At 49.4% G+C, this 232,500-nt stretch overlaps 2 protein-coding genes across 8 annotated transcripts; one reads left to right on the forward strand and one right to left on the reverse strand.

The window, feature by feature from the left end:
- Window positions 1-13,633: 13,633 nt before the first annotated feature.
- Window positions 13,634-133,512, reverse strand: LOC144168706 (glycoprotein-N-acetylgalactosamine 3-beta-galactosyltransferase 1-like). 7 transcript variants are annotated; one of them, XM_077697647.1, is made up of 5 exons: window positions 133,226-133,509; window positions 36,440-36,539; window positions 31,965-32,281; window positions 21,794-22,461; window positions 13,634-18,294 (listed from the first exon to the last, which is right to left on the reverse strand). In XM_077697647.1, the coding sequence occupies exons 3-5, from the start codon at window positions 32,230-32,232 to the stop codon at window positions 18,130-18,132; spliced, it is 1,101 nt and encodes a 366-aa protein (XP_077553773.1). In that variant the 5' UTR covers window positions 32,233-32,281; window positions 36,440-36,539; window positions 133,226-133,509; the 3' UTR covers window positions 13,634-18,129. The 7 variants fall into 7 exon arrangements, with proteins under 7 accessions (XP_077553773.1, XP_077553772.1, XP_077553770.1 ...); XM_077697646.1 differs by lacking the exon at window positions 133,226-133,509 and adding an exon at window positions 76,741-77,247; XM_077697644.1 differs by lacking the exon at window positions 133,226-133,509 and adding an exon at window positions 59,125-59,264.
- A 65,778-nt stretch (window positions 133,513-199,290) lies between these two features.
- Window positions 199,291-211,387, forward strand: LOC144166951 (uncharacterized). Its single transcript, XM_077696386.1, has 4 exons — window positions 199,291-199,901; window positions 207,565-208,612; window positions 209,682-209,908; window positions 210,625-211,387. Exons 1-4 carry the CDS (start codon window positions 199,291-199,293, stop codon window positions 211,385-211,387), a joined length of 2,649 nt encoding a protein of 882 aa, XP_077552512.1.
- Window positions 211,388-232,500: the final 21,113 nt, after the last annotated feature.

Genomic DNA, 232,500 nt, shown 5'->3' on the forward strand with positions numbered 1-232,500 from the left:
TTCAATTTTCATGAATTTATTGATTAGTGATTAGTTTAAGTGCTCAAGCAATTTTTGGCTTGAAGGTTCCCTGTAGCATTTATATAAGTGCTCTCTGCTCTTTTTTTACCCAAGACCCCATTACCAGCCTTAATGAGATTGTATTTTGTAGACATGAAGTTGAAATAAATATTTATTTGCATTGCTTTGCATATTTTGAAAGAATTGCTTGCTCACTTTCTTTCAACCCTGTTTCTTAATCCTGCTTAAAGCATTTTTCCATGTTTATTTTTTTTTCAGAACCAGGAAGGGTGCTCATCCTCGGTTCTTGCTGATGCACCAGTATCTGTACTTCACACGTGAGCTTTGAACACGCAGTAATTATGGTATGAAACATTTTACCAGTATTAGCTTGCTTTGTAGATGTCAAAGCTCTCGACAGTGTAGTACATTGTCTGGTGTAGTGCACAATCTCTCTATACAGCACCCGCTGGGTGCTATTGTAGAGAATAATTTTGTGGCTATAATACTTGAGATTATTTTAAAATGTACATCAAATACTAGTAAGAATAGCTTTCTAAATTGGTGGCCATTTTCCTGGTGGAGGCAGAAAGTGAAAATGCCCATGTGTGGAGATTTAAGTCCACAATAAATATCCAAAGTTGCCAAAGCTAATCCAGAGCCCTCCTCGCGGTGCACTTAATATCCCATGTGCAGCTTTGTGTAAAAACAGCCAGAAATGTATGATCAATTTAAATTGATTGTAATGTTTCTAAATGCAAGTATTCTAAGTTTAAGCTGCCTTATTTAGTAAAACATTTTCTAACAATTGCATAGCTACCAAAGGTTTACAGAAAAGCTTTCATTGGTTATGCACCTTCTCAGCGAAACAAAAATGTCATTAAGAAAAGCAGAAAAAACCTAAATATGGAAAGTAGCAACACTAAAGCTGCTAATAAAAAAGATGCTAAACGTTTTATCGATGATATTGCTGATTTTACTTCTAGTCAAGTCTAAAAAGGGCTATAGACGGGTTTGATGGTTCCCATGACGCACCTCGTAATACTAGACGAAACTAATGGGCACTGGCTGTTGGCTTTTCATTTGCAATATCGAAAAATGACCCCACATCCACCAGCAGGGACATAATGCAAGACACCATGCACAAGCTAGACTCATGATAAAATACTGCTATAACAACAATGTCATCACATTTCAACCAGGGAACTCATATGCATTGTTCTGTGATGTTTACAGTTCTTGGTATTGCTATGTGGGGTCATTTTTCATGAAGCAAAAAGAATAATGTAAAATAAAATAAGTGGCAGTGGGGACCCAACTTTTATGGGTAGAATAAAGCCACAGTACGTAGGGAAGTATACATATTGTATTTGGTCTGCCTTAATATTGAGCTTTTCTGCTCAGCTCAAGAATAAGGCACTAAACATTGCGAGTAGCTACCGTGATTGGAAGTTTGATGCAATGCTGAGAAGCCAAGGGTTTTAAGGTTCGAAGAACTTTTGTGCATTTGATCTGTTGCACGCCTACTTGCTTTCACTGCATAACACGTTTATGCTGTGCAGTGAAGCTCGAAGGATGTGCGCTGCAGTTTAGCAAAATGAACATAAAATTGAATTTTTAACACCGTTTCGAATAATCAACATCCTCTAATGATACAACTTCCGTACTGCGATTTGGCTGTAATATTAGACTTTATAAATGGATGTTTCAAAAATCGGTGGGTCAAAAAGTTCAAGTAAATTATCAGCTGACATTGAGCTTTAATGGAATGTCTCATAGAACGGAGCTTGGAAAGCACGAATGTTTCATACCGTAATTGTGTGTCATACTGTGCCATATGTGGCTGCACACCTGCAGCGCCATTTGTGAACCGAGGATGATGCACCCTTTTTGTACCCCTTTAGGTGGGTGCTTTTGCAGGAAAAGCTCCTACCTATGATATTTTGGGCAGAAAAGGGTGCTCCTGCGGCGAAAGAACCCAAGCACCCTAAAGGGTGTGCTTGGATTCTGGCGGTACTTGTCCGTGCTAAGCGCATGATATGGTTTGGACATTCCAAGCTCTAGCCCGCCGAACGCAAAGTAATGCCTTGACTCCAACGCGAGTGCTCTTAATAACAACTTTGATGACACCACTGTTGAGAATCGGTTGAAACGGAGCAGGCGACGCACGTCGGTGTTATATTTTTCTTCGGTGTGCGGCCGCAGTGGCACGAGCCGCGCGATCAGCCATGTTCGTGGCTATTTCAGTGTTGCCAAACGAAGAAATTGACAGCTAAACTTTTCAATGAATACCGGCTATAGGATGGGTCAAAGATAAATGTTCTTTATAGTTCAGACTGCTGTGTCCACCTCATTGCATTCGGAGGGAAGGAAGTTCATAATTGCTTGTATCTTGATATTTGGCATGTGCTTGGCTGTAGAGTTTTAAGGGAAGTTGCCAAAATGTTTATTAATAGACACCTCAATCATAGTTTATGGTTGTGAATTAGTTTTAGTCTCAGGATTCATGCACAGAATTTTGCAAACATTCTTGTTTCTTTTTTTGTGTTGCAACATTTACTGTCGATTGTAAAAGTTTGTTCGGAAAACGTGGTTTCATTCTGCTTGAGTCTCAAGATTTTTGACACAAAAGAAATTGTGCAATTTATGGTCAATAGAACTTATAAATGTGGTTGTCTGCCTTTTTAAAAAGTTGTGACGACAAATACCAATACAAGTTCTCTACGGGTGCACATCACATGGGATAGTTTTTTGAAGCTACCACCAGAAAACATGATTGCAATTGTAGTGGGGGTCCAGTTCTGTCTAGTTGTATCACTTGAATGCTAATGTGTAGTGAGCACACTGATAACGGTTTTCAGTGGTCCCTCTAGTGCACCAATGTTGTGATCGTCACATGCATGAAATTGTGAAGTTCTATTATTTCTTCTTTTTTGGTTCAGACTGCTACGTTTTTTTTGTGTGTCATGTCAAGTTAACCGATATTTCAAGATATCCGAGTTTGATGCCACGAGGGATCACTGTATATATAACTTAAAATTGTGCCATTAGTCATAAATTGTTGCATTTCATTTACTTACAGAGCCTCCAGACATACACCTGTCGCCATGAATTGCATTAGGACACCATGGTGATAGGTCGCAAGCCTCCAAGGCTATGGTGATGACATGCGCAACACCATAGTACTGCGCATGCCAACACCTTTAAAAAACGGTGTGAGGATGCTCAACACCCTTTATTTAGGGTGTTGAGCATCCTCAACACCCTTTTTTGAGCTCAACACCCTTTTTTTGTTCTTACACCCTTTTTTCGTCCGTACACCCTTTTTTGCGAAAACACCTTTTAAAGGTGTTTGCCATGGGACAAGGTTTTTACACCCTTTTTGGCCAAAAAGGGTGTAAAAAAGTTTAGTGTGTTAATGATAGCAGTCTGACTTGAATTAATTTTTCGATACCCTTCGAAAACACTGGAATGATAGAAATAGGTCGATAATTGTTCAGTGCCCGTTCATCACCGTGCTTGAAGACAGGAACAGCACGCGATGTCTACATTTGTCTGGGAAACATGCCAGTGGATAATATTAGGTTATAAATATGGGTGAGGACAGGGCATATAATATCAAGCACATACCGTAATTACCCGATTCTAACGCGCCCCCGATTCTAACGCGCACCCTATTTTCTTGGCAAAAAAACCGAAAAAACTTGCACTTCCGATTGTAACGCGCACGGAACTTTGTGAGCAAGAAAAACGAATGCGAGATAAACGGGCGATTTATTTCTCGAAGTAATTTCACCCATCTCCCTCCTCGTCGCTCTCCGCTGACCACAACAACTCGTCATTGGTGCCGTCAAGCGCGTTCGCGATGCCGCAATTCATAACGAACGTTCAACCATGGTCGCTGGGATCGTGGCCCACGCCTCGCACGCCCATCCCGCGAGCTTCTCCAGAGGCGCATGCTTCAGCCGACCACTCGTTTGGAACGCGCGAGAGCCGCTGCTGCCATTGCTGTTATCAAGTGCGCACGTGGAACGATTTGACGATTTGTGTGAACGCCGATAGAAAAGGCTGGGCGCCTATTCTTCCTGCGTCCGAAAAATCGTTGCTAAGAGCTTTGGCGCCATCTTGAAATGGCGATGGGTGAGACGAAATTTCCGTTGTTTCGGCAGTTTCGGTTTCGTATCCGATTATAACGCGCATGCGATTTTTCGACCTATTTTTCCGGAAAAAAGATGCGCGTTAGAATCGGGTAATTACGGTACTTTACGGGGTGAATCTGGATACCACCGGCGTCCAGAGACCGGCTATTAGCTATATCGCGAAAGGTAGAAAAAACTTCTAAGGGGCTAGTCGGGGCAAGAAATAGAGTGTTATTAAACGTGTCTGTAGGAAGGAACTGAGCATAGCTGTTTAGTGCGTCATGATCACTAGACGAAGGTTTTAATGAGAAGATTTCATTAAATGCGTAAGGTATAGCATTTCCGGATAGTGTCTGTTCGCTATGGTACAGAACATCCGGAATAGCTGAATTAGAGGTTGGCTTTAATAGACCATTCAATTTTAGCCAGACTACCTCACTTCTTTGATTGGCTGGGTCACTAAACATTCCCATGAAATAAGTATCCTTAGCAGCCCTAAGCTGATTTGTTACACTGTTTCTATATTGCTTAAACTGCTTTAGCAGGGCGGGATCTCTTGATTTCACAAATTTCGCATATAACGCATGTTTCTGTTTAACCATTTCAAGAAGCTCAGGTGTTAGCCAAGGTTTTCGTGCTTTGGATGACCTTGTTATTTTTTTTTGTTGTTGGGAAAGTGTTTGTGGTAAAACGTTTTGAAAGTGCTCATGAAAGCAGTGTACGCAGAGTCACTATCTTTTGCCCGGAAAACGCTGTCCCAGGTTTCTTGAACCATAGCTCGACGAAATGCTTCGAGATTATTTGTAGTAATTGACTGAGAGAAAACTGGTTTTTTAGTTCTCCTAGCTACGCAGTGGATTCTATTCACTAGTAATTTGATACCCAGATGATCACTAATATCAGTGTACACTACGTCACCCTCTAATGAACCAATATTAATATTCGAGATGAATACATCCAATATGGATGCGCCTTCAACAGTCACGCGAGTCGCAGTAGATATTGTGTTTGAAAACCCATGAGATGTGATCAGAGATTGGAAATCCTTTTGTAGCGGGGAAGACGAAAGCATATTTATATTGACGTCACCACTTAAGACTAGATTGATGTTTTCTACTAAAACATGGTTAAAAAGCTTTTCAAGAAACTCAAGAAATTTGGTTGCGTCACCTAATGGTGGCCTATACACGACGGAAAACACGTTTTTCTGGCTCTGAATTTAACTGTTAACGCCTCGTAGTCGGGAGTTATATTGGTGAATTCGTCTACGGGCTCAGCGGCGATATCATCTTTGAGCAATAGCGCGACACCGCCCCCACGTTTGTCTTGACGACTACGGAAAAACGATTTATAGCCAGCAAACTTAAACGTGTGCGTTGTGGGCGGTAATCAAGTTTCAGTTAACATAATTGCTGAAAACGGCACTCCGAGACTGTCGATGAGCAAGGTCAAGTTGTCTATTTTGTTTGGTAGCGATCTAACATTTTGATGGAAAAACGACATTTCAGGCTTCTTAGCTGACACTAATGGTTTTATTGCAGAAGGCACGTAACCCATTATCAAGTTGAGGCAATCATGTTTTGACCCATTTAGCAAATTTTAGGCAGGTCCCTTGCGCTTCCGATGACACACACACGGCTGTCCTCTCTTTTCCTAGCCTTGATGCGGCAACCATCGGTCCAAAGGAACTTCCAGTTTTTTTCTTTCTTTGGAGCCAATGCCTGTGCAAAAAGGCGCTTGTTGTCTGGCGTCAAGTGTTCATTGATGAACACTGGAGCGGCAGGTGTCAGTGGGATGTCAAGGTCTGACGTAGTCAACCTAGCCTTTCTAGCTTTGCTGATGAAATCAGCCTTCCCTGTTCTTAGGCAAAATCGGGCTATTATGTTTTTGACTTTCTAGGCGGGCACGCGGTGTACCACGTCAATGTCTGCATGAGTCACTGGACACCCAATCTGGTCCCCTATTTTTTGCAAGATGTCATTGTGAAAAGAAACCGCCTGCAAAGATATTTCTACCTTGTAGGGTCGAGTCACGTTGTCCCATCTACTTTCTCGTTCGCCTTGCTGGCAGAGAGAGAGAGAGAGAGGACTCTTTATTGAAAAAGCAGAGAGTTTTGCCGGCGTTTGCGATCGCCTACATGATTCTCTGCTAGGGGTCGAGGATGTAGGGAGAACAGGCCCTAGAGAGAGGTGAGCAGAAAAAAAAAAACGAAAGCAAACAAAAAACATTGGCGTGGTTTGGCGGGCTTGGCGGACTATTTCTTAGATTGTGTCACAGAATTTACCATTTTGAAATGTGGCCAATGTCCTCCAAATATGAAAACAAACTTTTTAGGGCCCGACGCTGCTTCGAGGGGCAAGTCCATGGTCCTAGGATTGTCTTCAAAGTTACCGGCCCTTGATCTAGGCGTTCAATATCTTCAAAAAACGGGATCTTGGTGCCAAGTAGGCCACACATTCTAATAAAATATGTTCGACAGTTTCTATGGAAGAACAGTTATCGCAGTACGGGTTGGTCGTCAGTCCGAGGCGAAAGAGGTAACTGTTGGTGTAGGCCGAGTTCAGTCGTAGGCGATGATATAATGTCTCCAGCCTACGAGGGAGCTCTCTTGGAAGTTTTGATCAGAGCAGCAGTTGAATGATGCTAACGTGGGAATGGAAGACGAACTCGTTGATCTGCTCATTGATCCGTTGATCTGAGGGTACAACTGCGACACCTGAGAGTAGAGAATGTTTGACGCGTCGCCTCCTCTATATACAGCATGTTTAGAAGTTTATAGGCCTTCATAACTCAAAGGGTTCTTTCAAGCCCAATCAAAGTACAGCAATTTTCCTCTCGTGCACTTCCGATTGATATGTCCACCCCGTTTATCCTTAGGCCGATTATCCGGTGCAAAACCACCTTTATTTCTAGCCTTCGTCCTTGCCTCTAGCCTTCGTAAAGGTCACCTCGGCTTGCATGAATCCCCTGCAATGCCGTAGCACTTTGCCAAGGTAGTGCAATCATCGCGCCACTGGCGAATGCGTCCACGCACGCACGCACGCACTGGCATTGGCGGTCACGCCGAGTTGCGGGATCCGTGGGATTATCAACTGCCCACAGCGCACGTGCGCGCCTACAGGAAGCAAAACACCAATGCGATGCAACAGCCTGCGTGGCTCGGCGATGAGTTACTATGCCGCTTGGTAGAAGGGGGAGCAGTGCAGAGGCAATACGTGGCTGCGTGCCCTTCGAACCCAACAGGTCGCATAAGTCCCTCACTCGAAACGCGGGTCGCTATAGGTCGAGACATTTGTACCTGAAGACGCTTCGTCTCGATTTCGTGCTGTCTATTTTTTCCTCCTGCTGGAGCAGGAGATTCTGTCGCTCGAGGTCCTGCTCTCGTGTCTCCCTCTCGAGTTCACGTTCTAGTTTTTCTCGTTCGAGCTCCTCCTCTCGTTTCTTCTCTCGCCTTCTCTCCTCGCGTTCTGCCTCTTTAGACGGGCGTTTGGCGGTCTCATGATCATTGATCAACTCAATGTACTCCTACAGCTCGTCATCGTCAGCCCCAACAGCGAGTATAGCTTGTATTAGCTTTGGCTTTCTAAACACGTCCGAAACATCCAAACGCAACTGTATGGCAAGCTCCAGCAACTACGTTTTTTTTTTCAACGCTTTAAAATTCACGGCTGCCTAAAGTACCACTTTCTCATTGTACCAAAATAGCCTAGCGCGAATTACCCACGCGACGAAGACACATGCCCTACCAGCTATCCTCTGAAGCCTGGTAAAACTCAGTGAGGAAAGGTCCCGCACTCACCATTGACCGCCGTGAATTCTGCGTAGTCCGAGCCGCCTTGACGTCCGTGAAGTTGGGTCCCGCTGGCCCCAGTTCTCACATTGGCAAAGGCGTCCCCGTACCTCGTCGCCACGGTCATGTAGTGGTAGCGTAATGGGCTAGCACAAGAGCTGCCTCGGTGTTCACGACAAAAAGCCGAGCAAAACTTACCTGGTCTTACTGTACGGCGAGAGACGAAGGCGACGACACAGGAACAGCATGGAGCCGACGGACAGAGGGGCGCTCTTACTTGAGCCCCAGATGTTGACTGAATCGAACCACCCAAAAGGTGGAATTTATACACAAAAGCTGTAATGGTTCCGCCGCCTCCAAGGGCTTTGCACACTACTTACATGTCTATCACAAATCGTAAGTGTCCACAACGGCTGTTTCAGACACCGATATGACTGTTTTTGAATGGTGAATCTCTTGCCGCCACTGATCATATGCGTATACTGGGGTTAGAAATCAGTGAAACTGGATAAAAGGCCATCAGCACGCTACACTTGTTCCGCCGAATCGGTCAGAAGCCAGGGGGTGCCCGCTCTCGAGTCATGCATACGCTAGTGCGTGCCATATTCCAGCCTCGGCTCGTTGACCAAGCCCAATTTCAACATTTCACCTTGCGCGATTGGGATCGCTTAGAAACTGCAAACAGAGAAGCAATGCGAGTTATTACCGGAATCTTTGCATCACTCCAATACGGACACTTCAAGCCGATGTTCGACTGAACACGCTGGATGAAGCTACACCAGCATCGATCAGCTCGTCCTTTAAAAATTCAAATAATGCCCGCCGCGGCAGCACTTCCACACTACTATGATCGTGCTCTGCCTCTGCTACCTCGCTCAGCGGAGCCACTTCTATGGCGCATCAACCATAGGCTACGGACAACCGGCCCCTAGGGTGCATAAAAAGCATTCAGGCCACCCCAACGCTCCCTCTCGACTCGCCAGAGGGCCTTCAAGTGCATATTGACGCAGGAACAGCGGACGGCATCCTGCACACAAGCCTTGTCTGCCCCTCTGTTCCATCCATCACATGCACGTATTTCACGGAGACGCTCAACCTTCTGTAATGGCGGAGCTGGTTCATGATGGCCTAAGTGCTATAGCTTCTGATCTCTACGCTGCCCCACCATCGTGCTCGGTAGTATACACCGATTCCACCCAGGCTGCTCGAGAGCTCTGGCACGTAAACAGCTAGTACACTTAAATGTGCACCAGAGGTACACCAGATACTCCAATCATTCCTGCGCCCTGTTCACACCCTCTGTACCCGCAGGAGCACGACCATGCGCGCTCTCGCCGACTTGGCCGCTCACCCGCAGCAAGTGGTGTACCCGCTCCCGCTTCTGCAGCTGTCACTGGAGGACAGACACCCTATTCATCGAAAGATATTTTCGGCGCTCCACACGTGACCTTCTCCCTCCGCGTTGCTCTCATCTTCCTGGTGGCTTAACCCGCAATGAAGAGGTCGTGCTTCGGAGAATCCGCCTGGGCGTCGCACTGACGCCTGCTGTGCGAGCAACGCGGACTCCTAGTATTGCAGATCCTCCCCAACCTGCCCCTGCTGCTGAAGCGACATTGGAACACTTTCTAGGGACGTGTCCAGGGCTCCAACCAGCCCGAGCCCGACACATGGGGTCCCCAGGACATCGCCCAGGCCGCCCTCCCGATATTCATCCGTGGGCGCACGGCCCACTTAACAAAAAACTGCTGGAATTAATTTCCGAAACTGCACTGTATAGTTTCCTGTAGCGCACCCGCATAATATTGCTTTTCTTTGTGTCTGTGTCGTATCTCTGTCATGTTTTTTTCATTGTTTCCCTCGCAAGCTCTGCGGCAAAATGGCGCAATAAAAAGAGTGTAGTGTAACAGGGGGAGGAGAGATCTCGGCGAGCGGAGACTGCTCGCAGATTCAAGTCTCAACACGGCCCTGCTTGTCGAAGCTTGTTTGAGGAGGACGGGATTTCCTGGAGCACACAGAGCTTCCCTGCACTGCACCAAACATGTAGCACGCGCGCACAAGGGTAGCGGCGCGGTGAATCGTAACACAGCGAAGCTGTCCTTGGTCGAGGCTTTCGTGGTACGAGGCGTGGTAACGTGGGCGCAGCGATGTGGAGAGGGCATGGCCTGGCGAGGGCAAGAACAAAGGGCAAGCACAGGTGCAGCGTAGCGGGGAGCGGGCGCCCAGCGCAGGTGGGCGGAGCCAAGCAGAGGAGCGGGGTCAGCCAATTGGAGAGTGCGCCGCAAAATAAAGCGCTAACTGGACGCACAAAGTAAGGAAGACAAACAATACGCAACCCACAAAGGTTTATTTGAAGGAAAATAACTTTCCTTAAATAGGCTCCGACATACACGTAAAAAACATAAAGCAGATAGCAAAAGCGATGAACACCGCAATACTCATTTCGCCTACAGCATGCTGTCTGAAACACGGGATTCATTGCTAAAAAGTGATAATGAAGGTTCACTGATGCACCTTTCGCGATTTTTTTTGGATGAAGTACGCTTTTGAAAGCTCACGCGCCACAGTGTCACGGCTCCTGTAAATGATAATGGTTTCTTTGAGGCGCGGAGTACATCCACAATCATGACAATGTATGGGCAAGTGTGACCCAGCGCCGTTCTTCATTGATAAATCGTGTTCTCGGAGGCGATCGTTCCTGCAACGTCCCTTTTCCCGATCTGCTGTACAATACCAACTTTGCATCCAACGTATTTCATGGCGTGTTTCTTCCCGCACGGACTAGGCTTCTTTTTGTAGCGAAAGCTAGACTACGCTACCTCGGGCAGTCTTCACAGGGTGACCAGTTTTAACCTTGAGAGCTAGAGGTCAACCACACCCCCTTCCGCAAACGCCGGGCACGATGATGGGGAGGGATCGGCGGCAGGGGATAGATAGGCTACACTTGGATGAGCCCAGCGCGAACTTAAACAAAGACAAAGAGAGTGGAACACAAGGACAGTCGCTGGTCTAACAATAAAGTTTAATATCAAGAAGGGTGAATATAAACACTTAACACAATACAATAAAACACACTGCGCATGAGTGAAATAAGTTTGTAGAAGTTACGGTGATAAGGAAACTAGATAAGACGCCGGCTACAGTCAAGGCCCACGCCGATCTGCAAACTCTTTGGGATGAGGATGCACGCTTGCTTGCCTGACACACTTGCCTCCTCTTTCTGCTACGTGGAACGCTTCAATAATTTCGCGGGCGTTTGTTCACGGTGCCTAAATAGAATTGCAGTGGCAGGAAAATTAAGTTTACATACGATGCACTTATTATATAGTGGAGACAAATGGGATGATGGGGGGCCCTTAATGACGATTCATGCTCCCTGAAACGCACGTTGATACGACTTGTGTTCCACTTTCTTTGGCTTTGCTTAAGTTAGCGCTGGTTTCATCCAGGAATGTCTTTCTAACTAGCCCAGCTTGCAACCCTTCCGCCGAGAGATAGGCGAGGAGGGAACGGAGTCGTGCGCGAGACCCGTGTCACCACATGGCGGAGGAAGGCGAGGAGGCCACCGCCGCAGCGATAAGCGCTCGCCACGAAGGAAGGCCAGGAAACTACGTACAGCCCCGTGCGACGGAGGAAGACGAACATCCAGCTGAGCTCGCTCGTACAGCGGCGAGACTTAAACAACGCCGTGAGGCGAAAAAAGATGATGAATGAGCAGCGTATTCATTGCAAACATGTCTGCATATCATTGTGAAACCCCACCTCGACCACCCCTTGAAAATGGGCCTAGCCAGGGCAGTGAAGCTTTCACTATCAACTAGGGTTAACCCACGGAGAAAGAAGTATTTCAGGAGGGGAATCTGCCGGGCTAGGACAGCGCAGGCGGGCGGCGCTTTAATGTCACTGTCTGGCGAGGAGGAAATGCAGCTTGCGGAGTAGAACAACAGAAGGCGCGTCAAGCGCGGTCCCATAGTTCACGTGTTCTTCTACGGACGCTACGCACAAAAATCGTAATATGACCGAATATAACGTGAAAATTACCAGATTTCTTTCTGTAAAATAAATAAATAGAAGTGCTGGGCATTTTAGCAGCAACTATTAATAAATACTTCCGAGTTACAAGCCGTACCGCGCTTGAAGCGAAGCACTAGAAGGGATCCCGGGGCAGACGACGTCTGCCGACACCGCCTTCCCGCCACTTGCGGTTCACTCTCGCCGCTCCTGCGGGCGGGTTCTGAAATTTGCGCGCATTTTTAATGTTGCACAGGTACGGCGGCGAAGTTAGGACAGTATGAATAGGAACTAATGGCATAGAGGATAAGAACCATCAATCACTGGAACTAATTATACCTAGATTTTCAACCACGTTTCTTTTTATAGGTTTCACGTTCCAGAAAAATCAAAGCCCCTTCGTCATACGATAACGATGTTTGATACGAGAAGATTTCTTCCACCGACTCCAATGAAAGTTCAGTTGCGCGAGTGATTCGTCGGCGTCGTCTGCGGCCTGCCCACGACGACAGCCGGATATGCACTGGCTGGCCTTGAACCGGCGCGCCTTTTCCCTTTGACGCCTCGCGACAGAGGGCGCGTCGGTGCCGTGCCCGGCGCCGTGACTTTATCTCGCCGCCGGAGCAAGCCCTGTTGCGCCTCCTGAATAATTCTTGCTCCGTGGGTTAACCACAGCTAATCCACAGACTTTTTTTCCCGCTGATACGGCTGCACAACCCATCCAGCTTCCATGGTGCGGAGGAAACAATGGGCGCCGGATATTTCGTAGCGGGCAACAATATTTGGCAGGAACTGCGCAATCGTTCGTATATATGCGTGAACCTGATTGCTGTGATGTCTGACATTTATCGTGTCCGCCACCAAGTGGGCGCCTAGTTTTTTCGGCTCCCAACACACTTAGTAAGATGTGTACGCGAGTGAATGAAGGCGCGCCTTCCCGTGGAATATGCGGCATAAAGGTCACGTGCGATCCTTCACCACGCCTGCGAGACAGGCGTGGTTCATGCCATTCTTTTGACATGCGGCCGGCAGTATGTAGGCCGAACTGGGCAGTGCTTGAACTATTTGTCCAATGGAGCAGGCATCCAGTGTCGGACCAAAATCTGGCGGCTGGCTCGCTTTGCAGCGTACACGTGAGCTGCTGGAAGCTTACACGGTACACAAGAGTGGCACTGATTGCGTGAGCAGCCTTCTGTTGCCTTGCCTCCGTTTATTGGGGACTAAGTGTTTAACTCAAAGTTTAACTTTAATGTTTAACTCAAAGCAGCGAAATGGTCGAACCGTTATCATGATGACGGAAAAGCTTGTTTGTTGTATATGTTTCTAATACTTATTTATGTTTTGCGCGTCTTCTGTGTTATCGCTCTTACCTTGGGGCAGCCTTCCCGTTTATATTGCCATAAGACAAACACTTCTCTTGCAGTCAGCAGTGTGTGTAGCCTCCTGCTTTGTATCCCGTTTGGAGCACTCTTTTTGTTTTGGTGATATGAACCAACAAGCCCAAAGACTTCCATTTCTTCTGTAACGAAAAACCACTGCCAGTACGCTACTGAGACATGGTGGAATGGACAAGAAACCGTCGTGATGATGTTTCCAGTAAACTTTCCTAGTCTCGGTATATTCTCCCCACTGAAAATTAAAAAAAAATGGTGTACTTATCTGCGTAGCGACGCAAAGTAGTACACATTACAACGTATCACTTGTCAAAGCGTTTGAACGGGACATTTGACTTTATTACACGGGTCAAGACGACGTCTAAGGGCGGACAAGCATGCTACAAAACCAATCATCACTGAACACTAAACCGATGACAATGTTTTGCATGTGCAGTACAGCGTAATGGCAACTTGTTTAAGGGACGTGAAGAGCACTTTGAGTAGATTGCATCCCATTTATCAAAGAAGAACTACGCCCTGATGCACTGGAGACTCCAGCTTGTGGCCACTGACGAGCCAGTGAACTTTGTGGCCCCCCACGAGGCAAGCAGTGTTTCACGAAAAACAAAAATGCATTTCTAATCACGAGCACATCCTGAAGCTGCCCTGTGAGAGTTCACGTTCTATACGTCTGCATAATGACGGATTTTCACGAGACTGCACGGCACACGCCTGCATTCCGCGCGAACCCCTCCGGAACAGCTGGATTCGTCGTTCCTCGTTCCTCCGCTGTTGCTGCTCTCAGCGGCTTGTAAACGCAACGCTAGTTTCACCAGCGCAAGGCTCTTACGTTATTTCTTGGAGCTGGGGTGCAACGATGTTCCTCACGCGTGGGGAAAAAAGTACAATGCCTGAACGGTACCGCAGTACTTTTCCGAACGAAGTGCGCAATATAATGCAAGGGACTCCCACGTGGGACTACTCTAGGCTTCGTGCAATTGCCAGTCGCCTGAACAAAACTGCCGAATCAAGGTTGATTTACTTTCTATGCAGGGTTTTCTGTAAGACATAGCATTGGTCCACAGGCGTAACAAGATTCGGCTCGTGGTAGCCGAGCTCGAAAGAGGAGGGCTCTTGTTCCGATGAAGATGTATTCTCCTGACGAAGAAATTATTGGCACATCCGGCATGACTAGAGCTTCTCAGGCCAGGCAGCATGCTTCTTCAATGCAGAGGCGTTAGTATTTCCCTCCCCTTCGATCAGAACGCTCTGAGCATTGTTCGCAAGGGGGCCTCGGGAACTTTCTCCGATCGGCGCGAAACGAACGGACGAGAGCGATCTTTTCAGAGTCTCGCACGCGCTGTATTTCCTGACCGGTTTATACAGGCTTCATAATCGTGGGAGGGCACTGACCGAGGAAAGACCCCCTGCAACGAATGAGATCAGCCAGCAAGACGAAGTTCCTCTGGGGGAGAAAGGAAGCAAAACACACCAACGCAACGCAGTGTTTATTGAAATTCGAAACAGCGCAAAAAGACGGGACAAGGAAACGACGACACAAGGCGCTGTTTTTTTTTGTTTTTTTTTCAGTGCCTTGTGTCTTCGTTTCCTTGTCCCGTCTTTTTGCGCTGTTTCGAATTTCAGTATGCACCACCACCTAGCCCAATTCTAACGCAGTGTTTATTTCCCCTTGTGTGCTGGCTAAGCAAATTGAACTGAGCGACAGACGCTAAGAGGAAATTATCCACACCTCTCATTTTCGGGCATTAACACTTTCCAGGAAATTATTAGCCTAGTTCGAAGATGTCCGCACGGTTATTTAAATGCCCGAACGACTAGTGAACGTAACCGCTATCAGGCGAATACGTTTCAGTGTCCATTCACAAAACTTGGTAAGGGCAAACGCCTGCTGTTAAGCTGAGGATAGGAACGTCATTTGCCGTTGCTCAGCTAAGCATCAGTGCCGTTCCCAAGAAGCGGCTCTTGGTTCGGCATCGGCCAAGTGGGACATGTACAATAGCAGTGGACGTAACGGGGAGTGGTGTGCTAAGCAGTTGCGCTACACGCGCGTTTTTCGATTGGGCTCAGTAGCGCCAGGAACGCGTCCCACTAATATTTGTTACAATAGCGAGAAAGCTCGAACTTAATCGGCGCAACATCTGTTTCGCTCAGGAGAGATTCAGTTCTTTATTTCATAGAGATTCGGTAACATCAGCGGTGGCTGCTTCTGTCTCCACCTAAATCCACCGCTTGGTTCTTCCAAACATTCCGCTACTCCTCGATGCTGTGTCCTCTTTCAGCAACGGCGTGTCGGAAGAGCAATGCCGAAAGTATCGGCAACTCGCAACCACCTGCACGGTTGGCTCGACGGTTGTGCGGCGAGAGCAGCGCCACAAGGCTGCTAGGTCAGGTTCTGCTGCCGAGTCGCCAAATTCCTACCACCGAGCTTAGTGGCTGCCAAATATCGCTGCTCGTTTCCATAGCTCAGTCTTTCTACAAGCCCGGATACGAAGCAAGCTGACCTTGCCGCGAAACACGCGCCTGGCACACACGGCACGAACAATTATCCGCCCTTTTTTTTCGCGAGGACAAAGCTGCGTGGGGGTGCAAAGTGCACGTGAAACAGCACTAAAACAAAGGGCACTGACTACGTTGCAAGCGCGACGACATTGTTTTGCCAGTAGTTTCCGCATGACATGAGCCGCACTCATTTCCTTCCATTCAACCCTAAGTCCTCCATTTCATTCGCCAGTACACAAGAACACTCCGATGTCGATGAGAACAGAAACGCTTCAGTAAACTCGTAGCGCTTTGGGAACAACTGATCCAAGTACACGATGGCGTCGCAGCCGACACACTATGGAGCGGTGATTGATTGATGATGAGGCGCCGACGCTACACAGGCGATGAGGCGCGCCGTAGTGGCTGACCACCAGGGGATCTTTAACGTGCGCTGAAATCGCGAACACACGGGCGTCCTTGATTTTCGCGTCTATCAGAAAAGCGGCCACCGCGGTTGGGAATCGTACCCGCGACCTCGGGATCAGCAGCGTAACGCGTTAGTATGGAGCGGTGAAACGGCAAGGAACGCGTGTGCAGGTTCTAGCGTTGCCTGCCAGCAGCACTAACTTAGCAGGAATGTTGTTTAGCTGCTGCCCACGGCGCTATTCCTGCAATAGACACCACTGCCGCCACGCATGGCGACATTTAGCTATAGCTTGGATGCTGAGGCCAATTAAAAAATTAGAGGCTCCCTCAATCTCCGATGGCGGCGAAGCTGTTTTGTGTTACATCGTAAACAGCAAAAACGCTGCCGGGCACGGAAGCAGAGATGGCAAAGGAAACAGGTACGGTCGCGGAAAAGAACGTTCAACTTATACCTCGATTCGGCGCTAGAAGAATTCTACAGTCGTTCCGAGTTGTGATAAATGGCTATTTCAAAGCCAAGTCCTACCGCTCCTTCCCTTACAACTACACGCATGGGAGAGTATGGTCCCGGGAAATGACTGCAAATGGCATTCTCATACAAGCAGCTCAGAAGCTTTCAGAGCAGGTGCGTGTAATGCCCTTAATGCCCTGCGGACACAATTGACGAAGAGAAAAAAAATTATCTGTACACCTAAGCAGTTTTCGCGACGTAGTCAATGCGAAAGCATTAGTGTTCGATTGTTGAACTGATATGGCGGTGTTCCGTCACTCCCAAATCTGGGAGCCGAAGCTGCTGCTATTGAGGTAGACAGTTAACAGTCCAGCAACGTACACACAACACCGGTAACTAGCGGGCTCATTCTGCGGGCAGTCATGACGTGGGTATTTGCAACGGCGCCGCCTTCTCTCGATCGGCCGGAACAACACGCGCCCAGTTGTGCGATTGTGACCTCTCGTTCGTCCTTATAAGCGTTACGTATAAGTATCAGCGTAAACGTGCTTTGCTGCTTACGTGATCATAATGCTCACATTACTCTTGTGGGCCTTGGCGCACGTTCCTCACACACGCTCGCAAGTCGAAGGCCACAACGCGCTCACTGCATCCCTGTTCAGCAGCTAGAGCCGAGTACCAGCAGCCGGGGCGTAGCAGATATGCGTGCTTGACTCGCATTGCAGAGGCCCGGTGCTTAAATCGCAGGCCCAAATTTGCCCAATTTTCTTTTCCACTCAATTACGTCCCTTTGATTCTCTTTGGGACCACGGCCATTTTACGTGCCACATCTACGGTCAGACCGACGGGGACGCCATGTTTAGGACCTACCAAGTCAACTAATGCTTTCGCATTTAGATATCTCCACGCTCGCTAACATATTGCCACAGAAACTCCCGCCGTATGGCACTGAAATGCACCGACTCGAGGTTTGGGCGTCGCGCGGCTGCACCCCGCCAAAAAAGAGGGACCGGAGAAATGAGCTCCGCTCCAATAGCGCTCATCCGGGGAGAAATGCGATTAACTTAAGCGACGCAATGAGGGGGAGATTTGGTCCACATACTCGGCGCCTCCAAGAGCGCTAAATGCCCATTTCAGCCACGGCGGGCGGACGCACGCCAGCACGTTAGCCCGATTTCGCCATGGAAGGGGACAGCGGGGGGAAATGATAGAGGTGTGGCCAGAAATGACCACGAGGCGTCGCACGGGGAAGGGAACATCACAGAGAGGAGAATGGCCGTGGGCGAGGCCAGTTGCTTCGCTAGGATGGAGCGGACGTGTCCCGCACGCGAGATGCAGTCCGCCGAGACACAAGCGGCCGCCGTCATGAGCAGGCGCTAGGATAGCTCCGTGGCACCGTCCACTTGTCCTGCCGGCGCGGCACGCACGGGGAAGCGATCATGGCGCGCTAGTCCTGTTGGGGAGGCCGGGGAGGGTCCTCGAGCGCACGCTGGTGTCGATGCCGAAGGGCCGCAGGTGGTAGATGAGGTACTCCATCACGTACATCATGTTCGGGCTCACGTAGTGGAACGAGATGGCCGTGTCGCTGCAGCACTCCATGCCCTGCGGAATGCGCGCTGGCATTAAAGAGATCGCCCGAGAAACGACGCGCTGCTCAGTTCAACAATCCAACGTTAGCTCGTAGCGGAACGACGCAAGTCACTTGCACAGAATCAGACACGGCAGTTGTGACAGACCAAGGGCAGTCTGCCGTACACTCTTCCGTATTTCTACACTGCAGCAGGACAAACACGGGCCGCCTTTCTTACGCTTAATCCGCAGTACGAATCTTTTTAAATGCAGAGCATTTCAGTAACTCACGATGTCACCCGCGTTGGCGTCCGTAGTCCGCATTGCTCCCCCTACACTATATAAAAAAAATAATACTTGCCGGCGCCAGGTTTCGAACCAACGACTCTGCGGGCGGAACGCAAGGTACATGGTGCTCTACCCACTGCACTACAAAGCCGACGCAGAATGGAAGGTTACGAACACGCCTTATATCCTTGACTCATTCAACCGTCGGCCACAGGTGCGCCCTCTCCCCCGCGTCCTCCTCGCCTTCTCTCCGCTCGCAACGCCCTCTCTCGCCGCGTTGGATTCGCGCTGATCAACAGTCGGATCGCGCGCAAGAACAGGTGGGGGCGCTCGCATCGCGCTCTCTCGCCGCGGTCGGTTCGCACTTAAACCACATATGTCGTTTCGCGCGTTCTCCGGTCGCTAACATCTGTGGCGTGATCGTGACGTCAACATCACGCGTTCGTGTGGTGGCGCGATTTTGGCGCTATAACACTCTCTCGCGAGGGGCATTGGATTGGATTCGATTGGATTGGCTTGGATTGGCTTGGTTTGGATTTGGATTGGATTAAAGTGGATTGTGTTGGATTGTGTTGCGTCATAGCCGCGGCAGGGGGTTCACGGCACGTTTCACGTTTCACCAGCGACTTCATCGACAATGTCTACGCTGGAAGACAACAATTACAACAACAACCAATACGTAATCCATACGACTTGCACGCGCGCCCCCCGCGGAAATGCTCTGCATTTGATTGTGCCCCTCGCGGAGGGGATGTTTTTGTTGGCTTGGATTGGATTGGACTAAAGTGGATTGTGTTGGATTGTGTTGCGTCATAGCCGCGCCACGTTGCGTCATAGCCGCTCCACGTTGCGTCATAGCAGCGGCAGGGGGTTCACGGCACGTTTCATCATCGACTTCATCGAGGATGTCTACACTGGAAGACAACAATTACAAACACAACAACCAATGCGTAAGCCATACGACTTGCAGGCGCGCCCCCCCGCGGAAATGCTCTGCATTTGATCGTGCCCCTCTTGAGGGGGATGTTTTTTCTCTGATTTTCTCATGCGATCCCTCCGCAGAATTCCCTGTCAGCCACTAACTATACAGCACATCCTGTCCCTCCACGGCCGTTCCGTCGCCCGCTGATCCCAACTGTTCTCGACATCACATGCCTGCCCCTATTCCCTTCCACTTCAGCGTGCGTCCGAGTCCTGTCTGCTTCAACCTTGCGCTGATGCCTCAGCAAACCGATTCGGTGTTCTGGGGCCGAATTCTCAAAAACGACGGGGTGTCGCTTTGAAACGACGGGGCGTCGCTTTGAAACGACGGGGTAGCGCCATGAAAATGCATGTGTTCTGGGGTTGGGGCCGCCGCTTTGGGGTGTTTTGCGAAGGGACTGAGCCGCAGAAAAGCAGTGTGGCAAGGGCGCGAAGCGACACCCACTGCCCCCGTTGTTTCGCTTGTAGCTTCGCGCCCTTGCCACACTGCTTTTCTGCGGCTCAGTCCCTTCGCAAAACACCCCAAAGCGGCGGCCCCAACCCCAGAACACATGCGTTTGCATGGCGCTACCCCGTCGTTTCAAAGCGACGCCCCGTCGTTTTGGAGAATTCGGCCCCTGGCTAGTGCAGCTCCCGGCGTGCCAAGGAATGCAGAGATGCGGATTGGCAAGCGGGCTTTAAATTTGGCTCGTTAGCCAGAACAGTAAGCTGCACTAATTGCACTCATGGACTGCAACAGGTGAAGTAGCGTACACTAGGGCGCAAAACCCACCACTGGGTTTTGCCACGTTGTTTTCCTATTCCGAGCACTAATACGAGAATACGGTGCTTCAAGTGGTTGAGTGCATGCCAGGGCGGGAAGAAACCGTGGGAAAAGCGGGGGACACAGGCACGAGCATCACAGAAGCGGGACGGGCCCTGCCTACATAGGGACACCCGATCGCCTGGGCATAGCTGCAGGTTCCGCTGTTTCGCACCCATTACACGCACGCAGCATTCTACGCTAACGACGCTGATTTGACAAACTATCGCGGACAAAGGCCTCGAAGCCCTTGCCAGTCATCGAAAGCAAAAAAACTGCAATGGGCGCAAACAACGTATACGATTCAGTCGCATCCAAGTTACAGTACACTGCCATCACGACTTCTAGCGATTTCTCGACGAAACAAGCTTTCCGCACCCTAGGCGTCGCCGTTCATTTCTCAGTGCTACTGCAGAGATGACACAAAACGCGTAAAACAATAATATAATTCCGATAGTTGCCATCCCACAACATCTGGAACAAGATGTGTCCAGATGAGGCCTGGGTAATGATACGGAAAATTTGGGAAGCGCCGCTGACTCTTAGTGCTCACTTTTACCTAGTTGAAAGCAAAACTGAGAATTTTTCCCCAAAACGTAGCACAAATTGACTTTAGTCAATCAAGTGCAAGCGCATGAAATGGGTGCTCGTGCACCTTCGTGCATTGCGGAAATAAGAACCTTGTTCGCACATTTCTTAAACCAATTTGTCAGCTGAGACAAAAGGGCTAACCTTAAGCAGCAACAAGCGAAACAAGGCACCAATACAAAAGGCATGTTTCTTCTTCGAAGAAGGCAGCTCGTCGAAGAGATGTATACGGTCACGGACAAATAAAACGCGAACACAAAAATATGAACCAGAACACAGAAATCGCGCCATTTCTTTCGATTCAAGTCGCAATGACACGGGGCCTAGTTATAAAAACAAGGTTGGGAAATGTGGCTTCCCAGATATACCAATTGCGCGTCATTATTGGTCCTCAAAGAACAGTATTTTTTTCAAATTCGCGTGTTCTGGTTCATACTTTCGTGTTCGCACTTCAACGTCCATGACTGTACACCACCTGTGCCGCGCTCTTTGCACCAAACTGCGGTGCAATGTACACATCCAATAGAATTATCTATTAGCAACACAGCGCGAAAAAAGACCAAGGACGAGACGAAGACGACAAACAAGCGCTGTCTTCGTCTCGTCTTTGGTCTTTTTTCACGCTGTGTTGCTAATGGATTACCAACTAGCAGGAACCCTCACGCTTTTAGAATTATCTAGGCATTTTAATTATGAGAACACTACATCACAGACATCAACGTTCAGAGGAGGGCAGGTAAAACACATTCTTCAGACACGCACACGGACTCAAGAAGTGTGCAGGAGCAAGTTTCTGCCCTGTCTCGAATGGCTACCCATCCCCTTCACTTGCCAGAGGAGGCCGGCCGAGACCGAGTGTAAGAACGAACGCACCTCTTTGAGCGGGTAGTAGGTGTAGGACCAGAGCCAGAAGTCCTTGGGCATCTGCCCCGGGATCAGGTGGCTCTCGGGAACCAGCGGGAAGAAGCGGCCCCTGCCGGCCGAGTCGCGCGTGTCCCCCGCGGCCACGCCGAGCCGCTGCAGGCAGCGGCCCATCTCGACGTCCTCGGCGCCTCCGCCGTCGGCGCGGCAGCCGCTGTGGGGCCCGCGCTCCGCCAGCCGCCGCACGGCCTCGCGGCTCAGCACGTAGCCGGCGCCCCCGCTCATGTAGCCCTGCTTGACGTACGGCCGGAAGCGGCAGCCGTAGTACACGGCCTCCGAGGCGTTCTTGTCGCGCAGGAAGTAGCGCAGGTTCTCCACCACCACGTACGTGTCGTCGTCCGCCTTGAGGAACCACTCGTGGTCGCGCAGGTGGTGCCGCGCCACGTAGTCGAAGGCCGCCTTGGTCTTGGCCCAGAGCGCGCTGCGCGACTCGGTCACGTTCAGCGCCACGGCGGGCAGCGAGGCGTCCGCGCGGGAGCTCATGAACAGCAGCGTGTTGCAGCGGCGCCCCCATGTGGCCTTCACGTGGCGCGCCTTGCGGGCGTGGTTGCGCGGCTGCGTCATCACCCAGCACAGCACGCGCACCTCCCGCCGCAGCTCGCGGGCCACGCGGTCTTCCTCTGCACAGGGTTAAAAAAGGCCAGCTGCGCTCAATTTTTTCTTCGTCCCCAGTTGATCCATATAAGTAGTCTATGCTCTTAAAATCACCATGGCGAAATCTTAGCTTCGTAATCACAGAGCACGCTAGGTACCGTCGTTAGAAGTACTTCCGAGCAGACGACGTTTGAACCTGGCGGACAGTCGCCGAAACAAGTTCCGAGCGGCCTGTGACGGAAGTTGGGGAACCTGTCCCGCGAAGCTCGCGCTTCTCCGGCGATTTGCAGGGCGCTCCGCCGGGCGCAGGGATGCGTCCGCCCGGGATTCCTCTCTTACACCAGCGCGCTGTGCCACCGTCGCACTCACATGTCTAAAACTAACCGCATAGGCAGCAATATCCGTTATTTTTCAACTCAATAAAGATCAGAAGCCTACAAGCTATTCACGCGCCTGCGAACGTTTTGCAGTAGGCAAAACTTTTTTTTTACTCGAAAGTAATATCTTTACCCAAAGAAAAAATAGCGCGAATCGAGCGCTTGCCTTGCACTTGTCATTCCTATTGCATTTATGACAGAAAAAAAAGATACTTTATAAATTCTTGACCACTTGCAATACCGCGTCCAATATTGGTCATATTTGAGCTGCCCAACGCCACCTCCATCCTTTAGACCTTTCCAAAAGTTCGACGACCAAAGTAGAGTTGCTATTCACGTGGGTATACACATTTGTGCGACTTTTGTCTCACTCGCTAAGTGAACCAAAATCAGCCTTTCTCGTAGTAACATATACATCAGCACAAATATTGGCCATCGTTTTCGCGAAGTGCGAAAGTTAACGAAACTGCTACTCTCCTAAACAATAAACCAGTGAAGCATTTAATTGTTAGAGCGTTAGATTTAGTTTACTTGAAAGTTTTCAACAGCACATGTCTCTGGTGAACGTATAAAACAGCGGTAGATAGGAAACTTTTTAAATGCGAATGCATTTCTTAGTCGGGGGATGTCGTGCTCCGTCGGCGTGCGCCTGCATTCTTCCAGCGCGAGCGCACGTGAGCGCGCGCCTCGTAGTTCTGCCTTCGTCGTCGTCGTCGTCGTAAATGCGAATGCATTTCTTAGTCGGGGGTTGTCGTGCTCCGTCGGCGTGCGCCCGCAGGTGTTATCCCTCCGCGCTCCTCCTCGCCCCTAGCAACAGCCGTGGCGCGCCTAGCAACCGGAGCAGCTGGTAGCTCGGGCGGGACTAGCGGAGGGCAAGGGGACAGGAGGAGCGCGCTCGGTCGTGTGAGGGCGCTCGCATCGCGGAGCTCGGGCGGAGTAGCGGAGAGTGAGTGGAGAGGAGGAGCGCGTTCGGGCGTGTGAGGGCGCTCGCATCGCGGAGCTCGGCGGGAGAGAGAGCTCGCGCGCGGGGCGGGCGTTTTGCGCGGGTCTCTCTCTCCTCTCCGCGTACCCTCTCTCCGCTCGCTGCACTCGGAAAATGTATATAAATGCAGTGGAGCGCACGCCTATCTCCGTTACTGCTTGCCGCAGCGCACTCATTGGTGCACCCAATGCATTCGCATTCCCGCACGATCCCCTTCAGGGAGGTGGGGGGAGTTTTTTTCGTGTTTTAGTGCATCATTTTGCTGTGGAAGCTTGCTTATAGTTTTAGATCCATTTTATAATTCGATTCTCGATGTGCAGCAAGGTGAAAAATACTGGGCTGATATTCCTGTTTGCATGTAATGTATAGTAAGAAAAGTGATTGATCTCTGCCGGCGTGCGATTTATTCCCTTCAAAGAGCTCAGCTACGTGACAGCCGAGGCGCCGGCTAACGAAAGCTGATTTTCGATATCATACGAGCAAGTAGCTTTGTAAATCAGGGTCCGCTTTCTTATTCGCAATGCCAAGAATCGGTACTCCGGCACTTACTCCGGACGGTCTACTACATCTCGACTGATAGCAACGCGACGCCGGAATTGCGCCTAACTCCATTAGCGTGGGCAAACGTTAGTGGAAGTTCTTCTGTGGAAATAACAGTGCGAAACGCGAAGTTACCACGCGCCTTTGAAGGCGGCTCTGAGCGGCCGCCGGTTCTGGCGCGGCCGCTTCCGTTGCATCACGTATACGTCACGTCCGGCCGCCGGTAATGGCCGCCTTTTTATAGGTGGTATTCGTTATTCGCTGACAAGTTTAGCTGTAAATTTCTTCGCTTGGCAACACTAGAAACGGTCGCAGACATGGCCGATGCGCCACGGACATGCCGCGGCTTGGGCCACTGCGCACGCACGCCGAAGATAAAAGAAAAAAAAACACCGGCTCGCGTCGTCGTTTCAACCTGATTCTCAACGGTCGTGCCAACAGAGATGTAATTAATCGCACTCACATTGGACTCGAGGCAATACTCTGCGTTCGGTGAGGTCGATTTTGTTAACGTGCAACACAGTGATGTGCTTAGCACGGAAAAGTACCGCCATCCCGCCGAGCCCGACGTAACGAGTGACGGCGCACTGACACGGTTGCCTGCATAGGCGCCTTGCCAGTAAATTACAAGCAATTTTTTCGGTTTCTAAAACGCCAATGTCGCGCGCCGCTCGCGTCGCGCGCGTTGATGTTTGAAGCGCAGTATTTTGCATTTCGCACACTTTTTATGCGTACTATCAGGTGACATTATTTTTACGTTGTCTAAAATTTGAGTGCAGTCGGCCTTTAATAGGCAGCTCTCAGCGAACCTGGCCATCAGCTGTCACTACCATTTATTTATCATCTCCTCCGCCTGCCGTTTGCAGTGAGCGCCGCATTTAAAGGACACGGCAACTTTGTATGTTTAAAGCGAGCCGTATTTTTTTTTCTCTGAGCTTCGGCGAAAAGGTTGTGTAATTGAATGACACTCATCGATACGTCTGAAGTTGAATGAATGAATGATACTTATTTCTCCCAATAAAGACAAACGGAGGGTAAGGTGGTGGTGGTGAAAACGTTGCGTTGAGCTGACAGGGAAAAAAGTTGAGATTGAAATTCGAGAACTTGGCACAGCGCAGGCAAAAGCAGTGCAACTGCCCCTGGCGTCGTCTTTCACGCGGCAGTTTTTCACATACGGCCTCTCCTTCGCCCGACGGCGAGCAGTAAGCAGTGAACCTTAGCAATCGCGTATCTTGACTATATTTCCGGGCTCCCGACTCACCAGCCAGGTCGCGCTGCTGGGCAGTGGATGAAGATATATGCATGGAGACTCGTGACAGGCAAAGCTCACAACGAGCCCCTCGTAAAGCGGCGCTCCGGGAAGCCACAGCTAAGATGCCCGGAGCGAAGGTATGAACTGAACGGTGGAACATTACCACTCTAAAGCGCACAAAACACAGGACACGAGCACAGGGTCATGAGTGCGTCCCGTTGGTGCTTTGCTGTGTGCTGAGTGCATGCTTCCTCTTTTCTACGCAGACGGCTTTTTTCACCGGCGCAGCTGAGGACCGGGATTCAGAATTGGGCACAGACCCGCCGCGGTGGCTCAGTGGCTAAGGCGTTGCGCTGCTGAGCACAAGGTCGCGGGTTCGATTCCCGGCCGCGGCGGCCGCTTTTCTGATGGAGGCGAAAAGCGAAAACGCCCGTGTGTACGAGATTTCGGCGCACGATAAAGATCCCCAGGTGGTCAAAATTAATCCGGAGCCCTCCACTACGGCGCGCCTCATCGCCTGCGTTGCGTCGGCGCGTTAAACCCCACAATCAATCATCAGAATTGGGCACAGGTATGCTAGCTTGGGCACATAGTCGGAAAATTTGTTACTGCGTAGCGCACTATTTTGCAGAAACTGACGCAAATGCCAGGCTCCTTTTTGTAATTGTCCAGCCTGAATGAATGAAACTTTATTAATGATACGGGCGGCTTGATTGATTGTGGGATTGTGCTCAGGAGCGCAACGCCTTAGCCACTGAGCCACCGCGGCGGGTCGGAGTTCAAAGTCGACAGTGGAAGTCCAAGCTCTCTCGCGATACGCATTTTTCACCTGTCGGTACCTTGTGGACTACCCGCAGAACGCCAGGTTTGTCTTTAAAGGGACCCTGCAACACTTACCATCGACTACTCGGAATGTATTTTGGGGTAAAGTCTATTGTCCCAGCAATCTCCTCCCGCAAGAATTATGAAAATCCGTTCACTATCACCGAAACTACGCGCGATGAAAAATCGCGCATAAATGTTCCCTCTCAACTCAACCGCGGACAACGCGACGAAAGCTGCGCGCTCTCTCCCGGAGAGGGGGGTGGCGCGCGGCGTTCTGCTCGGCGGCCTTCGATATGTCACAGGCCGGGAGTTTCGTCCTTTTCCCAGCAACGTGGACGGGTCTATTTCCGGTCTGGTGCCACAAAAAAGCAGGCATGGTGGCATGCTCGCAAGCAAGCGCTCAGGCTGGTAGGGCGTCTTTGGAGCAATAAACGTTTGTTGTGAAGTGGGCTCGTTGAAAGTGGAATATTTAGTTCGTCACTCAAACTCCGCGCGCACTCAAAACAAAAGAAACACCAAAAGCATGCGGACAGGTTCAGACATAGAAGAGGTTCATTCACAGCGCCGACGACGGCTGATCGTCACAGGAAGTACCAGAAGTTGACCAGCGACAGCCAATAGGACAGCCAGGTCAGCCATGGCCCGATTGACGTCGCAGAGGCCATGCCAGGGGAGCATAATGAGGACAAGTGAAGAGAGAGCGGTTGGTTTTTCCGCGTCTTTCACGGCGATTTGCGCACTTACCGCTTCACGTGCACGTGTAATATTTGACTCGGGTGTTCCTGGAGGTCTCATCTAAACGTCGCGCAGGTTTACTTGCACTGCACGAAGAGTGTTGCAGGGTCCCTTTAAAGGGGACATGAAGAGAAAATGCAAGTTTGTTTCCTCATGGAGGCTAAAAGCGAAAACCTCCGTGCGTTCGAGATTTCGGTGCACGTTAAAGATACTTAGGTGGTCAAAATTAATCCGCAACCATCCACTACGGCGCGCCTCATCGCCTGTGTAGCGTCGGCACATTAAACCTCACAACCGAAATGCAAGTTTGCTTCATTCTAACGATTGACTCGTTAGAATAACACTGATACCACTTTGAAAGCAAACAGCCCTCAAATAAGCTCTATAATTAGGAAAAATGGGAATGGCCGTGCGACCCACTAACTCATCTCCCGCACTAGAACATATGACGTATTATGGACAGCTGTGCGATTGGCCGAGGCCGGCAAAAGCAAACGCAAGTTAGGCAGGGCTTATAAGCTTGCAGAACGAGATATTTGCGCTTAAATTTAATGCAGACTCTTTTAATAGGAGTAATAATGGTGGGGTAAACAATGAAAGTCACGAACGCACACGTAAACATAGAAGCACCAGCGCACGCTGCGCGCACTACGCCTGTTTGCTGCACAGCCTTGCTGCACTGGCACAAGCGACACTGTCTTCGGTGACTCTGTTTGTCGAGCATACCTAGTGCTCCATGAAGCCATTACTATCAACCGTAAAAAAATTAGCCAGGTACAAATGCGGTCAAAAACAAAGCTAGTGCGGACAGCGCGGTCCTGAGCAGTATCGTAGCGCCCTCTAGGCGGACTGGCGGTAAACAAGGCGTTTCACCATGCGCTACAGCCCTAGTTGGCATACTCTCCCTGCATACGTCATCGCAGACGTCACGAAATACACGATTCAGCGCGAGAATTAAGATTTTGGCTAAATTGTTTAATTTCTCAGTGCTAGCGGACCAGCTCTGGGGGAAAAATAAAACACCAAATGTTTCGAATAAAAGAACTTTGTCTTCATGGCCCCTTTAAAAAATAAAAAAAATTGTCTTCATGGTGCCTTTAAGCGATAGGGCTATTCGTTTGAGACGAATAGGGCTATTCGTCTTACCGATTGAGCTACAAGCCCACGCGAAGATGGCGGAGACCGACGGTGCACTCACCGAGCACATCTACGGGTTTAGCCCCTACCTTCTCGCTGAACGCCACGAGATAGCGTCACGCGACATCTCGCGCAGCTGTGCGCTCCACCCACGGAACCTGTGGCTTAAAGAAGTGGCTTATCGCTATCAGTGACGGTATGGCACAGATGTTAGCGCATGCGTCGTTTCAATGTTTTTATGTATATATGTCATTCCAGTCAAATAAAATTTTCAGTTGATAGTCAGCGCTCGTCCTGGTGTATTTTGTCCTATCGCGTTGTTTTTGCATCATGTCGACATACCAACTCGCCCAACTTTCCATCCTGCTGCAACCTATAGCGGCCGTGTGCCTGTCTTGCGCATGCTACAGGAGTTCTAAAATTAAAAGAAGCTCAAACCCGATGTTAGACGATTTCATTCTCCTCAGTCTCTGTCGCCGATCTCGTCGCCTCAGTCGGCGGCGGCAGAGACGCAAGAGAAGTAAGATCGTCTAACACCGGGTTTGATTGAGCTTCTAGACTTCCCAGTCATGTGCTTCACCAGTAGAACTCAACCAACCACCATTCGTGAATTATGCATTGATTTAAGCTTAGCACGGAATGTCTCTTTGAAGTAATAAAGGGTGTGGTTAAGCGCAATTCACTTGTCTCTGGTTTCACTCTTTATAGAGCCACGTGTGTGAATTCAAGTGACATCGCATAGTTAATCATCGGGGGTGTCGTTTAAAGCTTCGCTTTCCAGCCAGCGTCACAGGGTGGATTGGAGCGCTATTTTTTTACGACGCCCTGCGTCATCCGCCCCGTCTCGCCGACATCTCGCTGCATGGAGCTTGGCCTCTAGGCGGGCGCTCGCTCCTGGCTGCCGACGCCGTAGTTCTCGGTTGGCAGCGATGACGTCTGAAAGCTTAGCTATCTATGTCTCACGGATGGCGTCGTTCGTCCGACGAAAACGCGCTGGAGGAAAGCCAACCTTACACAATGGGTTGCACAAATCGATAATGATGATGAGCGAAGGCACATCAGGCGATCCGAAGAAAAGACATTGGCTGGCGATTACAATACTCCCTAATGCAATGTTTGGGCGCAGCTGCTTAGCTGTTTTGACTGTGCAAAATATGTTGAGGCAAAGAATTTCAGAAAGACATGTTTGTATAATTACAGAAAACTTGTATTTGCACCGGTTGCCTCGCTCATTGTTCAGCACTCACTCGAGGGTTCTGGCGTCGGCGGCGCTGAGCCTTCGCTCTAGCAGCTCGTTTAGCTGCAGCGGCCGACGATGCACACCACCGGTTGCCTCACTCGCAGTTCAGCACTCGCTCCTGGTGGCTGCAGTGCGCTCACTCGTGGGCTGTCTCGACGGCAGCTATGGTGAGCCCTCTGTCGGCGGCGCGAAGTGCGTCTCCGGAAGGGACCGCGAACTGCGTCTTAAGAAGCGAACGCACATCACGCGCACGCCCCCTTACGTTCTCGCCAAGCGTCGCGCAGTCGGTCGTCTCATGGGGGCAGAGCATGCTGCCCCCCTACCGCGCACATTCAGAGAAGCGGCTAGCGCTGCCACGGCGAACCGCTCTCCCCTACCAATTTCTCGGCAGTCACGGACACCTGGCCGCTAGTGAAATGCCACATCTTGCACACTGCTTGTCACGAATGGGACGACTGCGTTTTCTAAATTGCTGAATACCAATTCTAGCGGCCAGATCTCTGTAAGTGGTGTCTACATTTTGTTTTCCCACCCTGCAAACCAATCCTTAACGTATCTTTGCCGTACGACCACTTAATTCCGTCGGGTCCGGGTTAACCAGGAGGCGCTGTCGAACAAGTTAATCAAGCCGTGCAAAGGAAGCGCGCAATGGACACGAATACGCGCCAATACAGGCCTAAAACAACCGTCGCTAAGGCAGACGACAAAGCTGGCGGAAAGGTCTTGCTGACGCGCCCACCCGGGTGAGCACGAGCATGCTGGCTAATAGCGCCCTGTCGCCGCGCCATCTACACTGTGCTCCGTGAGTTAAAAGCGCCCTCCGCCTCCCCAGCCGCGTTGGGAATAATTGTCCCGGACGCAACGAAAGAACCGTGGCTGGTAGACGTAGAAAGCTTTGCTTTAAAAAAATTCCCTCGCACTTCCCCGAGGGGGAGAGTGTATAAGTGCGAATGCACGGTTGTTGATTGCGCGATTACGGTGGATATCGTGATCTTAATGAGTAGTCGAGAGATTACACACACGCACACAACTACAAAGAAAGATATTTCACTCGTTATTGCTGGTACCGTTGCCCGGTCCGCCATCATCGTTATCGAGATGCAGGACCAGCGACCGCTCTCGACGACGGCGCGCGCTCGACAAATACCCTCCCGCGCCACGCGGCCGCTACACGAGCGCCCTCACGCGCCGGAATGCGGAGCGCCCGCTACGCAAGCGAGAGCTCTCCTGCCCGAAGTGGAGAGGGGGCGCCCAACACCCGCAGTCACTGAGCGGAGAGAGGAGGAGGAGAGTAGCGCCCGCCGTTACGGCGAGGGCTACACGAGCGCCCTCACGCGTCGGAATGCGGAGCGCCCGCTACGCGAGCGAGAGCTCTCCCGCCCGAAGTGGAGAGGAGGCGCCCAACACCCGCAGTCACTGAGCGGAGAGAGGAGGAGGAGAGTAGCGCGCGCCCATCTCCCCCCGTTGCTAGGGAAGACGAGGAGCGCGCGCACCCGCATCTGTTGCTATGCGGACGACGGCGGCGGACGATTCAGGCTCGCTTAAGAAGTGCATTCGCACTTAAAAATCCCGGGCCATCTCCACTAACGTGAAACCTCGGGAGGGGCGAAGTGTAATCAAAGATTGCAAGTCTCTCTCTTCGCACGCGGCGCGCCCTGACTGGCTGCCGGTGAATCGCTGGTGCTGAGGCGGTGGCGCGCTCTCTCGTGTTCAACCGTATTTAAGTTTGGGGTAGCTGCAGGGATCAACAGGACCGCAATGCAATGCCCGCGCGTCGCCCTGGGGGGCTCGTCTTCAGCGATCAACGAGGCGCCGGTACCAGGCAAGTATACCTTTTCTTGCTTCCACCGCCCGCCCGACCTGATCAGGCCTAGCGTCAACAGGCAGTGGGTATTTGAGTGTAACACAAATTATTACCTGTCTGTAAGCAGCTTCTGCGCGTGCTTGACGATTGCTGAAGCGGACTGGGAGCGTTCCACGAATCTTTAAATCATGCTGGTTCATTTTGAACCTTTTTTTACCGATTATACAGTTTCCTTTTAGTACGCATTACGTTCTAGCGCGAGGCGTTGGAAAACGAGCGTCCCAGTGCCTTATTATACCGTGACTACATGAGATGCGGACGACGACAGGAGACGCCGACAGCCCGAGCCCCTAAAAGGTGCTGAGGAAGGAGTTCACTGTCAGTGTGTGTATACACTGACCCAGCATTCCAAAACGCGCAATGCGGTGCCGTGACGGGTCGGCAAGTACACCTCATACTACCACTACAAGAAAAAAAGTGCGAAAGCAGGGCTCATACGCTTGATGCGATAACCCCGAAATATCACCGCAAATTTTGCCCTCATCCCGTTGAAATGCCTACCGACAAAGAAATGGCTCGTTTGAAGAAGGGAATAGCACTTGTCTCGATGTACGCGCCAAGAGGCCCGGGTGCTCACCGCTGTGGTGGAACTCGTCGTCGGGAGCGTGCGAGCCGGGCAACCTCTCGGGCGCGGCCACCTCTTCGTCCTGCCAGTGGTCGGCGTGCGGGCCCGAGAGCAGCGAGGAGGAGCGGCCCGACAGCCACGGGGCGGCGCCCCCGCGCGGGTCCAGCGAGAGCACGCTGAGCAGCAGGTAGGCGCAGCCGAAGCCGAACGTGATGCCCGTGCCCAGGGGCAGCAGGAAGCCCCGCGGGAGCCAGCCGCCAACGCCCGCGCCGCGCTCCATCGGCACCGGCTGCTGCTGCTGCTGCTCTACGCCGCCCGCGCCGCCGGCCCTGCGGAGAGGCACCGCGCAGCGAGCGCTGTTTGGCAGCGTCCAAACGAGCTCGGAACGGGGCTGCAACAGCGGAGGCGATCGAAAACGACCGGAAGTGCTTACCACAAACACTTGGCTACCTGCCCCGCCCCCTTAGCGGGAATAAAACTATCCATGAATACAAAATACAAGTTTGCTTTATTCGAAAGATTTCGTGTTTCATAGTGACCCCAGCTCTTGTCCGGATACAAACGGTGCTTTATTCACTAAGAAATTAATCAATTTCAGTTAAAAGTATGAAGTTTCCCCGAAGTCGTGTGTTTTCGTGGTCTGCAATGACATCACAGGAACCGACCGCTCTGCAGCCTAGGGTGCCTTCATTGACGCGTCCGCCGTACAGGGTGGACACGCGTATACGCTCCGCCATTTTGGGTCACTCGCTCGCCGCCGAAGCAAGTCATTCGAGAGTAGAGAGTTTTAGCACACCGGGTACCGGCCGCTAACGCTACGGCGGCGGGCCCGACTGGGATGGTGAAAATTCGTTCCGGTGGGGGGATTAGTTCCGACGGCCCGCCTTCGCAATGCCCGCGCCTTCTCTCTACTGAGGGACAACCTCCTCGCCCTCCCCGCTTGCGCATGGGCGGTCGGGTTCCGGTATCCCGCCACCGTAGCGTGAGCCTCCGCATAGCGAGTTTTAGCTGACCGTTTTTCACGGTCCGCTCCGCTCTGATAGCGATCGGGAGCGTCATTGCGCATGCGTGGCGCTCTTCGCCGCGAACGCCGCGAACGGCATTCTCCGCTTGCGCTGAGTGTGGCGCCGATACCGGAGCGGACCGTCGAACACGGTTAGCTAAAACTCTCTAATGCCCTTCGGGGCCAAGCGCGCCACGCATGCGCAGTGGCCCTCCCGCGTGCTATCGTAGCGGAGCGAATCGTAAAAAACATCTTGGTGGAAAACAAAAGCGGTGGAAAACAAAAGCGCTCAAAAAACAAGGACGAAGGAAGACGTAGACGTCCTTGTTTTTTGAGCGCTTTTGTTTGCCACCAAGATTAACACATACCAACTAGCCCAACTGTCTGTTCTTCTGCGTGAAAAACAGTCAGCTAAAACTCGCTTTGTATCAAAACCGCGCTAAAATTATCGCCGCAACGCGGTTTACTGGTGAATTTTAAATCGCCGTATCTGTTTCGTGTTCTGGGTCTCGTAAGAAACGAAAAGAACAACGCGTTGAGCACGTTGACGCAATTGCGGCGGCACGGGAGCATTCAAAGGTTGTCTCCACCCTTTACGGCGGCGCTGTATCGAGGTGCCCTACGGCGGCGTTAGCGCGTTTGTTTACGTTACTGAGCCCAGACTGGGCCACCATACCGTGGCAAGGCGTAATTAAACCTGGCTTGTTTTTGTTCTGGGAGAAAATAATCTACCGTGAAACATAGTGCTCGCTCCATAAATATGGTCACGTAAGACACCGTTGCTTGCGTCAATCGCTCAGTGTCGTCAGAGACTACCTCAAAGCACCGCAGTGCTGTGCAGCTAAACCAAGCATAGTGCGCGCAGTACCAACAGCAGTACGCATCAGTACTTCCATGTTTACTGTGCTTTCGTAACCTACACTGTTTGCCACACCATTCTTATTGCTTTAAAAAGAATGTGCCCTAAATTTAAGCACAAATAGCTCGTTCTGCAAGCTTATAAGCTCAGCCTAACTTGCGTTTGCTTTTTCCTGCCTCCGCCAACCGCAGAGCAGGCTGGTATGACATCATAGATTCTATTGCGGGAGATGAGCGAGTGGGTCGCATGGCCATTCCCTTTTTCCCTAATTATATAGCTTATTTGAGCGAAGTTTACGTTAAAACTGGTGTCAGTATCATTCTAACCAGGCCGTCTTTTGAATGAAACAAACTTATGTTTTGTCTTCATGGCTCCTTTAAGTTAGTTCTCCATGATAGGCTCAAAGAGGCCCTTGAATCTCCGTTTTCAAGTCGAGCAAAAAGAACGAACATGCAAACCGGACACACGGGTACTGTTTTACTTAACGCAAAGGCAGAACAAACAAATACCCGCGAGACGACATCAAACACACCAATTATATCTGCAGGGGATAATCTCTGCATCTCTGATAATTATCTCTGCAGGAGAGAGATCTCTGCAAGAGGTACGAAGCATACAGGTGGTATTCACAAACGTTTAGCGGGCGATTTATTCTCTTGGCAACACTGAAAACTCGCATAACAGCGCCCGCCATGTAAAATTAACAGTAACATTCCGGCTGATTCGAGTAACAGACAGACAGGCAGACAGACACACACACGCACACAGACACACAGAGAGAGAGAGAGAGAGAGAGAGAGAGACAGACCAAAATTTTCAAGTCTAGGTAGCCAAAGCAAGACTTTGAAAGTTCCTCTGGAGCAGCAGTGCACCCCTGGCTAGCCGCCGCTACGCGCAGGACATCGCGACGAAATCGCCATTACAACTTCGAAACACGTGCAGAGCCCGGGACGCTCGCCGTCACACTGTTGACGCTGCCTTTCGTGGAGCGTATCCTTCGCAAAAACCTGCACGGTTCGGCGCATCGGACGTCGTTTTCAAACCAGCTACTGCACTGCACGAGCCTTTACAAAGGACACACTCCGCCGGTACTGTGAAGAACCAATTAACGAAAAGGAAACACAGCGTTATTTTCCCAAGGGAAGAGTTGATAATATTAAATAAACCATAATAAACTTACTCTCTCAAACATGTGTGCAACATGCGGCCTTCGTATACGAACCTTGTTCAGCAGCCTAACTAGCGCGCGCTCTGACAGCTTTCTCTGCTTTTGGCCCCAGGAAATACTAACACTCTTAAAAAAGGTCGTGACGCTTACTAACAGAACACTAACCAGTTACTTTTCACAGTATACGCCTCGAGCGCATGCCTGTAGGGGCGTCACTAAAATCCCCCTAGCAGCGCGTTTCGAAAGCAGTCGCGGGAGTCTCCGGCCCGCTCACCGCTGACGCCGTTGCTAGGCACGTTCGCGACTGATATGTTCCGTTTGTATGCGTTGGAAATACCTACTTACGGGGAGCAGTCACTCTGTTCGCAAATGTAATGTATTTACGGGGGTGCAGATGCTTTTGACGCGATCTTAGTGTAGTACATTCGGTCCGCATAAGCGCCAGGTGTGTGTCACAGGCCGGAGTCGCGAAACCGGAATATGCATGGAGCTAATTGTAACCCCACTGCACTGAAATTGACTAACAGCAACTCCATAAGTAGCGCTCGTTCAGATACCTTCGCTGCGGCTATACAATGAGATGTCAATCGGTTTCGTGTGCTTACATAATATAGCGGAGCACTCATACCTGACAGCACGCCAGTTCGCTTCATGTCCAAATTATTGATCACTACACTGAACAAGCCAATGTGGCATAAATTTCACGGACATTCTACGCAATATGTATGACGGATAATGCAAAATTATATGCGGGAGTCAGTACACGACAAAGAATGTACTGCTGGGTCGTCTTGTCGCGAGGTCAGCCCCCGCAAATTCATCATCGCTTGTGAACTTACTGCGTACTTCAAAAAATGTGTTCACCGAGTGATCAGCTGTTCGTAAGGTGGAAAACCAAAATAAAAGTGAACGCGTAGCTTGTCTGTGTGACTACTACAACGGTCATTCCTTGATTTCGCTCTGCATTTGTACACAGCCATGGTTGTGTACAGATGCGGCCAAAATAAAAGTGAACGCGTTGCTTGTGTGTGTGATTAATAAAACGGTCATTCCTTGATTTCGCTCTGCATTTGTACACAGCCATGGTTGTGTACAGATGCGGCCATATAAGAGCGGCGCCCTTAAGGGAGCGGAGCGAAGAACCGCGCAGTCCCCGGATAGCTCTATGGCATTCCAGCACTCCATCAGGACGCAGCTGTTTTCCGCAGTGCCCTAAACGTACCATTTGCTAACATGTCACAATAACAACTTTTTTAGTGCGTCGAAGGGCAAAAAGAAGCGAAAGAGAACCAAAACACTGCATCATTTGCGCAGCGGTCATCTCGTAAGCGCCGCGGGGAAGCGGCGGCAGCGACGCAGCGATCGCGAAGCTCGACGCGTATACACTAGGTATTTAGTGCTTTTACTAACTCGTCATGCATAACCATAGCGCCCCGGGACCAGACCAAGCCACTTACCGGCTTCTTGCCAACCTGGACGGCGGCTCGCTGGATCACCTTCTATACCACATCAATTCGCCCTGGAGCTCAGGTCACCTCCCTCCCCAGTGGAAGACGGCTGAAATAGGATTCATCCCCAAGCCAAATAAGTCCCCTCATCTTGATAACCTCAGACCGATCTCTCTGACCTCCTGCGTGGGCAAGTTAGTGGAAAGAATGACACTGAAGCGCCTCCAACCCTTCCTTGAAGAAAAAGGCCTTATACCCGACACCATGTAGGGCTTCAGGAAGCATCTCAGCACACAAGATATTCTCCTTCGAATTAAAGAAGTCCTTGCTCGAGCGACTCGTTGCTCCCCTCGGGCCATTCTTGCCTTGGACTTAAAAGGGGCATTTGATCATGTTTGGCATTCCTCCATTTTATCCCGCCTCAATCAAACAGGCTGCGGCCACCGTATGTACTCATACATTGCAGATTTTCTTACTCATCGGCAAGCTATTATTCGTGTAGGTGACATTAAATCTCAGCCTATTGCTTTGGGGGATTAGGGCACACCTCATGGTTCAGTTCTTTCTCCACTCCTTTTCAATCTCGCCCTCCTGGATTTGCCCCAGAAACTTGACGCCATTCCTCACATACATCACGCACTTTACGCAGACGACATCACCATATGGACAGACACAGACTCCATGGGAAACATCCAAGACTACCTTCAACAGGCTACCGACGTCGTTCACAACTATGCCTCCTCTGTGGGACTTCAATGCCCCCCCCCCCAAAAAAAAAAAAAAAAAAAATCTGAGCTTGTCATAATCGGTAAACATCCACCTGCTCTACAGAAAGAACCAGTCTGCATCCACCTCGACGGCCATACTGTGCGGCCCGGCTCCTCCCTTAAGATTTTAGGCCTCACCATCCAGGCCAATACACGCAACAATGAAACTTTATCTAAGCTCTCCAAGGCTTTTAACCAAGTCTCCCACATGCTTTGACGTGTTTCTAACAGCCGCCGTGGCATGAAGGAAAAAGACATGGTCCGACTGGTCCAGTCTCTCCTTATTTCACGTGTCACGTATGTCGCACCGTACCTTATCCTCACCAAAAGTGACATGGACACCATTGACAGGCTTATACGGAAAGCATTCAAACAAGTGCTAAATCTTCCTATGAACACCTCCACAGCCCGTCTTTTACAACTGGGCCTCCACAACACGGTGTCAGAACTTATTGAAGGCCATTTATCTAGTCAACGCCTCCGTGTCACCCAAACACCTGCGGGCTTAGCCCTCCTGAAAAGTCTTCACGTCTCATGCCAATCCACTGCCTCTCAGCCCCTCCCTCATAACTGGAGAAGTGTTATCCGGGTTCGCCCCTTGCCAAAAAATATGCACCCGGACCTACAACCCGGCCGCCGAAAAGCGCGAAGTCAACTGCACAAGGCCATCTATGGAAAGCGTGCAGATGTCTCTGACACGGACGCTAGCACCTACCCCAACGGACAGCATCAAGTAGCCGTAGTCACCACCAAGACCGCCCTCGTAGCTTCAGCAACTGCCGAAGAGTTCGCCATCGCATTAGCCCTCATTCATACGAAGAACCCCGTAATCATCACAGATTCTCAAGCAGCCTGCAGAAGCTTTCTAGCCGGAAGGGTGGCCCGCTCAACTTTAAAACTAGTCTTTGTACCAACCCTGCCGGAAAGTCACCCTCGTTTGGACTCCTGGCCATTCCTCACTGACGGGCAATAACTTTGCTGACCAGCAAGCCTGCGCCCTGTCCCTCCAGGCTACTGAGGATACCGAACCATCCGTCCCTCTACTGACTTTTCAAGACATCACTCAATATTACCGGTTCGAACGACAGCACTTCCCTCCTCCGCACCCCAAACTCTCAAAAGAAGAAGAAGCCCTGGTTCGCCGACTGCAGAGCAATAAATTCCCTCACCCAGTCCGCCTCCATCGCATGTTTCCCACGCAATTCCCAGCCACATGCAAGTTCTGCTTACAACCCGGTACTCTTCCCCACATCATATTAGAGTGCAAGCACAACTCCAACCTCCCCCCTCTTCCATGGGAGAACCTGGTGACCAGCAGCGATCTGGACGTCCAGACACGTTTGGCCTCCAGAGCGAAGGCTGCCGGCTCATCGCATGGCTTCGAACCACTCCCACTTCACCGGCTCAATAAAATGTTTCTCACTCACTCACTCACACGCATAACCTCGTAAAAAGGTACGATGATGACAATGTGGATCGTCCGAGCGCGCAGCACGACATAGACACATTCAACACGCACATATCTCACTTCAACCAGAAATAAATTCAGCAAGTTCGGATCCACAAGGACAGCGAGTACAACTTAGTTACCTTAGAAAATACATCTGCTCTTTTTGGTTCCATAGCCAGCAGCAGAAAGTCCTCTGACAGAATCAGTGGGCTTGTCGCGCAAATAAAAAAAATAACGATACTTCTAGAATTATGCATTTTAATGTGACCATATATACAAGTCACCATGTAGGAGTCATCAGGTCACCATGCAAAAACTTTTTAATCGTGATTTGGAGGTGCAAAACTGCGGTAGTTATTATGTTCAATAATTCACAGAATTTTGCTCCTATCAGTGAATGTTAGTGTTAAACAAGCAGCTGTTACTAAGTGCACGGTCTAGACTAGTAAATATAGCATTTTGGTTCTGCAAGTAGTGGAAGGACCTCCGTAGCGTTCTGGGGGTAGTAAATCTAGTAAGGAGTGTTTCCTAGTTTTTGCTAGTTTTTACTAGCATTTTTGTTAAAAGTGAAGCCGGAGAAATTTGGGACCGCAAGACTAGACGACGCCCGTACACTCAGCAACAGGTTACTCATAGCAGCCATGCGCGCACGACGAAAACGACAGTTGCGACAGCCTGGCGCAACGTTCATGAATGCAGCCTAAATTGGGCCATTGAAAACCAACACGGACAAAGTTCCCCCGTGTACACGAATACTTGGCAGCACGACAACTAAACAGCTGTATCACAACACGGGACATACGGGGCAGGAGCCGGGAGGAAACGCAGACTGGTGGGCAGGAGACACGCTGCTTCTGTACCACCGCAGGCGACTTGATCAGCAAAGGACATTTTTTTCCCTCGACACGGGAAGTGAACTGACTGGCGCTACATATACATATCGAGGTGACTCAACAAGCGTCACTAGGTGTGAAGTGTTTTGCTACTGCTCCACGCGTAGCACTCATCGAGTCCCTTTAGTGACGAATTCGCGACCCCCGTCAACGCGAGCCAAGAATGTACGGTCGTAGGCCGGGATAATGACGATCCCTCGCTGCTAGCAGCTCCGCGTTCTCTCACATCCGTTAGGGTGCCGTATTCCTCGGCCTGGGTTAAAGGGGTACTGACACAAAATTTTGGAGGAGAGATAACTTCGGAAATAGATTGGTGTGGGCACATATACATCATCTGCAAAATATCAGCGGCGAATACAGCCTAGAACATATTTAAAATCAATTTTAAAGTGTGAGAAACGCAACCGAGCAGCCAGCAGAGGACCACGCGCAATCGACAACCCGTGGGTATTTTCTAAATAAACAACATCCACACACGTCACAAGTTTGTGTTTGCCGCTTCCGTACTGCCGGCGCTTTTCGCCGGCTCGCCCGGCTCGCCGCTCCAATCGGAGGGCCGTAGGGCGGAGCTTCTGCTTTCGAGAACGAACGACCCGATCGTTGGCGGCGGAGGCGCCGTGAATTCGTCAGCTCATCGGGCAACTTGCCGCGACCAAATTTCTACAGCGATTCCAGGCACTCTGTTTCTATAACTTTTAATTTACATTGGACGCCAAAACGCGCCGGAGACACGAAAAGCCCACTGAGCGAGCCGCACGGTCGCTGTGCAGGCGGCGGCCACGGCCGCGAAGTGGCCCAGGCCGGCGCCGGTAGCTCGAGTGATAGCTTGTTACAGCTGCACGAAATTGCACCCAAGTCCCAACCACGGCAGTTTATATGAGAAAGGAGTTAATGATGCGACGGCGGGTTGCATTAAAAATTGTCATCCGCACCGCTTACGAGAGCGGCAATCGAATATCCGCCGCAGTGCTAAGCCGAACACATCTGTAGGCGGACCTGTAGGCAGACCGCCGGCTGCTCCCAGCGCGCGTCGCCGCGGCAGCATTTGCACTCGCAGCGCCTGCGTCACGTGCACGGTCGCTTTTTAATTAGAAGAAGAAAAAAGATAGGAAAGGCCGGGAGGTCAACCAGGTGTAGAGCCCGGTTTGCTACCCTGCACTGGGGGAATGGGGCTCGCGGAATAAAAGGGCGGGGAGAAGAGGACGAGAGAGGAGTGGGAAAGCGCGCACTCTAGTCCCGTTTCGGGCACTGTAGTCTTTCAAGCAAGTTCGTTTCACTCAGGAAACGTAAAAGGGCTTTCGTCGCCTTCTGCGAGGTCGATGGTGAAGACCGATGACTTAAAATAGTTTCCACCGTAAATGGTCGATTGTCCAATCGGCTCAGCGCGGTGGCAAGCACGCTACTCTCCGACGAGTATTCGGGGCAGCGACACAGCACATGTTCTATAGTCTCTTCCGCCCCGCAGGCGTCACAGTGGGCGCTGCTGGCCATCCCGATGAGGAAGGAGTAGGCTTTCGTGAAGGTCACTCCCAACCACAGCCTACAAAGTAAAGTTGACTGGGGTCGAGACAGCCCATACGGAATACGGCGCTGAAGAAGGGGATCCTGAATATACAGACGAGGATTCGAAAAGTCCGGTGTGTTCCATTGCTGCATGGTAATCTTGCGTGCAACGGAGCGAAGCGTCCTGGCGGCATCGGTCCTTGAAAGCGGAAGCAGAATGGTGCGGTCGCTCTCATGGCCTGTACGGGCAGCTTCATCCGCCAGCACGTTACCGATGACTCCGCAGTGACCTGGAAGCCACTGGAAAATTACGTCATGGCCGGCTGTGATGGCTTGATGGAATTTTTCTCTTATCTCTGTCACCAGTTGGTGTAGGGGGCCGTAGCGCAGGGCTGCTCGTAAGCTCTGTAAGGCAGCCTTAGAATCCGAAAAGATCGCCCAATTTTGAGGAGTAGCTCCGATGATATGGTCAAGAGCCTCACGAATGGCTGCAAGTTCTGTAGCTGTCGAGCTCGTGGTGTGGCCAATACGGAATCGAGTTGTTGCAAAACGTGCTGGCACAAACACTGCACCTGCCGAACTGGATGACGTTACTGAGCCATCTGTGTACACATATGTTTCCGGTAGTTGTACCGTTCATGCAGTAACAGCAGCGTAAGCTGTTGAAGGGCCAATGATGACAAGTCGGCTTTTTTCCGAATTCCCGGAACACTGAGACGAATCTCAGGTTGTGCCAGGCACCACAACGGGGAGGTCGGTGTTGCCGCAGGGGCGTACCTTGAAAAGCGGCTCCCGAGATCAGTACGTGGGGGAATTGGAAGAAACTGCCGGCGACACGGATTCGACAGGGCTACTGCAGCTTTGCTCTGTGATATCCCTCCGACGGTCACGTGGTCAGCTTTGTTCACACAAAATCCATCGTTTCGCGGCACCCGCTGAAACCGAAACTGCGACTGGCCGCATTGAAAATGCCTCTAATTAAACAACTGTTGCACGCTGAAGCAAATGAGGGTTCTACACGGGATAAGTAGGTCACTAGCTACTTATCGCAACAAAAAAAACAAGATGCAAAATTTTTGTGTCAGTGCCCCTTTAAAGCAGAGGATGACTGCTCCCTTCCCCGCTGCCAACTTACTACGAAGTGATATGCCACGCATTGCATTACGGCTTTGCATGGTCTTGTTTCTAATAAGACCAAAACTGCGTCACTGCGGGTTCCTTTCGCGTCGTAAACACAGGGAGGATGCAGTCAAACCCGGTTGTAGCGAACTCTAATATGCGCCGCGACTAGTTCGATATATACAATAGTTCGATATGGCCGAACCGGTCGATAACGAATTGTTTTGTTACGAGTTCGCAATACACGGACCACCGCTGTCAATCTCACATAGAGAAACGAATAACTATAGTATAACTTACACGAAACAATCGATTTGGTTGATTGTAGGGTTTAACGCGCCGACGCAACGCAGGCGATGAGGCGCGCCGTAGTGGAGGGCTCCGGATTAATTTGGACCACCTGGGGATCTTTATCGTGCGCCGAAATCTCGTACACACGGGCGTTCTTACTTTTCGCCTCCATCAGAAAAGCGGCCGCCGCGGCCGGGAATCGAACCCGCGACCTCGTGCTCAGCAGCGCAACGCCTTAGCCACTGAGCCACCGCGGCGGGTTACACGAAACAATCCATTTATTGCATGCAATAAAGCTACTTTCCACCTTAACTGCGTACTTCGCAAAAGAGCGGCGATTTTCGTTTTCACTTTCTTTTTGGCGGAGACATCGTCAGCACCACTTCCAGTCTATGTCCTTCAATATCGCAGCAATATCCGTGCGATTCATTTTTTCGAAATATCGTTCCAGTGACTCGCCGACAAGATTAATCGAAGAGCATGGCATTCCAACACTTCAGGCACGCCGTCAAATGCAAAGTTTAAAATTTCTATTCTTGCTTAAAAATAACAAACTTTCATTTCGACCCGAGGCATTCCTTCAGCCACTAACTTCCCGACAAACACGGCATAGACACCTCGAATCTCTGACTCCGTACAGCGTTCGAACTAACATTTTTAAGTTTTCCCTTTCCCCGAGTACAATTACAGATTGGAATAAACTAACTGAATCGGCTGTTACCAATATTCACTCCCTTCAACTATTGGAATTCTGAATTGGCATTGTTTTGCGTTTTCGATGAATTCTTGTGTGCGTGTACAATCTATTTCCAACAGTGTGCCACGTGTATTGCGTATTTTTGTAACTTCGGTACATTACTGTATTTGTTCAAACTATTTTGGTCAGTGTACCATGTGTATTGTGCGTAAATGTTTTTTTTTTTCTCCTTGTGATGTCCCTCCTGCTTCGGCCCTTCAACGGGCTTGTTGCAGTATGTTTTAAATAAAATAAATATTTGTGGGCTCCGTCGTGGATCTCGTGCGCCAGAAACACTCACGGAAGGTGTCGGGCGTCACGTCGCTCCACGCGAGTTTCAACATCTCAATCGCCGCTCCGAGACCCCATGCATTTCGGTGGCAATTGTAGGCGCGCCGAGTTCGATATATCCGACGTGAACTTCGTTATAAGGAATGGGTTTAGCATGCATTATCTTAACGGATTTGGTATTGTTCGATATATAGCATAATTCGCTCTATCCGGGTTCGTTATAATCGGACTTGACTGTAATTGCCCACCACCTCGTCTGCTTGTGCTTGAGTTATAGCGCAGGGCTTTGTGGCTTCTGTTTCTGAAAGCGCGCTGACAGTTGCTAGCTGCGATAAATTCATGCCCCTGTCACACGACGAATCTAATGAGATTCAGAGCGAACGACATTCGCTCTGTATGCCATTCACTTTAGTCGTGCAAACGCCCTTTGGAAATTGTTAAAAATATTAGAAGAGAATGAGGTGGCTACATGCCCTAAACCATCACCATCATTATGCAGTTCCATCCGCCTATAAAGCGATCACTTACGTCCCGCAGGCGTGTTTACAAACGCTCCGCTGCACAGAGCACCCACGTGACATGTGTGAAGTCACTGCACGCGCTGTTCTTTTGAGCGGTTGCCAAAAGGACCCCACCGTTCGAACTCTGTGACATCGATGTAGAGTATACTGACGCTGACGCCTTGGGTGTGTTTGCGTGACTTTTTTTCTAATCTTAATTTTTCCAAAATGCAAATATATGTGTTGTTATTCTTAATAATAGTGATTTGGTATGGTTTACGTCGCTGTAGGTTTAGGGCGCAGCCAATGACGATGCCGCTCTGCATCGCGCGAACAGACATGCCACGTGGGTGCTCTGTGCAGCGAAGCGTTTGGGAATACGCCGTGTCCTCGCCTCGATTTCTTCATCAAAAATGGTGCCGTGACCAGGATCAAAGGATAACACAATTGGAGAGCTGAGTGCGAACCGCCCCACAACGATGACGTGAGTGACCACAACGATGGGACTGAACTGTGAGCGCTGACCATCGATGGCATGCGAGCGTCCGCAAAGAAAACTCAAGGAATTGAGGACGCGGAAAGCGTGTACCAGATCCCACGCCCTCAACGACCTTACCGACTCTTGGCGGACGCCTTGCGGAAACCACTTAAAGACAACGACGACGGCTTCGACCTTCCAAAGATTGTGATCCTTTTCGACGACCACATAGACAAACGACGCCGAGAATGGACCTGGAAGCCCTTTTCCGAAGGCAAAGCCTTATGCGAAAGGACCTCACCGCACTTATCGACGAATAACGAATGAACGACAAGACATCATCAATCGCTGAGCTAATTTTCCTGTAGAAAAAGTCTAATAGAAAAATATGAAATTCCGAAGAAACTGGACAGTGCAATTGAACAGCTTGTCGAACTGGATGATTTAGCGAAAGAATGTGAAGCCGCACATGATTTCGAAGGTTCTATCCTACTGCCAAAATTTAGAATGGGCCGACTGTGCTCGGATTTGCAAAAACATTATTTCAATGATATCGTAATAATATCCCCGAAAAAACAGGACGGTATTGTAACGTCGACGAATCGGCTTCGGGGAACAGTCACCTTCTAAACGAAAACAGCAATTTGACGACACTTCTGCAAGAGCCTCATCGTGAGCCAGAAGTTAGTGAACAAGCTGTTTGTTTCGAACAAGGGATTAATTCATCAAATAACCAACTGGAGGCACCCGTTCCTGTTGCACGCTCAGACGACTGCAACCCCAACGAGGAAATTTTCCGATTACCGGCAACAAGAAGGACGAATAATCACATCAATGATAACGCCGTGCGGGAACCTGCAGAGCCATCTTGTTTGCAAGGTTTCACTGGGACGAAAATAAGATCAATGCGCAAGAAACGACCCAATAAAGGCCCACAAAAAGCACAGGTCAACGGAGAAGCACAGCAAAGTTATCGACATCGAAAAAAAAATTCCCCGCATTTCCCCGAGGGGAAGAATGTGAAAGTGCGAATGCACGAGTTGAATTTGCGCGGTTCGGTAATGTTCGCGAAAGAGAGATCACACACACACACACAACTACAAAGAAAGAAAGATGCATTTATTCACAGACACCTATTTGTGTTGTCGTTGTACTTGATTGCTAAAGCGGATCTCAGCTTTGAAATTTCGTGTCAGTACTCCTTTAAGCGGGTGCATTAGCCCTTCTCACGCCCGATTCATGGCCAATCCCCCACGTGGGTATGTGCCATGTCAGCGGCCAGGCAGCGCGCGCCCATCTCCCCCCGTTGCCAAGGAAGACGAGGAGATTCCTGGCCAATCCCCCACGTGGGTATGCTATGCGGACATCGCCGGTGGACGCAGGTTCAGGGTCGCTTAAGAAGTGCATTCGCACTTAAAAGAAACTCTGGCTCACCCATGGAGACGCCGGATAGATGTCGCATTTGCTACATACAGCAAAGGTTCGAAAATGATTTTGCTGGTCAAGGTAAAACGTGTAATTGTGAAGGCGTTCAAAGGAAGTCCGCGAAGATGGGAAAACCAAAAGGCCCTACGATGTACAGGCGCAACTTCCCCATGCACGGCTTCACCAAAGCACGTGACCAATTGCCGACTGATCGGTAAAACGAAAAATTGGGCCCATCTCCCCGCGAGGGGGACTCGAGTAAATGCGTCGCATAGGGGGTGGGTGTATTGCGTTAACGTTTAGTGTTTGGGGAGTTGGTGGTAGTGAATGCGTTGCATCAGCAGCTTCTCGACGTAGTTTGAATGAGTCAAGGATATAAGGCGCGTTCGTAGCCTCCCATTCTGTGTCGGCTTTGTGGCGCAGTGGGTAGAGCACCATGTACATTGCGTTCCACCCCCAGGGTCGAGGGATCGAAACCAGGCGCCGGATGGTATTTTTTATATAGTGTAGGGGGAGGGGTGCGGACTACGACTACGGACGTCAACGGGGGTGACATCGTGAGTTACTGAAATAAGAAAAGGGCAGCCTCACGAATAAGGATAGTTTTACACATGGAAAGAGTCAGGCAGTACGACAATTCCTGGACACGACAAACGATTGACGCCCATGCCACAAGAAGCATGCACGAGCCCCGCCGACGTCTCGCATTCTCCGCCTCACGGCATTCGAGGCACGCCCGTCGGTGGTCTCCAATTCTGCCACGCTCCCGCCATTTGCCGCTTTTTAAATTTGTTTGCAGAGTACTTTATGGGCTAGCCTTGTCGTCTTAGCTCGCTAACGGTCAATGCGACTGCCGGAATTCGGCGGCGCAGCGAGATAACGGACCCAACTAGAGCCTTCTGTACCGGCGTCAGGGAGTCACGCTGAGGCTTCGGAAACCGCGCGGTTTAAATAGTCAAACCTCGTGAACCACATGCGCTTGTCATACATCTCCCCGTTATTTAGCGCAAAGAAAACTGCAGGTACATTTCAGGCAAAATCTGTGTCTATAATCACAGCCCCCGCGTCATTTAGTTAGAAACGCTCATTGGGTTGGTTTACGATAGTAAGCAAAAAAGCGGCCGCGCAAGAAAGAAATGGCGCCTTCGAAATGAGGCAGAAAGGCTCCAGCAGCGCAAGAACACAATGGCGACTTCGAAATGACGCAAAACAGCTCCAGTATACGAAAGTAAAGCAAATGCAAAAGGGACAGAACTCCCGCTGGCGCAGTTTCAGGCAGGGGGCGCGCGAGCCCTGCGAAGGCGGGAAATTAGAAATGCAGTGCTCAGTGAGCGGATAACGGCGGTGTATAGCCATTGTGGCGGATCACTGCTCGGCACTTCCGACAGCTTTCACAATGAGTGTAACGGCTTTTTTTTTTTTTTTTTTTGAGCAGGCTACACACTGTGCAGCACCCAGCGTGGGAAATCCACCTCACCAGGAGCTATCTGAGCGTAAACGTGGCGCGAAAAAACAAAACAGAAAAACGCACAGACAAAGCGCTGACTAACCAAGGAAATTTATTGTGGCTTATAAACCAGCAATAAATAGGAAAGAGGGGGAAGGCGCGGCTTGAGAGACGTTACGAAAAAGTATACTAACTTTTCGCGCATTTCATCATTTAAATAAGTGCCAACTGGCCGGCCTGTATACAGTCCGTGTTGAACAGGCCAAGCTGACCCTTTTGCACGACTGGGAAGATTGCTCCACCGTGACAGCCGTGCAGATTCAGCGTCCATCTAGGCGAAGTGACAAATTTAACCGCCGGGCTCCACCTAGTACCGATGCGAATCTTCCAATGGTATAGGGCACGCAACCTCCCGTGTGACAAGGTCGTTTCACTACGGTGAATGTGCGGACCGCCGTACTCCGTTCCGAGACAGGTGCCCTTCCGGTGCTTTGCGGAACGTTAATTAAACTTGTTGATATGCTGCGGCTGCCCCTTAACCAGTACAAAGGCACCAAACCGCCATTATTTACGAATGCGTACCATTACGTGTACCAAACGAATGCGTGCCACAGAACATTTGATGATTAAATATACGGGGTCTCGCAAAGCGTTTGGCGCTGCTGGGACTCGACCCCAGGCCGGTCGCGCATAGATACCCGGCATTCTACCCTTAGACTACCGGCATTTGCTGAGGACAATACGGGGAATTTCGAATCAAGGCAGGAGATGGCGCCGGGTGCGCACACGAGTGGCGGGCTTGTTTGTACCCATAGGGGGAACGGAACCTCGCGAATGTCGAGCTCGGGGAGCGCCGCCTGCAGTGGTTGTGCGCGGTAGCGTCCAGCGCTCCCGCGTACAGACTGTGCCCCGAGTGTTGCAGGGCGACCGGTTCTCTTGCTCACGCGGCGTTCCTTCCCTCTATCGCCTTCATCTGGAGGTTTCACACTTAGACAGAACGACGTCAACTAGAAACGCTACTTCTGGGCTGCCCACGACGCCGACGACGGCGACGAGAGCTCGAAACAACGGCTTGTTTTTACTATGGCATGCAGCCTTAATCGATAGTCCTCACACACGCACATACACCAGGGAAGGAATAGCCAAAGCGTTTACACGCTAACGCGTCAAAAGGCTACACCGAAAGAAGCAGACTCATGTCTGTCTGTTTATTTTTTTTTTCCTTTTTGTTTTGCACTCAGTATGGAACAGGCATGAAAGTAGCAGGACGGACTTCACCGCGACTACAGCAGCAGCGAGACTACGCGAACGCTGGAGTAGCCGCACCTGCACATCGCTAAAGTGTATACCAGAAGAGAAAGGTGTGTCGTTCGGGGCCGATTAGGGGGGTCCCTTTTGCGATGAGAAATTTCTGCTGAGGAACTCCTGCTGTAGGCAGCGCCCCTGGCGGCCGCTGCTTACAAGTCGGCTTCAGAAGCTTTGTTTGTTATATTAATCCTGATTTTTTGCCCTAAACAGTCTTAATTCTTTATTTCATAATATAAAGCTTTATAAAACCCGTCACATAACTGTAGTTTGATTTTAAAACTTGCAGGTGGCGCCGGTTGCAACAGGAGTTCTCCGGGGAACGCCAGCGCTCCTTGCAGTTTTTTCCACCGCAAAAGGAACCCGCGCTCTCCATTCGTTTTCCCCCCGCACGACACACCTCTACCTTCTAGTACACTGTAACATCGCGCAAGCAGGTCGCTGCCGCCACAGCGTACATAAGAGCACTGAGACGCTGGCCACGAGAACCCGGGGCGGACAACAGTGCGGCGGCCGCTTGAAAATAACAATCACACCGATAGCATTCCGCGAATTTAGGGCGCTGATCGCTATTGAAGCGGTGCGCTCTGCGCTATTGTGTGACAGGCTGACGTCGTAGCAACTGGCTGCACCCGCTGCCACTGCGGATATCTTCCCTCCTCGCCACTAAGCAGTCCTGGCTCATCTAATTTGCCGAGGCTTCGAACCGCTCGTAAAAACGGCGCCAGGTTTTTGCGAAATGAGACCACCAGTGCTAGCGCAGTAAAACATCTCGCGACGCCTCCACGCGAATGACAAGCGCCCCTCGGGGGCTCGAACGGCATCCCGGGACGGCGCCAAATTGTCAGCGCGCTCGTGCCGTCGCTGGCTGCCGAGACAGGCACGCACCGCCCACGTCGCAGGATGACTTGCGCAGGTCTGCGAGGCTAGAATGTCAACGGCAGTCACGCCGATTCATAAAGGCACACCTGTAGCAGTTACCTTGCGGATGAGGTCACGCCGGACACTCGTGGAAAGAACAGGTGCATTTATTTGGGCTTCCCGTGAGGCGTCACAAAATAAGGTGTCACAGACTGTGCACAAAAACGGCGCCATCCGTCCTCGGAAGTCAGGGAGCGAACCGCGTTCCTGTAAGGCTCACAGGAGACAGCAGTGCTGTTCTTTAGCGTGCCGATGTTTTAGGCTCTAGAGAAGAATTACTGCAGGGGCACCTACGCCTGCTGGTATGTATGAACGTGAAGACAGTAAGAAAGGGCGAATCGGCCGTGGGCCTCTGATGCCAGTTCAGTGGCCGATAGCTCCGTGTGGATATACGCAGATGTTGCGTGTCTGTATGTGTGTGCCGACGTCGCAGCCGCATGACCACTGATGACTTCTGATGCTTCTGATGATGAGCTTCTGATGCCGGCAGTCATCGCTATCGGCCAACAGAGCCGCCAATTCAGCGCTGTCTTGTCCGTCGCTCCCCTTTTGTGTCCCGTTTTTTGCGCCATGATCAGTAACGATAAATGTTCTTCAACTCGCAGTCCTCTTGAAGTACGCGCTGTGCTTCACAAGTGAGCAGATTAAGCCCATCTTAGACCCAGTATAGCGAATGGCAACAGCTACGAAGGCCTCTTGAGAGTGGCACAAGAACTGGTCCCTTCCTTGTAACTACGGCACAAACATGGAGAAGTGGCCGCGAGGACTAAAATTATGTGCAGATGACAAATTTACGTTGCATGGTTCGTGCAAAAAATTTTCCCTTTCTCAAGGAATTTTCTGGCGTAATTCTGGCGAAAGGGAAAAGGCAATTGATATATGCAGAGAATTGTTTTATCGTGGTGTAGAAATGAAAAAAAAAAGTGTTAGTAAACTGGACCGTACACCAACACTTCGTGGCGGGGACTGTCAGAGCGTGAATAAATGCTACGAACACAAAGCCTGAATTACCCTAATACCCCTGTCACACGGACACTTTCAACTCGGATTGAAGGGGAGCGCGATTGACTTTTCGAACGCGCTCGACGCACCGCCGCTGCTGCACGCAAGTTCAAACTCGATTGGGAAGTTGCACCCGTTTCACTCACGTACCCCAGATGGCATTAGAAATGTACTTCGCGGCGGCGTCTGGTAACTTTTAGCGGCCATAGTTATACGGAACTACAAACGGAACTATATAAAACGCTTATTTGGGTAAAGTTAGTTGGCGCAATTTGTGGCGTTAGTTGAAGTTGTCAACTTGTGTGCTATTGTCAACTTCTGTGCGGGGACGAGAGCCACTTTCGTTCGATCGCGTCTGTCCCGTGTCCTCTTTCTTGTGTGTGTGTTTCTTTGCGCTACTCAGTATGTTCTCAACCCCAATCGCGCTTGGGAAACTAGGATTGAGTCCGAGCGGGGTCGGGCTCGATCGCGATTGAAACTGCCGTGTAGCAGCGCCTGATCCAGATTGAGCTCGATCTGGATCAAAGAGCGCCGCGTACCTCCCGTTGCGGCCAGAGAGTCGTGGGATCGAAACCGGGCGCCGCTATTTCTTTTTTATATAGTGTAGGGGGAGAGGTGCGGACAACGGACGGACGCCGGACATAGCCCCGAGCAAGAGATGCTTTGCATCTAAAACTCCAGTAACTCGCTTGAAGCACGCTCACTCGCGAATTGCAAATAAACGCGTTTTGTATCGCGCACTCCCTGGACTGCGTCCATCTTCGCCTGTCATGCTTCTTCATAGAGCGGAACGACACTGAAATTTTATGGGCCTAAAGCGCAGGAAAGAAGCGGGTGAAGGTGAATGGGAGAGACCTTCATCCTGCAGTTGACCTAAAGGGGCTGTTGTTGATGGCGATAATGAAAAAGGGTTTTGCGTGACGCCAGCAAAACAGCATGCTCGGACGCACCTTGGGTGTAAATCGGCCCATCAAAAACTCGAAATACGGCCTCCACGTTCTAAGTAACTAGACAATGTTACGGTAATTAGACAATGTTAGCAACTCAATTCAGGCTCCTCTGAAGTCGATATATGTAGATTGTCTGCCTTAACTCGAATCCCTGCGCCCATGAACTCATCCTTGGTTGGGACTTTCTTTCGTCTGCCTCCGGCGTTATCTCCTGCCGTGAACCAGCTATCCACATCACCGACACAGAACATCCAAATTGTCAGGACGCACCACAGCAAACCCTAAAGTTGAATGCCGAATACGTTTTGGAAGCTGGTTGCGAAGAAGTTTTGTCAGTCACATCGGACGAAATTGTCGAAGGCGGTGCGGTTGCCATCCCACGTGCAAGGCAGTTGCCGCAAGGAATTCCCTTTGAAACCTGCCTTGTTCGGTTCGTGAGAGGATCCGCACCCTGGTTTCCCTTAACACCACGCATAAACCAGTACTATTGCCACAAGTAACTACGGCAGCTTCGGTGGCCGGCAGTACCCCTGAAGCAGTCGTTTCCGGCGGCGTGCGTTCCTCGAACAAGCCCTCACCTGCTCCTCCTGGTGATATGTCAGCCCTGGCTGCCACTCTAAGTCCCGACCTAACACCAAACCACACAAAATTATTGCTTGATGTCCTGTTCAAACACCATGCTTCGTTTCACGTGCAGTCGCCTGGCATCAGACAACTGTCACACAGCATCGAATCGAAACAGATGGATCGGCTATGATTCGACGCAGACCGTATCGTGTCTCCTCGTCTGAGCGCAAGATAATTGAAGATAATGTGGCCGATATGCTTAAGGGCAAAGTTACTCGTCCAACCACAAGTTCATGCTCCTCCCTCGTTGTGCTCGAGGCGAAGCTTGAGGCGTATTCACGCGTCTCATCGTAGCGCAGTCAGAAGAGCGCCGCGTACCTCCCGTTGCGGCCAGAGAGTCGTGGGATCGAAACCGGGCGCCGCCGCGCCAATGGCACTTTTTCTGGCGACGTCACTTCCGTGACGCATATCACGTCACGAAAATCTTTGTGTAGCCGGGCATAAAACACGTTCGTGTTAAAACAATTTCGCTACTGAGAGGGAGAGAGAGAGAAACTCTTTATTAAAGAGGAAAGTGCAGAGAGGTTTGCCGACATCAGTTCGCCGGCATGCTACTCTGCGGCGAAAGGAGGAGAGGGAAAAAGGTAGTAGGTGTAGTGAAGAAAAGGAGAGTAGTAGTAGTGAAAAAAAAATATGATCCTTCTTCAGGGAATTCAGTTCAAAGGCTCTTGAGATGGAGCAACAACTACAATTTCGTGGACACACCAATGTCCTGGAGGAATTCGAATAGCGCGGACAAGATTTTGCGCTGAGCGGAGGGAGAGGTCCATGGTCCAAGTACCAATATTAATGTCAATGGTCCAGGGTGGAGGCAATCCATTTTATGTTGTAAACGGCACCTTGAGTCGGCATAGGCAGATCATTCCAGTAATATGTGTTTAACAGTTTCAAGTGAACCACAATTGTCGCAATATGGGCTTGATGTCTGGCCAATCCGATGTAGATAGGAATTTGTTAGTGCTGCATTAAGACGAAGTCTATGCAGCAACGTCTCCAAGTGGCGGGGTAGACTGTACAGAACAATCGAGGTATCACTTACACAGTCATCCGCTCTCTCCCTGATATAAAACGCTTCGGCTAATTCCCTCGCAGCCCTGTTCTTGCTTTTGTTTAGTATTCTTATCTCTTGGAACCGTGGCTCACAACCACAGGAACGAGAGTTGGTGGGCAAATGTGCTCCATTATCTTTACCAAGCGAGAATCCCCGTTCTCTGGCTCTCTCATTGACGCAACGGCCTGTTTGGCTAACGTAAGACCTTCCGCGAGACGAGATAGCGCCTGTCTCGTCTATCCGTGTGCTTTCGTTGCGCTTTAAATCTGGCAGCGTGGTTTTATTTGATGTAGCTTGGCGAGAATGGCATGAGGACCCAGTAGTAGTCGCCTCCTGGCTCGAAGATTCTCGATGATTTCGGCGAAAGACATCAGGACATGACTGTCTCGATTCTAACTGGTGTTTTCCGAACAGGGTGGAGGAGGGCGAACACTGCCCCCGTTGCCAGAGTGGGCCGGGGTCCAAATCAGGTGGAAATTTGTGAGTGTGCGGCGATGCCCGGACGAAGGGGAGGGCGCAATCTCCTGGGCTTTCCTGTAGGCGGAGGAGTGACTGCGTTGATGACGGGCTACATTGTTGGTGCCTGAGCAATGGCCAACATGATAGCCACTTTTTTTATTTTCTAAATCGGAGATCTGTGGCAGCATTGTCATGGCGGAGGCGGTGTTTCCATTGTTGTCGACTACTACCGCAGCCATATAGGTCTTTGATTGCGACTGCTGTCCCGGATGGGCACGGCTACGGCATCCGGGTAGCTACGGCAACCGCTTTGCTTTGATGGGCGAACGGCGAGCTTCGATGGCAGTAGCTCTTTTATGCCTGTGATCACGATGTTGCCTCAGATGCATGTTTCCGGGGATGGGATGGACATGTACAGTGGAACCCCGATCTTATGTCCCCGTGTTTTACGGCAGCCAGGGTTTTACGACGAACTACTCTAGTCCCGGAGAGGTCCCTGCTGAAACAATGCATTAAAAACCTCGATTATACGACGCGATTTCATGTCTGACCATCGTTATGCGACAACCCACGCGAAGCTCGCGACTGACCGGCGGACGAAATGAAAGTGACGCGGGCCTCATCCGAGGACCTTGTGCCCGCTCATTGGGTTCTCTCAGGCAAAGCTTTCTTTTCCGTCTTATCTTTCATGTCTCTTCCCTCCAGCAGCCGCCCACGCCTCTGCACAATCCCTTTCTCCCTCTCCTCGCTGGTGTCTCCTTTTGTTGACAGTGCGCAGGTGTACATTTCTCGCCCCAAAAAAGTAAATTTCCAACGACGTTACCCTGACAGGCTTAGGTTCCCACGTGCTAGTCGTGATCGTGCGTGCCATGATTACACTGCCTAGAGCGGATCGCAGCAGTGGAATGCGGTGCAAGGTGTTTTCGCGACTGGCACTTGCACTGCATTAATTCTTTTCGCAATTACTTTTTCTAATGATTTGGGTTTCTGAACCTTGCAAAGTATTAGATTGCAGTTTCTTGCATATCCGTCGCGCAAAACTGTATTTATAGGCCTAATTGTTGCTCCGATTTTACGACGCATGCATTTTAAGACGCTTTTGTACGGTCCCGAGAAACTCGTATAATCGGGGTTCCGCTGTGTTCTATTCCACCATGACGTCGGAGTGATGTTTTCGCTGGGCTCCCTGGAGGCAGAGTGAAGGCCCAACTGTTGGAGTACGAGTACGTTTGCCTCCGTTTTTTAGAGCCTTTTGCACTGGCACTTCACTGGGCCTGTGATTAATTCGTCGAGCGTGTTATAGAGGTGTAGTTCTTGAAGTCTGTCAGTACCGATCCAGTGTGGTAGACCCACCGTATGTTTATAGCTTTTCCGTATAGACTGCATTCACTGGCGTGGCACACATACGGGCAACCATGTGCGTGCGCCGCCAAGCGTCTGTGTTTCTAAAGCAACGCCACGAAATCACGTGTCACGGGTTACGTGCACCTTTACGAGATGGCGGTACTTGTCCGTGCTGGCGTCCGATAAAGCACAGCACACGACAACAGCGAAAGCTGTTTCATGTCCCGAACTGTGCCCAACCGAACGCAAAGTAATGAATACCTCGACGACCAATACTGTTACATGCAGCACCCTACGATATACCTATCGCAAGAAACGGTTGAAATCGTCGCAGAACTAGGTAGACGTGTTATGATTGAGCCCGCCGCTGGGCTTCGTTTCAATACTCCTCGGGTGTGCGGCGAAGCCTCCGCTATGTGCGCCTTTCAAGCAAGCCCTCCCTTGTCGGTGACTCATGCTTTCACGTCTGGACAAGCCTGGGTCAGGCGCCTCGCTTTCGGCGCGTTTCAAACTTCAGCGGTTACCGGCGAAGCAGGCTTCAACGCGCCCCAAGGACACGGAAGACCCGCGTCCACAGCAGAGTCCCCCTCTCTCCCCTCTCTCGGACTCAGCGTGCGCCGCTACTACGGACTGCTCACGAACTCTGGAAAGAGTGTGGTGTGTTTCTGTGACGTTCGTGGCGTGTGCACAATCTAGAGGGAACGCTTGTTTTCACCGTTGACGCTTTCGGGTATAAAAACGACTCCCGAAAGCAGTATATGCCATTGCTGTTTGAGCAGAGAATCCATGCTGTCGCTCTGCTCGAGTCCTGTATTGTAACCTTGCCCGTCGGGGCGTTGTTCTTTGGCTTCGACCCACCTCTCGCTATGAAGTAAATAGTTACGTTAGCCTACGGCTTCTGGACTTCTTCTAACTGCAACAGCAGCTGGCCGCTCGCTTCACACCACGCTACCAACACGTATGTCGGGGGCGACGGAGCTCGGCTCGGGCCGGCCTTCCCGGTCGCAACAACGGGTAAAACCTTCGGAGCCTACGTATGAGCGCAACTGCGGGGCAGCGTCGTGATGGAGAGAGTCGTGTGCGTCTGCAAGTGAAGGCCGATTGCCACTCAAGGTCTGTCACTTAGGTGTTCAAGGACAGCAGCATAAATATTGGTTGCGAAAATTTTCCCGCGCGGCAGCCAAACAAGTGATTTTTTCAAAGGTCGCTTGCCATTCGCCAGCGCTTGCGCCTGCTGGGCAGTGAGAGCACGGCACGGCTCGGGAGACCGCCTCGCATGCTCTAGCTGCTAGGCTACCTTCGTATCTAAATCGGCGCACGCGTGAATTCAGAACCATTATTAGTGCTTTGTACTCAATCCCACATTAGCGGGGACTTGTGTCGACATCCGTGGCGACCGCAGCGTCGCCCTCCTGCGCCCTGTGCCGCTTTCTTTCGCAGCCGCGGTTTCATTCTCCGAGGGCAAGGAGAGCGCCACCACATAATGTGAATGCGATTAATTGAGAGTTTTAGCAGTCTGTCCGTTCCGTCGTGTACGTTGTTACCGGGTTGACCGGGACCTGTCCGGGCACTTGGGCATTCGTCACGGTAGGGGGATTAGTTCCGCGGGCCTGCCTTCGCCATGTCCGCGCCTCCTCGCCCTTCCGCGCGCGCAGGCGCAGACGGGTCTACCGTGTTGACCGGGACCGACTGGGCACTTGGGCATTCGTCGCGGAAGGGGGATTAGTTCCGCGGGCCGGTCTTCGCCATGTCCGTGCATTCGCCACGGTGGAGTGAGCCTCCTCGCCCTTCCGCGCGCGCAGGTGCAGTCGAGTCCCGGTAATCACGGTAACAACGTAAACGACGGAACAAAGGGCTGCTCTTTAATATAGCTGTGGACGCCGCGACCGAGAATCGGGTTGAGACGGGGCACACGACGCACGCCGGTGTTTCTTCTGCGAGAGCCGGGCGCAATGCGCATGCGCAGGCACAGCTCGCCCAGTGTTGCAAAGCGGAGAAAGCGCCTGCCAAACTTTTCAGCGAATACAACCTAAAGTCCTGGACAAGCCTCCGCCGCTTGCACACCGGGCTTTCTGCGAACCGGGAGATAAGATGGTGGAGAGGAAGAGAAGGGGGCCGGAAACGCAGGGTTCGTTCAGGCCCCGTTTGCGGCGGCAGGAGGGGAGAGGGGGATCACGGTGGGCAGGGGGAGAGCATGAGAGTGAGACGAGGAAGGGAGATGCCACAAGGGCGCTCGAAACGCCGTCGCCTTCCGAAATCATTTGCCGGTTAAGCCCGTTCTACATGGTGCGTTTTTCGTATGCGAATTCGGTGGAACGAACATTCGCACTTGCGAAGAGTTCGAAATGCCTGAAAAAGACGTCTACATGGCCTGCGAACGTCGCTATTTTCGCATTTCAGAGGCACGTTGTTTGCAGACCGGCCGAGAGCAAATCTTGTCATTAAAAAAAAGGGTAAGTTGCTTTAGACTGCATTGCAGTAAATATGAGTTTATTTGCGGTTTCGTACAACAATCACCAATTATTTAGCAATATACGCACACATAGCAGAGAAGACAAACACAGCAAGCCACCCTGGGTTCGATTTTTGTGCGTGCCTAGCACACCTCGGTTTACCTCAGACAGTTCTTTTAGGGTTCTTCTGTACTTAGTCCCTGCTGTGATGTCCGCCACTTGCGCGGACACCGATTAAGCGTTCATTAAAAACGACGCGCGCCATCGTGATGTGAACGCGCGTGCGCTTGTTTTGGTGCGCCCGCGCTTATGCTGCGCTTAGACAAGCAACGCCATCTGGTTGCTAAGCGTGCAACCGGAGATGCCGTGACGTGCACCTAGCTGTGTTCTTATTGGCCGCAGGTCCGGCCCCTCTACACCGCAGGAGCGGCGTTCGCGGGGGATGCTCGACCACTGCAAATATTTAGCGCTTTGCCGCAGCAACGAAAAAAGGTCGTTTTGTCACACGAGCGGCGCCGCATCTGCGAATTCGCAGGGAAAATCGCACCATGTAGAACGGGCTTTACGGGGCCAATTTTTTATGTCGGTCATTCTAGTTCGCCAAAGGGTTTCATCGGCAAGACGCGCACGCAGTTAGGTTACAGTCACCAAAGGAGTAGTTCAAAATGCCATAATAATAATTTCAGCTTGCCATACTAACTTCTAGGATAAAAAAAATTCCAAGCCACAGATGCAGAGCTGCGACTGAAGCGGCGAAATGGTGGCACAAAGGATACGAAAGCTGCCATGACTCTTTTTCTGGCACCCAATGGTCTTCCCACCACACCTGTTATTGGCCACAATGGGGGGCACACGGTTCATATTGCGTAGGATTAGGCGTCGTTTCCTCTAGTTCGGTACTTGTACTATTCGTACTTATTCGTTCAGTCGTAATATGACGGTCCTGCGCATTTACACAGACCCGCGGCATGATCTGAGCGCTAAGAGACGAACACAGACAGAGTGACAGCACCGACGGCACCTTTCATTTGGAAGCTCTTGTCATGTCACCTCTCCAGTATCTTTCTTTTAGAGCTAAATAACGCCGTCAAGCAATAACCAACAATATCACCAAGTCTGTATTGGAAAAAAAAGACACAACTGCTTACGGTGAACAAATATCCGAAAAGTCAGAAAGCAGCTGCTAGCAACGTTCTTCGGCCTGCCAATCCGCAGCTGCGGCACGTTAATTGATTGTCCGGGCTAGTGTCCCTTTGTTCCCTGTCTGTACACGTCCGTTGCGATATTTAACCCCCACAGGAAGCTTCGGCTCCCTAATCACTGAGAGCGTCGTGTCGACACGACTCACCGCGTGAGTGTCCATTCCGGAGGGTGCTAAGCGCCTTCTTTTCCGTTCTTAACCGCTGGTCTTTCTCTTATCAGTGGCAGAAGGCGCTAAGCGGTGCACTTCGACGCACCATCTATCCCCACACCTGAGACCTGAAAATCCAACCACCGCACAAGGCCTCGCTCGGATGACTCTCACATTTCCCACCCGAGCCGTTCGAAGTAATGCCACCAAACGAACGTTGCCTCAATACGTGTGAGCGCGAGCAAAGCCAACACATGCTGGCCAGTGGTATAGCACGAAGGATCGTCGGCGTCCGACGGGATGTTCGAGAGATGCGGATGGGCGCTCTCACCTCGCGTCTCGGCGCCACGCGTCCGTTGTGGCAACGGGTGTCCCCTTCGGCTCGCCGTCATGTCGCAGCAGCTGCTGCTGCCCTGGCTGTTCCCATCGTGGCATGGGCGCGTGTGGCAGGTGCGCGGCCGCGGAAACACCGGGAAGCACGACACGCCAGGCGCCGCCGCCGTGTGACGCGCACTGCTGCGCGCTGCTCGCGGCACACGCCGCAAGTCGCTCCTCCGGCCGCCTGCCGCTCGAGACCGCGCCTTGGGCCCCGCCCACCCGGAGTCGCCTTTCATCGCGGATTCTCGCCCCTCCTGGGCACTCGCTCGCCTACGTTCGCCGTTTCGTGCGACCAATGCTTTCTGCGCCGGAAGGTCAAGTGTTTTTTCTTTTTACACCATAAAAAGTGCGAGGTGACGGTGGCCGGTATCAAATGCGTAGTACTAAATGAATGTCTGCAAGAGGGTAAATGAGAGCTACCACCGGTCGCGTGTAATGACAATACTAAAGTGGCTACTTGGACGTGTTGGTTGAACGTGGTCAGGGGACGACAGCGCAGCTGGCACACGGACAAGAAGGAAGACAGTGTGTGCCCAGCGCTTGTGTGTGTCCAGTTCTCTTTGTTTTGTCTGCGCGCCAGCTGCGCTGTCGTCCTCTAAAGACAGTAAGGGAACGAAGCCGAAAACTACGTGTTTTGTGATTACAATGCCGATGACGGGAGTTTTGTGGCGCACGGGCGACGAATGGCGGCACATGCTTCTCACGGCTCTGTCCACGAGCCGGCGCGCAGTGGTCGTCCACACAGAGTTGTGACGTGGAGCACCACTTAGACGGCTGCTAAATTTAAAGCATCAAGGCCGAGTTCCTTTTTCTTTTTTCACGCCTCTCGAGCGTGTCAGCACGGCCGGCGATTGCAGCATTTTGTGACCACTGCCGAACGAAGACGGCACAGCTTCGTATGGAAGCGTAGCCGTCTGTGCAACGAACCCGATGCGACGCAGTGGTCAACACAACCGCTATCTATTCCCAAACTGTCGAGGGGGTTCGAATAGGTTTTAAGAGCTGCGAGACAGCTTCTCATGTGAGCTACTGCAACTTCGACTCAGCAGATCTCGTCTTACTCTCGGAGCACCGCGTCTGAGACCCTGCTGTGGCAATGAGTGCGAGACATAGAACCGCCTTAGTACCCGTATAAAAGAGAGCAGCCCCCGAACGCAAGGGGTCTGGTATTACGCGTACCTGTATGCGTACCAGAGCAAAGGTGCGCCACCCGCTTGCACGAGCACTTCGACCGCTCAACTCCAACGAAACAAAACTTCCCGTGTTGCAATATTTGCAGATGCTCGGTCAAAAGCGCAGCTTGGTTAATCCTGACAAGTGTACCAGTACTCCAGTGGAATTGCAGCTCGTTTTTTTCTGCTTCTCCTGATCTTTTGGCCCGTGACTAAACACCACCCTGACGTTACCCTCGTTCAAGAAACTCGGCTTTCTCCCCGTAAATCATCTTTCATTCCACATTTCCACTCTTTTCATTAGGACGGTAGAGGTGTAGGTCTGCCGGTTTTAGTATCGCTGAAACTCTGCCGTAGTGCACACATGTCCTTAGTTTTCCTCTCACCTGAGAGTGAAATTCTTGAACTGCCGGGAACTGTGCGATTCCCGCTTGTAAAGACATACTTCCTTTACGGGGTGACGCCGACTGGTTCTTTGAATGCAGCTTCTGCGGCTTGCAAAAACAATGTCATATCCGCAGGGGATTTCAATTCGTTCGCATCATGTTGACTGGGGCTTTCGTACTGGTTCTTGCGGAAGGCGCTTGTGGGAATGGGTAAGCGACCTTTCTCTCTCTCGTGTATGAACTCTAGAGGTACTACATACATGATTTTTTCAAAATGGGGTCTTGTTGCTGCGTGGTCTATGGTAGACTGTGCAATATCTAGTGACAATGTCCCCGCAGTTTTTGATGTCTGCGTAAGGAAAAAATGAAGGAAACTCACACTAACGCGTAAGACTTGAAGGTAGCGAAGCTGTACGCAACCTTCACGACCATCACGAAGGTTGAAGTGCAATTTGCAGCCGATTTGCTTCTTCTTCGCTGCCGCAAAGACCTTTACTATAAGTTGCTATAAGTGTGACCGTATTTCATTTTTTAGGGAGTGATAATACTGGACATGACCTAGGAATGGTGTACGCAATGACACGTCTTTCTCGTTCCGAGCTATACTCGGTGACAACTTAAGAACGGCACCTGAAGTTGCCGCTGTGCCTTATCACCGTAGCCGGATGTTTCTCCGCGCGGCGCAAGTAGCGCGTTAATGGGAATATTTTGAACATGGCGTGAGCCGTTCCCGTGATTTTTTGTACTTAATATGCTTATAAGCGACTCCAGTGACGACAAACAAACTGCGTGAGACAAGGCAGACGATATCACGCATTCATAGCAAACCCCTTTCAAAACTCGCGCGCACTGACGTCACGGGTCCGGCGCTTTGGCGGAGTGATACACTACATGAGGTGGTGCCGTTCTTGAGTTATAACCGAGTGGCCACGATTACGGCGAACACGGAAGTCTTTCTCATTCGGAGCATGTGTTGCCACGATTACGGTCAACGCTGCAGCTTCTCGGCAAATCTCGGCCAATCTCCCTAAGTGGGTATGCTTCGCTTGACAAACGTGTGCCGGGGACGCTGGGGGGTCGTCGCGAGGCACGCACACACGAGAGCTAGGCCTTTTCTTAGTTTTGTTAACTGCAGGGTGATCGCCGCGACGCCCGTGCTCACGTGCGCGCGCTCGGCAATTTTTTGGTTTTTTAAATGTCGTACACGAAAAATTACGATTTGCTTAACAGCTTCCGCACAAGTACATACATTTAGCTGCACCATCCCCATCGCCTCTGGAAGCACGTATACGCACGTCAGTACGGCTTCATAATCAATTCAGTTTCACGCGAATATTTGGTAAAACACGTTCTTTCAAATTATCTAATTTGCCACGTGCCATTTCATTGTGGAATGATTTTCGAAACGCCATCGCCTGCTTATCAAACCGTGAAGTATTTCATGAGCGGTTCACCAGCCAGTTTGCTTGAAAGCTTATTCGCAGATTTTAAGCTTGTAGTGATATTGTAAATCTTTTTTTACTGCAAAGAAGTATATGTCTCACACCCCCGTTTCATTCCGGTGAATCACCTTTATGTGACGCCGCTCCGGGGCTCCTCCTCGCCACCGCCGACCCCTCTTTTACAACAGTTAACACAACGATTATTCCCCTCGCCCCCACTGATGCCTCTTTCACAAGTGGCGCAGTCGGCTGACAGCGTAGCGCCGTTATCAGATGATTGCGGAGAATCAGCACCAGCGCGAATAGGTGTAAAGACACCCGAAAGCCGCCGCCACCGAGAATGCAACCCCGGCGGTTGCCGCTTCAAATTGAACCTCGCCCACTATTTGCGCGCCCCTACCGGTTGAAAGCAACTTGCCCCGTTGGAACGTCGGCGTGAGCACATTATTCTTCTTTTGCTTGAAAGCCATTCCGAGAGACAGTTCAGAAGAACTACGAACACGTCTGTGGACACGTCTGTGTCCACTAGTGTAGAGGTCAAAGCCCTAGAGGTGTTAAATCGCAATGGGGCGGACGCATGTTGCTCACTTGGAGGAAGAAGAGCTGAAACTTAAGAAGCGTCTGCCCGAACAGAAGCGTGAACGGGCGCGAAAAAAACGGAAAGCCGCTACCGCCGCCATTGCCGCCTCAAGTTCCAGCTGGTCGAGTAGCTGGGAATCCCTCCCGGATGAACAGCAACTGGCGCGCTTGGAACGCGATGTGGACCAATATCACTTGTTCAGCTTAAGGGGCTTTCAGAGCGACAATTTCGACAGTATCTCACTTCTAAGCAGCACCCGCTCGTGACCGGTTGCCAGTTTATGCGTGCACCGGTTGGGAGAGGAGGGCGGTGGGGGGGACGCGCAAATATAGGCTTCATACCCTTACTGATGACATGTCCTTTGTGTTAGCGTGAGGTTCAACGAGGCCGTCAAACAGCCCAATGCGACCGATCCGGTGTCATCTGCGGTAGAGTGCATTAGGTTGGCGTGTTACACAAACAGTAAGATGCCTACGACGCGGGAGGGAGAGAGATATTCGTTTCTCCCCTAGTATAAAGCTCGGGCCTGTTCCATATTTCAGTCAGGTAATTGGCTAGGAAGAATGCTCAGTCGTAAATGAAAAACAAACGTGTTTTGTGTCGTGCACTCTGTGGAGGGTGTGCTGCTTTGCTGTCATCCTTTTTCACAGAGTGGAAAGCCACGAAATTTTTCTTTTCCTTGTTTAAAATTTACATTGTAGTCTGCTTTGAGTAAAGAACACTTGCTCGAAATTGTATAATGATGTCATATACTAATATGTTTTAAGCCCTTTCACATTCTTTCCCCACATGATACCAAGATGTTCAAAATAGCCAGCATTACCAAATTAATAGTGCTTTGTTCTTGTTTTCATTCTTTAGCCCAATAAAATTCCATTATACTGCGCTGTGTATTTTTGTTTTATTTTGTTCCCCCCCCCTCACGCAATGCTCTTCGGGGCCTGCGTGGTACTGTGAAATAAATACATAAATAAAAACATATGTAAACAAAAATGCACTAACATGATTTAGAGTAATTTAAAATACGGGAATAATCAGGATTTGATTGCATTATTAACAGCAATTTGTTCAATTCCTTCAAATTCGTATCAAACGCCAGGTTTTCTCCTGTGAAGCGTACTTCGTAGCATGCTGCGACGTGTGACATGAAGAGAACTTGCGGCCAGTGTCTCTCTCACTTAATTTCTTAAATCTGGTTCAACTCAAGAGAGGGCGCCACCGCCGCAGGAAGCGCGCGGTTGCTCCTCCCACCGTCGCTCCTCAGGCGCCCAATCGGCACGCGCCGTGTAGCAAGAGAGAGGCAACGGCGCGCGTTGGCTCCAGAAACGCTCTTTCTTGCGATTGGCTGTGATTGAACTGCAAGCTCGGAAGGAGTGAGAACGCGCGCCAGTAGCAGCACTTTTGCGCTGGAAAACACCCGCACACACTGCATGCTTCGTCCCTCTCCAGGTTTCACGTTAGCGGAGATGGCCCGGGATTTTTTCATCCACTTGGCGCCCATTGGGATCACCGGGGAACATGGTGAAATGGAGCGCCTTGATCTCTATTTGATTGTGGCTTATAGTGCGATACCCAACAGTACACCCTGGCCACTTGGCAGGTACACTGTGACCGGGTCGAAGTAGTCAAGTAAGTTTGCGTGAAAGTAACGACGAATCACAGCGTACTTGGCCAGCAGGAATTCTTCAAAGAGTACTAAAAAAATTGACGTAAAGATGGGGAACACACTGCGCGGGTGGTGTCGACTTATCACGACTATACTCTACGTGCATCTCGAAACACCCCTCAATGAAAAATAAAAAGGGGGGAGCTCACAGAATGAGCTGTTATGCTGCTCGGAAGGCCAGGGATGCTACGAGGCGCGAAGAAATTCGCCTATGCATGGAGCGCAGTGGCGTAAAGCTGGACGGTCGTCCTTCCCAGCGGGCTATCTTAGAAAGTGAGAACTAATCCCCCCTCCTCTGAGTTCGCAGTCGACTTTGACTGCTTTTCAGGCAATGCTATGTTGCTACGAAGCTGCGGAAATGTGCAAAGGGGGTGGTCGAAACGGAAACGAAATGACTTGATCGGCGATGCAAAATTTTCGCAAAGTGGCATTCAAGGCGCGCGATTGCTTCGCGGCGCTTCCCGAAAGCAGGAGGGCTATCACGTCTGCAGTGCGGCATGCTCGGAGAGCCGGGATCGAATAGGCGGACGTCCGGGTGCGGCCTGCATCTTGCCGACCACGTCTACCCTAATGGGTCACGACGCGACACCGCCCCCTGCGTGACTCTCACTCGCGAAAATTGCATGCCGTCGGCAGGCCTGGGAAAAACAAACCTTATCTGCCCCTATGGCTTCCGCGTGCAGGCGCGCGAACCGTACCTGGCAAGACTCCGTAGGCACGGACGTACGCCTGCGCTATCCGCTCTCGTGTTCAGCTTTTATTGTACGGATCCTCTACAAATTGCCACGAGGTGGGTTTGTTCATCCTCACGATTACTTTTATTTAATGAAGCGGTCTGCGGATGCTGTTTTCGCCTTCAATAATACTAAGGAAAGCTGGCCGAAGCTTCGCTTTGATTTCTACCACATGAAGTTCGCCTGAGTAGTGGTCGATTTGCGGTGGCTTTTTCAGCACCTGAGAGCGCTGTGTACAAGGACCTTGGAATACAATTCGAGGATATTAGTGTGCGCTGATTACCTCGACACGGCGGCACATGGGTTACGGATAAAGTTTTTAAAACAAATGAGAACTTCATGCAGTTTCCGGTCGATTCTGATTACAGTGCTTAATTTTCATACGCGCGGTAAGTGTTTTATTTTTAACAGAGCGGCCTGCTTCGGGCAAGGAGAATACGAGGAAAGTGCGCGAACTACGCATACCCCAGAGAGAGCAGAACACAATAACCGGAGCAAAGGTCCATAGGCTCGACCTTGCATAGGATAAATATGCAAGATGCATACGTAGGATAACATGATCGACGCAAGTTATTGGTTTGTGTTGAGTAATACGAATAGCGCCTTTTGAGGCCCGTATTTCATGAGAGCGCAGCCACACGGCAAGTGTAATGTCAGTACACTGTGTAATGTCACTGCGTAATGTCAAGTGTAATGTCATTACAAAGCAAATGGCATTATGTTTGGCCCTCCGTGTCTACGAGGCGAAGCAAATGTCATTTGATATGGATAGTAGTGACGATGAGCAAACTCGCGCAATTGCAAGATACTAATGTAAACCGCGTTCATCACGTTTTTATGTGCTCTAATACTTTGAAAACAAAACACCTCAGCTTTCTCGATTAAGAAAAACGGTATGCAATAGTTTTGTGTGACATAAGTACACATGACAAGCCGAGACAAGTCAACCACAAATCTTTATTTGGGTAGCAGCAACAAGACAAAGCTTTGCAAAGGTGATGCTTGCGTTCTTTTCTGTGCGAAACTGCATTCACGAAAAAATATTGATCTACTGACCCGCCGCGGTGGCCGCTCAGTGGCTAAGGCATTGTGCTGCTGAGTCCAAGGACGCAAGTTTGATCGCAGCTGCGGTGGCTGCTTTTCTGGTAGAGGCGAAAACGTCCGCGTGTCGAGATTTCGGCGCTCGTTCAATATCCCAAGGCGGTCGAAATTAATCCGAAACTCTCCACTACGCCGCGCCTAATAGGAAAAAAATGTTGTAGCTTCGGCGAGTTGAACCGCGCAGTAAATCGATCTATCGATTTACAGAAGGTTTTTAGAAACCGTGATCTTCAGCTCAGCATCAAACCTTCTTTAGCCGCACCTTACGACGCAAGAAGAGAGCATTTAAGAACTACGTGGCCGAACACTACCCCACTGTTATCATACTACAGGAAACCAATGCGGAATATAACTTGTCAGGATATGAATCATACACGCAACCCAGTGTCATCACGAAGAAGCGCAGCCATCAATCCCCACAACCACCCCGCACGCAACTTGTAATTTACGTCCGTCTGGATATCGCAGCCACGAAAATAGACACCACCACACTCACCGAAACTGGAAAGGAACACGTTTGTGTTCGCATCCGTCTTTGCAGCAGCACCCTCCTTTTATTAGCAATCTACTGGCTCCCGAAGCAGGACTCAAGTGTCTTACCAGATTATGCAAATTTTCTCAGAGTAAACAAAGGCGATCCCAACATCCTTTTGTAGGTGACTTCAATGCATTACATTTTCGCTGGGGTTATGATCGCCAAACCGCTCTGAGCCGCAAGCTGGATGGTTTCATGCGTACGCAACGATTTTTTGCTACTCAACGACACTCTTGAACACACCAGGCGGGGAAACCGTAGGGAACAAGAATCTAACCCGGACCTCGCCTGGTATAAAGGACACATTCCCGCAAATTGGGATAACACAGGCCAGGATGGAGGAAGCGACCACTACATCTGCTCCGTCATATTCAACACAAGAAAAAACGCCGCAAGAAAAAAGCTAGGGCGTGAGACGAAAATCGTTGACTGGGAGAAAGTTCGCATGAAGATGGACACATACTCAACCCCGGACAGTATGGACGAGTGGATAAGTAACCTCCGCTCTTGTACGCGCGAGCTTACGGGGCTCATTTCCTACACAGAAAACTTCCCTTTCATAGACAGACATTGTGTCACTTTGTGGAACGACCGCAAGAAAATAGTTGCAAGACTACGAAACAACAAGGACAACATCCACATTCAGAATGATTTGGCCGCACACAGCCAAGTTATTCAGACTTATCCAGAAGACCTGGCGCGACGCAACTGGCGCGAAACGTGCGAAAGCAGAAACGGACGTCTCCACTTAGCCAGAATTTGGAAGATACTTAAAGGTCTTCTGGGGCACTCAAGACCACAGCATACCTTGAATAAAATCCATCTTACCTTACAGCTGGGGGAGGAAGAGTTAAGGAAAGTGTTATGTGACACCTTTTACCCACGAACGACGGTGCAAGACCTACCGCATTACACGGATCACAGTATTTCTAGCATGGACTCTGATTTTACAGAAACAGAACTGTCTTTAGCACTGTCAAGCATGACCACGAATACTGCTCCTGGAGCGGACGCGATCACCTACGCCATGTTGCGAAATCTTTTCGACGACCAACAAATTATACTCTTGGAGTTTTTTAACGAAGTATGGCGCAGTGGGAACTTACCAGCACAATTGAAAATCGCCACCATCTGCGTCATCCCGAAACCTGGTAAACGACCGGATTCCATTTCGAATCTGATGCCAATTTCGCTAACATCATGCGTAGAAAAAGTATTGGAGAAAATGACCCTAAACAAATACGAATGGCACTTAGAACATTAAGCACATCTGCCACTGACGCTTTTAGGATTTCGCCGCCACGTATCGACCCAAGACGCAGCACTGTTGATTAAGTAGGATGTCTTCTTGCGGGGAAGCAAAAACCAAACCCGCACCATAGTGGGATTGGACGTCAATAAGGCGTTTGACAACATCAAACACCCAGAACTTTTGAAGAAAGTATACAACACCCAACCAGGCCAACGCTTCTCACACTACATACGCAGCTTTCTTCATCACCAGCCTATCTACGCCCACTGCAGGGCAAAGGCCTCTCCCATTATTCTCCAATTGCCTCGGTCCTGTGCCAACTGTGACCAATTTATCCCCGCAAACTTCTTTATATCATCTGCCCATCTAACTTTCTGCCGCCCCCTGCAACGCTTGCCTTCTCTAGGGATCCACTCTGTTACCCTTAATGACCAGCGGTTATCTTGCCTTCGCATTACATGTCCTGCCCACGTCCATTTCTTCTTCTTAATTTCTACTAATATGTCTTTAACACCAGTTTGCTCCCTGACCCACTCCGCTCTCTTCTTGTCCCTTAATGTTACACCTATCATTTTCCGCTCCATTGCCCGCTGAGTCGTTCTCAATTTAAGTTGAACCCTCTTAGTGAGCCTCCAAGTTTCTGCCCCGTAGGTGAGTACCGGTAAGATGCAGCTGTCATACACTTTCTTCTTCGGCGACAATGGCAGGCTGCTATTCATTATCTTAGAATGTCTGCCATATGCACCCCACCCCATTCTGATCCTTCTAACTATCTCTGCCTCATGGTTTGGATCTGGGGTCACAACTTGGCCTAAGTAGATATATTCGCTTACCACTTCCACTGCCTCGCCACCTATGTCAAACCGCTGTGCTGTCCCGAGGTTATTGATCATTACTTTAGTTTTCTGCATATTAATTTTCAGTCCCACGGTTCTACTCTGTTCGCCCAGTGCGGAAAGCATGCTTTGCAATTCGTCCCCCGAGTTACTTAGCAAGGCAACGTCATCAGCAAATCTGAGGTTACTGAGGTATTCTCCATTAACCCTTACTCCCACCTGTTCCCAATCCAACGTTCTGAATACTTCTTGTAAACATGCTGTGAATAGCATTGGAGAGATTGTGTCTCCTTGTCTGACACCCTTTCTTATAGGTATTTTACTGCTCTCCCTATGGAGAGCTTTCTTACCGATCGTCAAATACAGATTCGTCTAGATGCTCCCACAACTACCCCTGCAACTCACCCGCTCACGCGAGGCACGCCACAAGGGGCTATACTCTCGCCCACTCTTTTTAATGTCGCACTCAAGGATCTCCCACCGCAACTAGACGAAATCCCCTGACTCAAACATGTTATCTACGCGGATGACGTGCCGCTGTGGAGCACACAAGGAAACCCAGGCGAACAGCAAGAAATCATCCAACAAGGTATCAACGTCGTCACAGCATACCTTGGCCCTCTTAGTCTGAGATGCTCCCCAGAGAAGAGTGAATACATAGTATTTTTGGACGACCAAACAAAAACAGGAGAAGAAACACGACACCTCATCCAACTCACGGTCAATGGTCAACCAATACCGCGAAAACCGCACTTACGCATTCTGGCATTCTACTGGCAACAGAACGGTAGAACAGACGTATGGGTGCAGCGGACACTACAGCATATAAATCATATCGCAAATATGTTGAAAAGAATTTCTCACAAGATCGATGGCGTGAAGGAAGCAGAACTCAGGCGCATTACAGAAGCCCTTGCATATACCAAGATCATGTACGGTCTTCCATACATGCGTGTCATGGAGCATCAATTCCGCCAAATCAATAATATCTTGAGACGCATAAGACGCATCACACTCGGAGTCCCCAACTATGCTGCAAGTATTTTGTCGAAGGCACCGCCATATTCAACACATTAACTGACCGACTCATCATGCACCAAGAAGCACAGTCTCATCGTCTTACAACATCTAAACAAGGTCGTGCCTTGCTGGAGCTTATGGGATACAACACTGCCAACCTACCCGTCATACCACTCACCGCACCACCTTGGGACGCCATCCCATTCGTCAAGGTAAAACCTAAGCATGAACCCCTAAGCATATGATACGTAAGCATACCTAAGCATATGAACCGCGAAGAGGACGCCGCACGACGAGCAGCACGCACCCGCATACAGCCACCCACCGATTCAGTTTCTTACCATGCCGACGCCAGCTTTACCGCTGGCAAAGTAGTCACTGCAAGCAGAGATTCTTCTGGCAACGCAGTCGTTAATCATCACCACGACGTTCCTTTTGTGGCGACAGCGGAAATACTGGCCATAACGCAAGCCATTAACTCAAGATGACCACCACTCAGAGAGCATTGTCATTCACTCTGACTCACAAGCAGCCCTGCGGGCTTTCCTTCGCAACGAGCTGCCTCCAAATATACGAGCTGCGCTAGCTGAGTATGGACAGCGCCATCCTGATATCTCAATCACTTTAGAATGGACCCCAGGTCATTCTTCTGCCTCTGGCAATGCTCGCGTCCACGATAAAGCCTCAACGGCCTGGTGTTCCGACACTTCCCAGGCCTGGCCCGAGACCTACTTCCCGGCAGAGGACAGGAAAGAGCGCCATCAGGAACGGAGAGCGTATATGAAGGCACTCCGAATAGACCGCAGAGAACTCCCCAGACCAGCTGATTCTCTTCCGAGGAAGTACACGACACTCCTAAGGCAAGCACAAACACACTCCCTACCAAACGACTACACTCTGCATCAAATACAGAACAATCCAGGCAGACCACATTGCCAAGTGTACGGCTCCATATTGTTGTGCCAGAGCGCCTGGCCCAAAGGCGTTGCACGAGGCGACGCGCCGACAGCGAGGCTGAGTCACGCATCTCCCTTTGTCGCTGCGGCGCGGCCGAATCCTGCATCTCGAAACGCTGCGGCGCGGCTGAATCCCTCAGCGGAGAACGACCCAAACAAGGGCATGTCGCTACGCCCGGAGGCGAGGTCACGGAGACGGCGGCGGCATCGCTCTCCCTTTCCCCATTGGCGGCGCATCTGACTCACCGCTTCGCTACCATTCGTCGGAATTCAAACTTCAGGCAGCGAGAGCCCTGATTGGAGCTTTTCAAACTTCTCGGGGCCACAACGAACTTCCCGGGCTATAAAAGAAGCTCGGAGGCTCTCATCGTCGGCTTTCCTCGGCGGCTTCTCTCCGGCACCAGTCTCTTCGGAAGCACCGAGTGAAAGGGGTGCTGTCGCCTTTGTGCGAGTTATGTAACTTTTGCTTACCCTGTACATACTGTATATAAATGTTACTTTGAGTTTTCGTCGGCTCGAGAACTTCTTCGCTCGGCTCTGCGCCGCGTCGATAGCGGACGGAGCAAGGCAACATCGCTACGCCGGTGACTGCGCTCGGGTGGCCAGTCGCAACAGCGGAGACAGCGTCGGGATGGGTGATTCCCAACCTCGGTGACGAGCAGGAAGGCGAGTCACAACCTTGGCGACCGCCCTGGGATGGTCATTCCCAACAGTGGTGCCAGCGGTGGGATGGTCATTCCCAACAGTGGTGCCAGCGGTGGGATAGTCAGTCCCAACAGTGGTGGCAGCGGTGGGATAGTCAGTCCCAACAGTGGATGGCAGCTGCGGGATCGACCGGCAACGGCTACTACCTGATGTGGTAAGCGCTCGACGTTTTCTCTCAGTTCACCAGACTTCTCTAGCACAGGTTATGGTAGTTTAGAGAAGGGCTGGGTGAAGCACTGTGTATAGCTTTGAGTGTTTCAAGCCTAGAGAAGTGTTTGAAACCAAAGCTAGTGCCGAGAGGTAAACAAAGGAGCGTAGAGAATTGCTTGCGCGTGCCGTACTAGTAGTTCGATAGTACAGGAACGGCAAGGGAATTCTAAAGCGGGTAAGCAGCAAGAGGCCAGTGCAAACGATGGAGGACCTTAAAGTGAAGGAACTCATCGAAATTTGCGAGGAGCTGGGCCTTGACTTAGGCCGTGCGAAACGGAAGCATGCGATCCTTGAGATCATGCGGAAGGAGAACGTAACGGCTGAGGAAGTCAATGAGGCCAGGGCTGATATCAAAGAGCGCCGGGAGCGCGAGGAGGCCGAAGAGAAAGAGCGCCGCGAGCGCGAGGAGGCCGAAGAGAAAGAGCTCCGCGAACGCGAGGAAGCCGAAAAGAAAGAGCTCCGCGAACGCGAGGAAGCCGAAAAGAAAGAGCGGCGTGAACGCGAGGAAGCCGAAAAGAAAGAGCGCCGTGAGCGCGAGGAGGCGGAAAGACGGGAACGCAGGGAGGAAGCCGAAAGGCAGGAACGGGAAGCCGTAAGGCAGTTCGAGTTGAAGCGGTTAGAGTTCCGGCAGGGCTCGCCGGCGCCTAGCGTAGCTTCTCCAACGGCTCCTGCGAACGGTCCGAGAATTCGGGACCAACGGCCGCAGTTCGTTGTGGAGAGGTCAGGGCCGGAAGACGGAGCGTCCGAGGGCAAACGCGAAGCGACCGCACTCGTATTCTTGGCCAGAGAAGCGAGCCAAGAGAGCGAGAACGGCGCGGAGGCAGAGACGCCGCTGCGAAATAAAGATTTCGAAACGCGCGCAGAGTCCGCGAGCAGTGGCCAGTGCAAGGCACTTACGAGTTCGCAAGCGGGGAAGCTCTCGGAGAATGTTGACTCTTCCCCAGCGAGCGAGACGCGAAAGGACGCCGAGCAACGTAGCTCGAACTGCGAGCCGACCGAAAACTCTCGCGGTAGGTTAGTCGAACCGCCAGCGGCTGAGGCGGGTTCCGTGAAACCCTTCGGTGGAGAAACGGAGCCGGGCGACACGGAGAGTACGTTGTCACCGTTTTCCGATCAGTCGTTACGCGAAGGCGAGCTCAAGGTCGAAGCGCTGCCGACATGGCCGACAGAGAAATCCGGTGAGCTCGTAGAGAGTGACGTTGACAGAGACCGTACCGCCGTCTCGGAGAGCAAGGGCGTACCTGAAGTAGATAAAGCACTTGCTGATACGTCCGACAGAGGGCCGTACGGGTCCGCTGATCGCGTTCATGTGTCGGTCTCAGGTTCAACGATCTCGGGAGAACGCTCAGAATCAGCGGAGGCCTCAGGGACGGCTTCCAACAGGATCGCGCAAAGTGCGCGAGCTAGCGAGGTTTCTCGTGAAAGTTTGGACGGCGAGGCTGGCCAGACGAAGCCGCTAGAGCCCCCGGAAACAGAAGGTGTTCCTTCGGGTGTGAGCTCTAACGCGGGCGATGTTGTGGCTAAGCCTGCGAGCAGGACACGAGAGACGAGCGAGCAACGAAGGCCGAGCGGCGAGCGGACCGAAAGCTCTGGCAGTAGCTTAATCGAGCCGCCGTCGGCCGAAGCGGGTTGCGCCATCCCCATCGGCGGGGAAACCCAGGTGACCGCGCGTTGCGAGGCGAACTCTCCGTTGTCCCCAGTTCTCGATGGCTTGCTTGAAAGCAAGGTGGGGCACTTTCACCCGCATTCCAAGCCAGTGGAACGAAGGCGCTCAGGGCGAAAGCGGGAGTTGAGAGCTTTCTGCTATGAGCGGAAACGCGGTTGCAAGGCATGCGTGCCGGCCGCGGTGTTGGCCTTGAAGTCAGCTCCGCGCGCGATAACGGGCGTCAGCTTTGCGAGGCTTGTACATGACCGCGGAAAGAGAACGCGCTTCGAATAACGAAACTAGCCTTTGGGGAAGAGCTAGTTGTAACGCTGCGTTCTTTGTTTCCCCGTTCGGACAGTCCGTCCCGTCATGTTGAGTTTCGGTCTCAAACGCGCGCCGTGTGGCCTCTTGAACCGAAACTAATGGATCGGTGTTTTGTGGCCTGTCGTAGTGCGCGCTCCATTACCTCGACGATGGCGCCAGCTTTTCTAGCACATAGTAAGGAGCCAGTAGAGCACTTACGAGTCTTGCTGAGCAGGCTCAAAGCAGGCCTACAGTCAAACAGTTGAAAGTGTCACGTAAGTTACGCCGAAGTGACGTATCTAGCGCATGTGGCGGTGGTAGCGCGGCCGACGCAGACCGTCAGTCGTCGAAGTAGCCGCAGTCGTAAACTATCACCGACCAACGGCTAAGTCAGAGATAAGGACTTTTCGGGTTTGACTAGATATGGCTAGCCCTATTTGAAAAAATTACTCCACACTGGCTAGTCCGGTAGTGATACTCTTAGAACGACGGAGCCAGTTAAGGTGGAATGGGACACAAAGTAGGAGGACGCGTTTTAAGCGCTGAAAGTAGCCTTGAGCGAGGAGCCAGTTCTAACGGTCCCCGACTTTTCAAAAGGTTCGTTATTCAGTGCGATCGAGCGATCGTGGCATGGAAGCTGTACTATGCCAAGAGGATGCGAACGGCCGGGAACCGCCAGTTTGTACTTAAGCCGCAAGCTAACTTGCCAGGAAGAGGCTTACAGTACTTCCGGAAAGGAATGTGGCTGCGTCGTGTGGGCAGTGCAGAAGTTTGCGTGCTATGTAGCCGGAAACGCTAAATCAGACGCACTAAGCCGTGCGTTCTAAGTAAGGCTACATTCGTCCTCCCGTGTCTTTCGTTTCGTCTCTTCGTGAGCAGCTTTTATCTTAGCAGGTAGATGGGAGCAAAATTATTGCCCTCATTTGCTGCCTCAGTTGATTATTTCCGCACCGCGTGATTTCAAGTAATCAACTTTAGCTAAGATCACTTAATGTCGTGTGTTACGTTTGACACTTAGTGTGAGTTCTTCTTTTAAGAGTTTTACGTCCCGCATGGGTCTCTTGGTGTAGAAGGTCCAAATTTGGGATAGACACTTAGCTAGGAGAGTTTGTCACGCTTTGGAGTCTGGTGTTCTGACGGAGGACAGAGGGTGCTTGCTTGCGCTTGGTGTTGCCTGTTGTCGGTCGGTTCTTTGCAAGCTCCAGAACGATGAGCAACCGGTGCTGAGGACAGACCGAAGGAGCCGGACGGAACTGGTCGAGACACCTGGGCAGCACGGCGAGGTACCGGTGATCCGGACCTGGCAGGCGGTACCCGTTCATGGAGAGGGACCTGGTGGAGTCGTCCTTTTCCTGGGGCACTGGAGGTGTACCTGGATGAGCCTGGCGAACGAGCGCGCCCGGCATCCGAGCCACGTGGAGGCAGCTCGTCTTCACGGCGCATTGTCTGGCGGCGGGGGTGCTGTTGTGCCAGAGCGCCTGGCCCAAAGGCGTTGCACGAGGCGACGCGCCGACAGCGAGGCTGAGTCACGCATCTCCCTTTGTCGCTGCGGCGCGGCCGAATCCTGCATCTCGAAACGCTGCGGCGCGGCTGAATCCCTCAGCGGAGAACGACCCAAACAAGGGCATGTCGCTACGCCCGGAGGCGAGGTCACGGAGACGGCGGCGGCATCGCTCTCCCTTTCCCCATTGGCGGCGCATCTGACTCACCGCTTCGCTACCATTCGTCGGAATTCAAACTTCAGGCAGCGAGAGCCCTGATTGGAGCTTTTCAAACTTCTCGGGGCCACAACGAACTTCCCGGGCTATAAAAGAAGCTCGGAGGCTCTCATCGTCGGCTTTCCTCGGCGGCTTCTCTCCGGCACCAGTCTCTTCGGAAGCACCGAGTGAAAGGGGTGCTGTCGCCTTTGTGCGAGTTATGTAACTTTTGCTTACCCTGTACATACTGTATATAAATGTTACTTTGAGTTTTCGTCGGCTCGAGAACTTCTTCGCTCGGCTCTGCGCCGCGTCGATAGCGGACGGAGCAAGGCAACATCGCTACGCCGGTGACTGCGCTCGGGTGGCCAGTCGCAACAGCGGAGACAGCGTCGGGATGGGTGATTCCCAACCTCGGTGACGAGCAGGAAGGCGAGTCACAACCTTGGCGACCGCCCTGGGATGGTCATTCCCAACAGTGGTGCCAGCGGTGGGATGGTCATTCCCAACAGTGGTGCCAGCGGTGGGATAGTCAGTCCCAACAGTGGTGGCAGCGGTGGGATAGTCAGTCCCAACAATATCCACACTCACACACACTTATTGGACCTGTCCCAGAGCCCACACACCGCAACGTCGCTCACTACATCATCACATTTTCTCCTGGGAGGCCTCGGTTGCCGACCTCAGCAAGACGACCTCTTCGTGGACAACTCTCCTTCAGCACCTGCTCACCATCAGGGGGGAGGTCGTTTGATCTCAACTTCCTAGAGCGCGGACCCGGACATGGGTCGTATTAATAAACGTTTACTCTCTCTCTCTCTCTCTCCTAACTCATTCGCTGACTGAATTTCAGTCGCGTCAAATGTCATTCGGTATTCTCGTATGCTATACTTACAAACTAATGGCATCTACAATGAATGTCATTCGCTCTAAATGTCATTAGATCTGCCGCTAAACGCTCTTCGGGTAAGCGGTTGTCATAAGTGAAGGTCTACTTGACTTTATAAATTTGCCCGATTTTGACTACTAAGCACGCATTCTAACATGGAGGCCTTGATTTCTCGATGCGCAGCTACGGCCATGACCAAAGTCTTGCGAAACTGTCATCGGGGTCCTTTAAATATTAAATCAACAGGCGACAAATGCCGCCACTTGCTTCTAAAGCTACCGCGCAGTCAAACGCCAAGCAATATTAGCTCGTCGTGGAGGGCTTTACCAACTCCGTTTGACAAAGGGTTCGAAATTTTTTCAAGGACAAGCAGCGTGCATATGATGAGCAACCACGCAGCGAAGTTGGTGCCCTGATTCAGCCGGGAAAGATGCACGTACCTGACCGGGTCGGGCCAAGCCCTTGTAGACAGAGCAGCAGCGAGCGGAGGAGCCCCCCCCACACCCGGGGTCACTGTCAAGAGCGGGGGAGCACTGCTCGGACGCCGCGATGCTGTGAGCCCAAGCGCCGGGACGCCACGGGGTCCCCCCGTCAGTACTGTCCGCACTACGCGGCCGCTGGGCGGTCGCGCCGAGACCGCCCAGCCAGCCGCTGCTGGGCTTTCCCGGCCGGTGGACCTTGTAGGAGATAACTGCACGTCCAGGGCAGCACTCAGCGCTATTCCACGCCCGCGGAATCGCGCGCTTCCATAAGCGCGCCTTTACCGTTCACTCCGCGTGCGCGACAACGCCCATCCGGAAGGAGGAATTGGCGGGCGTTCTTCGGGGGCGTTGCGGACTCTGTCCGCGACTGCAACTAACAACCGATCGGCTGATTATTGCAGCATCAGTTTATCCAGCCGCTGCGACGTAAACAGTGTCCGAGAAGGAGCACGGCGCTTCTTACATCCACGCGGTCGAAGGCAAGCCCTAGCTCCGTTCACTATTCGTCGCCACAAGCCGAAACGAAGCGACGACGGCCGCATGAAAGAAGGCCGGATGTAATCTCGGCGGTCACGTTGCACAGATAACGTTGTTGCCCCTAGGAAATCGTCGCCCCTCGCGCGCGTCAGATTCGGGTGGAGGAGCCTTGAGAGCCAGCGAACTTTCGACATTCATTTCCTCGAGTGCGTTGTCAGACGTGGCTACCTCGGTTACTCCTGCAGCAAGATCACCACTGAAGCAAGGCACACAAAGTTTCCCGCCCAGCAAAGCATGTCGATGAATTGCCGCAGATGTGTTGGTGATTTGTTCATTAGTTTGTGGCCAGCGCCCGACTACTCGCCCTGAAATGAAGGCGGGGTGTGTGAAGCTCAGGGTAAATGAAGCACAGTGCACGACGACTAGAGAATGAAAGAGTTCACGGGCCCGCTTGTCAATATATTATTGCATAGGTAAGAAGCGCCACGGCTGCAGTGTGTTAGTATTTGTGAGTGTCGTGTGAGTGTATCTATGTGGTTGTGTATTTGTCTGCAGGTGTGTGCTTGTTCGCGGGTATGCGTGTGGGTGGGTGTATGTGTGTGTAATTGTGCGCGCGTGTTTGTGTGCGTTTATGTAGGTGCATCTGCATGAGTGTGTGAGTGTTTGTATTCGTGTGTGTATGTGTGCGTATTTGAGCGCGGCAGGTGTATGTGCGCGCACGCGTTGGTGTGTGCGTGCATACGCAGGTAAGTGCGCCCGTGCCTGAGCGTACGTGTCTGTTATATTTGTGTGGCTGTCATGTGTGTGTGTGCGGGCGAATTTCCTTGTGTGCGTGTTTGTGCGTATATGCGTGTGCGCTTGTTTGCAGTGGGAGAGTTTATAGTCCGTGTATAGGTGTGGTCATGTGTGTGTGGATGTCCGTGTGCATGAATTTACCGAGACCGCAGACGGCTAAACTCTCTGAATTAAGGCGAGTGACAGCTAGGGCTCCGGGCCTTGACAGACGCGATGAAGAAATGGCCTACGCTCGGGAACGGTCGGTCGCGCCTTGACTTTCTCAATACTTGGGCAAGGAGTGTTATACGTAGTACCTCTGTAGCTCACGTTTTTGCACACGTACACCAAGATCAATAGGCAGTTTTAGTTTCGCGTACATAGAAGCTCCAATTGCGTGGAACTTTCACGGGCGACCAGTGCGCATGCTCAGAACGCAAACGGCCTACGTGAGTCTCACAGACGTACGCGAGATTCGAATTTATACGTTGCGGTGTTCACGTTGCTTCCGTACGTACAGTTCACCAACATGGCGGCGCTCTGCCCTCCCGCTTCGCAGCCTTAACAGCTTCGTCGCTGATCCCTCGGTGCGATATCGTGTTCTAAGCTGTTGATTTCGCCTTCAATTTGCCGATTATTGTCCGAACCAAAAGTTTAAACCGACAAACAGCTATTTTTTTTCTCAGATAGAAGAGCGATTTTTCAGCTGGTAAGCCCGACGAAGTATAGCGTTTGTTGTCGTCATAGCAACGGGCTCGCGACACTACGAGTGGCTACAGCAGTATCTGTGTCTGTTAGAAGATGACGCTAGGAATAACGCGCGCTATGGGCAGACACAGCGTGCATCTGAACGCCCTACGAGCGGAGTGCGTCGCGTACGTTTCAATACGTTTCAACTAAATATGTTTCAAACAACATGCGCGTGGGCTACGTGAACTGTGGACGCACGTGAAACTAAAACTGTCTAGTATTACGGCACCTAGGTCTGCAAGAAATATTGTCACGCGCAGTTTCGCGCATTTCGTGCAATAGCTCAGAAAATCACGCATCTGTCCTTACAACTGCGTAGTCTTTATTCTATAAGAAGAGTAGAGTTGATTAAAGGCAATTTGAAACAAATGTCGCAAGCAAGCACGCTGAGAAGACTCCATGAGAGTGGCCTTTTTGTTTCCTTCACGGCCATAAATAAAAATGAAGACCCGCGCCTACAGAAAGAACGAAATGACGCAGCATGTTGCACTCCGCGAAGCTTCAGTTGTACACACCCTCGTTGAGCAAGCGTACCTGAAAAGTTCAAAACCCGCTTTTCCTGAGCGACATCTGGTGCACGCAATAGAAAGCCAATGGTGGATCGGCACCAACTCCTCGACGAGCATGCACCGATATCGTTTGCACGCAACTTCCCACTCAGCGCCCGTGCTTCGTTTTTGAGTCTGCTGGCTAGGTGCGTGCTCTGACTGAACCGAGCCTGGCTCGCGTTGTCCACTAGCAAGGCGCCGCGCAACGCCCAACCTGTGACCGCTCTAAGCAGCCGACACTCGTAGATCGTTTAGCGAAACCTTGGCGCTTGGAATACCGCACTAGTCTTTCAGGCTTCGAACCACCACTAGGTCGCCCAGGCACGCCTGTTGCGCTGGAATAGCCACGCGTGAAGTTGACGGCCCCTGACCACGTCGACGTCTCCAGATCCGTGCCAATGCCTTCTCACCTTTAAATTCAACGAGGAAATAGCGGGGTGGCGGACTGGGGCCTTACAGGCGCCGGAGACGTCCGTGGGGCGCGGCCGTGTGAAGGTACACCAGATCGCTACGCGGGTGCCTACGAAGGGGCAAACGTGCTATCGAGGAGGAGGTTCAACACTAGGGACTGGAGGCCCAACCACGTGGAAGCGTCATATAACGACACTATCGCCAGTCGACGCCGACGTTGCTTGGCGTAAGCACGCATAAAATGCGTGCACTCCGTAAGCACTCCGGAGTAAGGTGAATGCATTGGCACGCGCCTGTTGCGTCGAAGTCTGCGAAAACCAGATATCCTCCCACTGCACCCGCATTTGCCGCGGCCTGAACCGCTGCTGACCGCGCGTCCCGGTCTCGCATAGTGGGTAGTGAGAGCAGGGAACAGCTTATTATTCCCTCCACGTTTGTTCCCATGTTGATGGTGGGTTTTATGTAAAGAGGTCGATCCCGCTTTCATCGGACTCGGTAAAACACGAAAGTGAGATGTTCCTTCACTGGATCAGTTGAATGTTCATTCTGCACCGATATGAACTTGCACATCGCTATCTATATTTCGTCGGTATGGCACCGTCAGACTTATCAACTTTACACACTGGATTGCACGCGCCGGAGCACTGCGTAAACCCCAATGAAACCGCACGCGCTCGCAAACCATGCGAACGAAACCCAACGGGTTGCCAGCGAATCGTTTAGTGAACTCACGGTCCGCTGCAGCGAAAGAGCATGATTTGCGGGGCTGTCTTTTGGGTGTGCTTGGCGAGCAACAACCTGCTGGCGCGTCGCTTTCGCAAATGTGCGACCACTGCGTCCCTGCTCCGTGGAGTGTACGGCAGACGGTTGCATTGCGATGAGCTCAACTGGCGCCAACTTTGGGCGCTCATTAGCACCATGACGCAGTACTTCGCTTCCCTCTCTCAGACGGAAGCACCATCGAAATAGAGGAGGTTATAGGAAAGATATATCGCGCGTTCATACGGCTGTCTGCGCTTCAGCTCGTAGAGGAGTCGGTAAAGCGCCTGGCACCTCCCGTTGCGGCGACTGAGCACCCGGCTCGAATCGTGGCGCAGCCGCGCTTTTCTGGCGATGTCATTTCCGTGACGGATATGACGTCAGTTAGATCTTGGTGGATCCCGGAATAAAACCCTTTCGTGTTAAAAAAAATGGCCGCGTATCTGCTCCTCTCGTTGCAAATGTGGACGAAAGAAGATAGTCGACTGGCGCCCCTGCCAAGTAAATGTTTCCCTTCTGTTTCCCGCTCACCTCTCAAGTTGTTCCTTTCCCGTGTCGTTCCTCCCGAGATAACAGGCTAGAGGCACGCTCTAGTCAATTTAAGTTTACCGCGTACCACTGTTTCAAGACCGGTGCCTCGATGCCCAGTGCTCGATTGTCAGGTGCTCGATTGGCGCCTGTACTTCGTCTCCGTCTGCTTAGCGCCGCTTTTTTATTTCCAATACTGCCGCAAGACGGAGACGCGCGTAAATCGAGTCACCCCTTGCAACTTTTGTAGAACCACGTTGCACTGCTCCACGTGCATGCTAAGCAGAACGTTGTGGATACTTGTGGAACCTTTCGTTACTGTTGCCGCTTGATTACTTAAATGCTGACAGGAGCTCGGGCAACAGCAGGCGACGGCTTTCTGCAGTTGATGTAGTATTTCATTCGCTATCACAGAAACCAAGCATGCATAATTTTTTTAATATTTAATAAAGTAACACTGCAAATATCACTTATGTATTGATTTTCTGCCTTATATTTTTGTAATGTTTTCTTCTTGTTCAACAATGTTGACAAGGTGAAATGTTGCCACCGGACTTAGATGTTTAGATTTGGCTGTGGGTATATAAGACTATTGCGCAGCATCGGTTTCCCTTTGGCCGGCTGGCTGCATCGAGTGACATACATACATGCATACATACATACATACATACATACATACATACATACATACATACATACATACACACACACACACATACACACACGCACGCACGCACACACATACACATACATACATACATACATACATACATACATACATACATACATACATACATACATACATACATACATACATACATACATACATACATACATACATACATACATACATACATACATACATACATACATACATACATACATACATACATACATACATACATACATACATACATACATACATACATACATGAACAGAACCAACCCAACACCCCCAACAGTAGCGAAACGTCATGTCCACCTAAGAACAGCACATGTGACGCCAGCACACAAACCGTGGACGTGGCCGCAACACCAGCTGTACAGAACGCAGGTGAACAACCCGACCCACCAAAGACATCACGCTCATTGTTCATGCAGACCCCAACACGCAGTATAACGCAAACAGGCACCCAAACAGGCATCGATGTGGGCCTCACCCCAAGCAGCCCCCCTAAACAACTGACTCCAAGCAAAAAAGTGTCACCCCGGAGGTCTGCTCGAAACAAACACAAATGACTACCACCGAGTAGACCGGATGCACCAACCCCTAAATCCCGCTCTTTCCTCAAAGCTCGAAAACTAGCCGGCAAACAAACCAACTACAGATTTCATCTGAAAACGTACTCCTCGTATCTCCAAAGCAAAAAGATCCCAAAAGGCCTCCGCCTAAAAGTTAGTTGTGCCCTTGGTGAGCTCCCTCCTGAACTAGCTGATAGGTGGCAAGGTATTCTCAATAATGCTTCGCTTTCCCTCCTAGAAATTCTTAGGGACCACTGTACTAGCCAACTCAGCCTCTTCAACGACCAGATTGAAGCTCTTTAGCTAACTGAGCAGGAGAAAATAGATCACAATATTTTTATAAATCGTAAGGAAAATGATCTTAGCAATAGGCAAGCGGTTAAGTTTCAACGTGACTAGCTTCCCTCGCGAATTACAGCTTGCACTGTAGAAAATCAGCCTCTCAATAGCCCGGACTATGGAATATTAGGTCATGCAATGTTGCCCACGATACAGAGATTGCTTTAAGTAGAACCTCATCCCCAAGCCAATAATCCCATAGAAAAAACGAGCTCCCCCGCTACCGGCCCCGGCAACGTCATTGACATTTCCAAAACACTAACGACCGACGAAAAAGGTATCCTAGAACGAGGTCTAACTTTTTGTCCCACAAATACCCATGTGAATGAATGCGAGTTACATAAAGATCTCACTGAATTTTCTCGGAGAATGAGACTAAGCGAGTTTTTTTCGGAAAAGCAGGACCAACCTGACATTAAAGAATGCACCCTCCACCCTCCTAGCACTTGGACTCCAGATGTAGATCAATCTCCAGAATTAGATCTGTACTTAAAATCAGTATCAATAGAAATATTGGCAACAACCAAGCGATCAAACAAGCGCAAGAACCTAACTCCGTCGGAAGAAGTTACCCTGAATAGCCTATCAACCAGAAGCGACATAGTCATAAAGCCAGCCGACAAAGGTGGTAGCGTAGTTGTTTTACCTGTGGGAAAATACAAAGATGAAGCTCATAGGCAGCTCAATCACCCTTGCCACTACAAGCCCTTAGATAACGATCCGAGCCAGGAATACAGCCTAAAAATCATTCAGAGCCTCACAGATCTGCGATCTAGAGAATTAATAACGACCACTGACTTAAATTTCATGAAACCGAATAATAAGCATGCAGGCCGATTTTACCTCCTCCCAAAAGTCCACAAAGTCCCCGTAGGATTATTGTTCACTGCCGATATTCCTGGTAGACCCATAGTTTCGAATAACAATACCCCAACAGAAGCATTATCTCTGTTTCTGAATCATTACCTATCTGACATTCCGACTCTTATTCCTTCATTCGTTCAGGACGCCCCCCACTTCCTCCGCATAATAGAAGAGATAAATAAGGGTGGGCGCCTACCCAGTGGAACCCTCCTTGTTACTTTTGACGTTGCCGCATTGTATACAAACATCCCTTTCGTCGAAGGAATTGAAGCTATTTCAAAAGCTCTATCAGAGAACCCGCACCAACATGCGCCAGAAGTGTACATAACTTTGTTAAAACTAGTTTTAACTCTCAATTATTTTGAATTCGACTCTTCTTACTTTTTGCAAGTTTTTGGAACCAGCATGGGTACTCCATTCGCGCCGACCTATGCCAACATTTTCATGGGGCAACTTGAAGCCACTCTATTAAGCTCTTTTCCGCATAAACCTCGGGTTTACCTCCGCTACATAGACATCTTCATGATTTGGGAACACGGTCGAGCGACTCTAGAAACGTTTATATCTCATCTCAATTCTTCGCATCCGACTATTAAATTCTCCTGCCAATATTCTGAAAAAGAAGTGAACTTCCTAGATACTACCGTCATTTTAGACAATGGTAAACTTAAAACCACGCTTTTTAGAAAACCAACTGACAGGCAGCAGTACATAGACTATAAAATTCCCCGCACTTCCCCGAGGGGAAGAATGTGAAAGTGCGAATGCACGAGTTGAATTTGCGCGGTTCGGTAATGTTCGCGAAAGAGAGATCACACACACACACACAACTACAAAGAAAGAAATATGCATTTATTCACAGACACCTATTTGTGTTGTCGTTGTACTTGATTGCTAGAGCGGATCTCAGCTTTGAAATTTCGTGTCAGTACTCCTTTAAGCAGGTGCATTAGCCCTTCTCACGCCCGATTATTGGCCAATCCCCCACGTGGGTATGTGCCATGTCAGCGGCCAGGCTGCGCGCGCCCATCTCCACGTGCGCGGACATCGCCGGTGGACGCAGGTTCAGGGTCGCTTAAGAAGTGCATTGCACTTAAAAGCCATCACCCGAGACACTGCAAGCAAGGGATCTTTGTAGGCCAAGCCACCAGGCTTAGAAGAGTATGCAGTGATGACAGTGACTACGCAGAGCACCTAGATGAACTCACGTCCACCCTTATTAACAGGAACCACCCCAAAAGCTCGCTCGATCAGGCGTACCAACGTGCATCTAATCTCAAAAGGGATGACGTGCTCAACAAACAGCGACAAAACGAAAGCGCCAGGCCGCCTGCCCTAATAACTAAATTTTCAAATGCCCTCCCAAACGTAAACAATATACTGCGCAAGTACTACCCCATTTTAGCCAGTAACGACCGACTTAGAAAGACTTTCCCGGAAGCCCCAAGGGTTACCTGGTTACCTACCGGAGAAACAGGAATCTAAAAGATATTTTAGTGCATGCTAAAACAGGGCCTTCAAAGCAACCAGTCATAGCCAGCTGCTCCCGCCCCAGATGCAAGACTTGCAGGCACCTGCAGACCGACTGCATTGTAAAAAGCACAGCCAGTAATTATGTCCATAAGATTAATTCAAGTTTTACGTGCACTTCATCCAACATTGTGTATATGTTGGAATGCTCAATGTGCCACAAACAGTATATAGGCGAAACGAGTCAACCTATGAGCCTACGTCTTAATGGTCACCGGGCAGATACTCTTAGCAAATCCTCCATAGCTGTAGTGCAGCATTTAAACCAACCAGGCCACAATTTTGATGACCTTAAGTTGTATATACTTCAGTCAAACTTCAGGTTCCTAGAGACAGGAAATACCGAGAATCCTATTTAATTCACAAATTCAACTCCATGGAACCTACTGGAATTAATGCGTCTAGGGTCAACTTGGAATCCTTGCGATATTCACCGGGAATACAGAAATAGGCACTGTCTTGCATATACCTTAATCAAAGACTATTACCCCTCCCTCTGGTCTTTACCTGGTCACCTAATTTCTTTTTTTTTTCATTCCTTAGCTTCTAGCTTAATACTCGCCCGCATCCCTCCAACCTTTGCTTTTGGAATTCCATTTTATTTATTTTATTTCTCTCTTTTTTTTTACTCCGCGTGGTCTTGTGCCCCGTACGTCACTCTAACTTTATCTTTTCGTTTTTGAGTTTCAGGACAGGCCTGTTCCAGGAATGTCACCGTGGGTGACACGTGCCATTTCATGCCGGGTCATTGCCTTTTCTTTTGTGTGTGGGTTTGTGTGGTTTCCCTCCCTGTTTTTCTTTCTTCTTTTTTTCACTTTTTTTTTTCTTTTTTCCTTGACCTAGCTATTTCCCCCCTTCTCTACCTTTTTTTTTTTACCTGAGGCTTGCAGATAGTTTCTGATAAGGACCCCACTCTCACCGCCTGGTCTGCTTCCGGCGGTTCTGAGAACCTTTCCGTATGCCCCGCGGCGGGTCAACAAACACCTTCTCATCCTTTCTTTCCAAGAATTCCCCGAATATCAACCCCCGGCTGAATTCCCTGTGACATACTTCGCGGCTCAAACTATACAACTTTATTTCCCCCTCAATATCTCCCCCGACATACTCCCAAACCAATCCGCTTTCTCAATTTCACTTCCTTATTTCCTTCTCCCCTCTCACCTGGGGACCTACCCCTATTGGCGGTGAGATGTTTGAGTGGCGCCCCCTGGCTCTGACGTCGGCTTAGGGACTCGCGCCGCTGTCGTCTGCTACACTCCGCTTGTCTTTGGCAGCAGTGCCTGGGCTAGAAATCACCCGCTTCGTTGCTGTAGTGCGTTAAAAAGCGTATTTCTAGCGACTGAGTTATTTTGCCATCTTCTAACGCATCTGAATAATTTGAAGCTGTATCCCCCACAAGTTTGCAACACACGAAGAAATAGAGAACATCTTTCTTCAGAGTATCGGTCAGAAGATCGTGTGTAACTCGGCCTTTCTTGCTTATTCGCGAGGATCAGCGATCAGAGCTTCTCGATAAGTATTCAAAATGCGTAGGCTTCCCTGCAGTATTTTTGAGATGCTCCTATGAAGACTCAACAGTTTAATGCTACGTACCAAGCAGCGGCTTCTACACGCGCATCGCACAGAAGGAAATAAAGCGGCTTTCTTCTGTTTCTTTCGTTGTTGTCTTGTATCAGATTAATGTTTCTTGCTTTTTTTCTGCCCAACGCATTAATTTTTCTGCGCCGTCACCAACTTCTTATTAGGAGGTTTCGGGATGTTTGGGAGGCTCACAAAGGTCGTGTGGATACTTCATGTTGTATGTCATACATTCCCTTGTTCACAAATTGGCTTTCATTACGGCTGCGTGCAAGAAGGTGCATATCCGCAACGTGCTTTGTTTATTCACATGCCAATACAATTAGGTTTGTGCTACGCCCCCGCGATCGCGCCCTAAACGACGTGGTCCACAGTGCTCGAAGGCGGCTTTTGTGCTCCGAATTTCTATCGTAATTATATCGTTATCATAACGAACGGACTCTCAACTCGAACAATGATGACATGATTACAGTGTTGAAGGCATGATATACTCGCTAATTAACGTAATAAATAGTATACCTGCATATATTACAAGAATCGAAACCGAAGAAGAATTCCAAGTAGCTCTTTATTGCTTTTCAACCCTTCCAGGCGCAAAGAACAAATCCTATTCTACTCGGGATGGCGTTCTGTGATTTGAAGAAAATTACTTTTACTCTCTTGTCCTGGACTGAGGACTCGTCCCACTAACCAGATCGATTTAATAGTTAAATAAAGTTTTCCCCTCCTCCCCTTACTCCCCCTCCTCCTCTTGAGTGCAGTTTTCCTATAACGCATATCCGAATATCGGGAAGATATGGCTGTGCGAAATGTTCCGAAATATCCCTCCAGGTCTTAACAAACATATATCTGTTACTATAAATTTAACGAAGACGTGACTCGTTTTGCTCAATAAACCTCCATACTGGTTAGATGCCTGGTATAGAATCAGCACGCGCGTATATACACTGGGTTATTTGGAACTCAACCTACAGTGTCTTGCCAACGTAAAGTGATGTGACAAAACACGTTCGAGCGTTCGGCAAGGTTGCAAAAACTGTTTTACCTTACATATGATTACCGGGAATCGTAATGCCTTCTGCCAAAGCCAACAGCCCTGAAGGCCTAGAATTTGTTTTGGTCTTCCATTTTCGCTGTTTTCGGTTATTAGCAGCTGACTGTTCCTTTTGTTCGAATGCTTACTTGAGAAGCTGACGCCTAGCTCCGACTCTTCGCGCTCCGCTCAGGACCGGCTTCGCAAGGAATGGGGTGGCGCCGGCAATGTTTCTCCCGTAGCGGTATCCAAAATTATACTTTAATTGACATCATGAGTTAGTGTATGCGATTTTAAGCCTATTATTATGATGAAAAGTTACCCACACGCCAATTCTGGTGCGTACAAGCATCAGACGTTGACCGAGCGCAAAGAAACAGCAGGGAGAGCGAGCCTGAGTGAAGCAGACGACAAATGCGAGAATCCCTAAGCTGACGTCACGGAGGCGGGCTTCGCAGCGCCGCCTGTGTTCGCGCTCACCGCCAATATAAAGCGTGCCAGCCAGGCGAGAGATTGCCCTGACGAAAGCAAGTCTCTTTGCTGAAACGTTGGCAACAATCGTGCTTTTACCTTGTTCAAAGTTTTCTTTTCTTGTGTTCTGTACCATCTTCAAAAGTTCAACTGCTCCCTACATACATACATACATACATACATACATACATACATACATACATACATACATACATACATACATACATACATACATACTACATACATGCATACATGCATGCCTACATACATACATACATACAGACAGACAGATCAAAATTTTCTCGCTCGAGTTGCCCAAGAAAGACTATGGTCTTTTAAAAAAAGAAAACCCTTTGATTTTCTGATGCCATTTTATAGTCAAGAAACCGCGAAAACCAGCGTCGGTTGAAGCGGGAAAGGCGGCGGCGTTAGACCTCTCCGTACGGGGGCCGTCGCGGAAGTACGTGCATGCTGCGCAGCGCAAGCTTACGTCGGCGCGCAAGGCCGTCGTTATTACGTGCTCATGTGGTCGGGCCTTAACACGCGCTCCCTTCCGTGGGCGGTGAGTGGGTTCATTTTGGGGAGGGCTGAGTACTTTGCAGCACGGCGAACAGGCTGTACATCGCGGCACACCCTATCGAAGTGCCTGGAGGTCCGTTATTCGGGATCAGCTTCGTAGTTTGCAAATACAACAAAGGGGAAAGTGGCTCTGTGCAACCTTGCAACCACTACAACCAGTGCACCTGTGCAACCAGTCACCTTGCGCGCGCTGAAACTGGCAAAGCCAGGAGGCTAAAATGGAGCCTCGGAGGCTAACCGAGCCATCGCAAGGCCCCCGATCGACAAACGCTTTCGCTCAGTGGTGCAGCCACAGCCAGCCCTGTGCCGCCAGCTCCCCTTCTCGAACGGATGCCCCGAATCCCGGTACTCACGGCCTCGTCATCGGTGCACCGGGCGGGTCCCTCCCTACGTAGCAGCAGACAGAAGCGCCAGCGCGCACACTCCTATTTCGAACCCAGTCGGGCTCGAAGTAATTTGTATTATCGCCGCTGCAACCTTTGTATAGTGAAGAAAAAAAGCGCGGGGCTGCTTTTGAGCCCTCACAACTGCTTGCCATCTGTTCTCGGCGAGAATGCGTCAACGATGAATCGCAAAGCGGGTTCACCGAGTCAGCAGCGGACGGACTCGGACGCCTTTGTTATTGCAACCGTCACGGCACATGCCGTTCGTCGAACAGCGAGCTCTTTTTCCTGCTCTGCTCTGACATTTTTGCCGTCTGCTTCACATGTTGTACGTCTAACGCCGTACTGTTTCGCGGACGCCGATTCGCCATAGCGCCAAGACGCCCCAGGGAATACAGGACGCGAGCTGACGGACAGTTATCCGTGATGGGAAGAAGAAGACCTTATTTCCACAAGCAACCTCTATTTCGGAGCTCCCGGTATAGTCGACAGGGTCATCTCTGCGCGCTCAATCATTGTCCTTTGCACTTCAGCGCTGCAGTCGGCCAGCCTCGTTTCCCATAAAGTGGGGGTATATGAAAAGGAGTTTGGGATTCCGAGTGCACGTCCAGAGGTTACGATAAATGCTGGGGTGGTCCGCACAGTTCGGACACTTGGGGGTTCCCAGTAATCGATGGAATCGGTGCGTGAGGTGTAACAGTGGCTAACGTGTTTGCCTCAATCTGCCTGAGTACAGCGGATCCCCGGCGCATGAGTGTTTTGTGTGCTGTGGGAGCTTCTGTCTGTTTTGGGGGGCTGTCCGTACAAGAGGACGAGGCTTCGTTGTTGCGAACTTTATCTGTTCTCATGCTAGCGGCGGCCCAGCCATGTAGCTTGCAAAGACGCTAAATCCATGTTTCTCGCGCATCATCGCTACCGCAACAATACAGCACTAGCCTCTGCAACCATTGAGAACATCCACTGCCACAGCCTTTAGTCCAGCTCCGAACCTGCACCCCCACTCATAACCAGAGAAAGTTGGCTTTCCCGCAAGGAGTATTCGGTTTACAGACACCATCAGAGAGTGCACAAAAGCTTCAGTTTAAAATGGCGGTTTCTTTCCCGTCATGCAGTAATGAATTATACTATTTGTCACCATTTGTGAGGTCGGAATATGGAAAGCTACTAATGATATTGTGCCGTGCACGAGCTCAAAAAAAAATGGCACCGAACGTTTGCCCAAACTACGAGTAGTGAAAAGATGCTCAAGCTGCTGCAGGTTGCAATGGCCGACGCATTTCTGAAGGCAAGAAGGTATTGGGCGAACAGCTTGGCTTTGTTAATGCTGGGGGGGGATGACCGGTGAGTCGGAGGCGTGCTTCGTCGTGGTGATAGGCATAAATGTGGCTGTTGAGAGCGAAAGACTGGATTCTGAACAAGGCACCGACACCGGATCAGTATGCGTACACTGAAGCCAGTTTTGCTGACTGGTAAATGGTAGGTGCGTGTCGAGTGTACTCCTAGGGAGCGACTTTCGGCAAGTACTGGGAAGCGAATGTTAAAGCGAAAGTCCTAAGTGGATGCCCCGCAGTGCCGGAAATCGTTGTAGCCGTTGTCGTCTGGCACAGAAAATGGCGGCCGCTGCAAGGAGTGCATTAATGTGAGGGTACACTAGAGTTGTTATGGGATACGGGTGGGCAGAGCAGCAGGAGCTGAGTGCGTCACCACCGCACTGCCGTCGCACGCAGCCCAAAAGTGTACAAGGCGTGCCACCACGTGGGCCTGATGGCAAGCGAGTAGACTAGAAATAGTAGGGGACTCGAATAGCCCCTCGTGAACACCTGGAATGACGGTTACAGGCTTTAAAGTCAAGGCTCACAAATAAGTGCGAGCAGTGAGCACCTCGCCAGCACGGCGGTGTAACAAGTCCACACGAGAAGTTCTAAACGCAAGTTTATTTTTTTTTTTCCTGCCGCGCCCTGCTGTTTGTGTCGTCGGGGGCGGGAACATGGCCGAGCCGCGAGCACTGAGGCCTTTTTTTTCCCGCCTCTTCTACCATTGTACATGAGCGGAAATATTGTTCAACTTCAAGTACGAACACGCGCGCCGGCAACTTTCTTTTTTTCGCAAGCAGCGCGTACACGTTGCATTAGCGACGCACACCTGACGGAAACGCGGCCACCAGGCCTCTGGAAAAGAACAGCTTTCTCGGCACCGCGCCACGCACGTATATAGGTATAGTCGCCCACCCGAACAGATGCCTCCACTACGCGCGCTCTCACAAAGCAAATGCCGGAAGCTCGTCGTGAGAGCGCTAACGCAGCATTTGAGTGTTCCCAACAACGCTAGCGATCGCGCACGCGTATATATGCTGTGCGAGCATCGGGGTGCCCAAAGGTGCGCAAGCTGGGCCCATTCTACACGCACCAGTGCCGCAGCAATCCTCCAGTGTACCCAGACGAGTCACAAATCAAACTTTGCACAGTACGACAGATACGACAGTACGACCACAACTTTAGTTTTTCTTGGAATACCTTATTCTTCACTCTCGTTTCCAGCCCTTCCCCTGTCTCTCCTTTAACTTCGTCTAAGCCGTGTAAAATCAGGTTGTTTCTACGGCTCCTATTTTCCTGCTCATCTACTTTTGGAGATAGCGAAGATAATTTTGTTGAAAATTAGATTCTGACATTTCTATTTCGCAGACTTGTTTCTCCGACATGTTGAACAGCAATAGCTGCTGATCCATCCACTGTACCCTTTCGGTTAAGGTCGAAATCTTACTCTCGATTACGTTCTGGTTGCTGCGTATAGATTGTACAATTTTATTCATTTTGGCTTGACCAGCGAGGAGCCTTTCCGACATCTCCTTTTCCGTAGGACCAGGATTTGATTCAATAGAGCCACAAACTAAGAATTTCGTTGGTAAAGAACAAAGACAGCTAACTACACGTTTTATCATTGTGGGACAAGGCAACAGCACCAAAAAACGGTCATCGCTGCGGTCATTGCTCTAAATTTCGTGGCTAATATTGCAGCCTCGTCTTTCAGGATACTTGGTTCGGTTTTGTATAAATGTTCGAAAGACATGTTGGTTTAAACCCCTTCATATGCGATCAATGTGTTCGTCATTTCAGGTTCAAGTGTGGCAGTGTCCATCCCATCCCGTGAGGGGTGAAGATGAAGAGACGCCTGGTGTGGCAGTTGGCAGTAGCACTTACGGATCCAACCTGAATAAAATCGTGAGGTTTGCAAGCGTCATATGTGTTTCATATAGTTGTCGTCAGCTTACTCTTACAGAAAACGCTCCAGCATGAACCAGTGACTGTGGAGCTGCCTGATTCACGCAGCTGGCTGAGGGGCGCTGTTATTCGACAGCAGGCAAAGGGCATTGAAAAGGTAGAAGGAGGAAAAAATTACACCATCTTCCCGTAGGGGAACCCTGAGTAGTGTGCGAAGCAGCCATGGGGTCGACTGAAGTTCCCACTAGTTTTCAGTTCGTCGTTTCCGTTGACGTTCAGCTGCGCGTGCCTTCGTTGTATCATTAGCGTCTTGACGTAGTTTGAATGAGTGAAGGACATAAGGCGCGTTCGTAGCGCATGCTCCCGTCTCGGTTTGTAGCGCAGTGGGAAGAGCGCCACGTACCTCCCGTAGCGGCCATTGAGTCGTGGGATCAAAACCTGGCGCCGACTGACTATTTCTTTTAGATACGAAGCATCTCTTGCTCGGGGGGATGTCCCGCGTCCGTGCCCCGTCCGCAGCGCTTCTGATGGTGATTGTGGGAGGATGCCCCTAGGGATTGGCCAACCAAAGAATCCATCACGAGATAGCTTTGCGTTCAACCACCGTCGTCATCTTCTCATACGGAACCGCTGAAGAAGGAAAAGACAAAGCTGCGAAGAGGAGGGCGTGTACGTTGCTCTCAGCCGCTGCACCAACGTCAACAAGCTTTACCTCACCAACGCTGACGGAGACTACCGATTCTACCACAGAGACGACAACATCGACAAGAACATGATGGACGAGTTTCGGCGCCTCGAGAACCACCGCCTACTCACCGTAACACAACAGTACTTGCGTGCCTTTGCCACCGGTGTGTACCCGGACGCGGAATTCCCTCTGGCGTTACTAAACACCAGATCACTCAACATAACGGCAACACAATGGAACCACACGGAACCCCCATGATGCTTCGCATCCTCATCAGGGTTCCCCACGGGAAGATGGTGTAATTTTTTATAGTGGACTGCGCTGGCGTCAGCCCAAACGCTGACGGGGCTGAAGAGACGCGCATGCGCAGTAGAGTGCGGACGGCGGACAACGACAACGAGGGAGGGAGGGAGGGACACAGCCCCGAGCATGAGATGCTTCCCTCCGCAGGCATGCGTCATTTTGCTGAATAACACAAGCAGCACCTGTCGGGTACGCGCCGCAGCTTAGGCCGAACGTTTCACCTTGACATTTTGCGCAGAGTTTGTGGGACACATAGAGGATGGAAACAAAGGATGCTTGGAGGACGCAGAGAGTCGGTGGCCAGATTTAAATACAGGGACCACGCAAGAGACGTAAACAGTATATTTCCTTCGGGACATAGAATGTCTTTTGACTACACATACACATTTTTATAAGGCCACCGCGGCCGGGAGTCTAACCCGCGTCCTTGTTGGCGTCCTTGGGCTCAGCTAGCAGCGCCACCACGGCGGGTCCATTTTCAAGAGGCTCAAAATAGAAGCGTGTGCGTGTATTTATGAGTCTTTTTTACCGAGTAACGCCACTAATCCGCTCATATCTGCCACCTATATATTCTGTGTCACCTGTACGTCTCAGGCTGTTTAAAAAGCTTCCATCCATCTCCACAGAGTAGAATTAAAGGCCCACAATTTTTACGCTTTTGTTTTTACGCCCCTATTCTGACTACAGTAATGCTTATCCGCTTAAAAGCTTTTCTTTTTCTTTACAAAGTACTGTTGAAGAGCCGCAGCAGGAGAGGAAAAACAGCTTTTTACAAAGCACACGACAATCACAAATTTATTCTACATTCGCTAGGGAGAAATCAATCCAATAAACAAATTTGGGAGTGACGCAATAAGTTCTCCCCGCGGATTAATTTTCGGGGCAAATATTTTCGTCCATCCTCAGCCAAGCGTATTCTACCAGCGAATGTACCCCAGACAAGCACCACACTGCGAAAGTTATACTTCCCTCGATTTCGCTCACGCAGAAACAAACTCTTGGTGCGGGCTAAATAGTCTGACTTTATAATAAAGTTTTCTACCACTACTACTTGGCGCGGCCTCCCGTATTTACCAGTTTACAACTCCCTTCACAAAGGCTGATGCGCAGTAAATGAGGAGGAGCGCCGCAGGAGCGTTAGGTCTGACGTCCCCTTTGAGGCGCAACGTCGTCAACCGGTACCCATGCTCTTCGGCGCACAGTGAGTATGAAGTTGCGCGGTATGAAATAGGAGTTGCGAAACTCCCCATAGGCCCCATGCATCAAAAAGTGGCCCTACGATTGGTCCACTTCTTTGGAGATTGTTTTACAGTGGCGCCATCTTTTGGTGACAAAATAAACTATACAACTTGCTTCGCCGCTCGACGACCCGGGCGAAAAATGGTATTTGAGTGCTTACGTAAATTTGATATGCCAAAGGAGCCCAAGGTGTTCAACTATGAGAGAGAAGAAACATTTAATGTAAGTGTTTTTTTACATTCAAAGCAAAAGTAGCAAAAAGAAATGCGACCATGGGGTCAACTGTCGCTTGCGCACTGTCGTCTGCTGCGCATCCTCTTCGGTCTTCTGGCGGCAAAAAAATAAATAAGTCGCTTCGACGGCTTTATGCAAGCTGAAACTGATTATTTAGAGCCGCTTTATAGGCTACTAGATTAGTTTTGGCATACAATGAGCTGTAGGCCAAACGATAACTGCAAATTTAGTACTTCAGTTCGGACCTATGTTGTGCAGGAGTGCCCGCACAAGCGCCAATTGGTCGAGGCAGATGCGCGGACGCAGAAGCAATCGCAACCTAAAAACCAGAGTTAAGATAGCAATGAATAACTTATGAATGCACAAAAATAAAGAATTACGCACGTTGAAACAAAATGTAACGTTCAATTGTCAGTTTGAATAATTATTTGTTTTTTTTTTGTTTTTTTTATAGTGCATGCAGCGGCTACAGTGGCCCCACGGTACGCACGATCGAAAGCAGGGGGGGGGGGGGGGGGGGGTCCACGTGCGGCCCGTTTTTTGAGGCGGAGTTTCGCAACTGCTACATCGAAGAGCTCTGATCTTGCGGAGTCAACCGGCACCGGCAGCTCGAAGTGCGTTTAGTACAATAAGCATGTCTTCCGGTTGGTTTCGTTTGCCGAGGTAAGCCCTCAAAGCGTGACCTTATGCCTAACAAGCTGTGTTTATTCATCATTACTAAACAGCGCTGTGTTTAGCTGTGTTTAGGCGCGACGTTCAGTTAAGGGCAAATCCTGACTGGATCTGTCGATACATTACTTGCTGCTCCCGCGTGAGTTCTCGGTGCGGGGCAGGAAGTTTCTGCCTTTCCTCTCGACAGTACCGCACTATCTCTCTATAGATGACCATAGGTTGACACGAGGATGGCTTGATTACCAGCGCACGCAGACGGGGACACGGAAGGAAGAAACGACAGCAAGGCGCTGACTTCTGGCCTCCTCCTCAGCCCTAGCCCGGTATGTTAACGCTCGGGCCTTCCACCAAGGAGTGGGCTGGAACCCATACTAATTCAACTTGACTCTCCGTAGGCGCTTTGTCTCCTAGGATGCGAAGTGCGCATGTACGCAGCGGGGCATGCGTTAAAGCTCTAGACACACACTGCGTGGGCAATCAATCAAGTACTCACTTAGGAATGCCGACCACCGGAATTCTGTGCTCGTACTTAGAATCACGCATGCATGCCCTGTTACCAGTAGCGGTCCCAGAGATTGGCTCTAGACGGGAGGGGGGCGATTATCATTGTTATTATTATTATTTTTTTTTTGGGGGGGGGGGAGGGAGGGTTTCTTTTTGCGCAATTCTTCGGAGGACGTGATAAACATACAGGCATGTGCGCGTATGCGGTGTAACCCGCTTGCGCACAAATCACGCGACACGCGACGAGTAAAAAACGTGTATTTTAACTTTTTGTTTCTTTTAGAAACTTTGAGGTATTTTTTTCCGCTGTATGAAATCTTGTACTGTATTATTGTTTGTTTATGGAAACAGATTTTTTTCCGCTTTATGAAATCTTGTACTATAATTATTGTTTGTTTATGAAACTGAGAACTGTTTTTTTGTTTCTTTCTTGCTGTGAATTCTTGAATTCTACTCATTGTTTCCTGAAATCCGAGAGCTGATGTGTATGTTTTTTTCCTAGTGGAATTGTCATTGTAATTATTGTCTTTTTGTAAACTGAAAGCTGATTGTCTATGTGTTAATTGTGTGCATTCTTTTGTTAATTTTTATTGTCACAAAGTACGTGCCATTTCCCGCAGAGTCGTGCCAAAACGTGGGGGGGGGGGGGGGGGGAAGGGGGACGTCACCTTGTCAGGCTTTTTTTTTTTTTTTTTTCCTGTAGCCTTTTTGACCGTCCCCCTCGACAACTGTATAGCCAGTCTTGTACATGTTGTCGCAATAAACTTTCAACAATGGTTTCTGGCGCCCCTTAGGCGGTGCAACGGCTTGCTCGAGCCCGCATTTCTGACGGTCGCAACACGTTTGCGGCCTCGCACAAGTGGGATTTAACCTCGCGCCAGTAGAATGCTCAAAAACAAAACAAAAAAAATTGGCCGCGTATCTGCTCCTTTCGTTGCAAATGTCGTCAAAGGACGGTAGTCTTTGTAGACATTTGCCAAACAAATGCCCCCCTTTGCTTTCCCGCTCACCTGTCATGATGTTCCTGTACCGTCGCGCTCATTCCAAGGTAAACACACTAAAGGTTTGCGCAAGGCGATTTGAATTTACCGCGTTCCACTGCTACAGGCCGGGTTCCTCGATGTCAGCGCTGCAGTACGGCGGAGACGCGCGTGAATGGAGGCGGCCGACTAGAAGGTTTATAGAGCCGCGTGGCCGTGCTCCACGTGCGTTCCACGCACAACGTGGAACCTAGCTAGTGGAACCTTTCGTTGCTGTTGCCGCGTGGTTTTTCATATGCCGCCAGGAGGCGGCGGTTTTCTGCAGTAGATGTGGAATATCATTTGCTATCGAAAAACCAAGCATCCATGAATTTTTTAATAAAGGGACACTGAAATATCCCTTGTGTACTAATTTCCTGTCTTATATTTGCGTAATGTCTTGTTCTTGTTCAAAAAAGTTGACAAGTATGAAGATATAATCCGGGCTTAGACGTTTACATTTGGCTGTGAGTCACGGTGCTGTGAGTATATAAGGCTATTGCTCAATATCAATTTTACTTTGGCCGGGTGGCTTAATCGAGTTACAGACAGGCAGACGGACAGACAGACAGACAGACAGACAGACAGACAGACCAAAATTTCTGGGTTTAAGTAGCCCAAGAAAGACTATCGTCTTTAAAAGAAAAAACCGTTGCCGGTGACCGCTTGGCCTCTCCATCACTTTTTTCGCTTTTGTGCCGCGTTCTTCAAGGCGTTCGGCAATAAAAATCCTCGAGCGACGAGAGTATCATGGCGCGCTCCGTGACAATACAGTACACCGTTTAGTGAATCGACCAACCTTTAAAAACGGCTGTGAGGAGAAACGCGAGCGGATTTCTGGTTTATCGGGAAAATGTTGTAAACTAACATACGGACGCAAACAGAGTGCCTGAATGTTTCGCGTGTAAATAAATTGCCCTCCCCCCCCCCCCCTTTTTTCCCGAGAAGGGCCATTAAAACCGCAAAAAAATCGCGGACAAGCCGTGAGGAAATGAGGCGACCCTACAGCGCGCCAATGAATGCATCGTTACCGCTCCGACCGCCGGAGTCTGACAGCCGCCAGTAATGCTTTTGAATGGAGAGTGCGAGGCATACCGGGGGAAAAAACTTCAAAACTGCGCGCAATATAGATGGATCTTTTTCTCCTCTTGCGGTTTTTTTTAAGCGGGGGTAATTGAATCTGCCTGGGCTGTATGCCTACACGTATACTCGAAAACATGGAGGAATCACAGGTGGCCGGGTATGGGGTGGCGTACATGGCATGAACAAGGGTGCGATGGGGATTGTATTGTATTGTATTGTATTGTATTGTATTGTATTGTATTGTATTGTATTGTATTGTATTGTATTGTATTGTATTGTATTCTTCGGAGTTTGTATTCTTTTGTATTCTTCGGAGTTTGTATTCTTCGGAGGCGGGTGGTTCTTGTCTGGATAACTCGGGATGTGGAGCCGGGAGTAATCTTCTGCTTGGGCGATAGTGGGCCAGAATATCTACATATTTTACGAGAGGTTCTGTCTTGGGAGCAGCAGGCGATGTTTGTCCCTCGTAGATGATGGCCCGGTGTACGTGCACGCGGGCAGCGGCATGGGCCGCCGCATTACCGGCGAGGGATTTGTGTCCGAGTACCTGACGATTACTGTCTCGGGTAGCTGACCCTTGATTTCGAGGATGCGCACGGCTGTTTTGGAGATGCGTCTCCGTACATAACTGCGACATGCTGCTTGCAAATCCGTAAGCATCCTCACTAGTCGTTGCGTCTAGGGCGATTCCGTCCGTGTTGTACGGCCGGTGATGCAGGTCATTTCTTGACCTGTTGAAATGGCGATGCATGCCGCATGGGCTGGCCGCTGAAGACAGGGGGCGCGTCATCGTACCTTGTAGTCTGGTTTTGACCGTACATTGTCATGACCCTAGCTCGTACGATTCGGTGAGCTTGATTGTAAATTCGGTGCATGTGGCGTGGTAGTTGCGTTACCCTAATGATCTGAGTAATTAGTAGGGGAATCGTAACCTTTTGGTATTGCGTTGGCGGCGTTGTACAATAAAATCTTCTTAGGGATTTCTCCGCCATATCTTCAGTCAGCAACTTCGCAGTGACTTTTCAAGAAAGTCATTATAAAATAAAATCCGGCCGCACATCTATATCATGCTGGCAGCCGCATAAATTAAAATTCTTTTAATTTCACGAAGCCGTGCTCCGTTTGCTTGTTGTTGCACGTGTACAATTCTACACTTCATACACCCGACTATACTAGTGGGCATGGCAGCAGCAAAACCGGCAGCATGTCCAGCAACCCTTTCTGCTTCGTTCTACAGGTTCTGCTTTCGACACGGCTCGTGGTATCGGCGATCCATCCTGGGGTGGCTTGTTCGAACCACTTCGGCGTGCCAGACGGGACCGTATCTACAAACACCGGCGGTTTCAAATTTCCAGAATCTTCGCGACACTGTTGGGCAGCGCCTGCGCCGACATGGGCGACCACTTCGGTGACATCCCATCACGTGACTGAGCAAGGCCCTATAAATGACGTTCGAACCCCGTGGGCATGGCAGCAGCAAATCAGTGGGCATGGCAGCAGCAAAACCGGCAGCATGCCCAAGCAACCCGTTTTGCTTCGTTCTACAGGTTAGTTGCTATCGCCATACAAAATGTTACCGGAGTGATAACCGTTTTCTGATTCTGCTGCCACGCCCCCTTTGTGCTAAGTGCATATGTATTTTTGTTGCAAAGCTTTTGTTGCTGGGAGGTGATGTTGAGCGTAATCCGGGGCCAACTAAACCCGACCACAGCCAGACTTCCAAGGACATGTATACCCTGTTGAAAGCACTCGGCGTGAAGATTGATAAAAAAATCGCGCCAATCCACCCCGTGAATGTGGTTAGAAAGCAAAGCTGTAAACGGCACCCATAACGATTACCCATGCGACGTCACTTAAATTCACTCACATCGCTCTACAAAGAGTAAAACCACAGAGAAGTGAAATGCACTTGACCACGCCATTTATTACTTCAAAGAGATATTCTTGGTAAGCTTAAATCAATGCATGATGCATGAATGGTGTTTGGTTGAGTTGATTGGTGTAGCACAAGAGTGCAAAACTTTTTTTTATAAAATTAAAGTAAGCTCCAACCTGGTCCGGTGTTAGACGATCTGACTTCTCCGTCTCTGCGCCGCGGACGGAGGCGACGAGATTTGCGTCAGAGAAGGAGGAGGACGCGGAAGAAATGCTTCTGTTCAGATTTGTGAACGGCCCAGAGTGCAGCCCTGGGGAGTGATTCCTGCTTCTGTGGGGCCTATATGCAGTCCGCGCGGCATGTGTTCTGTCCACCCGCTGAAGCTGGGTAGGTAGAGAGTGCCTGGACAGCAACATCTCCCATTGCTCTTGTTGGGTAGTTGACGGAAAGAAAGGAGGGTGCTCATGGCTAAAGTAGCACATCCCGATTACGGGGCGGAGTGTTCCTACTTCTGAGCAAAATTTACATTCGGCGTCTTAGCGATTCGGATACATTAAGTGAAGACGCGTAGGCTGTGGGAAGAAGCGCAGGCTTGTTGGGTGGGCGCATTTGTTGCCCTCCATTGAAGCGTGAGGGGGTGTCCAGATGAGCTGAATGGAACCGTTTGGGGAGTGGTTTATAGCACGCGCAGTACAGGTCGGGACACCCAAACCGACTGGTAATTCCAGTAGGCTTGCTGGGAATCGGTGACTACCCTCCGAACCCCTGGTTGAGTGAGAGCCAAGGTGATGGCTGCCTCTTCTGCTGCCGTCATTTCTTGGGTCCTAAGAGAGGTACACGCAAGGAGGTTGGTTCTGGAGGTAGCCACGAGGATGGCGTATTGCTGCCCTCGATGTTTGGAGGCGTCTCTGTAGATAACTGCATGATCCCCACCGAGGGTGGCATTTAGCGCCTGAGCCCGTGCTTTTTGGTGACCCTCGTCATGTGAGGGGTTCATATTTCTAAGCAAAGGGAGCATCTTTAGTTTTAGTCGCCAAGAGTCTGGGAGTACGTCAAGCGGAGTGACATTCTGGGCTGCCCAGCCAATCTGGCGAAGCATGCGGTTACCCACCGCAGTTCTGAATCAGCCCTTCTGGTTAGAAAGATGGCCTTCTATCAGCTCTTCCACCGTGTTGTGGAGCCCTGTGCTAAGCAGCCTCTGTGTGGACGCACTCATGAGAAGACCAATGACCTGCTCGACCGCCTTTCTAATCACTATAAAAAGCATTTCTATGTCTTCCTTGTCGAGAGGAAGACAGGTGTGTACGCAAGTGACTCTCGAGCGGACAAAAGCTTCAATTAATCGAAAGGTACTGGATTCCTTTAGGTCTCGCTTCTTGGTGGCAACTCGCCTGATCATGTGTATGATTTGATTAATGCTGTTTTTGAGGCGCTGCAAGGAGACGTCACTCTTGGTGTTAGCCTCGAGATGTACGCCCAGGATATTGATGCTGGGGCTTGGTGTGATGGCCTGGCCATCAAGGAGTATCTGAATGTATTCCTAGGTTTGGCGTGAGGCCGGACGACAAGGAGCTGTGATTTTTAACGTGAACACTGGAGGCTCAGGCTTTAGCTCATTGGCGTACTACAATTGAGATTGCATGCATTGGTGTAAGCTTCCTTTAATTTTTGTAACTCTTAGCACATGAGCAAGGAGCGCACAGGGCCGCTAGCCGGGCGTGAGTAGTCGCGTGACTCTTTCACGTGGCATTCAGCAAGAACGCAGGGGGTAAACCCGTAGAAATGCTTGGTGAGTACACCACCCGTCTTCCCCGTCTTCGCGTGGGCTCGTAGCTACATCGGTAAGACAACGGGCTCTCGATTTGTTAGTCTCTTAGTTCCAGGTTCGATTCCCGGTGGTGCCGGTAAATTATTTTATTTGTTCGCTGGAGTTTTCTGGTGACACCAACGGTCGCGAAAGAACCCTTAGGGGGTAGAGGTAGAAAGCTTTGCTTTAAAACCATGCCGAAGTATTGTCGCAGCTGTCTGATGTGAAGGCGATTCAGCTGAGTCTCGAGAAACAAATTCCAGACGTTAATACAAGGCTGTTAGCTGTTGAAGATAAATTAGCAGCAATTGAAGGCCAAAGTGACCTTGACTTAACCCGCGCAGTGTCTAACGCTGTATACGCACCGAAACTGCTTCCGTCGCTCGTCGTCTTGATGAGTTTGAAGACAGATCCCGGCGCGACAACTTGTTATTCCATGGACTACCTGATAACCCGAATGAGACATAGGAGGATTCTGAGAAAAAGGTACGAGAGCTGTTGCGATCCACTTTAAAACTGCAGCTTTCTGATGAGGCTATTTCACGAGCGCATCGGCTGGGAAAATTTTCTGCTGACAAGTGCCGTCCTTTGATTGTAAGATTTTCAAGTTTTAAAACTAAAGAAGCCATTTTATCTGCCCGAAAAGAGCTTAAAAAGGGTGATGTTACCGTAAGATAAGACTTCTGTGTTGCCACACGTGCATCGCGGAGAAAGTTCATCGAGTTCGGAAAGGCCAGTGGCGAGCAGTACTGCGTTAGGTACAACAAATTGTTCATTAATAAAAAAAATTGCGCCAATCCACCCCGTGAATGTGGTTGGGAAGCAAAGTTGTAAACGGCACCCACACCGATTACCCATGCGACGTCACTTAAATTCACTCACATCGCTCAACAAATAGTAAAACCAGAGAGAAGTGAAATCCACTTAACCACACCATCTATTACTTCAAAGAAATATTCTTGGTGAGGTTAAATCAATGCCTGATGCATGAACGGCGGTTGGTTGAGTTGTATTGGTGTAGTACAAGAGTGGAAACTTTTTTTATAAAATTAAAGTAAGCTCCAGCCCGGTGTTAGACGATCTGACTTCTCTGTCTCTGCGCCGCGGACGGAGGCAAAGAGGTTTGCGGCAGAGGCGGAGAAGTAGAGGAGAAGGAAGAAGAAATACTTCTGTTAAGATTTCTGAACGGCCCGAGTGCAGCCCGGGGGAGTGATTTCTTCTTTTGTGGGGCCCATATGCAGTCCGCACGGCCTGTGTTCTGTCCACCCGCTGAAGCTGGGTAGGTAGAGAGGGCCTGGACAGCAGCATCTCCCATTGCTCTTGTCGGGTAGTTGACGGAGAGAGAGAAGGGTGCTCAGGGGTAAAGTCGCACACCCCGATTATGGGGCGGAGTGTTCCTACTTCTGAGCAAAATTTACATTCAGCGTGGTAGCGATTCGGATGCATTGAGTGAAGACGCGTAGCCTGTGAGAAGGAGCCCGGATTGTATGAGCCGTAGGGTAGTTTGTTGTTCTCTGGAAAAATCAGGGTAAGGTGAAGGTACGGTCTGTCTCAGAAGGCGATAATGCTAGGTTATCTCCCTGAACGTGACAAGAGTGTGACTGTCCTCGTGCAGCTCCATAGCACGGGAGGTAAAAGCGCAGGCTTATCGGGTGGGCGTATTCGGTGCCCTCCATCGAAGCGTAAGGGGGTGTCCAGATGAGCTGAATGGAACCGTTTGGGGAGTGGTTTTTTCGCACGCGCTGTGCAGGTCAGGACACGCAACCCGACTGGTAATTCCAGTAGGCATGCTGGGAATCGGTGACTACCCTCCGAACCCCTGGTTGAGCGAGAGCCAAGCTTGATGGCTGCCTCTTCTGGTGCCGTCATTTCTTGGGTCCTAAGCGAGGTACGCGCAAGGAGGTTGGTTCTGGAGGTAGCCACGAGGATGGCGTATTGCTGCCCTCGATGTTTGGAGGCGTCTCTGTAGATAACTGCATGATCCCCACCGAGGGTGGCATTTAGCGCCTGAGCCCGTGCTTTTTGGTGACCCTCGTCATGTGAGGGCTTCATATTTCTAAGCAAAGGGAGCATCTTTAGTTTTAGTCGCCAAGAGTCTGGGAGTACGTCAAGCGGAGTTACATTCTGGGCTGCCCAGCCAATCTGGCGAAGCATGCGGTTACCCACCGCAGTTCTGAATCAGCCCTTCTGGTTAGAAAGATGGCCTTCTATCGGCTCTTCCACCGTGTTGTGGAGCCCTGTGCTAAGCAGCCTCTGTGTGGACGCACTCATGAGAAGACCAATGGCCTGCTCGACCGCCTTTCTAATTATTATATAAAGCATCATTATGTCCTCCTTGTCGAGAGGAAGACAGGTGTGTACGCAAGTGACTCTCGAGAGGACAAAAGCTTCAAATAATCGAAAGGTACCGGATTACTTAGGGCCTCTCTTCTTGGTGGCAACTCGCCTGATCATGTTTATGATTTCATTAATGCTGTTTTTGAGGCGCTGCAAGGAGACGTCACTCTTGGTGTTAGTCTGGAGATGTAGGCCCACGATCTTGATGCTGAGGCTTGGAGTGGTGGCCTGACAATCAAGGAGTATTTGAATGTATTCCTTGATTTGGCGTGAGGGCGGACGACAAGAAGCTGTGATTGTTTACACGAAAACTGGGGGCCACAGGCTTTACCACATTGGCGTACTAGAAGTGAGATGCCATGCATTGGTGTGAGCTTCCTTTAATTTTTGTAACTCTTAGCACGTGAGCAAGGTTCGCACAGGGCCGCTAGACGGGCGTGAGTGGTCGCGTGACGCTTTCACGTGGCATTCAGCGAGAACGCATGGGGTAAAACCGTAGGTGTGCTTTTTGAGTACACCACCTGTCGTCCCCGTCTTCGCGTGGGCTCGTAGCTAAATCGGTAAGGCAACGGGCTCTTGCTTTGTTAGTCTACTAGTTTCAGGTTCGATTCCCGGCGGTGCCAGTAAATTCTTTTATTTGTTCTCTGGAGTTTTCTGGTGACACCAACGGTCGCGAAAGAACCCTTGGGGGGTAGAGGTAAAAAGCTTTGCTTTAAAAATGCTACGTGTACGTTCCTTCGGCCGACTGCGTCTCCGAAATTGATTCCCAGAACGACACCCCGGCTCAGGATAGTGAAACTAGTGTTTCCGCATCAAAAGGCGTGCCTTCCGCATAGCTTGCCCAAATCGCCTCCTGAATTCTACGGCTGATGTTAATTTTCTTTTTACTAATATCCGCAGCGTTATGAGTAAGCGGGATGACCTCTCATCATTTGGCGACACTTGCGGTGCTGATATTAGAGTCCTTACTGAAACCTGGTTATCAGCCGAAATTCCAAACAACGAAGTGTTTAACACCGAAAAGCATTTCAATTTGTTTCGAACTGACCGTTGTGAAAGATCAGGAGGAGGCGTACTAATTGCGCTTGCTGACAGCATTTCGTCTTTTCAAGTACCCTTACAAACTCGCCTTGAATTTGTTTGCGAGTTCATGCGCATTAGCTACCGCGACTTCGTACTGTGCGTACATTACTATCGGCCCCCCACTGCTTCTCTGACATTTTGTGCTGACCTTCACGATGCACTAAACAATATATCCTTCGTTTCCCATATGCTCCTACAATTCTGCTAGGCGACTTCAGTTTTCCTAAAATTACGTGGCCCGTTTCTGATCTTGCCACTCCTGGTTTAACTAATGAAGCGGTGAGTTTTATTAATTCATGCGCAGACTTTGGTCTCACCCAAATTATAAATGAACCTACAAGGATTTCTGACACAAGCGCTAACACACTGGACCTTATTCTAACTACGTGTCCCGATCTTATTCATTCCTTATTATTTTTGCCTGGGTTAAGCGATCACCTATTGATCAACTTTTCCCTCAAAGGCGTAATTACTCTTCCTCCGACAAAATCTAAATATATTCGAGACTACAGTAAGGCTGATTTTTCATCCATTAACCATGAACTTGCAAGTTTTTTGGACAGTTACATGCCTAACTTTTTTGAACGGTCTGTTGAAAGCAACTGGTCACTTTTCAAGTCTAAAATAGAGTACCTTGTAAATACGTATATACCGCTGCGCGTAATTGCCTGTAAGCATCTATCCCCGTGGTTCAACGTATCGTTGAAACACTTATCTAACAAAAAAAAGCGGTTGTTTCGTAAAGCCAAAAGAAATGATAGCTTTGATTGTTGGTCGGCGTATCGAGCGTGCTCAGCCATTTATAAAAATGCGCTTAAGGATGCCAAACGTGTTTTTTTTTTTCATGATACACTCCCTACGCTCCTTGTTGACAATCCTAAAAAATTTTGGAACATTGCTGGTAACAAACCAGTGAATACTGTTTCATTAACCGATTGTGATGGTGCCACAATCCCACCGTCTCAGTGTTGTGTTGTGCTAAACTCGGTATTTTCAAAATCATTTTCGCACTCCCCTGTTGTTGAAATGCCACATTTTCTTCATGCTGATTTTCCTGCTATGGATGTTGTACTCTTCGATTTGGATGGTGTGGTGAAATTGATTAGAGACTTAAAAATGTCGTCGTCATCAGGTGTAGACGGCATCAACGCAAAGTTTTTAAAAAATACAGAGATGTACTCCGCTGTGATATTATGCAATCTATTTCATCGATGCTATATTACGGGCTTATTACCTAACGATTGGAAGATCGGTAAAATTGTGCCATTATTCAAATCTGGTGATTCATTTCACTCCCTTAATTACAGGCCGATATCAATAACGAGTGTTTCTTGTAAGATTTTTGAGCATATGATATATTCTAATTTGGTTAAATTTCTGGAAGATAACTCATTTTTCACCCCTAAGCAACATGGATTCCGTAAAAAAATTTCTTGTGAGCCTCAACTTATTTGTTTCATACATGACATTGCCAATGCTGTTGATAAGGGACATTGCATTGATAGTATTTTTATTGATTTCTCTAAGGCTTTTGATTTAGTTAATCACCAATTACTATGCATGAAGTTGAGCAAACTAAATGTTGATCCAAACATTCTTTCTTTGATTGAAAATTTTTTATCTAATAGAACTCAGTTTGTATCTGCCAATGAATTTGATTCACCGCACTCTCTAGTGACATCAGGGGTACCACAGGGTTCCGTGCTGAGTCCTTTGCTTTTCTTGATTTATGTTAATGACTTGTCTTCAGTAGTCACTTCAAGCATTAGGTTGTTCGCGGATGATTGCGTTATTTACAGAACTATCACTGCAGATTCTGACACTTCCATACTTCAGAGTGACCTCCATAACATTACTGCATGGTGTAACACATGGAAAATGCGTCTAAATACTAACAAATGCAAAACAATTAGATTTTCACGTAAGCCTGATACCTCCAATATTTACGTATACTATATCCAGGGCTCTCAACTAGAACTTGTTGCTTCGTACAAATATTTAGGAATTCATATCACCAACAACCTTTCTTGGCATCTTCATGTAAATTTCATTGTTAATAATGCGAACCGTACGCTTGGGTACTTGCGACGTAATTTCTCTATGGCGCCTTCTCAGCTTAAACTGCTGTTACATAAAACTTTAATTCGACCTAAACTTGAGTACGCGTGTTCGTTGTGGGATCCCCATTATTATCTCATTAACACGTTGGAAATGGTTCAAAATCGTAGTGCACGCTTCATCCTTTCTAACTATGCTCGGACATCTAGTGTTTCTGCTATGAAACAAAATTTAAACCTTCGCAACCTAGCCCTACGCAGAAAAATTTCCCGTTTGTCAGCCTTTCATAAAATTTATTTTTCAAACGCGTACCTCAAAACTGAACTTCGTTCTGCGCCGTCATATGTATCATCCCGTATTGACCATCGCCATAAGGGATACATTCCCCACTGCAACACTAACTTATTTTTTGCCTCTTTCATTCCCAAAACTGCTAACGAATGGAATCACCTGCCCCCTGCAATAGCTAGTATAACCGATGTATCTTCATTTAAGATTGCCATCGAGAATTACTTTTGTTCCTTATAATTACATTTATGCTATTGACTCTGTTGTGTATGCTATTTGCATTTTTGTTGTCCACTACTGTTTTTGTTGTGGTTGTTCCCAATGATTAGTTTCACTCTTGTTTTTTTCTGGTGATAATGCCAGTGACGACTCCCTTCTGTAAGGGGTACATTTCACTAGCGCAAAAGACGGACCACACGAGTAAGAAAAACACAGGACGAACTCCCTTCTGTAACGCCCTCTCGGCTTTGAAGGTATTGAAATAAATAAATAAGTAAATAAATAAATACTCCACAGACAGTTGTGAATTCTTCCTAAAGAATTGACAAATTGCGGGAGTGCAGCGCGCGCCATCGCTGGCTCACTTGAGCAGTGGCAGGGTCGGATGACCAGCTCACACCCGCATCAAAAACATCTCCTCAACAGGTCCAGACAGGCCGCCCAGACCCAAGGCTGCTCAAAGAGGCACTCAACATGGTGGTCAACCAAACAAATTGTACTGCTACAGCAAATTTCTATTCCTGCTCCTCCTAAGTTTGAGTAATTTCATCAATTCATTCTTCATTTCATTAAACCAATATTTTCCATTTACACTGTTGTAACAATTGAATGTGTTAAGGCTCGATCAACTGAGAATTTTTCTGCCGACCCAGCGCGCCCCACGGTTGGTCTACTCGGCACAGAATGTTTACGCATTGATATATGCGTAATATCCGCACTAGAAGTCGTCATCCGCGCCGCTAGTGAAAGCGGTCATCTAAAATGCGCTGCGATTGTACGACTAGACAGTTTATCCGAAACGACCTTGGCTTAGCGAAATCTGCGAACCGGCCGCCACAGGCGCGGCCCACCTCAATGGCCGTGCCCTGCTGGCGAAATGCGCGCCCGCCCTCCCACTTTGCTCGCACTTTACCGGCTTACCCGCCACACCAAAGTGCAAGCTCAGCAGAGGATACCCCGTTAACGACACACATCTATGTACATATGCTGACATTTACCGCGTCTACCAAAAGTCCTCGATCGCCTATACCTTCCGGCAGCAATGTCTGCCACAAGGCGGAAAACACGCTCACAAGACCCTCGCCATTTGCACTGGCAGTTTTTCGGTGCCAATCCGGATAATGAACACACAGATTGGCGATGTGTACGCGCCACCTCGTCGCTCACATTTCTCGCCGCCAACCTTCTTCCCCTCATGTCTATAGTACTCGTGGTCCAGCTGGGCCGCTTCCACCTCCCGTGAATGGCCCCGGTTGGCTGCCCACATTTATTTATACAGGTACCTACATCGCCCTCACGGGCATTATTGTAGGGGGGAAAACAAGCAAAGGAATACAGTACAGTCAATATAACAAAAAATGGTTGCGGGTAAAAGGCTGTATGGTTGAAACAACAAAGTGTTGACTTACACTGTCATAAATAAGGCATCACATTGCAGATACAAAGCAAAAACGCAAAAAAAGAATAGTGCTAGCGGTTACACAGGGCAATAAAATAAAATAAAAAGCAATTAGTACGGAACGCATCAGAAATGTACAGTAGGGATTAGTTCAACAAAAAATTGTGCAAATTTCTAACAAGAGATGAGGGAGGCGCAGAGACAATTTCCTCTGGCAAGCCGTTCCACTCATGCGTGGTCCTTGGAAAAAAGGCGTATTTGAATGCGTTGATCCTGGACGCGTATTCACGCAGTTTTAAAGAATGGTCAGTACGGGGTGACACAACGGTAGGTGGTCTTATATACTGATCCTTGTCGATGCCTGTTCTGTTCATGAATATGCTGTAAAATAGGGACAGTCGTAGGTATTTTCGCCGGTCAGCTAACAGAGGCCATTGTAATCCTGAACGAATGTCAGCTGATCTTACGGTGAAGTTATAATTGCTTGCCACAAAGCGGGCTGCTCGTGCCTGTACACACTCTAGGGCTTCTATATTTGATTTTGTTGAGGGGTCCCAGGCACTGCAAGCATATTCCAATATGGGACGCACATTGGATATGTATAGTGTTTCTTTCAACTTAGTTGGTGCCTGTCTAAAATTGCGCCTCAAAAAATTTAGCACGCGACTAGCCTTTAATGTTAAGTAATTAATATGAGCGTTCCAAGACAGGTTGGCAGAAAAAATGATCCCTAGATATTTATATTCTGATGCAACCGGCAAGGTAGCCCCGGCCATGACGTAATTTGAAATCCGAGGCTGTTTTTTGTTCGTAAACCTCACCAATTTACACTTCGACACATTTAATGTCATGCTCCATGAATCACACCAAGAAACTATAGAGCACTCCGGAGCACTCTGTGCCCCCCACCAAGACTACCACCGTCGGAGGACGTGTAACACCCCTTTCCTCCGAAGACGCACAATAACGCCGCAGCTCGGGCTGGAATTCATAAAGAAAGTTTGCTCTCTCTCTCCCACACAGGACGACATCGACCAGCACTTACCCGCCCTGCTTAGCCCAGGATACACCAGGTGCACAGAATTAACAAAATAACACACAAAAGCTGTGCTTGAAGCAATGTGTATTGGCAGTGATAGCAACGCATCATCACCCATGGAGGCAAAGAAGTCTTCAAGGCCGACATGATGCCGCGATTATCGTTGCCATGACGGCGGGCCCAACGAAACCCAAGGCTCCTGGCAAATAAACCAGGCTTCGTTTCCCCGTAAATAAAATCGGTTTCCCCGTAAATAAAATCGGCCAGTTTCCCCGCAGGCTGTGTTCACGTTCACACGCTGCGTCCGCTCTAAGCGAAAGGCGCGTCAAGACTAGAATAAGCGCGACAAAAATTGTTACTTGAATACATTCTTTTGCAAGCGAAATGTATTCAAGCAATAACCAACTCGCCAAAGCTTCTGCATTGACTAAAAGTTGTCCTGGTATATATAGCCAGCAATGTCGAAGACTTTTTCAGCCACCACGTCTTCCAAGTACTAGTCACCACTACGCTAAACGAATTTTTTCGGGAAAACTGGAGCAGTGTACCGCATGCGCATCACACACACGACTGACTCCCATCTGTTAATCATTTCTCGCAGTCGCACCGCACTAGAAAACCCGCAGACCTCCCGAAGAAGGTACTCGACGTCCTCTCTCAGGGCTGCATCAGGCATTCAGAGTGGGTGCGGGGAGAGCGAGTTTGCAGCGTCCCCGCCCAGCTTCGCGTGGAACATGACCCACCGATTGCCACCTGCGCGGGCTATCCTGAGCACCAACCCAAGTGCGCGCCGCAGGCGGGCGACCCACACGCGCCTGTAGTACCGCTGCCACAGTAGAGATGAATGCACTCGTCGTGGCATGAAATATCGTGCGATTAGGAGCCCACATCCAGCGTATTTCTCTTCTGACACTCCGGAATACCAGGAAACGACCGGGCCCACCGACTGGCGCGCGCTTTACTTCTATCCGCGCAGTCGAAACCACCCGAGCGATTTTCCAGCCGGTTAGCCGACTACGTGGAGACGCACAATCAGTGGCTAGATCCCGCAATAACGGTATCTTTTGCCAAGCAGCACCGACGCAGCTTTCTACGCAGCGCGGGCAATCCACTTAATATCCCTCCACTTCCTCGCAAGGCTGCTACCCGCTGGCAGCAACTTACGCTCCGGCGGGTACAGACTGGCACCCTCCTTACCCCCTACCTTTTGCAGCGCTTCCGAAGCAAGGAAAGTAGCCGTTCCCTCGACCAACCCAACACTGGAATGTGCAGCCCATGTGGAACCCGGGCTGACCTGGAACACCTCCTGTGGTTCTGCCCGCTGTACTCGGCTCCCAGAGCTCGGGCCCTGGCCTCACTCCCGGGTGAGATAAGGACGAACTCCCTTCAAAGCTGGGCTGCACCACCCCCGTATACAGCTGCAGCGGTCGCCAACGAACTTTGACGATCGCTAAACCAGTTCATGGATGATGCAGAAGCTCCTGCCACCGGTTCCCGGCTCGGACACACTGCCAGAATCACAGCACGTCACGGCCGAAGCCAGTGATGAAACGACGATCCGTTTACCTCTCTTTTTTTTTCTTTCAGAGCAGCCTTAGATTGGCTTCAAGATGTGAAATAAACGTGTTCAACAACAACAACTTCTCGTTGTGATTCACAGCGCTTTTGTTTGGAAGTTTTTTTTTTTTTTTGCGAGGTTGAGTTCAAAAATCCCCAGAAATCCTCCTAACGTAACCACCAGGTGTACAAAATGCTTTTAAGTATATATCCCGTACACGCCTCGCGCATTAGCTCCATTTGTACACACATCTTGCACTGGCTCTCGTTCATGTGGCACTCGTTTCGTTTCAAACATGGCCCCCGTGGTAGGTCAATGGTGCCGTACCTGTGGCGAGATGAGCTGGTGAACATCATAGAGCTCCATTGTTCCCCGCCGTTTGCGTTCGTCTTAAAAGCGTACGAGCCCTGTCTTCCTTGGTATGCTGAAAAAACTGCCTGCAGGGCGGCCTCACCTGTCACTCGAAGGGCGCCAGACGCACGCTCAGCCGCTCACTCGGAACCGTCGAACGGTCGGGAAGTCCCCGGGAGCCCGACACGCACACCTTCGGCGCAGCTGCGCCGATCTAAATAAAATTTCTTTATTCGCCTCCGACGGTGAAAAAGCGCTGCGGGACCTTTCTTTTTCCGCGACATTCTTTGGAATCTCGTTGGAGCTGCTTCTTTTATAGCTTTTCTTTACCGAAGCGCCGGCCGCAACTAGTCTCATCGACATGCACAACGACAACGAAAAAAAAAAAAACTGATGCCTGTCACCTTCCCATCTCCAGGAAAGAAAAACTAATTTGCGGCACATCGGGCCCATAACACGACACGGCTTCAATTGGCACACCGGCGATGTTCGAGTTCGCAGTACTTTTCGACGTAATTACGTCGTTCTCAGGTAAAAGTGACGCGTTTTCTAAGGTTTTCTACCGCGATGCGCTTTATTGCAAATGAGTATATTTTGTTCCTTAGTACCCTAATAGCTTAAACGTTAAAAATGCGACTGGTGCGCGAAATTGCGATGGAGCCCCTTTTAGTTAACAAATATTTTCCCTCATTAAATCATCCGCCTCATTATTTTAGCTGAATAGACGCACCAGGCGTTGTTGCCCAATACAGAGATTTCAAAACCACTTGTCGGACTGATATCAGCCTTGGACACGCAAAATCCCACTTCAGTACTGCAGACACAGGCGTGCACCAAGGCTCGTTACTTGTCCCTCTCCTGTTCGTGACAGTGAACGCTTAGAACTGCACTAGCAAACTGTGGGCCTCCGTATCGTCAGCTGTTAGTGAGAACAGTCCGGCTTTCGTGTCGTACCGACCCAAAAACTGCCGCTGGTCAAGTGACAGTGGTGTTACCAACCGCCCCGCGACTCGCTGGACTGTCCCGTATTGAGGGCTATTGTCCCGCGTTCTGCAAGAGATACGAAAATGTTCAAAAATGTCTTGCGTTATACTGAGGTCCCTGGTGGGGCCAAAAAGTACAATCACACGTTTTGCGAGTGAACGGCAGGATGCCAAAGGTATGTTTTGGGGAGCCTGTAGTGTTATAATTGGAGAGCGACCCGTTCGATTATCAAAACACTCTGACGGGCTAGTTGGTCTAGCATGATGGGAATAAAATTGCGCTAAAAGGACGGGACGACCGAAGAAGACACACACACAGCGCTGTGTGTGTGTCTTCTTCGGTCGTCCCGTCCTTTTAACGCAAGTTTATTCCCATCGCGTTTGATTACTCGTGCCATGCGGAGACACCCGCAAGTCCATACGAAGAAGATCAGTGGCCCCCGTCGTGACATGAGTTATAGGAACACGCGGGAGCGTGCTGCAAACGGTGGCTGACAGCTAGATAGGACCACATCGGAATCCGCTTGGTGGTGGTACGGCCCACTTTTATCATTGGCGGCATTGCCAGAAGAAAGACATTTACCTGCGGGGATGCCTACAGCGTCGCAGACTTCCCATATTGCAAAAAATCCCTCCAAAAGTTACAAACTAGTTCAGCCAATTTTTCACTGTGCTGTGCCAATTTTTCATCCCCCCTCCCACGTCATCGTGTCCCGGATTTTGCTAATATAAAGGCGGTCACCGTACGTCACAGCTAGAATGCCGTCAATGACGATGCGACGACTTATTTATTTATTTATTTATTTATTTATTTATTTATTTATTTATTTATTTATTTATTTATTTATTTATTTATTTATTTATTTATTTATTTATTTATTTATTTATTTATTTATTTATTTATTTATTTATTTATTTATTTATTTATTTATTTCCTGCAGCGTCAAGAAGGCATTATACGAGGGGGGAAATTCTGAAGTATTCATAACACATATACGCTGCACACCAAAAACGCGTCACTAACACCGCTACACGAACACACACGCACACACAAAAAGTTAAAAAATTACAGGCCTCACAGAAATTTGCTAAAAAACGCGTCCGAGGTGCAGTCGACTGCAGCACTTGGCAGCTTATTCCACACCCTAATGGAGTGAGGGAAAAAACGAGTCCTTAAAAACGTTTGTACTACAACATATTTCGCGAATTTTCCGGCTATGGTCGCATCGTTTTGATATAAAATGTGGTGAAACCAAGACGGTGCCAAGATTGATGCCAGTTGTTTAGAAATAGATACGATAAAGCAAACTAAGTTTTACATGCTGATTACGTTCGCTCAAAGGTTCCCAGCAAAGCTAATTTTTGAGTAATGAAATACTGTGGCGGAAATTGTAATCACCCGAGACAACGCGGGCGGCACGGTTTTGACCACGTTCATATATTTCACATACGTAGGGAAGTCGTGGGTGCCGTGGGTGCCAAGCGGCGCAGGCGTATTCGGCAATGGTTCTTGCATGGGTAAAATAAAGAAGTGCTTTTACATTGGGGGGGGGGGATGAAATCGCGTCGAAGAAAGTTAAGCGTTCGAGAGGCTGAAGGACAAATATGTTGAACCTGCCTTTTCCAGGTTAGGTTTGACGCGAAGTAAACACCGAGGTATTTAAAATCTTTAACTGTGAGAAGGTGCAGATTTCCAGGGAAATATCTTGATGGCATGCGAGTACGGCTGCGCGAAAAGGATATGTGCTGGCATTTTGCAACATTCAACACGATTTTCCATTTTCCACACAAGCGCTGGATAGAATGCAGATCGTTTTGAAGATGGCCTGTTCCGTGTAAGCTTGCAATACCACAACAAATGACAATTGTCAGCGTACAGACGCACTTTGCAGCTTAGCTCAGTGACAATGTCATTGATAAATACAAGGAAAAGCAGGGGTCCAAGAACAGAGCCCTGCGGAACAACGGAAGAGATGCAGTATCTGATTGGTATCGAAGCAACACAACACACTGTGTGCGATTTTCCAAATAACCTCTTATTCATTGTACTTACATGGCAGTGTAAACCGAGAAAAGATCATTTGTGTGAAAACGACGCGTGAGGAACCCACTCAAAGCCCTTCGTTAAGAAAGGAATGCACAATCTGTTAGTTCGCTCCGGTCAAACTAGGAAAAAATCTGTGTCGAACCGGAAAAAATACCGGTTCGGTTACGGTTCGGGTTCGGATAAATTTATTTAGTTCCGGTTCAGTTCCGGTTCGACTAAATCATGCACACAACCAGTTGGTGAACTGGTTCAGAGTTGAGTTATTCCTGAAGTGCGAAAAAAAGTTTTGTAGTTTCAACTCACCATAAACGCAGTTTTTGTTCAATCAAAATTCTCCTTTTTTTAATAAGCGTCAAATTTAAACTATGAGGGCTGATATTAAAGGAAAACCTACCATCTACTTTTCCACCCAATCCTCATGTCACCATGAGTGTGGCGTTAATTCAGGTATCTTGCACCGTTTAATTGTACCACCTGACAGCTAACATGCAGATAACACAATGTTAACTTAGTTTTAATTATTTTCTCACTACGTCACTGCTGACCTTGCACAGCAGAAAATTCGAACATTTTTTTCTTATATTTGTTATCTTTTCTGGTGAAGATCGACCTCTGGAGCCCATGAGGTTGATCAAGCTACTAAAGTCTAGTTCTTTCAAATCAGGCAAGGTTGGGCTTCGTTTTCATGGTGAATAATGTAATGTCCCAAGCCAAGCGTGAAAAGAACGCAGCTGAGAAATAGTGGCTGCGGAACATTCAGTATCTGGCTTGCTATCACGTCAACCAAAAGAAAATGATGTCCGTGTCCTTATGCCGAAACAATCTACAAAAAAAAAGTGGCGCAGCTTGAGCTAGTGCTGCAGAAACAGCAGAGCCCCTCTCCCCTCGTCGGAGAACCGGCTGTTGCATCATCATCAGCAGCAGGTCCACTGCAGGACGAAGGCCTCTCTTACCGACCTCCGACCTCTTCTGTCCCACGCCTCCGAATTCCCTCATTTCATCCCTCCATCGGATTAACGACTTTCCCTTTTTTCGAGACCCGCCTCTTGGTATCCACTCTGTCCCCAAGGCAGTCCACCGATTTTCATTACGCCTAATTGGGGGGCCATCCCTGGTCCACTTCTTTTCCTTTATTTGAACTGTGACATCTTCTACTCTAGCTTGTTCTCTGGCCCAGGAAGCTCGTTTCCTGTCTCCAAGTGTTGCTCCGATCATTATTCGTTGCATGGCCCGTTGCGCCGACCTTTCAAGTTGTTTAGTAAAACGCCAAGCTCCCGCTCCATATGTCATGAGCCCCCATTTATTTCCGAACTTGCCGCTGAAAGTTCTCCATCACCGGCAGGGCCGGATCGTATCGTGCGCAGGCTTTCACATCCCTCCCAAAGCGGACCGCGACGCGCTTAGAACCCGAAGGAAATGCTCCGCACCGGAATGCGATGAACGCTCAACCGGATAGACGCCGGTTTCATACGCGTGGGACCCAGGTTAGGTTCGATTAGGACCAGGGGGTTCGTTTTTTTTTTTTCCCTTTCCAATTGGCTGCACATGTCATTGTTTCCCGCCGATGCTAACCCAGTATCCCTCGGGCCTTTGAGTTGGCCCAGTGGTTAGGTTTCCGGTTTCATGGAACGCACAACAGCGCCTTCCATGCCACTGTGGAGAGCAGCTTTTCCTGTACAAGAGACGAGTACGAAGGATTCCAGGGGCCATCAGGGAATTCGAACGTCTGCAATTCTGGACACCCCTTTTGAGATAAAAGAATGTAACCTCGAATTTCTAAATGACCCACGAAATTTTGCACTGGCACGTGCCTTCTGCTGTTGTGCCCTGTTGTGTCCTGTTGTGCCCTGTTGTGTGTTTCAGAAACTTATTTCTGCGGCCCCCCTTCCCTTCTTTTTCTCTCTTTCGCGTTGCATGGTGTTCGCCTTGCTTGTAAAATACCGATGACCGAGCCAATAAAACAATACGGTTTCTACAGTCGGCGCAAGTGTGCGTCTCTCTCTTCTTATCTCCCGCCCGTCCCGCAGTTTTCATTTTTATGACTATTCTTCATTCTTCAGACTATTTTATTCTACAACACATTTGATGTACTGCAAGTAGGCACATTTTTATAGTTTGAACCTTGGTCGGTGTGCAGTGCAGAGATCTCGCATCCTGGATTCTCCGGCACAGTCTCAGCGAGGAGAGGGCAAAGTCAAATCTTCCGGAAGGGCGCGGAGAAGTGACATTTCGTTTGCCGAGCTTTGCACTCTGCTCGGACAGCAGCAACAGACCATTTCATTATTAATGCGCAATACTTTTAACATGTAGCCATGAAGAGAGCGTTTTGGATTCACCTGGGAGGCTAAAAGTGCGCGAGGGATTGCTAAGTTGACGGTGCGTGAAAAAGAAAAGCCACAAATGACACAGACCACCCATTATCAACAGCGTTTTGTCGCGAACCGGTGACCGTTATTTATTTTCGCGGTTCAGTTCCGGTTCGGGTTTAGCTAGCTCGTTCGGGTTCAGTTCCGGCAAAAATACAGGTTCGGTTCCGGTTTTCGGTTCGGTTCGGTTCCGGTTCGACACCCTGGAAAAAACAACAAAATTCAATTATCTGTGTTATTCACGAAAAGCCCGCCCAGAAACCGTGTTGACAATTTGTGAAATACTTGTTACGACCTAAATGTTCGATTATGGCGCTATAAGTTATGCATTGTTCCACACACGCTTGTAAGGAATGTAGAAGGGTTTGCTGAAGGGCGGGTTGGTACATTGCACTACGAAGAAAAACCGCGCAAAAGACAGGACGAAGTAAAGAGCTACAAACCACAGCCCCGAAAATCATAGGCCTACATTCGTTACAAAATAAAAACAAACCACAGGCGCTGAACAGCGCCTGTGGTTTGTAGTTCTTTACTTGGTCCTATCTTTCGCGCTGTTTTTTCTTCGTAACGAATGTAGGCCCATGCTTTTCGGGGTTGTTCTTGGAGCCACTTTTATGGATGGGAACAACAAGCACGGCAGACGCCAGTGAGTCGCGAAAGGAATTAGGGGTACATGACCGTGGACGTGGTCGCTATCCTGACATATTCGCCGCGCAACAATGACAGGAGACTACGACTGAACGTTCATATAAGGTATCGCACTTCAACAAGTCGGCGTACTTGGTAGGGGAGGCCAAGAAATTGTAATTGAGTCAGTGGTCGGAATTGCTGACACGGAGCACGACGGAGGTCCTGTCCATTGGCCAAGCTGGCACTGATTCATCGTGATACATTGCCATTGGACAGTGCGCGTCCAATCTCTCTCTCTTTAGTGTCCTTTCTTTCACACGTCGTCTTGCAAAGTTGCAATCACGCTGAAATAAATTCGTGTTCTGCGTCCAAACTGAACCCCACGCACAGCTAACGTTGAATTCACGTTAGTGGAGTTACCGGAATTCTCGTTATCGCAAAATATTCGCCTTCACTTTGGCACCAGCTATTGGCAGATAGAGTAATTCTCCAACTGCCAAGTTCAGCGCTGCATTAACATTTTCGTGCCCCGTTGCAGCAACGCGCCCGAAAACAATGTAGCTAACGTTCGGCTCTATTCAGAGGCACCTTAGACATGAACCATAGGTCAATGTGAAGCTTATACAACCATTTCAACGTGCATGTGTCGATCCTCTCTGTAACTAAGGTGCATGTTGTGCTATGTGTGCCTCAAGGCAAAGAATCTGAGGAGTAGTACAGAGAGCAGTATAATTTTAACACGAAAGTGTTTTATGCCGGGGTCCACCAAGATTTGACTGACGTAATATCCATCACGGAAATGACATCGCCAGAAAAACTTCGATTGGCGAGGCGGCGCCGGGATTTGAACCACGAACTCTTTCGCCGCAACGGGAGGCACTATACGCGCTCCCGACTGCGCTATGAAGAGACGCGTAAACAGGACGACAAACGCGCCTGATATCCTTCCCTTCAGATGGTGCTGCCGTTTAGGAGAGGCGAAGCGATGTGGTGCATCATGACGCTAACGAGCGCCGACAGTTGGCACCTCGATGCCAGCGGCTACGTGTACGGGGGGCGCGCAGCATAACCTGCGGAGAAGGAGCCTGTAAGGCAACGACCACGAAGTAAGATTGTTTCGTCAGTATAACACCGTTATACGCATCAACGTTAGACACTGGGTTGCACGCGCCGGAGCATTGCGTAAATCCGACTGAAACCACAAGCGCTCGTAAACCACCCGTGCGAACGAAATCGTGATTCAGCGATTCGTGAATTTGCGGTGAATACACAGTCCACTGCAGCAAAAGGAGCAGCGGACCGTGCCATGAGCACGACATTCGCAAGTCGGCGTCGATTTCGCTCCGTGGTCGTTGCCTTACAGGGTTCTCCGCAGGTTACACTCCGGGCCCCCCGTACACGTAGGCGCTGGCAACGAGGCGCCAACTGTCGGCGCTCATTAGCGTCATGATGGACTAATTTGCTTCGCCTCTCCTAGACGGCAGCACCATCTGAAGGGAAGGATATCAGGCGCGTTTGTCGTCCTGGCTACGCGTCTCTTCATAGCGCAGTCGGGAGCGCGTATCGTACTTCCCGTTGCGGCGAAAGAGTTCGTGGTTCAAATTGCGATGTCATTTTCGTGACGGATGACGTCTGTTATATCTTGGTGGACCCCGGCATAAAACACCTCCTTGTTAAAACACTAGGCCCCTCGTGCTATCCGGAAAAACCGCAGCAGCTCGAAAACCAGATCACACGCAGGGACAGAAAACCCACAGGATAACGTTACGGCCTGCAAACCCACAGTATAACCCACAGAGAAACCCCGATCCCCGAGGTGACAAATTCGAGCTCTCGGCCTCCACTTGCAGGCGAACAGGCACAATGGCAAGACCACACAATCCCTGTAGAAGACAACCCACCAAATAAAGAGACCAATCACACCGACCGCCAGAAACCACAGGTAATGAAAGAAAAGACACTGTTAACGTTCCCGCCTTCGTGATCAGTAAAATCCCATATGTGGTATCCTTCTTCCCCCTCGAAACGGCAGAGAAGCAGAAGATCAACAGCCCAATCAAGAGAGCACACAGCAAGGTCTCGGATTCCCCTGTGTGGCCCCAAATGAGAAGTTCGGCGCCTTGGGTGTGCACTACGCCCACGAAGGACTAATCGAGGCGCAACGCACTGCGCCCGCAACCTCCAGTGCCTAACCAAGACGGCCACCGGCAGGCAACTACCAGATAGCCTCGGCATTCCATACGATACGAGAAGACCTTCGACAACAAGCTCTCCATCCTGGCCGAACTATGGAAAGGCACCTGTGTTCCAGCGCTTCCCAGGAACATGCACCCACTGTACAACGATAAGCACAGAGAGCTTCGAGCCCAGGCGGTCGAGAAGCAACGTTGAGGAGATCCGCAAGTTGTTCATACCGACGCAGCAACTTACAAACAGCGTGAAGCTATGGTTTCGGTCCTCACCAACTGCTCGGGAAAAGTTCTCGCCACCTGCTGCATGCTCACCAGAAACCCCGAGGAGGGATAACAGGCCATTGCGCTAGCCCTATAGCAACGACCGAATCACGGAAAATCGTTCGCGATTCCCAGACAGCAATCCGCAACTAAGGAAGAATTTACAGCGCGGCGCTGCTCAGGGTCCTTAGCCGCCGCGAGAGGAACCGAAACACTAGAACCACCTTGATACGGATCTCGGCACATGCCGCACTAGAATGCGTTAACGAGGCTGCTGGAGATCTCACCCACCAAGAGCCCTCGCAACCCGGCGCACATTTCTCAGAACTTTAATGATCGCCTCCGTTCTCACTGAGACGTGCTAGATCACTACAAACTGAAAAGACGAGACTATTAGGCTGCCGATCGCTCGCTCATCAAGATGCAAGAAGTGGCGTGGAGACGCCTCCGCTCGTCTCAACACAGGGCTCTACCGGCACTGCCATGCGTAAATACACGACGGCTGATTGATTGATTGTGGGGGTTTAACGCGCCGACGCAACGCAGGCGATGAGGCGCGCCGTAGTGGAGGGCTCCGGATTAATTTTGACCACCTGGGGATCTTTAACGTGCGCCGAAATCTCGTACACACGGGCGTTTTTGCTTTTCGCCTCCATCAGAAAAGCGGAAATACACGACGGCTGATGTAAACACTGCCCCCAGCTCGCAAGCCTGGCTCACATGCTGTGGGAATGCCTCTATTAACAGAGAAAATACTTCGTAAATTCAGAAAGAACATTTATTATCAGTATTAAGGAGCAATGGGAGACCGCACTCGCGCTACACAGCGAAAACTGAATTGCAGCAGTGGGCCGTCCAAAGGGCCGAAGACGCCGCCAGAAGCCAAGGCATCTTGGCCGTCGTCTACGGCGCCACAGGCCCATATAGGCGTCCCTTTCGGACCAAATAAAGTTATTTCCTTCTCGTCCACAAAATGCGGGTTCATTGTCAGACACAATTAAACCAGGGAGAACACGATTAACCAGCATCTTGAAGCAACGTAGTGTAGCTTCAGCAGAGCGCGAGGAAACTGGGCAGTCACGATCTTTTTACAGCAGATGGACTAGGGGCTTGTGTCGAAGACCGGCATTAAATGAAAAAAAAAAGACTAGGGGCTGAAAGGTTCATTTGACCCTTTCAACAGTCCCCGCCTTGAGGCCAGGACTGTTGAGAGGGTCATACAGAACGAGACGCCTGACTGTTCTGAAGAGGCGTAATTGTTTTAAACGTTGTTCTGACTGTGGCGCCTACTACGCTATTTTTTTAATGTCCCGGCATGTAGTCATGAGTAGTGGAATGTTATTCACCGAAACGCGCACCGGGTATGGTTCCAACTTCCTCGTCAAAGGGAGGCGTCGACTCCAAGGAATGGCGAGCTTCAAGGTATTCCGTGTGCTGCAGGTATGGTCGATTCCGTAACCAGCGCGCACCTGCAGCCTCTCATTTCGCAGTTGGTGAACAGAATCCACGCGGCGCCACTGGTTTGCCACACGGCGGGCTCCACAGCTCCGGACCTTTGTTTCCGTGCCTCCGGCCAACAAACTGCACGCGTAACAGGCACATTCGACGCGCCCAAGTGGATGGGTAGCCGACAGCATCATAAAAATTGTAGCAAGGAGGCCGCATAGCAACCACGGTTTTCCCAGCTTGGTCACGCGTCAAGCCGTGTTCTACCAGCATATTCGTTGCACAGTCTCGCCTTTGATGCCACCGGTCGGGCAGCACTGTGTCTCTGAATTGGCCGATGCCACATGCGTTTGCAAGCCTGTTGAGGCTGGCCAGAAAATTCTCTTTCCTCGTCCCGGGCACGCCGCAACCGTGAATGAAATTTGAAACTTGCGAGCGACGGCCTGAGGCGGAGTCGGCGAAAAATGCTTCCCGATCGAGTATTTCAACATTTTCAATTGTGACCTCTGACGGCTCGACAGGCTGACAGAAGATTCCGAAGACGTATACGCAGCAGGGCCGCAGCGCTAGCTTTTCGTATTTTCCACGTCACTGGAAATGAAATACTGCCCGGCACGCTGCCCGTATTCATCCCGGTTAGACTCCGGATCGACCGGCTCCACTTTACCGACCCCAAATATTGGAACGTACAATTAGTATATCGGGAGTGCTATCACACACAACATACAAGATCCTCGTGGAACATTGGTGTTCCACAAGGATCCTTTGTAGGGCCAATTTTATTTTTTTTATTTACATCGACGATCTTCCCACCTGCTTATCATACATCACTAATTTCCTCTTATATGCCGACGACACCACTGTTCTCGCTTCTGATGTAAACCTAGATTTACTAACCTCACAGCTCAATGGCGACCTCACAACGGCACCGACCGGTGCCAAAAAAAGGGCATTAATCCACAAAAAAACGCATTATAAGGTATTCACCTCTACTAACAGAGTACGGTGTAACATCTATCCGGTTTACGTTGACACACATGCCATCTACCCATCACAACACTGCAGCTTTTTAGGTATTGAATTAGGCCCTTTCCTCTGATTCGCAATTTGCATTAACTCGCTAAAAACAAGACCGCAATACCGCCTGTAGTATCACGGTCCTAATATAAGTCCGCCATTACTTTCCGACAAAAACTCTCATCACGCTATACTACGCCTTCATCCACAGTCTACTTAATTACAGTATGGTGTCTTGGGTATTAACATACCCCTTTCATGTAACTCCTCTGCAGCATATACAAAATCAAATTCCCCGAATCATCATGCTACACACGTCTTCTTGCAACTCATTCTTTTACGCATAGATGAACTCATCAAATACAATTCAGTGGTCATTAATTAGGACTCCCGGTAGTCGCTAAAAATGTGATTGGTATCGACCATTTAAATAACCCAACCGTCACGCGGTGTTCACGGCGGAATAACTTCTTCCTACCGAAAGTGCACACAAATTACTGCTTACAGACTGTGCAATTCACTACCACAAAATTTTTGAACACTTTGCCCCTCACTGTAAAAACTGCGCTAGCACTTCCAGCTTTCGAAACATTACTGCGGTCATACGTATCTGAACAATCGTACGCCATTGAACTTCCTGTCTGTAGATTTTGAAGTGTTAATGTTCTAGACATTAATTTACAATGGTGTACGTATAATGTTCTGTATCATGTTTTCACACCTTATTGACAGTGTTTTGTAGCATTAATGTGATTTAAATATGTGACTTCACCGCTGACTATTGTACGCAATGTTTTGCTGACTGCTACTTTTTCTGTTACTTTTTGTATGACTTCCTTTCTATAACTCCATTGCGTTCCTTGAATAACACGCTGTTCATACTTTCCCTACTGCTCAGAATTTTTCTTTTTCTACTCATTAATTTACAAGGGGTCTCATTAAAGTGCTAAACTCCGGGACCTCTTTGTGTGTAGTGTTTTTCACACATTGTATATTTTGTTACAAATAATAAACTGAAACTGAAACGGAGTATCACAGCGTTCTTGATGAATTCATAGCGCAAAAAGGACGAGGACAGAGAGAGAACACACAACACAGCGCTATGCGCTGTGTTATGTGTTAGCGCTGTGTTGTGTGTTCTCTCTCTGTCCTCGTCCTTTTTGCGCTATGAATTCATCAAGATCGCCACACCAACTTGCCCAAGAATCCGTACTAGTATCACAGCGTACTGTCGCAGGTACGACTCACGACTTCCTCGCTGTCCCTTCCCAGGTGTTTCAAGGAAACTGGTGCGTCGTAGGGACGCCTATATAGGCACTGCTCACTTAAAGCTTTTAGGCCAGGTAGTTTTTACACCCGCAGATCTCGCACGGGGTTTTATCTGGAAACTCCAATTTTTGCGATTTTATTAACAGTTACTGCGGAGACCTATCCGACACCACAAATTTACGCTCGCAAGAGCATTAAGTATGCTTGGTTTACATTTGCGGATGCTTCTGCAGTGTGCTTCAGAAAATACTCGCAGTAACGCCCTCCTTGTGCACGTGCGGAGATGGTTGCAGTGATGTGGCGCAGGGGCAGCTCTTGTCATTCAGCGTATTCCGTATGCTAACAGCTGTATGCACGCATTTCACCTACAATGAGAGAGAGAGAGAAAAACCGCACTTCTATGAACCGTCGGCTAACTCTGCCACTCCAAACCGAGGCATCCACAACGTGGGCCTTCGTTGTCTTCTCCTCTCACTTCTGGGCTGCACAAAAAGAGCGGGCGGAGACAAAGTACGGCGTGTTCCGGTTACTTCCTCTTTCTTCGTCCGTCGCCCACTGGAGCTGTTTGAACAGGCGCGGACCACTACGTAATCCTTTCACTGCTTTTTTGTGCACTCAGAAAGAAAGAAAAGCAGTGGTTTTTTTCTTAGTCCATTGCATCATTCAGAAACTAGAAAAAGTGCATGCATAATTGAGAGGGTCGCCGGAACTCCCGCGCACGAAAACCTTTTCGGAAAAAGCCTGAGGCATATCGAAATAGAAGAGAGGAGAGGAAGAGAGAGAGAGAGAGAAAATCCCTCTATTTCGAAGCAAGTCGGATTAGGACGGCGTATAGCGGCCGCCGGCCGAAGAATGGCGGCGACCATGACGGCTCGGTCATCTAGAGGGAAGTAGTTGAAGCCCCGGTCGCGAGCTGCCACTGCATCATGGTGAAGATGGGAGCAGGCCCGCAGGGATCGAGTGAACGTGTCAAGGCAGTCAGTCACACAGGGGACGGTTGGGGAAAGAGAACCGAGAGGGCTGGAACTCGGGGACGAGGGGACGAAAGGCCAGGAAACTGGCCTGGTCATATGAGCTCACCTAAGCGCAGCCAGTCAGCCAGTGGTGCGTGCGCAGAGGGATAGCGGAGTCGGGAGAGACGGTAATGCTTGATGACTTTTTGCTAGGACAGCAGTCGTTCGTGTGTCGACCGTACACCGTGGCTGGTAGCTACGGTGAGCCAAGCAGGGCTAGTAAGTTCCCCTACTGCTCTGATGGCCACCTCGTTGCCTCTCACCCCAGGGTGGGCCAGAACCCAGATGATACCGGTGGTTGGGTAGGGGGATTTTGAAGCATTGTGAGCGCTGTAGCCGATATGCTACCACAAATACAGTTTTGGAGGCCGTCTTCTAATTGGGAAGGAAGGATGGAAGGAAGGAAGGAATAAAGGCAAGCTGAGGACTGGTCAAAGCTATCTGGGGGGCTAGTTGGTCTCTTGACATAATGAAAAATTGCGCTAACAGGACGGGACTGAGGGAAGGCTGTTTTGTGTTTCCTTCCCTCAGTCCCGTCCTGTTAGCGCAATTTTTCATTATGTCTGAGGACTGGATGCGGATGAGCAATGCGATGAAAATGTAGTCACGATTTACTTGCCCCCACGGATGACGATGATACGTTGATGATGCCTGGACCCGCAACGATGCCTTCGGGCGTCCTGGAGCCAAGTCGGACGAGAGGGCGGAAAACCAGGGGTGGAACAGGGTACATGGGTCTGGGAGCAGTCCCGGGACCAGGCAAAAGGCCTCTTGTAGAAGGCTTGGAGCAGCCAGAAATGCGATATAACACCATTGCACAGCATTATGGTGCCTCCCTAGTCTCTCTACAGGCCGCTGTGAAAGTCCCCTGCCAATTACGGTCTATTTATCTACTATATCAAGCGTTATACCATGCACTTGAACCTACTCAGGACGAGGAACGCAGTTCTTGTACTATATCTGGAGGTTTACAAAATGCGGAGTGATCGACCTTCGGCCCCGGCGGGCACGCCGCGTTATTACCGTTCACAGGTAAATTCCAAAGTGACCAGACGTCCTTATTTAGACGGGACATGTCCTGGCATTGCGGCGGCGGTGCCGCTGTCCCGGCAGCCTGTTCGAGACGAAGTGTTTTGTCCTGCCTTTGGCCGAAAGTATGGAAGACTTGCATGAAGCCCTTGGTCACGAATGAAAAGCTGGAGAAATGGGAGAGCCAAAAGAAACCGTTTGAGGAACTTCAAGAGCACAGCGAAGACAACGGGACCCAGCAAGTTGTGTTGTGTTGTGTTGTGTGTTTTCTTCAAGTTACAGTGTACCAACTAGCCATTCCGCTCACCGTTCTACTTCGGAGGAAGGGAGGGTGGACGTGCTTCAGCACTTTGGATCAAATGACGTGCGCTTCCACAATATCAAGACAATTGTTCAGTACGCCATGTGCACGACAGGCAAAAACGCACCAGTGAAAGGCTGATTTCCCAGATGAACAAGATGTGGATTACAGAGAAGAGGCAGCTTCATTTAACCCCACTAAAAGCAATGCTAATGACGTGAGGTCGGCACTACAGACACAAATGAAAACTGATGAGGGCAATTCATTCAAGCAAAAAGTATCAGTTACTGTCCAGGAAAAGACCCGGAAGACCAGGAAGGCCACGAGGAGGGCTTGGTGGGCTAGTTGGCAGGGCATCATGAAGGGGTTAACAGCGCAAAAAGACGAGGACACACAAGGAACAGAAGACAAGTCAAGCGCTTGTCCTGTCTTCTCTTTTTGTGTGTCGTCGTCTTTGTACGCTGATAACCCCTTCATCACCAAAATGGCCGCATGGTGCAGATGTAGTACTACAAAGTGCAATTTGTCATTTAAGCTATATGTCACGTTCTTTCTTACACACCCCCAACCTCCCGTCCCACTTTGGTGTCCGAGGAATCTGGTAACTTTAGCGAAACCTAATGCGCAGAGTCAAAAGAGATCAGATAACAGGCATTGCTTCGTGTCTGGTAAACGGCAGTGTTTATGCGAACTCACGGCGGCATTCTGTAAACCGGGGTTTTTGCGGGACTACTTGGAGTCTCTAGGCCATCTTTCGACCCCTCTCGCTGCGTTTATGCTACTTTATTCAGCCGTAAAATCAGTCCGAAAATGCTGTCCTCCTCTCTGCATCCTCCTTGCCGATTTCCTTTGACGTTTCGTTCGACGCTCAATCGGGATGGTTTGGCTTGACTGCGCCACTGCAAGGCGCGCCGACCCTCCGACGGAATAAGCCAGCCAAGCGTTTAGTCGGCCGGCCGCCGGCGGGTCGTCGCAATTTGTTCGCTCAGTTGAAACTAAGCCATGGCACGATTTTCCCCTGGAAGAATGTGCCTTTAGTAGGTTAGATTGTACACTGTACCTCCACGCGAGCGCAAATGTGCCGCTCCGCTGACTGGTACGCTAATAGAAAAAGCTACAGCCAATTAAAGGCGGGAGAAGAGTCGGTGAAGTTAATACAGGTACTGACGAATTAAAATCAACCAAAACTTTTATTGTACAGCGGAAAACCAAGGTGCAGAGAGCACTTTCTGCGCTGTGTGAATTAGCACGGCGGTCAGCAGCACGACGACACATTTCATCGCTTTTCTGTCAAAGAAATGCGCTGTCACTAGATACGAGATATTTGTGGGAATATAGGAGACGCCTACTGCACGAGCGTTATTCAATAAACAGTCATCTAAACTGCTTGGAATGCTAAAGCTGAATAAAAATGTAAACGGGCTGATTATGTACTCTATATTTCCGCTCCTGACAGCGCTTGTTTATGGCCGAGTGGCCGGGGTCTACTGTTTTGCAATTCGCGAGTTCCAATCCCCTATAGCGCATATTTCTTTTTTAAGTTGATTTATTTGTTCTTGGGCAATGTTTCCTATACTTAATAGACCATTTTTGCTCTGTGTAACGTTTATTGCTCCACGAGGGAATTTGCAGAACGTGTGCAGTCTGAAACTGATGCGCTGGCGACTTCTCGATGATGTCGTGTTGCCATAAGCGCCGACTGCTTGCGGGCACAGTCCAGAATCAGCCGACCCTTGGACTGGTGCGAACGTGCCTCTTACGACACAGGCACGATCCAGGCAAGCTTCAAAGGTGGGGAAAAGCGCATTGCATTTGAGCGTCTCCGCTGACGCACGGGCCGTTAATCTACTGCGTACGCCTCGGCTAGTGATCGTTGCGATATCCAAGCCGTGCTGACAGGCTTACCTGACGCATTTTACAGCCGACAACAAGGTAACACGGTATGCCGACTACTGAGATATCGAGAACGCCCAGCCAACGATTGGCAGTTTTAGTTTACGTGCGTACAGAGTTCACGTACGCAAACGGAAAAAGTATACGTAGCCCACGCGCATCTATAGTTTGAGGCTCTTGTAGTTACACGTACGCGACGCACCGCGCACGTAGGCCGCCTCGATGCACTCGCTCTCCGCCCATAGCCGTGCGTTATTCCCAGCGCCATCTACCAACAGGCAGAGACATGGCTGCAGCTGCTCGTGTTCTTGCGAGCCCGTTGCTTTGACGACCGCTTCTTCGTCAGGCTCAACAGCTGAAAAATCGCCCTTCTATTTGAAAAACAAAGGCAGTTTTTCGATTGAAACTTTGGTTGAGGGTAATAGTGGGCAAACTGAAGGCGAAATCAATAAATTAGAAGGCGGTTTCGCATAAGCATTAGCGACGAAGCTGTTGTCGCTGCGAAGCGGGAGGGCAGGGCGCCGCCATGTTATGAAGACGGATGCAACGCAAGACCGCAACGTAACAATTCGAATCTCACGTACGTCGGTGAGACTCACGGCGACCTTTTGCGTTCTCCACATGCGTGAAAACTCTTACGTGCGTGAAACTAAAACTGTCTAATAGCGTCAGGTGCCAGGGATGTTGTTTGGACACCGCCTTGGACACGGTCCAATCAGCATTGCATCTCGTATGCGCGTCACTGCTGCTGCGGGCCCCCGCAAATGTCGCATTGTAGTATTTCTTCTTCCAAGCTTTACAACTTATATGCTGCTTTATCGACCGGATAAACGATGAAAATTGTGCTCATTTGAGCCAGTCTATGCAATTCAAGTGAAAACAGAAGTTCGGAAAATTCACTTCGGTGTCTCTTTAATGCACTGCCGATTTTCGCAATTCAATTCAATTCAATTCTCCAGCACACAGCATACCCGCTCTTTTTCGAAAACAACACTGCCTCTTTCGGTTATGTACTGACTGACACCTTGTCGCAAACACTGCATAAAGTGAACATGTCTGATCTGTCGGCCACGCCTTATGGTTTCAGTGGTTTGGAACGGTTTTCACTACATATAATTCTTATTGAGAAATTGTTTGAACGTTTGGCCGGGGGGTATAGGAATCGGGCATTATACGATCAACAAAGAGGAAGATCACCGGGCGTCTCATGGAATGAGCTGACTTCGGTGGCACATACTGTGTACTAGCGCTCAGAACGGAACATAGGAGAAAACCACCGCACGAACGCCGGACTCTTAAAAAAAGCGCTACGGCCGAGTGGTAAAACATTCGTCTAGTAAGCGGGAGGCACCAGGTTCGAATCCTGGGCTGCCGGAAACGCCCTCTGTCCTGGCGGGGGATGCAGGGCTTGGAATCGATGCACCAACGCGGGAGACGTGGGAGGTTCCTCGATCCCATTTGGGCGCGGCCTGGATCAGCTGGTCACACGCCAGAATAAAATTAGGTACAGGCGCACCCGGTACGGGAGATCCACTGTACCGGACAACGTTCCATTGCGTCGGTTTGTACCACGACCAGCTTATGAGATACCGATCTGGCCATCGCTGCCAGCGACAATGGGCGCCAGCGTGCCAAAAAACGGCCGTGTAGGGACGGCCGGCTCCGCCAGGTGGGGCTAAGTTTAATCACCAAACTTGCCAGCTTTGCGTCGCTCGCAGTGGTGCCTGCGACTGCTCGCATATAGAGTCGCGGTCGTGCCAATCAATGCCGATTGTACCGGTCATTACCTATATTACTGGCGAGCAAAGAGAATTCCCGGCTCAATCTAGATGGTTAAATCGATCTTTCTCTTAAATTTGATTGATTGTGGGATTTAACGCGCCGACGCTACACAGGCGATGAAGCGAGCCGTAGCGGAGGGCTCCAGGGCTCCAGTATGACTGCCTGTGGATCTTTAACGTGCGCCGAAATCTCGAACAGACGGGCGTTTTCGCTTTTTGCCTCTATCACAAAAACCCAGACCTAAGAAAAGTCAACCGCGAAGGTGGCAGAATTTTTGAGAATTTGTCCGTCCCTAGCCCACAATGCCTGTTTTGTAGTGCGTCGCCTGCAAGATTACTTTTTTAAATGGTCTGACAGACAGACATACGTGCATACCAGAATTTCTGCATTCGCGTATCCCAAGAAAGCTCCTTAAAAGTCGGGTTGAGCTCGGCTAGATACCCATGATTATTGCGAAAAAGTCAGGACTTAGTACACAGGTTATGTGAAACCATGAGTAGACTGTCTTCTCTAAGAGTTCTCAAGCAATGCCCGCCATCAAAGATGGGATTACGGCGAGTTGGTTGTAGATCTCGACTTTATCTCGATTGCAGATCGTTCGCGGGTGCGTCGTTGCTCGGGTGTCCCGCACTGAAAGCAGAGCGTGGCGATTCCCGTGAATGCAGTGGGGCGGTAGTTGACAGGGTTGGAACGGCCACCAGGTTGGTATTCGGGGATGGGCTTTCTTATAGTCCAATCGACACGGCTGAGATGAAGTGGGACCGACACTGAAAGCGTGTAACATTTTCCAGGAAGGCCTAGATGAATTTGCATTTGATACCTCATTTAACTCCATTCCGTCGCCGAATGGCGCTGCTTTCACTCGAAAAAGTTCACGGGTATTGACAAGCACTAAAACGTTCGTATACGTCATGTCCGCCGCGACGCCATTAATGGCCGAGGTTCCAAGGGCAGAGTAGCCAGTACAAGTCATCCTGTACAGTCCGCGGGCAGCCTTCGGGTTGCAGGTTTCACATATGAATACATTGGAATATCGCGCTCGCCAGACGACGTCCTGGGGCGGTATTCTCGTGTTTGTCAGCCAAGGCCCAAGGGTACCTGGACTGAGGTGAACCCACCCCACCGAGTGACGGCTCAACCACCACCGTCTGCTCTAATAAATGTTTCTTCTCTCTCTCTCTCTCCGTTTTGAGAACGTCCGTTTTGCATCCCTTTTATTCTGACGTGCTTCCCTTTGCGAAACTGTTCTTGTAAACACATTTTAAACGACTAAACCTTTTTTTTTAACTATCTTTTATGTGTTTATCGTTCTGCCAGCGAACCAACAAGGCGACGAAAAATCGTCTGTTCCGAGAAGCCGCGGCTCATAGCTCCACCGTGCTTGTACGGCGTCACATCCTGGTGTTCGCTTTTAGCCAATCAGGGCTTGCTCCAAACGGACACTTTTGAAACGGACAAAAAACGGAAAAACACGAGAATATCGCCTATTGGCAGTCCGCAAATGTTCCGGGCAGATAATCGAGGAGCCCCATGTTTTAATCCTATGCCGGCGTTCAGGGCATGCGATCGAACAGAGGAAGATTGGTCATTACAATCGCAGAAGCGTGTTTATCTTCGTGAGCCTCTGTCAGTGGCCTCTGACAGCTTCTGCCTCTGTGTACAACGCTGTTGAGTCGCAGCTGCTTCCACTGACAGGACGAATTTCCTTAGAATTTCCTTACCCGCATCGCACCACACTGACCACGCATGGTGCCGGGAACCTCCCTAAAGTCTACTGCGCTAGCAAAAAACTCGCTGTCTGTGTGACAAAAGGGGGAGTGGGACGCAGTGGAGGGCGCTCAAGTGCGTCGGCACAAATTTGCAACCTCGTGGTAGTCGGAAATTCACCGCTTCCGCCAGAATTCCGTAGCTGAAGATTTTTTTCTCCTGCAATGTCCGCCTTGGCTGTACTTTTCAATCGAAAAATAACAGAGGAAAAAGTTTGGGCCGTTGACATTGTAAACGCGAGAAAGTGGCCGGAGAGTCGCCACACTTTTATTGGGATTTTTCGAATGCGCCAAAGCGTACTTTGTGATTTGCTCCTTTTAGGATTCGCAGCTATGACTTCGGGGATACTCTGAAGGGATACTCTGATACTCGGGGATACTCTGGTTAGAATGATACCTCGGAAACATTTGAACACTCAGTGTCGGCTGGCAGGACAGATGCGAGCAGTTCTTGATGAGGCAAAAACTAAGGAGAAATACCCGAGTGCGTACAATTTGACAATTGCTGGTGTGGAGCATCGGAACCAACGTTGTGGAGATGGCGTATGAGGGCGAGATTGTTCGCTGATTTTACTGCAGAATGCACGATATATCCTCGAAGAAAAAAAAAAAGACGCTTTCAAAACGCTTGATCAAACCGGTGAGCGAGCCAGGCTGCCGCAATGCCCGTCGCGGCCCATTGAGCGTGGGACGGAAAATTAATCGAGATCGGTGTCGGCCAAAGCAAGAGAGGCCAGCCCGGAATTGCACTTGCGTTACTTTAGGCTGAAGAGACTTCGCGACTGCCTGCTCAACGGAGTCGCTCATGCATGAACGATCCGCATTTACCCCGGGGCTTTCACTTGGCTGCGCGCCGTAAGAAAATACGCACGCCCGTTCCGCAACACACACGGCGCTCGTAACGGGCTGCGGAGGAGGGCAGGGGGGCGACAACAGCCGTAGGAACTGAAGGAAACACGCGTTTCGAGCAGCGGCAATGCGCGACACACAGCTTCCACGCGACTCGCATTCTCGAACACTGTACGCGTGCGGCGGTGGGTTTCACTGCATGGCACCGACGCCTCCGCCGGCCCGCAAAAAACAGCTGCTCCCATCTTGGGCATCCATCCCTTGACACCGTCCGCTGCGTGCCGCCCACCGGGTCGACGCGCGACGCCCCTGCGGGCTGAAAACGCATCCGCAGAGGCCGCAACGGCTGTCCGCTCACCTGGCAGTCCAAGGCGTCGATCGCGGTGCTTGCTGCTCAGAGCGCGGCAGCCGCGCTTGCATTCCTCGTGCGTGCACTCCATCGGCGGCACTACTCCGGGGAGAAACTATCGCGGGAGGCGGTCGCACCGCTCACCAGCATCCGGCCGTGTCCAGCAGTCCGGTCAGGACAAACGTCCGCATCGCATGTCCGAGAACGTAAACAACTGCGTAGCATGTCACGGACCACTCGGCCACCTATTTACCACAACTTTGTGGAACGAACAACACCAAGCAGCGGTAACCGCGCGCAAGAGACTACCATATACATAACGTATCCGCTGCAGTAGCCGCGACGCAGCGCGATAGCCAAAAAGTGAGGTAAAATATGTCATGTGGTTTGTAACTTCCCAAAAGGTGGCGCTCCTACATTGGTGGCTCAAAAGGTAAATCGGTTGTTTCACTGCAACACTTTGGACAAATTTGCGTCCAGCCACTGCAAGAAAGTTTTTCATGCCTTAAAAGTTATATGTTCGCGATTAGTACTTTCTAAGAAAGCCATGGTGATTTACGTGGTGGTTGGTGGCGTTAGTATGGGACGGTCTGGGAAAAGCTGGTTCGGTGTATGCCACCCGCCACGCGTGGCTGCGACTCCTATTCAATGAAAGGAGAGAGGGCGCTGTGCACAGTCAGCGTGTAAAGCTAGTAAAGCGGAAGCGGCGGCCCCGGCGGGAGCCGGGGCGGGTACGACCGCTCCGGGTGGCGCCTGCCAGCCGTGCAGACCAACGTTTATAGATACTTTTTCAGTTTCGGAACTGCGCCTTCCAAAGCGGGCGCGAGTTTACCCTAGGCGCTGAGAGGGCGCCCCGGTCGCGAGTTGCGCTGTGTCGGCGGCTGCGGCGGCTGGCGGCGGCGGCGGCTCCGGAGGCAGCGTTGAAGGCTTGCGCGGCCGGTCCTCTGGCCTCAAAGTGGCGGTCGCAGTGTAGTTGCGTGTCTGCTGTACAAGTTTCTTCTTTTCGCTTGTGTTTGTATTCACGCTTGCGCGAGAACCTTGTCTTTTCAATGCATTGGGTTTGGAGTGCTATTGAACAGTGCGGCCACGGGCGAAAGCATTTCGTGACTGCGTCAGCGCGCTGTTCTTTCTTTCATGTGCTGGGCTTGGCGCAATGCCGACCTGCTTAATTCGCAGCCGGCTGTACGAGATTTTCTAGCCCACTTAAGCAGTGATGCTTTGTGATGGCTGGGCACATGAATCCTGCATGTGGCACATGCTTATGCCCTTTACAAAATGTACAACTGTATACAGTTGTACTTAAGTAAGTAGGAGGTGAATGGAATCTAGCTCCTCATGCTGGAAAAACTATTATTAAAACAAAACATACTAATGAACAAAAACACCAAAATTCTCAATGCTAACATAATATAACCAGAGAACCTACAAAACCTAAAACCTACAATATAAAGGATACGTGGATGTCTATCATAAAGAAAGTATGCAGTTGCTGCTTATGGCTCTGAGGAAATATTCGTGTTGCAATTATTTTGCGCGCCTGGCCAATGACAAGCGTATTCGCGTGCCCACTTGAGAGCCACTGCTACGCGAAAATTCATTTAAAACGCTGTCGTTATTGATATTTTAGCCCCCGCTAAAAATAACTGGGCGTACTTACATTACTCCTTGCATAATACAGCCCGTTTGAAATAAATTGCGAACTGGAATAGCGCGGCAACAATATGTTGAGCGACTTCCTAGAATAGTTATTTCTTTTGGAGTACGCAGGCAGAGCTGGTCACAGCCCGAGATGCCGGGGCGGAACGCTACGAGAGGTCACGCATTTGCACGATGGCGAAGGGATCCAAGAGCGAAAAATGTCACTTGACCACTAACCCTACGTAACGTATTATATCACGTAGTTTTTTTTTTTTTTTTTTTTTTTTACTGAGGGCTGTGTTATATTCTGCCGCTTTTTTTTTTTTTTTTCTCGCGCGCGCGCGCTGCGTTTGCACGGCGTTACACGTGCGCTCCGGCAGAGAGAGAGAGAGAGAGAGAGAGAGAGAGAGAGAGAGAGAGAGAGAGAGAGAGAGAGAGAGAGATAATATTTTATTCGCAGGTAGAAAGTGAGGAGGAGTTGTAGGGAGCGCTGCGAGATTCAGAGGCCTCGGTCCAGGCTTCTGCTGACGGCTTCTTGAATGAAGTCACTCCGGCAAATCGACGTTTTCACGAGGTGCCGATTATTATTCTTCCTGCCTGCTCTAGGTGCAAGCGCACCGAGCTTTTCTTGCGCGATGTCATCCCGGCGCTCACATGCGGTTTTGGTTATGCTTTCCTTCCCAGCGCAGCAGGATGGCAAAACACTTTCTTAATTAAGCGCTCCGCACGGTTGCTGTGCGTGTATGGGAGGGCGCGCTCATCTGGTAATTGTGTACATTCTTGGAAGAAAACAGCTACAGAAGGTAACGAAATTTGTTTGCCCCTTGTGTGGTGCTTCCTAGTCCACTCCTCCAGAAGAGCATATACGCGTGCTCCAGTCGGCTGAACTCAAAGTTGCGAAGTAGCTGCGTGTCTGTACAAGTTTCTTCCTTTCGTCCGACCGGGCTTACTGGGCGCTGAAGGATCGAAGGCGCAGTTCCCGTTAACTTTGCCAACCTTCCCAGCACCTTGTTGAGGAAGCAGACTCGGCGGCGATCTCCGGAAAAGAGAAAGGCAACGTCTACGCACGAGCTAGCGGATTACAAAAGGAGAGCACTTGCTCATCGAGCTACAAGAGGAGCTGTCCAACCATGAGGCGCCTGTTCCCCTGAAGTGCACTGATATTGCTCAGATAGGCGAGAACAGTGCGGCCATACGACTCCCAGACAACTGGAGAACGTCAGCACTAGAAAAAGAACCGGGGCAGCGTCGGCAAATTGTTTTTTACGTGGCCGGAATGAAAGCGGGGGCCTACACAATCCTGAAAAGCGTTGCTGTGCGGGACGGTATCACCTATATATGTTTTGTCCACCGAAACGGGAAGCTGCTCCAACAGTCGTGTGAGGAAATATTATTCGTAATGCAATTAATTTGCGCAATTCGCATGACAAGTGAATTTTTGTGCACGCTCGACAGCCACTGCTACGCGAACGTTCATTTAAAACGCTGTCGCTCTTGATATTTCAGCCACCGCTTCAAGTCCGTGGGCTGAACGGTACTCCTTGCATAATACCGTCCGTTTCAAATAAATCGCGAACTGCAATGGGCGCAACAAACTGATGAGCAACTTCCGAGAACAGTTATTTCTTCTGCAGTACGCAGCAAGGAGCGGTGAGAACCGGAGATGCCGTGAGGAACGCTCCTCGCTAGCAGACGACGCTCGCTCCCCTAGCGCAACTCGCAACCGCAGCGCCGCGGTGGCGAGAGTCGCGGCAGGCCGCCTTCTCTCCATGGCCGGGGCGAGGAGATACGGAACTGAAAAAGTATCTATAAACGATGGTGCAGACCGTGGGGCGCACGAGCACCTGCCCTCTCCGCGTGGCCTAGAGAGGGGGAGTGTCTGCTCTCTCTCTCTCTCTCTCTCTCTCTCTCTCTCTCTCTCTCTCTCTCTCTCTCTCGCGCGCGCGCGCGCTCACCGCATTGATAAAACTACCTATCGAAAGTAAAATGGGATACAGCTGTAAAACAAGGCCTGCGAAGAGTTTCTTAACGTACTAAAGCCACTTCATGCAGCTTTTTTTTTAATTACTATGGTTAAATCGAAGCAAAACAAAAGTTCGTACACCCTGAATTAACACTGAACTTCACGCAAGAATACAAGAAAAGAACATATTATTTAGTCACTTTTTTCGGAACAAGAGATCTTAAACCTGTTTGAAGAATTCCAGGTTAAAATAAATCGTCTAAATAAAAGCCCGAAAAGATCAAGGCGAAAATATCATAAAAGTAAGTTAAGCTCAGTTTCCGGATGTTGAGGCGTTATGCGGAAAAGGTTAAATTCTCTTTTAAACTACAACGTTCCTAAGCTTTCTCCACGTAGCATACATCTTAACGGCGAGGGTATATTAGGAAAACCCTTATCCGACACTTTTAATAAAGTCTTTGTAAATATTTATAGAAGAATGACGCGCGTTATGCTTTCAGAATTTTTTCCTTTATTGACAGTTCTATTTTTTCTAGATCCGACGAGTGAGAGTGAAGTGAAACAATTAGTTTTGAGTTTGAACGACAGTGACGCACATGATATTGACGGAATGCAAGTACAGTCATAAAACATGTTAATATGTTCTTGATGCCATATATAACGCATAGGTTTAGTTTTTGATTTAGCCAGCCCATTTTTTCCTTTAAAATACAAGTCGCACGTGTTACCGTCCTCTTCGAAAACGGCGATAGGACTGTCTTGTCGAATTACGGACCCGTGACGATTCGGCCAGTCTTCTCGAAGGGATCAGAAAAAGATAATCTTGGGTTGGCTGAGGAAATCTGAAAAGAAGTTTCAGTTGCTTCACATTTACAATATGGTTTCCACAAAGTCCTCGGTACGGAATGTACCCTCATTACAAAGAACTAATATTACACAGAACAAAATCATTACACAGAACTCATTACACAGAACAAAATCAGCGCACAGCGCACATTTTGACGAATGGCGGTCAGAGCCACACACCACAAGCGTCCTTCGTCAAAATGTGCGCTGAGCCTACCTTTGTATGCCACCACCAACTTGCCCAAGATGGTACCCTCTTGGACTATATTTATCAGCAATGTAAACAGGGAAACCTGAAACAGGGTTTGTGCGTAGAGTTCGCGAAAAGTTTTGATGACATTAATCAAACATTACTTATACAAGAACAGGGAACGATATGGTATTCGGATAATGGCAGGATCATTCACACATTCTTATTTTCAAACCATAATAAGACTGTTAGATTCGGTAGTTGCGATTCAGATTCTTTGTCATTTGTTGCAGGAGTTCCACAGGGTAGTGTTTTGGGATCTTTCTTCTTCAATGTTTGCACTAATACTATTGCAAACATTTCGTAAAATGTATACTATAGGCTGGCGATACGAATATATTTGTAACTGGAGAATCAATGAAATAATTAGTTACTAATTCAAATCTAAGGTTGATTAGTTTAGAAAAATGGACAAGAGGAAATGCATTTAAAATAAACGTTGCGAAGACTAATCCAGGTATTCTGATTACCTCCTCTCGTGGGCCCTCCATTCGAGAGAGAGAGAGAAGGCTCTTTATTGGAAAAACAGAGAGGTTTGCCGGCATTTACAGTCACCTAAATGCTTTTCTGCTGTGGGTTGGGGATGGGGGAAGAAAAGGCCCAAGAAAGAGCTGGGCAGGAAAGAAAAAGAAAAAAAGCTGTAGTGGACTTGGTGCGGTAACAGACTTACATGCATATTTTTGTTCTGAGCTTGGTTCACATAATTTAAAATTTTGAAATTAGGACCATTTCATCCAAATAAGAGAACAAACTCCGTAGCCACAGCTTATAGCGCAAGGTATTGTTCTTGCTGTCACAACAAGACACGAATTACAATTTGCTGACCATAAATGATGTCACTAATCTTTACCGCTCTAAGCAAAGGCGCACATCTTTTTTCCACTAAACACACAATCTGCTTGCGGCAAAGTAGACGAGCTCGAAGCGTTACTTTCATCGTTAGGTTTTTCATTTGATGTCATAATGCTAACCGAAACATGCTATCGAGAAGGACACGATATTCCTAAAATGCCCGGATATAACACTTTCCACAAGAGTCGTATCGCCAAAAAGGGAGGTGGGTTATTGCTAATAGTCAAGCAGAATCTAAACTGTGCAATCATTAAAGACTTCACTCGAACTACGGAAGATTTTGAAATACTAGCGCTTATACGTAAAGAAACCGTTTTCTGTGTCTTGTATAGGCCACCGGCGGGGAGCGTATCGGTCTTTCTATCATTTATGGAAACCTTCTTTGGATGGATTAATGACAATCGTTTGAAACCTGTGTTAGGGGGGGGGGGGGAACGTTAATATCAACATGTTGAATGCAACCTCAGCCCATCACTTTCAAAACTTGCTAGATTCAAATTCCCTTACAAACACAATTGCTACACCTACTCGCTTTACGCCCGATTGTGCCTCGTTAATTGATGTTTTTGTTACAAACATGGAAGCCCGCAATCTAGTATCCGGTGTGATTGGCGTTAATTTAAGCGATCATCTGCCCATATTTTTAATGACGGAGAACAAGACAACAATAAAAGCACCGAAGCATACTTCTGCAACATTTCAGGACATTAATCCGCTCACTTTAGAAGCATTTCGAAACGAGCTATCCACGATAACTTGGGAAACCGTTTTCAGTGCAACCGACCCCAATGAAGCCTATGATAACTTTTTGTCGTTGTTTAAATCAGTATACCAAAAATGTTTCGTTCGCAAAGCTCTATCCTTTAGAAAAGCCAGAAAACCATGGATCACACCACATTTATTAAAACTGATAAAAGCGAAAGACGCCCTTTATACGCGATTCATCCGTACGAAAAACTTAGACGACCTACGCGCCTTTAAAAGAAATACTGTGACCAGCTCCCTCAGGCAAGCTAAACGTGCTTACCTTTTTAATCTTTTCAACGCTGAAGTAATGCGAATAACTGATGTTTTGTGGAAAAGGCTCGACAATGTACTTGGCCGACAGCAGGAACATGCGCAGGGTAGTGAACTAATTCTGAATGGCGTACCCACGTCTGGTGCGCAGCTGGCAAACGCATTTAACAATTCTTTTGTATCTCTTGATAACAGCTCTTGCAATGCGGGAATTTTGAACTACTTGTCACCCAGTAACAGTAGTAGCGCGTTCCTATTCCCAACCGATGCCAATGAAATCTTCCGCACGTTCTTATCATTTCGTAACAGTAAGGCATGTGATGCCGATGACATGCAAATCCTACCAATTAAGCGCACACTGGATATCACCTGCCCTGTACTTCAGCACGTGTACAACCTCGCTTTCGGAAAAGGCATTTTTCCAACACGCATGCAAATGGCTAAAGTGAGCGTTATATTCAAAGGTGGTGATAGAAATGAACTGTCTAACTAGAGACCGATATCCATCCTTCCCGTGTTTTCAAAAGGGCTTGAAAAACTAATTAGTGAACGCATGTCCGCCTTTTGTGAGAAACACCTTATAATAACTAATTCGCAGTTTGGGTTTCGAAAACATCTTTCAACCGAGTCTGCGCTTCTAACACAAAAAGAAATAATTCTGCAGGCAATTGAGAATAAACTGGTAACACTAGGAGTATTTGTAGATTTTTCGAAGGCGTTCGATCTAATTAACCATGGCATATTGCTAAAAAAACTCGAGCATTATGGGTTTAGATGTGAATATCTTACTTTGCTAGAAAGCTACCTTAAGTTCCGATGCCAGGCTGTGGTGACAGACAATGAAATATCTGATTATAAGGCAATTAAATTAGGGGTACCCCAGGGGAGCATCCTCGGGCCACTATTATTCTTAGTTTATATTAATGACTTGGTAAATATCGACAACTCTTGCAGATTTGTTATTTATGCAGACGACACCACCTTACTTATTTCTGGTAAAGATGCTACTAAATTACTGCATGATGCAAACAATGTGCTAAATAAAGTGGATAATTGGAGCACAGTTAATTCATTAACGATAAACACTTCCAAAACAAAGGCAGTTCTCTTTAAACCAATAAATTCTAAAGCATGTATTAGCAACAGCCTATGCATTGGTACTTCCAGCATCGAAATTGTCCCTTAGTGAAAAGCCTCGGCGTTTTTTTCGACGAACACTTAACATGGAACAAACACGTCGATAATATTTCCAGCAAACTTGCACGCGTCGTTGGTGTCCTCACAAGGTTACGGTTCTTTCTCCCGCAGAAAATAAAATTGCTTATTTACCATTCTCTTTTTTTCTCTCACCTAAACTACTGCCTCTTAGTCTGGGGACGTACTACCGCTACTAATATTACTAAACTACATCTACTACAAAAGAAAGCCATGCGAGCCGTCTCTAATTCTGCTTATGATGCTCACACACAACCAATTTTCGTAAGCCTCGGGGTTCGCCCCGTTCAAGGTCTGCATGATGAAAAAATTTTTAAGAGCTACAATAGTGAAACAAGAACAAATTGTAATTTTATTAGAAAACTGTCAAACCTGACTCCACATCATAACTTTTATAACACACGTCATGCAGAAGCATGGTTTGTGCCACGCCCACGTACCAATTACGGAAAACAATTATTGTGCTACACGTTACCACGTCTGTTAATTCACGTAATCAATAATCAATTAACAATGTTGTGTTTGTATTTTCGGTTTTCGTAGTTCGTAATTAGCTTTATTGATTCTGTGCAAGCATGTTGTTGCAGAGTGTATTAAGTTTGGATTTATTATATTGCTGCCAAGGAATGTGAATTAGGTTTTTACTACATTGAGTTGTGTATGTATTTTTGTTTGCATAAGTATACACAATTGTTTTAAAAATACATTAGGGTGCACGGACCCCGTCAAGGCGCTTCTGTTGGCTTTTTGTCCGCGCTCCTGACATCTGAATTTATGGTCCGTAGTAATATCTGTATTTCGATGTCGAATAAACTTGACTTGACTTGACTTGACTTGAGAGCTTGGCGCTGATTCGAGGGACGAATCCATGGTCCTAAAATAATTCTGAGAGTAATTGGTCCCTGTTCTAGACGTTCAATGTTTTCAAGGAAGTGGGATCTCGGTTCCATGTAGGCCGCACATTCTAATAAAATGTGTTCAATTATTTCGACACAAGCACAATTGCCACATTGCGGGGATATCCTTGAAATCGATTTTCGGATATAAACGCATTGCGGTATCCTCCACTTCGCCAAGTCGAGGGAATACATGGAGTGGAGCACAGGCTCAGAATACGGCCATAAGACTACGTTATTTTGTTAAAAATAGAGCGTTAATTTTAAATCAAACCCGCCGCGGTGGCTGAGTGGCTAAGGCGTTGCGCTTCTGAACCCAAGGACGCGGGTTGGATTTCCGACCGCGGCGGCCGCTTTTCTGGTGGAGGAGAAAAGCAAAAACGCCTGTGTGTTCGAGGTTTGGGAGCACGTTAAAGATCCCCAGGTGGTCAAAATTAATCCGGAGCCTTCCACTACGGCGCGCCTCATCGCCTGTGTAGCGTCGGCGCGTTGAACGTCATAATCAAATTATATTTCACACGCGTATAGATGGTCTCTTTTAAAGTCTTAGGTGCAACATTTCAGGAAACATTGTCATGGTACCACCGTTTAACCATGATGCTATCTCAGGCAGTCGGCCTTGTGTACTCAAATAAGCACTTGCTTCCTCGAAATATCATGTTGTTAATTTACAATACATTGTTGTTATTAAGAAATATTTACTGACATTTAGTTTGGGCTGTAATTACTAAGGAAAACATAAAGTTCATATATTGAGAAGAGGCTTCTATAGAGAATGTCGCAAGCACTTTTCATACAATATCACTATTTGAAAAATATAGCGTAATGCCAGTAACAAAAATGTGGGATTTCTTTTTCAACAAGTGAAAAGTAAACACATACACAAACAACTGTAACCTGTTGACAAATTTAGTACTAAACCAGCCTAAGTAAAATACTCTAAAAAATCAGGTGTGGGCTGTTTGAACATTCAGAACCCACATGCGGAACCATTACTACGCTGTGACACTAGGCCGCTTTGCGTCAGAGAATCCACGTAAATTTTACCAGTTCTTAAAAAATAGAGACAACCGTAGTCCTGATCAAGTAATTATTGGTGAAAGCCTTGTCACAGATAAAAATGAAATACCAAACACGCTTAATTGTTACTTTCACAGCGTGTTTTTATGGCTACAATGTTCAAGTCTCGGCTCATAACGATATTAGATCATTCAAACCGAATAATGTATTCTTGGAATGGCTGATAGAATTGTTATTGCGATTCGACGGGAAAAAATCGACCGGCTTTGATGGTATCCGAGCTATTTTTTTAAGATATGCGGGAATACTAGCTAAATTTCTCGAAATAATACCTTATGTTTCGATTAAAACTAGTGCAGTACCCGGCGATTGGATAACAGCCTGTGTGACCCGTATGAGAGAAAGGTGGCAGATTATCAGTTAGCAATTGTCGACCAATCTCCCTTACTTGTATTTGTTGCAAATTACCTGAACAAATCTCAGTGAAATATTGAAATGTTTTTCTCGAATAAAAGAATGTAGTTCATTATTGCACGCAACATGGTTTCCAACGAGGATTATCTACTATCACGCACTTACCAGCAACCGTTAACGATTTCTCCAAAGTCCTGGACAATGCTGGATACGTCGATGTCATTTCTATGGACTTTTCCAAGGCGTTTGACAAAGTTCCTTATTTTAAACTAATGGACAAAATGATGGCTATTGGCATACCTCCGAAAATATTTGACCGGGTCATAGCATATTTAACAATCAGAAAACAGTACGTAGATGTATATGGTTCGAGCCCGGGTTATTTAGGGGGTGTTGGCATACCTCCGAAAATATTGACCGGGTCATAGCATATTTAACAATCAGAAAACAGTACGTAGATGTATATGGTTCGAGCCCGGGTTATTTAGGGGGTGTTTTGTGGAGTGCCGCAAGGATCAGTTCTGGGGCCGGTATTATATAAAGGAGCCCTGAGCAGGTGTTTCGTAACAGTGCCTGCAGCGGACGACAAGGGCGCAGGCTATCAACTTCACGCTTTATTGAAACTGACAAGATATATAAGGAGCGTGACAACAAAAAAAGGACTGGCGATTGCTATACTCTCTAAGGCGAAATTGGTGCGCAGCGCGAACTGCACTCTTCTTCGTCACGGCGCATATCTGCTCCGTCTCGGGAATTGATTGCGTGATCAGCGAACGCACGGCGGCGCCCGCTACTCTGCCGTTATCTCGCAGCGCGTCGCCGCCACCGAGCATGTTGTTGCAAATCGTGTTTGAACCTTCCGCGCAAATTTCACGTTGTTCGGATGAGCCACAAACGGGGGACGAGCGTCTGGTGAAAGTGTGACGGGGTGGGCGCTCCTTCACAGCGACACATGGCGGAAGTGTGAGGGGGAGGCAGCGAGACACACTGAGCCGTGGCGACGCGCTGGGAGATGACGACTTAGCAGCGCGTGCTGCCTCCTCCTCGCTCACGCCCCCCTCTTTCTTTCTGCCTGGGGTGTCTCGTTCGCTCGCTGGGTTACGCGGACATCGCCTTCGCCTTCGCCGCCGCCACCGCTGCCTCCAAACCCCTTTAGGCTTAGACTCGTTGCTCTCCGTGGCCCTGGTGAATATGAAGCAGGGAGCATATTGCTTAGGTAGGAGACGTACATTGAGGCGATCGGGGGTGTCAATAGGTATGGGAGTTTTCGGTCTGTAATAATAGCCGCATTTAGCTGTAGGTGTTAAAGGAGGTGCTTCACGGGGGTAGTTTTGGTTAGGCGGCTTAGTTCGGTTATGCGGTGCGCCTCTATCAACTCTCGGGCCGTGCTGTACACACCTGTTCCTTCTAGTCTGGCAGTGGAGGTGTTGCGGCTTTGTATATTCCGCGGGTAAGGTAATTGATTATGGCAAGTTCTGAACTAGAGGGGAGGAGGTAGGGGAGAGCATAGGTGATTCGGCTTATAAGGGATACTTGGACGGGGCGGAGCCTGTTTCCGTAAAGAGGATATATAGACAAAATACCAGTTGGTTTTACTGGAAAGATTTATTATCTTTTATTAAAGCAGAATTATGTGCGATGCGGGAAGATCTTAGCACACGCAGCATTGTAAAAGCCAGCACCCAGTCTTCCCCACCCGAGAAAAGCAAACTGGCTGAAAAATCCCCAATCCCGCCAAAAGAGCAGCATCCCAATTATCCCCAGAACTCGCAACCCACCCCTTCCATACCGTCCCTCCAACAGATAGAAGAATTAATAACACGATCTACCGAATATATTCAAGCTACTCTAGAAAAGCACTTGACCGACCGCATGTTGCAATTCGATGCACGAGTGACGGCACGCATAGTAAGGCTAGAGGAACATATGCTTCCACTCGTGTCTCCTCAGCACTGGAACAGCAACCAAACCTCCCAAACGGCTGACCCTCACCAAGTCACCCCTCATTTCTCCCAGGATGGCAGCACAAGGATGCAGTAGGCAACCGAACACCCAACAGAAACTCACTGTGTGGCAGTGGAACTGTCACGGGTTCAAGAATAAGCACGGTTCACTCACCCATGCAATACCTTTCGGCATCATCTACCCCGCCCGAAATTATCGCGCTTCAAGAGACTAACACCGAGGTCCGCCTTCCCGCCTTCATCACATACAGCACAGAAAGAGGCAATAGTCTTCATACCCTTATCAGCAACCGACTTGTCGCCATTCAACACCCCCTTCAAAAGTCAGATTAGGAATACTGCTCGAGCTAATTCCGAAAGCGGTTAAGAAAAATGGTAAATCTCGTGCCCCGCGCTGGGCACGAGATCTAGCCCCCTCGCGGTGGCTCCTGCCCCGCAGAAGTGACGTCAAACTAAACTAGTCACGTGACTTTCTGTGACGTCACTAAACTTTTTTTTGCACAATCGAGGACGTTGTTTGACGGCGTGTGTGTGCCATGAGGGATTCCGGCCGTGGCTCCAACCGCAAGACTGCGCAACGTTACGTCCTTATCACCTTGCACAGCGGCTGCCTCGCGGCGCTTTTTTCTTGTTGGGAGGATTGTTTGCAATTATTTATTGAGTATTTTTCGTGAACTTGCTGCTGCTAGTCTTGGTAAGCATCCTATTTTGGCAAGCTGCTTCGTCCCGCTTTTTTCCGGGCTCCTTTTGTTGCCGTTAAATATGTTGCCAGCTTGATATTGTCTTGCAGTTCGCGTGCCATCGGCTTTATGCTCCTGCATTCGTTGTGTATTTGTTCCGATCGCTAGTTGCATTCCAAGCCTTGTATTTTGATTCTGGCGTAAAACGTGCGGATCAGTTTTCCAGCGCTTTGTGTCGTGGCTAACGAGGTAGCTGACTTTGATGACGTGATAACGCGAGCGACGCAGTGTCAGCGGCGTCAGTGTGCACGAATCATGTATCGTCAGGTAGCGCAGAGCATCGTCGAACGCAATCCGTCCTTGCATGTAGCCTGTTCTGCAATTTTTCTCGCGGGGCATTAAAGAAACCTTACCTCCCCGCGGAAATGATCCGTGCACGCTGCATGCAGGGAGCGCAGCTCCACTTTAGTGGGTGGCCTGGTGAATGGGAGAGCCCAGCAGCCGCCCGTCCATGGGCAGCATAGGTACTCAGCTATCGCTGAAACCAGCCGCTCACTGGCTGGCTTCCTGTGCAAGGAGGCTCAAGCTCGAAATGTGCAAGTTCGGGAGAAGTCAAGCCGATAAATCGCCGTTTGTGCCAAGCTTGACACTTGTGGTAAATAGTACTTTCAAGATTGGTGTGCTCAAGGTAAACAAGTGACACTTGCTGTTGATCTATGTTTTTCCAATTTGTTGCTTCGAATAATACTATTGTGCTTTCATGAAAGCAAGACCTCAAATGAGCTGCGAGTTCTAAGCCATCTGTAGCAGCCATTATTGAATGCACAGGAAACAACGTTTTGTCTACCTTGAAATTTTCTACATAGGGTACGTAAAACTGCCAGCTAGCAAGTTTAATGAAAGCTTGTTATCCGCTCAATTATAGTAAAGAGGTAGCAAGGGATAGATAGGATAGCCCTCCCTCCTAACCAGCTAATCGTCTGGCAGCGTCTCATAACTTTGTTCACAATTACTGCATGGATGTTATTTCCCTAACATTTGCCCCACTGCCTTCTGCCTTCTTCAACCCGGTTAGTCAATAAACCTTCATCCTGCATCTGTTCTGATTACGTATTTTGGTACGCTAGTCTTTTGTTTACTCTTGTGTTTGGCTTGGAAGTCAACATAACCAACAACAACACTTTCATGCCCACTCAGTTGGATGGCCAGTAATGGTGTGAGCTTCTCTCGAAGGCGTACAGTGGATTCACGAATTCTGATTGACTGTGACATCAATGTGCCCATCTGGAGCGCTCTGTGGAATTGAACTCGATGTTAATACTTGTGTTCACAGCTGGTAATTGCTTGCTCTGTGTTTGGGGGAGGGGGGTGAACAGTAAAAGTTTCTAATTGCAAGGAGATATTTCATGTTCTATTGCTTTTTAACTCTGTGCTGTGTAAAAAGTGTTTCGGCTAATTGCTTAAGTGAATATGCAGTGTCCCATATTTTGTTTGGCAACGATGCAGACCCAGCAGAGCCCAACTGCAAGAAAGCACATTCTCGGGTGGTGGTCATTAGCTTGAAAAAAAAAGGGGGTACTGAAACTATTTCTTAAGCTAACAAGCCTAAAAAACAGTTTATGGAGCACATCAACGAGAGAATGGTTCTTGTACAGCTTGACATTACCCTCTCCCGAGAGTACTTAACACCTTGTGCAGGAACTGGAGCCAAGGACACCTATGTGGACGTGAATGGTGTTTGTGAATATTGCAGTACAGCTGAAAGCTGCGTGTATCCTGGAAGGCTTCAACAATAAAATGACTCCAATGAACGTACTTCTGCTTTGGCGTCAATGGGCAGCATGTGAGCATTGATTAGTGCTTCGCTGTTGACATTTGTGTTACACAAAAACAGGCTTCATCAGGCACTGTAGCAAGTCTTTATTAAAAAACACGGGAAAGAAACTGGACAAAAAAGCTGTGAACACATGGACACTGTTAATCACACCACCTTTCCTTGTACTTCAGTACTGTTATTGTCGCTGTATTTTCCCTAATATATAAACCACCTCTCCCAGCTTAACACCTTCAGACAGAAAGCAAACATGGTGTTTATCAATGACAAGTAATTCTACCAAACTTCCATGGCTGTGAAAAAAGTCAGTGAGTAGCTCTACTTTCTCTGCACAGTCCGTGGTGTGAAGTTCTTTTTACAAACAAAACACAAGGGTTTCTTGGCGCAATACACAGAAAAAATTCCGAATAAGCAAGTGATGCCTTCTAGTACTACACTACAGTCCTGCAGGAAAGCCAAACCACCAAGGGATCTTTTTGCTTGAGTGCAAAGCTCTGCAGAGAAGCCAAGATTCCTCTTTTGTTGACACGAAAGCTCTGCTGGAAAGCCAAAACATGTGGCTTCTGTCACTGCTGATTAGCTGTAAGACAGGCATGTGAATGTATGCAGTAGGGCAATTGTTGTATACATGTCCTTCATACCAAGATAAATATGAACCAGGCTGGCCGTGTAACAAAAACGTCAAGTGAGGTTTCAACAAAAGGTTTTATGTAAAATGTTAGAATACTGTTTGTTATAAACAGCAATAATGTTTTAATATGGTTTTGACAGTAGTTAGGTGGCCTGTTGGAAATCGCTGGCTAAAACTAAACAAAAGCAATGTTTCATACAGCTGCAATCGTGTGAAATAGCAAAAGAATGGTTTGGCACTAAATTCAGCATGCATGTTCCAGCTGGGAATGTGTTTGTAGAGCACAACGATAATAAAGGCATGGGAAAAAAGGGTGAGCTTAGTTGAGTTACCCCTAAAGTATTGGTAGACAGTTAGAACGCTTACAAAAATTTATATTCACTTGCCCTGGTTTTAAGTTTATTAATACTGAGCTTAATGTACCCCACACAACACCATTGAAGAATGTTACGCCTGCATGAACACAACATAGTTTAAGGTATAACATAGTTTTATTTGAAGAGGTAAAAAAGAGAATATTGCATAATCAATCAATTTATACGTAAATTAGAAAAAGCATGGTTTTTAAAGTGAAGCTCGGAAGCATGCTAAATGAAAGGGACGAATGGCGAGTTGATGTTGTTACTAATGACAAATTTCAACTCAACCACCATGCCGGAAACAAACCCCTTCTATGAAGGGAGTGTGTGCAATCGCAAGATTTTTTAGAGAAACGTTTGTGAATGCACTGAACACTGTGTCAGGAGGAATTTTGACACCCCAGCCGAGGACTATAAGTCGTCAGCGCTCTTTTCTGCTGTTTTGATGATCAAGGGCTTCTTTTTCGGGAACCACCCTTTCTTCTCCCTTTGGCCACCATCTTTCTCAGTCACTGCATTTATGTGCTTGCTGAGAGAGCTAGCAAACATGAAGACCACCTATAGGCAGGGTTACCTCAGGCTCGCACAATTGCTGGAGAAGCTAAACAATGTTTTCAAGATCCCCAACTGTGAGCTTGCACTTTTTTTTGCGAAAAAACAAAGACATCTAGATAGGCCTTTGAGAGCTGTCTGAAATCACCAAAGTAAGTATTTTGTCCCCAAACTGGCCAGCTAGACCTCACTAGTCAACCTACACGTTGAATGCCTCGCATAAAAATCAATGAAAACCTACGCTCTTAACACTACAGACTCACTGCATTGGCTCATTGCATGGCATTGTGTGGGTGGGCTTCGGGTTTCCACCTATGAAGCCTGTTGGTTGTGTTACAGTGTCGCGTCCTGCTGTCAAACTTCTTGCGAGACTTGCACTGCCCTGGAGTGTACCACCGTGGATTCCTTGGAATTTATGTTGGCCATGAGAAATCCTAGTAAATCGTTACAAGCCCCTGAAGCTGGCTGGCAAGTGGGCATTTGTTTAGCGACCACTGTTTAGGGGCACAGTAGGCAGGCTGTTACAGAGGCTACGACGAAAAAATACAAGGTTTGTTCATTAAAAGACTTCTTTGCCCTAATAACAAATGAGATAACTTTTATTGAAAACTTCAAACAAATAATTGGTGTTACAGAAAATGTCTAAAGCAGTGGAAGTTCCATACACACTTTCCAGTGTGTATCCCATCATGACATCACATCATGTGTATCACATCACGACACATGACATCACAGAATCTTGTTTGTGCAATTGACGGCCACCGACCTAACCCTCCGCAAAAAAAGCATAACTGGGCAATTGCAGTGGAGCCTCCATTCCGTTTGATCGTATCACTTGAGTGCTAACGTACAGTTAACAAACAGATAACTGCATTTACAGTGTACGTCCGTATAACGTCACTCGTGCCCATTACATCAATGCAGTTTGAAATTGGGATGTTTTTCACAATTTCTTTTGGTTAAACTAGCACCATTACAGCCATGACCTTCGCCTATCAATTACATTTGCAGTGTGCTCACTGCTTATACCCATGGACACAAACAATCCGCTGAGGCCTTCACGTTACAGGCAAATCTTAAGATTCTCTTTGACGTTGACTATTCAGCCTGCGTAGAACCAATGGGTTTTCATATGCTAGAGTGTATGTATGTGTATTAGACATGATGGTCGGCCAAGTGTATACCCTTCCTATTACGGTCTGTACAGCCCCTTTATTGACCCTATCGGGTGGGTGTCCTGAATTGAGCCCCTTTGCATGAGGGGACTCGGTAAAATCTGGTCAACATAGCATATATACCGCCAGATACCGTAAAAACCCGCGTATAATACGAGGTTTTTTTCCTAATGTTACTATGTAAAATTTGTGCCTCGTATTATATGTGGATCCCAAAGTTTTCAGCCGAAAATTTGCACTTTCGGTTTCAGCGGAGGGTGCGCCATCTTGCGGTGGCGTTAGCTGGCTGCTGCTTCTCTCAGCCGGCGCCATTTTGATTGTTTTGACAACGCGAAGGATCTCGGCACGTTCACCGCAAGTCTATCACGATGTCAGGTGCACGAAAACAGTGTTGGGCTGCAACTAAAGAAAAGTTATTTTATGTGCCGAGACCATCAGGAATTCCACCGCAGGACGGCAGTTCGGCGTCACCGAAGGCAGCATTCGTGGGTGGAGAAAGCAACTGGTGCTTGACTGGATAAAGTCTGTGTGGTGTCGGTGGCCTGGAGCACTGTTGGGGATTCCCGTCAGTGCTCGTGTTGGACGCCTTTCGCTGCCACCTGGCCGATTCCGTGAAGAAGTTGTTGCGCGAACTCCGCACCGAACTCATTGTCATGCCAGGAGGAATGACATCCCAGCTGCAACCGCTAGACGTTTGCATCAACAAGCCTTTCAAAGACAGCATCAGGTCCTGCTACCAAGAGTGGATGAGGTCAGGAGACCCGTAAGTGACAGCTACCAAATGGCTGACGCGGGTTTCTCCAGCGGTGCTTTGTGGCTGGATCGCAGATGCGTGGGCCAGCATCCAAGAAGAGCTCGTCAGTCGCTCTTTTAAGAAATGTGGCATCTCGAACGCCTTCGATGGCACTGAGGACCACTTTCTGTGGGAAGACATTTCCGACAAGGCGACTTCACGAGATAGCGGCAGCGAACCTGACGATGACTGGACGGACGTCGGGAGGCAGTGCCAGCGAAAACTGACAATGACTGAACGGTAACTGCAGTGCAAATAAATGTTTTCTGTGCTCTTTACCTCGCATTATATGCGGATGAAAATTTTTTTTTTCTGATTTTGCTGTCCCCGAATTACAACTCGTATTATACGTGGGTCCGTATTATACGCGGGTTTTTACGGACGTGAAGGTTATGCCAATGCAGCAGCTATGGCATGAAGCGCCCAGCTAGTGTACCTTTTGGGGGGCCCAGGTCCTAATTTGTAGTAGCATCATGTCTGTGCCAATGTGAGGAGCTGAATGCATGACGTCACCAGCCACAATCTGGGCCACGGGATACGAGACTGCCAATGTTCTCACTCTTTCACATCTTTTGTATCGCAGATGTATTTCTGCCACATTTTACTGTAGTGAAATGGCTCACCACTACAACTGCAATAATTTCTTCTGAAAAAGGTTTTCAGGCGCTGAATATCAAGCATTTATGATGCAAGAAGCGCATGCTCACCACACTTTTCCGCGCGCGAAACATATTTCAGGTAAAAAAGTCTAAGCCACAATTCAGCCCACTCGAAAATAATACAAAAAGCGCGACAAACTGCCGATTTTCGGGTCTTTGCTAATCTCCTCAAGCGGAAAACTACTGTGCTGGGTGGTACGCGGTGCATGTGTGGGGACAGCAATGGTTACCTTTTCTAGCTATCCGTGGTTGGCACTTGACATGCGCACATGCGACCAGTCAAATATCAGTGGCCGCGTCTAGCTTACGTCCTGAGCACTGTACGTCCGCGCTGCTGTCATTTTGAAAACACACCGCGATTATAGGCCACCCATTTAAGCAATATTCTGAACTTAGGCAGATGTCGCCGCGCGGACATGCCGCAGCAGGCTCACATAATCACGCTCGGACGGTGTCTTTTCTTGCGTGGGACGTGGGTTATTCCAACGGGGCCACTCGGCTGCGCGATGTCGTTTAATGCAGGTACCATCGGCATACAGCAGGCGGTCACAGGTCAGCATTAATCGAGAGCGGATTTCGCTACCGTGTGGAAAGGCTGGCTTGGTACCCGCGTACGGCAACGTTCTTGCACTTTCTGAGAGTGCAGTGCAACTCTGTCAACTCTGCTTCATCTACGTTGTCGACCCAAGAAGTTCAGGGCTTTCGGATACGCCATACCGCCAGCAGTGGCAGCACCGGCGGCTTCCGCAAGAACGAACAAAAAATTATTTTATGAAACTTCCAGCAAATGAGTGACTTTCAAATTTTTATTAAAACGTAAAAAATGTGCGTTTTGTATTATACAACGTGATATAATGACAATTGCTGTTAATATGACGTCACTATGACGTATATATGACGTCACGTGGGACAGGAGCCTTTGCGAGGGGGCCTAATCTCGTGCCCCGCGCGGGGTTCCAGACGCTGCCTGAGAGAAAACGCACCCTTTTTCTGCTCAACATATACTGCAGACTGAAGAGCTCTCCACACGCCCTGAAGCAAGTCATAGAGCAAGCTGCCACCACGGCGGCCAACCATCCGCTCCTAGTAGTGGGCGACTTCAACGCAGCCCACCCGGTCTGGGGATATACTTATACCAACCTCAGAGGCAGAGCGCTGCACGCATTTATCATTGATCAAGATGCCACCCTTGTAACTTACCCCCAACAAAGCACAAGAATAGGCAACAGCGTGACCAGGGACACTTGCCCCGACCTCACCTTGACCAAACTTGTCCCCCATGCCCGCTGGTCTCACTTAGGTGAGTACCTGCGCAGTGATCATGCCATCCTGGCCACCACCATATACGGAGCAGACTATCAGGCCAGGATAGGAACCGCCCGCCTCACGGATTGGGCCAAGCTGAGAGAGGTTAGAGGACAACGTAGCCAACCCGAAGCTTCCCGCACCGCACCGTACATACAAGACTGGATTGCACAACTCCGCCAAGACGTGCAGGAACGCACCAAACAACTACAGGCCACAACTACCACCCCGTGCATAGACGCTCTGCTTCTCCAGATGTGGGAGGCCCGCCGCGGCCTCTTAAAGCGGTGGAAAAAACAAAAGCATAACCGCAAGCTTAAGAAGCGGATCGCACAGCTCACTGCCGACGCAGCGCAATACGCAGCTATTCTCTGCCTAGAGAATTCGCTCATGCTCTGCGGCGGGCTAAGGGGTACATTTAGCACCCTGGAAACTGCTTCGCTGCCTCATCAAGACAGAATCACAAAACCACATGACCAGAATCATTCAACAACACCCCGGGACTATGGAAGATCTCCTCAATACCCTCCGGGATCAGCACCTCCCAACTCACTCGTCATAGCCGCTCGCGCCATACACTTTAGCCCTAACCCCCTACTCGACGAGGACATCTATTTACATGAGGTTGCGGCAGCCGTTAGCGATCTTCGAAGGCACACGGCACCGGGCATGGATCAAATCTCGAACAAAGTTCTGGTCAATTTCGATGATCAATCTCTATTACATCTCACCTGCTACATCAACCAGATATGGCGGGCTGGTGTTCTTCCAGCTGAATGGAAAACGGTGGAGGTCCGCCTAATACCAAAACCGGGAAAACCACCAGTTAAATTTCGCCTCTCCATCTTCTTGGCGAACTTATGGAGACGAAATAGTGATGTTCTTTTGATGCGCGAGCCGAGAGGACGATCTCGACTCGCTCCGATGACCGACGACCGATGCTTGGAGCGGGTGAGGGATGAGGACTGCCTTCCTTACTGGATATTAGGTTTATTTACATTATATACACAACTCCAACTTTACATCAGGTCAGAGTGACGGTTACATTGTCACTCTGACAGCAGCAGCCTGTTCGGCCGAGATCTATACTAAACTAGATCCCCTCTCGACCGACCCTCGACAAAACCCAACACTCCGGTTTTGATACGAAAAACCCCGCCTCCAAGAAGGGGGCGTACAAGAAAGAGAGAAAAAACCTTTCAAACAATTAATAGAAACCATTGATTGGCCACAGGAACCAGCCAATCACACACATGTCCCCACCTGCGGTCAGGTGACCTAACACTCTCTCTTACACACTCATAGTGCGTTTCCTACGCACGCTGTTGCACCCGGCCAGAAAATACAGGCCATCTGCGGCCTAAAGAACCATCCATTACGTTCAGCGGGCGGCATCTGCACAAACAACAGCCAAGCCGAGGGCCCGGAGCGGTCCTCGCGCGGCTGACCTCCCTCCGCGCGGCGCCTCCCGCGACGCCCGCGTCGCGGGACAACGAGGGTTGCTAATTCCCTCCCAGACGAAGGGGCGCCGCCGGCCACCTGAACAGACCACAGGTAGAGACGCTGCCAGCCGAGGCGACCATCGTCGAGGCGAACGACCCGTCGACGAAGAGCGCCCGCCGCCGGAGTCGAAGATTTTCCAAACTTACACCGCGCGCGCTTTCAACACTAAGAGATACGATCATCTGGCCGCCCGTCAGCTTGTTATGCCGAATGACCCTGCCACCCTCGACGCGACAGAGGCACTCAGGCTAATCGCCCCCATCCTTTGACACACAAAAGGACGGGCACAACAGCTCTCCGCGGCTCCGAACTTGGCGTCCGCGCGGCTACATGAAAGGGACACAGAATAGCCGCAACCAGCGTACGCGACGCCGAACATGAGCCACCGGCGGCTTTCCTTAATTAAATGAGGAGCCCGAACATAACACCTCCGCACTAAGAATGTTGTCCGTACACTAGCTGTACGTACAACATTAACTCTCACTGCACGTTATGTCTTGCTGCAGAGCAAGAACTAAACAAAACGCGCTCAAGCCGTTACGCGAGTACACTACAAAATACAATACAATACAACAATAAAAAAAAATTAACCCCGTACACACCAACCCAACCAGCACAACGCGCCGGCCAACTGCACAAAAAAAAAGGGATACAACACGGCATACTCAGTGTCTTGGCCTAACCATGGCTTGCGCAACATCAAACAATAAACGAAGGCGCTCAACTACAGGGCCCATGAGAACAAACTCGTGGCACCCTCTACCATTAAAGGTAACCAACCCCACGAAGGGTATAAATGTTCAAACTTCACAACTGAATGAATGACACCATCCCTCTTAAACGTTACGTGCATGCAGGAGCATTCTTTCACTCTAAGGAAAGAAAAAAACAACACCCGAACAAAACCCAAACGCTCAAAATGAGGCTAGTCTTGTACAAATGAAAAAAAAAAAAAACGTCTAAGGAAGTTCAGCGTCTCTTCACGCACTCGCGGACGCCAGTTCTTCCAGAATGCGACACAGATTGTTCGTCCCGGTTGCGGTTCACTTGCCGTCCACATTCTATGTACTGAAGGTTCACTTTTCAGTACTTCAGACACTATTTCGCACCCAAGCGCCACAAGGGGGCCCTACCTGCACATTCCATGGCCCACCATGACCACATGCCAACGAGCGCAAATAAAGAAAGGCACTCGCCATTGTAACCAGAGGTAAACTCCCTACCGTGCTGTAACAGCGGCTCTAGTCCTCAAGAAGGCAGTTAAACCCGCCAAGCTGCGCTACTCGTAAATCACACGCCTTACGACAACTGAACACAACCAACACAAAAAAAAACTAACAACAAGGGGGAGAACTACAGTACAGGGACAACTAAGAATAACGCTCGTCGGAGCGAACCCTACACATAAAAAAAACAGCAGAAAAAAAAACGCAAAACGCTAACCACTAAGTGTGCGGCAAACAACACTCAACCGTCCCTGTCTCGCACTGCACACTATTCAGCGCTAACGCCCCTTTCCGCGGCGGCACACACCGACCGTCGCACGGAAGCTGATTCCGTGTTGTGCGCCACCAGCTGATTCTACACGAACCCTGGTTTGGCTCGCGGTGTCCTCTGCTCCCAGGAGAAAAGGAACACCCTACCCGGCGGTAACGCGTACGACGATGTCGCACCTGCGCCGCCACACCTGCCCCCGCGTTCCGCGTTCTTGGGCCCGTCTGAATTGCCCTACGCGCAAGACGCCGCGGGCCGCCTGCACTTTCATGCTTTGCGCACGGAAACTCAACAATTGGGTGCGCCGTTCCGCTGCCCTTGCATGCCCCTTGTGCTGCCTCGGCGACAGACGGCTGCTCATTGTCCGCCTCCACAGAAAGAAGTTCGGCAGCTAAGACATCTGCCGCGCGAGATTCCACGATCTCATCGGCAGCAGTGGGAATGCTACGGTGTCGCTCAACAACTGGGGTGGCTTCGGCCACCTCCACTATATTCCCACTCTCCTCATCCCGTGGCGCTCGAAGCGCCCACGAGGGAACAAACACTGTAAAAACATTGGTATCGTCTTCGAGTCTACCAATCCTGCGAAGCTTCGCTTTTTCGTAAGCGATCTCCGCTCTTCCTTGCGCTAATTGAGCACTGAGCTCCTCACCCGTCCACACGGACGGGCTACCCGCGCCCCTGCTACCCGCTAGCCTTGCTTTCTCCAAAGCGTGCTGGGCATTTTTGAGAGCTAATTCAGCTCTCAACTCCTCGATCTCGAGCACAATGGCACTAACCTTCCGGTCGGTGCCGCGACATCCCGTTAGCATAGTGGCCATGGTGAACCCGGAGAAAACAAATCAGGGCCCACCTGTGCTCGCTCCGGGTTCCGTCGGGTCGCAGTGTCGCTGGTGCAGCAACTCGTGGACCCGATGCGCCGCTCTCGCCGCTGGGATGGGGCCGCGCTCCCTGGGCCAGAGCCCACGAGGCCTCCCGCTGAGGTGTCGCCCCGTTCAACCGCGGCTTACGCCGCCCTGGGCCAGAGCCCACGAGGCCTCCCGCTGAGGTGTCGCCCCGTTCAACCGCGGCTTACGCCGCCCTGGGCCTGAGCCCACGAGGCCTCCCGCTGAGGTGTCGCCCCGTTGAACCGCGGCTTTCGCCGCCCTGGGCCAGAGCCCACGAGGCCTCCCGCTGAGGTGTCGCCCCGTTGAACCGCGGCTTACGCCGCCCTGGGCCGGAGCCCACGAGGCCTCCCGCTGAGGTGTCGCCCCGTTGCCGTTGAATCGCGGCTGCTGCCGCACTGAGCCGAAACTCACGAGGCCTCCCGCTGAGGTGTCGCCCCGTCGATGCTTGGAGTCTGGCTCGTCGCTGGTCGGAGCCGAACCTTGCGTTGAAGGAGTCTCTCCGCAATGCCCCACCAGCTCCAGCCCATGGCCGTGGTCATCCTGTCGACTGCGCCAGTTAAATTTCGCCTCTCCATCTTCTTGGCGAACTTATGGAGACGAAATAGTGATGTTCTTTTGATGCGCGAGCCGAGAGGACGATGTCGACTCGCTCCGATGACCGACGACCGATGCTTGGAGCGGGTGAGGGATGAGGACTGCCTTCCTTACTGGATATTAGGTTTATTTACATTATATACACAACTCCAACTTTACATCAGGTCAGAGTGACGGTTACATTGTCACTCTGACAGCAGCAGCCTGTTCGGCCGAGATCTATACTAAACTAGATCCCCTCTCGACCGACCCTCGACAAAACCCAACACTCCGGTTTTGATACGAAAAACCCCGCCTCCAAGAAGGGGGCGTACAAGAAAGAGAGAAAAAACCTTTCAAACAATTAATAGAAACCATTGATTGGCCACAGGAACCAGCCAATCACACACATGTCCCCACCTGCGGTCAGGTGACCTAACACTCTCTCTTACACACTCATAGTGCGTTTCCTACGCACGCTGTTGCACCCGGCCAGAAAATGCAGGCCATCTGCGGCCTAAAGAACCATCCATTACGTTCAGCGGGCGGCATCTGCACAAACAACAGCCAAGCCGAGGGCCCGGAGCGGTCCTCGCGCGGCTGACCTCCCTCCGCGCGGCGCCTCCCGCGACGCCCGCGTCGCGGGACAACGAGGGTTGCTAATTCCCTCCCAGACGAAGGGGCGCCGCCGGCCACCTGAACAGACCACAGGTAGAGACGCTGCCAGCCGAGGCGACCATCGTCGAGGCGAACGACCCGTCGACGAAGAGCGCCCGCCGCCGGAGTCGAAGATTTTCCAAACTTACACCGCGCGCGCTTTCAACACTAAGAGATACGATCATCTGGCCGCCCGTCAGCTTGTTATGCCGAATGACCCTGCCACCCTCGACGCGACAGAGGCACTCAGGCTAATCGCCCCCATCCTTTGACACACAAAAGGACGGGCACAACAGCTCTCCGCGGCTCCGAACTTGGCGTCCGCGCGGCTACATGAAAGGGACACAGAATAGCCGCAACCAGCGTACGCGACGCCGAACATGAGCCACCGGCGGCTTTCCTTAATTAAATGAGGAGCCCGAACATAACACCACCTAGCATAGAAAATTTACGCCCCATTTCCCTCACGTCCTGTGTGGGGAAGCGTCTGGAACATATTGTAATAACACCGTTAGGCGGGCTAGTTGGTACTCGGAATTCATGCTGAATTTTTGCGCAGCGTAAGACAAGGACAGATACAACAAGGGACACGAAGACCAGCGCAGACTAACAACTGAAATTTATTTCTTAAACAACACATATATATACACTATCTAACAACTCTTGATGACCTTCACAACTCTATACACTATCTAACAACTCTTGATCTTGATCACCTTGATCAACATATTGTCCTCAACCGGCTTCAAACGTACCTATAAGACACAGGAAATCTTCCCGGGACCCTGGTAGGCTTCCGCCCTAATCTTTTCACGCAAGATATCCTACTTCAAAGTAAAGAGGTGGTATTGGCACCTGCCACGCGAAATTCTCCTGCTGCCATTTTGGCACTGGACATAATGTGAAGCACACCGCCATCTTGCTTCGACTCAACTCCTTTGGCTGTGGCGCATGAGCCTACCAATACGTCCGAGATTTCCTCACCAACAGAAAAGCCATCCTCAAGGTCGGGAACCACGCCACTGATATTTTCTCTGTGGGTGGGCGCGGCACACCTCAGGGGCCAGTCCTACCCCCCTGCTGTTTATTTATTTACAGATACTGCAGGTGAAAACTTTGACCCAAGCAGGAGGGGCTTATACGAAACACGGGAATGAAACGAGTACGAAAGAGAACACAGGCAATCAGACAGAAATAAGAGTTTTTTTTCTCCACTTTCTTTCAAAATTCTTTATCTGTTTCAATGACCTACCACATCCTCCTCTTTGCTTTCCGAGGTTTTCTTGACTGCCAAGTCTTATTTCTGTCTTGTTTTCAACGAGCCCCTCATTTCCCATTCTGATTCGCTACATGCATAGCGAGGGCCTCTGTTCTGGCAGTCTTGGTGCCATATTAAGCTTAAGAGGGTTCAACGCTGGTCGACCACTCTTGACATGTCGTAGACACTCGAGTCACGGCCCGGGGTTTAAAAAGAAGGTCCCCTTCACCCCGAGTAGTCCGAGTAGTGCTGGCTACCACCCCCAAGCACAGGAAACAAAAATACCTTAACATAAATACCCCAGAAAGTGGAGGGGGAAATCGCCCCGCCGGTAGCGTAGTGGTTATCGCACCAGACCTGTATTATGGAGGTCGTGGGTTCGGATCCCACCTGGCGGGCATTGTTTCTCCACTTTCTTTCCAAATTCTTTACCTGTTTCAATGACCTACCACATCTTCCCCTTTGCTTTCCGAGGTTTTCTTGACTGCCAACTCTTATTTCTGTCTTATTTTCAACGAGCCCCTCATTTCCCATTCTGATTCGCTACATGCATAGTGAGGGCCTCTGTTCTGGCAGTCTTGGTGCCATAGGAAGCTTAAGAGGGTTCAACGCTGGTTGACCACTCTTGACATGTCGTAGACACTCGAGTCACGGCCCGGGGTTTAAAAAGAAGGTCCCCTTCACCCCGAGTAGTCCGAGTGGTGCTGGCTACCACCCCCAAGCACAGGAAACAAAAATACCTAAACATAAATACCCCAGAAAGTGGAGGGGAAAATCGCCCCGCCGGTAGCGTAGTGGTTATCGCACCAGACCGGTATTCTGGAGGTCGTGGGTTCGGATCCCACCTGGCGGGCATTTTTTCTCCACTTTCTTTCCAAATTCTTTACCTGTTTCAATGACCTACCACATCTTCCCCTTTGCGGAGAGAAGGCGAGGAGGACGCGGGGGAGAGGGCGCACCTGTGGCCGACGGTTGAATGAGTCAAGGATATAAGGCGCGTTCGTAACCTTCCCTTCTGTGTCGGCTTTGTGGCGCAGTGGGTAGAGTACCATGTACCTTGCGTTCCGCCCCCAGAGTCGTGGGATCGATACCTGGCGCCGGTAAGTATTATTTTTTTATATAGTGTAGGGGGAGCGATGCGGACTACGGACGTCAACGTGGGTGACATCGTGAGTTACTGAAATGCTCTGCATTTAATAAATATATCAGAAACAATTCATGGTACCCTGCATCTTATACGTATGTATTAACATCGCCCTGCTCGGCCTTCCTTCGCTCCTAAACGACATACCGGGCATCCGGCACAGCCTGTGTGCGGACGACATTACCATCTGGTCGTCCACTGGATCGATAGGGGAGATGGAGAACCATTTGCAAATGGCGGCGAACGTAGTGAACCGCTACGCCCAATCGTGCGATCTTAGTTGTGCCCCCCATAAGTCTGAACTGCTACTGGTCTCCCGCCGAAAAAACCAACCACCTGGATCTCCGACGATCAACATCCACATGGATGGCCATACCATCACCCCCTCTCAACACATCAAGATCCTTGGTATGACATTTCAAGCAGACCGCACATCCTCCAATCTAATCAACAAGTTAAAACACACCACAGAACAAGTAACCCACATGATCAGACGCTTTGCCTCCAAAACTCGAGGTATGACGGAGGCGGACACGCTTCGACTAGTCCAAGCGTTCATCATATCCCGGATCACGTACTCCATATTGCATGCTCTTCTGTCCGCGGCAGAACTCAAGAAAGTAGACACGATAATCCTCCAAGCCTACAATCAAGCCACCGGACTCCCAGCAAGCACCTCGACAGACCGACTCCTCAAGCTTGGCATTCACAACACCGCCGAAGAATTAATCGAAGCCCGCCTCTCAAGCCAAAGAGGGCGACTGGGAGCCACAGAAGCGGGCACAGCCATTCTTCACGCCTGGGACTTCAGTTCCACTTCAACAATCACCTCCTGACCTAAGAAGCATCCCACACACAATCCGTCAATTCCTCACTGTTCCCCCTCTACCGTGCAACATACACCCTGTGCACCACGCGGCGAGACGAGAGGCCAGAGCGAGAGCCATTTTGAGGCAATACTTAAACGAATCCGACACTGCCTACACGGGTGCTGCCACACACCCCGGGATTCAGGCCACGGCCGTTGTTGTAGTCATGAAGAAGCAACACCACACGAGTCTCACTATACCACACCATAACCGGAGCAAGTGGCGGAGCAAGTGGCCATCGCACTCGCCGTGAGTCAAACCACAGGTACTGCCATCATCACCGACTCGCAGGCGTGCCGAAATTTCACCAACGGAAGAATTCACCGCACAACCCTCAAGATTCTTGCTCAACGCCCCCCAAACGGTTCCATCAAGATCATCTGGGCCCCCGCTCATCTCGACGTTCCGGGCAACCAGACCGCCCATCTCCTGGCTCTAGAGCTATCCCGCCGAGCCGCTGTTGCCGGAAGCGAGCCTGAGTGCATGCACCCGATTGTCACGTACCAAGAAATGGCACAACACTGCCGACTAGAGCGACAGCATTAACCTTCAGCGCACAAACAACTCCCCAGAGAGCTGGAGCGACTCCTCCGTGCCCTTCAAACGAACACTTTCTCCCACCCCACTAGAAGTCACATTTTGGCTCCTATCTGTTTCCCCCCGCAGTGCCGCTTCTGCGAGGCCCCCGGGACACTCCATCATATTGTAGGAGGCTGCGACCATGCCCCGCTTCCCCGCCCCAATCCCTATCCCACCCATGGGCTTTGGGAGAGAGCCCTGGCCAGCTCCAGCCTCGAGGATCAGCGTCAGCTGGTCGAGAGGGCTGTGGACGCGGCCCGAGCTCAAGGCGTCCTGGACTAGAGAAGCCACCCCGAAGACTCCATTTTAATTTATTGTTTCTCAATAAAGAAAGTTTATTCTCTCTCTCCACGTGAAGTGCGACAACATTTACGAGTACATTCTCCAGCAAGAGCAGTTGTTGCGAGCAGCATGTAGCCAGATGAAGTATCCCTCCAAGAGGCCTCAACCGTAAAGAAACAATGAATTTGTCTGGAAGATGCCGCTATAAAGAAAACTGATTTCGTTGCCTCCCTATGTTAGAGTAAGCTATTTCCTCCTCTTCCCCCTTCCCGACTTCCTTTATTGAAGAGTTGGTAGCCCTTAGCTGGGGGCTGCTGCCGTGCACAGAATCCCTCCGTTCCGACAACGAGAAGCCGGAGGCCAAACTTAAAAAAGTGTAGCAAAGTTACAGCAGACGAGGCTGCGGAAAAAGGCCACCATGAGCTCCCATTCCCGCAGAGTAACACTCTGAAGCTGTTATTGACGTTCTGGCTCAGATGTTTGCGCGTGCCAGAATTTAAGGAGCAATCCAGTACCGTCAAAGTTATGCGCACGGCAACACGTAGAGTTTCAGCGGGCGTCAAACAAAATATGCACTAAACAACCACTGTCCATGGCAAGCGCGTTAAATGCTAGCAGTTGCCTATATGAGCGCATGCGGAGGCAGTCTCCTGAGCCTGAGGGACTGAACCAACTTATCCATGACGCTGTAGCACCTTCAAGAGCTGTGGTGGTACTGCACTTCAACATTGCCAACGAAGTGTTGACGAAAAAAACGGTTTCGTCTGTCCGACACCAACATCGAGATGCAACTCGTGCTGCGTTCAAACACTCTACTAAGTTGGGAATATGTATTCTGGACATTCTTTTTTCACTCATACTGCAATATTGGATCAGTATTCATTAAACGCCCATGTATTGTTCCTTTCGGTACGATTTCTTGTGCAAGACATTTATATTCGTTCAGGTGAGTAACTTTCGTTTTGCATATCTGAAGCGCATCCTGACTGCGCAGTTGAAGACCCAAGTGTGCACCATATGTGTTGCACTTGTAATAAACGAGTGCCGCACGTGCAGTTAAACACGTCTGCAATATGTCCGCTTCTCCCTGAAAAAATGATTCGTCTAGGAGCGTTTCTTTGAATTCATTTTTTCTCCAGATAATCTGCTGCCGGCGGTGTTCATATTCGCAAATTATACGTGGTTCGATGTGACTTAAATTGCTCACTTCACTTCGCCTTAAGATTATCAGACACCGGATTTTAATTAAAAAAATCAAATGTAAAGTTCATAACGGGCCTAAATAATTTCGGTACAGGGTGGTTCGGTACAGGGCGTTTCGGTTCGGTCTTTTCGGTGCACGGACATTTCGGGACACGGGCGTTTCGGGATACGGGCGTTTCGGTACAGGACATTTCGGTACGAAAGCGAATTCGAGCGAGCATTTGAGGCAGCAAAATTCGCGTGCGTTTTTAACATGGGAGTTGCAAGCACGCAACTCGAACCTGTTTAATATAATGGTTGTTGCTCGTATTTCTGCGTTATTTTAGGCCAGTAAAAGTTTATGTGGCCTTGCCAAGAAATGCCTATCTATTTGCGTAACAGCAGCCAGAAAAAGTATAGCTCGTTTATTACTTCGTCTCTTTAGCGACAGTATCATCACGTATTTTTTCTCGCTCATTTTATCAATAATCAGCGACAGTAACTATTTTTTGCACTATACAGAAACTACAATAACAGCTGCGTAATTAAGCGCCACCGCAGAGCCAACTGAACCCGTATCTTTCCAACGTAATGACGAGGATTTTACAATATTTTGGCATTCCGAATTTGTGGAGGTTCCTTCCTCCTGATAATGCAATGGACATACCAAGTCGTTATCAATTCATTACCGAAGGCACCTGTTGTACATTGTCGCACGCTTCCGTCACGGCCTTATTATCGTTAGCAGTTACTATGCTGGGTTCACTGTTTTTTTGTCAATTGGAAGTTGAAAAGGCTCTTGTATAATATTCAAAGCTTTCTGCAATGTTTTCTACAACCTACATAGATATATTTTTTGCGGGGTCCGGACAGTTTATCGAACACCGTTTTATCGAAAATGTTTTTCTCAGCCTTTTCATTTGATAATTAATTTGCAGTATGTTTTTTTTCGTTTCCTCTATGCTACGTAATCCAAAAAGATTGTCTCCACAGCGGGTCCTTAATATTTACCAAATTTTAATGTATTTGTAGCAGACGCCCTTCATTTCCAGCGTGCTTTTAATGTTTTTGGGATGCGGAAGGTTCCTCTCCTAGTGCCCCATCTGATCCGCTGCATACACGCCATTGTAGCGTATCGGCTATAATGCCCTGATATACTTCTCAGTTTTTCATGCACCCCCTTTGTATCGCCACATAATTATTTTCCCGCGTGTGTTTGTGTAAGTAAGGCACTTCTTGGCGCTTGAGTAGCCCCGTCGCGCTGGCTGAAGGGCTCAGGCGGTTTTAGTGGCTCTACGCTGTGCTGCTGAGCTCAAGGTCGCGGGTTCAATCCCGGCCGTGGTGGCCGCTTTTCGGATGAAGGCGAAAAGTGAGAACCCCCGTGTGTCAAGATTTTGGCGTGCGTCAAAGATTTCGAAGTGGTCCAAATTAATCCGGAGCCCTCAACTACAGCGCGTACCTCATTGCCGAGGTCTTTCTTCGACGCGTTAAACCCCAAAATCAATCAAATAAGCGCTTCCACGTCCAATATCAAAACTTTAAACTGGAAAGCTAGTAAAATCCTCCTCCGACTTCTGCACTCCTAGCTCGTTATCTGCACGGTGTTTATTTCTAGAGGGTTACCAAGCCTTGTCCTACTGTTCTCAATGACTTGCTCGATTAAAACTAACGAATTCACACACGTGACTCTACACAAAGTGCAATCAGAGACCCTGGCAGCCAGGTCACGTGATAATGAGCGTCGGCGGAAGGTGTATATTTGGTAATTTCAATCTAAATACACCCCAACACAACTAAGGAATTATTGTGCATGGGGTTAGGGTTTGTAATATAGTGGCAAATATTGTAATACAAAAAACTGGAATATACATGCTTGAGAGCTATCAATGAACATGCAAAAAACCTAAAGTCATAAAATAAACGTGCCCGAAAACAACGAAGGGGAGGGAAACACGTGTCAACAAATATATGCAAATTGCTGCTCATAATGCACGGCCAAGACAATGTCGAATGAGACTAGCTGCAGGTTGGGTTAGCGCAAAGTCCAGTTAAACGAAATAAACACTGAAAATTGCAGTGAAACCAGAAAAACCATACTTTCGATAAAATGGGACGAAGGTAGTTCGATAAAATTGCATTCGATTAAACGGCGTTCGATAAAACGGCGTTAGATAAACTGTCTGGGAACTATTTTTTGCAAGGAGTGGTCGCTTGTGATTTTCAGACGGTTCTGCTCGAAATTATACTTGTCATAATTTAGTCGGGTTTTATATTTATCAGAGATAAATGCCACCTGCAGCTCCCCACCATCAGTATTTTTTAAGACGATAGTATAATTAAACGCACAAAATTTGGCCTCTCTGTATGTCTGCCTGTCTGCATGTTTCTCGATTCAGCCACCCGGCCAGAGTTATTGCAGAGGTTGAACGATACGTTTATCGGTAGCATTTTATAAACGCGTGGTTGATTAACGTGTTGTGTCTGTGTTGATCTCGCATCATACATTCGCGATTACTTGAAACGTATCGGGGCCCGTAAAGGCCGCGGGCCGTAAAGGCCGCGGGCCGTAAAGGCCGCGCAGTCCTCTCTGGTGCCCCCCTTATATAGTAAATCACGAAATTTTCAAAAATCATGGCAAGAATCTTCTCTTTATAGTATTTTCTAAACCTTCGCTCCCCGTCCCCCCATAGATACAAAAAAAAAGGTCCAGGCCCACTCATCACAAGTCCACTCGTCGTAGGCCAACTCGTCACAGGTAAACTGGTCAGGAATGCCAACTCGTCACAGGGCATTTCGTACAAGGAATTCTCGTATCACCGGAATATTCGTCACACGGAAAACTAGCATTACGAGCTTGTTTTGGAACGTTAAAGCGATGTTTCCGCCTGCTATACGTCGCCCATTTAATAGGCGAGCGAGTATTCTTTCAAAGTTTTTTACATAGGAATTTAGGTAAATAAGCCGTCATACCGAGTTAATTATATTAAAATGATAATCGCATGAGCAAATTTGTATTACATGGCACGCATAAAAAATAAACAAATTGCTCTAAATGACGCAGTGAACAGGTTGTACATACATAAAAAAAATGTTTATTGCACTCGTTTTGTACAGTTGTACTATTTGTACTATTGCACTGTTGTCTCGCTGTCTCGTTGTGTAGGCGTCTTCAACGCTGGCCCTCCAACGTTGTTCGCTGCATCAGTTCAGAAGCAGGTGTTGCGGGCAATATTCCGGAGCGTGTTGACTGTGGTTCCGCTGTCGTGATCAGCTGCAGGATTCTTGCGATGCGATCGTTGACATCTTGGTATTTGCGTACGAACTAGGGGGGGGGGGGTGCTGTCCGACGATGACTACTACTATCACCGCAAAAAGCGACAACGGAACATGTTAACAAACAATTAGCCGCCGTGGGGGCGCAGTGAATATGACGTTGTGCTGTTGAGCCCAAGGAAGCGGGTTCGATTCCCGGCCGCGGCGGCTGCTTTTCTGGTGGAGGCGAAAAGCAAAAATGCCCGTGTGTTGGAGATTTCGGCGCACGCACATTAAACATCCCCAGGTGGTCAAAATGAAATCGGAGCCCTCCACTACGGCGCGCCTCATCACCTGTGTAGCGTCGGTGCGTTAAACCTCACCCAGTGGTTGTTGTTGTTGTTGGTAAACTTTATTGACACACCCACACACAAAAAAAAATTACGCCCACCTCCCCTCGCGGGCACGCGACGCTGAGGGGGTTCAAGCGCAAGCGGAGAGCAACCGTCGACCGAAAGGCCGCCGGAGAGCGGCACACCGGTTATATTCTAGGCACTATATATGCGCAGCGCGCCCGAAGGAGAGGAAACCGCGGGGAGAAAGAGTACTGCACATGCGCAGTACCGCGCGCAGCGCCGCCCACCGGCGGAGTGAGAGCGCGCTGGGCCGCACACGCTCTCACCTGGGCACGCGCGGGCGCCAGTGCGTCTGCCGCGGCTATGACGCAACGCAATTCAACACAATCCACTTTAATCCAATCCAAATCCAAGCCAAGCCAAGCCAAGCCAAGCCAAGCCAATCCAATCGAATCCAATCCAATGCCCGTCGCGAGAGAGTGTTCGCTATCGGAGAGGAGAGCGGGAGAGTGGCTGCGGACAACGGACGCACGCCGCGGACAACAACGGACGCACGCAGGAAGGACAGGGCCGCCGACAAGAGGTGCTCTGAGTGTCGCATCTAAAAAAGACCCCCAAAGTCCGGGGTTCTGAAGGGGAAAATAATGATCTATACAGACGGAAGGACCTGACGAATGCGAGCCACCAGAGCTCGGCCCCAGGCCGCTCGGTCCGTTCCCTCCGGCGGCGCGAGCCAGACTTGGAGAGAAGAGGGAGGAGGTAAAAGGGATTTAAGATGAGTTGAGAGTGATGGTTGCGAACCAGAACAGTCCCAAAGAACATGCGGCGTGTTGGGAAAGCCAGAACACTTAGACGTGGCCTCCGCGATCGGCTGCCGGCGGCGCGCCGTTGCTCCGGCCGTCCCATTCGGCGCATCCCCCAGCAAAAACCTGTAATTTGGCTAACTCCGCAACGCGCCGCGTGGTGGCGGTGTTAGCCGATGGTTCGGCAGCTCGCACCGGCTCCTCTCGGCGGCTTTGCGGGGCCTCAGTTGCTGCGTGTCTTCGTTGCCGGAATTCGCGTAACTGTGTTGCAGCTTTATTTTTATTTTTATTTTTTTTAGCTGATCAACCAAACGACCAGGTCATGATGTCCGCTTGTCTCAGAAGCTTCGAGGTATAGCACTGAAACCAAGATATGTCACTGTACGGCGAAAAGTTAATCGCGTTGTGATTGTTGCGTTTGATCGGTGCAGGACATTTCGGTGCAGGACGTTTCGGTGCGGACATTGAGGCGCGAGGAAATTTGGGTGCAAAAACTTTTCGGCGACAGAATTATCGGGTGCTTCCTTGTTGGAACAGCCGTTATATTTCTATTTACGAATAGGGTGGGTTATGGATAACAATCGAGAACAGTGATTGCATTTGTATATGGGCGCCGTGTTTGATTTCTGGCAGTTATTGTTAGAAATTGAAAATTTGTATATTTTTGTTTGCTACCTCATTCAGGGAACACCTGTTATGCAGCCTAGTAATTATATTCTTGCGAACGTGCTTTTTTTTTACTACAAGATTTTAATTTATATTCGTTTTTTGCGGCATGCAACTCAGCTAAGACAATTAGCCGCCGTTTACGATGGTATAATTCATAATTCTTTATGCAGTTTTCTCTAAATAAAACGCACACCTTCACTATCCAAAGAAAGCAGCTCAGGCATTCTGAATTGCCCCCCCCCCCTAACGCAGAAAATCTTATAAGGAGTTTTATGTAGGTTGTGCTGTCAAACTCAAAAGATTTTGCAAACACTGTTGTCGCCAGCTTTTTTTTTTTTATACGGACAAGTCTAGGATATTGACGTAGAGGAAGAACGGGCCTTTTTGAAAGCAGCTGCAGTTATTATATATCCTAAATGCTGATAAAGCGCGTGCTGCTTGTGCGTACAAAGCACAGATTTTGCCTCATATAAAATGTTGCCCTCTGTTCACGTGCCCAGCAAGGAATGATGAACATACGCTACAACCACTCAGTCCATATGGCTAAGTTTGTGAGACCACTGCTTGCCAATGTTGGTGCAACTGTCACGGACTAGGGTGCATTCCGGAAAAAGACTGGTTTCCAAGCCCCTGCATCACAAAGTGCTTCATGTGGAACTGTTCTGTTTGTCAAGGCATGCAGATGCCTTGAAAGCGTACATTTGTGAACATAAGGGCAGTGTATTTCGTAAATAGACGTTCAACAAAAACTAGACAGCTCTTGGACGAGCGTTCAGTAGACATTTGGTTTCTAACTTTTAGATGTGCTTCGAAATCAGTAATTAGAAATTTAAATGTCTTGGATATTCAATCCAAAAGAGGCAAAATTGGGCGTGCCTGTGGTCACCGAAATACGTTAAGAATGCAATGAAATCGGGGTGCATCTGCCTTCAAGGTTTTTGTTTATTTGTTGCGACTGAAATTGAAACCATAACTTCCTTAACGCGCATGTGTAAAACAGATTGCCGCATTCCTTGATGCTATCGCTCAGCGTAATACTCCTTAAACGTGTTAATCCTAAAAATAGGGCGGGTGCTTCCACCCAGCAGGCAATAATTCGAAGGCTGCATAAGAGCACAGCCATCCATCGTGGGTTTGACGCGATCGCGCCTTTCGCTCTACTGAACTGCATTGGCCATGCAGATTGTGTAAAATACGTTATACGTTATAAAGCGATTCGTAAGTTTATAAAGCAAACTGAACGTTATTTACGCGCCAGAAATTTTCCATTGGTAGCAGCAAATATTTTCCGTGTGTCGAGGGCGTCATGCGGCACATATTAAATAAGTCGTATAGCTGCAATCCTAGCTAAAACGAAGGCATTATCAGGTTCTATGAGTCGCTTTGCATCCATGACATCAGGTATGCTTTCTTTTTACTGCGATACGAAGAGCGAAAGTTGACGAAACGCCATTTCGAGGAGCGCTGCAGCACACACGGCTTTCATTTCAACCATCGGCTCCGCGCGCCGCGGTGCGGGCGAAACACGCGGCCACGCCCCCTTTTCAACTTACGCTCTCTCCGGGCGATTGGGACGGCCGGAGCAACGGCGCGCCGCCGGCAGCCGATCGCGGAGGCCGTGACTTAGAGCACCGTGCAGGGCTGCGATGGCCTTCTAATCGATATGTGTGGGGTTGGAAGGCTGTCCGTTTGCGCTTGCCAGATAAGACAAGCATCTGCTCGGGGTAAGAGGTGAGATGGAGACGGTAGAGTCTGCCTATTGCTGACTAACGGAGCACGGGAGAGCTGATGCACCAACTCGTTGCCCGGGACGCCTGCGTGACCAGGAACCCAGTCCAGCACGTAGCTAGTACCAGTGTGTTTGGCCAGATGGGAGTGAAGTGCACGTGTCATATTGATGGGAAGCAACTGCTCCTGAAACAAGCGGAGAGCATCCTGACTGTCGCTGAGAATCACGTGGTTACCGGGAATGTCTAAGGATAAGATGGCGTCAGTGATTGCTTGAGCCTCGAGAGACAGGACGGAAGGAACGCCCGAGTATCTTTTCTGCAAGGGCTGGTGAGCAGGACGAACAACTACTGTGATCCCGCGTGCGTCTTTAGTGGAGAAGGAGGCATCTGTGTACGTAGCTGTTGTTAGATCACCGTAGCGGTAGCGAAGAGTGCATATTCGAGCTCCACGAGGTCGTGGATGTGAGGTTGCGGATACGTTGATTGGAATGGTAGGAACTCTTACGCGAGGGAGGGGACACCAAGGGGGGGGGGGGGGGGTCGGTGTAATGTCGGGTAAGGACGATACCTCCTAATGAAGTGAGGATTGCAGAAGACGGCAATGCCAAGTAAGCTGGAGACGAGTGTGTTGTGCAGCCAAATGAAGATCAACCTGATCTGACAGTGACGCGAACGGCTGAGCAGCCTCTAAATTAGCGAGAGGGGTATATCTAGGTACCCCTAGAGCCAGGCGTGTGGCAGGCCTGAGGAGCCGCTCGAGCTGGGATCGCTGCGATGGCGTTAATTTTAGGTATGGCAGGGCGTAAAGACTACGAGTATATATCAGAGAGTTCACAAGTCTCATAATATCGTGTTCTCGTAGGCCTTGGCGACGTCGGGTCAGCCGGCCAATTATGTGAGTGAGTTGGGTGATTTGAACCTTACATCGACTGGGCCACTGAGAGGCCTTCCCATCATCCTGCAGGTCAAAGCCGAGGACGCGCAGCCCGGCCTTACGTGGGAGACGGGTGGCATCAATCGTGAGTTCTACTTGAGAACGTTGGTCGCTAGCTTTAGCCCGCAAACGCTCTTCAGTGACAACGAGGTACTCAGATTTCTGTGGAGATAGTGTGAGACCTACGCTTGACGCGAAAGAGTGGACAGCATCAATACCAGCCTAAAGTGTATCGGACAGTTCAGCTGGGCTGCCTGTAGAACACCATAGGGTTATTATATCGTCAGTGTACAGTCCAAAGGAGAGTGTAGGAATGGAATGAAGCAGACGAGGCAGGGGTCGAAGCGCCAAATTGAAAAGAGTAGGGGAAAGGACAGATCCCTGAGGAACGCCCCTGATAGGAGTCCAGGGGGTTTGGCGGTAGTCCTCTAACACCAAAGAGTGTAGTCGTGTGGTCAGAAAATTGTGGATGTAGTTGTACAGTCGGGAGCTAGGCGTAAGTATCCGGATTTGCTCAAGAATGGCCGAGTGAGAAACTGCATCAAACGCCTTTTGGAAGTCTAGACTCACGATTGCTCTAAGTTGGGCTGCACTCGGATATGCGTACACCTCTTGTTGGATTCCCAGCATTGTATCCTGTGTTGACCTGTGAGCGCGAAACCCAGTCATAGTCCAGTAAAAGAATTGGCTATGTTCGAGAAGCCAAGTGAGACGATGCAGGACCATACGTTCCATCAGTTTTCCAACACAGGACGTAAGTGAAATTGGGTGTACACTGTTCAAAGAAAGTGATTTGCCTGGTTTGGGAATGGGGCGGATGTTAGCAGTCTTACACTCAGGGGGGATAGAGCCTGTTCGCCATGCTTCATTGATGAAATCTAGAATAATTTCTACAGCGGAGTCCGGAGGGTTCCTTAAGTGGGAGTATGTAACCATGCCCGGTCCTGGTGTTGTGTGTCGTTTGCAATCGGTGAGTGCTGCGCGCAGTTCAGCAAACGTAAATTCTGCTTCAATAGGTTCCTGAGTGGGACAAGTGACAGGAGGTGGGGGAGGAGGCAAAGAAAGAAAAGGAAAGAAAGACGCTTGAAGTTTTCCAGCCAAATCAGCCAAGGTAAGACCTGTCTGCAGCCGCAACGATGTGATGTGCGTGGATCGTCGTGCCTGTCCAGACATAGAACGGATAAGTTGCCAAATTCGAGGTGTATGCAGCGTTCCACTCAGAGAGTCACAGAAAGACAGCCAGTCGGATGTTTCAAGAGTGCGCGCATATTCTAGAGCCTCGATTGTGAGGGCATCGATGCGTGCTATGAGGGAGCGATTGCGCTTATTACTTCGCTTCCATCGGCGCATAAGCGCATGGCGCTGATCCCAAAGTAGTAAGAGATGTGCATCGACTGCCGGACGTGTGTCGGAGAGAGCAATAAGCTTGGTGTGGTGTCGAGAGGCGTCAAGAATGGCCGAATTCCAGGTACTTAAATCAGATATCGTAGCCGTAACGATTGAGTGCCGGAAACCACTACAATTAGTAAGGCGAGCACTTCTCGGTGACGGAATCGAAGCCCCATTCAAGGGTACAGTTGTGTGAATAATCTGGTGATCACTGCCTAGAGAATTATATTGGACCTCCCATATAGCCGAAGGTAAGCCTATTTCCCAAGTGAGATCGGGCACCGTATCTCTTTGATAGCTATTGCCTTGTCGTGTGGGACTGGTTAGGCCATTAAGCAGAGAGAATCGGAGTTGCTGAGTGACCCGCCTTAAGAGTTGACCTGATGGTGAGGTGTAGGTGCTGAGCCAATCGGGATGTGGAGCGTTAAAATCCCCAGCCCAAAGAACAACATGATTGCGGTAGGAGCGGAGGAGTTTACCTACCCACCCCAAAGCGGGTCTCGCCTTAGGAAGCCAATACGAATTCATCACAACTAGTGGTGCAGAGCATCCAGGAAATTGAGTGAGAGTAAGGACCGATTCAGACGTCGTCGAGTTGTATGCGGAAATATCTGCCTGGTGAGTTTGTAATGTGCGGAGGACATATGTCACAACATAGGTACGAGGATTGGGATCGCGGCAAGTCGGTATACTGGGCTGTATGAATGAATCGTACCCTGCAATGTTGTATACGGTTCCCAGACAGTTTATCGAACGCCGTTTTATCGAACGCCGTTTTATCGAAAAAATGCCCGTTTTATCGAACGCCGTTTTATCGAATTCCGTTTTATCGACCCACCTACGTCCGTTTTATCGAAAGTGCGGTTTTGCGGCTTGCATTGTAATTTTCGGGGTTTATTTTGTTTAACTGGCCATCGCATTAACCTAACCTGCAGTAACCTTCCTCCTACATTGTCTCTGCCGTGCATTACATAAAAAACCTATCTATATATGTTGACGCGCCTTTACAGTGCTTTCGATAACCTTTGTTTTATTAAATTATTTTTATTTTTTGAGTCTTTATTGATTTCACTCAAGCATGTATGACCCCCTTGTTTATATTACAGAATTTGCCCCTATAGTACCAACCCGAACCCCGTGCGCAATATTCCTTAGATGTGTATCGGCGTGTTTAGGTTAGTGTTGAAAAATATATCCCTTGCGCCATGGTTCATCATTACGTGATCCACAGTCTTGTACCCCACAATTGTTCTAGTCACGTGGTTTACCCGCGACTCCTACTCGGACCTTGGGGTCACACTGTTTGCATCTGGAGAAATGTTGGGCCAAGAACTTCTGAAAGATTAGTGCTATGTGACTGGAACAGGGAGGTTCCGACAGTGATAGTGAGACCCCAACAGAGGTGGTGGAGTCTAGGAGAATCGTCACAAGGGAACCTGTCACAGCCAACTCGTCATAGGTGAACTCGTCAAGTAGGACAAGTCGTCAGAGGTCATCTCGCACTAGGGAAACTCGTAAGCTAGTACAGCTGGACAATTGCCCATCCCACCACAATTTACGTTTTTTGTTAATCATGCTCAAATAAAAAAATACAGGATTTCGTATAATTTTCTACTTTTGCGTCAACACTCTTAGCCCCTCTTTTGATTCACCAACCTTACGTTTTGGTGGTGGCCTTGGAGGAACACGCCCGACCAGGCAGCGCATTTTGTTGGTTTTTTGTGTGCCTTGTTCAGGTATAATCGCACGGGCCATAGTATTGCTCGTTCTCATTTTTTTAATTTTTCCATTTTTATTTAGAGGTAATCGGGTCACGACGCTGTATTTTGAGTAGACCTTCATGATTTCTCCATTTTCGGTGTTTACTATTTTGATCTTACTGTTTTTATGCCTTATGATAAAAAGGCAAGAGCATGCACCCCAGCAGACATGCTGGGGTGCAACCAGAGGGAGATGAAAACGAACCAACCTGCAGTACGGTGACAATTTTGTACCTAACGTTTTTCTCGTTAGTTCATGCAAGGCAACGAGAACAGTAGTACAAGGCTTGGTAACCTCTTAGCAACTGAACTCAGATCCCATTAAGAATTAGGAATGCAGAAATCGGGAGAGACTTTTGCTGGCGTTCCAGTTAGGTTTTTGACATTGGACCCTCAAGCGCCAAGAAGTGCTTTACTTATGTACAACATACGCGGCGAAATAATTAGATTATGTGTCGACACAAAAGCGGTTTATACAAAAAGGTACGAAGCATATCGAGGCATTTCAATCAATACGCCACAATGCCGTGATATGCTTCGGATCAGAGGGGATAGAGACACAAGGAGATTCGTTATGGCAGTACCAGTTGCGCAATGAACACAGCAAAAAATTCTGGTGACATATTTCGCGCATCACAAAAACAAACAAAAAAACACGCAGGAAATAAAAGTCAACTAGAAGACAGACTATAAATGTTTTTAAATAGGCCTGCTGTGGAGACAAGATTTGCAAATTACATAGCGAGGAGGAAATTAAAAAAACGTATCGCAAATTCTGTTACTCGAAAAGGCCGAGAAAAACACTTTCGATAAAACGGCTTCGATAAAACGTCCGTCGATAAAACGGCGTTCGATAAAACGGCGTTCGATAAAACGACTTCGATAAAACGGCGTTCGATAAAACGGCGTTCGATAAACTGTCCGGATCCCGTTGTATACACCATGGGTTTCCTGAATGAGTATGATAGATGGAGGGTGTGGGGGGGGATTGAAGGTAAAGCCTAAAAGCGGAGATTTTACGGCGGAGTGCGAGACAGTTCCATTGCACTATAAGTGGCGGAGCCATGTCCAGTTAACAGTAATTGCAGAGTCCGTAGATTGAGCGAAGGTCACGTACCCAGTTCCTGATAGCCTCACGAACACCAGGTGAGGGTGAATTGCCGGGCGGCAGGTCCAAGGCCGCGTAGCTAAGTGCGGGACGTGACAAGCCGCTGAAGGAGTTCATGTTAACGCCGGAAATGTTGCTCTTGTGCTTGGTAGTGCTCTTCTTGTGCTTGACGCAGCGGTTGAAACAGTTGATGAAGCAGCTGTGCCAGGCCCGTTGGTTGCATGGCTGCCGTAGCGAAAACCTCCTGTGCAGGTAGTCGCCTAGTGTACGGCTGTTCCCGCCGTGCTGCCCGGAGTCGCTTGAGGAGGGCGGTATGCCGCGCTTCCATTTCTTCGAGCCGTCGTCGAAGGTCATCTGCTTCTTGCGCGAATTTTTCCAACTCGGCTTGAATAGTGGCTTCCTCTTGCAGGATGCCCTTCAGTGGAGGTTGTTCCTTCACACAGTGGCGTCGCTATAGCCCAGGGTCCCGGGTACCAGCCGCCTCGGCAGGGGGGGGGGGGGGGGGGGGGGGGTGCCACTCGGGCCTCTCCAGTGTCTTTAGTGGACGTCGAAAACTGGAAGACGACTGCCACTAAACTGCCGCTGCCTATTCAAACTCTTCCATTTTCGGCGGTATAATGGGGGAAGGCAAGGAGAATTATGGCATTCAAAAATGCGTTGGGGATTATCCGATAATGTGCGCGGCGTGAAGAGTTACCGCGATGCCACCGGACGGTGTGGGGAGCAAGCTTGTTCCTTCCGAGGAGGGGGGGGGGGGGGGCGCAGTAAAGATGCGTGTCTCCGGCGGCGCTTTGCTGCGCCGAAATCTCGACTCACTGGCGTTTAGCTTTCGGCCTTCATCTGAAAAGCAGCCACTTCAGCTTGGTTTCATTAGGCAGTTTTAGCATATCGTTACCGTGTTTGCGTTATCGTTTACCGTGTTACCGGAAGCGCTGGCGACGGTGAAGCCTGTGCCGGTAAGTTACCGTTCGCGGTAACTCTGGCGCTGCGCAGTCTACTCTCGCAAACACGGTAAACGGTAACGTAAACATGGTAACGATATGCTAAAACTGCCTATTGTCACAAGCATTCACTTGAATCCCAGAGCTTCACGGCAACGCAGTGCGTCTGATGTACTGGGCGTGTCTGCATTCCATTGCGCATGAAGGCACGACGAAGGTGAGTCTCCTCTGGAATCTAAGAAAGGGAGACGCACACGTTTCCAATAATTTCTGGGTTGCTGTCCTCTGCCCTCCGTGAGACCTGACAAAGATGTATGCGGGGAAACTTGTGGACTGTAGCGTCGGTGCTTCACCTGCACGCGGAGACACCCCTTTCCCTGTTCTCTCAGGAACGCGTTCTCGAGGAGAGAGAGGGAGAGTAAACCCTATTTCGACCTCCAGTTCAGGGAAAGTGGAAAATTTCGTTCCTCAATTGCAATGGACCTTTTTCCAGTATCGGTCCTTTTAGCAGCCGCCACGGCGAACCTAAACTGGCAATAAGGCACGTCCCAAGAAATGTTTGACTTTCGGGGAACCCGTGCACAAAATGGGAACGAGCCCACTCGTCACAAGCCCGCTCGTCACCGGAAAACTCGTCGTAGGCCACCGGCCTTTTCGTACAGTGCCATCTCGAGATAAGAATTTTCGTGCGAGGTGCCTTCTCGTCACATGGATTTCGTTACATCGCGGCCGTGTGAACAAAAGCCTAGAAACCCTGACCGGAAATTGGCGTTTAAAGCCGTTCTGAGGCTGGTTTCTACAATGGCAAATTCGTTACGGCTGTTTAGGAGGGCGTGCGGTGGTCTGTGTGAGCAGCAGGTGTGCATAAAGAGCTGTTTCTTTTTTCTTTTGCTGTGGAGGGGGGAGGGGGGGGGAGAGGTCAGCGCGATTTGCACTTCTTCAAGTGGTGATAGTCAGCGGTGTTGAGGTGGTGTACGTCCGTATTTTCGCACGTATACAACCGTACGTCCGTATTTTCTTTCTTGCATACAACCCGCACCCACACTTTCAGTCTGCGAATAAAAAAAAAATAAAAATTGGCGAAGCTTGCACCAACTCGCGCAAGGCTTGAAACAGGGCTAAGATGGAGGATTCCTTTCTTTGTAAACACTCAAGGACACACCACCAGGCATTGCATTAGGTTTGAAATTGTTTATTTGTTGATTTGATTGATTGTGGGGTTTTAACGCGCCGACGCTACACAAGTGACGAGGCGCGCCGTAGTGGAGGGCTCCGAAATCATTTTGACCACCTGGGGATGTTTAATATGCGTGCGTCGAAATATCGAACACACGGGCGTTTTCGCTTTTCGTCTCCATCAGAAAAGCGTCCGCCGCGGCCGGGAGCCGAACGCGCTTCCTTGGGCTCAACACCACAGCGTCATATCCAGCTGTGCCACCGCGGCGGGCAATTGTTTTTTAAATAATAATAATCTTTATTTCACTGCACTGAATACATATTCGGGCCAGCCCAAGCCGAAAAATCTTGTGGGGCCTTTTGTTAACCTGTTCCGTTGTCGCTTTTCACGGTGGTGGTAGTAGTCATCGTCGGACGGCACCCCCCACGGCTCGGCCGCAAATACCAAGATGTCAAAGATCGCATCGCAAGAATCCTGGCTGATCACGTCGGCTGAGCTTCGGAATATTGCCCGCAACATCCGCTTCCGGTACTGATGAAGTGAACAGCGTCGCAACCCAGCGTTGAAGACACCTAAACAACGAGACAATAGTGCAATAGTACAACAGTACAAAGAGAGTGCAATAAACATTTTTTTTAAATTCCTGTACAACCTGTTCACTGCGTCATTTATAACAATTTGTTTACTTTTTTGCGTGCCATGTAATACAAATTTGCAGGTTATTATCATTTGAATATACCTCGGTATGGCGGCATATTTACCTAACTTCCTGCGTTAAAAACTTTGAAAGAACACTCGCTAGCCTACATCATTTTGAAATGGGCGACGTATATATAACAGGAGGAAACAACGTTTTAGAAAAGAAGCTCGTAATGCGAGTTTTCCGTGTGACGAATATTCCGGTGATACGAAAATTCCTCGTACGAAATGCCCTGTGACGAGTTGGCATTCCTGACCAGTTTACCTGTGACGAGTTGGCCTATGACGAGTGGACTTGTGACGAGTGGGCCTAGACCCGCACAAAATATCCTGGTTCTGCAACTTCTCCTGCATCCAACGTCACCCGTCCCTTTCACATGAATGTCACAGTAGCAGGCGCACGCTCGCGTGACTAATTTGCAGTGACCGAAGCACCCCTTTATCTTCACCTTTCTTTTTTTTTTCATTTTCGTTTCTCCATCACTGGTAGCAAAGTGCTCGCAGCGTGTTCAGCCTCAAACATTTTCGACCCTTTCCTTTGAACGCCTTTTTGTGTGCGCGCACGAACACTGCGAACTGCCCGAAAAAAGGAAATAAAGACGTGCAGCCCTAGGAAGCATAGCCGCGGCTCCCCAAGCAGCAAGCTGAGGGGGCGCCCTTTTGTTTATTTCGCCCGAGGCTACTGCCAAGAATGGCGGACCGGCGGCCCGTGCATGTGCAGATTGCCAATGGGAAAAGGTCTGGCATCGGTTCCCAGACAGTTTATCGAACGCCATTTTATCGAAAAAATGCCCGTTTTATCGAACGCCGTTTTATCGAATGCCGTTTTATTGAACCACCTACATCCGTTTTATCGAAAGTGTGGTTTTGCGGCTTTGATTGTAATTTTCGGGGTTTATTTTGTTTAACTGGCCATCGCGTTAACCTAACCTGCAGTTAGCTTCACTCTACATTGTCTCTGCGGTGCATAGCATACAAAAACCTGCCTATACAGGGTGTCCCAGCTATCATGCACCAAGATTTAAAAAAAAGAGTAATGGCGTAAGTCGAAGAAAACCTAGTGCATAATGTTTGTAGTACTGTGGAGAAGCGGGTAGCATTTTTTTTCGTTAATGAGGCTTGACTATTTAATTGTAATTATTTATCTAACTCGCGAAGTACTGTCCTAATCACTAATGTGTCAATGAGGCACTTGTAGGTACCCATGAGGGGCATCTAACTGCGGTATTTTCAGCGACGAACTAATTGCGTACACGTTTTTTCCGACTGATAGAGAAAACCCGCGAAACATGAAAAATACCACGTGACGGCGCCTGCGCGCGCATCGTAAAGCAATGCCCTCAAAAAGGCTGCCTCTGAGTTAGCCAGAATGAAATAAACAAAAGAAAGAAAGAAGAAATCGCGACCGAGTTTGTGCCTTATGTGCACACGCGCCCCGCGAATCTTGCTGCTGCGATGCGCTGTCTCTTCAGGCGTGTGACAGGCGAAGCAGTTGCTTTCAATCGGCTTATTTGGGGACGCTGCTTTACAACGCGCGCGGAAGCGCCGTCACGGGATATTTTTCATATTTCCCGGGTTTTCTTCATCAGTCAGAATAAATAAGTGCGCAATTAGTTCGTCGCTGAAAATACCGCAGTTAGATGCTCCTCGGGGGTACCTACAAGTGCCTGATTGAGACTTTAGTGATTAGGACAGTACTTCTCGAGTTAGATAATGAATTACAATTAATTAGTTAAGCCTCATTAACGAACAAAATGCTGCCCGCTTCTCCACAGTACTGCTAACATTATGCACTAGGTTTTCTTCGACTTACGCCATTACTCTTTTTTTAAATCTTGGTGCATGATAGCTGGGACACCCTGTATATGTTGACGTGTCTTTCCCGTGTTTTTGATCACCTTTGTTTTATTCGAATTTCTAAAAAAAAATTGTGTCTTCCTTAATTGCACTCAAGCATGTATGTCCCCCTTGTTTATATTACATAATTCGCAACTATAGTAGTAACTATTATAGCAACCCCGTGCGCAATGTTCCTTACTTTTACAGTATCGGTGTATTTAGGTTGGTGTTTGCCAAATGCCCTGCACCATGGTTCATCATTATGTGATCCAGTATTGTCCTTCCACAATTTTCCACGTGGTTTGCACACGACTCCTACTCGGACCATGTGGTCACATTGTTTGTATTTGGAGAAATATCGTGCCAAGAACTTCGGAAAGATTACTGCTATATAAATGGAACAGGGGAAGGATGCGGGGTTCCGACAGTGAAATTAAGTGAGGCCCCAACAGAGGTGGTAGAGACTAAGAGAACTCGTTACAAGTGAACCACGGCCAACTAGTCATAGGCGAACCCGTCAAGTAGGACATGTCGTCATAGCATCTATTGATCATGCTCAAATAAAAAAAATACAGGGTTTCGTATAATTTTCTAGTTATGCGTTGGCACTATTACGTCCTCCTTCGATTCACCAACCTTACGTTTCTTTGGTGGCCTTGGAGGAACACGCGGACCAAACAGCGCATTTTGTTGGTTTTTGTGTGCTTCGTTCAGCTAATCGCACGGGCCATATTAGATTTTGTTTGCTCGTGAATTTTTTTCAATTGTACTTTTTTATTTCCAGGTAATCAGGTGACGGCACTCTGTTGAGTAGACCTTCACGATTTCTCTCTCTCTTTTTGGTGTTTTTTATGCCTTATGATAAAAAGGTAAAACACAATGGGCTAAAAACCCCAGACATGTTGGGGTGCAACGGGGCGGGGAGAGATGAAAACGAACCAACCTGTAGTATGGTGACTAATTTTGTAACTAACTTGTTTCTCGTTAGTTCTAAGCACGGCATCGAGAGCAGTAAGACAAGGCTTGTTAACCTCTTAGCAACTGAACTCAGGGCCCATTAAAAATTAGGAAGGCAGAAATCGGGAAAGACTTTTGCTGGCGTTCCAGTTAGGTCTTTGACATTGGACTCACAAGCGCCAAGAAGTGCCTTACTGACGTAGAACATACGCGGCGAAATAATTACATTGTGTGTCGACACGAAAGCGGTCTATACACCATATAGGCATTCTGGTCTATACACCACAATGCTGTGATATGCTTCGGGTCAGAGGGGGGACTAGCAACACAAGGAGATTCGTTATGGCAGTACCACCTGCGCAATGAACAGAACAAAACAATTGTGGAGACAAATTTCGCGCATCACAAAAAAAAAAAAGAAAGCTCGCTGGAAATAAAAGCCAACTAGTACAAAGACTACAAATTCTGTTAAATAGGCTAGCTTCGGAGACAAGATTTGCAAATTACGTAGCCAGGAGGAAACTAAAAAAAAAAACCGCCGCGGTGGCTCAGTGGCTAAGGCGTTGCGCTGCTGAGCACGAGGTCGCGGGTTCGATTCCCGGCCGCGGCGGCCGCTTTTCTGATGAAGGCGAAAAGCTAAAACGCCCGTGTGTACGAGATTTCGGGGCACGTTAAAGATCCCCAGGTGGTCAAAATTAATCCGGAGCCCTCCACTACGGCGCGCCTCATCGCCTGCGTTGCGTCGGCGCGTTAAACCCCACAATCAGAGTCAGATCAGGAAACTAAAAAACGTACTGCAAATTTTGTTACATGAAAAGGCCGGGAAAAAACACTTTCGATAAAACGGCTTCGATAAAACATCCGTCGATAAAATGGCGTTCGATATAACGGCGTTGGATAAAACGGCTTCGATAAAACGGCGTTCGATAAAACGGTGTTCGATAAACTGCCCGGATCCCTTGGCATCTGGAACCAGAAATACAAAAACAACAAAAATACGTCCCGAGTTCCACAGACGTAAGAATTTCAACACTGTATGATATCGGCAGGACAACGCGGTTCCTTGAATGAGCCATCCGCTTAATTAAGAACCCTTAATTTCGAATCCGATAAAGCGTTGTTTGCGCTGTAGCAGGCGTCTGAAAGATTTTAAATTTGCACCGAATGTATTTAGGCTACAAGACCTGACTCTCCATTGCCCCTAATTCCCAGAAATTTTTATATTCGCCTTAATATCCCCCTATACGACTATAGTCCAGTGAAACGAAGCTTTTTATAACGTAAAAGCAATAGTAATGCTCCACTAGGGATCCGCAAGTTTCCACTTCAACGAAGACCAACCATCACCACCAAATATTTTTGTTTGCTAATAGTTATTGCAGTAAGTGAAGGCAAAACAAAACAGCCACGCTGCAGTTTTCACGATGTCAAAGCACATCTCATTACGTCAAAAGAGTTAAAATAATTGTACGCATTGCCCTAACTTCAAAAAAGAGAAGAGACATTCAGGTGGCGTTCTAAATAATGTTGCCAAAATCTTTGAATGTCTCTAAGTGAATCTTTTTACAAAGCTCGATCTTGTTTCCTTTCGCATAACTGCAGGCTATCAGAAGAATATTTGTTTTGCTGCTATTTTACACCATCCGCTAACGCGGGATTTTCTAATGACCTGCTCGGCGCACTATATGTATTTTATTACAAAATTTCCTAATCTTGCCATGTTTGTTTTTGCCAGTTTTTATTTCCCCCACATTACCTGGAAATCCTCTACGACTGTGACAACGCTATCGGAATCATCTACTTTCCGATCATTGTGCGCCTACTTTTACTTAACACAAGCGACTACCCAGCTAAACAGGACATGTTCATCTGCATGTTCGACCTAATACTAAGTGTCCCAAACATTGTTTCAAATATTAGCCACATGCCTGATAGCGATCTCTGTATTGTTTGTGTTGCCTTTGTCTCGTTGAATGTTTCATCTCATCATTAGTCTAACAAACCAAAAAGAATTTGCGACTATGGAAAAGTCACTTTTGCTGCTACTGAAAACCCGATTCATAAATAAATGCATAAAAATTTTTGAAAATCGTTTGGTTGACGAAAACTGGTACATGTTTAAAGCAGTTCTTGTATGTTCCAGAAAAGCTCATTTTAATGAACCGTAGTTCGCATTGGTTTAATGCAATAATTAGCCCTCTAAAAACCAAAACAAACGGCTTTTCTGTAAGGGTAAATATTCAGGTAATCCACAAGCCTGGATCCTTCAGAGAGAAAAAAAGAAGTATTCATGGAAAAAAAAAACATTAAAAGAAGTAAAGCACGCTTACTTTAGCATCACTCTTCCTTCATCATTGCCAAAATATCCCCAAAACTTCTGCATCGTGGTAAACTGCGGGTGTAGCATGCCTCCCCATGTCGCATTTCCCCCGTCGCAGTTTTCCCGCCCCGCTTCCCCCGTGTTTCAAAATCCCACTGTCCATAATCCCTGTCTTTCTTCCCACGTGTTGGGCCTCCCCCTGCCGCGAAATCCCTCTCCTCGAGCTGGAGAGGGGAGCCCGATTCCGAGTCACCAGATCCAACTAAAATTGAGAATTTGTGACGACTTAGTTATGCAATGCACTTTATAAGCGACCCCAAACCATCCACCGCCGGCGTCGGCGGCGGCGTCGGCGTCCGCAGTGCTCCTCTATAAAGAAACAGCATCCGGCGCCAGGTTTCGATCCGCGGACTATGCGGCCGCAGCGCGACGCTCTACCGACCAAGCCACGGACGCGACGTGATATCAGCGTTAGTGACGCGCCTTATATCTTTAACGCATTCAAACTACGTCGTCAGCGGCGTGCGTTGGCGACTCAGCGGCGTTATAGCGGCTTGATAACTGCGTGGTGTACACGTGATACTACAAACCCGATGGAAGAGATGGAAGAGATGGCGGCGAGGCGGTGGGCTGCGGGGGCCGAGCGCAAGCGCCGCAAGCGGGCCGACAACCGTGCATTCGCACTTTCACATTCTCCCCCTCGGGGAAATGCGGGGGAATTTTTTTTTAATTGCGAAATGTATGCATATCTAATTCACGGTTGAGACCTATGTGGCCTGTACAAAATAATTACCACTTCAATGGTGAAAAAATCTTTCAGTCAATTCGTTCTTGATTTCACTCTTAGACATTTAGAGAGCTCAAGTAGTTCATCAACTGGTTATTCATGGATGCTAGTAAAAAAAAAAAACCTATGAACGCAACGACCACCCCATCCCGAGAAATACAAGCACGCGCGGTTGCTCCCTTTGGATGTAATGGCTCGTTGGATCTAGTGACGCGTTGGATCTAGGGACTCGGATGGAGCTCTTGACTCGTTGGATCAATTGACGCGTTGGATCTAGCGACTCGGTTGGATCTCTTGACTCGTTGGATCTTCTGACTTGGGCATCACGTGACCTGGTGGATCTCCTGACTCGTTGGATCTAATGACCCGTTGGATCTAGTGACCATAAGCGGGGGAGCCCCGCCTGGCATTGTGCGAGCTCGGTCCGCCTGGTGGGCAAAGACGGCCGTGCATCCGTGCTGCAAGTAAATAAAAAAGAACTGCAGCAGAGGAATAAAGTGTCTGTCCTTTGTTGCGAAATTTAAATGCTTCGTTCCGGCCGGGTCGTCAGTGTTAGGCCCGGTAAAGAGAAGGGATACTTATAGTTCATATCACAAGCTAGCTGCAGCACTGTGGAAGCTACATTGTTATCAATAGTGCGCCCACTGAGGGCGACTAATCCGCCGTGAAGGGGGTCCTGAAAGGACACTCCCTTCTCCCCTCTCGGCAAGTGGCACCGCACGGCCCCGGCACCTTTTGTCACTTCCTTCGCAGTGAGTTAGGCGCCCTGAGGGGGACAACAATGTAGCCTCCACAGTGCTGCAGCTAGCTTGTGATATGAACTATAGGTTTTCTAGAATAGCACGGAGGCCGCGGCGGCCGATTTTCTGAAGAGGCGAAAACCAAAACAGTAACTTTTGCGCACTCGATAGGGGGCACAGAAAAAGATGACACGAAGGCAAGCGCAGAATAACAACTGAACTTTATTAAGAACATATCACATTTATACCCTCAACGTCCTTCCTATGAACACTGCGCATGGACAGAATAGTGCACACATTGTCTAATCACTAAGAGCACTTTTTAATGAACAACCTACTTCATCCTGTTTAGCAAGTCAATCTCTTTTTGTGATAAGGCGATAGACGGATGGCTTACGCACCCTTCCGTTATTTTACACATGTGCCATGTTTCCATATTCTCCCTGGTAGTCCGATTTGGGTGAACAAATAAAATGGTCGTCTTATCAAACATCGCGTTGTACTTTCCTGAAGTACATTTCGCACAATGCATTGCCAAATGTGTATGTGGGCGTCCTTTTAGGATTGACAAATGCCCCCTCAGCCTTATGTTAACGCATCGGCCCGTCTGCCCGATATAGTGCTGCCCACACGTGAAAGGGATTTTGTACAGGACATTCTTTTTGCATTCTACAAACTTCTTTTTGTGGCGCATAGAACACTTTTTTGTTTTGCTGCTTACCCCTTCTTCATACAATTTATTCACCGCCGGGCTAACACGTCCCACTTTGTTTTTTGCCGAAAAGCGACATTCACATCGTACTGAGCGGCGGCTTCTTTGAGTTTGTGGGAGAGGCCGTGCACATACGGGATAACTACTACTTTCTTTTTCGCGCCGCTTTTTTCCTTCTCCTTGCCCTCCGACTTTATTCTCTTCAGTAGTCTTTTACTTGCCGTTAGCAGCAACGAAGTAGGGTACCCTGCCTTCTTAAGGCGCTGTTCCTGCTCTCTGAACGCTTCTCCAATCTTGGGTTCGCACGTCTTGGTGAGGGCTGATTGGAAGCATCCCATCCCTATTCCATTTTGTATTATTCTTGAATGGGCAGACGCGTATGGCAATAGGGGTTTTTCCATGCGCGGCGAGTAGCTCCAGCAAACATGCAGGTGTTGAAACCTGAATCTAACGTCCAGAAACTGTAAACAGTTGTCTGTTGGCATCTCATACGTGAAGCTCAACCCCTCACCTCTTACCGTAAACGCATCTAACACCTTTGCTCTCAATTCTTCCAGTTCCATGTTACTGCCAAGGACCAAATAATCGTCTACGTATCTGAAGATTTTCAGCTCACTTCCTTCTAAATCAGTGTTCACACGTCGGTCCACCTTACTCAAAAACATTTTGCTTAAAGCAGGGGCTACTTTCGATCCTATGCATACTCCGCTTTTTTGAAGGAACAAGGTGTTTTTCTACTCTACAAACGTGCTCTCCAAATACATACACAGTACTTCAAGGAAAGTCTCCAGCGACATTCCCCACTTATTGCGAAAGGCTATCTCGTCACTATCCCTTTCAACATACTCTGAAGTAAAGCCTCCTGTGGCAACGAATAATACAAGTCCTGTGCGTCTACGCTAAATCCCGTGTGTCTCCCTTCCGCTAGGCCGGATACATAGCCTACTACATGTTCAGAATTCGTGACGGAAAACGGGTCGTTCACTCTCAATGATGCAAGCACTTGTTGCAGGAAGGCCGACAGTGGGAACTGCCAGGAGTTGCGTTCGGAAACAATTGCTCTAAACGGATGTCCGTGCTTATGGGTTTTTGCAGCAAAAACACCTCAAGTGTTTGGCCCTTTTCGTTTTTGATTTGCGAAGCCATTTTCTCTAAATTACGAAACCTTGAAGCGCTAGGGCACAGGCACAAGCGAGTGGGACACACAAGGCGCTACTTCCAACCTCTTGTGTGTCCCACTCGGTTGTCCCTGTGTCCTAGCGCTTCAAGGTTTCGTCATGTCATACCAACAGGTCCAAAGCAGCACCCGCGTGTTCTCTAAACTGCACTTCTTTAGCAAATCCATTGCACGTTTCTTGGCTACCTGCGGCCTTATCCTTACTTTTTCAAAGCACTTTTGCATCACGTTCATAGCTCTTTCAGAGTACATGCTATCTCCCATAACTACAAGATACCCTTCTTTGTCTGCTCTCACCACTCGTAAATCATTTGAATGCAAATAGCGAGCTAGCGAAACAACACACAGTTGCTTCTTACACCTTCCCTTGGCATTGGCTACTACGTACACACAGTCTTTGATGCAAAAATCGCTCTCCTCTTCACTCACGTTCCTGGATATGTTCCTTGCCAGAGCCAGTCTCTCCGGCGTCTGAAGCAGTGGTTCAACGCAGAACTGAGGTCCCAGTCGTAGGATCTTTTTCCGATCTTCGTCCACAAGGGTGTCACCGAGAATCAACACCTTTCCTGGCTCAGCGTTTGTCTTCTCTTTCCTTGGTAGAGAGGCCCACACCTGACGCCACATCACCTCCTTGAGGTTCACTGCACAGTCGCACCACCAACGGTGTGCTTTCCCGTCAAATCTTCCACCCGCTGCCTGTGAACTGGCCACTCGAAGACAGTCCTTGAGGAACCGACACTGCCTCCAACACTCTCACCTGAGGATTGTGCACAACCTCCGGCAATGGCCAATCGACATCGGCAACCATCCTGTCGTGAACCGTAGCTCATCCGGGCAAGTCTTGTGTCTGATGTGCCACCCCAGAATGCGCGCTTTGCACTCACACACTGCAATCATTGGGACTATAACCGAGGGATCTACCGTTCACATAGAAAGAGAGCCCGAAAAACTCGAAATAAACTGTAATAGGCGGGCTAGTTGGTTTGACATCTTAACGGTAACTTTTTCCCGTCATTTTCTCTACCACTAACAAACTTTCCAAGCTGTGTCCGATGGTAAATGGTGGGGTCAGAGAAAAACTGGGCTTCTTGAAGAAGCACAGGGAGCAGTTTGTTCAGTGTAACGAAGGCGTTGTTTATACTCGCGCCTTAGACAGTGGCAAGACTTATATTGGCCAGACGGGTCAACGAGAGGCTGAGAGAACATAAGAACCTCGTGGAAATTACTTGTTTCGGCACACTGGGCTTCGCACTGTATAAAATGTGCTTGTGTTCCGTTGTGCGGTGAGTGCGAAGTCATCACCAGAGAGAAGGATAAGCACGCACGCGAGGTTATCGAAGCGCTTGAAATCGCTACTTAGCGAACACTGCGCTAAATTGACATTGTCGAAGACGAAACGGTCGGCGGAACACAAGATGCACAAGACTAAATTCTGCCAATCTCGTAAATGGGAGGCGGCAATCACAAAATTTCGATGCAGAATTCCCTTTAAAATTTTTATCTACACAAATCTGTTCAGGCTTTATCTCCTCAATGTACTTTCTGCAAGGCCCCGGAAAATATAGAACACTTTCTTTTAAATTGGCGCAGCTTTTCAGTGATGCGACGCACGCACCTTGAATACACGTTTAATCGGCGTTATCTTGTTCTTTCCCTGGATGCTTCGGTCCTAGGAGTTGCCACAGAGATATGCTCGCCTTTAATTCACTCCTTTGTTGCGGCGACAGGCCGGCTGCCCTGCTAGACAGCTATTTTTCATTCGTGATTTTTTTCCTGAGTATTCTGTTATATTCCAAGATTTATTTTTTTGTCTCAGTATTTTTCTCCTACTTTATTCTTTTTTTTTCTTTCCGAAATAAACCATGTCACAGCCTAATCATTACAGCCAGCTTCTTGACCAATTCCCCATGTGGGTTCATGATTGAAGAGTCCAACCAACCAACCAACCAGCATACCAAAGCGCAAGTATTAACTGTCCTTTATTTTACGACCCTATCGGAAAACATTGGGAACGTAAACATACAAAGAAAAACATTACAAAATCTCCCACCTCCCCTCGCAGGAACCCCTGTGTAGATGGGACGCATAGGGGGCTCACGTTGCAGCGTTGGACAGCGGAGGAACGGCGCTGGAACGATGGAGCGGAGCGGCGCGGGCACCGCATTTTATAGCGCGCATAACGGTGAGGGGACGCGCCAATGCCAGTGGGTCTGCCGCGGCTATGACGCAACACAATCCAACACAATCCACTTTAATCCAATCCAATCCAAATCCAATCCAATCTAATCCAAGCCAAGCCAAGCCAAGTCAATCCATTCGAATCCAATCCAATGCCCCTCGCGAGAGAGTGTTCGCTATCGGAGAGGAGAGGGGGTGAACGGCGGAGAGCGCAGCTCACGCGGCGAGGAGAATGGGGGAGGGGCGGACGCTGACAACAACGCCGACGCCGGATGCAGGGACAAGGCGAGTGAATGAGATGCAGTCGCATCTAAAACCACCACACAAAACCTTATCTGTGTTCAATTCTTGATAGCTGTTATCGTCCCCTCCTTTTTTTTCTAGCGGCGTCACCCAGAGCTGGGCACACGCGCCCCGTTTCTCTCACTCACTGTCCCAACACGGGGAGCATCTTTCTGCAAAAGTTGAATTTCCTTGTTCTTTAGAAGCACCGATGGCTGGCTGACGCATGCGCCATGAGTCCCCGCTCCCACAGAGAGGAGGGAAGTTACAGACTGGAAAGGTTGTGAAATGCTTCACACCGCAAGGGACTTGCAGGTTCGAATCCGGCCACGGGAAGCTTCATCATCATCACCAGAGAAAGTTGGCTTTCCTGCAGGGCGTTTTCGTGTTACAGACGCCATCAGTGAGAACACGACAGGCTTCGCTTTAACAATACGGCGCTCCCCTCGACACTCACGGTCCGAGTCCCTGTACCGAGCCATGCCGCGCGCGCACACACCACATGCGCTGGTTAGTCAGGGTCGTCGTTCGGGCTGTCTGCCTTTCGCTGCTTCCGTTCTGGCCATCCGCTGCCGCCGGGCATGCTGCACTCGTGAGAGCCGCTTTGAGGCCAGACTTGGTGGTTGCGCGCATGTTCCTGGTTTGATTCCCCGCTACAGGCGGGTTCGTTGCACGCTCACTGCAGTTCATCGCATACATGATACATACGGGGCACATGGCGCGTCGGGGGCCGGCGTCCATATTCGGGTTCCACGCGCGCTCACTGCACTTCACGCGGAGGGCGCACTGCACGTGAGGCTGCGGCCGTATACAGTACAAAGAAGCCTAACAAAACTAGTACTAAACAAAGAAACGTAACAAAACTAACAAGCTAAGCAACAACGATAAACAAGATGCTGGTTATGTTCGGTATCCGCACGTAAAACCTACTTTGCCCGAGCTTCAAAGCTGTTTTCATTGCCTGTATTCATTGTATTCATTGCCTGTTTTTATTAATAAGTCACAATCACGCTATGTTGATATGTTACCATGTATATATTGACCTGGGGCTGCTCTTTACCAAGTGATCGTTTTATGTTGCTCCACAAAGGTATGGGACCCGGGGGTAGCCAAATGGTTTGACTAATTCTGTTATTTACCGTGTTTGCACGATTCTAATGCGCGCACGATTGTAACGCGCAGGTGTGTTTGCGTAAAAAAAATCCGAAAAATAATTTGACGCCGATTCTACCGCGCAGATGTGAAAGACATGACACCGCGTACTTCTCAGGAGACACTTGATTAACAGCGAAGTTGTTGAGCAAATCGTTCGTGTATGGTGTCCGCAGTTTTAAAAAAATACCAAGAAAAGGCCGAGCGCTCGCGCAGGCGTGCCTCGAGGGAGATAGGCCGACATGGGCCCCCAAAAAAACTCCAGTATTACCCGTATCGTGACAACACTTGCTCGGAACGAGAAAGACACGTCATAGCGTACGCCCATCGTTCGTTCGTCCTCGTGTCGTCGTGCGCATGCGCTCTGTACCATAGAAGAGCCGTGACTTGAATGTCGAAGCTGCTGTAGGTGATCACTGACTCCACATGGCCTGGCCGCACTGGATAGTTCGCCCGGCCGAGGAAGAGGCCGCGCTTCGAGAGGCTCGGCGTCCAAAGCATCCGCTAGAGACGTTTGTAGAGGGGCGTACGACCAACACGACGAGCTCACCCTGGCCTTGCTAAACATAAGGTTATTGAAATGCCACGACACCACAACGATACTAAAACTTAACTTTGTATCCGTTAATTATCATCTATATACCACAGCTGCGCCCTTCAGGCCTTCCGTGCGAGTGCAAGCTTTCCTCATCTTTTTTTTTTTTGACGGACGAAACTGTAGAGTAACACTCTCTTGTAGCTCATAAACTTGCTTAGCCAGCTCCTGCTGGAACTTTGCAACGTCAACAGTGCCTGTAATTGCACGTTCCTTGACCTCCTTAATTTTAGAAATGAGGGCCGGCCGTTCGCTCATTCGCTGCTAATTTATGAATTCCTGAAAAAGAAAGACATCCCGGACCATCCCCGGTAATGTGAAACCTGGTGAGGGAGAAGGGTGCAGTGTATAAGTGTTGGCGCATTAGCGTTTTTGCCAACGGATATGAAACTGTTGGGGGTAGAGGTATATAGCTTGGCAGTAAGTCTCGCGTCTTTGGAGCCCGAAGCGTTCTAGCTAGCGCGAGGCGTAAACGAATGTCCCGGTGTTTTTTTAGTATACGCGTGACATTCTAGCGCGAGCCGTAAATGAGTGTCCCTGTTGGGTTCGAAAACATCCGCAACCATTTGAAGAATGTGCGGTGTCATCATTGCCTCTACATTGCACCCTGCTCGACCAAGCGGCGGCGACCACGAGGCGGACATCAGAGCCGAACCACGCTGAACCTGGCATCACATGAAGTGTTTTCGCTCTGCGAGGAATTCGTGCGAGCGGCCGTGGACATACGATATCCCAACGGATCGCGCGGAGCTACGCGGCCGACAATGCCAGCGCACGCATGTGTGTGTTACGATGCCTTCGCAGGTGGTGTGATGGTGGCGTGATGTTTGCACCACAATGGAAAAGCGCGCCACATTGCGGAGGATCCATTGCAGCGGAGGTGACCCTGTGAATTACGAAGAATGAGGCAAGGACCGTGCAAGACCGCAAGCGACGAATGATCGCCTTGAGAGAGGCGGTTGTGCATCGTATAATTGGCCGGAAGGAACACGGGCCGGACATTTCGTCTGCAGCCAATGGGAAGTTCACGAAAGGGAAAGTGCTGTTCTTTGATTGGACTGCAGGGAATCCTTTGTGTTTAGAAAGCCTATATAACCTCTTGTAAATACACTCTAAATAGAGCAGGAGACGCATTAAACACTCTCTTCTCTCAGATGTCGTGGTTGTCTGATCCTCAAGGTGCCAGCAGATAACGAGTTCGTCTTCATTCCCCATGTCAGCGGCATCCATCTGCCGCTCAACCAGCAAGGCGAACGAAAAGAAGAGAGGGGAAGAACCTGACTGGCGCAGTACGACAGGATTTGCATGGCTGAGCTGAGGACGGCAGCGGACAACGACATCGGCCGAGACTGATGATAACCATCTCCACCTGACTACCGCAGCAACGGGCCAACGAAGCAAGGCTATACTCGGATACAAGTCAAGAAAAAAGGGGCGTCGCCTAATCCCCCACTTCCACCACCCCCTTCCAGCCAATAGTGTCGCTCTATCAAGGTGACGTCGTGGCCGACCGCATTGCACCTGCGGGCAGCACTCGGAGCCACGCTTTCCTTAATGCGTCCGTGCCGAAAAGTAGTTCGTAAGGGCGCCTTCACTTTGAGCGGAGATAAAAACCTTAGCTAAAATTCTTTATGTGCCCGTTTTAATGCAATGCGTGAAAGAATTTATCGTCAGCTGCAGTAGCGAGTTTCAATTATATTCCTGATGGTGAATTTCTGCTCTTCCGGGTTTTCCCTCAGCCGCTTGCTTCTGGCAGCTTCTGGTTTTATGCATTGCCGGCCCTATTTCCCGCCATGGATCCCGAAGAAGTCGCATCTGAATGTGCTTCATCGTTCTCGACGGAGAATTGTGGTGCGTTGCCATCTACGCCACTCCGATGGTACAAGAAAAACAAAAGCGGCCGTGTCATCATCAGCTGCGGACGGGAGATGATCCGGAACGCGTACGTTCGTTTGCGGCATCTTCACCCAGAGCGCAGCGTTGAAGAAACGGCCGCGACCGTGAGCGATCTTCTTGGAGTCAGCGTGAGCTTGGTGATGGACGTGAAGAAGGAGCTGAAAAATAACGACGGAAATGTTGCGACGCCCTCCCGAAAGCGCCCGCGAAGCGCCGGAAAGAGACGACGCACAGAAGTGTACGACGACTTCACGAAGTGCGCATTGCGGTCGTCCGTGCATCGTTTTTTTCGCAGCAATGAGATTCCGACAGTGAAGGCAATTGCTGCGGATTTCAACGCTAGCGGCGATGTTACTCCTCTCAAGCCATGGACTGTGCGCCGCCTGCTGAATGACATCGGGTTCAGGTATGAGAAGAGGGGCCGGAACTCGCTGCTGATCGAGCGGGACGACATTGTCGCGTGGCAGCAGAAGTACCTCTACGACGTCGCCAGGTACAGGATGGAAGGTCGAAAAATCTTCTACCTTGATGAAACCTGGGTGAATGCGGGACACACGCTATCGACTGTTTGGACGGACACGACGGTTGCTTCCCACCACGACGCCTTCATGCGTGGTCTGACGGCAGGTTTGAAGCAGCCGTCAGGGAAAGGACAGCGCCTGATTGTAACGCACATCGGCAGCGAGGACGGCTTCGTCAGTGGTTGCCTGGATATCTTTCGAGGTACGAAGACCGGCGACTACCACGAGGAGATGGACGGCACCCGCTTTGAAAGGTGGTTTGGCGCCGTTTTGCCGCAACTGCCACAAGGTAGTGTAATTGTCATGGACAATGCCTCGTACCACTCGCGGCTGGAAGAAGCAGTGCCTACGACGTCTTCGCGCAAACAGGTCGTTCAGGACTGGCTGACGTCCAAAGGACTTGCTTGGGATGAAAAAATGCTTAAAAAGGAGCTCCTCAGCCTTGTGGCCTCTGTAAAGACACGGTACATCAAATATCGTATTGACGGTGCAGCTGAAAGGGCAGGATGTATTGTGCTTAGGCTCCCACCCTACCATTGTGAGCTCAATCCCATTGAGCTCATATGGGCGCAGATGAAACGAGGTGTCGCAGCCAGAAATGCCACATTTAAGCTGGCAGATGTAGAGGTGCTCCTGAGGGAAGAAGCTGCCAAGGTAACAGCTCAACACTGGGCAAACGCAGTTCAGCATGTGATCAGCATTGAAACAAAGTTCAGGGGAGACGGTGGAGCAAGTGCGCATGTTCAACCTATTATAATCCATCTGGATGAAGATGACATGGACTCCGACAGTGACCTATCTGGTATCGAGTCCTTTGAAGATGTGTAAGGCGGCCAGCTATTCGCCAGTGCCGCCTTTGCCCCTTTCAGTTAGTGTGGAGTGCGCAATTTAGCTTAAGTAGGTGTGTTTCCATAGCTGCAGGAGCAAGAAACTCCATCAGACAGCAGAGAAGACCAGACATGCTGTTTGTGTGCGTTATTAAGACTTATTTCTGGAGTTAACTGAGCAGCCTGTGTGTGCTGCGTAACTTGTTCATGGTTGATTGCTTTGATATGTAGCTATGAGAATCAGAAGATGCAATTGCACTGTTTGGTTTTTATTTCATTTGCCATTACTGAATGTTGTATGCTGTGTTGTAGAGTCGACAGGGATTTTCCAGTATGACAGTGAGGGTGACAAGTTATTTCAACAATCGATGCATGATATCATTTGCTGTAGTGAACCGAGCGGTGTATTGTGTGGTGCTGGCTCAGGACTGGTTGCCTTGATATGTAGCTATGAGAATCAGAAAAGGCTGTTGCAGTGCTTGGTTTCTGATTTCATTTGTTGCAAGTGTGGTGCAGGAATTAGGCCGAATGAATGCAGTCCTGACAAGACACTGCGTGGCAGACGTATCCATAAAAGAAAATTGTACATCTCGAGCTAGAGGAAACCCACACTGTTCCAAACTATTTTCTGGAAGCAGGGCCACGCTTGCACTATGCGATAGTTTTCGCTGCACAGGGAGGATGGCTATTCGCATGTGCAGTGTGTGCAAGCAGAGTCAAGCGAGTTCGCAAATTCACTTCAAGCAGAATCATCTGCAGTGTGTGGCTCTACGGCTCCTTGTGCGACACTATATAAATGGCTATAAAGGCAAGTTTCACCTACAGGAAAAGACGCTAGCTCGAGTTTTCACCCCACGTTTTTTACATTGTTTGGACACTTATGCGTGTATTGGATGCAGAAACAAAGTTGCAAATTAAATGCCTACGTGAAAGCATGTAACTGAACATTGTGTGTCCGTGTGGCTGGCTGAGCCAAGTTGTCTTCTTGTAGAACATTGAGAACAAATAAATCTGTTTAAGTGTCTTATTGCTCGTTTCATTTGCTATGCATAATTCAGCAGTGCATCTGTTTAGCTGTCTGAGCCAAATCTGTCAGGATACAGCAGTGAGGACAAGAAACGTTGCTTCGGTGTTTTATTTCTAATTTGATTCTATTTAGCTATCTGCTGTCTTACGCACGACTTAGGATAAATAGGTTTTATCTGTTGCCTACTCCACTGGATAAAATGCAGAATCACAATGTTAAAAACAATCCCCAAAGCTTTGGGAAGGGGAAACAAGGTTGGTTTCAATCGATCCTCCCATGTATGGGAATCATTTCATGTAGTGCATATTTGGCGAGGTTATAAATTTCCTCCTGAACATATGATCCGATTTTGCCTTTGCGTAGCAAGAAAAGTATGATATGCATTGACCAGTATCAGTGCAGCGATGTGTACCATATGTGTGGTTCCATGCATCAACTCAACCGACATGTCATCAATCAGTGCAGATCACTACGTAACCCTTCAAACAGACTTCATTGCCTGTGTTATGAAGTGGGCATCAATTCATGTTCTGTCATTGTGATTTACACTCCTAATATATGTGTAGACATTGCACGAGTTGAGTTGCGAACAGTGCTGTGGCAAGCAGCAGCTTGCTATTTGACTTGGAGCAGCGAGCTTCTCGCTCCAGCGGCCACTTGTGACGCAACAGTGAGAATGGATGAAATGCTGAGTTTTCCACCCTGAATGCTCTATTTTGAATTTAGAGCACGTGCATGCAGATGACCATTGCAGCAGCAGCTTCTTACTTAAGAGACAAACACAAGGCGGGCAGTGTCTATATAGCTTCAATAATGCACATCTCATGCAAGAATTTGATTTGGTGAACAATATGCATGCGCATGTGTAGAAAAAGCTGAAAGGTGGTTTATTTGATTTCACTGCTGCGTTTCAGGTCTTCACATGCATTGTTGCAGCTGGTCATACCGGTGAAATCTAGCTAATGCAATGTCACTATCGCGAGCCACAGCTCATTCACAAAGCATAAACGGGACAATGAAATTGAACTTACAGTGGTAACACTCCTGTGGAATCTTAATTATCATAGACAATGCAAACTCAAAGCAGATGCCTATTCGTATTTAATTCACAAAGGTTTTTGTCCGAAACAACAACTTAAGGCACTCCAACAAAAAACAGGCGACAAAAACATACTTGTTGCAATTAACACATTTAACAATGGTATCTCAGCGTAACCGAGAAAAAAAAATAGCAAAGGTGGCATATTAAATCCCATCACGTATCTAAGCTACAGCTCAGCTCGTACGCATTCACGGTCAAAAAGTGCGAAAATTCTGCTTCTTGTATTTGGCAACTTGATCACAATTTGGGCGAATACGCTTGCGCCCGACATGGACTTGGGACACACGGCTCGACATATATGCTTTAACGAAATGCAGCGCGCGCCGTCACGTGGCTTGCGTTTCGCCCCGTGCGTACTGTCCATGGCGTTAAAGGGACACTGAAGTGAATTTGTCAAGCTCCCGTTTTTGCTTGCACTGTGTAGACTGGCTCAAATTAACACACTATTCATCGTTTATCGGGTTGACAAATCGGTAATTATTTTACAAAGCGCGAAAGAAGAAAAACTACTATGCGCGGTTTGCGGCGGCCGCACCAACTAAAGGCTGTGACGTCAGGAGGGGGGGCACCATGATTGGACGATGCCCAAGGTTAGCAATCAAAAGTTTCGATTTCGGTTTCGGTCCTGTAAAACAACATGCTTGACATCTGATGGCGTTGTTGGATGGGCATTCTCGATTTCTCAATTATCGCCGTACCGCGCTTCTGCCATGTTGTCGGCTGTCAAATGTCTAAGATAAACCTCCCAGGGCGGCTTGGAATCGTAGAAATCACTAGACGAGGCCTACGCAGTGGATGAACGCCCTCCGCGTCACCGCAGACTCTCAAATGCCATGCGCTTTTCCCGAATATTCGGAGCTTGCCTCACTCATGTCTGTTCGTAAAAAGCTAGTTCGCACCAGGCCAAGGGTGTGCTGATTCAGGCCTGGGCCCACTGCCCGCAAGCAGTCGGTGCTTGTGGCAACAGCACGCCAACGAGAACTCGCTAGCGCGTCATTGTCAGCATGCGCGCGTTCTGCGATCTCGCTCGTGGAGCAGTGAACGTTACGGCCCAAAAATTGTGAACTCAGTTGAGAAAAGATCGGCCACATATGAAAAAATCAACTTACAAATAAAAAACATGTACCCTCGGGGATTCGAACTTGCGACTTTCAAAAGTAATTCCAGCGCCTCAGACCGCTAGGCCACGAGCCGGCGCTGCCCGGTTTGGATATATAAGGTTTATAATGTATGACCAGTTTACACTTTTATTTATTTTAAGCATTCTAAGTACTTTATGTGACTATTTGTTGTATATCACTCCTGCAGTAAGTGTCCCCCAAACTTCCACAATATCTCACGTCTAGCAATTGCATTTCTTTGACGGAAAAGCGTTCGCAGATGTGCGGTCGTGCTGCTGACCGCTGTGCTTGTTTACCCAGCGCAAAACGTGCTTCCTGCTCCCTAGTTTTGCGCTGTACGGTAAACGTTTCAGGTGATTTTATTTTCTTAGTACCTATATTGACTTCGCTGACTCTTCTCCCGCCTTCAATTGGCCTTAGATTTTCCTACTAGCGTAAAGTCAGCGAAGCGTCGCATGTGCACTTGTGCAGCGCTTGTGTGGAGCGACCCGGACTCAGAGTTTGACACAGTGTACAAACTAACAAAGTAAGGAAAGGCACATTATTTCATTCACAAAGGTGTTGTGGCTTAGTTTCAATTGAGCGAGCGAATAGCGACGACCCGTCGGCGGCCGGCGGACGAAACGCTGGGCCGACTGTCTCGATCGGTAGGTCGGCTGGTCGGCGAACCGTGCAGTAGCGCAGCCATTTTCCAGCTCATCTCCTGCTGACGTCACACGAAAACGCCACAGAAAATGGGCGAGCGTAAAGAGAGGAGGACAGCATTTTCGAATTGATTTTTCTACTAAATAAATTCGCGCAAATGCGGCCACAGTGGTCGAAACAATGCCTACGGACTCCGAACTACAATTTGCGCTAGTAATCCCGCAATGTTTACAAATCACTTCAGTGTCCCTTTAATAACTTGCTGGCGTAATCTACGAGAAATAAACAAGGAGTTATCGCCCCCTGTCGCAGACACTGGTGCGATAACGTGGGTAGCACAGACACAGGAGGGACTAAACGGTAGAACGGTACTTCACGCTCAAGGCCAAACGCCCGCACAGGATGACGACGACAGCTTCGTATCATACAGCGTACTGCAGTAACTGCAGCGGCGGCTGCTTACCGGCAACGCGAGCGCTCACAAAGCAGAAGAAAAAACACCGTAGCGATTGTCATTACCGAGCATGTTAAGAACACTGCACACAACACGCAAACAAGGAATACGACTGAACGGCACTAAAAATCGTCCTCAGAGAGCCCGACGACGCCGACGGTTTGACGCGAAGAGCGGAGGCGGCCATTTTGGTAGAAGTCCGGAAGCGCGGAAGAACATGTTTTGTGATTTCTTCCGTGAGCGCGGCGTGGAGGCGGTCTACCGCGACGTCACGTTGATACGGCGACACCATTGGCTGGAAGGGGGTCCTTTGATGAGGAAAAGCCGCACTTTTCTTGAGTTGTATCCGAGTATAGTCACCGATTTCCGAGGAGGGCGAGTGCCCCGCAAGGCCACTTCAGGCGGGTACCTCTTGATTGTCGGGCGCAGAGCAATGACAAAGCATTACAACTTGCGAGACAGAGAAAAAGACAACTCGGAAATGAACGGGGACGGGGCAGGAAACTTGCAGGCGTTGGAGGTCACCGACAGCGGCGCGGGGGGTCAGAGTAGTGGCACGTCAGATACGGCGTCGGGACAGCAGCTTGAGCTGCTTCAGCTGCAATTGAAAATTGCTGAGGCGGAAAAAGAGAAGCAGCGCTTGATGTTAGAAAGCCAGCGGCTGAGAGCCCGTAATGGGGCTGAGTCCAACGAGGACGGTGACAGCGTATCGCTTGGCGGAAGGCCAGAGGAAGACAGACGGCTGAAATTTGCCAGCCTGCTAAAAGGTGTACTGGCGCCTATGCCGAACCAAGAGGCGCTAGTGCCAATGTGGTTTGAGGACGTCGAGGCAACACTCGATTGTTATGACGTTCTGAGCGAGTGGTGGGCTGGGCTTGTTTTGGCACAGCTGAGCGAAAGGGCACGTGGACTGCTGTGCAGGCTGACAGCTGAGGAAAGAAAAAATTTCTCTAAGCTTAAGTCTAGCATCCTGGACGGTCTCAGGCTTTCGGCAGCGGAGTACAAAAGGTTGTTTTCCGAGTCTAAAAGAAGAGAAAGGGAGTCCTGGTGTCGCGAAGAGGAGATCCCTTGATGTTTTCTGGTTGTTTTTTAGTTCTGTGCGGCCGCCGGGGCTCTTCCTCCCAAGTGTTTGTGTGAAGGCGCTTCGGACGCGGCTGGGCCCTGCCCCGTTTTTTCTAAGAAGAGCATGCGAAGTTTGTCTCTGCGCGCTTACCGACCGAGAGAGAGCGAGAGAGAAACCGAGAGTCGCGGCTGTTGGGGGAAGCGAACCCTCGCCTCGACTTCTGTTACCGCACGCACTGGCGTCTCCGACCAACACCACCTAGAAGTCTAGGTGGTGTTGCTCCGACCCAACACCACCTAGACTATAAAGCGCTGGACACATGTACGATCGGTACACGCGATTCGCATGCGACGGATCGTTACGACTGTTGCCACGACTTGTCGTACACGTGAATTTGAGACACATGACCCGATGCGCGTGTACGATGCGTCGTCGGCGTCGCTCCGCCCACTGTTTTTGCTCTATGGTCAACTACGACGATCGCTAAGCTGAATTTGTAGATTCCCCTTATTTATTCACAAGAAATGGATGAAGAAGGCAATCGTGAAGCGTTTTCTGCCTTCGCAAACAGTCCGCGCACACGCCGGCCGCGCCTGCCAGCTCGGCACACTCAGCGGCTCGAACCGGCGCAGACCACGGTAGCAACCGCTTGACGCTGCTCTTCTGAATCAATCTGATTGTTAAAAAGAAGTTCCACATGCGAGAAAGTAGGTGTTAGCGTGGTGAAAAATTGTGCTTGGGATTGTTATCAGGGCTTATTTTAAAAGCGGCGATCAGATATCTGCCGCGATGCAAGCGTATACGCTGACCGGCCCCCGCGGCGCGCGGCGGGCGGTGCGCCGACCGGTCGAGAGATGGCAATACCTGCGCGGAAGCATCGAAACAGGCTACGCAGATGTTCAACTACGACGATCGCTGAGCTGAATTTGTAGATTCCGCGCGTTTGTTCGCAAGAAATTGATAAAGCAGGCAATCGCGAAGTGTTTTCTGCCTTCGGAAACAGTCCGCGCACACGCCGGTCGCGCCTGCCAGCTCGGCACACTCGGCGGCTCGAACCGGCGCAGACCACGGTAGCAACCGCGCTTGTCGCTGCTCTTCTGAATCAATCTGATCGCTAAAAAGAAGTAGCTTATGCGAGAAAAGGGATGATAGTGTGGTGAAAAGTTGTGTTACGGATTGTCATTCGCAGTTACACAGATAGCGGCAATCAAATATCCGCCAGGATGCTAAGCCTAAAGTTTCCAACGCCCGAGCCGACCAGAGCAACGCAGGCCGGTTGCGGGGGGTTGGGGCTCAGCGGGCTCTCATTGGCTGTGGCCTCACGACGATTGCAACGATGGCACGACTGCATCTGGCTTGCCAGACGCACGTCGTGAGCCTCCTCCGACCAGCGATCGACGCCAAAACGGGTCCTAACGATCAATCGTAACGATCAGTCGCATGCGAATCGCGTGTACCAGTCGTACATGTGTCCAGCGCTTAAAGCGCTGGACACATGTACGATTTGTACACGCGATTCGCATGCGACTGATCGTCACGACTGTCACCACGACTAGTCGTACGCGTGAATTTGAGACACATCACCCGATGCGTGCATGCGATGCGTCGTCGGCGTCGCTCCGCCCACCGTTTTTGCTCCATGGTCAACTACGACTATCGCTGAGCTGAATTTGTAGATTCCGCGCGTTTAATCGCAAAAAATGGATAAAGCAGGCAATCGTGAAGCGTTTCCTGCATTCGGAAACAGTTCGCGCACACGCCGGCCGCGCCTGCCAGCTCGGACACTCAGCGGCTCGAACCGGCGCAGACCACGGTAGCCACCGCTTGTCGCTGCTCTTCTGAATCAATCTGGTCGTTAAAATGAAGTTCCACATGCGAGAAAGTAGGTGTTAGTGTGGTGAAAAATTGTGCTTGGGATTGTTATCAGGGCTTATTTTAAAAGCGGCGATCAGATATCTGCCGCGATGCAAGCGTATACGCTGACCGGCCCCTGCGGCGCGCGGCGGGCGGTGCGCCGACCGGTCGAGAGATGGCAATACCTGCGCGGAAGCATCGAAACAGGCTACGCAGATGTTCAACTACGACGATCGCTGAGCTGAATTTGTAGATTCCGCGCGTTTGTTCGCAAGAAATTGATAAAGCAGGCAATCGCGAAGTGTTTTCTGCCTTCGGAAACAGTCCGCGCACACGCCGGTCGCGCCTGCCAACTCGGCACACTCAGCGGCTCGAACCGGCGCAGACCACGGTAGCAACCGCGCTTGTCGCTGCTCTTCTGAATCAATCTGATCGCTAAAACGTTCCACATGCGAGAACGTAGGTGTTAGTGTGGTGAAAAATTGTGCTTGGGATTGTTATCAGGGCTTATTTTAAAAGCGGCGATCAGATATCTGCCGCGATGCAAGCGCGGCGGACGGTGCGCCGACCGGTCGAGAGATGGCAATACCTGCGCGGAAACATCGAAACAGGCTACGCAGATGTTCAACTACGACGATCGCTGAGCTGAATTTGTAGATTCCGCGCGTTTGTTCGCAAGAAATTGATAAAGCAGGCAATCGCGAAGTGTTTTCTGCCTTCGGAAACAGTCCGCGCACACGCCGGTCGCGCCTGCCAGCTCGGCACACTCAGCGGCTCGAACCGGCGCAGACCACGGTAGCAACCGCGCTTGTCGCTGCTCTTCTGAATCAATCTGATCGCTAAAAAGAAGTAGCTTATGCGAGAAAAGGGATGATAGTGTGGTGAAAAGTTGTGCTACGGATTGTCATTCGCAGTTACACAGATAGCGGCAATCAAATATCCGCCAGGATGCTAAGCCTAGAGTTTCCAACACCCGAGCCGACCAGAGCAACGCACGCCGGTTGCGGGGTGTTGGGGCTCAGCGGGCTCTCATTGGCTGTGGCCTCACGACGATTGCAACGATGGCACGACTGCATCTGGCTTGCCAGACGCACGTCGTGAGCCTCCTCCGACCAGCGATCGACGCCAAAACGGGTCCTAACGATCAATCGTAACGATCAGTCGCATGCGAATCGCGTGTACCAGTCGTACATGTGTCCAGCGCTTAAAGCGCTGGACACATGTACGATTTGTACACGCGATTCGCATGCGACTGATCGTCACGACTGTCACCACGACTAGTCGTACGCGTGAATTTGAGACACATGACCCGATGCGTGCATGCGATGCGTCGTCGGCGTCGCTCCGCCCACCGTTTTTGCTCCATGGTCAACTACGACTATCGCTGAGCTGAATTTGTAGATTCCGCGCGTTTAATCGCAAAAAATGGATAAAGCAGGCAATCGTGAAGCGTTTCCTGCCTTCGGAAACAGTTCGCGCACACGCCGGCCGCGCCTGCCAGCTCGGACACTCAGCGGCTCGAACCGGCGCAGACCACGGTAGCAACCGCTTGTCGCTGCTCTTCTGAATCAATCTGGTCGTTAAAATGAAGTTCCACATGCGAGAAAGTAGGTGTTAGTGTGGTGAAAAATTGTGCTTGGGATTGTCATCAGGGCTTATTTATAAAGCGGCGATCAGATATCTGCCGCGATGCAAGCGTATACGCTGACCGGCCCCCGCGGCGCGCGGCGGGCGGTGCGCCGACCGGTCGAGAGATGGCAATACCTGCGCGGAAGCATCGAAACAGGCTACGCAGATGTTCAACTACGACGATCGCTGAGCTGAATTTGTAGATTCCGCGCGTTTGTTCGCAAGAAATTGATAAAGCAGGCAATCGCGAAGTGTTTTCTGCCTTCGGAAACAGTCCGCGCACACGCCGGTCGCGCCTGCCAGCTCGGCACACTCAGCGGCTCGAACCGGCGCAGACCACGGTAGCAACCGCGCTTGTCGCTGCTCTTCTGAATCAATCTGATCGCTAAAACGTTCCACATGCGAGAAAGTAGGTGTTAGTGTGGTGAAAAATTGTGCTTGGGATTGTTATCAGGGCTTATTTTAAAAGCGGCGATCAGATATCTGCCGCGATGCAAGCGCGGCGGACGGTGCGCCGACCGGTCGAGAGATGGCAATACCTGCGCGGAAACATCGAAACAGGCTACGCAGATGTTCAACTACGACGATCGCTGAGCTGAATTTGTAGATTCCGCGCGTTTGTTCGCAAGAAATTGATAAAGCAGGCAATCGCGAAGTGTTTTCTGCCTTTGGAAACAGTCCGCGCACACGCCGGTCGCGCCTGCCAGCTCGGCACACTCAGCGGCTCGAACCGGCGCAGACCACGGTAGCAACCGCGCTTGTCGCTGCTCTTCTGAATCAATCTGATCGCTAAAAAGAAGTAGCTTATGCGAGAAAAGGGATGATAGTGTGGTGAAAAGTTGTGTTACGGATTGTCATTCGCAGTTACACAGATAGCGGCAATCAAATATCCGCCAGGATGCTAAGCCTAGAGTTTCCAACACCCGAGCCGACCAGAGCAACGCACGCCGGTTGCGGGGTGTTGGGGCTCAGCGGGCTCTCATTGGCTGTGGCCTCACGACGATTGCAACGATGGCACGACTGCATCTGGCTTGCCAGACGCACGTCGTGAGCCTCCTCCGACCAGCGATCGACGCCAAAACGGGTCCTAACGATCAATCGTAACGATCAGTCGCATGCGAATCGCGTGTACCAGTCGTACATGTGTCCAGCGCTTAAAGCCGAAATTCTCTTTTGCGCGACGCGGCCTACGTCATCGGGCTGGGGCGGGCGGGGGCTGATTGAAAAAGTCGGCTTCTTGGCAAAGCACATGGTCGTCTTCCCTGCAAAGCCCAAATGCTTTTCTGCTGGCGTCGCCTGCAAGCTTTTCTGTGGGCCCTGCCACCCCTTCCTCTGTCCCCCGTCCCGGCGCAGGTAGGTACGTGCAATAGCAGAAAGACGGCCATTGTCGCGAGACACGTTAATTGCCTCCCGATGGGGCCCACAAAAGCCCAACGAGAAGGGGACGAAAAGAAAAGGCGCGCCCACTCAGCATAACTTCCTGGCTTATCCTTTGTAGTGGCTGGGCGGCAGGGTTCACTAACCAAAACTTACCAGAATTTTTATAGCCACCCCTCACAACAAGTTTCCTTCAGGGCAAAGAGATTCAAGTAGTGCCACACAGCATGCCCGTGTTTGTGTCAGTTCGCGCAGTGACAACAAATATCGATGTATATTTTGCGGTAGAATGAGAACAGATTGTTCGGTAAATTGTGGACAAAGATAACTTAAAAGTTTATAAGTTACAGCCTTTATTTGCAAGCAAGTTCGACGGAGGTTGAATGATACCTACCCCGCACTATTTTCGACAGCGCATGTAAACTGAAACTGCTGTGTTCTCAGTCAGCTTTTTTTTTCTCACTGCACCCACGTGCATGGTACTGCGCGCATGATCCTGACCACGCTTCTTTTCGTGTCTGTCATTTGTCATTCTTCCGGGATGGTGCGCACTATATTTGTGATGCCGAGCAAGTGATCAGTTCCGTGGTGTCGCGGAAATTACACACCAGAGTGTAAAGTGCCGGTGTTTCGGTTTCCTCAAGACGACGAGTAGCGACGAAAATGGATACGTGCAATACGCCGAGAAGACTTTCAACCTACACTGAACTCCAGGGTGAGCTCCTGCTGAAGCATGTGCTGTGGTGCAGTACAAACATTCTGCTTAAGAACTTCTGTTGCCGACTGAATGACAAAATCGCGGACGCTAGCGCAAAAACAAGAGAAAGAAAGCTTCAAACGCTGAGCAAGTGAGTCACTGTGTTCACAGCAGCACTGGTGTTCTTTTAGTGCAATAAATACGTTTAAATTCATCATAAATGCATTTGTAGTGTTCGATCTGCATGCTTTTAAAAGATAGCTGGCACCATTAGGATGTTTCGCTGCAAAAAAAATGGTTTCTTGCCGAGAAGTCACAAAGACAGTCCTAATAACACATGTTTCACTAATCTAGACGTATTAATTCCCCAATAAATACTTTACGCGCGGTATCAAAAAGTAAATGGCTCAGGATTGACGTGAACTGTTCCATAAAAAAATTCGAGTAATTTTGTGGTGATACTTTTATCTGAATGTGGAGCAACATGCCCTCAAATTTAGGATAAGCGCAATAGTTCGAATGGTCGCATAATTTCCTGTGAAATACGATAAATAGTCCTGACCCCTTCGAGTTTCAGCGTAGTGTGTGAAGGACTGCTTCTAATGGATTTCAAAAAAAAATTAAAAGTCGTTATTGAGGTGAAAATTTTTCTTACCAACTCACTCTTTTTACAGGCATCGGCTGCAGACACCTCCGTGCACAATAGAACGTGGCAGGGGTATCATAATGGCGTCCACAAATGATCAGCCAGTTAGTCGTATAATAATCCTATTTGTCGGTCTTGCTTTGCATTACGCTCTTACAGCGCTTTTTCGCCCATTGCAGTGAAGTTGAATATGGTGTGCATGTTACAACAAAATATTCGTAATGTGTTGGTACGTGACAAAAAGAACATATTTAAAATAAGAACAGGTAAAATTCAAATTTAGCTTTACGTTGAGTCTTTTAGCATGTATTGCATTCTACTGCCCAAAAAATATCCAAAACGAGCTCGTGTGCTTCGTGTGTTAATGTTTTGTGCTTATAACTTCACTTCTAAACTGTCCAACTTCTCCTCGTTTGCGCTGGTAGCTCAAAAACGTGAGAGTTAGTTGCATGTGCAGCACATTTAAATCTCTTGTATACACCACAATGTAATCAATGAGGAGTCTACTATTGTCTTATAGATTTATAGTTAGTGCGGTTAATGGTTAGACAAAAAAAGTATTCGCGAGCAACAGTGCAAACGATTTTTGTGGCCACCGATATGTTTACTCAAACAACACAGCTTGGCGTTACATGGTCGGCAAACTACGGGGTCATGTCCGAGCACGGGAACAGAAACAGAATACTACGACACCACAATTTTTGCAGTGACACGGCACTAAACCTGTTCATTGCCTCCGCTTCCGTGCTCTGCGGGCGGCGCGCGGCCGCCCCTGCCCTGTGACGTCACGGCGGCACTCCGCAGGCCTTGAAAGTCTAGGTGGTGTTGCTCCGACCCCCCGTTGCGCGCCTACGCGGGCCGCTGTGTTCTTCCGACGACCTTCCCTTTTCCCCTGTTTACGTTAGTGCGTTTTGTCTAACTACTTGCTCTACGCCCGTAAATTCTCCAAGCGTGCGTTTTCGAGTCGAAACCTTGTGTCTGTGTTTTTGGTCCTTTTCACTTTGGCGGGGACATGTCTGATTGGAGCTTAGAAGCGTCTTCCTGATTGGCTGCGGGTGTGCCTAAGACTTGCTCCCGATAGTCCGCACACGCTAGGATGCGCTTTTTCCCCCAATGCGTCCCCCCAAAGCAAATACAACGCGGCCCCTCTGGGGCGAGAGGGAGAGCAACACCAGGAGAGCCGCTTGCTGCCGATCGTCGGGGCCAGACGCCGGGAGCCCTTCGCCCGCCAACCATGTTTCGTTAAGTACTCTGAATCTTTTGACTGTCTTTTTCATCTATGTAATAAGTGTAATTGTTTCAAGTTTGTATGTGCCAAATTTCATCAATGTTACCAGTAAAGTAAACAAGTTAACCTTAAAACTTCTTCGACGTCTCGACTTTTTCCTTCTGATCTTCATGCTACAGTAGCGGCAGTATGTGACCAAAATACTACGTTACACTGGGATCAGTTCGCTGTGCGCCTGGAAAACTCTTTTGACTATTATGTCGAGAGTTCAAAGGCGAGCACATTCAAAGAACTCAAGCAGCTAGTTGTCGCGGATCGCTTAAAACAATGTTTGAGCCCTGAGGCGAAGGCGCATGTTGTTCGTAATGAAGAGGACGCGTTTTTGTCGCCCAGTGCCGTGGCAAAGCTGGCAGAGAGATTTGAGGAGAGCGAAAGGTCCAGGCCTGCGCAAAGGAAGGCAAGTGTCGATGAAGGGCAAAGGAAACCTAAAACGCTTGCAGACGGCCCCACGGACGCGAGATGGAAGAAACGTTGTTTTGAATGCAAGAGCACTGATCACTTTGCCAGGGATTGTCCCCAAAGGGGCTTTGTTGCAAAGCAGGGCACTAAGTCAGCAGCGCGTTCAGAAAACAGACAGGTGGTCGCGAGAGTGATGGGGCCTGCATTCGAGTCTACCGTGGGAACGACAGACAGGGTTGGGCAAGATACGCAGCCGAGGCAGCACTTGTTGGCAACGGTTACGCTTAAGAGCTCGGGGCAACCATTTGACGCGGTAGTGGACTCGGGAGCTGAAGTGAGCGTAATCAGAAAGTCTGTTTTACCTAAATACGACCCTACAGGCTCGCAGATAAAGCTGACAGGAGCGTTCGGGCAACAAGTAATAGCGGAGTTGGCCTACGTCCCGCTGACAGCGTCCGAAGGAAGTCCGTACGTAGGATCCGAAGCGGGTCAGGCGGCCGTGCTTTGTGCACTCACGGACAAGCTACTCGAGGGGACCGATGCATTCATCACGCCCAACGATTACGCACAACTTCTCGAGGAAAGAGCGTTTCCAAACGGGGTGCCAGATGAGCGGCCAACAGCCAAAGAAACCGGAGCCGCAGCTGAGGAGGCAGGCGAGACATGCGAGGAGCAACCGGCGACTACATGTGTTCTAATAACCGAGGGCAGCAGCGAGATCCCTGAGCCGGTTAAAAGCAAACGAGAGGAGTTCTGCGAGGCTCAGGTGGCAGACCCGGCATTGCGGGATGCTTGGGCGCCAGTGATGCCAACCCTAGGGATTTATCCCTAGATCTAGGGTTTTTTTGTCTCTTTTAAAGATTTGGCGTCTTTTTGTGAAATCTAGGGATTTTTTAGAGTCTGTTGAAATGAAACGCTATGTAACCACGCGTTTTCAACAATAAGTGACTGCAAAGAATGTTATTTTTTGCTAACTTCTATTTTTCATTTCTAACTTTCCTTCGCTATTTCTATTTTTTTCATTTAAAACAGCAGTTGTGCAAGCCGAGAGAGGGCGACTGTGGTTCGTGAGGGAAAATGAATCGTGAGGGTAAATGAAGTGAACTGGACAGGGAGTGGCGTCTCCTCCGCAACATGGACCTAATTAAGTGAGCACGCTGGCTTGACTGCGAGCCAGTTTTGGCACGCCGTATCGCAGATGCGAAGAGGCGATGGATCACAAGAGTTTCCCCTGTTGTCAGCATTTATGACAAACATTTTGTGCCTACCACACTCCAGCGCTGCGGTCGAACGTGTGTTTTCGCAAGTAAATCTGCTGAAAACAAAGCAAAGAAACAGGTTGTCAACAGACTCGTTGTGCGGCTTGCTGCACACAAAAAGAACCTTGACGGACAGCTCCTGCTACACCTTCCAGATCACTCCATCGCATTTGAAGCGGATGAAGAAAGAAATGTATGGTGATTAATTACTTCAAAGGGTTACTTGTCACGATGTCCAGCATTTTCGTCGTCCTGCAAGCCTCGGCCGGCTGCCTGGGTAATTTGCGCATACAGAGAAGAGACTGTTGCAAGAGCATTTGAAGAGGCGTTGCTGTGAAACCAGAGTCGTCTGCTCGAAGAAGCGAATTTACATCACTCCACAGAAAATGTAGAAAAAAAGAGCTGCAGTTGCTGCTAGTAAGCTGTATCTTACTCTAATAAGATTCAGAGCAAACGAAGCGAAGAGCAAGCTGCGTTTAGACTAATAAAGGTGAATGCCAACTTGCGAAAAAAAAAATGCAATCTTGGGATTTTGTTTGCTATCTAGGGATTTTTAAGGGGTCATTCTAGGGATAAAGCGGTGCCTCAGGTTGGCATCACTGTTGGGCGCAGGCAAAGGCCGGAACGCATGGCATGCTCGTTCAGGACGAGTTATTGTATCACCAGGAGTACGTGGCGGGTCGCGCGTGCAAACAGCTGGTGCTACCGTCGCACAGGCACAAAGAAGTGCTAAAAATGGCTCACGATTCACCATGGGCGGGACATTTAGGCGAGCGCAAAACGCTTCAGCGGGTTAAAAGCTCATTCTACTGGCCGCGGGTGTCTCCGGACGTAAAGGAGTACTGTAGATCGTGTCACGAATGCCAGGTGAAATCTCCGGCGAGGCAGAAGGATAGGGTTCCGATAACGCCCTTGGCCAGGCCCAGTGCGCCGTTTCAGACGGTAAATATGGACTGCATCGGCCCTCTGGACCCTCCTTCTGCTAGGGGTCATCGCTATGCCCTTTGCGTGGTAGATTTACACACCAGATGGCCGGAAGTTGTGTGCCTTCGATCACTAACGGCAAAAGCTACTTGTGACGCGTTACTGGAGATATTTTTTGGCATGGAGTACCGGAGACAATTTGCTCGGATCAGGGCACCAACTTTACGTCGAGGCTAACGCAAGAGATGTTGCAGAGGTTGGGAGCCACACCCAGGTTTTCCACATCCGATCATCCTCAAAGCAACGGGCTGGTGGGACGCTGGAACGCCACGTTCAAAAGGCTGCTTTTCCACATAGTCAGCGAACATGGACGCGAGTGGGATAGGATGATTCCTTTCTTGCTATGGGCCTATCGTGAGGTTCCGCACGCCACTACAGGGCGGTCACCGTTCGAGCTAATGTATAGACGGGTGCCGCATGGACCTCTCTCCATTCTCGAAAAGGCTTGGTCCGGAGACTGGGTTGTACCCGATTCACTGGGTATACCAGCAGCAGAATACCTTTCTAGGCTTCGAAATAGCTTGAAAGAAGCTAGCGAGCAAGCCGCTCGACAGAGCGAGGCCACTCAGAGGGAGTACGTGGGACGCTACAACTTGAGGGCCACGCACAAACAGTTTGTTGCAGGGGACCAAGTACTATGGCTCGAGAAGGACGGAGAAGGCAAGCTAATGGCAAAGTGGAAGGGACCGGTCACTGTTATCGAGAAACTGCGACCGTACAGCTACATGATCGAGCTCGAGGATGGATCGCGCAGAGCTGTTCACGCTAACAAGCTTCGTTCCTACCACACCCGAGTTACCGCAGTAGGAGTAATATTTGAGGGCGACCAAGAATTTGGAGACGTTCCGGTCATACCGTCTAGGACACAGGTGCAGGCAACGCTACATCCAGATGACATCGCGCATTTGGAGTGTGTTCAGCAAAAGCAGCTGCGAGACTTAATCACGAGGCATTCGAGGGTGTTCGCAAACAAACCAGGAACCTGCAGAGTGGGTGTCCACCGAATCAAAATCAAAGCAGGGGAGCAACCGCGACGCGCATATCCTTACAGGGTACCGATGGCGTTAGTGCATGAAGTGGAAAGGCAGGTGGATGAACTCCGGGATTGGGGGTTAATATACCCTGTCGAAAGTCCGCACGCGTATCCACTGGTCTGTGTATCAAAGAAGGACGGCGGCATTCGCATGTGCTGCGATTACAGGAAGCTCAACGAAATAACCGAGGCAGACGCATTTCCCATGAGCGTGCCGACAGATCTCTTATACCAGGTAGCAAAGGCAAAGTACATAACGCTGCTAGACATGTTCAGGGGGTATACTGGCAAATACCCCTAGATGAGGACGCGCAGTTGTGCACTGCATTTACCGCTCCGTCGGGCCAGTACGCATGGAAAGTGATGCCCTTTGGCCTGAAGAATGCTGCCAGCACATATCTGAGAGTCATCAATGGTATACTAGCGCCGCATAGGCAGTACGCTTGCGCATGCATTGATGATGTAGCAATCTACTCAGAGAGCTGGGAGGAGCACCACGAACACTTGGACAAAGTGCTTTCATCGCTGGACAAGGCAGGACTGACGCTTAACGTAAGCAAATGCCGCTTTGCACAACAAGAAGTCAAATTCTTGGGTCATATTGTGGGTTCAGGCCGGCACGGGACTGATCCAGAGAAGGTCCGAGCGATTAAGGAGATTCCAGCTCCCGAAACGAAGCGGCAACTTCGTAGTTTCCTAGGTTTGGCAAATTACTACAGAGACTACGTGCCTGAGTACTCCAAAGTCGTTTTGCCCCTAACCAACTTGACTGGCCGACGTATTCCGCAGAAATTACCTTGGGATACACAGGCGCAGGAAGCCTTTGACCAGGTCAAAGATTGCCTAGTGCAGGCGTCCGCGCTGCAAGCCCCAGATCCGGGGAAAGAATTTATCCTCGCCACGGACGCATCCGATTACGCAATTGGTGCGTGCCTAGCACAGCAGGACAACGAAGGCAAAGAGTGCCCTATCGCTTTTTTAAGCAAAAAGCTTAGCCCGGCCCAGACTCGGTGGGCCACAATCGAGAAGGAAGCTTATGCGATCATTTGGGCTCTGTCGAAGTTAGAGGCATGGCTTTTTGGGGCCAGAGTCAGGGTGATCACTGATCGCAACCCGCTCAAATTCCTAACCTTGACCACACCGCAGAGCGCAAGGCTGACACGCTGGGCGTTGGCGCTACAGAAGTATAATCTGGTAGTCGAGCACAAAAAGGGGCTTCTAAACGCTAATGCCGACGCCATGTCGCGGTTGGTGACTTCCAACGATGACGCACAAACGGAAATCAAGCCAAAGGGCGCATGTGTGCTTTGTCAGGGCATGCGCGAGGCAGGGTCAATGGGGTGCAAGCCACGAACAGTGCCTCACGTGACAAGCCGAAGGCCAGTTGTGAACCCGTGGTTGTATGTGGTGTGTGTGTGTGTTGCATGCCTAAAATGCAGTGCAACACAGTTGGAGGGGAGGTGTTGGGTTCGAAAACATCCGCAACCATTTGAAGAATGTGCGGTTTCATCATTGCCTCTACATTGCACCCTGCTCGACCAAGCGGCGGCGACCACGAGGCGGACATCAGAGCCGAACCACGCTGAACCTGGCATCACATGAAGTGTTTTCGCTCTGCGAGGAATTCGTGCGAGCGGCCGTGGACATACGATATCCCAACGGATCGCGCGGAGCTACGCGGCCGACAATGCCAGCGCACGCATGTGTGTGTTACGATGCCTTCGCAGGTGGTGTGATGGTGGCGTGATGTTTGCACCACAATGGAAAAGCGCGCCACATTGCGGAGGATCCATTGCAGCGGAGGTGACCCTGTGAATTACGAAGAATGAGGCAAGGACCGTGCAAGACCGCAAGCGACGAATGATCGCCTTGAGAGAGGCGGTTGTGCATCGTATAATTGGCCGGAAGGAACACGGGCCGGACATTTCGTCTGCAGCCAATGGGAAGTTCACGAAAGGGAAAGTGCTGTTCTTTGATTGGACTGCAGGGAATCCTTTGTGTTTAGAAAGCCTATATAACCTCTTGTAAATACACTCTAAATAGAGCAGGAGACGCATTAAACACTCTCTTCTCTCAGATGTCGTGGTTGTCTGATCCTCAAGGTGCCAGCAGATAACGAGTTCGTCTTCATTCCCCATGTCAGCGGCATCCATCTGCCGCTCAACCAGCAAGGCGAACGAAAAGAAGAGAGGGGAAGAACCTGACTGTCCCGGTGTTTTAGAATGACAACTACATGAGACGAAGGTTAGGACGACGACATCAGACGCCGACAGCCCGAGCTCCTGAGGGGCTTCGCCCCTAAAGCATGTGTTATGGGAACCAACAAGCCCGTGGATACCTTACTAAGTTACGAATTCCACCTGGGAGTCCAAGTTTTCGAAAACGTCCGTACTCAGGGCCGGTAAAGACTTCGATGAAAATGTGGATCTGCTTTCGTTACGTCACTCGCGCGCCAATGCCTCCGAGGCGGCCAGTGTTCACGATGCTGCTTGGTTCTCCCTGCTGTCGGTAAGCAAAATTAGCATGCGCTTGGCGGGCGCTTCATGTGGTATCACTACGGAGTCATGACGACTGAAACGAAAGCTGAATTATGTGCAAGAGCTGCAGGTTAAGGCATGTTAATTGAGGAACCGGTTAACCAGAAATATTCTCACGTGATGCTGGCCGGTTGTTTTGTATCGAATTGAGTTGGATTTCGGGACGAGTTCGTGTCCATGGCAATGCTGATGGCCGCATTAAAGCCGATTTAGGTTTTGAGCCTTATTGTAGCGCACGCCCAAATTTTAAGGCTAGTTTTAGTAAAACTGGCTGCGCTTTAGAATCGTGCAAATACGGTATATTGCACGAATAAAATAAATGAGTTAATTGACTTTGCAGGAAGCCTTCCCTTGGAGCGCGGTCGGGTTACATGACAAAATACAAGTTTTGATCATTCGAAAAATGGCCCCGTTAAAATGACCCTGGTACCACCTTTGACGCAAACTTCCCTCAGATAATTAATATAATGAGGAAAACCGGGAATAGGCCTGGAACTCACCAGCTAGTTTGCCGCACTCAACCTATGACGTATTCTGGGCCGCTTGTCGCAATTGGCTAAGGCCGACAATTTCAAACGGACATTTTACGGGGATTACGAGCTTGCAGAAAGAGGTATTCGCTCTTAAAACTCTTTTCATAGCAGTAAGTGGTGGGGAAGACAACGGAAATTGCGAAAACTAACACGCTAACTACATACGGCTACGCCGGACGACGCTGCCGAACACATCATTCGAACGCGTTCGGCTCATCTGACTGGTCAACTTGCCTGAGCGAAACTCCCCCTCACATGACCCTGGTTCTCGAGTCAAACCTGATGTGTCGCAAAACGATTACTATCAACCGTAACAAAAGTATGGCACAAACATGACCGGTAAGTAGCATCTTCGCCACGTTTCGCGTCTGCTGTTCTGCGTCATATACGGTCACGTATTCTATCCCTTTGGCCTGGCTGCGGAATCGAGTAACAGACAGACGGACAGACAGGCAATCAAGGTGTTCGTGTTTTGTTGAGTTCAAGAAGGAATATCGTCTTTAAGATGAAAGTTCTTGACAACCCCTTTTCGTCCGACCTGGTCGTTTATCAAAAGTCAACGGGAGCCGTCTACAAAAAAAAAGGACGGCGTGCGTGTCTATTTCTCATAAGAAAAAGATTACTCTGCAAATGACGTCATTCTTTCTGAAGTTGATTACTACAAATACGTTGTGGACAGCAAACGACCTTAACTGGACAAAGCACAATGACATCGTAACTTCCAAGGCTAACCGAAAACTATATTTCTTACGAAGGACTTCGAGACTTTCACCTGCATTCGCCTTCTTTCATACAAATCTATAGTGTTGCCAATGCTTGATTGCGCCGCTGTCATCTGGGATCCTTTTACTCAAGGTAAAATTTTAAATTACAAGGACTACAAAAACGAGCCGTTTGCTTCACATATAACAGCTATGGACGAACCTCGGTAACTGAACTGTTAGTTAGAGCAAACTTACCTTAACTCTCAGGAAGAAACCGTATATCACGTTTAAAATATTTATTTCAAGTAATTCATGAACATTACAAAATAGATATTGGAAAGATTGTTTCATTTTGTTCAGGCTACGCCACTAGACAACGCCATGATCGTACCTCCGTTTCGTAATAATTGTGTCATATATTATTTTTTCCCTCGAACTGCTCAGGATTAGAATAGTTTAAACAACGATAACAACGAACAGTATTTAGCATCCTTCGCTGCTAACCAGGATTAAAAGAGAAATAATTTTGTTTTTGCTTTATCATTTCGTAAGGCACGAGTGGTGCCATGATTGTTTTATTGTTGTGTGTCTACTTACTTTTGCAAACCGCGAGTGATGATGCATTGTTTGCCTTGCGTTTGCTATTGTATAATGCGAGTGATTGTTTTATGTGTTTTCCTGGTGTTATATGCTTCTAATGACTGATGGAGGAAGTTCTGAATAACTGCTAACGAGTATCATTCGTTTATCCTCAACAATATAGGTACCTTAAAATCCATAAACCCCAGTCGTTCATCTTCTTATATGTTCTTGCTACTCTCTGCCAACTCGGAGGTCTGCGGCCTGCCAACTCTGAAGTCGGCGTCGTCGTCGTGTCGGCCTAGCCAACGAGCTTACCGAGAAGCGTGGTAGTAAGGAAAAAAAGATAATTACGGCCGAACACGATAGCGTTAATTAAGGGCTGCCGCGGCCCGTCGACGCTGAGCAGACGACGCTTCTCCTCCCGGAAGTGAGAGAAAAAGCCGCCCAATTGCAGGATTTCTGCTCCGTGATGCACATGGGAGGAGCCATGACGTACATGCGGGAAGATGGTGGAGCCCCAAAACACGCAGTAAAGGCTGGGAACGCGGCAACAAACTTTTTAACGAAAGTGTGAGCTTTCCACTTCGCGTATTCCGCGAATGTTATACGCAGGTGACATTGTTCTTTTAGTTGATAAGTAGACCGATATGCAATGGCACATAAAAATTAGTGGTCAGGAAGCAACCGCAGAAAAATAGGGAATAATGGTTTTCAATAACACTAGCACTGACGCAGTGTCAATCCAGAATGGCGAATTACCCAGAGTGAAGGAATACAAATATCTGGGAGTGTGGATAAACGAAGGGTATAATTACTTCACAGAACTCACGAGGAGCAACTTATGGGTAATGGAAAGCGAAACGCAGCTGTAATGAAGAGCTCTGTGGGGTACTGAAGTACTGAAAGGAATGTGGAAAGGAATAATGGTTCCGGGCATCACATTTACGAATGGAGTACTCTGCTTAAAAGAAGACGCTCTGTCATGTCTTGAAGGCCGTTTGACCATAGGAGCGCATGGTAAAAAAAAAAACTAACGAAGCAGTGCAGGGAGATATGGGCTGGGCGTCGTTTGAAGTTGGAGAAGCTCAGGGTAAAATATGCTTTGAGGGGAGGTTGAGAGCAATGGTTCAACGTAGGTGGACAGCTAAAATTTTTAGGTACAGTCATGGACAATTGAAATGCGAACCGCGGAACGCATGGCCGAAGATACCGGTGCCGTCGCCTGGCAGCGGCCGCGGAAAACTCACGGACATGCGCAGTTGAGATGAAGGGAGCGAGGCTGCGTGTCCCACTCCGATATGTTGCCCTCTGCTCGCTCACATGCTTGCATTGTCGCCGCGCCGCAAGAGCGCTGAAAGCTGAGCTGTTAGCGAGGCGGCGCAAGATAGTAGGCAACTGCGGTTACTCAGCGCTGGGCGCCCACAATCGGTCGCTCCCCGCCTTTGCCAGCTTCACATAGCTGCGCGGGTAGCATTTTGGCTGGCGTACCCGCAAATTTCCCCGCCATTTTTCGCGGGGCTACCAAGGTTGCCAGACTAGGACTGCCCTCCCATTTACGAACTGGCTTTACGCCTCGAGCGCGGCCTGTAGGGGCGCCACTGAAATCCCCCTAGCGGCCCGTTTCGAAAGCAGCCGCGGGAGTCTCCGGCCCGCTCCCCACTGCCACCGCTGCTTTCGGGGCCCGTTCACGACTGAGATTTACCTTTTGTAGGCGCTGGAAATACATGTTATGCGGAGCAGTCACTCTGTTCGCAAATGTGGCACATTTACGAGGGTGTGAATGTGTCTGACGCGATCTTAGTCTGGTACATTCGGTCTGTACATGCGCCTTGGTGTGCGTCACAGGTCGGCGTCGCGAAACCGGGATTTGCATATGGAGATGATTGGGATTTCACTGCGCTGAAGTTTACTAACAGTGTCTCCGTAAGCATAGTTTTCTCAAATGGTCATGCTATGGCTGTACACCACGATGTAAATTAGTTTTGTGCGCTTATATAACCTAGCGGAGCACTCATACCTGACAGCACGCCAGTTATGCTCGCCAATATCATACCTCAGATATTGATCACTACCCTGGACATACATTTCACGAACATTCTACTAAATAAGTACGATGGATAATCTAAAATTATACCCGGAGTCAGCGCACGAGAAAAAAAACTAATGCTGGGGCGTCTTGTCGTGAGCTAAACGCCCGCAACATTCCTATATGCTACATATATCCTCCACGAGCAGCGCGGCTATACCACTCTTCTAACGGCGCCTTTTATCAGTTTTGAACTTGTATACTTCAAAATATGCGTCCACCGAGTGATCAGCTGTTCGTTGAAGTCTAAAAACTAGAGCAAGGTGGACGCGTAGCTTGTGTGTGTGATTGCTAAAACGTTCATTCCTTGATTTCGCCCCGCATTGGTATACAACGATAGTTAAGCGTCTCCATCCCTCCCCCCCCCCCCTCATGTTTCGCGAAATAGGTAGTGCATTTCGCATACTAGTTGGTCTCGTGAGACCTACCCGGCTGAAGTTTAAACGAACGTCTTTAGCAATTCAGAAGCTGCACTGAGTTTTTTTCATTTCCGTACGAGCTATTCTGTTTCTTCAGGACTTGCAGACCATTTATTTTTCAGTAGTTTAACTTTTCTAGGTTCTTGCTATAAGGCATGCAAAAGTGCATACCTTTCACGACGCACAGCCTTGGAATATACTTAACATTTTCGCGTGGCTTATATTCTTATAAAAGGCACAAGTTATTCTCAGGTATTGGGTAATCACATCCCCGAAATATATTTTTCTACGGCGTATATGTTAGAAACGAGGCCACATTAGTTGTCCGCGCTGCAAAACGAAACACCTCTCACTGTGGCAGTATCACGTCTGAATGAGGCTGCAATAAAATTCACTTGCGCCACACGTATTCGGAAGTGACAGCGGTGGTATGGTGCGGCCGTCGCCGACGCCCGTAACAGCGGCCAAGAAAGGCGCAGGACCGCGTTCCCGGATAGCAATTGTTGGCGTTTGAGCACCCTACGAAGGCGCACGTACTTCAAACACTATAAGAATTACCAAACGGCGTCACGGCATTTCCGAACCTGAACGCTTGCAACTTCTTCATTCCTTCGTACTCTCTCGCTTTACGTTTTACCTCCCGTACTGCAAACTCAATGCCTCTGACAAAACAAAACTAGATTGCCTACTACGACGCATATACCGAGTTGCTCTTCTGATACCTCCCAGCGCCCCCACCAGCCGTCTATTAGCCCTGGGCATATACAACACCGTCGATGAAATCATCGAAGCCCACCGCGCAGCCCAGATAGCCAGACTAGAGTGAACTGCCAGACTATCGGCCACGCATCCGGGCCGCGCCCTTCTCGCAGCGGCTCACCTGACCTCCCCTTTCCCCTCACCTATGGCCTCCCTTATTCCCACTACGCTACGCCAAGTCAAATCAAATCAAATCAAATATTTTATTTCCAGAATGAATTCTGGACGGTTCCCTGACTAAAAGCTGTGAATCAGCTTGACGAAGGACAGGGAACCGTTCCATTACATAGCAGCCAGCGTAAATAGCGTAAACACACCAGTGTACAGTGCTTGATAGCACTATCAAGCTATCAAGCTTGATAGCTTGATTGCATGTACGCCCACTGCCTCGCAATATGCACCCCCACCATCACCCCAATCGCCGACTGGCCAAAGCAAGACATCTGCAGCGCACATCCCCTCCCTCCCAGCATCATTTATACGTCGACGCAGCTAGCTACCACGATAAGCCGGCTTTCGCCACAACCGTCATTTCATCGCTCGTCAGCCCTCCCTTGGACGCACTCACAATACATACAACATCAGCTACCACTGCGGAGGAGGCGGCTATCGCCCTCGCCCTAGTACCGTCTCCCACACCCAGAGTTGTCCTTTCGGATTCTCAGTCGGCAATTCGCAACTTCTCTGCAGGTCTACTCTCCCCAATCGCCCTCGAAATCCTCTCCTCGAAATCCTCGAAATCCTCGAAATCCTCTCCTCGAAATCATCGAAATCCTCTCCCGCAGAACACCATCCCACCCCGTGGCTCTGCTGTGGACCCCGGCCCACCCGGGAACAGAAGCCAATGAAGCGGCCCACCGTACAGCTCGAGCTCTTGTCACGCGAGCAGGCCCTTCTTTTGGCTCTACCCACGGCACCCCCAGCTTCCAGGACGCTCTAGTCTCGTACCGGGACATTACCCAGCACTTCCGCCTCCTCCGCAGGATATATCCTCCCCCACACCTTTCCCTCACCCACGAAGCCGCTCGCCACTGGCGGCTACTTCAAAACCACACAACCCCCTGCCGAACTCTCCTACACCGCATCAACCCCAATATCTACCCTTCGCCTCTTTGCCCTCAATGTCTCCAGCCGGATACCCGCTACCATTCCCTTTGCGAGTGTCCCCACAACCCATTTCCCCCTTTTAGATGCGACTGCATCTCATACACTCGCCTTGTCTCTCCACACGGCGTTGTCCGCCCCGCATGTTCAAGAAGAAGGCGGACTGAGTGGAGGCGGTAGCGAAAGGCAGGAAGGAGGGGGCACTGATGCACGGCGACGGAAACGTAAAGCAAAGAGAAGGAAAATAAACCGTGGAACTAATATTAGTTATATAAACATGCAAGGCGGCCGCAAGCAGGAAAAATGGTTTGAGATACAAACCCAACTCGAGAAAGAAGAAATTGACGTGTACGCCCTGACTGAAACCCACCTGAGAGATATGGAGGAGCCACCAGTGATGGATGACTACGTATGGGTGGGGTGCAACAGGGCAGCGGGAGAGAGGAAAGGTGGGGGCGTGGGTATGCTGATCAGGCGAGGAGGGAATTGGCAAAGGGAGAATCAGGGCTGCAAGGAGCACTTATGGGTTTGTGGAACGGTGGGTGGGAAAAAGACATGGTTGGGAGTGGCCTACCTATGGACAGGGAATGACACCAGAGAACAAAACAAAGAATGGGTGGACTGCCTCAGGAAGGACATAAAGAAATTCAAAGAAGCCGGTGAGGTGATATTAGTAGGAGACTTAAATGCCCACATTGAGGATCTAGATGGATTTACGAACTATAACGGCGCAATAATTCTAGATATGTGTGAAGAACAGCAACTGGTAATAGTTAACCGGGAGCATAAACGCGACGGGCAGATAACGTGGCAAAGCGGCAATAGACAGTCTTGCATAGACTACGGCCTGGTCTCAGAGCACACGTACGAGCGGTTGAACCAAATGACGATAGATGAAGAAGGATAAAACAGCCTGGGAAGCGACCACAGGCGTATAATTCTGAAATTTGACAGTGGAGGGGCTAGGCAGGAAACACCGGAGGTTGGGCTCCCGAAATTAAGCGAAAAGCAGATAGCAGAGAGAGAGAGAGAAATAATTATTTATTGGAGAGTTTAGCTCCAACCCAAACAGGAGCTGGCTACTCCAGGCATTGGAGTATACAAAAGGTACAATACTTGCCCTAAGAAACCACAAGGGCTTAGATTAAGTACATTGATACAGCAGCGGATGAAAGATGCGCGCTCAGTAACTACTTGCTCTGTGTAGTACACAAGCACATATATATATATATATATATATATGTATATATATATATATATATATATATATATATATGTATGTATGTATGATTCCTTACAGCAGTGGAATATAGTAAAAAAAAACCAAAAGAACAAAAGAACTATACACATCTATATACAGACAACATCCACGACGCGACACAGATAGTTTCGCCAATATACATATCACCCTTGTGTGTTTCCACACCCATTTCAGAGCGTTTCAGAGGAAAGTGCACTAGCAGACATCGTCAATAGCATCGAAAGAGAATTAGAGGCCCAGCCCACGAAAGTGTGGGAATATGACGAGGTTGTGAGTTGTATACAGAAGGAAATATACAAAGTAAGGAAACAAAACCACTGGAGGGGTAAAAGGAAACCACGAAGCTGGTGGGACAAGGAAATTAAACTGGCTATTGATCAGAGCGACAACGGGCTTCTAGATTGCACAGAAAGGCAAAACAAATGGGATATCAGGAGGAAGAGGTGCAGTTACGGTGGAGCCGGTACCGAGAAAAGAAAATTGAGGTGCAAAAACTAGTACAAGCAAAGATTAAAACTGCGAGTGAGAAATGGGTATCAGGTATACGTAAGAAGGATAAGAGCGCCCCCCAAAAATTCTGGAATCATTTAAAAGCATTGGGAACGACGACTAAAGAGGTGCAGACTCAGATACAGGACGGGGACGGTAACGTTCTCCTGGGGGACAGCGCATTAAAATACCTACATGGAGTCATTGCAAATACTTACGGCCAAACACGCGAGATATCGGCTACTCCGACACAGGTGGCCAATAGAAAAGCGACAGATAAAAAATTTAATATCGAATTTTTGGACTGGAAAAAGGCAGAACACAGTGTTCCCAAAAGTACGGCAACAGGACCGGATGGTATCCCAATAGAGATTATCAACCATTTGGGACCAGCGGGAAAGACGCACTTGTATAGAGCCGTCGAGCGCGCTATAAAATCCGAGAGGATTCCCACGCAATTGCGCGAAAGCAGAATGAGGTTGATCTATAAAGGCAAGGGAGATAAGGACAAGGCGAGCTCTTACAGGCCGATTACAGTCACGTCAGTGCTTTATAGATTAGCTATACAAGCCATGAAAACCGAGTTGTTGAAGTGGGTGGAAAGTAACGGCATTTTAGGGGAACTGCAAAATGGATTTAGGCCGGGTCGACGCTTAGAATACAATATTTTCGTAATAACCCAGACCATCGAAATTTCGGCAGCACAGGGCAGACCAACATGGCTACTGTTTCTGGACATAAAGGGAGCCTATGACAACGTAGATAGGGGATTGCTGTGGCATATACTGGAAGAAGAGGGGATTGGGTCAGAATTTGTGGGGCTGCTAAGGGCAATATATGAGGATAACAAGGCGCATATTACATGGGAAGGGCGTACAGGCACAGAGCCCGTGTACATTCGAAAAGGTTTAAAACAGGGGTGCCCCCTTTCGCCATTGGTGTTCACACTTTACATTAGAGGAATGGAAAGACGATTGGAGGAGAGTGGATTAGGCTTTGACTTGTCGTACCGAAGCAATGGAGAGTTGGTGGAGCAACGGATTCCGGGATTGATGTACGCGGACGATATAGTGTTGCTGGCAGATAATGTGGACGACCTTCAAAAACTGGCCGCCATTTGGATGAGGCAACGTACCTAGGCCTACATTTTAACCCACAGAAATCTGGAGCCATGGTGTTCAACGAGGAAGCTCATACAGCACCAATAAGAATTCAACAGGAAGCCATACCATTAGTAAATAAGTACAAATACTTGGGGATCTGGCTTAATGAAGGAAAAGGCTACCTGAATGCCCATGAAGAACACCTCAAACTGAAAGGGAGACGAAATGCAGCAGTAATGAAACATAGAGCACTTTGGGGATACAATAAGTACGAGGCAGTGCGAGACATCTGGAAAGGGGTAATGGTGCCGGCGCTCACGTTCTCTAATGTCGTATTATGCTTAAAGTCCGGTATCCTGTCGGGACTGGAGGTTAACCAAAAGGCAGTCGGCAGATTGGCACTGGGAGCTCACAGTAAGACTACAAATGAGGCGGTACAAGGTGATATGGGTTGGGCTTCATTTGAGGCGAGGGAAGCGCAAGGTAAAATACGTTTTGAGGAGCGGTTAAGACATTTAGATGAGAAGAACTGGGCAGCCAGAGTGCACAGGTACGTGTACCTTAAAAGTGTGGACACCCAATGGCGGAAGAGGACGCGAAAGCTGGCGAATAAATATAACTTGACCGCGGCAAATAAACAAGTTAAAAAGCAAGTGAAGGAAACAGAGACGCTCATGTGGAAAGAGGATGGAAAAGAAGGGATCGCTGGGAATCTACAAAGAAAGCAAAAAAGAGATTCGGAAAGAGAACTTTTATGACAACAATAAAGGTAGTGCGTTGCTCTTTGAGGCGCGGGCTGGCTGCTTGAGAACTCGAACTTACATGAGCAAATATTCATCACAGGATGAGACATGTGTTGTATGTGGCAGGGATAAAGAAACAATCGACCACATAGTAATAGGATGCCAAAAGATTCAGCCGGATAGAATTGGGGGGAAAGTCCTACTTCCTGAGGCACTGGGCTTCGCAATTGGTGGAAGCATTAACTGGTCAGCAGTAGGTATTACTAAGCAGCGGCTAGAGTATTGGTGGAAAAAAAGCAGGGAAGTCGATAAAATAACATCCCAGCCAGGGGTAGCGGCAGGGCAGAATTAAAAAGATATCCGAGTTGAGGGGCTAAATTTAAATTCAAACAACTAAGATAGGCTAGATGGCACACGCCGTCACCCCGATTCAAAGGGGAGGCCTTTAATCATCATCATCATCATCCTCCCCTACACTATAAAAAAATAATAGTTAGCGGCGCTCGGTTTCGATCCCACGACCCTGTGGGCGGAACGCGAGGTACATGGTGCTGTTCCCACTGCGCCACAAAACCTTTTTTTTTTTTTTATTGGTGCGCCACAAAACCGAGACAGAATCAAATGCTACGAACGCGCCTTATATCCTTGACTCATTCAAACTACGTCAAGATGCTACTGATACAACGCATGATGGGGCAATGATTAACACTTGCAATAAAAGAAAAGAAGCTCCCACTTACAGCAACAATGATGGAGTAAAGGTCGTTGCGACAGCGGAGCCCCAAGCATACCACTTAGAGAGCTTGACCAAGATTGGCCAATAAAACATAATAATAATCATAAAACATAATAATCATACGCGTTCCCGACACGTTTCACGCCATTTCAGAATCAATCCAACGGAAACACCAAGTGAACCCCACGATGCGTCGCATCTACACAGGGTTCCCCTCGCGGGGAGGTGGGCGCAATTTTCCTTTCCCCTTACACTGAGAGCAGGCCCTGGAGAGCTCCGACTCGGAAGTGCAGTTGGCACTAACCAACCGGGCCGCCCAGGTCGCGGAGAAGATCGCATCCTCCGCCACCCCTCTCCCCTAGACCCAGTTTTCAAAAAAAGTGTTTCTCCTCCTCCTACCAAGACGCAGCGTGGTTTTGAAGTGGCCTAAACGTACTATTTACTTACAGACGTCACCATAACAAGGTTTTTTAGAGCGCGGAAGTGCAAAAAAGAAGCGAAAGAGAACCAAAACATTGCATGAGCCCCTTACAGCCGCGCAGCGCGAATCCGGTTAACGCCGCGTTGAAGCGGAAGCAGGCGGCGCAGCGATCGCAAAGCTCGAGGCGTTTACGGGCCCCATGCCCCATACGTTTGTAGTACCTCCCGTTGGGGACGAAGCGAAAAAAAAAAAAAACACTGGCTCGAGCTCGAGCCCACGGCGCGAGCGCGCAGGGGTTTGCAACCAGAGCGGGTTGACAGATCCGCGGCCTTTACGGGCCCAAATACGTTTGTAGTACCCGCGAATGTATGTTACGAGCTAATCAACAGAGGGCAGTCCTGGTCTGGCAACCATGGTAGCCCGGCGAAAAAATGGCGGAAAAATTTGCGGGTACGCCAGCCGAAATGCTACCGCAGCGCGTGCGTGGCGCAGTGACTCGAACAAACGACGACCATTGGGACTGGCCCAAAGTCATGTTTAGTGCAGTCAGGAGTTGATCCTGAGGCGTCGCATGCATGCCATAAGAACAAAAGAAAATAAATTAGCCCATTGGCAACGACGTCGTAACTCGGTTTATTTCGGCCAGGTAGCAGCCGCACAGTGCCGAGGCATACAGATCGAAGCAAGTGCTTTGTGCCAACAACAAAAACAAATGAGATGACGGTAAGCGATGACGGTGAGCAAATGAGGGCATTTCTGACGCAATGCCCTCATTTGAAACCGACCATGCCAAGCGTTCCGGAGGAAGACCGACTGCGCATGATCCACCTCTTCCAAGAAGGTATTAGGGTATTAGGCAGCGTGGTATTGCGAAAGCCACAGGACGACCACTATGCACCGTGAATCCCATCCTGCAAGCGTTCCGCGATGAGGGCCGGATCGAGAATCTTCCCCGAGGACGCAGACCACGGGCTACCACAAGTGAGCAAGACATGCTAATCGTGGCCGCCGCGGCAGGAAAGCCGTCCCTGACGTCTAAACAAATCAAGTCTGAGCTCGACCTTTCGGCAAGCACGAAAACTGTTCGACGCCGCTTACATGATGTGCGGCTACGAAATTGTGTTCCTGCTAGAAAGCCCAAGCTATACGAAGCGAACAAGCTTGTGGGACTGCTTTTCGCAGAAGGCCACGCAACCTGGACGGCGGAAGACTGGAGCTGTGTTCTCTTCACGGACGAATCCACATTTTCAAGCCGTTGGGACCAGCGCCAACGCATTTGGAGGGCCGTGAACACCAGGTATGAGTGATGCAAATGTTTTTCCTTTTCTTTTAAAACCGAATAGTAATAGAATACGCAGCGATAGTGCGAATATAATTAAAAGATAGACCAGGCAAACGAGCCCACGACAAGCTTTCGTGTTGCTTGCATGTTCGTTTACGTGAAGGTTTGTTGCCACTCACCACGCGTTTTGTAGTGCAGTTATTTCATATCTTTGTTCGGCGTAGCCCTCGCCAGCAGACAGAACTATTGCGCTCCCAAGCTTTGGCGCCAAGTTTCTTTTGTGACTCACAATAGGAAAAACTACGGCGGAGCGTATGCAGTCATTTAGCTGCCTACAGCACTGCCTTTCCCGGAGCGAAATTATGCGTCGGGTGCATCTGTCGACAATGGCCAAGAGATAAACAAACGTCCGAACGATTTCGGCACTAAGCTACTGCGATTTCTTTCTTCCTCAGATTCCAGTGGTGCAACCTGCAGCGGATTTCAAGTAGCGGCCGGTGCGCCGTTAGCGTGTGGAGTGCGATTTCAAGCCATGGCCTCGGTCCGTTAGTTCGTATCGAGGGCCGCTTCAACGCGGCTGCCTACGAGGACATCGTTGACAGCGTGGTGATACCCTACGCCCTCGATGGTCCATTCGCGGATGGACTGTATTATTTGCAGCACGACCGAAGCCCGATACACATGGCTCGGTCAGTAAAACACCTACTGGACGAGCGAGGCGTGATTGTGATTAAGTGGCCACCGCAGTGGGCGGACATGAATATAATTGAAAACGTCTGGGGAGCAATGAAGAAGTCCCTTAGCAGCCGACCTCTACAGGGCGGCTCGTGTAACGCGTTGTGGCAAGCTGTCGAAGAGGAGTGGCAGCGCCTCCGGGCTACCGACTTCGCTGCGCGCCTTTTCGAGAGCATCCCTCGACGTGTGGCGGCTGTTGTCTGCCAAGGGGGACCTCACCAAGTATTGAAGTGAAGTGAAGCGCGGGAGGAGAGTCGAGTCTGGCCGTGCGCATGTCCGTGAGTTTTCCACGGCCGCTGCCAGGTGACGGCACCGGTATCTTCGGTCATGCGCTCCGCGGTTCGCATTTGAATTGTCCATGACTGTACCTATACATGAAAAGCGTGGACACGCAGTGGCTGAGGAAGACTAGAAGGCTCACGATGAAATACGGAAAGGACAGTGGAGAATCGGAGACAGCGAAGGTAACCAAAAAAAGAAGCAAGATAGATAGAAGTAAATAAACGGAGACAAAATGGAAGCTGAAACGTCATTAGAGATGTACAGGGCTGAGAAACCGGACATCAGAAAAAAACATTTATAGGATAATTCCAAACGCAGTGCTTTGCTTTTTTGGGCTAGAGCACGTTGCTTGAGTACAAACAGCTTTGTGGGGCAGTATTCACAAAATGATGGGGTATGCGTGGTCTGCGGAAAAGAAACAGAAACAATGCGGCAAGTGGTGTTGGAATGTTAGTGTATCATGAAGCCCTAGGATTTAAGGGTAGCACAAAGGGAACTTCAAGGCTTTCGAGGCGACTAAAAGAAGATTATAATGCTGGTGGACGCAAAGCAGAGATGGGAATATTGCCTAGGACAGCTACCACCTGTAACAAAAAAAAAGCATTTTGTGTCTGCCCTAAGACTATGAGCAGCGCCAAAGTTAAACGAAGAGTGTAAAACACATATATTGGTTATTTTTTTTTTTGGTAAGATGACACGCGATTACTCCGTCACAAATGGAATACCACTGGGAAAATCAGTCAATAAATCGAAAAGTGCATCAAAGCGACTAAAACCAGACTATCCACAACGACACTTGGAAGCATAGGTCGGCAAACTCACTCATGAGTGCACTCACACACCCCCCACTCACCACTCACGAGTGATTGGTGTGTGAACCTCACCGTCGTTTTGGCCTGTTGAGTGCGAGTGCGAGTGAGTGCGAGCGCCACTCACGGTGAGCCCCACTCACCACTCGCGAGTGCGAGTTGCACTCGCGGCGAGCCCCGCTCACCACTCGCGAGTGCGAGTTCCACTCGCGGTGAATCCCGCTCACCACTCTCGGCGAGCTCCGCTCACCACTCATGAGTGGCGAGTGAACGCGCGCTTCTTGCGCGATGTGCGGGGCTTACCGCGGTGAGCATCACTCGCTGTTGGCATTCGTCGCAGGAGCCGCTTGCTGTTGTAATTGCTGCTCGCAGCAAAAGCAAGAACCAAACGACCAGGAAAATAGTGGAAGCGCTAGAAATCCACAAAGCCAGAGCCGGATGCATTAGTCGAGCATCAATTGCTTTATCGGCAAGAGAGATTGCTTATTTGGAAGCACGTGGCTCGGGAAGGGGGCGATAAGATTGTGTAGTACAGTATCAAAATTTTTTCTTGTTTCTGATATGTGTCGCGTAGGTTGTCTGTTATCATGTACGCTGCTGTTATAAATGTGTGCTTCTTTCAATAAACCAGTAGTTGCAAGTTAGCGCTTCGTCCTCGTGCATTCTTTGTCCTTCGTCTTTTTTGCGCTATACATCTGTTAATAATGATCGACCAACTAGCCCAACAACGTACTTTACTAGGCGATATCCGTGCACTCGTACGCACAGCCACTAGGTAACGGAACGACTGCCTTTAGCTTCGGGAATAAGTGGCTACGCCCCTTTATAATTAAAGGAGTCATGAAGACAAAATACAAGTTCGGTTTATTAGAAAGACTGCTTAGTCCCGATAACAATGATACCAATATCATCGCAATCTTCGAACAAATAACGGAGATATGAAAGAAAACGTGTGAAGCAGTCGCGACCCCCTAGCCAATTTCCCGCAACTTTTCTATGACGTCACGGAACCTTGTTTTTGCGATTGGCGGCCGCCTAACTGACCTGTCGCGCCGACACATGACTGGACGTCTGTAATGGGGCCTCTAGTTCCATTTGACCGCATCACTTGAATGCTAACGCGCAGTTAACGCACTGAGAATTATGTTTTATTGTTGGCCCGTATGACGTCATTCTTGCTCATAACACGTCACTGTGGCGCAAAATTTGAAAGTTTTTAAATACTTCTTGCTTTTTTTCGTTAAAAAAACCATATTTTGGGGCTGTAATGGAGCTGAGTGAGATACTGAATCCTAGTTCTTTCAAATTACACGAAGTTGTATTTTCTCTTCATGGCTCCTTTAAGCACCGTGGAACGAACTTTCCAGTGACCTGTTGATTAAGGAATGAGATTTGGATGGACGTCTGACGCCATAATGCGCTGATACTCTCACTGTCATGACTCATTGAGGGGCAGTTGCGCGCACTCTCACCGAATGATGTTTCTGGCTCGCAGCGTTTTTTGTTGGAATTAGTGTCGGTAACGTCCTCGCAATAAAGCGATTGCACTTCCCTACCGCTGAGCGCTGCGATGGAGGCATTAGGAAGCACCGTGGTCTAGTGCCGTAGTACTTGGTGTACATAATTGGCCGGCTTGCTGCAGCTGTCAAATGGCCGGCGGTTCTGAAGCGCAAATTGTGAGTGCCCGTAATCGTTTGAAAAGGTATCGCAGGATGGCGAAACGGTTCGGATGGGCGAGTTGCGTGTTGTGGAAGCAGTAGCTCATTTTCGAGGCCTTGACGTATTAAACGTATCAATATTTGTCATTACTTGTTACGGCGGCGCTCTGTTATGATCCTCGCCTTCATGCGGACTTCGTCGTCGTCCGCGTGCCGATATGGCGTAGGAGCCGTGACCCCTGAGTGGTGTGACGAATAGTAGGCGTTCTCGGCAGTCGCATAGCGTAATTTGTGAGTGGGTGAGTGAGTGCATGAGTGCGTGCGTGCGCGCGTGTGCGTGTTCACGTGAGTGGGTCTGCATGCGTGTGTGCGTGCGAGTTCTTATGTGTGTGCGTGCACGCACGTGTTCAAGTGCGTTGGTGTGTGTGTGCGTGTGTATGTGTTAGTGTGTGTTGCGTGCGTTGGGTTGTGTGCGGGCGAGCGTGCGTGTGCATACGTGTGCGTGTGTGTGTCCGATGACTTATTCTCCCCGTTATTTTGTATAAACTTTCGACGTGAACTTGTGTCGGTGCCCGGTGCGGGCGCATGACGGTGTAGTTTAGGATCAAGCTGCGGTTTTGCTCTGCGGCAGGCTGGCGCCGTTTAGGGAGGGGGACGAGAAGGGAGGCGGGCGCCAGGCAACTCGTCTCCATGAGGACGCCCGCGGTAAAGTCAGGCGGCGCCGATTTGGCGCGACCACGCGGCGCCGCCCCTCTCCCTCGCCGTGTCTCTGCCAAGCGCTCCAGTAGCCTTCCTCCACCTTGCTGGCCGTTTTCAATCCTTCCTCCATCTTGTTTGCCGTTTTCAATCCTTCCTCCACCTTGCTTGCCGTTTTCAATCCTTCCTCCACCTTGCTTGCCGTTTTCAATCTTTTCGTGGCGGTGTTGTGCTGGACACTTTCGCTATGCCCCCTTTTCATCAGGGATTACTGTTGAAATAAACTGTTTGGAGGGTTGTCCAGAGCAAATTGACTGCGCAATTTTAGTGGCGCGGATAGCGTGCTTCGATATAGGAATATTTTCGCACGCTAGCCATTTTTTTTGACAGATGGTAACAGCTTTTCTATGCTTTTCTTCCGAACTGGACTATTTCTTTTATGTTCGCTACTGCTGTGAAAATTTTCAGTGTTTATTTTCTTTTGTAGAATCTGAGCCAAATAGCATAGGCAATAATAAAAAGTTATGTTGAATGGCTTCAGGCAAATTTGCGAGAATTTGTTCATTTCGTAAAAGGATCCAGCAACGATTACCGCTTTGAAAGTGACACATCAAGACATGTGCTTATAATAACGGAATACATACATAGGAAAAAGGGAGACCCCATTACTGAGAAAGGTAAATTTTAGATCAAATCAGTAAGTATTTCATGCCCGAAATTATTTGTACGTGCGTGTGAGTGGAGGAAGCGAGTGGTGAATGCGAGTGAGTGTGAGTGGCCATTGCAAGTGGTGAGCAGAGGTCGGCAAACTCACTCATGAGTCCACTCACTCAGACTCATTTGGACTCAAACTCACGCGTGAGTTTGAGTTTGAGTGAGCGCGAGGCTAGTGTGGCATGGTGAGTTTGAGCTTGAGTGAGTTTGAGCCGAGTGATCACGACTGAGTTTGAGTCCGATTGAGTTTGAATCCATTTTGAGTTCTGAGTACATTTTGAGTTTGAGTCCATTTTGAGTTCTGAGTACATTTTGAGTTTGAGTCCATTTTGAGTTCTGAGTACATTTTGAGTTTGAGTCCATTTTGAGTTCTGAGTACATTTTGAGTTTGAGTCCATTTTGAGTTCTGAGTACAATTTGAGTTTGAGTCCATTTTGAGTTCTGAGTACATTTTGAGTTTGAGTCCACTTTGAGTTTGAGTTCATTTTGAGTTCTGAGTGCAATTTGAGTTTGAGCTCATTTTGAGTTCTGAGTACATTTTGAGTTTGAGTCCATTTTGAGTTTGAGTCCATTTTGAGTTCTGAGTACATTTTGAGTTTCAGCACATTTTGAGTTTGATTACATATTGCGTTTTGAGTACATTTTGAGTTCTGAGTAAATAGGAGTTTTAAGTCCATTTGGAGTTTGAGTACATATGAGTAGCCTAGCAGGCAGCTATGGTTGGCTGTTAAGTTTCATGCGTCACTGTGGGCTCGGAATTCAAGTTACCTGCGGGTATGGCACCAATTGCGATCTGCATGATCGGTTGGGAGGGAGGTGGTGTCTGATTTTTTTTTGTTTCTTGTAGAATTTTTATGGCCATAAGCACTTGCTGTATACCTAATTTTCGCGGCTGGGCGCGTGAGTGATAATTGACTGGTGAGGTCATAAAAAAGGGTTGTCTTAACTTTTCCTCCTGACGGATCCACTAAGAGCGTGGGAAAGGGTGGTGGGAAAGCACACGGCGGCGCTGGCGTGCTGGTTGTTCGCCTGCTACTGTTAACGGCTTGATATACTAGGGGTCACAAAGGAAGAGGTGAGAGCCGGGGGGAAATGGGGGCGGGGGCTGTCCTTTCTACTGTTTCAAATGAATTAGCTGAATTGACTGGGCAGCGCCCCTTAAGACAGAATAATGACCACGTTAGATTGGGTGAAAAGTGAAACTGATGAGGCTAAGGCGTGTAAGGTATCAAATGAAAGGTCCGGATTAACGGAATCACGCGGGGTAAATAAAAAAAATGCTTCCTGATTGTAGTCATCAGGCAGTCATAATGAGTCATAAATTGGGTTAAAATTCAAAATGACGCTGCGAGGGCATGTGGGGAATCAAATTCAAGGTCTCGATGTGGGGAATCATTCGGGACGAACATGAGATATGGATATATCATGACGTAGTCATGGTAAATCAAAGATTCGGTTAAAATTCAGGTTCATGACGCTAGGGCGTATCAGATTAAAGGTCTCGATGAGGGTAATCACGTGCTTCCTGATTATTACCATGACATAGTCAAAATGGGTCATAAATTAGGTTAAAATTCACAATGATGCCACTGGGTGTCCGGGGTATCAAACTGAAGGTTCCGATAAGGAAAATCACGTGGGACAAAAATGTGGTAGGGCTATATCATGAGATAGTCATGGTTAGTCATTGATTGGTTTAACGTTCAAATTGATTCCGCTAGGATGTGATGGGTATCAAATCAATGGTCTTGATGAGCCGAA

The sequence above is a fragment of the Haemaphysalis longicornis genome, unplaced genomic scaffold (genome assembly GCF_048455015.1).
Source record: "Haemaphysalis longicornis isolate Haplotype H1 unplaced genomic scaffold, Haemaphysalis longicornis Haplotype H1 scaffold_2, whole genome shotgun sequence".
NCBI lineage: Eukaryota > Metazoa > Arthropoda > Arachnida > Ixodida > Ixodidae > Haemaphysalis > Haemaphysalis longicornis.

Bases quoted from the DNA above. Each gene is read 5' to 3' on its own strand.
- LOC144168706 (XM_077697649.1), bottom strand. From the start codon at position 59,228: ATGCCACGATGGGAACAGCCAGGGCAGCAGCAGCTGCTGCGACATGAC. The intron at 32,282-59,124 runs GTGAGAGCGCCC...GCCTCTCCGCAG, and splicing joins GCGTGGCGCCGAGACGCGAG to GGCCGGCGGCGCGGGCGGCG. The intron at 22,462-31,964 runs GTGAGCACCCGG...AACCCTGTGCAG, and splicing joins CGACGAGTTCCACCACAGCG to AGGAAGACCGCGTGGCCCGC.
- LOC144166951 (XM_077696386.1), top strand. From the start codon at position 199,291: ATGACAAAGCATTACAACTTGCGAGACAGAGAAAAAGACAACTCGGAA. The intron at 208,613-209,681 runs GTGATGCCAACC...TGTTGGGCGCAG, and splicing joins TGCGGGATGCTTGGGCGCCA to GCAAAGGCCGGAACGCATGG. The intron at 209,909-210,624 runs GTACTGTAGATC...GGCCACTCAGAG, and splicing joins GTGTCTCCGGACGTAAAGGA to GGAGTACGTGGGACGCTACA.